This window comes from Mustela nivalis, assembly GCF_964662115.1.
Source record: "Mustela nivalis genome assembly, chromosome: 2".
NCBI classification, from domain to species: domain Eukaryota; kingdom Metazoa; phylum Chordata; class Mammalia; order Carnivora; family Mustelidae; genus Mustela; species Mustela nivalis.
The window spans coordinates 43,599,371-43,887,728 of NC_139021.1; the positions used below are offsets into that span (position 1 = coordinate 43,599,371).

At 37.9% G+C, this 288,358-nt stretch overlaps 4 protein-coding genes, 2 long non-coding RNA genes and 2 pseudogenes across 12 annotated transcripts in view; 4 read left to right on the forward strand and 4 right to left on the reverse strand.

Annotated features, from left to right (window-relative positions):
* Nucleotides 1-23,824: 23,824 nt before the first annotated feature.
* Nucleotides 23,825-136,394, reverse strand: LRRC69 (leucine rich repeat containing 69). Of its 2 annotated transcripts, XM_082719409.1 has the most exons (8): nt 136,155-136,394; nt 97,362-97,488; nt 93,787-93,859; nt 86,509-86,704; nt 83,501-83,572; nt 48,731-48,832; nt 39,848-40,027; nt 23,825-24,187 (listed from the first exon to the last, which is right to left on the reverse strand). In XM_082719409.1, exons 1-8 carry the CDS (start codon nt 136,335-136,337, stop codon nt 24,077-24,079), a joined length of 1,044 nt encoding a protein of 347 aa, XP_082575535.1. In that variant the 5' UTR covers nt 136,338-136,394; the 3' UTR covers nt 23,825-24,076. The 2 variants fall into 2 exon arrangements, with proteins under 2 accessions (XP_082575535.1, XP_082575536.1); XM_082719410.1 differs by lacking the exon at nt 39,848-40,027.
* Nucleotides 136,395-142,551: 6,157 nt separating this feature from the next.
* Nucleotides 142,552-144,008, forward strand: LOC309859004 (keratin, type I cytoskeletal 18 pseudogene; annotated as a pseudogene). The gene has a single exon. The product of its transcript is annotated as a keratin, type I cytoskeletal 18 pseudogene (transcript).
* A 3,798-nt stretch (nt 144,009-147,806) lies between these two features.
* OTUD6B (OTU deubiquitinase 6B) lies at nt 147,807-164,783 on the reverse strand. 2 transcript variants are annotated; one of them, XM_082719413.1, is made up of 7 exons: nt 164,487-164,783; nt 163,681-163,832; nt 161,206-161,286; nt 156,286-156,598; nt 154,354-154,415; nt 151,068-151,174; nt 147,807-150,276 (listed from the first exon to the last, which is right to left on the reverse strand). In XM_082719413.1, exons 1-7 carry the CDS (start codon nt 164,659-164,661, stop codon nt 150,192-150,194), a joined length of 975 nt encoding a protein of 324 aa, XP_082575539.1. In that variant the 5' UTR covers nt 164,662-164,783; the 3' UTR covers nt 147,807-150,191. The 2 variants fall into 2 exon arrangements, with proteins under 2 accessions (XP_082575539.1, XP_082575540.1); XM_082719414.1 differs by lacking the exons at nt 161,206-161,286; nt 163,681-163,832; nt 164,487-164,783 and adding an exon at nt 158,419-158,556.
* A 138-nt stretch (nt 164,784-164,921) lies between these two features.
* LOC309859011 lies at nt 164,922-166,967 on the forward strand. The gene is made up of 2 exons (XR_014308487.1): nt 164,922-165,037; nt 165,145-166,967. It is a non-coding gene; the product is annotated as an uncharacterized lncRNA (long non-coding RNA).
* A 26,579-nt stretch (nt 166,968-193,546) lies between these two features.
* On the reverse strand, nt 193,547-197,612 carry LOC309859013. Its single transcript, XR_014308490.1, has 2 exons — nt 197,360-197,612; nt 193,547-193,690 (listed from the first exon to the last, which is right to left on the reverse strand). It is a non-coding gene; the product is annotated as an uncharacterized lncRNA (long non-coding RNA).
* Nucleotides 197,613-201,295: 3,683 nt separating this feature from the next.
* PIP4P2 (phosphatidylinositol-4,5-bisphosphate 4-phosphatase 2) lies at nt 201,296-257,365 on the forward strand. The gene is made up of 7 exons (XM_082719415.1): nt 201,296-201,807; nt 224,706-224,854; nt 229,265-229,371; nt 230,737-230,860; nt 242,063-242,115; nt 254,910-255,000; nt 255,798-257,365. Exons 1-7 carry the CDS (start codon nt 201,702-201,704, stop codon nt 255,939-255,941), a joined length of 774 nt encoding a protein of 257 aa, XP_082575541.1. The 5' UTR covers nt 201,296-201,701; the 3' UTR covers nt 255,942-257,365.
* On the reverse strand, nt 235,632-236,605 carry LOC309854409 (nudC domain-containing protein 2 pseudogene; annotated as a pseudogene). The gene has a single exon. The product of its transcript is annotated as a nudC domain-containing protein 2 pseudogene (transcript).
* Nucleotides 257,366-266,720: 9,355 nt separating the features above from the next.
* The window catches only part of LOC309859010 (uncharacterized protein C8orf88), a 40,783-nt gene continuing 19,145 nt past the window's right edge, over nt 266,721-288,358 (forward strand). Inside the window, exons 1-4 of one of the 3 annotated variants that reach the window (XM_082719417.1) lie at nt 267,781-267,917; nt 275,135-275,233; nt 276,999-277,072; nt 287,687-287,762. In XM_082719417.1, the coding sequence (XP_082575543.1) occupies nt 275,161-275,233; nt 276,999-277,072; nt 287,687-287,762 (223 nt within the window). In that variant the 5' untranslated portion in view covers nt 267,781-267,917; nt 275,135-275,160. The other 2 variants (XM_082719416.1, XR_014308486.1) reach the window with 2 other exon arrangements.

A 288,358-nucleotide genomic window follows, 5' to 3' on the forward strand; every position in this document is an offset into this window, starting at 1 on the left:
AATCTATATGAGACAGCTCTTCCCAAATGTCCATGTAACACTTATACAATAAAAAGATGACCTTATCTTCTACCTCTACCGCTTAGGCAATGACAGAAAAATTCTTCTTCCTAAATAATATTTTGATCACATTAGTGACATTTTTGAACTTCCAGTGATGTCCAGTATCAAACTTAAACTCATCAGCACAAGCATATGACTCTATTCCATTCCCCTACCCACCTCTGACTAGCTTCTCATCAAATCCATTTAATTATTTATTGAACACCTACTATTTGCTAGATTCTGTGTGAAGGGCTACAGAAATGGAGTAGAGTGGTGGGGGCAGGCAGATTGTCTTCACTTTCTGAGAGTTAGCATTTAATGAACAAAATAGGAAATGTATAACTAACAGACTCAAAGCAGAATGGGATAAATTAATAAAAGGTCACACAAGAATGTGATGGTTGCCCAGAGAAGGGAGAGAATTGCATGGCCGCTGAGAAAAAAGGCTTCCCACCTTACTTAGACCCTCTGTTCCAGCAGATAAATATACTCATGGTTTACTCTTTAATAGATCTCTATGCTAATTTCTCTTGTTCCATGGTCTTTTTCCTCATCTAAACAGTTTACTCAGTTCTACCTCTTCCATGAAGCCTTCCCTGGCTTCCCCATAGTTCTGTTCATACTATACACCCAAGTAGCCCTGAAGTTATTAATGGGTCTACAGTTATAGTCATTTTCACTGTCTATTGGTTTTCTTCTTTGAAATCTATTTCATTTGATTTTATTCAATTTGGCTCACGAGATTGTAAATTCCTTGTGAGTAGGGATTATTCACATAGCATGTTTTGTCTCTTTTCCTTAGGAAAAGTCTGGGAAGTCTAAGAACAAGGCACCCAAAGAGTAGATGTTTGGTGAGGGCTCTCTTCCCTTTGTAGTTTGTAGACAGCCACCTTCTCATTGCATCTTATATGGCCAAGAGAAAGAATTTGTGTCTCTTTTCCTCCTTATAAAGGCCCTGATCCTATCACGGAGTCTCTACCCTCATGACATCATATAAATCTAATCATTTCCTAGAGTTCTCACCTCCTAGTACTATTCCATTTACTGTTAAGGTTTCAACATAAGAATATTTGAGGATACTCCAGAACTGTGAGAAATAAATGTGTGTCATTTAAGCCACGCAGTCCATGGTTTTTCTGTTACAGCGTTCTGAGCAGAAAAGGAAAGAATTGAAGGATGTGGAAGGAAGAAAAGAAGGGAGGAAGGAAGGAAAAAGGAAGAAACAGTAAAAATAGTAGTTCATTGAGAATTAGTAAAAGCCCTTTCTCATTTCTGACCACCAACTGATACACAATAAGTGAAATATACTATGGCTGGGGACATATCATGATTTAAGATTTGAAAATGCCAAAAGAGGGAATTACCCAGTACACTGCTAGAAATCCACCCTTCTAAGAGCTCCAGGATTGTGAATCTATAAATACTGCTTTAGCTTTCCTACTTCTAAGAGCATTAACATGAACATTACACATGTTAAAGGAAATATGTGTAAATTGGAAGGTTGTGATTGTGCTTCTCTTATGTATCCTCATTTTCCAGCTACATGTCATAAGTAACTTCAGTTATTGGCATAAATTGTAATTCTTTGAATTATTTAGACCATTTAAATTGATATGATTATTGATATGGTTGGGTTTAAATCTACCATTTTGCTATAATTTTATACTTATTCCATCAGCTCTTTATTTTTCCTCTCCTATTACCATCTTTTGGATTATTTTCTATGATTATACTTTATTTCATTTGTCGTTTTTTTGCTATAACTCTTAATTTGTTGATCACTTTAGGGCTTACATTGCACATGTTTGACTTATCAAAGTCTATCTTCAAGTGACAGCATACCACTTCCCATTTAGTATAAGGACCTTATGACTGTACACTTCCACTTTCCTTTGTGCTATTATTGTCATAGATTTATATCTACATTATTATTTTCCGTCTTAAAGTTGCTTACCTTTTAAAGACAGTTAAATAATTTTAAAATTCTATTATATTTACCCATTAAGTTACCATTCCGTTGGTCTTCATTTTTCCCTGGATAGTTCCAGATTTTCATCTGCTATTATTCTCCTGTCTGAAGTACTTCCTTTAATATACCTTCTTGCGAAGATTTACTAAATAAATTCTTTCAGGTTGTATATATCTGAAAAAGGTTTTATTTTGACTTTTTAAAAATATTTTGTTTATTTATTTGAAGGAGGCAGAGAGAGAGAGAGCACAGGCACACAAGGGGGCTGGGGCAGAGGGACAAACTGATTCCCCACTGAGCAGGAAGCCTGACTCAGGGCTCCATCTCAGGACTCTGAGATCATGACCTAAGCCTAATTCAGACTCTTAATCAACTGAAACCCCCAGGCACCCCTAATTTGCTTTGTTTTTGAAAGATATTTCCATTTGGGTATAGAATTCTAGGTTGACAGAGATTTTCTTTGTTTTTGTTGTCCCTGTTGTGTTCTTTTTGTTTGTTTTAGTACTTTAAAGCCATTGTTCCACTGTCTAGCTTTTTCCAACAAGAAATTTTTTGTCATCATCTTTGTTCTTCTGTACATGTTATGTCTTTCTTCTCTAGATCTTTTAAGACTCTGTCTTTATCATTGGTTTTTAAGTAATTTCATCGTACTGTATCTTAGTGTTTCTTCCTTGCAGCATATTTTGTTCCTTTTTTGATATATGTACTTGGTGTTTGTCAAGCTTCTTATATCTGTGGGTTTACAGTTTGAACCATATTTGGAAAATGTCTGACAACTACTTATTCAAATATTTTTTTCTGCCCTACATCCTTTGGAGACTCCAAATAAATATACATTGGGCTACCTGATACTGTCCCACAGTTTGCAGGTGCTTCTATGCATATTTATGTCAGCTTTTTTTATGTTTCATTTTAGGTAGCTTCTGTTGTTGTCTTCAAGTTCATTAATATTTTATTCTGTAATTTCTAATCTATTGTACATTCTATCTGGTGTGGTTTTCATCTCAGAGATTAAAAGCAAGACCTGGAAGCATTTTACTGATAGGTGGGACCAGAGGAACATTTATTCCCACTCTTAAGATACAACCAAAGTCACTACCTGATGCTCTGTGGATCATGAGATTTTCGCTCAGTCTGATTTTCGCTCAGTCTGATGGAAATGTGAACTATTCCTGACACTGTAGGAATCCCTAGGATTGTTCCTTCTAGCCATTTCCCTAATGTCTGTAGATTCCTCACACTCTTGCATTCATCTTTATTTAGGTGAACATTTTGCATGTGCTGATTTCTGACACTGTCTCTGTATCACTCTTTTCTCTTATATTCTGTGTGAAATCTCTCTGCTTTGGCCTCCCAGACTCCAAGTTAAATAGACTACCAGTCTTCTGAGTTCTCATCTACCCCTAGGCTCTGCTATACCTTGGCTTGGAAATTTTCCTAGCAGTAAGCTGGGACAATGAGTGCCTCATTTAGTTTGTTTCCAATCTTTTCAAGATTACTGTCCTTTGTTGCCTGATGTCCAAATTCTTGGCAGTATTGTTTCACATGCTTGTCAGGTTTCTTTTTTGTTTCAGACAGAAAGATAAGCTTAGTCTCTGTTACTCCATTCTGGATGGAAATTAAAGTTATTCATCATATAATATGGCTTTCAAACAGTCTACCATTGTGATCACTTCCTTAAAATTTGCTATACCTTGCCAATTTTCTTTTTAGAATATGGTACCAAAATTTAATAGTGATTAGCTGTGTTCTGACTTGAAAAGTATTAACAGTACCATACAATTAAATTCTAGCTTTTTTCCAAACCACTCTGTTAAATGATTTGTTCTCTATCCTTTTTATGTAGGAGGTTTTATAAAAAATCTAAATAAATTTTATATTAAACCTTATCTGACATCTTGAATCTGGTTAATTAATTCATTGGGCCAAAGTCTTACTGAATCTGAGATAGCCGTTACTAATACTGGTAATTATATACTTCATTTCAACATATTAGTTATTCCTTCAAACACTGTGTTACCTGTATTAGTTAAGTTCGGTTGCCATACAAAATACCATAGATTTGGTAGTTTAAACCTCAGGAATTTATTTCTCACAGTTCTGGAGACTGGGAAGTCCAAGATTAAGGTATGGTGATTGGTTTTTGGTGAAGACCTCTTTCTACCTTGCAGACATCCACCTTCTCACTCTGTTCTCACTGTGTCACACAGCAGGGTGAGAAAGAAGCAGCAAGCTCTGATAGCTCTTCTTATAACAGCACTAATTCCATCAGAAAGGCCCCATCCTCATGACCTAATCTAAGCTTAAAGATCTCCTGAAGACCTGTCTCCAAATATCATCATATTGGAGGTTAGGGTGTTATCATAAACTTAAGGATACAATTCAGTCCATAGAATTGGGAAAAAATGATGCAAGTTTTATGTCCTTATTCAAATCAATAGATAAGAAAAACCAGACACATCTACTAGAATGTCCCTCATATTAAAATGTATTCTTTAGTAGGAATTATTTGAGAACAGTCAAATATAGTTGTTCTCATTTTGTCTAAAAAGTTATCTTAAGAGTTTATATCAAACTTAATTCCTAAAATCAAATATACTATGTCTTCAACAGTCATGTAACTTTGTAACCTTTCAATCTCATACTTCTATTAAAAGACATAATGGAGTTTGTCTACTAGCTTCATTAGACTCTCCCTCTGGACACAGAGTCTTTATCTAGAAAGGATCATGGTATCAGAGAAAAATGGACTCTTTGGAACTGTTTGTATGTTGCTCCATGAGAATCAACCTAAAAAAAATTTCCCCAACATTATCAATATTATTCTCCAATATTATCAATGCTTAATTTATTAAATTACTTTTAGTGAAAATTCAATACTAGAATGGATCTTGTTAGACTTATTCATTTTTAGGTCTTTTTTTTTTTAAAGATATTACTTATTTATTTGTCAGAGAGAGAGAAAGAGCCAGTGAGCACAAGCAAGGGGAGCAGCAGAGGGATAAGCAGGCTCCCTGCTGAGCAGGGAGCCCAATGTGGGACTCGATCCCAGGACCCTGGGATCATGACCTGAGCCAAAGGCAGACGTTTAACTGGCTGAGCCACATAGTGTTACCTGTATTAGTTAACTTAGGTTGCCATACAAAATATTATCCCTCATTTTTAAGTCTTAAAGTACCTAGTACTAAGTAGTACCTAGAGATAATCTAGGTACTAAATAGTACCTAGAGATAATCCCTAATGAAGAAGATCCAAGCAATGTGGAAATAATTTTTATAGCATTTATGAGATGGTCACTCAGCTTTTATTGCATGAAACAGGAGGCTATTCTAAGATGGGACTGATAACTACTTCAGGTTCTTTAGGTTCTTACTTGCAAGAAGAAGTGTTTTTTCTTTTTCTTGTTTTATTTTTAGTAATCTCTACATGCAACATGGAGATTGAACTCATGACCCTGAGAGCAAAAGCCACATGCATTTTCTGACTGGACCAGCCAGGCACCCCCAAGATGTATTTTTATCAAGACAATTACTTTATACATGGAATATGAGTAAATTTACAAAACTGAAAATTAACCAAAGTACTCTCATAAACATATATGTATTAAAATATCAAAAATTAAAACTCAAGTTCCTACTCATTCAATTGCTTTTACTTTCCATGGTTAACCTCATGGCTTTGAGGTTAGAGATGAAGAGAGCAAAATGCAGAACATTTACACTTCAACAAGAATTCAGAAATTATTTATTTTCCTAAATATTTTTCTTCATTTCTCTGGTTATTAGATAATCAAATTACTATTATAAAAAATAGAAAATTTTGAAAAGTATAGAAACATTTAAAAAATAGAAAAAGAAAAATATAATCCAGAATCATACTGATGATTGAAACTTCGATACATTTGTCCTCGGTTTTTTTTTTTTCCCATGAAAAGTTTTCCCCTAAGTAGTTGAGACATTACTGCACATATAATTTTTCATTTCACTGAGTAGTATATCATCAGCCTTTACCATTTCATAGAAAACTCTAAGGGAACACCATTTTTTTAAATGACTGCACAATATTCCTTCATAAAGATGGTTTGGTTTACATATCCACTCCCCTAGGAGTAGATACTTTGGTTCTTCTAGTTTTGGGGGCTTTTTTTTTACATTACACATAACACTGGAATATACATCTTTGGACATAAATCTTAAACCAGATCTTGGACTATTTCCTTAGAAGTAGAATTATTAGGGTCTAACTGGCAAGGAATCATTACAAATGATGTCATTTTTTATTGGTGGATATTTTTCTCATGCTCCAAAGCACTTTTTGGGGTTAACATCTTACACTAGCCCTAGATTTATAATAGATTCATCTTTTGAGTGGTCTCACTGGGACATTCTTTGACCTGTCACATGTTGACTTCTACAACACTTAATGATGTCTAGTTTTCTGGATCAATTGACTTTCCAATAAAAATTTAAAGCCCCATCTTTAGAATTTCTTGGGACTTTGAAGCCACAGAACATATTTTTCTTTTGAGATAGTTTTTACTTGCTGGTTTACATTCCATATCTGACAACATAATTCTAATGTGGGCTGCCACTAATGTCTTGTTACCAGAAAGCACATAATAATATTCAGACAGCATAGGGAAGATAGTCAATAATATTATAATATACTTATTGTGGTGAAATTTCATAATGTATATAATTGTTAAGTTACTATATTGTACACTTGAAACTAATTTAGTATTATATATCAACTACACTTCAATTAAAAATTTAAAAAATTTAAAAATAACAGTATTCAGAAATTCTCAGTGCTCAAGTTTATTTGTCCTTAAGAATTCAAATGGGGTGACTATATATAACTCTAACAGTGAAGCCAAACAGAAAAAGAAATAGTTAATAATTATAAATGTATCATTTATTGGGAGATGTAAACAAATACCCAAGCCATTTTAGTTTATTGAAAATTAATTCAAAATTTTAAGGGTCTTTTTATACCTTCCATAAAGCACTTCTCTTGCTTCAAAAAGTAGCATATAGGGGATAGTACCAGACTTCTCATTCTCTCAATTAATTATTGGCATTACTGAAAATTACACTAGAAGTTGCACGGTTTACATTGCACATAGATTACAATGATATTTTGTACCATATCCACTGTAATATTGGCAGTAAAAACTATATACACTAGAGCAGATAAACCAAACCCTAGAGAACATTACTTTTTATTCATGTCAAAAGGAAAACAACAAAAAAGAAATATTTGAAGTGTTATACTGCGGAGCTAGACAACCAGGCAGCACATTGGCAAGCTAAGCTGACACTCTATGCTAACTTTTCAAGGTCGTTGAGGGGAGGACTTAGATAAGTAGAGTACCAAGGACAATGCCTGGCGCATGGGAAAGGCATAGATAAATGTTATTTGTTAACTCCTATAAATTTCTTTCATTGGTTGCTAAGATGATTTGAAAGATGTGTGTGAGTATTTCAACAGTTTTGAACCGAGCTTTTAGAATGCCTTAATGCATTAAAAGCATAGAAGAAGAACACCATATATGTCTTACTTCCCATCATTATTCAATTAGAATGGAATGTTTTCTTCTTCTGGAATGGATACTCCTATTCAGTTTATAATTTTTTGCAAACCAGTCTACTTAGCATCCACCCTGAGTTACAGCCCAAATCTATTGCCATCGACCTTGCTTGAATCTGAAATTCTGACTTAGACTACAGCATTATTTATTTATCCTCAAAACATGGTCGTCTACTCCTGTCTGTCTAGTCTGGACATCTGCATGTCAACTTCACTCTCTCTGCTCAGATCCTAATCATTGTCGTGTCCTCAAAGTGGTCCCAAAATTCCTAAACTCTTGACTTTATCTTCTGGTATTCATCTTCTCTATTCTGAGTATAATTAACAAAAGGGCCACCCATATTCTATGTCAACAGAGATGAATTTTTTTCTTCAGTTGAATTACTGAAATTAGAAATTGACAGAATTATAAAGCAGTGCATCATGCTCAGCAGGAAAGTTGGCATAGATATATTGGTGATGTCTTCCACAGGCATTGGCAGGAGTGACCACGCATACAGTGTAAATTTACCATATTTGCTCTAAGAATTTTTAATCTAAGGCAATCCTTTAAGAGAGCTAGCAGAAACATTTTCTCATATTTTTATCTATAAATTGCTTTTAACAAATTGACTGTCTCAACCGAATCTATAAAAAAACAAGGTTTTATTGTACTTAGAAATTTAAAATTAGTGCAGAATAAAAAGCAATGAATATGCTTAGTAGCACATAGTACTTGTGCCTATCAAGTCTTTTAGAGAAGAAGTTCTTTGGAGAAGAAATTATTTTTGATGGACAGTTGACTAACCTGTACTTAAAAGACAATCTCCACCTAATTAAATATATATTCCCAAAGTCTCCAATTACTTGAAACCACTGTTTTGATGGGTTGCTTAAAAAATTATGCAGGATGATCAGCATGTTTTCTGATGTATCTCCATTGATTGAGCATTCCCCAGGAAGTCTCAAGATGAGGAAGCATTATAGTTTAAGAAACCTAACATAATTAGGGTTGCAAAATCAAGGGCAAAACATTTAAGAGTTCAAGGTATAAACTGCCTTTCTGGAATGGTCCTTGGGACTAGAAATAAGGCAATGCGTATATATGATCTTTCCCATATTCTAGACCACATCTTGAGTAGATAATGCTTAAAACAGTGAATGTAATGAAAGTACCTGTATCATGTTTATCAATAAAGCAATTTCTGAACCTGTGAACCTGTTGACCCACTTCAGGTACAAGATAAGAAAAGTAGTTCATCCCCCACCTCCATCTTCATGGGTCAGGGGATCACTCCCCAAAAGCAAAGAGCTGATCAAATTAAAAATCAAGAGGAATGGATAAATGCGAGAATGTAGTAGAAACAGAAGCTGCATAATAAAGTAAAAAGGGGGGGGGGCACCAAAGAATGTCAAAGACAAATCTTTCTAGTATCTGGGTCTACAGTGATGCCATTATTACAATAGAACTAAAGATACTGAAAATCTCAGAGTACACAAGAAGGTGATGATGCAACCATGGGAAATAGCACTGAGAACTGAAATAGGGGATTAGAGATGGAAGACCATCAAACAGAAGGAAAAAAGAAAGATGAGGGCTTAGAAAAGGATGGAATTTAGCAATTAGAAAGTTGGTAAATGCCCTTCAGGACAGACATTTTATTATAGTAATAGATAAGTTACCAAATTGCAGCTATCTGAAGAATGAATGGTAAGAAAATATGGGTTATGTGTTCAAGAAGTTTAAGCAAATAGGATGCAGAGGAAGCCTGAGGTTCTTTGAGTAGAAATCTCTAATCACTTTTATAAGTGAGAAAAAAAAAAAAAAAAAAAGACAAAGTAGGGAGGTGAAAATGAGACCTGCATGACGGTACCAGATGGAGCAAATCTGGGAAAAGGCAGGAAGCAAAAGGATGAGGGACAGAGACCACAGGATCATCCTCTAAAAGAACAAATATGTACTCCTCAGACAGGAATGGAAGGAGACATACAGAGCAAAGGGAGAAAGTCCAAGATACAGGGAAAGAAAATTCAGTGAGTTTTTGTTATACTGCCTCAAATTAACTGGAGTAATAGGTAAGAAGATGTTGCCAGATCTAGCAAACTAAAATGGATACCTAGTTAAATTTGAATTTCAGATAAAGAATGATTTTTCTTTTTGTAAATATAGATATGCTCCATGCAATATTTGGAATAGATTTACACAAGGAATAAATGTATCTGTTGGTTGTCAGAAATTGAGATTTGTGCATGGGACATATACTAAAATGTCATTTATCTGAAATACAAATTTAAATGCAGATCCTATGTTTTATCCAGTAGTCCTAAACTCAGGTTATCTTCTGTGAATAAAAATATTAATAGGTATATCAAATAGACACAGGTATTGTTTTTCCCACAAATATGAGTTCCCAAAAATACCTTTTAAAAGTAATGTAAAGGAAATCATATTATGCTTATGTTAAACCTGCTTTACTACTTTTTTCCCTAGACCCTGTTTTGTTTTTGTTTTTTTTTTTTAAGATTTTATTTATTTATTTGTCAGGGAGAGAGTGTGATCACGACTGGGGGAAGAGGCAGGCTCTGAGCTGAGCAAAGAGCCTAATGTGGGACCCGGTCCCAAGACTCTGGGATCATGACCTGAGCTGAAGGCAGACACTTAACCGACTAAGCCACACAGGCACCCCTCAATCTTGTATTTTGATATAAAGAACTGGGTTGGAAATGCCATGACAGAGCTCAGGTAGTGTCCTGACCCCAGCCTACCAGGGGACTGGTCACCACATTATCCATGAAGGGGCTGGAGTACCAGCTAAATGGGATCTGAATTCTTACTCTGCCACTTCTCAGCTATATTATCGTTAACAGGCTTTACTGACAGGGATTCAGTAAAATAATTACCTAAAAGACTAAGCACAAAGGTCATCAGAGACCTAGCAGCTGATAAACACTAGCTATGTGTAGCAGCCGAAGTAGTAGTTCGCTTTATTCTCAGCACGTGTACATTGTATATAATAAATAGTATCGTCAGAGATATTTCTAATAATACTGACAACCAATATTAGGTCAACTTCAGGCCAGTAAACCAAATATGCTTATTTAAACATTAAAAATATGTTTATCACAAATATAAACAATAGCCCTGCTTCTATAACTTAAACGGTTAATGGAATGTCCCGCACTAACTCTATGAAGCAACAGCGTCACCTAGCGGTTGTCAAGTCAATAATGACCAACTAAGAACACCTAGAGATGAAGATTGTAAGGGCTTGTATCTGCACAGAACCCAACAAATTTATCTCAGTGATGACTGATCACTAGGCTGATGCTCGTTAATATTTTCTGTAATATGATACATCAGTTCTTCTCAGTTTGTTTGATTAAAATGATGTGTGCCCTCCCTCAAGAGGGTTTTGGCTATTTGCTACTTTAACCTGCTTTCATCTGACAGTCTAACATACTTTGCTAAAGAATTTAACTGCCCAGTATGCTTGAATTTTGCAATGATTCAAATGGATCTTGGACTTTTCACTGCTTCTTCTGACTCTTACTTCCTGAAACCTTGGCAGAAGAGGAAGGAAAAGTGGGGAGAGCTGGAAATTTGAAGCTTGAGGCTTACTCAATTACCAGCTTTAATTTTGTCCCCTTCTATTTAGGTTAGAGGTTTCTCTTTCCTTTCTCATGCAGTCAAGAGGATCTATGCTTTTCTTTGGGAAAAGAAATGATATGATTTTCCCAAAAGTCAAACAGATATAAATAGACTACTGCAAATCTTGTTTCTGTATTAATTGGGACTAATGTCTACTCCAGATATATTTTACCACTTCTGTCCTAAGGGCCTCTCAAAGAAATGACAGATTTATAGCTCACAGGGTTATGCATGTAAGTAAAATGTTCAAAAATTAATGAATAGTTCAGGGTTTTGTTTTGTTTTCACTTCCAGAAACGTCAAGAGAAATTAAGTTAAAAATTCTAAGTAGCTTTGGGGGGAGATTTTACTCTGACTCTATTTAACCTATTTCTTCTATGAGAATATTACAGAAGTTCCAAACCAAAATTCTAGTGGTCAGGATATGGTTAATTTAAGTAAACTTGGCACTTAAACTGGTAATATATCAATTCAAATATGACTTGGGAGTTATTAGTCAATGGCTGTTAGAAATTTTTCCTGTGTTTGTGAGAAATATATATACTTGAAACATCCAATAGGAACCAGTCCTTTTAAAGAACCAATCTTTTCTTAGCTGTATTTTTTAAATCCCCAGACAATGATTCTCAATCATCAAAATATTTGTGTGTCTCAGACTTTTCAGTACTTTCCTCCCTCAGACTCTGCTTCATCCAGAATCTCTCATAAATATTTCATGGCTGACATTGTTTCACAATGTTCCTAGACTGGTAGGAATTTTGATTTTCTCTTTTTTCTCCTGATAGGAATGGATAAGAATAGGCACATGGATAATTTATTAGAAAGTGCATGCCAGTGTCCCAAAAGTCAGCCCCATACATGAGAAAGAATATATCTCTTGCAGTATTTCCTTCTATCTCCTCTAGTTGCTCTTTCTTTTCTGGAGGCTTATTTTCAGAATGTAAGGACTAATCCCTCCATGTGCAGAGGTAGACAACTCAGACACAATTGCACGTTGCAGAAATCCAGGTACAGCAACAGAACCAGACCACTGAATCCTCCTAGGACCTCCAACTCCTGCACACCTCAGAAACCTGCTCAGTAATTCATGGCATGCCTATTTGTAAGGCATGAATGACTGTACTTCGAAGAAAAGGTAAACTTGAAGTAACAGTCCCTTTGAACTCACCCATGTGAGTCAGGTGGAGAAAGAAATGACATATTCTTCCTTGAGCGTACTGTTTGTCTGAATACGTCTAAGAAAACCAAGTAACAATACAATGATAGCTGGGTCATATGTCTATTCATTGAATGGGAAGATTGTTTTCAATCATGATCATTTGCAATCTAAAAAATACAGAGTTCTCATTCAGGTTTGGCTGTCTTATTTAAGAACATCGAACACTTCAAATTTGGTTTCTCAATTCCTTCATTAGAATTGAGAATAAGCCAGTATTTCATGCAAGTGAAAAATAGGCAAAGATACATGCCCTTTGCTGCCAAGTCTTTCTGCACCATTTTAATAAATAATAACAGAGGTGCCACCTAAATTTAATCCATGCAAGGGCAATTTACATATGTGTGTGTATATATGTATTATATATGAATATATATATATATGTTTAGCAGATGTACATATCTGCTTTTCCTTAGTAATAACTTAGTGGTAAGCAACTACTGTACTTCCTATTCTACTTCTTAAGAAATGTAGAAGAATTTCCTAATACACAAACCAACTATAAAGGCTTTGGGAAGCCACTCTGAAAAATAATGGGTTTAACACGTTAAGCAAGCACTGAAAAGAAAAGTTTGTCCTATAACCAATAGACTTGATTAAAACCAATTAAGTTATAAAGCTAGTAATCTCCAAAATATATTCCTGACCAACACTCCACCCCTAGAGGTGGTCATGCTTTGAAGAGCAAGTAAAAAACAGAAACTGAGACTTTCAGAGAATTGAGAATTATACTTGTTGAAAAGAAATTAAACTAAGTTAAATATGAAAATTAACTCCATATTCATGGCAACAAATTAAATCCATTCTTCTTATTGCCCTGGTCTTCTACATCTGCCATCTGATCCATCTGGAATAAGAAAATGTTTCTGAGAACTTGAAGTTGGAATATCATCTTTAAGAGTGTTGGAAAAGAGGAGAGATAAAAGACAGAGATAGGTGCCATGGAAAGTCTACGAGTACTAAGCTAATGGGAATACCATTAGCACTATTAAGGACCATAGTAGAGTGGAAAAGTACCTTTCTAACAATAAATTATTCCTTTCATGAAATGAGAAGTTCGGAATCAGCAGTAAAATACCTGGTGTCTATGACATGAAAGATTCTCTGAGTTTCTCTAAATAACTCTTTAAAAACATAATGTATCAGAATTCTTGTTCAAAATACAAAAACTTGCATGAACATAAATACAAATAACGTATTGTGAGTAGATTCACTTGGTTAGATAGATAACCCCTGGAAATGTTTAGATGGAAACAATTTTACTCCATGACTATTTCTATCAGGAAGGCAGGACTTTATTTATGGCTTTTATTTATGTATTTCTAAAATACATCCAGAGAAAAAAAATTTAACTAAGATCAGTTTCTTTTTTCTTAATGAGTAATTCTGTCCTAAAAGGACTTTTTAGTTCAGAAATCTTGGGTGATTTTTGTTATAATACACTCTATAAAAACTATATAGAGTAATAGATAAAAATTGCATATGCCTAATTCTCTAAAAAGTGACACAAAGCCCCAGCATTACAATAGGAAGTTTTTATTAGTTTTTATTTATTAAGGGATGGCCACAGTAGCAGTGCCAGATGCTGCTCTGATCTCCGGTTCCTGTCTAGCAGTGGAAAAGAATCAAAACAAGGAAGACAGACAACGCATGCACAAGTGTGTGTGCGCGCACACACTCACATTCTCTCTCTCTCTCTCCCCTGTGTCATGTATTACTGGCCTCTTGCCTTGAGATCAGGAATCTAAAGGCTACCTACAGACTCCATCTTTTTCTTCTCAGTTTTTGGATTTAAAATAATCCGCCCTAAGCTGCAAATTGGAACACCATGATTCAAAGTACCAAAGTCTTAATCCTTGAGAAGAAAGAAAAAAAGAAGAAAGAAGCAAAGAATCACAGCCAGAGCCAGACCTTATTAAGTAGTTCCCTTCAAACACTGCTTCTTCTGACTTTTAAACAGGCTCCTCAGGTGAGCCCTTGGCCCTCTTCTACTAAAAGAGCCTTCTCCTGTACTTATTCCTGTATCTTTGTTACCTGAATGTGGAAGGAACAGAGTTGTCCACTTATTAGAATCTTATCCGGGATGAGTCTAAAAAGGGAATGAGATCTATAGAACAGCAATAGAAGCATCACTGCTTTATTTCCTGGAAGACAAAGTCCTCAGATGATACAAGGATATAATTCATTCCTGATCAAAATCCATGTTTTTGATTTTATTTTCTTTTCCAGTGTTCTGTTGGACAGTTCCACCTATGTCCAGTGAGCATCCTTAATTTATCTAAATAATCTAAAGTCAAACTTATTTTTCACCAAATCCAGTCCCTCTACCTGAGTCCCTTATCTTATTACTTTGCACCAAACTTGTCACAGATAATCAATACAGAAGGCTCAGAGGTATCTATGTCTCTACCTTGGACTTCACTCTTTGACATTCATTCAGTCAGTTCTGACTCCAAAATAAAGGTCTTCTGAATCTTTCACATTTTCAGTTCCTACTGCCATTACCTCAATTCCCACTGAGTGTACTCACATGGACTATTACTCTCAGCTAGTCTTGCCCCTGTGTTGGCCTGCTGCTCCTAATTGCTCTTCCACTCTGCTGCCATCCCCTTCCATGATTCCCCATTCATTCGTATGCAGTAGACCTAAAGCATAAGCTTCTAAAAACTCAAGCTCTCCACAACATGGAGTACTAACATTGAACACTTACTATGTTGCCTAGCTAAGTGCTTTCCATATGTTAGTTCAGTTAATCCACATAACAACCCCTTGAGAAAGGAATGGTTATTATTCCAGGACTCTGACAAAGGGTTAGGGATAGAGGCCCACAGAGATGAGGAAACTTGCCTATAGTCACCCTACAGTAAGTGGAGGAGGCTGAACAAAATGTGCCAGGCAGCCAGCAGTAGGATTCCAATGGGAAGGGACTTCATATAAAAGGCCCAACGTGGAAGCAGCATAGAAACTTCGGGGCACTGAAAAGAAGATGACTGGAGAGGAGTGAACTTGAGAAAAGAACAGTGAGAGGTAAGACCAGGGAAGAGGTAAGAAAAGCTAATGTAGAAAGTGTCTGTGAGGCATAATAAGGAGTTTCTACTTCATCTAGAACTTGGTTGGCAGCCACTGGATGTTTCCAAGCACGGTCTGGTTCATAGCAGATTATTCATAATAGACAGAAACTGGAAAAAAAGCCCAAGGTGAAGAACAAGTGAACAAAAAGTATTAAACTTATATTATGGAATACTATTCAGTAATAAAAATGGGAAAATGCATGAAATATATAAGCAATATGGATGGATCTCAAAACCATCACACTGAGTGAAGAAAGTCTTATAGAAAAGAATACATATTGTATACCTCCTTCAGTATACACAAAATCTATAGGGGAAAAAAATCAGAACGATGGTTCCTCTGGGGCTGAGACAAGAATTTACTTAAAAACTAGCATTGCTAGATAAATACAGGATTTCCAGTTAAATTTGAGTTTCAAATAAACAACAAAGTCTTTTTTTATTATAAGTATGTTCTGTGCAATATTTGAGACATTATTATACTAAAAATGTGCTCATTGTAATTAAAAAAAACAATAAAACAGTTGTAGCAAAAATAATAAAATACCTGGAAATAAACTTAGCCAAGGGAGCAAAAGACCTGGACTATAAAAACTATAAAACACTGATGAAATAAACTGAAGATAACACAAACAAATGGAAATAGAGTCCATGCTCCTGGGTTAGGAGAACAAGTATTGTTAAAATGGCCGTACTATTTAAAGGAACCTACAGATTTAATGCGATCTCTATCACAATACCAAAAGTGTCTTTCACAGAACTAGAACAAATAATCCTAAAATTTGTATGGAATCACAAAAGACCCCAAGTAGCCAAAGCAATCTTAAAAAAGAAGAACAAAACTGGAGGAATCCCAATCCCAGATCTCAAGATAACGCTAAAAAGCTGTAGCAATTAAAACAGTATGGTTCCAGCACAAAAAACAGATACATATATCAATGGAACATAATAGAGAGCCCATAAATAAACCCCTGGTTATATGGTCAATTAAACTATGACAGGAAGCAAGAATGTATAATGGGAAAAAGATAATCTTTTTAATAAATGGTTTTGGGAAAACTGGACAGCTATTTGCTTAAATAAAATGAAACTGAACCACTTTCTTACATGATATATAAAAATAAACTCAAAAATGGATTGAAGACCCAAATGTGAGACCTGAAACTACAAAATTCCTAGAAGAAAACATAGGCAATAATCTCTTTGACATCAGTTACAGAAACACTCCCACTCCTTTGGTAAAGGAAACAAAAACAAAATTGAAATACTGGGATTATACCAAAATCAAAAGATTTTGCACAGTAAAGGAAACCATCAACAAAACAAAAAAAATAATACAGTGAATGAGAGAAGATATTTTTAAATGATATAGCCAATAAGGGGTTAATATCTAAAATATATGAAGAACTTATACAACTCAACACCAAAAAAAAAAACCCTCCACAAATAACCCAATTAAAAATGATCGAAAGACATGAACAGATATTTTTCCAAAAAAGACACAAAGATGTCCCAGAGACACATGAAAAGACGCTCAGCATCATAATCATCAGGAAAATGTAAATCAGAACCATAATGAGATATCACCTCACACCTACCAGAATGTCTAAAATTAAGAACACAACAAACATGTATTGGTGAGGATGTGGAAAAAAGGAACCCTCATGCACGATTGGTAGGAATGCAAACTGGTGCAGCCACTGTGGAAAACAGTATTACAATTTTTTTTTAATTTTTAATTACAAATTAAAAATAGAATTACCATATGATTTAAAAATTGAAATTAGAATTTCAATTAAAAAATTAAAAATAGAGGGGTGTCTGGGTGGCTCAGTGGGTTGAGCCTCTGCCTTCGGCTCAGGTCATGATCTCAGGCCCCGCATCAGGCTCTCCACTCAGTGGGGAGCCTTCTTCCCCCTCTCTCTGCCTGCCTCTCTGCCTACTTGTGATCTCCCTCTCTCTGTCAAATAAATAAATAAAATCTTAAAAAAAATAAAAATAGAATTACCATATGATCTAGTAATAACACTACCTGGGTATTTACTCAAAGAAAATAAAAACACTAATTCAAAAAGGTATATGCACACCTATGTTCATGGCGGCATTATTTACAATAGCCAAAATACAGGAGCAACCCAAGTGTCCATAAATAGGTGAATGGATAAAGAAGATGTAGTGTACACACACACCACACACACACACATACACACACACCTGGAATATTACTCAGCCATAAAAAAGAATGAAATCTTGCCATTTGCAACAACTTGGATGGAGCTATAGTGTATAATGCTAAGTGAAATAAGTCAGTCAGAAAAAGACAAGTACCTTGTGATTTCAACCACAGGTGAAATTTAAGAAACAAAACAAACAAAACAAAACAAAACAAAAGACTCTTAAATATAGAGAACAAACTGCTGGTTGCCCGAGGAGAGGTGGATGGAGGCATGGGGGAAATAGGTGATGGGGATTAAAAGTACAGTTACCATGATGAGCACTGCAAAGTATATAATTGCTGAATCACTATATTGTACACCTGAAACTAATATAACACTATATGTTAATTATACTGGAATTAAAGAGATCAATAAAAATTTATAATAAATCAAAATGTATTTATTGCTTTGCTGAGATTCAAATTAACTGGTTGTCCTGTATTTTTAGTTATGAAATCTGGCAACCCTACAGGGAAGGCACAGGGGAGAATTTTCTGATGGCAATACTGTGTATCTCAATGAAAGGTATATAAATGCACTTGTCAAAGTCATGTAACTTTGCGCATGTAAGCAGATGCATGTAAATTTTACCTCAAGGGGGAAAAAAAGAAACAAGTATAGAACTCTAATTAGTTACATGCACTCTGAAATATTAGAAGAAAAATATTCTGTCATCTCCAACTTCAAACTATACCAAAAATGAAATGGTAACATGGATTCATGCCTGAATAGAGGGATGAATAGATATGTAATAAAAGCAAACATAGTAAAATGTAAATTGTAGAATCTAGGTGATGGGCATGTGAATGGTCACTGCAAAATTCTCCCAACTTTTCTGGGTGTTTGAGAATTTTTATAATAAATGTTAAGGGGAAAAGCTCTGCCCTGCTCTCATGGAGTTTACATTAGAGTGGAATGAGACAGACAACAAATAAATTGGTAAGTCAATTATGAGTGAAAGAGAAAGTGACAGACACATAGGAGAAGCAGAAGGTGAAGGGTTTAGTTATTATGCTGCATGGAACTCCCAATCAAATATGTGGCCAGGAAGTACTTTTCTTTCAAGCCAATCCCACTACTTGAGGAGACATTTAAAGTGGTAAGCTTTAAAACCTTTTAAATGCCCTTTCTCTTCTATTTGAAAACATAACATAAAATGACATGCCACCCCTGCTTTACATGAGCAAGAAATCAAAGTTTGTGGTTATAATTCGATTCATGGGAAGCTGTTTCTAATTTTACCAGGAGAGAGGTAGCTATTTATGATCTATTTCCCCTGCATCCAGCTACCGCATTCTCCAAAACACTCTTTTTCCTCTCTCCAAATTGTTATCAACTATTTAAGGGAATAAAAGGCAGATTTCCCATAAAATGGCCTTGTGAACGTGCTGTGCCACACGGCCCCAGCTCCACACTGTCTGCCTGCTAGCTGCAGTCCAAGCTTGTCCTCATCTTGAGTCTGCAGTGATGCTAAGGAGCCCCGCCTCTCCTTGCAAGGCCCAGACACCAGCCCTTGGCTGCGTCTGATCTTTCAGCTGCCCTTTCAGCTGCCCTGACAACATCATAGATCTTTTATTTTCTCCGCCCACCTTCTAAAGCAGCTCTCCTAGCTCACTCACCCACCCGCAGCCCAGGTGCCTCCTGATGCTGTTGCCCTCGTAGCCCTCCTCACTCACACCAAACCTATGTAGAGACAGGGTGTGTATGCTACACTCCTCTCTACCTCAGGTGATGGCTCTGGCCCTCAGGGTACCCACTCTAGCAGGATGAGGGTTATTTAAAAGTCCCCTCATCAATCCTGCTGTGCCACAGCTGGACTAGGCATCTCAAAGTAACTTCTGAATTGCAGATCAGGAAATTCCACGTGATTTGGAGTCCTGGGGCCTGCAGAAAGCTCCCCAAGTTCCAGCACTGGGTTTGCAGATTAAACTGCCCTGCCTGGGAACTTTCTTTGCACCAAGAAACAAAACCATTCTTTTTAGCAAGTGCAACTGACTTGCAGTTATTTATTTTCTCACAGCTGCAGTCTGGGAAATAACCGAGACAATAAGGAACATGCAAAGAGGTATTTCATGGAGAAATACCAATCAGAGTTCCAACGGTTATTTTCGAGTCTTTAGAAACTTTATCAGCCAAAAAAAATTAAATCTCCTTTCATCTAAAAGGGGTGCCTCAGTGAGGTGCCTGGGTGGCTCAACAGGTTAAGCATCTGCCTTCTGTGCATGTCAAGTACCACATCAGGCTCTCTGCTCACTGGGTAATCTGCTTGTACCTCTCCCTCGCACCTTACCCCTGTTCAAGCATGCACACTCTCTCTCTTTCTCTCTCTCTCTGCTCTCTCTCAAATAAATAAAATCTTAAAAAAAAAAAAAAAAGAATATCCATCTTGAAAAAAAATTAAAAAATAAAAAATAAAACTTTCTCACTAATGGTCATTAATAAACATTAACATAAAGAAAACAATGTTTTTTTAACCAAGAAAGTGAAAAAAAGGCAGATATCACAAATATCATTAATGGCTTATTGCTTTGATTATACAAAAATAGTACCAGTACTTGGCTAGATTTATTGATTCTTTGCCCACAGAATTCAACAAGCACCATTCTGAACAGTTGTTGGAAATATTGGGTAATTAATACTGGGAAATATTGGGTAATTAATATTAATTAATAAATATTGGGTAATTAATACTTGGGTGGCTCAGTGGTTAAGCAGCTACCTTTGGCTCAGGTCATGATCCCAGCATCCTGGGATTGAGTCCCACATCGGGCTCCTTGCTAGGCAGGGAGCCTGCTTCTCCCTCTGCCTCTGCCTGCCACTCTGCTTATGTTCACTCTCTCTCTGACAAATAAATAAATAAAATCTTAAAAAAAAAAAAAAAGGTACTTCCTCCATATCTTAAAAGGATCTTTTAAAAAAAATTAATACTGGGAGAAAAATCCACATTGGATTGTGCACACAAAGCATATCCACAAATATATTTGTGAGATTATGCTTGGATTATTCATAGTAACTATAGACATATAGAAATTCATAATAGGAATAGGAATAGAATAATAGAAATAGAATAGAATAGAATAGGAATAGAGTGGGAAGAAACTAGTAACTAGGGACAAATAGAATTCATTAGTAACCCTAAAATAATAAATAATAAATAGTGTCTCGGATGGATACAGACAGATTGGCAAGGAGAGACCACAAACTCACATGCCCATACACACTCACATATATACAGAATAACATTAACTAAATTTCTGATTTAATTAACCAATGATTCAGAACATGGGGTGGCCCCAGAGGGTAGAAGCACGTGCACCCTTCCCTGGTCTGGTTGCCATTATGACAATTGATACATGACCATGCATCCAGCCACACTAAATTTTCTGACATCAGAGTCACGATTTTTCTTCAGCACACCACTGGTTACCTGGCACTTTTAGCATCATCTTGAACTTTCTGCCTTTCAAACACTCAAATGATCCCAATTCATTGAATTCTATCTGTAGAGTGCATTCCCTCACTTGCTTCAGATCTCTGATCAAATATTACCTTATCAGGCCCAGACCACCCTCAATAAAAAGTATTCCCATCATTCTCTATCTCCCAAATCTTATTTTACTTCTCTTCAAAGTATGTGTGTGTGTGTGTGTGTGTGTGTGTGTGTGTGCGCGCGCGCACGCATGCATCTCACCATATTATTTGTCTCTTTTTCCTCGTTTGCCTCCCCTGCCTCATTAGAATATAAGCTTCCTGAGAGCAGGCCCTGCCAGTTTGTTCTGCTATATTCCTAGAACAAAAACACAATGCCCAGCAGAGTAGTGCCTCAATAAGTATGTGTTTACTACAATGGAAGACAAAAATTTGTAAAGAAGAGAATCAGTCTTGGGGTGCCTGGGTGGCTCAGTCAGTTAAGCATCTGCCTTCAGCTCAGGTCATGAACCTGGGGTCCTGGGATCAAGCTCTGCCTTGGGCTCCCTGCTCAGTGAAGAGTCTGCTTCTTCCTCTGCCCCTCACCCTGCTTGTGTGCTCTCTCTCATATTCTCTCAAATAAATAAATTAATCTTTTTTTTTTAAAGATTTTATTTATTTACTTGAGAGAGAGACAGTGAGAGAGAGCATGAATGAGGAGAAGGTCAGAGAGAGAAGCAGACTCCCCATGGAGCTGGGAGTCCGATACGGGACTCGATCCTGAGACTCCAGGATCATGACCTGAGCCGAAGGCAGTCGTCCAACCAACTGAGCCACCCAGGCGTCCCAATAAATTAATCTTTTTAAAAAATCTTAAAAAGAAGAAGAAAAGAATCAGTCCTATTTTAGAGATGTTGAAGTGGAGGAGCTTGGAAACATGTGCTAAAATTAAAAAGACTAGGGAGCTACCCCCGGCCCCCCACCCCAGGTGTGATAAATGAAGCTAAATGAAACTGGTGTGAGTAGATGACTTCCTTCAGGTAAAGAAAACATGCTAAGAGAAGAAAATGGTACTGAGGAGAGAGTCTCATAGAACTCTTGTTTTTGAAAGAAGGTATGGAAGAGAATTAAGTTAAAGGTATGAGGAAGAGGCCACCAGAGAAATAAAGAATGAACTTAAGGCATTTAGTTCCAAGAGGCAAAAGATGGTCAACTGAGCTCAAACTTGAAGGGAAGACCAGCCAGACGACGAGCAGGTGGACTGGTAGGGAGTCACAGATGACCTCCAAAATATTAGTTTTGGGAAAGGGGGAGAAACTAGGTCTCAGGACCCAGAGACAGAAGAGAATGAGGGTGGAAAAGTAAAGAGTTAACATTCTCTTTTCATGTCACTTGAGGTTCAAGGGTACTTGAGATACTTTGTTGAACAAATGAGTGCATAGATGAATGAATGGATCCATTGTTCTCCCCAGAACCAGGATGGCACAGAAACTGTGGCTGAGGTCAAGAGATTAAAATGGTAAACAAAACACTCTTGAACAGCACATGTGGCATAAAAATATTTCCCTAATCAAAGTCAATTTTCCAAATGGTTTTCCCTCGATAAACATACACGGTTTATTCCTGTAACTCATTTTTAATGAGGTCCTATGACTTTCATTTGTACTTTGTTTTTTATTTTTGTTTAAAATGCACTCTTGATTAATGGAGCCTTCAGAAATTTACCTTGAGGCCCCATCTCTGTCTCAGTGGGGCCTGACTCTTGTATTCTTTGGGATTGAAGGCCTTTCAGCTGAGCTCCATTGAGTTACCTTCCCAGGCATGCTAGAGGCAACTCTGGTACATAGAGGAGTATATTCTGAAGTGAACTAAAAAAGGCCTCGCTGGGAAGGTAACATAAATAATAAAATAAATGAAAATGAGAATCCACTCAGCTTTCCACCAGAAGTACCACCAAATAGTTACGTGAAGAAACATAGTTCTAGTGGGATTTAAACATAAAATGATTAAATTTCTTGCTTTTCTGAACCTATAGCAAATTTCTCTTCGTCAGTACCTATGGCTCTCACATGACAGCGTGGCTCAAAATCACCTGCATGATCTGTTAAAACACAGACTGCTGTCCTACTCCGCCAGTTTCTGATTTAGTAGGTCTGTACTTGTACTTTCAACAGTTCGCAAGTGATGCGGCTGCTGCCAGACCAAACCACACATACAAAGACCACTGCGCTTTATGGGACTTATGTCATGTATTTTCATAACTTCTTTCTCTACTTTTCTGTTGTCCTTCAGAGAAAATGAGTCAAATTCTCATTTCAGCGCCACTGCCCTGGCTTTGTTTCTTTTGTGAAAAACAAAAACAAAAAATTACAAAACTTTAAAAGTAGAAACAAAGTGATGTTAGGATCAACCAAGCCTCAGTTTCCAGGTTTCTACTCAGTTTTAAATGGAATAAAGTTTTTACCTTAGTCAATAAGACGTTAGTGCCTCTTAAAAATAAGAGCTCAGCTGAAATCATACAAATGTGATACAACTCACACTAAAAAGTAATCCTCTTTCAACTGCAAAACATGCATAAAATAAATACTTGTCCCCATCAAAGTCTCTTAACACTTATCTAGAAAAGGAGGGCGGTGGCCATCAAATGACAGGAAAACATAACACACACTTGCCACACAGATCTTTATTTTTCCATTCTTTATTTTGTGTTTAAATCGAAGAAGAAACAGCACACCTAGATTCTAAACAAGCTAAAGGTAGAGTATAGCAGTTAAATTGGGATCTTTACAAGTAAATTATTTTTCTTCCTTTGTTTAATGTGCTGGCAAAAAGAAGAGACACAGTATGGTGTCCTAAGTAGGGTATAATCTGACTCCGTGTGCAGAGTCTTGGGGGGCAAGTCATGTGAGGCTCTAAATGAGCTGCTCACTGACTCTACACTTGAGCAATTCCAAAGAGGTTAGGGCCACGTTGATTAAAACATTTGTAAGAACAAATTAATATTCGAAGAGGTACCAGCTGTAGATTTCTGCTTATCTTCCAGTTCTAAAAGGTAAAGATTAAAAATAAAATTAAAGCAGTACTCAATAAATATTTTTGAATAAAATAAACATTAACTTTCTCTGAGATTTCATATCATTAACTTCTAAAGGGCACACTATTCTATTTATGCTTGATTTGCTCTTTTCCCACACACAAATAAATTAACGAGCTAAGAAAGGCATCTTCAAAACTAAACAAAGGGGTGCCTGGGTGCTTCAGTCAGTGGAGTGTCCGACTCTTGGTTTCAGTTCAGGTCATGATCTCCGGGTCCTGAGGTCTAGCTCCATGCCGGGCTCAGTGAAGAGTCTGCTTGAGATTCCCTCTCTTCCTTCCCTCTGTCCCTCCTCCCATTCTCTCCCTCTCCAAAATAATTAAATCTTTTAAAAATTTTTAACAAAATTCAAATGATAAAGGTTTATCTATGCTTTTACCCAAATATATTATTACTCAGTCTAACCATAATGAGTTTCAGATGAAAGTAAAAAATGATACAGAATCCACACAAACCTGACTTCTGCACTATAGGGATGTTAAATTGATCAATCAGCACACATTTATTTAACTCCCCAATGGATATCTTGGTTTGGTTGTCCACCATCCATTTGCCCATGGAAATTAATCGTAATATTCTTTGCTCACTATGCATAAAATGTTCATTAAGATTGGCTAGATTTCAGACCATTTGCCCAATGCGTGACTTAAATTTCTGTACTTCAAATCTGTTTTTCATTCTCAATGCACAAAATAGGCAATCAAAAACCTTGTTAGCCATCTCAGCATACATGTCTTCACCACTAATGCTGGAAATAATGGCAACTTCAAAAGCTTACCATCTGTATGCTTTATAAACAACCTCAGAAGTCAACATAGCTCTCAGTCAAAGAATCCAAAACAGTCACACAACTAATAGTGTAACTCGTTGACAGTGCCACTTGCTTTTATCGTGAACCCATTGGGCTGTCATCATCACAATCCACAGTGAGAGATTTCATTACTGTTCTGTTCACTCTTCCACAAAAGAACAGTGAGGGCCCATTTAAAGGCTCAAATACCTAAGCACAGTTATAAATCCACCCTTGAGAGAGTAATAGCCTTCCAACCTTGGTGGTAAATCAGTGGGGAAGTCAAAGTCATATGTGATATCACCTTTTCATCCCTCCAACCATGACTATGAAGTGCTCAGAGAATACATGGCACTTTCTAATGATAAAGTATCTGGGATTAAGGTGGAAAATGGTACAGACTCTCAACAAATCTGACTTTATTCCCAAAAGGAAGTTTAGCTGATCAATCAGCAAATATTTACTGAAATCTTGATTCAGTATCTTATTTTTGCTTATCCAGCATCTATTCCCCATTCTGCTGGCACAAAAGACCGTCTTTTCCTTTTGGGAACCGCCCCTTCACTGATTTCAGTGTTTATTTTATGAAAGAGAGAAGATAACTGATCCCACCCCCCGGCTCAAGACTTAGCCATGTAACTTAAGCCTGGCACTTAACCCAAGAGAGTCCAATAAAGTCAAAGAACATCAGCCCTAGGGCTTTCCCTGGATCTACTAAGAGAAAAAAGCTCTCCCTCTATTGCCAGAGGGCACAGTGTAGGGTACAATGAGTGCAAAACCAGGACAAAGGAAAGCAGAGACAATACACATAGAAGGACAGATTCCTGATGATAAATTTGGGTTACCTGACCCAGCATGACTAAATATTCAGACAGACCCATTCCTAGGCCTTGTTTATTACTCATTATTAGTTAGTTAGTTGGTTATTTAGTTAACTAGTGCATAAGTTGGGTTTCTTTAACTTGCAACCAAAAATTCTAACAAATTATAAGCAACCTAAAATCTGAACCACATTAAGCGAAGTTCCAAGAATACAAAGATATAAATAACAAATAATCTCTGCCTCAAAGAATCTTTCAGTATCTAGTTGGAAATCTAATATGTAAACACAAAAAATAACTAGAAACATATGGTTCAACACCATGAGAGGTTCTATATTAATTCAGAGAAGGGAGACACCACCATAGGCTGCACATTAAGCAAAATTTTGCACTGTAAGAAAATAGTGAGCTGGGTTTTGAAGGATGACCAGGTTGTGCCTGCCTGGAAAGGACATGAAAGGACACTGAAAAAGAGTGAGAAATGAGAGCATAAGTTCAAGAATGTGCATATTGTATTGGGGAAACAATACAGTATAAACAATAAATAGACCATAAAATATTGAAGCATGGACTATCAACAATAAATGAATACAGTAGTCTAGAAGTAAGAAGAATTCATAAAGTTTTCCAATGAGACACACATTATATACAGTATTTTAAATCTATATGAGATCATAGTGATCGACTGGATTGTAATGGCTGTGTTGAAATTGTACTCAAAAGCTAAATGTGTTTTTTCTGCTTTGCATATGGGTCCAACCAGCTACCCCTGCTTACTACTGTAGCACATTTCATCTAGAACTAAGGGCTGCCAAAATAAATCACACTAAAACACTTCACTTAGTGGCTGTTGAAGAAACTAGAACAAAAAGACTACAGACATGAACCAAGAGGAGTTTACAGAAAGAAAGACAAACATAAACCAAGGAAACAAGTGGAGCCATACAGTTAATCTGATTTGCTTTGTCCAGTTTCTCCATGAGGTAAGAAGTTTACAACAGAAACGATTAAAGACATTTTCCATTTCCACTGTGGTTTCAGCCATTTCCCCTTGTGTCATTAAGAAACTGTATGGGCAGAGTTTGGATTGGCTCTTGTTGCAAGCAGAAATGCAAAGGTTCTGTATCCCTCCTTCCCCTTCTTGGGGTATCAAAATTTAGTTAATTAGAATAAAATGTTTTGTTTCATTTTTTAGAAGTTTATGTTATCAAGGACCATTATCAGTTTTGTACTGAATATGAAACTTTGCTTGTAATTATTGTATAACTTAATAATTACTATTTGTGATATGTCTCAGTACTGTGAATTGTTTGAAATTTTACTAAGAAAAATGAACTCAACATAATTCCTTGGGAACATACTTTTCCATCTAGAATCACTGGACACAGTAATGTTTTCATTAAAAAAAAAAGAAAGTCTCCAATGCCTGACGTGCTCCATTTAAATATCCATTTAAATTTCTATGCCCATTTGTGGCTTCATCACAATGGTTTCGACCAGTATGACACTCCATTTGACATGAGCACGTTACAAAAGAATAATGACACAACCTCTTATAGAGGACCTCTCTTCACATCAATTAACATAACTTCAAGATTCTGTGGAAGATAATTACTGCTTTGGTTGTTGTTTACAGAGAGAAACTGAAATATCTGAAATCTCCTTTCTGTCAAGCTGAAGGTAGAAAAGGAAAAGGAATTGTCTATGATTAGACATGCTTTTATTCTGAAGTATCTTTATAGCAAAAAGTTTTAAGATGTGAAAATATACTAATTTTTCACCCTTTACTAAGTATAGCGAAATGCGTTATTTCCTAAAGCAAATGAATATATGATTACATCCTCTCCTTATTTTAGGAAAAAGCAGTTTTATATTTTAAGTTTAAAAACATACATTTACTAAGTTTTGTATTTTTTGAATGGCGGAATTGAGTTTTTTAAAAAACTCAACACATGCTTTATCAGTGACAATTACTGTCATGTTTTAAACTGAGAAATAAAAAATTGTCAAAATATATATTAATATCACAGTATAAAGCAAAGCTTTGAATAAGGTTTCAGTATTACATGAACCAGAAAGCATAAGAAAAAAAAGTAAGATGGTTTCCTGTTCTCTTCAGAAAAGCATCAGAGTAGGCAGAGTAATATCTGAACCCCCCTTGCAAAGAGGTTCATGTCCTAATGCCTGGAATCTGTGAATATGTATGTTAACCTTACATCGCAGAAGGAACTTTACCGATATGGTTAATGCAAGGACCTCGAGAGGTACATATTTATTCTGTATTATCTAGGTGGGCCCAATTTCATGACACAGATTGTTAAAAGTGGAAGAGGGAGACAGAAGAGAAGATCCAAGTGATGTGATGTGAGAAGGACAGTCCTGCCAATGTTGGCTTTGAGCCAAGGAATGTCAGTGACCTCCAAAAGCTGGAAAGAACAAGAAAATGGATCCTCCCCTAGAGTCTCCAGAAAGCAATGCAGCCCTACTGACACCTTGTTTTTAGCTCAGTGAGACTCGTGTTGGACTTCAGACCTTCTACTGAACTGTGACATCATAAATTTCTGTTAGGAAACCAAGTTTATGGCAATTTGTTACAGCAGCAATGGGAAACTAATACCGGTCTCATAATCCAAATAGCAGGACCATGAAAAGCAGAACTATGACAGCCCCTCAGACACTCTGAAGCTAGGAGAAGCTTTGGTCTAATCCCTTCATTACCCAGATAAGGAAATTAGTCCAGATATAATGAGAAGAAAGGTGGTTTAGCTTAAGCTTCAGAATTCAAGCCAGAGAGAGAACCAATGAAGTTCACAAAACTCTTACTCAGTGTTAGAGTATTCCTCCTAGCTTCTTTCACCAGGGTAGGATTTGGGTTATGGTTTAATAACAATAAGCAGAATTCTCGGAAAGAATAAACAGTTGTTGGAAATTACACACATTTTCAGATAACGCACAGAAGTACACTGCTTTGCTGTTCTGATCTATCTGCAACTGGCTAAATATACTCAAGTGAATTACCCGCACAACACTTGAAACTCAGTATATCTGTGATAAAACTTGGGGTCTTGCCTCCCAGATCAGCTCCCTCAGAAGTTTCCTGGTTTTTCTCCTTCACACCCTTCTGCAGTTTCCCGTATCCAATCAATCAAGTTCCATCATCCATTCTCCTCCCATGGAGGCTCTTTCCCTGCATTTTCTAATGATACACCTTACACCCACACTAGGCAACCACTAATTGGTCTCTTTTCTTCATCTTCCCTTCTCTTCAACCTCCAATTAATCCTGAACAGTACTTCCAAATGATTCCTTCTAAAATACATCTTTCTTTATATCATTGACTTGTCCACATTTAGTAGGACTCCATTTCTAAATGGGATCAAGTTCAAACTCCTTATTCTATGCTTTGACAGGTTTACAGAATTTGACCTCATTTTTTTAATAATGTCTCCTCCCATCCCATGAACTTATTTAACTGATTCACTGCCCTATGAACAAGATCCATTCTCCTTCATATCATTCTCTTTTAAAATATCGCCTCTGCCTCCTTCTCCATGTATCTGAATTTTACCTATGTCAAGGCCTTGTAAAGTCACAGCATCTTTCTGGGTACCTTCCAGGCCAGACAACGTACAATGATCTTGTCTTCCACTTTGAAGCACTAAAGCTCTTACCACACAGTTAACATTTAGTTTGTATTGCTAGTGTCATTTTCATCTTTAGAGTTTAAGCTCTTAGAATTTAAACCATTTGGGACCAACTAGTTCCCCTACTTATCTGCCCTGTACTTGGAACCGGAGTTTCCTGTTTAAAGCAGGACTTCAAATATTTACAGAGTGACTGAAAATAATTTTTAAAAATCTAAGAATGACAACTCTCCACACCAGCAGTGAGAAAAGCCAGCGATGAGCACTAAAGTTAACTGCTCCATTTAAGAAGGGGAGCCATACATTCAGATTTGCCCAGGACAGTCCTGATTTCTTGCTGGTTTTCCAGTTTATTAATAATGTTCACTTTTACTCGCAAAAACATCTTGGCTGAAGTAATACATGACATGGTCATTCTGCCTGTAGGGCACTTTGGACTGTGGAAAGAGCAGAAACCAGGAAGAAATCCCTGCTTATGTTCCAGCCACCCATCCAGCTAAGCAGCATTCTCTCCTCTACAGAGTGAGCCTGCTCTCCAACACCATGTCTGCGTAATCAGTGTCTTTTGAATTTCACGTGAGAGGTTCAAACATTTTGGGGACACACAAGTCCAGATAAAGGTGCGAAAGTTGAATGCAATTAGAGATTCTTTAGAAGAAAAAATAATCATAGATATTGAATACAACTGTGACTCTACCCAGCAGTTTAAGAACAAAAGGGAGAGTTTTCTAAAAAGAAAAGAAAATTCAATGAGTTCCCATAGGAGTAGAAGTAATCAAGATGCAGTGTGTGAGTTCATTTATACTATAACTGTTTTGGCTATTTTCTGAATAAAATAATAAAGAACATTCACACCATTTCAATTTTTCTGAACAATAAATACATATTACTTTCACGACTGTTTAGAATTAGAAATGTGATGCCTTCTGATCCTCTTAGTGCCTAATGTACATTAAATTGACTAACCACTGCATAAATGTTTTAAAACCTACATTCATTTTCACAGTTGGCTGGCTGAAATGATCAGTTTCATAAATGAATGTCAGTGGTATCTAAACAGTAATAACTTTTTACTGCAAAGTAAGATTTTGCTCTATAAGTAATGAGTAAAATTATTAAATGTAATCTTATGTTTCATTACTGGCAGCTTGTCATAAAAAAGGAATTAAGGTCGCAAATTTTCATTTATTTTCATAGAGTAGATCAGCATTTTCACTCATTTGTAGTGAAACCTACTCAATCTAATCTCTTTTGAGGGTAGTTTTAATTACATTACATCATTCAACACAGGGTTGAGAGTTCATGTTCCAAATGGTTCCCTCCCTAAACTCTTCAACTTTAAAGGTATCTGGGGAAATGTTAAGTTCAACCAATGTAACTATACAAAATGAAAACTATCAAATGCATATCTTGGGCCCAGGATCATTCTTAAGTGTTTGGAAAAGATTTTATGAGACTATTTAGGTTACCTCTAAGTTACTAGTTCAAATATGGCCCAAGCTGATACTAACTAAAAGGATTATCTTTTGTTGATATTTTAAAGATTTATATCATTAGCAGTTAATACTTAAATATCTACTACACTGAAATTATTGATAATTCTATCATTGCTAAGGACTTGTTTAACTCAGATGGCAAGAGCTGTAACATTTGGAAAAACACAATAGCATCTGGATGAATTATGGTAAAGGTTAATATTTGATATTGAGCAAAACTTTTTATCAGCTACTTTTCAGTCCTCATCTCACTACTTCATAAGTACCACATAATTTCACACTCATCTGAATACAAGCAATTACAATTCGATATTTGGTTGTTCCTAGTTGTTTTATGTCAAGAATAAAGACCCATTTGTCATCAAGTGTCTCCCCTCTTCAACTGTGCCTTCAGATGGCAAACTCCGGCAGAGACAGAACATTCTGTAAAGCACAACAAAGCAACCAGACGTTGGCATTATCAAATGGGCTCTCTCTTCATGATAAAGTATTTACTTTAAAGGTCAGCATTCTCTAAATTTCATTCCTGAAAAGATAATTAAGATATTAAATTTTTTAATAGAAAGGAAGGCTTCTAGGCAAACTAGTTTTTGTATAATCTCTTCCTACTTAAGTGGAAAAGCAACACAAAATCCTAAAGACATATAAAAGCAACTGTTTACCAACATGGTTAACCTGATTATCATCCCATGTATTTTGTGCACATTTTCATTCTAGAAACAGGGAACTAAACAACTCCATTAAAATAAGATGCTTTAACTGTCAAGTACCAGGTAATGTATATCTCAATCTAAATTTTCGTTATCCAATTTTTAAATATCCTTAAATTTATTTGGCATAATTTATAAATTCATAGTATACAATTATTCTAATTCCATTGTTACATACTTTTTCACTGTCACAAACTTACTAAATGTTACTTAATTTTTTCAATTATTTTAATAAAGTTAAGATCAGTGGCTATTTCAAAGCAAAATAATTTTCCTTTTCAAATTTTTTCTTCTCACAGTTTCTTTTCTTTCCAATGTCTTTTGCCTATCAACTTATCTAGGCATATAATTCTAGATTTTGAGTTATTTTCTCTTAGTGCTTGAGGATATTATGCCATTTTTTCCTGGCATCTGCTTTCAGTCCATTGTCATTTCTTTGTAGGTGATCTATTATATTAAAAATTTATCTTTAGCTCTTAATAGCTCCTCTTTGGCATAATGCAGTTTTACAAAATGGGTCCAGGGATGGATTTGTTCTTTTTATTCTCCTTAGCACCCAATGTGCTATTTCAATGTGAGGAATCATGTATTTCTTCAATAACTGAATATTTTCTGCCATTTGAAAGTGTTCACACACACTTTTTCATGTCTCTGACTTGTTTTTTTAACCATTATGTTTTTAACCCATGCTATATTTTTATGCCATTCTGTTATGTTTATAATGTACTCAGACATACTTAATTGATAAAAAGGTATTCTTATCCCTCTTTTAATTTTTTTAAGGATTTTATTTACTTATTTGTGAGAGAGAGAATATGGCTTGGAGGGAGCAGCAGAGAGAGAAGCAGGCTCCCCACTGAGCAGGGAGCCTGATGTGGGGCTTGATTCCAGGACCCTGAGATCCTGACCTTGAGCCAAAAGCAGAGGCAGATGCTTAACAAACTGAGCCACCCAGGTGCCCTTTGCTTTTAATTTTTAAAATGAAATTATGTAGATACCAAACCTTGTTATTCTCCTATCCTTTTTTCCATCCTTATTGTCTCTTCAGTAATGACCAGTGTTAACACGCATGAGTGCATATGTGTGTGCATCTGTATGAAATCCCATAGGAAAAGTCTTCCCTTCATCTGGCCTGAATGCCAGTCATGCTAGGTTCCACTCCATAAGTCAACAGAGGAAAAGCCTCATCTCTCTTCCACCTGACAGTCTTTCAAATATAGGAAGGCAGCTGTTGTGGATAATTATATAACCATCAATCAATGAATTTATTTGCACTTTCTTTTATGGTTCAAAATAAAAAAGTGTGTATGCTATAGAAGTACAACAAAGAGAGACCTGAAGGGGCTATCAGGAGGCATTAACTCAAGTCCTAACCTCAAGGATTTGAAACTTAGGATGAACAAACTGCTTATCTTATTTAGTTGCTTCACCTCTAAATGGAGGCAATGAAAACCAAGTAATCAAGTTAATACGAACATTGGGACCTCACGTTACTCAAATATCACCTCCTCAGGAAAGTTTCCCCTAAGCCTCCTGCCATAAGATGAATGTTGGTGTCCTTCCAAAATTCATGTCTTAGTTCTCATGACTAATGTCGTGATTTTAGAAGAGGGGCCTTTGAGGGGTGATTAGATCAGGAAGACAGCCATTATGATGGAGTCTTAGAAGAGACCTCCTAGCATCTTCCAACATGTGAGAATGCAACAAGAAATGTGTGACCCAAAAGAGGGCCCTCAACCAACCATGCTGGCACCTTGATCTCCAACTTTTAGCCTCCAGAACTGGAAGATATAAATTTCTGTCATTTATAAGCCACTCAGTCTTTCATTTCATTATAGCGACCTGAACAGACAGGGACACCTCCTAAGTAGCTGCTTGCTTTGTCTGTGATGCCACAGTAGGAGTATATAACACCTCATTATAATGCTTATCACACTGTTTTTTAATAAATAGTCCATGATTTCCTCAATGGCATGGACTGTCCTATTCATCTTTGGATGCTTAGAGGCTAGCACAGTACCTTGCACAGAGTAAGCACCCATGAAGGAAAAAAATACATATAAATCGTACTCTAAGTGGGAAAGTGCCACCACTATCCATTTTCTAGTTATTTAAGAACTTTCAAATCTGTTCTTTTTAGCTTACTCAATCCCTTAAGGTGATGGAAAAGATGCGGCTTATCATGTGGTAACTAATTCTAGTCCTATCAATTCCTTAAAGTAGGCAGCACATAATCAAAACAATAAACCCTTCCTGAATTAGCACAAAACACAGACTAATTTTAAGTTTCATCTTCTATTATCTGTCCACAGCCTACAAATCATGTATTTCCTCATCCTCAAAATCTTTCCTCAAGGGGCGCCTGGGTGGCTCAGTGGTTTGGGCTGCTGCCTTTGGCTCGGGTCATGATCTCAGGGTCCTGGGATCGAGCCCCGCATCAGGCTCCCTGCTCCGCAGGAAGCCTGCTTCCCTCTCTCTCTCTCTCTCTCTCTCTCTGCCTGCCTCTCTGCCTACTTGTGATCTCTGTCTTTCAAATAAATAAATAAAATCTTTAAAAAAAAAAAAATCTTTCCTCAAGCCTTCCTCACCCTCGAGGAAACATTCTATTACTCTCCTACCTTTATCCTATGCATTTCATGGAGATTAGTCAAGACTTGTAGACTTTATTTCTGTGTTCTCATTTGGTTTCTGACCAATGGAACCTGCTTCCCATTTAATGACATTTAATGACACAAAGAATACCATCTTCCTCTCCCAATTTTCTAGCCCAGTTTTTTCTCCTCAGCTCTGAATCTCTCAGCTTGGCACCTTTAACCAACTCATGCTTGAGCCTATAGCAGAATAAGGGAACAGCCAAATTATCTCACCCAGAGAATACTGTGGTAGGAAAGGACAAGCAGGACAAAGGTATTCTAAGATCAGAACTAAAAAGGACAGGGCACAGAAGAGATAAGCAAAGGTCAATGGGAAGTGGGTCACTGAGCAGACACCATCAGGAAGATAGGACCACGTGTGACCATAAACTTCAGAGGATGCCCATCTGGGACACTACTCAACAGCTCCAAAAATTGGATAATACAGGAAGAAAAGGAGGAGAAGGAAATCCTGAATGATCAAGATTATATTTTAAATAACCCAAAACATCATAAAATTACCACATAAACTTGGAATTAACTAAAATAAGTTTTCCAGTAGAATGAAGGCCCAAATAGAAGATAAGTTCCGCAGAAGAAAAAGTGAGAAAATCCTGTTTCTCACATATTTGTGTTTTATAGCTAGAAAATCTGTGCTTGCACTACCTGATTTTGGTCCTCACCGATTCCCTGACTATATTTTCTCATTTTCCTTTGCTGACTCCTGCTTTTGTTCATCCCTCTGATATAATCATCCTCAAGGGTTCTGTCCTTCTGACCTTCTCACCTCACCAGGTAAGTCTCCTTGAGCAATCTTCATTCCCCTGGCTTCGGGTATCTCCTATAAACAATTCTTAAATTCCCATCGCTAGCTCCAACCTCTCTTTGTCAAAAAATTTAAAAACTTCATCTTACTACTCTGTTGTTTCAACAACGGTATGTAGGCCTTATGGGCTGAAACATGCCCTCCACAAATTCAAATGTTGAAATCTTAACCCTCTGTACCTCCAAATGTGACTATATTAGGAAGTAAGGTCCTTAAAATGGTAATTATGTTAAAATGAAGTCATTATGGTGGGCCATAATTCAATGCGACCATGTGCTTATAAGAAGAGGAAATTTGAACATGGATGGGCACAAAGGGAAGATTGTGTGAACACACAGAAATGATGGCCATCTATGAGACAAGGAGAGAAGTCACAAAAGAAACCAAGCCTTCTGACACCTTGGTGTTATATTTCTAGCCTCCAGAAACATGAGAAAATTAATTTCTGTTGTTTAAACCTCTCAGTCTGTGGCCCTTTGTGACAGCAGCTGTAACAAACTGTAACAAACCAATATAGTATCTTTCAAAATTAAGTTCAAACACAAGCGCCATCCTCATCTCACACCTACTTCTCTCTCTAACGTCATCTCCCATCTCTGTGAGTTTCCTGCACTCACTGTGTAATTTAGTTGAACAATGTTACCTTTGCACAGGCAGTTCCCTTACCAAAAATGCCTGTCTACTGGTTCTTTATTCTAATACTTCCCTATCACTCAAAGCACATTTACAAGCAATGCTTATTAAAATAATGTTAACATGTATTATGTGTTCAAGTACCAAGGACAATCACTGTTTTAGGCCCCAGGGATAGATGGAGAATGTTCCCAGTTAAATGAGATTACTTCTTCTCGGAGCACCCTGTGCATTCTTCCATCACTGTACTTACTCAAGAATGTAATAATTCTTTCTTGTCTGAAGGCCTTAATTTTTTATATCTATCCTGCTGGTATCTAATATGCACTAGTGTGCATGTACTGTGCTAAGCACCATCTGTACAGAACCTCATGTATCATTCATCTCAACCCTGTGAGATGTGCACTATTCTTATTGTTGCAATTTTACAATGGAAATTTAGCCTCAAAGAGGAAATTAAGATGACCCAGGTGGTTAAGTGGCAGGGCTGATCATCAAGCCTAATTTGTCAGATTCCAATCACCTTCTTATACCGCTTTCCTTAGAACGTGTAAGTTCCTGAGAGACTGGAGCTCTATATTCCTAGCCCTTGGTAAAGTACCTGACACATAGTAGTAAAAAAAAATTCATGAGTTTGAGTCAATAAATAGATGATGATAGAATAAGCTCTTTAACATAAATGCCTTAAATTCATTTGAAGCAAATGAGATATAACTGGGTTGAAAAGCATAGGAAAAATGGTCTAACATGTCTGGTTAAGAGAAAGGAATAATGGGTTCCCTCCACAGAAACCCTACTCAGCAGCTTTGTGAACTGAGCCAAAGTACTTTGCTCCTCTGCAACTTGGATTTAACACTGGTGTCATGAGGTTACTCTGTACATTAATTGAGGTATACCATGCTTAGTATGATATGAGGTACAGTACCAAATAAATGTTGGAGGCAGTTACTATCATTAGGTGTGACTTCTCTACTTGAAATGAGACTAGCAGCTCATCAGATGATTTTAAGAAAAAAAAAAAAAAAAATCGGGGCGCCTGGATGGCTCAGTGGGTTAAGCTGCTGCCTTTGGCTCGGGTCATGATCTCAGGGTCCTGGGATTGAGTCCCGCATCGGGCTCTCTGCTCGGCGGGGAGCCTGCTTCCTCCTCCCTCTCTCTGCCTGCCTCTCTGCCTACTTGTGATCTCTCTCTGTCAAATAAATAAATAAAATCTTAAAAAAAAAAAATCTATTACAGAAAGAACATTTTCCCCAAGAAAGACTGAAAGATGTTCATTGGGGGAAAAAAGAAAAATGGCAACTTCTGCAAGGTGTTCATGTCATGACCAGTGAAAAGCAGAGTTTTTGGACAACTTTTACTAAGTAATATGGCATACATTATACTCATTAAATGTCTCTTGAATGTAACTATAAATTCCAGATGGTAATGTGAACAATTCACAGATAGGTTACATAAGCAATAAGGACTACAGATTTACTCCCATCTTGAGAACCAACTTACATTTTTATTTACAATTTTACAATTTTCCACTGATGAGTTCTTTCTTCTCTTGGATTTCATGTCCAACTGGTTTTCACTTTCAAATTTCTCTTCAGCCATTATTTTACCTTGACATTAGCCCTCACTGGCAGCAGTTCTGCCAGGTTTTTCTCTAAGTTACATTAGATATATTAATAACCTAATAGAATGGAAGAACTGGATTTTCAAATCCAGATCTTGTGATTCATCAGCCTTTCTCAGAAATAAAATATGTACCAAGCTCTGTGCTCAGCTCTCTATAGTCTCACTCCTATTCAACAGAGTCCTGAAAATCCTGGCCAGCACAGTCAGGCTAGAAAATGAAATAAAAGGTGCCCTAATAGAAAAGAAAGCAGGATAACTGTCCTTGTTTGCAGATGCTATGATATTATGTAGAGGAAATCCTAAAGACTCCTCCAAAAACCTGCTAACACTAATTAATAAATTCAGTAAGTCAACATACAAAAAAAAAAAGTCGTGTTTCTGTATACCAACAATAAAACATCCAAAAAAGAAATAAAGTAAGCAATTCCATTCACCAGCACATCAAAAACAATAAAGTTCCTGGGACTACATGTAGCCAATAAGGTGAAAGTACTCTACACTGAAAACTACAAGACTTTGATGAAAGAAACTGAAGGTACAAGCAAATGGGAAGATATCCTATGTTCATTGATCAGAAGAATTAATGTTGTCAAAATATCCATATTACCCCAAACCATCTATAAATTTAATTCAATCCCTATCAAAATTCCAATTACATTTTTCACAGAAATAGAAAAATAACAATCCTAAAATTTGGATGAAGCCACAAAAGATCCATAATGGCCAAAGGAATCCCCCTTCCCAAAAATAGAACAAAGCTGGATACATCACACTTTCTGATTTCAAAATGTATTATAAAGCCTATAGTAATCAAAACAGTACCTTACCAGAATAAAAACAGACACTTAGGCCAATGGAACAAAATCTAGATCCCAGAAACAAACCCTCACATATATGGTCAACTAATTTTGCAAAGCAAGCAAGAATACTCAAAGGAGAAGAGATAGTTCTACAATACTACTGGAAAAACTGGATAATTACATGTAGAAGAATGAAATTGGACCCCTATCTTACACTAATCATAAAAATAAACTCAAAATGGACAAAGATTTAAATTTAAGAATTGAAACTATAAATCTCCAAGAAAAAAACATAAGGGAAAATCTCCTTTTTACCTTGGTCTTGGAAGTGATCTGGATATGACACCAAAAACACAATAAAAGGAAAAATAAATAAGTGGGTCTACACCAAAGTAAAAAGATTCTGCAGAGCAAAAGAAACTCAGTGAAATGAAAAGGAAACCTACAAAATCAGAGGAAATATTTATAGGATATATGTTAAAAAGGGTTAGTGTCCAAAATATATAAAGAACTCATGTAACCCTACAGCAAAAAAACCAATTACCTAATTACAAAATGGGCAGAGAAAATGAATAGACATTTTTTCAAAGATGACATACAAATGGACAACAGGTACAGGAAAAGGTGCTCACCATCACTATTCATTCAGGGAAATGCAAATCGGAACCATAATGAGATACCGCTTCACAGTTACAATAGCTATCATTAAAATGGTAAGAGAAAAGTGTTGACAAGAATATAGGAAAAAAAGAACTCTAGTACACTGTTGTTGGGAGTGCAAATTAGTACAGCTGCTATGGAAAACAGTATGCATGTTCTTCAAAAAATTAAAAATAAAACTACCATATGATCTAGCAATCCCACTTCTGAATATATATATAAAGAAATTGAAATTAATTCTCTCATAAAGGTATCTGTACTCTCATATTCATTGCAGCACTACTCAGGACAGTGAGTAGTCAAGACATGGAAACAGTCTAAATATCTGTCAGTGGATGAATGGATAAAAAAAGATGTGAGATACACACACACACACAGGAATATTATTCAGCCACGAGAAAGGAAATCCTTCTATTTGCTACAAATTGGATGGATCTTGAGGGCATTATGCTAAATGAAGTAAGTCAGAGAGAAAAATACTTTATAATAACACTTAAAATATAACGTATAATATCTAAAAACGACAAACTCAGAGATACAGTAAAGTAGTAAAGTGGTGGTTGGTTGGAGTGGGAGAAAAGGGGAGATATTGGTCAAAGGGTACAAACTTCAAGTTACAAGACTAACAAGTCTAGGGATCTAGTGCACAGTCTGGTAAGTACAGTTAATAATACTGTTTCATATACTTGAATGTTGCCAGTTTAGTAGATTAGAGGTGTTCTTATCACAAAAAAGAAATAACTATGGTGGTAATCATTTTGCAAATTTATGAATGTACCAAAGCAACAGGACTTACATAAACCTTAAACTTACACAATGTTACGTGTCAATGTATCAATAAAGCTTAATAAAAAACATTATAATATCTAAGAAGTAAATTCTTAGATAAAAATCTAGTTAGTATTGGTTGACTTGGGTAAGGACAAAGAATAAGAGAAGGTCTTAGGCTCTATTCACACAAAAAGCACCATTTACCTTTGGTGGAGGAACAAATTCAACACATTCCAGCCATATTGTTAAAAAGTAATTTCCACATATTGCACATTTTCTTCTCTGAGAGATTATGTTCCTGACCTGTGGGTGCTGTTCTATGACGTGCATTATGAAAGGATTCTTTCCTGCTAGCTCATTCATTATAAATCTTGATGTTATTTCCTAGATTAAAAAAATACAGTTCCTCAGATTATTTTTAAGATAACTATTTTATATTACAACTATTCTCATTTCACTAGTTTACTTTTTTTGGCCTATTTCTCATAGTTTCTGTTAATTTTCCAGAATACATATATAATAAATTATATTGCTAGTGACTGATCTTATAAACTCATTTTCAATAATATAAGAAAAGCAGTTTGGGGCGCCTGGGTTGTTCAGTGGGTTAAAGACTCTGCCTTTGGCTCAGGTCATGATCTCAGGGTCTTGGGATCGAGTCCACATCAGGCTCTCTGCTCCGCAGGGAGCCTGCTTCCTCCTCACTCTCTGCCTGCCCCTCTCTGCCTATTTGTGATCTCTGTCTGTCAAATAAATAAATAAAATCTTAAAAAAAAAAAAAAAGAAAAGAAAAGCAAGTTACTTCCATTTCAATATTTGTACATCTCTTACATTCAGAAATCCAAATTATTAAAAATTTACATCATTAAAGTTTAGGTTCAATGTTATACCTCTCATTATAATAAGCAAAAAAAAAAGAAACAAAAAAATAATAAAACACAGATTGTACAAATATTCAGACTGGACTAAAAAATTGAGGCTGTGATATTAACTAACATCTAAATCCTTATTACTTAAACTGTGACTCATGGGCCAATAGAACCTGTATCACCTCAAAACCTATTAGAAATGCAGACTTCCTGGGGCACCTGGGTGGCTCGGTCGGTTAAGCTTCCAGTGCCTAATTTTGGCTTAGCTCAGGATCTCAGAGTCCTGAGATTGAGCTCTGCACCAGGTTCCGTGCTCAGCGGGGAGTCCGCTTTTCTCCTCCTTCTCCCTCCGCTCCTCCCCCTGCTGTCTCTCTCCCACAAATAAATAAACAAATCTTAAAAGAAGAAGGAAGAGGAGGAGGAGGAGAAAGAAATGCAGACTTTCTAGATTTTTTTTTTTTTTTTTTTTTTTTTGATAGAGAGATCACAAGTAGACAGAGAGGCAGGCAGAGAGAGAGAGAGAGGGAAGCAGGCCTACTGAACCAGAATCTGCCATTTAAAAAGGTTCTCTGGGTAATCAGTGTGCCTGTTGAGCTTTGAGATGCACTGGTCTAAGTTACCTACTGCAGTGAGTACCTGAATAGAGTCATATTGGTAAAGAGCACTGATTCCTATTGCCCAAATCTCTGAATTCAATCTGTATTAAATCTATCTACCCAGCCATGTCCAGAAACTTCACTTCAGGTAATGACTTAAAATATTAAATAACAAGAAGGGTGGTGAGAATATATAAGCTGGCTTTTGCCATGACCACCAACAATATCATCACCCTAAAGTAAAATAGTATATAATACATAAAATTAAATTTTCGCTGATGAAGCAAACAAAATAAACATTTAATTTACTCTGCTAAAGGAACCTCATTGTTTGTGCCAGTAGCATGAAGTCCTGTATGAATGTTACACAAACATTGCATCAGTTGTAACAGTTTATGGGAATGGGTGTTTTTGTTGTTGTTGCTTTTGTTTTTTGTTTTTTTGGTTTTTTGGTTTTTTGGGTTTTTTTGGCCAAAGTGAAAGATTTCCCTCTGGCATTAAGATAGCCTATATCAGGCTCTTTCGGAATAGGGTCCTAACAAGAATCTTTGGGAATACATGCATACCTACCTACCTACATACATACACACACACACACACACACACACACACACACACACATATGTACATACATAATCTTCACTCATTTGCCCCAATTAAAATCTTTAAAAAATAAGAACAAAGTTCTATAGATTGTTGTCTTCTTATTACTCTTCTTATTGCTCTTTATTACTCTAACCCTTCCATTTACCAACTTCTGAGAAAGCAGCCTTCGTACAGCAAACAGCCATAAGATTGGGCTCCTTAAATGTCTGATCCTCAACAGCACAACCTCCTCCCTACTTCAGCTCTTTTTCCTGGATTGTTACATGATAAGGTCATCCTTTCTGGAATAATTACTCTCATACGAAAATTACCAGGACTCCTAAATTAGATGCCCATTATCAAATCCTCTTCTTTACTTACACAGAGAAGAGTTTGTGATTCAGAATGATATACTAATTTTAGAGGTCAATGTTTAGCTATCAAATCTCAATGGCTAGGTCTCACAATAAAGCAGAAAACGAATAAACAAGGATTCACTTCCCAAGCAGCAGATGGTAGGAAAATTTGCTGAAATACATGGGACCTATAAATAGGTCACAATTCATACAGTTCACTTTTTCAATTTACAGTTTCTGGAACCAAACATGTTTGTTGCACTTGATATGTCTCTTGACAACTCTTATATTACCCATTAATTATGTTCTTCTCCTACTTGCTGCCAATATGTTACTTTGGAAGAATAACACATACCGCTGAAACATAAGGTTATGACTTGGAACTGCTAGCATATATAAAGTAATATATTATTGGCATGACCAATAGTAACTTTTAGGACACCTCTTAAAGGTACAGGCAATGCAGGGTGCCTGGGTGGCTCAGTGGGTTAAAGCCTCTCCCTTCAGCTCAGGTCATGATCTCGGGTTCCTGGGATCAAGTCGCACTATCAGGCTCTCTGCTCAGCAGGGAGCCTGCTTCCTCCTCTCTCTCTGCCTGCCTCTCTGCCTACTTGTGATCTCTGTCTGTCAAATAAATAAATAAAATCTTAAAAAAGATACAGGCAATGCAGTTTTTGAGAACATACAGCTTAATGATGGCCTAATTCTAGCGTTATTAAAAGTCAAGAAATCTTTTATGAACAAATAAATTGTTCCTTTTGAATAGCTTATGTGCTATTATGTTAGAATATTTTTTTATCTAACTATATGTACATCAGAGATGATTCCTATGCTTAAACCATCATATATTAAAATCAGTTTCAGCTAGATGTTTTTATTTTTCCTTACATATGATTATTTAATTTGAATTTTAAAATTATCCATACACAAATTATATTTTTATAAATATTAAAATTATACTCTTGGTTTCAGCTCAGGTCATGACCTCTTGGGTCACGAGATTGAAACCTGTTCAGGCTCCAATCTCTGTGGGGAATCAGCTTGAGGATTCTCTCCCTCTGCCCCTCCTGCCACTCACATCAGCCACATCTGCTCTCTAAACAAACAAACAAATAAATCTTTTTAAAAAATTGGTGTTCATCAACAGATGAATGGATCAAGAAGATGTGGTATATATACACAATGGAACACTATGCAGCCATCAAAAGAATTGAAATCTTGCTATTTGCAATGACGTGGATGGAACTAGAGGGTATCATGCTTAGCAAAATAAGTCAGAGAAAGACAACTATCATATGATCTCCCTGATATGAGGAAGTGGTGATGCAACATGGGGGCTTAAGGGGGTAGGAGAAGAATAAATGAAACAAGATGGCATTGGGAGGGAGACAAACCATAAGTGACCCTTAATCTCACAAAACAGACTGAGGGCTGCTGGGGGGAGGGGGGTTGAGAGAAGGGGGTAGGGTTATGGACATTGGGGAGGGTCTGTGCTATGGTGAGTGCTGTGAAGTGTGTAACCTGGCGATTCACAGACCTGTACCCCTGGGGATAAAAATATATGTTTATAAAAAATAAAAATATTTTTAAAAATATTAAAATTATAAAATGTAACAACAGTTATAAAGTCTTAGAAGGAATGATGAACTTTGAAACTGTTATATGACCAAATGTTACTGTGTGTATGACTGGCATTAAAACATCATCAAGAGGAAAGATTCTTAGAGACAGACAGATAAATAGTAGAGCCAGTAGAAATCCTGGCTCTACAACTTTTCAGCAGGGTGATACTATCTGGCAAAGTCCTTATTAACTTCTCTAATCTTGGATACCACACCTGTAAAATAGGGTTTGTTTTTTTTCTAATACTATCACACAGAATTCAGAGAATTAAATTAGATAACATAGATAAAACTTTTAGTCCAACATTTACTGGTGCAGTATGCTTTGGTTAATATTTTGTTATAATCTAGTCATAAACATTAAATTTTAGTTCATAAATCTTTGAGGTGAAGAAAAGTTTTTAAAAATCTTTTTTTTTTAAGATTTTATTTATTTCTTTATTTGTCAGAGAGAGAGAGCACAGACAGGCAGAGTGGCAGCAGAGGCAGAGGGAGAAGCAGGCTCCCTGCTGAGCAAGGAGCCTGATGCGGGACTCCATCCCAGGATGCTGGGATCATGACCTGAGCCGAAGGCAGCCACTTAACTAACTGAGCCACCCAGACATCCCAGAAGTTCTTAAAAATCTTAACCAAGGCATAGCCTAAATCAAAGCTCTACAATTCTTTGACAGATCAAGTAGTTTAAATCAGGGGTGCCTGGCTGGCCTAGTTGGTGGAACATGTGACTCCTGATCTCAAGGTTCGGAGTTTGAGCCCCATGATGGGTATAGAGATTACTTAAAAAAATCATTAAAAAATTTTTTTAATAGTTTATATCAGTAATGTCAGTTTTTCTCCACATCCTCGCCAGCACTTGTTGCTTCTTGCATTTCTCATTTTAGACATTCTGACAGAGTGAGGGAATATCTCACTGTGGTTTTGGTTTATAATTCCCTGTTGATGAGTGATGTTAAGCAACTTTGTCTCTTGGTCATCTGTGTGTCTTTTTCAGAAAAATGTCTGTTCATATCTTCTGCTCATTTTTTTTTTAAGACTTCATGTATTTATTTGACAGAGATCACAAGTAGATGGAGAGGCAGGCAGAGAGAGAGAGGGAAGCAGGCTCCCTGCTGAGCAGAGAGCCCAATGCGGGGCTCGATCCCAGGACCCTGAGATCATGACCTGAGCCGAAGGCAGCGGCTTAACTCACTGAGCCACCCAGGTGCCCCTCTTCTGCTCATTTTTAACTGGAGTATTTGTTCTTTTGGTGTTGAGTTGTATACGTTCTTTATATTTTTTGGATATTAAACCCTTATTTTTGTTTCATTGATTCTGTCTTTTGCTGTGCAGAAGCTTTTTATTTTGGTGTAGTCCCAATAGTTTATTTTTGCTTTTGTTTCCTTTGCCTTAGAGACATATCTAGAAAAAATGTCAAAGAAATTACTGCCTGTGCTCTCCTCTATGATTTTTATGACTACTGTCTCACATTTAGGTCTTTCATCTATTTTCAGTTTATTTTTGTATGGCGTAAGAAAGTGGTCCAGTTTCAATCTTGTGCATGTGACTATCCAGTTTTCCCAACACCATTTTTTAAAAAGATGGTCTTTTCCCCATTATATTCTTGCCTCTTTTGTTGTAGACTGACCATAGAAGCATGGGTTTATATTTATATCTGGGATCTCCATTCCATTCTACTGATCTATGTGTCTATTTTTGTGCCAGTACCATACTGTTTTGATTACTACTGCTTTGTAGTATATCTTGAGATCTGGAATTGTGATTCCTCCAGTTTTGTTCTTTTTTAAAATTGCTTTGGCAATGTGGGTGGCTCAGTTGGTTAAGCATCTGCCTTCAGCTCAAGTCATGATGCCAGGGTCCTGGATTCAAGTCCCATATCAGACTTTTTGCCCAGAGGAGAGACTTCTTCCCCCTCTGCCTGCCACTCCCCCTGCTTGGGCTCTCTCTCACTCTGTAAAATTTTTTTAAATCCTTTAAAAAATTGCTTTGGCTGTTTGGGGCCTTTTGTGGTTTCATACAAATTTTAGGATCATTTGTTCTAGTTCTATGAAAGACACTATTGATATTTTGATAGGGATTGCTTTAAATCTGTAGAATGTTTTTGGTGGTAAGGCCATTTAAACAATATTTATTCTCCCAATCCATGAGTATGGATTCTCCTTCCATTGGTTTGCGTCATCTTCAATTTATCTCATTGATATTCTAAAGTTTTCAGAGTTCAGGTCTTCACTTTTTTGGTTAAGTTCAATCCTAGATATTTTATTATTTTGGGTGCAATAAAATAAATACCATTACTTAATTTCCCTTCCTACTCTTTTGTTATTAGTGTATAGAAATGCAACAGATTTCTATATATTGATTTTGTATCCTGTGAGCTTATTAAATTCATTTATCAGTTATAGTAGTTTTTTATGGTCTCCTGCTCTTATAGGTAGTGGCCTTATGAAGGAGAGGTCCTGCGGTATCCTGTAGTAAAATGTCCCCTGGTCATCAGAATCTAGAGTTTCAGGAGTGTCTCCTATGTGAGTTGTGTGTGCCCTACTGCTATGGCTGAGCTGTATTTGCTTCAGGCCAGTTGTCAGCAATGGCTCACTTTCCCTGTTGTTGGCAAGTTTGGTCCCTCTGTTGTTAATGGGCAAATGTGGGGCTGCCCTGAGCTTGAGTGGGGTCAGACCAGGCATTTGTCAGAGCTGCAGTAGCACCAAACTGCAAGGCACTCTCCCGGTGTTATACCAAGGCAGGGGGGTCGGGGGAGGACTTTCACCGATGGGTAAAGTGTGTAGTTAGACCAGATGTTTGCCCTCAGCCTACTGCTGGGGCTGCAATTTAACTGGTATGTGTGGTTATCTTCAACTCTCGCCAGGACAGGAGTCATGTTGGAATGGTGCTGGCCCCTACTGGGACTGCTTACACAATGCCACGCTTGTGGCATAGATTTGGACTCTTGTGGGGGGCAGGTTAGAGGGTTCTGCTCAACAGGAGAATGCAAGGGCAGGGCACATAGTGTCAGCAAGCTTTGTACAGGTCTGCTGTGGGAGGAGACCTGTGCCGATCTGGAAAACTCCTGGGGAAGCCAGGGTTGGAGGGAATGAGTCTGCAGAAGAGGTGGGTGTGGGGTACACTGTTAGCAAGCTCTGTGGAGTATTCACATTCTGCTGGTTCCTGCATGTGTTTGTGTATCTAGGCCGGGGGTGTGGGCCTTCCAGCTCTTGTTTTCAGAGAAGTCTCCCAAAGATCCCTGCCCCTCCTGCACAAGCTCTGAGATAATAAATAAATATCTCTCCCATACCCCAAGTGTTGCTCAAACTGCTGCTTCTATGCTCTATCACTGGGGCTGTTTGTTAGGCTGTCTCTCTCTCTCGCTCTCTTTTTTTTTTTTTTTAATTTCTTTTCAGTGTACCAGAATTCATCGTTTATGCACCACACCCAGTGCTCCATGCAATCCGTGCCCTCCCTAATACACACCACCAGGCTCCCCCAACCTCCCACACCCCGCCCCTCCAAAACCCTCAGGTTGTTTTTCAGAGTCCACAGTCTCTCATGGCTTGTCTCCCACTCCAATTTCCCCCAACTCTCTTCTCCTCTGTCTCTTCAAGGGTGGGGACTCAGTTTTTTATCACCCTTTGGCTCTCCCAGAGCTAAGCCGCTGATTTTTAAAGTTCCAGGTGTTAAGCCCCACTGATTATAAAAACTCACAATGTGCCAAAACAAAACAAAACAAAAATGGTAAAAGCTCACAATGTTAAGCCCCTCTGGTTTTCAAAGTTAATGAATTTTTCAATACAGTGTAGTACAATATTTTCTCTTCTTTATGATTTTAACATTTTCTTTTCTCTAGCTTACTTTATTGTAGGACTACAGTATATAATACATATGTATATTAACTCTTATTTCTTATATGTTAATATGTTCATCAACTATTTATGTTACTGGCAAGGCTTCCAACACCAGTAGGCTATTAGTAGTTAAGTTTTGGTGGAGTCAAAAGTTACACATGGATTTTCAACTGCATGGGGCTGATGCTCCTAGTCCCTGTGTTGTTTAGAGGTCAACTGTGTGTGTGCGTGTGTGTGTGTGTGTGTGTGTCTGTAAATGCTTGTGCTCCTGGCATAAAAAAAAGAGAAAAGAAATACTGCTCTCTCACTCTGTGTCTTCATCCTAGCCACAGGGCAACATTCTTGACTACAAAGGCTCCCAATGAGACCACTGCCACGTTGGGTTAACTGCTCATTCAGTCCCCTCGACAAATCAGAACCTCTTCCAGGAAGGGACTAACTCTATCCCCTTTTCCCTCACCTTCCTGCAGCATCTTTCTGAGACAATGGACCTTTCTGAGAATGGAATCTGAAGCCCAGCTGCTTAGGTGGGCATCATCGTCCCAACACCGGCTAGCTCTGTGAACTTGGACAAGTTATTTAACCTATCTGGGTCTCATTTAATGTAGAAGGGGGATAATAATGGTGCTACTTTTTTAAGATTATTACAGAACTAAATAAGTTCATTCCTGTTAAGCACTTAGAACCTGAGAAGTTCAAAGTCAGGATGGAGACACATACTCAAATGTGGGAAGATTACAATCTTTAATTCATCTATCACCAAAGAACCACATAGAATCCTCTAATATGCTTTTCTATTCCATCTTTTAATATCATCAATTTGTCTGACTAACATTAACATGATTTCTGAATCAGATTCATTCATCTACTAGAAATAGGGACAAGTGAAAATAGGATGGAAGAGGCAAAGATCCTGGTAAGAACAAATTAAACATATTCTTAGACAATACTGAAAAAATACTTAGAAGGTTAAAGTGAAAACAAATTCCTCTTTTCTTTTCATCCAACAAAATGTTTCCATTTCTCTAAATCTGGTCATTCTGGAAATTAGGATTACATTGGATTCTGTAAGCCAGTCAAAGAAGTTATTTCTAGGATCCACAGTGCCAATGGACTAAGGTTGCAACAATCATTGGCTGGCTTGCAAAACTGCTTTAAAGAAAACTCTTTAAAATTTAAATCAGGGCTTTCGCTTGAAGACCTGTGTAAATGATAGAAGGCTTCACCTGTAGACTCCAGGCGTCTTCCTGTTGTACAGCATTAACTGGCTGCCTCAGGAACAGTGGATTTCCTTCACAGTAGAATTCCTTTAGCTTCAGGTTCTGAAACTTTTGAAACAAAATAAAAACTTCATTTCCTGATAAAATAACAAACTTTACTTTTCAGGCTACATCTTACTTTATTTAGAACTTCTATTCCATGTTAGTATTTTTTTTTTAAAGATTTTATTTATTTATTTGACAGAGAGAAATCACAAGTAGATGGAGAGGCAGGCAGAGAGAGAGAGAGGGAAGCAGGCTCCCTGCTGAGCAGAGAGCCCGATGGGGGACTCGATCCCAGGACCCTGAGATCATGACCTGAGCCGAAGGCAGCGGCTTAACCCACTGAGCCACCCAGGCACCCCTCCATGTTAGTATTTTAAGAGCAGGACATACTTTACTTTTTTTTTTTTTTAAGATTTTATTTATTTATTTGACAGAGAGAGACCACAAGTAGGCAGAGAGGCAGGCAGAGAGAGAGAGGAGGAAGCAGGCTCCCTGCTGAGCAGAGAGCCCGATGCGGGACTCGATCCCAGGACCCTGAGATCATGACCTGAGCCGAAGGCAGTGGCGTAACCCACTGAGCCACCCAGGCGCCCCCATACTTTACTTTTTAGAAGCTTAAGAGCCTTCATGCTAGCATGAATGGCAATGCAATGACCTTTCAGGTCCCTGGTGGCATCCTCTATACTAGACAATTGTGAAAACTTGTTCAGGATAATAGGATTGATTAGTAATAGAAGAGAGATCAGTTAATCAATCAATCAATCAATTATTATTATAATTAATAATATTATTAATAATTATTATTAATCAATTATTTGATTATTCCCAATCAAAATGCTGAGAATATATTGCAAATAATGTATTTATTAGAAAACCAAGTATAATGAAAAATAACATTCTAATATACACCAATACTCAGGTCTCAAAGGCTGTGAACCAAGATCATTTATATTCAGTGAGAAAGGTAAGAGAAAAAGAGGAAAATCAAAATGTTCTCATTATAACCTATTGTGCACAGTGAAAATAAAAAAGGAGAACAGATTTCACAAGGATATTTAATCTTCTATGAAGAAAACTTAAATTCAATTGTCTGCCATTTGAGTCTACCATTATTAGGAGAAAAATAAAGGATTCTCTCATATTAATAGTGTGCCTTGCCCCCCAGGAAATCATGTGTTTTCCAAGTTAAATTCATTTAGAGAATTACTTTTCCAAGCCTCAGTTTCAGCTGTGAAATGGAAAAAAGAAGACCTATCTTCAGTGGTATGCTGGTAAAACAGTTCTCTGGAGATAAAAAAATTTTTAAAAGCCCTGAATTGTAGCATGTTTTGATTCATTGGTGTAAATACTGCTACCATGGCTGATTCCATTCACCAAACACAGAGCTGGGAAGAGATGTGGAAAACTGGTTTCTATGCGCCACAATGAGCTGGCATCCTCACACTTACGGGAGAATTAAAGATATTTCCCTGATTTCAGCTTAGCGTTTGAAATTCAGCAAATTAAAATAATTGATTTAAAACATCTTTCGAGGGCACCATGTCACTAGGTCTCAAAAGTCTCAGGAAATTTCTACAACGTAGACAACATTTTGAAATAAAATACAGAACTCAAGGCCACATTGGAACCACCTTGTCTCCTAGTCCCAGAGCAGACATTCTGACTTTCCTAAGGCAGTTTCCTATGTTGTCTACCATCAGGAAGCAACCTAGAGAGTTGAATCCAGTGGTAGCCCCAAGTCAGCGCTGGGTGTGCTGAAAGGAAGAAAGCACTCCCCATGCTTAATAGAATCATCATTTTTCTCCTTTATGTCCTAAAGAACACTCCATAATTTATATCAAAACGCATAGCCCTTTTCCAAAACATACAAACTTGAATACCTTGCTATATGTAAATATCATTAACATATGAACCTCATTTCAAATTTGAGCATGGTTCAAAGGGCATACATTTCTCTTTAGGGGTCATGCTTCTCTTCCTTCAATTTCTGTCACTACACTTCCACCATACATGGCAATGAATCACTCTGTTTGCTACCTTGTTACACAAAATATTTCAGAAATAAGTTATCCTCCTGAAGGGACATTAATTAATGAAATTCATTAGCATGTGTTTTGCAGGAGGCATTTCAGTAACCTGAAGTCACACCAATCTCTCAACGTCCATTCTGAATATTCCCCAGAATAACATTTTTTCATACCCTCTCTCTGGGCACTACTGGGTTTCTGGCCAGCCTTCCTTCTTAATAGGACAATATTTTTGGCCATTGTTGCCACTCCAGTAGCATAATAAGTTACATTGTCTTCTATTTAATAAAATGTTGTTACAGCTTTTCAGAGTCTCTGCACCTGCCTACTCAACAACAGGAGCTATGAGTTTTATCTCAACTGGAACAATTTTGCCCCTCCCCCATAATAGAAATTTCTAGACATCTTTGAATGTCATAACTGGGAATGGGGGCATATTACTGGCCTCTAAGTAATAAAGAGCAATGATGCCGCTAAACATTCTACCTTGCACAGGAGAGCCCCCACAGAGAAATATGAGGCCCAAAACTAGGTTGACTTTGGAAAACTCTTGATATAGAGGCAAAAAATTATAAATGCTCATTGATCTGTTCCCTGTGGAGAGGAGATTCTCAGCTGTAGGGAAATGAAGGTTCAAATGAGGGGTTTTATTTTTTTTTAAGATGAAGATCACTTGAGCACATAGAAGGCAAGTGCCAACACAGAGATTAATGTGAAGGAGATACAAGAATAATTGAAATAGTAATGATCAGGTGAACACAGAATGACCTTTGACTTCTAACATCTTTGAATTATTTCCTCTTCTGTAACCAGAAGAAAGGAAGTGTAAATGCAGGCAGGAATATGTTTGAAGGTGTGGGCTTGGATCATTGAGGGAGTCAGACATGATCCCTTCAATTTTGTCTCTAAAATAGAGAGTAAGACCATCTGTCAACTGAGTTGTGAAGCAAGGTGTCACTGTGGAAGGAGGCAAGAAGAATGTGGTGAAAGTCTGGAATGTGCTACAGATTTTTGAAGAAAAACCTGGCCAGGGACAAGCAAAAATATTACAGAAGTGCTGAAGGACCTACTGGAATCCTCACATGTGGTGATTCCTGTCTACACATTGTGTGCTTCCATTTAGCACCCGGCAGCCCAGATCCAACCTGGAGAGTCTGCAGAATGGATATGTCAGAAAGCAAAGGAATAGGTGCACTGTATATACTAAAAGTAAATGCTTGGACTTTATGGTCTAGGACAGATAGAAAAAGAAATGATAGTACAAAATTTCAATGGACCAGAACTAAAAGGAGAAATAAAGGGATATGACATTGTCAGTGACCCAAAAGAAAAGATATAGCTGTAAACCAATAGGGAACTGGAGGAACCAGTGCTCAAACTGCCATACTAGACTTTCATTCTTCCAATTTAGAGCAGGTGAAAATAATGGTAAGATCCAGACATGAATGTGGAGGTGGTTTGCTGAAGTGAAAACTTGGAAAGCTCATTAAAATCAAGGACTAGGGGCACCTGGGTGGCTCAGTGGGTTAAGTCTCTGCCTTTCGTCATGATCTCAGGGTCCTGGGATCGAGCCCCACATCGGGCTCTCTGCTCAGTGGGGAGCTTCCCCCTCTCTACCTGCCTCTCTGCCTACTTGTGATCTCTCTCTGTCAAATAAATAAATAAAATATTAAAAAATAAAATAAAATAAAATCAAGGATTAGAAGATCTTTGTGTGGAAGTCCAACCACCTTTACAAACGAACTTCCTGGGTAATGCTCTCAAATATCTGGCTATCTATGGAACACCTCCAGCCAGATGTCACACAATCAATAAACTGCAACATTTGAAACTAAACTCATGTTTCTTCCACATTTTCCTACATCAAATCTCCCTCCATGTTCTGTCAATTCTACTTTCTTAAAATTTCTGTAATATATCATTTTTTTGAAGACTTACTTATTTATTTAAGAGACAGAAAGAGCATGAGTTGGGCAGAGGGAGAGGGAGAGAGAAACTTAAGCAGACTCCATGAGGCTAAATCTCACCACCCTGAGATCAAGACCTGAGTCAAAACCCAGAATTGGACACTCAACTGACTGCGCCACCCAGACACCCCTGGAATCTATCCTTTATTTCCACCCACTCTCCCACCCACCTCCTCACTACCATTGCAGACTCTCCTCCTCCTTTCAACCCTAGCCACTAACCCTCTGCCTCGATTAAGGCCCTCACCTTATATGAATTACTACAACAGTACTCAAATTAGTGTCCATGCAAACTTCTGCTGCCAAAGTAGTCTCTTAAAATGAGATTCTGATCATAATACAATCCTGCTTAATACTTTTCAATGTTCTCTTTTGCCCGCAGAATAAATTCAAAAGCCCTAGTATGTCAAAATTGGCCTTTCTTGGCCAGTTTCTCCAAGCCCATATCCTGGTAAGCCCAACCTTCACCCTTATACGCCAGTCATCCTAAGGTACTCAGGGGTCTCACAAGAGGCCTGTGTCTTATCTTTCAGTTACTACTCATGCTGTGCCTTCTACTCATCCCACTCCTGGATCACATCTTCTTCAAGATGAAAATATTGAAGATAAAATATTACCCACCTAAGCTTCTTTGGCTTCTGCCAAATGTTTCCATGTCTACCCCTTGGGCCTTAAATATAAATCATACCACCTTCAATACTAGAAACAAACATTTTCGAAAATCCTATCTTCATCTATCAAGCTTTAGTCTCTTTAAGAACCACATCTTAAGTGCCTATGTAATGCAACCCCTAAATTCAGTACTTAAAACACAGCTGATACCCAGTAAATAACTGGTAAGTTAACAAATGTCTTCTCCGAAACCCAGACACACACGGCTCTCCCTAAGAACTCAAATTTTTCAAAAACCTTCTTCTCCAGACGTGATCAATTGTTAACAGTTTCTCCAAAGCCCCAGGCCTCAGGAACAATGTATAAATTCAACAAGTCCTTCTGTTGCTTTAGACTAAAGTAATAAGGGAGACCAGAATGGTCTGGTTCAGCAAGAAGGAAAAAGGAGGCTGAGATTTCATATTGACTACAACAGAACTGATAAGTAAGCTAACAGCAAATTACCATGGGGTCTTCGGACCATCCCAAATCTCATGGGTTAGCAAGAATTAGAATTCCTAAATAAGCTAAAGAGGATAAGATTTTAAGTGTGGAGCTATGGCATTCAAAAAATATGTGAACAATTCTAAAACGACAAACGTAAGATTTGTGACCAATGAGAAATTTATAAAAATACATGATAAACTTCATATCTAATCAGAATTGTATAATGAGTAGGCTGATGATATCATCTGAACATGACAAAGCCAAAAACTATTCTGGGAACCCTTCTCTTACACACCCTGGATGAGTGGGAGTGAAAATAGGCATAAAGTAACCTAAAGTAAGGATCCTTCAGTATCTGCTGGATACTTGTCCCTTGAGAAGACCCTTAAAAGGAGTTGAAGAAGGGAGGGCAAGAGAAAACTAGAGGGAAGGAGATTACTGAACTCCTCAGCTCTAAATATGTACACACCTCTTCCTCAAATCTGGCCAGGAAGAAGTGGCCAAAGCCCCAAGCCCAGACCCATTCCTGCCTTCAATTCACTGGGCCTGAACCTGACGGGGCAGTGGCTCCAGCATCCTCTTCAGGATTCTTGATTTAAATATCACTGTAAAAAAAATAGCTGGTCTACAAAGGCTTATTTCTAACTTCTCACAATCCCCATCCCACCCCTGCTTTAGAGCCCACTTCTGTCCTCAAACCACCGAGAACCAGCAGGTGAAGAAGCCTTTGTTTCCACAGGCCCTGAGTGCTCCATCCTCAACGGTGCGATCTCCTCACAACATAAATTAGATCATATTACTCTTGATAAAAACCATGCAGTGGTTCTCATCTCACTCCAGATGAAATGTAAAATCCTCACACTGGCCTATAGGACTCTTATGATTGGATCCTGCACTATTTTCGACCCCATCTTTGACCCCTAGAACTCACTCTCTCACTTTCTCTATTCCTCTCTCCAGTCTGGAAATACTGGCTTTCTTTCTACACATTCTTCACCTCAGAAGTGCACTACCTGCTTCTTAGCACTCTGCTCTCAGATTTGCCCACACCATTAAAATTCAGAATAAAATGGAATCTTACATTTAACCATTTGAGAAGGGAAATGCTGATGACCCTTAGATTCGAAATCCAGACAAGTTTTCATTAATGTGCAAAAACAATGGAAAGGCATTCTCACATGTATGAGCCAATTACCTTAACCAAAGAAATTTCTCAAAAGATACAAAGCAGTGAAAGAGAGTAACAATAATGAAAAATTTGGGGAATACATTTATTTTGCCTGCCAAAATGCAAAAAAAAAAAAATTAAAATAAGGAGATGGGTGAGGACTTGGGTGAAATAGACAAAAGGGATTAAGAGTACACTTACGATGATGAGCACTGAATCATGTATAGAAATGCTGAATCATTACATGGTACACTGGGAACTACAATTACATTGTATGTTAATCATACCTCAATATAAATAAATAAATAAATAAATAGCTTCTTAGAAACATCTAAAGAAAAAAATGTTTAAATAAAAATAAACATTAGAACACACCCTGTCCAACATAAACAAGACTAGGGCAATCTGCTTATAAACAAATTTACAATGTCATCAAAACGCCTGAAAGTCATTCTTTCTCTTTGATAATTCTACTTGAAGGAATTCCCCCAAAATAAATATTTGAAGTAGAAACAAATATGTATGCACGAAATACTTTTCTCAGAATTACTTAAAATTTTAAAAGCTTCTCCTATATTTAAAAAAAAAAATGTCTGGTAAATTAGAGACATACCTGAATCCTCTAGTTCTCTCTCTCTCTTCACTCCCTGTGTTTAAGAAAACCTAACCCTGGGTCATCCCTGCCATCAGTTTTCCCTCTTTCTGCACTCAAGCAAATAAGTCCCATTTGCAGAGTCACACTGCAGAATAGACAGGAATCAAGTCATCAGCTTCCAAAATGCCCTCAGTGGTTGCCAGAATTTCTTCTCTACTCAGCATGCTAGCCAATATTAACTCTGCTCTTCCTTTGTTGGCCTATCATTCTTTGCCCAACCATGAAATAGTTGTCCACAGAGACTACCACATTTTCTTTTCACTTTTTCTTTTCCCTAGGCAATTTACCCACATACACAATTTCAATTAAGTCTCTATGCCAATGACTCTGGCCCACACCCAATAGCCAACTGCTTACTCAAAATCTTCACTTTTGTGTCTTAAATACAAGTCAAACTCACCATGTCCAAGAGTGAATTCATGATCTGCTCTCCTAAGGTTGGTCTTTTTCCAGCATTTTCTATGCTAGACCACAGAAAGCTTACTAGCCCATAACCATTTCCAAATTTATCTTTTTTTTTTTTAAAGATTTTTTATTTATTTGACAGAGAGAAATCACAAGTAGATGGAGAGGCAGGCAGAGAGAGAGAGGGAAGCAGGCTCCCTGCCAAGCAGAGAGCCCGATGCGGGACTCGATCCCAGAACTCTGAGATCATGACCTGAGCCGAAGGCAGCGGCTTAACCCACTGAGCCACCCAGGCGCCCCCCAAATTTATCTTTTAAACGACTCTTAAATATGTTCAAGTCTTTCCACTCCTACTGTTAACAACTGAGACCAATTTACCAAAATTTTTTACTTGGCTTCAGCAAGAGTCTACCTAAAGTGCACCCAACACTCCTTCTGGTCTCCTCCAACATGTCCTTTACCCTTCAGACAAAATGATCTTTTCAAAATGTAAATCTGATTATGTCACCTGATTATGTCTCCTGTCTAAAATCCTTTGAAATTCATATTGCCTTTCAAATAAAGATCAAAATCCTTACCACATCCCCTATGTTCTTCATCCATGGCCTCCTCCCATCCAGACTCTGAGCTCCAGCCACACTAAATTATTTCCAGTTCCCTAAACATCCATGTTCCTTCCCAAGCCCTTTCCACATGTTTTTCACTCTGTATGAAATGTGTCTTTTCCTTTCACCTAATTGATTCCTACTTATTCTTCAGCTCTCAGCTCATATTACTTCCTCCTTGCCTTCCCTAACCTACCTGTTGACTACTGGTCTCTCTCATCGACCAGTGGTTCTTTCTTTTATGTATGGATTTCAGTTTTTAATTAAATATTCATAATGTTAATCACTTGATTAATACATTTTCCCACTATACCACAGCTCTGAGAGAGCCGAGACCCCTGGTTCCTCACCATTATATCCCCAGTTCCTAGTGCCAGACTTAGTATATAATATGTATGGGTTTAGGAAGACAGACTAGGTAATCAAAATGCCTTGTTTAAATTTCAGCTCCATTAAACATATACCAGGACCACCAAACTTTTCCTACTCTGCTGATGCTGCTCCAACCCTCACCTTCCACCATTACCCAGGGACCCTGCCACCTAGATTTTACATGGTATGATTCTGGTACTTGGACATTTGAACAGGGGCTTGACTCCTGAGCCAAAGAAAGCTAATCATAGGCCTGATCAAATCATATGCACTCTACAGCCTTGCCTAATCATATACTCTTTTGGGAATTTAAACCAAGAAACATGGACATAATTTGCAACTGAGTTCTGGAAGCTGGAATAGAACAGCTATTATATCAAGTTGCTGGAAACTCCACAGTAGCTTATGTGTATGCTGATCTTATAGGAGACCAGAAACAAGGTATAAGCAGAGCAACATTCAGAATGTGGCTACATTATAACATACCAACATTACACCAAGTATGATAGCCTAACAGTTCATGTTCCTGCTGCTGAAGATCCCAGCAGCAACCTGAGCTGAGAACACACTCCAATACCTCTGAGCTCTGCCTAGTTTTAACAGTAGATCTTGCTCGAATCCCCATGGGACTCTCCTTATTTCTCCCTATGTAACTCTAGTTAAGTTTTATTTATGTTGCAACAAAGGGCCAAAAGAAAACACACACGCCAATTTCAATATGTAATAGAATTTTCTTGTCCCACCTTCAGCAGATAAACAATTCTCTCCACTGTCTCTGAATTACTCCAACTAACCTTCTTGGGGGGCCTTTCTGCGAATCCTTTGCAAAACATAAAAACCTACTTCTCTCTTTTGTCAATCTAGCTAAGATTTTCAAACACTCTTTCAAAATAGTTTCAGGCTTCTGAAAGCAAATTATGTAATTAGTACCTCTCCACTGGATAGGGAAGCCATATACCCAGCAATATTCTTTCATCCATATTTCTAAACCTCACAGACCTGGTTACAATAAAAAAGTAGTCATCAGCAGTAACCCAACTGTAAAAGGCACTTTCCTTGGGGAATAACAAAGAAATCAAAGTTCCCAACCTCTGCCCTGAGATAGTCTACAATTTAAACTGAAGAATTCCATCTTAAAATTTATTCAGACCAGGCAACAATTCAGATTAGTGAACCACAAGAAAAATATTCAAAGATTTTGTGAAAGCTGTTTATGGTTTGAAAACCAGTTGTGAGATCTTTGGTCTTCCATTTTTTTATTCTGACAGGAAATTAAAATTTTAGTGTTCAGACTCATGATGAGAACTGAAGAAAGAATGCCAGTTTGTAGATTCTGCCTTGGTTTCCAAGCAAACCCTAAAGTGGTCTTAAATAAAGCTTCTCAAAGGTACAAACACCTTTAATTCCACTCTACATATCTTTGTTCTTCTTTATTCAAATTAGATATCAATGTTTCAAGAATTCTTGAATGCTTTTCTTTACCTTCCCTTAGTCACTGTTATTTTAACTAAAACACCTTTTCTTTTAAGCTTTTCATATAACTAAATCTATACTTAGTTATAGAACAGAAAAAGAATTGGTCTTAAAGGCTGGGGACTGGGACCAAATCCACTTCTTCCACACAATCTCTTTGTACAAGTCATTTAGAGTACCTGAGCCTGTTCTTCATGAAAAAAAATAACAATATCTATTTCACTGCTTGTGAAAGTCAAATGAGGACGTATAATGTACGTGGTAAACTTAAACACATTCTAGAAAAACTAGGTACTACACCAACATGCAGTCCATTGTCTAAAATAGGCAAGTCACATTTACTGTTTTTCTGGCTTGTTAAGATCAGCCATTATGTTGTCTACCTTTTTCCCTCCCAAAGGCATTTTTGCATGCTGCAAATGTATTAGCAAGTTGATAGAAGTACTTCCAGTTGCAAGATGTAACACTGAGCCCAATCAGCAATATCGCTCTCATATGACAAATCCTAAAATGATATAAAGATACCTTTTCAAATAAAAAATAAATAGCCATTTAAAAACAGGAAGAGAAATTCTCACTGGATCAGAAACTATCTATAAAAGGTTATCATTTGAAGAAGGAAGTATTAACCCAGGATTCAATGGAAGCCCAGGGGGAAATTTCCACACACACAAAAAAAATGGAACTGAGGGAACTCAGTACACAGAGGTAGGAAAGGCCTCCAGAAAAGAATAGGTAGTGAAACAACAGACAGAAGGATTACCCTACTAAGAAGCTGGAAGATTCCTATGGATTCAACCACCCATTCTTATCTCACAGCTACACTCCACCTCTCACCTTCATACCTCCTTTCCCTGACTTCCACACACCTATAGCCCAAGAGGCTCAGTGCTTTGAATAGAGAGCTGTGAGAGGGACCCTGAGTGGCTAGCAACAGGGAAAAATGAGCAGCTATCAGAATCCATTTTACCTTAGGAATATCTTCTCAACCATTTCTCTACTGTCACTGACCAATACAAACTACTGTAAGAACTTTATCTTCTCCCATAAAGTGAACTGCAAAGATAGCTGCCAGCTTTCAGGAAGTCTCAAGTGTGCCAAATTCAAAAATAAGATGAAAGTTTAAAAATAAAATTACCTGAAAATCATTGGGTGTCAATATCATTAGAAATAATAGAGCCAAGAACTTACATCAGAAGAAATAGAGCTGATAGGGCAGGACTCTAAAGTAATTAGTATAATCAATATTTTTAAAGAGGTATGTGAAATATTACCTAGGTAAAGAAAGAATAAAAACCAATTTTAAAACTTGAAAATGTCGAGTTCTTTGAAGCAAAACTTGCAACATTTATTAAAGCAGTAAAAGCTTGCATAATTTGGATCTAGCAATTACATTTCAATGAATCTTTCCTAAGGGACTCACGAATGGTATGTACAAAGATTAGTTACAATGACATTCACTGAAGCACAGTAGCTGTGGCAAGAAGTTTGAAATCTCCTACCTGTCAAAACATAGGAGGCTGCTTAAATATAAACAACACCAATATGATGCACCTACCCATTAGATATAGAGAGAGAGAGTCAAATCACTATGTCATACACATGGAATTAGTTTAACATTGTACACCTAAAAATAATGTCAGCTATAACTTTTTTAAAGTTAGTACAAAATAGGCCAAGATAAAAAATATTGAATAATTAAGTCAAAGTTCCACAATAAATCTAGATACCCAATGTGAAAAAAAAAGAAGAAAGAGAGAAAGAAATAGAAAGGGAGGAAAATACTTCAATGAATGGGGAAATGTTTACAACAGAAGTTGAAAAGGCATATTATAAAATAATTATAAAACAGGTATGTATGAATAATACACTAATATGTATGAGCAATACTAATATTAACACATTAGCATGTCTGACTATTCCAATTTTTTATAAAAATCTATATGTGCACATACACACATGCATTCACAGACCTTAAAAAAAAACTCTGGAAGAATAGGAAAAAAATAAACTAACATGTTAAGGTATAAGCATTCCTCCCTCCCCCAGCCCCATCATGCTTAAATTGTGGGTAATCTCGCTTATCTTCTTTTTGTTTATCTCTATTTTCCAAATAATTCAGAGTGAAAAGAAATTCCCAAATTTTTTTCCCCAAACGATCAAACTTACAAAACCCCAATTCTGATTTCTGATCTGCAAACTTTCAGAAGACGTGTTTGGGAATGGCAGCAACAGAATACAAATTTTCTATACTGGGTTGAAAGACCAAAAACACAGCTTCCCAAAGTAGATAAAATTTTCCCAGGACTCAAAGTATTTCAAGGATTTCAAGAAAGCTATCTCAACATCTGTGCTGATTCTAAGATTCTCTCAGAAGTTTGAAAACTCTCCCACATATCTGGACTATGAGGTATAAAAGTAAGAATGCAAAAAATATTTTTTTCTAGTTCTGTGCTGGTTCGGCTCATGAATTTCAATAGTGAGGGCTGAAATGGTCCCTAAGGAGATGAAATGTGTTATGGGGGAGGCAAAACAATCTTAGATATTATTAAAATGGCTCGTGGCCCTCTAAAACTCAATCCTACGCGACAATATAAACATATATACAGTTTTTCTCCTGTACTAAAATGTAATGGGGTGGGGGACAAGTTATTAAGGAAAAAACATCTAAAAAGCTTCTGGAAGAAGGGGGAAAATAATAAAAAAAGGGGGGGGGGGGTTAGAAACACTGGTCAGCTATAGGAACATAAAACCCAAATTCTTTTTTTCAAATATCCTCTCTTGATTAGGTTGCTTAGAGCATTCACATACATGTTCACATGTTCCTGTGTTATAGAAAACTCAATCAATTGACTCTTCAACAATTTGCTTGTATACTGAAGTTTGTAGACAAAAAGAATAATACTTGATAAAATGCCAGATTTTTTTTCTAAGCATTGTGTTGCTTTCTGTTTTCAAATATAAGTGAAGCTTTGAAGAAGTGTTCTACTGACAACTATTAACATTAGTTAATAATAAAATAAAAGTTTTTCCAGAAACTCCACCTAAAAGATTGCAATTTATTCTTCTCTGGCCAGAACTGTGACACATGGCCACTAGCCATAAAAGTAGTTGAAGAGAAGAGGGTTTGAGATGGAGCCTTCAACCAGCTTCTCAACAGCACCTGCCACATGAGTTCTTCCGTATCACTCTAGTCTCTCTGACTGCATGTCAGCCATACTTAGAGTAGCAGACCCTCCTTTATGCTGATTTGTTCTTGCAATGGTGTAAACACTGAGAATAGAGCAGTGCGTGCGTGCGCACACACACACACACACACACACATCCACAAAATTTCCCCTTCTGGGCTTACAATGCCCTGTGTGCTTTCTTCACAAAATACCTAAAATTCTATTTTTTGTGTATTGGTTTATTATGTCTTCCCCTCTAGAATATAAGATTCAAGAGGCTACAGAGTTTATTTTACTAAGCTTTGTATCCAGAATGCCTAGAACAATAGTTCCTGGCAAACTAAAGATATGTAAATATATATTTAATAAATGAATTAATAGTAAGGATATAAGACTAGGGAATTGAAGGATCTCTACCCAAGAAAAAACAGCTTGTAAACAGCAAAGCTAATATATTAAGAATCTCTGACACAAAAAAAGGACATATAATCTCTTTAAATTCTTTACCAGTATGCTGAGGTTACTGCCATTGATTTGCTGACTGGTACCAGATCAGGAAAGTCAATTATAAGCACCAATGTTCAATTTGGCTTCCAGTGATATCATATTGGTAACCCGATCCAGGCTATGGTGGGAGTATTTACCCCACGGAACTTGGCAGAAGCCACAAAGAGAGCTAGTTGTCAAACATTTACCACCATGGATATCTCCTTCCCATCCGACTTCCTAGTCTATTCATGCTGAAAGCACTTACACGAGTGACCCAGACTTCGCTCCCTAGGAGTGGTCCTTATTTTGCTGCTTCTGTGGGACTCTGAGTTTTCAGCATGGTGCCCTCCTCTTGCATTCTCCACTTTGCAAATCTCTAAATCTTTGAACAAGGATCACACAGCAAGGGTGGGGCAAACCAGTAACTAAAAACTGTGACTATTCAGAAGCAAATCAGGCAAGATCACCAGGGTGTAGGTGGAGAAAGAGAACAGAATTTACAACCAGCTCTGTGTCTATGAAAATGGGCAGGAGCAGAGCTTTTATTGAAAGACAGCACTTGGTTGGCAATCTTGGTCTCACTCCAAAGACGCACAAATCCTCTAGTTCTTTTCATATGAGGACAGTTAGTGCTGGACTGACTCTACTTATTATTCCCCAGAGGACATTGAGTGGAACTTGTACTCCAGAACACTGAATACCTGAATAAAAATTACACGGGATTATTATAAAATAACTTCATAAAATGACCACTTCCATAGCAATATTAAACATAAACTAGATGTTCATTTGCTTTATTTTGTTCTTACTGTAAAGAGGGTATATTTGATCCATGAGCATAAATTATAACTGTTCTTCCTACAATAAAGTTGAAAATAATGCTAGCATTAATTAGATTTCCAACAATACCACCTCAGGTATGCAAAGGTATTTATTTTTTTCAATTTATTATCCCCTTATTCTCGCCCCATTCATTTTCTCATTGTCTGGGTCAGATCACCCAGGGAGCACCTAGATATGTAAGGGATAACCTAGGACAAAAGTGGAGGAGAAAGCAGTAATGACATCTAGCATCACATCTCTAAGGCCTTCACCTCATGGTGGTAACCCTACACCACTGTCATAGTGGGGGTGCACATGCTTGTGCTCTGCTGGTGATAAGCAAAGACAGGAGTCAGAACTAATGTAATAAAGCACTAATTGGGTTTCTGATGTCTTACACTTGCCAGCTCAGTCAATTATCACAGCAGCCAGCATTATTTGTATTATTAAAAGCAAAGTGTGTATACTCTGAAACAAAGAACTATAGGGGCACCTGGGTGGCTCAGTGGGTTAAGCCTCTGCCTTCAGCTCATATCAGAATCTCAGGGTCCTGGGATGGAGTCCTGCATCGGGCTGTCTGCTGAGCAGGGAGCCTGTTTCCCCCTTTCTCACTGCCTGCCTCTCTGCCTACTTGTGATCTCTCTCTCTCTGTCAAATAAGTAAATAAAATCTTAAACAAACAAACAAACAAACAAACAAACAAACTAAGAACTACAATACCAAAAGTCTTCCCAAAGTGACACACTCAGACTTCCTCAACGTCACCTACTACTATCTCCCCACCTGTGAGTCGGTTCCCTGATAACCACTGCACGACTTAGCTGTCTTAAGCCTTCTACAAATCCAGTGTCTTCAGTTTGGAATTAGTTCCTTGACTTATAGTTCTGTTTTCTCTTTAGTCTACCCTCCTAGAAAGTCACACCTGCAGTTTCTTTGAAGTCCCCCCTTTAACCAAGAAATGACAGCATCAGATTCTCCCACACGTTATCTAAAAATATACTCCAACCCCAGTATGTTTTCCTTCCCTCAATAGTAAGGTTAGTGGTCCCTTTCATAGAGGGACTTAGATGTTACCAATTGTTCCCCCTAATTACCTGGAACATAAAGCCCATTTCAGCAAGAGCTTGCAGAATCAACTGCTAATTTCCACTCCTCATATCTCAAGTGAAATTATGCTTTTAGTTCTCCTAAAGAATACATTTCCAGGGATCTTGACTTCAATTTCCTAAAGTTAGCCAGAGCCTACAGGAGCATAGGGGGCAACACAGCAGGGGTAGAGGGTTTAGAGATCAGTCCTTTCTCTGGCGAGTTCAACTCAGCCATGCCTTCCATAAAAATTAAAAGAAATATACAATCTTGACAAACATGAACAATCTATGATAATCAAGCATGGTATATTCATATAAATTACTACCAGTAATTAAGAATATTTGGATTTTGAAGTGGCCTAGGTTTGAATTTCAGCTCTGCTACAGGTACATTAATCACTTTACAAAGCCCCAGTTTTCTCATCTATAAAATGGGAATAGCATTAGAACCCAACTCACAGAGCTATAATGAGGATTAAATAAGATGATGCTTCTAAAGTGCTTAACATAAAACCAAATACATAGTTTTCAAAGAATATTAGTTATCACTGGTTTTTTTACATAATAACTTTTATATATCTTCCTTAGCATAATAGTATTTCCAGCAAGCATCTGTGACCCAGATAGATGAAACTCTTACTAACAATATAATAATACATCACAAACTGAGGAGCATCCCTCCCGCGATGGCCTTTGTCCAATCCTGACAGTTCTTCCTCCAATCCTCACATTCTATCTAGTCCAGGGGAGTTTCTTGCCAGGACTTCCCAAAGGGAAGCTGCCGTGGCACTAACAAAAGAACCACTTTCTGGGCCAAGTTCCCTGACACCTCTGGGTAGCTATCAACTTGATACACAGGTGATTTTTTTTTCCCTTCATTATGTCCTAGAACCTTGAGTTTTTACTGTCACTAATCACAAAATATCTACCTCCCCACTATATCTTGTCTGCACACTAGTGTGATTTTTTGCATATGGGCACGTAGAGGGGAAAAAAGAGAGAGAAAGCTAACATTTATATAGCAAACAGTTTTCTATAAATTTATTTGGTCTTTGCCTCATAAAAGTCATATGAATAATAAGAAAAGTGACCTCCTTGCCTCCTGCCCTCACTGCTGATTATAAATAAAATGTTAAATGCTGTAACTTAATATAGGGAGCTCTGCAAGTCTCTTGGGATACCTATTCAGCCAGGGTATAGGTTTTTATTTTTGTTTGGGTTTGTATTTTAATATATTCTCAATTATCTTCTAAGAAATTCAGGAGGCTTATGACAGAAGACTTATAAATTGTGGCAAATAAAATTAGAGTTCAAAAATATGAAAATGATGAGGATTCTCAAACTGTAATATTTCAGGAGTGCCTGGCTGGCTGAGTTAGTAGAGGATCCAACTCCTGATCTCAGGATCATGAGATGAAAGCTTACATTGAATGGTTACCATCTGCCAAGCACTCCTCTGGGCAGTAAGAACATAATAATGGAGTTATCTGCTGGCTCACCTTCCAGATGTGTGGCAATGGCCAGGCCTGCTACACCTCCACCTTCCCAGGATCCTTCAGCTTCTCAGACTCCTGGGCCAGGGGTATGTGTTTGCTCCATGATGAGGGACCCTTGGTTTTATAGGACACCCACATCAACAAGAATTACAAGATGGAAAAACTCACCTCAAAAAAGAGAACAAGAGACAGCACTGACTGCCAGGCACCTAATCAGTATGGGTATAAGTAAAATGTCAGAACTAGAGTTCAGGATAACAATTATAAAGACACTAGCTCGGCTTGATAAAAGCATAGAAGACTCTAGAGAATCCCTTTCTGGAAAAATAAAAGAATTAAAATCTAATCAAGTTGAAATTTAAAAGGCTATTAATGAGATGCAATAAAAAATGGAGGCTCTAACTGCTAGGATAAATGAGACAGAAGAGAGAATTAGTCATATAGAAGACCAAATGATGGAGAATAAAAAAGCTGAAAAAAAGATAAACAACTATGGGATCATGAGGGGAGAATTCAAGAGATAAGTGATATCATAAACTCAGACAATATTAGAATAACTGGAATCCCAGAAGAGGAAAGAGAGAGAGGAACAGAAGTTGTACTGGAACAAATTATAGCAGAGAACATCACTATTCTGGAGAAGGAAAGGAAACAGGCATTCAAGTGAAGCTTACAAATCTCAGTGACAAAGAGAAAATCCTGAAAGCAGCTCAAGACAAGAAATTCATGACCTAAAGGTCTAGAAACATTAGACCGGCAATAGACCTATCCACAGAGAGCTGGCAGACCACAAAGGACTGGCATGATATATTCAGGGTGCTAAATGAGAAAATAGTGATGAATAAACAGACAAGCATCCTGCTTTCATGGGAATTTATATTCCCTTGGACATAAAAGAATGGATTGTGGATAAAGACAGATAATAAGCAGGTATTTGAATAAATAAATAAACATGCATTTATAATAGTGGTAAGTGACAAAGAAAATTTTAAGAACTGAGGTAACAGAGTAATGAGATGGCTACTCTGATTAGATTTCCAGGGAAAGTTTTCCTGGGAAGCTGATACCTGATCTAAGACCCATAACAGTATAGGAGAACCAGGCATGCAGAGATGAGGGAAGACTATTTCCTCAGGAAGGTAGGAGACCATACATTCAACTTCACCAGAGAACCAGATCTAGTATCTATTTATCAGCAAGAGAATGGTTTGATTGAGTCAAAGTTAGATTACTTTGCTACTTCATAATCTGATACCTGCAGAAGAGTCCTAGAAAAAAGCAGAAATAATCATTAAAGATGGCTGTTGAAGAAAGTAAATGAGTTTTTCAGAATGAAGTCACTCGGGTTTTTTCACTGTCTTAATGAAATCTACCAAAAACTTCCAAATCCAGTAATAGAGAAAAAAAGTAATTCAGACAAAATATCTCAATAAAAATACATACATATCAGAAATCTTCAAGGCATGAAAGAACTAAAAGACCAATAGAAAAACCAAGACAGGATTAAGGAGCACGTGGATAGCCAAAGAAATGAGTCTCACATTTAAAACCACTTTTTCGGGGCTCCTGGGTGGCTCAGTGGGTTGGAGCCTCTGCCTTCGGCTCGGGTCATGATCCCAGGGTCCTGGGATCGAGCCCCGCGTCGGGCTCTCTGGTTAGCGGGGAGCCTGCTTCCTCCTCTCTCTCTGCCTGCCTCTCTGCCTGCTTGTGATCCCTGTCTGTCAGATAAATAAATAGAATCTTTAAAAATAAAAGTTAGAACAAGTACAAGATAGGTGGCATTTGGAGGCTTCTTTAAATAAATAAATAAATAAATAAATAAATAAAACCACTTTTTCCCCTGAGACCAGAAAGAAATTTTCACCTTGGAATAAGGTTAAATAAAAAAATATCCAACCCACACAGATAGCAGCCCAATTTTGACTATCCTGGGTGACTCTTAGGTACTGAAAAAGAGGCACCATAGTTTTATTTCCATTGCACTAAAGGGTGCCATTACAACACTGTCAAAGTGACAAAGGAAAATGAAAATCTCTCTAGGAAGCTACATCATCTGTAGCCTCAAGGGCCTTTCAAAAATAATTTTTCAGATACAAAGTCCTGGATATAATCAAATACAACCTAGCATCATAGCATTATACAGTTATAATATTGCTGTATTATACACCTATAACTAATATAATATTGTATGTCAACTACACTTTAATAAATACATGTATTCAATATATATACATATATGTGTGTGCATATATATAGAGAGAGAAAGAAAATATTCACATATATATGTGTATACACACACACACACACACACGTACACACATAAATATCACTTAGCACATGAGAAGAAAAGATGGTGCACTGGGTTGAATAGCATTTCTCTGGAGAACTCTAACTGATACAGGTAGATTAAACAGCACAAACAACAGACAACAGAAATCAGCCCAAAGGTACTTCCCAATATTGAATTTCTCAGACTCTGACATTAAAATTAAAATAGCTATACTTAACATGTCCCAGGAAATAAAAACCAAGTCTAAATTTTTCAGTAAATTACAGAAAAATACAAAAGTAACACAGTAGCACCACCGAGGTAGCTCAGTCAATTGAGCATCCAACTCTTTTTCTTTTTTAATTTTTTATTTTTTAAAAACATATTTTTATCCCCAGGGCTACAGGTCTGTGAATCGCCAGGTTTACACACTTCACAGCACTCACCAAAGCACATACCCTCACCAATGTCCATAACACCAGCCCCTTTCTCCCAACCTCCCCTCCCCCCAGCAACCCTCAGTTTGTTTTGTGAGATTAAGAGTCACTTATGGTTTGTCTCCCTCCCAATCCCATCTTGTTTCATTTATTCTTCTCCTACCCACTTGAGCCCCCATGTTGCATCGCGACTTCTTCATATCAGGGAGATCATATGATAGTTGTCTTTCTCTACTTGACTTATTTCATTAAGCATGATACGCTCTAGTTCCATCCATGTTGTTGCAAATGGCAAGATTTCATTTCTTTTGATGGCTGCATAGTATTCCATTGTGTATATATACCACATCTTCTTGATCCATTCATCTGTTGATGGACATCTAGGTTCTTTCCATAGTTTGGCTATTGTGGACATCGCTGCTATAAACATTCGGGTGCATGTGCCCCTTCGGATCACTACGTTTGTATCTTTAGGGTAAATACCCAGTAGTGCCATTGCTGGGTCATAGGGCAGTTCTATTTTCAACATTTTGAGGAACCTCCATGCTGTTTTCCAGAGTGGTTGCACCAGCTTGCATTCCCACCAACAGTGTAGGAGGGTTCCCCTTTCTCCGCATCCTCGCCAGCATCTGTCATTTCCTGACTTGTTAATTTTAGCTATTCTGACTGGTGTGAGCTGATATCTCATTGTGGTTTTGATTTGTATTTCCCTGATGCCGAATGATATGGAGCACTTTTTCATGTGTCTGTTGGCCATCTGGATGTCTTCTTTGCAGAAATGTCTGTTCATGTCCTCTGCCCATTTCTTGATTGGATTATTTGTTCTTTGGGTGTTGAGTTTGCTAAGTTCTTTATAAATTTTGGACACTAGTCCTTTATCTGATATGTCGTTTGCAAATAACTTCTCCCATTCTGTCAGTTGTCTTTTGATTTTGTTAATTGTTTCCTTTGCTGTGCAAAAGCTTTTGTCTTGATGAAATCCCAATAGTTCATTTTTTTGCCCTTGCTTCCCTTGCCTTTGGCAATGTTCCTAGGAAGATGTTGCTGGTGCTGAGGTCGAAGAGGTTGCTGCCTGTGTTCTCCTCAAGGATTTTGATAGATTCCTTTCTCACTTTGAGATCCTTCATCCATTTTGAGTCTATTTTTGTGTGTGGTATAAGGAAATGGTCCAATTTCATTTTTCTGCATGTGGCTGTCCAATTTTCCCAACACCACTTATTGAAGAAGCTGTCTTTTTTCCATTGAATATTCTTTCCTGTCTTGTCGAAGATTAGTTGACCATAGAGTTGAGGGTCTATTTCTGGGCTCTCTATTCTGTTCCATTGATCTATGGGTCTGTTTTTGTGCCAGTACCATGCTGTCTTGATGATGACAGCTTTGTAATAGAGTTTGAAGTCCGGAATTGTGATGCCACCAACTTTGGCTTTCTTTTTCAATATCCCTTTGCCTATTTGAGGTCTTTTCTGGTTCCATATAAATTTTAGAATTATTTGTTCCATTTCTTTTAAAAAGATGGATGGTACTTTGATAGGAATTGCATTAAATGTGTAGATTGCTTTAGGTAGCATAGACATTTTCACAATATTTATTCTTCCAATCCAGGAGCATGGAACATTTTTCCATTTCTTTGTGTCTTCCTCAATTTCTTTCATGAGTACTTTATAGTTTTCTGAGTATAGATTCTTAGCCTCTTTGGTTAGGTTTATTCCTAGGTATCTTATGGTTTTGGGTGCAATTGTAAATGGGATTGACTCCTTAATTTCGCTTTCTTCTGTCTTATTGTTGGTGTATAGAAATGCAACTGATTTCTCTGCATTGATTTTATATCCTGACACTTTACTGAATTCCTATACAAGTTCTAGCAGTTTTGGAGTGGAGTCTTTTGGGTTTTCCACATATAGTATCATATCATCTGCGAAGAGTGATAATTTGACTTCTTCTTTGCCGATTTGGATGCCTTTAATTTCCTTTTGTTGTCTGATTGCTGAGGCTAGGACTTCTAGTACTATGTTGAATAGTAGTGGTGATAATGGACATCCCTGCCGTGTTCCTGACCTTAGCGGAAAAGCTTTCAGTTTTTCTCCATTGAGATTGATATTTGCGGTGGGTTTTTCATAGATGGCTTTGATGATATTGAGGTATGTGCCCTCCATCCCTACACTTTGAAGAGTTTTGATCAGGAAGGGATGCTGTACTTTGTCAAATGCTTTTTCAGCATCTATTGAGAGTATCATATGGTTCTTGTTCTTTCTTTTATTGATGTGTTGTATCACATTGACTGATTTGTGGATGTTGAACCAACCTTGCAGTTGGAATAAATCCCACTTGGTCGTGGTGAATAATCCTTTTAATGTACTGTTGAATCCTATTGGCTAGTATTTTGGTGAGAATTTTCGCATCTGTGTTCATCAAGGATATTGGTCTCTCTTTTTTTGATGGGATCCTTGTCTGGTTTTGGGATCAAGGTGATGCTGGCCTCATAAAATGAGTTTGGAAGTTTTCCTTCCATTTCTATTTTTTGGGAACAGTTTTAGGAGAATAAGAATTAGCTCTTCTTTAAATGTTTGGTAGAATTCCCCCGGGAAGCTGTTGGCCCTGGGCTTTTGTTTGTTTGGAGATTTTTAATGACTGTTTCAATCTCCTTACTGGTTATGGGTCTGTTCAGGCTTTCTATTTCTTCCTGGTTCAGTTGTGGCAGTTTATATGTTTCTAGGAATGCATCCATTTCTTCCAGATTGTCAAATTTGTTGGTGTAGAGTTGCTCATAGTATGTTCTTATAATAGTTTGTATTTCTTTGGTGTTAGTTGTGATCTCTCCTCTTTCATTCATGATTTTATTTATTTGGGTCCTTTCTCTTTTCTTTTTGATAAGTCTGGCCAGGGGTTTATCAATTTTGTTAATTCTTTCAAAGAACCAGCTCCTAGTTTCGTTGATTTGTTCTATTGTTTTTTTGGTTTCTATTTCATTGATTTCTGCTCTGATCTTTATGATTTCTCTTCTCCTGCTGGGCTTAGGGTTTCTTCCTTGTTCTTTCTCCAGCTCCTTTAGGTGTAGGGTTAGGTTGTGTACCTGAGATGTTTCTTGTTCTTGAGAAAGGCTTGTACCGCTCTAGATTTTCCTCTCAGGACTGCCTTTGTTGTGTCCCACAGATTTATTTAGCCCATTAACATTCAGGGTAACTATTGAGAGATATGAATTTAGTGCCATTGATTGCCTGTAAGGTGACTGTTACTGTATATTGTCTCTGTTCCTTTCTGATCTACCACTTGTAGGCTCTCTCTTTGCTTAGAGGACCCCTTTCAATATTTCCTGTAGATCTGGTTTGGTGTTTGCAAATTCTTTCAGTTTTTGTTTGTCCTGGAAGCTTTTAATCTCTCCTTCTATTTTCAATGATAGCCTAGCTGGGTATAGTATTCTTGGCTGCATGTTTTTCTCGTTTAGTACTCTGAAAATATCATGCCAGCTCTTTCTGGCCTGCCAGGTCTCTGTGGATAAGTCTGCTGTCAATCTAATATTTTTACCATTGTATGTTACAGACTTCTTTTCCTGGGATGCTTTCAGGATTTTCTCTTTGTCACTAAGACTTGTAAATTTTACTATTAGGTGATGGGGTAAGGGCCTATTCTTATTGATTTTGAGGGACGTTCTCTGAACCTCCTGAATTTTGATGCTCGTTCCCTTGGCCATATTGGGGAAATTCTCCCCAATAATTCTCTCCAGTATACTTTCTGCTCCCCTCTCTCTTTCTTCTTCTTCTGGAATTCCAATTATTCTAATGTTGTTTCGTCTTATGGTGTCACTTATCTCTCGAATTCTCCCCTCGTGGTCCAGTAGCTGTTTGTCCCTCTTTTGCTCAGCTTCTTTATTCTCTGTCATTTGGTCTTCTATATCACTAATTCTTTCTTCTGCCTCATTTATGCTAGCAATGAGAGCCTCCATTTTTTATTGCACCTCATTAATAGCTTTTTTGATTTCAACTTGGTTAGACTTTAGTTCTTTTATTTCTCCAGAAAGGGCTTTTATATCTCCCAAGAGGTTTTCTCTAATATCTTCCATGCCTTTTTCGAGCCCGGCTAGAACCTTGAGAATTGTCATTCTGAACTCTAGATCTGACATATTACCAATGTCTGTAATGATTAGGACCCTAGCCTTCGGTACTGCCTCTTGTTCTTTTTTTTGTGGTGAATTTTTCCGTCTTGTCATTTAGTCCAGATAAGAGTATATGAAGGAGCAAGTAAAATACTAAAAGGGTGGCAACAACCCCAGGAAAATATGCTTTAACCAAATCAGAAGAGATCCCAAATCATGAGGGGGGAGAAAGGGGATAAAAAGAGGTTCAAAAAGAAAAAAAGAAAAAAAAAGAATTAAAAAAAGAAAACGAATAAAGAAAAGTATAAAAAAGAAAAAATATATATATTAGATAAACCAGTTTAAAAAAATTAGCAGAAAAAGAGAATAAAAAATGAAAAAGAAAAAATTAAACTGCAAGACTGAAAAATCACAGGGAGAAAGCCATGAGTTCCGTGCTCTCCTTGGTATTAAAACCGCACTCCTCGGTAGGTGAACTTGGTCTTGGCTGGATTTCTTGTTGATCTTCTGGGGGAGGGACCTGGTGTAGTGATTCTCAAGTGTCTTTGTCCCAGGCGGAATTGCACCGTCCTTACCAGGGGCTGGGCTGAGTAATCCGCTCGGTTTGCTTTCAGGAACTTTTGTTCCCTGAGCGCTTTCCTTTCCATAGAGTTCTGGAGGACGGGAATACAAATGGCGGCCTTCTGGTCTCCGGCCTGGAGAAGCCTAGAGCCCAGGGCCCCTGTCCTCAGTGCGCCCTCAGAGAACAGTGCCCAGTTACTCCTGTCTGCCTGACCTCCGGCTGCGCTCGGAGCTCACCGAGCCTGCGACCGGTTCAAGGTAGCCCCGAGCTGTGAGCTTACTGTCGGCTCTGTCTCTGTAGCCGGCTTTCCCGTTCCAGTACCCGCAAGCCTCTGGAGTGATGTCCCTCAGCGGAACAGACTTTTAAAAGTCCTGATTTTTTGCTCCATTGCTCCGCCGCTTGCCGGGAGCCGTCCCCTCCCCCTGGGGTCTATCTTCCCGTTGCTTTGGATTCACTTCTCCGCCAGTCCTACCTTTCAGAAAGTGCTTGTTCTTCTGTTTCTAGAATTGCTGTTCTTCTTCTCTTCTATCAAATGAAAGGTTATAGGCAGGAATAAGTCTTCCCAGGATTTGGTAGGTGTCCCATTCCACATTCTCCCACACAAATGGAATGAACTCAAGCATCCAACTCTTGATCTCAGCTCTGGTCTTGATCTCAGGGTCGTGAATTCAAGCCCCCCTTTAAAAAATATGTGGGGCGCCTGGGTGGCTCAGTGGGTTAAGCCTCTGCCTTCAGCTCAGGTCATGATCTCAGTGTGTGGGATCAAGCGCAGCATTGGGCTCTCTGCTCAGCAGGGAGCCTGCTTCTCCTCCCTCTCTCTGCCTGCCTCTCTGCCTACTTGTGATCTCTGTCTGTCAAATAAATAAATAAAATCTTTTTAAAAAAATAAAAATTAAAAAAAAATTTTTTAAGTAACATGATAGATTTGAAAAATAACCAACCAAAAATTGTACTGCTGAATAAAACTGAAAGAAATAACCTAATGGATGGGTTAAAAAATACATTAAACACAGTAAATTATTCCATTGTAAAATATCGGGAGGAAATATCTAGAATGAAGCACAGAGAGACAGAAAACAGTTTGGGGGAAAGGGTAAGATAAAAAAGAGATATAGTGAGAAGATGTAACATACAGGAAACTAGAGTTGCAAAAGAAGGGGGAGGCAGAAGTAACACTGAAAAAGACAATGATGAAGAATTTTTCAAAAAACAAGGAAAAACATTAATTGACATATCTAAGAAGTCCAAGAAATTCCAGGTATTATTCCAGAGATAAATAAAATGAAGTTTATATCTAGACACATCATATGTGAAATGCAGAACATGAAAGACAATGAGGAAATGTTTAAAGCTACCAGGAAAAGGAAAAGAGGTTACCTAACGAGAAGCAAGAGCTACACTTCTCCCAGACCTCTCAACAGCAAAAATGGAAGCTAGAAGAAAATGGAACAGTATAGAAAGTAGTGAAATATAGTACTGTCACTTTAAAACTTTATACTCAGTAAAATTTATTCTTCAAGAATAAAGTTAAAAGAAAGATAGTTTAACTCAAACAAAAACTGTGAAACTGAACCACAGGTAGACTCATTTTTAAAGAAAACTAAAAAATGTGATTTGAGCTAGAAACAAATATAGAATCCCAAAAGGAAGAATGGAGAGATGGGAAGAACTGAATAACAAGAAGAATATGAACCCTGCAGATAAATCTAAATGAATACTATCTGTATAAAATAATAGTAAAATCTTTTAAAATAGAAAATTATATTTAAAATATAATTGTATTTAAAATACAAAATTATACAAATAAAATATCCAAGAATAGAGGTCGATAAATAAAGTGTTGTAAAGTTTTTACATTGTCTAAGAGGAGGATATAAGTATTAATTAATAATACATTTTCATAAAGCAAGTAGGATTTTTTTAATTTTAAGGTAGTAAATTAAAAGAATAAAAACACTGTATAAAAATGCCTTACAAGGGTGCCTGGGTGGCTCAGTGGGTTAAAGCCTCTGCCTTTGGCTCAGGTCATGATCCCAGGGCCCTGGGATCGAGCCCCGCATCAGGCTCTCTGCTCAGTGGGGAGCCTGCTTCCTCCTCTCTCTCTCTTTGCCTGCCTCTCTGCCTGCTTGTGATCTCTGTCAAATGGATGAATGAAATCTTTAAAAAAAAAATGGGGGGTGCCTGGGTGGCTCAGTGGATTAAAGCCTCTGCCTTCAGCTCGGGTCATGATCCCAGGGTCCTGGGATTGAGCCCTGTATCGGGCTTTCTGCTCAGCGGGGAGCCTGCTTCCCTTCCTTTCTCTTCGCCTGCTTGTGGTCTCTGTCTGTCAAATAAATAAATAAAATCTTTTTTTAAAATGCCTTACAAAGATTTTTTTAAATGGAATCACAAAAATCTCTAATCATATCAAAGAAGAGAAAAGAGAAAGGGAACACAGAGTTAGCAGAACAAATTACAAATATACAAGAAGATACTGAGCTAGTCTGAAATAAATCAGTAACTACATTAAATTTAGATGAACTAAAAGCTGCAATATAAAGACAAAAGTTATCACACTGGACTTCTTAAAATGAAGAGTCATATGCTATTTATAAGAAATATATACCCAAAACCTAAGGCTATAGAAAGGCTGAAAGCAAGAATTAAAATAGATGTATCCTGCAAACATGAATCCAAATATATGTGGCTGATAAAGCCACATTAATATAAAACAATTCAACTTTAAAGCAAAAAGCATTATTTGCCATAATTCAGAATACATAAGCATGGAGTCAAGACATCAAAATCTTAACAAGCACCACTGCCGATTCTTAGGTACTCTCAAATCTATTTGATAAGGATCCCTATTTCATAGGGATTACAATCTGAAAAACATAGAGGAATAAATAGGAAATCCTTAAAACCAGGATTTCCAAACCAAAACACTGACATTTTAGACCAGATAATACTTTGTTACAGGGGACTGTCCCTCACAGGATAGAACATTTAGCAGGACCTCTAGCCTCCCCACTAGATGCTGACAGTACCACCGCATCTCCTCAGTTGTGACGACCAAAAATGTCTCCAGATACTCCCAAATGTCGCTGAAGGGCAAAATCTTCTCTGGTTGAAATTTACCGCCTTAGACCAACTTTTTTCTTACTCATTCTCACCAATCAGTTCTGATTTTTCCAGCAAGACAATGCCATTATGTTTGGTTGTTTGGTCAAGTCCATATCCAGCCAATGCGTCCATCCACCCACCGGTCCACCTATCAAGTATTTATTGGGTGTCTAGTTTGCAGGATGCACCATTCTAGGAGTTGGGAATACATCAGTGAAAAAAAGACAGAAATCCCTGCTTTCACAGAGTTCACATTTCAGGGTGGCTGTGTGGGGCAGAAAAAACTCACCATCTAAATCAAAATCAATGCATAAAGAGGCTGCCTAAGACCTGCATTACTGAATTTCAGCCCAAGTCCCTTTTTAAATTTTTTCTCATTTTTTATTAGGTTTACCCCTTGAAAAACACTGGCCCTCTTTCAGAAATCATTTAAACTCAGCTTCTAGCACATGGCAGAAAAAAGCCAGCAGCCCTGACTCTGAATCCAAGAGCAAATAACCCTATGCTTCCTTTCTCTCAACGAGTGAGGTGAGTGTTACTTAAATTTTGGGATCTACGTCTTGAAGATAAAAAGCATTCCCTTTGTCACCTCAATCACTCTGAGCCATTTGTCTCAAACAAGAAACTTCCAAGAGTAATGAGTAAGAGTTAAACACTGTTCACCACCCCCCATACCATGTAGAATGGGGTACTCCAGAGCACTTAGAGTTGGTCATCCAGGACCAGTTCATCTCTAAAGCTGATAAGAGCACACAGAGAAGTAAAAAGGCAGAACTTGGAGTATTTACTTTAGCTAAGCAGGGAATATCAGTTTTACCTGCAACTTAATGAAGCCCTCAATTTTTGAGCCAGAATTTTAACAAAACCCTCACTGCATCCAGGGTAATATTTTATGAATTTTCTCTACGCTTTTCATTTCAAAAAGTCTTTCTCATGAAATTTTAGAATTTGAAGGGTGAAAGACGCAATCACATATAATTCGACACTCTCCTCCTTGCCTCCCCCCCATATAAGAAACAGCAGAAAACATGATCTCATTCTCGTAAAACTAGTGACAGGCAAGGCATTTAGTCAAGCTTTGGAACTCACTAATTCTCTATTAGCTAAGCTTACATCACTTACATAAAACCACAGAGGCCACAAGGGGTTTTCATTAGGCAAGCATTGGCTTATATCCCATTTTTTTAAAGGTCACTGAATGTTGTTTTAAATGTATATCTCCTAATAAACTCAGCCACTGAAGGCAGCACCAACAACCAAAGAAAATATACTATTTTCAAATTAAGGTCAAATTTTAGAGAGGATTTAATGAGCTTCAGGGATAGGGTACAGTTTTCCTTAATATTCAACAGAGACGGAAAATAAACTATAGGCAGGAGAACAAGAACAAAGTCCATCTCTAATGTTGCTGTTCCAGAGGCAGAAAAGCAAAGGGGATGCGGCAGACAAATGGACTTTCTCATGGACTACTGAGCAAAGTGGATACCTCGAACTGAAACACTAGATGGTGGAGACCTTTGCAGATGTCCTTGAACACAGCTTCATGGACACTTCCCTGCACATCAGTTTTAAACTTTTAGGCTGCTTTCTAAACATCTTGCAACAGAGTTTCAAAAGTTTGGACAGAAATTTTGATACAAGACAAACATCACAATTTCATTTTTCCCAGGCAGTTCCTTTCCCACGATTGCACTGAGCTTTTGACCACTCAAGCACATTTTTGATTGTGGACATTTTGAAATTTTATATAACCATTCTCCATGTGTTTGGTCAGTTCCATAGAACTATTTCTCTCCACCCAAAGCTAACTGCCCTCCCTAGATGTAGTGCACATATTTGTATGCATCTGATCATACACAGAAATCATTCTGTTGAAAGCAGGTGACCTCATCTGTCAATAAGAGTTATTCAAAAATATAATGCCTTTCTTCACTTGACTTTGAATTAAGCACACAAAAGTAAAACAGAAGACCCTAGCATAATTTGAGGAATATTTAGGCTTTATGGATTAGACAAATAGGAGGCTGAAGTGACAATAAGCCAGGGTCTGTGCCAGGCTAGATGAAGGCAAGTGTCTAGAATCAAGGACACCATAACAAGATGAGCTTAGACTGGCATGGATCAAAATCAATCAGCATCAGCTACAAATAGAGAAACTTTTTTAAACTCTAAGTATTTGAGAGAAGAAAGGCCATTAGGACAAGTAGCTGGCAACAATTTGAGTAAAGGGTCTAAGAAAAAGGGAGTTCAGTAATGAGGAGTCCTATTTTCAGAGGAATCTGGTGTGACAATCAGAAAGCAAGTGAGAAAAGAGGATTAAAGGAGACAGAAATAAACAGAATCCCTGGTGACAATCCAAGGAAAGGAGAATCCCCTTCAGGGAAACTGGGTTCTGTCTTATTGTTCAACCAAGGTAGGCCAGGAGACTGTAAATGGGTCTGCAGAGAAAAATAACTTGGAACAGCTATTGAATCAAAAAACACATGGAGAACAGAAAGCAGAGTAAGGTGCTAATAAGACTGTACCCATCTGGTATACCCCTGCACATACAAATCGGTGGTTATTCTGCTATTGGCAAGTTAAAATCATTCAGGTGCTCTTATGGCTTTAAAAGCATGTGGAAGTGTCCCTGTATTTGGGATGGATTCAGTGGCAAGTAGCTCAGAACAAGCTTTGAAATAAAAAGAAAATAATATTTACCATCTACCATGGGCCAACCACAAGTAACAGCTTTTACATATTATCTCATTTAATCATCTATTTATTCTGTATTTGCTGAACACAAACTGTTGTGACTAAACCTTTCCCAACAATGTTATGATAGAAGTGTTATTAATGTCCCCAATTTCCATAGGGGAAAAAAGAAAACACAAAGTGCTTGAGTTATGTGCTCAAGGTCACACAACTGGTAAATTGCTAACTTAGGCATATTTAATTTTTGTTTGGGAATAGTGGATTCAAATAGTCTCTTTGCCACTCAAATGATTTGTGTTTCTGGGAAAGTTACTTACATTTTTTTCTCCTATGTTTCTCATACTGTGAAAGAGAAAAGTGTTTGCCCTGTTCTCAAATCTGATTTATGATGACTCTGAAGAATTCTTGAGGGAAAAAAGGGGGGCACTGATAAAATGGAATAGGTGCTATAGCTATTATCCCTCCCATAAATAGTCCAAGCATATTTTTCTCATGACAACACCACTGCATGAGGCTTTTTCTCCTTGTATGTTTTCTTCTTATAAAAACACTATATGCCTACAGACCTTAGGGATACACAAATACTCAAGATTCTTAACTCCAACACAGAACCTGTTTATGGAGGCCACGGCTTCACATGAATGTTAATACCATGAATTTGAAACTGAAAGCAAACAGCAACTTTGGAAAATGAAGCATTGGCTATGGTTTACATCTTTTAAAGCCTATTTCCTCAATGCCTAGAAAAGCAAAGCACTTTCCCATGAGTTATCATATTGTAAGTTATCATATTACATGTCCTTATAACTATTTTACCTAGACCTGAGCCTCACTTCCAAATACAACCACCTGATGTAAATGGAAAACTTTATAAAGACAAAAGTTAGAGACTACTATACATTGTATGATGATGGATTTGACCAAACTTTCTCCAAAATAAAACTTAGTGTTTAAAGCTACATGCTAAAAATCTCTTCAATGTTTAGACTGGCTGATAGATCAATGTTGAGGAAGATGTGTCAATGGTATACATGCACCAAGTGCATCCACAGAGTGGCTGAAAAAGAGTAACATATAAAACTCAGCTTCCAACTTAATAGGCATTTCTTGTGTTCACATACCAAAATCTTAGTTTCTGTGTAAAGTATCTTCCAGAGTAAGTAAGCACTGTATTGTTCAAGGAATGCCCCTTGAGTATCATTTTAGTTGAGGATACAGGGAAACTCTCGGAACCCAAACTCCCTGTGAGATGAAAGAACGGCCTCATTTATTTGTGTAGCACAACAGAGACTGCCCCGACCGTCGTTCGTGACACAAAAAATTTGTTCCTCAGTATTTCTTTTTTTCTCAGAGGAAAGTTCTAATATGTGAAGAGCCCTGGGCTTGCAGCCAAAAATCTTGAGCACAAGTCCAAACACTACCACTGCTCTATACTTCCGGACAGGGTTGCTCCAGGTGTGGTCCCCAGACTTGCAGCATCAGTATCACCTGAGAACTTCACAGGAACGCCAATTCTCGGGCAACCCAACCTACTGAATCAGAAACTGTACAGATGTGGGCCAGCCCTCTGCCTTCTCACAAGTCATCCAGGGACTCTGATGCCCTCTCAAGTCTAAGGGCCACTGCCATAGGTAAATTACTTCTCTGGAGCCTCAGTACTAAACAGGAATAATAATGCCAGATTTTGGTCTTTTCCCATAAGCTATTCAAAATCTAATTGCTGTGAATATTTAATAACATGCAACATTGTTTTGCAATTTAATTACTAAATAATTGCAAAATAATGCTCTAGAAATATAACTTTTAGTGCCATTTCTCAATCTGAAAAGTACAGTTATGACCGTTCAGGCAGTTAGACTAATGGAGGATTCTGATCACAAGTGTTACAGAAACATGAAGCTTTCTGTTAGGTCTGCAAATGTTTTGTAGATCTTCTGTTATACACTTCACATCAAAGGCAAATGTCATGATGCCCCTGGTAATCATCATTAAAACTTTTTCTCACTTTAGTCAGGTCAACTCTTTCTTCCCAATGACTACAATTTGAAAAATAGCTGGGCTCTTGAGGGAAAGAGGAGCTGGAGAAAGATCTTTGCTTAAAAGATTTTTTAAAGATTTAAAAATGATTCTTTTCAGGGAACTAAAAAACTCAATAGTTTACTTAACTTACAGTCTATCTGCAAGACAGACTTGAAAAGAATTATTCTACTACATGGAATAAATCAAACAGTACCACAGAAATGGTAGCACCAAAAGACTGTTTGGGAAAACCTGGAAGTCATCACAGGACAGAGAGAGGTGAACTAAGACTTGCACAATGGTAAGACTTGACAGCCTTCACAAATTCAATATTAACAACATGCAATCACTAAACATTCAAAACTATGAGTTTTTAGAAGATAGTTTGGTGATTTCTAAGGAGTCCATTTGTTGTGAGGCGCACTGGGTGTTGAACGGAGATGCTGAATCACTCTATTTGCACACCTGAGATTAATGTTATCTTATATGGTAATTAACTGGAATTTAAATAAAAATTTTTCAGAAGAAGTAACCATGCAATTACCACATGACTCAGCAATTCCACTTTTAGGTATATACCCCAAAGAAATGAAAACAGAAACTTAAACAGATACTTGTACAACTCATGTTCACAGCAGCATTATTCTTTTTTTTTAAAGAATTTATTTATTTATTTGACAGACAGAGACCCCAAGTACGCAGAGAGGCAGGAAGAGAGAGAGGAGAAAGCAGGCTCCCTGCTGAGCAGAGAGCCCAATGCAGGGCTCGATCCCAGGACCCTGGGATCATGACCTGAGCCGAAGGAAGAGGCTTTAACCCACTGAGCCACCCAGGCACCCCACACAGCAGCATTATTCTATATAGCCAAAAGGTGGAAGGAGCCCAAATGTCCACTGACAAATGAGTGGAAAAACAGAGTGTGACAGATATGTACAATGAAATATGATTCAGCCTTTAGGAAGGAAGGAAATTCTAACCCAGCCTACAACATAGATGAACTGTGAAGACATTATGTTAAGTGAAACACAGTCACAAATGGACAAAGAAGATGTGACACACACACACACACACACACACACACACACACAGGAATATTATGCAGCCATCAAAAATGAAATCTTCCCATTGCAACGATGTGGATAGAACTAGAGAGTATTATGCTAAGCAAAATAAGTCAATCAGAGAAAGACAATTGACATATGATCTCACTGATATGAGGCATTTGAGAAACAAGAGAGAGGATCATAGGAAAAGGGAGGGAAAAATGAAATAAGAAACCAGAGAGGGAGACAAACCATAAGAGACTCTTAATCTCAGGAAACAACCTGAGGGTTGCTGGAGGGGAACGGGATAGGCGGGATGGAGTGGCTAGGTGATGGATACTGGGGAGGGTATGTGCTGATGAGTGCTGTGAATTGCATAAGACTAATGAATCACAGACCTGTATGTTAATAAAATAAATAAAATAAAATAAAATGTAATATGTGGGGGAAAACAAACAAACAAACAAGAAATACAGTCACAAAAGGTCAAGTTATTGCATGTTTCTATGAGGTATATTGTACTTAAATAAGGTACCCAAATGTCAAATTTATAGAGACAGAAAGAACAGTGGTTGCGAGGGGCTGGGTGAGGGGAGGGGAATGGGGAGAGAGTGTTTAAGGGGAACAAAGTTTTGGTTGGAGAAGGTGAAACACTTCTGGAAACAGCTGATGATGGCTGTGCAACATTGTGAATCTATATCTGGTGCCACAGAACTGGACACAAAAGTGTGTAAATGGTACATTTTATGTTACACATATTTTAACAAATAAACCACATTTTTTTCTAAAACAGACTTTACACTCATTTTTCATATTTGAGTTGCTTTCAGTGTAAATTTCTTTAAGGGTAAAAAGGACTGAAATCTCAGCTTGGAGCTGATCAATCAGCTAAAGTATTTAATAGATCAAAAATTATTTACTGGGCGCCTGGGTGGCTCAGTGGGTTAAGCCTCTGCCCTCAGCTTAGGTCATGATCCCAGGGTCCCGGGATCGAGCCCCACATCGGGTTCTCTGCTCAGCAAGGAGCCTGCTTCTCCCTCTGTCTCTGCCTGCCTCTCTGCCTATTGGAGATCTCTTTCTTTCTGTCAAATAAAAAATATATATATTTATTGAAAACCTTCTGGATTGATGAGCTTCTAACTATTGCCCTGCATGTGGAACTAAGTTTGCTTGGGTATAAAAATGCAATAAGAAAAAAGGCCATTTCTTTTCCAAAAGTCAGACATCACCAAGACCAACTATTCCTCGGTTTTTTGAAATACAGTAAAGTCAAAATTCACTTCCAAATGGGAAAACATATATTTTTCATTGTTCATGGCTCAAAAACAACTAACAAAAGTGTCACCTTGGATTAATTACAAGGGATAAAAATGCATGCTCTGGAAAGTTATATTTTCAAAAAGTCTGAGGTAACCAAAGCAGTATAAAATAAAAAACATTTAAAATATTTATGATAGGAATCAGAGTTCACTTAGTTCAAACAATTTCAGCAGGCAGAGAACCCATAGGAAGAAATGGGAGAGAACAGGTTTTGAAATTTGAGAACAAAGCAAATCTTTGAGTCATCTGTATAACCCAAGGTTCCAATTACTAAAAGTTTTACAACTGCTCATATTTTTCTAACTTCAGTAGCATAAACAAAGTTATATTTCACTTATAATAGAGGTAGACTCTACTTACTCCTGAAGGAAATGTCTGAATAAAATTTCCAGCTATGTCTAGGATTCTTAGGTTTATAAGATCGCAAAGTTCCTGTGTCAGAAAACAAAAGAGAGATTTTTAAGAATCTAATATGTAGAATCATAAATTTCTTCCAGCTTCAAACTTGATGGGATTGACCTTCTTTCCTAATTACCTGATCAATTCTTCAGCACCCCCTCCTGGAGCAGATCCATAGGTCCAGGGGTGTCTGTATGGTCTCCATTCCTCCGACTACTCCAGGGCAACATGGTGGCCAAGAGTTAGACTGTTTGTGGGTTCAAATCTGACCTCTGATGCTATGTAACTATGGACAAATTTCATAATCTCTTCGTACTTCAGTTTCCCCATTTGTAAAATGAAAATGGTAATGGAAGCCCTTACTTTAATATGGCTATTGAATGATTAAATAAGTTACTAATCAGAAAGTGCTTACTGAAAGGCCTTATAGTGAGAACTTGGTAGATATTACCAAAATCAAAATACAAAGCAGTTTTTAAAAACAGAAAACAGGTGTAAAAGGTCTATCAACAATTCCAAAGGCATTTATTTTACATCTACCTTTTGCTTAGCACTGTGCTGACACAATCCTTTCCTTATAAAAAAATAAAATCTGTTACTGTCTCTATCTACATGCCCAATGTGACTGAATGGGCATATACATTCACACCCGTGTGCAAACATACATGTAATTCATAATGTACCAGGGATGCCTGGGTGGCTCAGTGAGTTAAGCATCCAACTCTTGATTTCAGTTCAGGTCATGATCTCAGGGTCCTGGGATCAAGGCCCACATGGAACCCAGCATCAGGTTCTGAGCTCAGCGAGGAGTCGGCCTGAGATTTTCCTCCCTCTCCCTCTCCCTCTGCCTCTCCCCAACTCATGCTTATGCTCTCTCTTCTAAATAAATAAACAAAATCTTTTTAAAAATTAAAAATATAGAAATAAACTTTAAGATTTTTAAAAATATAATGTACCAGAAAAAGATTCATAATTTGTTCATTAGCAAAAGAAATGAGTACTTCCTATAATGTCTTACTATTTATAATGTAGACCAAAAAGAACAATGATAGGCTGAATCATATTAAATGTACAAGGACATATAATCAAAGGCATTCTTTACATAATACTTCAGGACAAGACCTACTAGCATTTAAATTTTTTAAAGTCCAAACTCCTCAGGATTTAAAAAAAAAAAAATTGTAGTAAGAATATTGAGTTTAAGTACAGACTTTTAAGTAAGATGGACATGGATTTGAGTCCCTTCTCTGACCTTTGCAAACTGTGTTCAAGTCATATAACCTCTCTGTTCCTTATTTTAAATGGGTAGGGGTGCTTGGGTGGCTCAGTTGGTTGAGCATCTGTCGCAAGTCATGATTTCAGGGTCTGGGTCTGAGCCCCACATCAGGCTCCCTGCTCAGCAGGGAGTCTGCTTTTCTCCCTCTCTCTCTATCCCTCCCCCACCTTTGTGTTCTCACTCGCTTTCCCTCTCTTGCAAGTAAATAAAACATTTTTTAAAAATGAAATAAAATGGTTTAATAAAAAGAACAACATCCCAGAGTTGTTATGAATACTAAATAATATAATGCTTCATGACAATGATCGTGGTACTACTGTTACTGTTTTTCCCTCACATAAAGGTATTACACTTTTAATAGATTTAGTTTGTAATTTTGAGAACTGTTCTTACTCATCTGCAGAAATTGGGATTTTTTTAAGGAATTAAAGAATAAAATTTTTGAAATATACTTTTTCACATATCAGATTACAGTTTGCACAGAATTTTTATTTATTTATTTTTATTTTATTTTTTAAGATTTTCTTTATTTATTCATGAGAGACAGAAAGAGAGGAGGCGGCAGAGGAATAAGCAGACTTCCCAATGAGCTGGGAGCCTGTTGTGGGACTCAATCCCAGGACCCTGGGATCATGAACTGAGCTGAAGCCAGATGCTTAACCAACTGAGCCACTTAGGCACCCAGAATTTTTAAATAGAATATCCTCTTGAGAGAAAAATAAAACAGCAGGAATTGATCTACTTTTTGTATTCCTCAACTTACTGCATGACATGCATCCCCTCCTATCAAATTAACTTTAATTTGCACAGGGAAGGAAGGTAAACTCAGTGACAAATTCCTAGCAGGAAACTGTACTCTTAAACTGGGAAATTTGAGGAGAGTTTAATAAAGCCATAATTTATAAAAGTTTGGCAAGGTTCCCACAAAGTTCCCAAAAGCTGGCAACAGCAAGGAGTTCTTTCCAGCTATGGGCCTAAAAAGCCAAGGGAAAGTAGTAATTGTCCATATGAGGATCACCTAATATTTATTACGGTCTACTAGAGAAGTGTGCAAACAACTTACAACATTCTATCAGGAAGGGTACCATGGGTATACCATCTGGTACTCATTCTCCTCCTGCCCTTTCAACTCCTACTAGTGGCTCTCACTGGCCATATCCAAGAGGAAGCCAGAGGACAAAGGAGCTTACTGATGCCCATGCAGGTCAGTTTTCCAAGCACAAAACATGTTGGGAAAAGATGGAGAAGAGATTTGTAGGAAAAATGGAAGTATATAGCACATATTCCAAAACCAAAATGTACTTAAAATTTATGCCATACATAAGGCTTCCAGATAAATTACAGGAGGTTTGCTTAAATTTACATTTCAGACAACAATTTTTTTTTCAGTAGAAGTATGTCCCATGTTATATTTGGAACATATATGTACTAAAAAATTATTCGTTCCTTATCTGAGATTCAAGTTTAAATGAGCATCCTGTACCCTTATTTACTAAATCTGGCATCCCCAGCTATGTAGAATATCCAAGTGATAACCCTCTTTCGTCATAGGGCTTTGGGAATGGACTATGCCTAATCGGAGGGAAAGCAAATGATGGCTTGTACTCAGATGTCCAAATCTATTCCATAACCACTCTCCACTGTGTCACAATGAGCTCTTCCCCGAGAAAATTTGGTTCCATGTTTAGCTTACCTCTGGCAAAACTTCAATGTTGTTTCCCACCAGAAGAAGCTTCTGGAGCTTCTTCAAGAACTTAATCTCTTCAGGTATGTAAATGAGCTGATTGTAGTTAAGTTGAAGTTCAGAAAGATTCTTAAGAAAACAAAGTTCTTTAGGAATGCTGGCTAGCTGGTTATGATTCATACTCAAATATATAAGGCTTTTTAATCTAAAAAATAAAGTATGTGAAAGAAATTCATGAGAATAAGAAAGCCCTTTTACTTATCAGAAGCATGTGTCAATTCATTTTTTTTTGTAGCTCATCTGAGCCTCACTTTCATCATGGGTTCACAACTACTACAAATACTTTGAGCATAAAAAATCTTTACTATAGGGGCACCTGGGTGGCTCAGTGGGTTAAGGCCTCTGCCTTCATCTCAGGTCATGATCTCAGGGTCCTGGGATCGAGCCCCGCATCAGGCTCTCTGCTCAGCAGGGAGCCTGCTTCCTCCTCTCTCTGCCTGCCTCTTTGCCTACTTGTGATCTGTCTGTCAAATAAATAAATTAAATCTTAAAAAAAAAAATGCATCCTCTTTCTAAAAAAGTTTTTAAAAAATCTTTACTATAATTTAACTTTTAAAGATATTTTATAATCAGATAGCTTATGTTAAAAGAATGTTATGTAATCAAAACATTGATTTAAGAGAGAGAAAACTCTATTTTCATTTTTTGTTTGTATATATTGGCTATATTAAAGAAGAAGCCAGAGGACAAAGGAAGACACAGATATGCACAAATATACACATACATGTATACATGGATATAAATGGATAGAGGTATAGATATAAATATCCTGCACCAAATAGATGTGAGAACTACTTAGTTGCTGCAGAAGATACAAAGATGAATCAGCCACAAATTCTGCCATTATGGATATCATGGTCTAGAAGGAGATATTAGAGCCATAAAATGAAGTTAGGAAATGCCATCAGACAGGGAGAAAGGGATTCAAGAAATTCGAGTTTCCAGTTGCAGGTATACTAGGGAGGCATATCATAAGCATTTGGGGAGAATAAACATTTGAACTTGGCTTTGAATAACAGAACATGTAAAATCAGGCCAACAAAGGGGGCAATAGAAGGTGAGAAAATATTAATATTTTGAATAAAGAAACGAAAGAAATTAGCAATGTTCAGCATCAACTATGTACCTGTGCATTAAACTACATCATCACCATAACCCAAAGGCTGGAGTTATTACCCTTAATTTAGAAATGAGGAAAATAAAGCATCAGAGGCAGTAAACAACCTACCCAAATCACCCATCTAGTAGATAACAGTGCCAAGACTCATCTGTTTACAAAGCAAAGAATGAAAATATATGATAATCCCAAGGTCCAATGTGCTGAGATCAAAGTAATAACAGAATGAGGTGATACGTTTTAGACCATTAAAAAAGGGGGCCTGGGACGCCTGGGTGGCTCAGTTGGTTAAGCCGCTGCCTTAGGCTCGGGTCATGATCCCAGGGTCCTGGGATCGAGTCCCATATCGGGCTCCTTGCTCAGTGGGGAGCCTGCTTCTCTCTCTGCCTCTGCCTGCTGTTCTGCCTGCTTGTGTTCTGCACTCACTCACTCTCTCTCTCTCTCTCTCTCTCTCTGACAAATAAATAAATAAATAAAATCTTTAAAAAAAAAAAAAAAAAAAAAAAAAAAAGGGGGCCTGGCGGAAGGGAAGTGGTCAGGCCTGGTGAAGGGGTCTGGGGAAGACTACAAACCTGACAAGGAAAGCCATGTGAATAGATGAGATGAGAGGAAGAACAACAAAAAGGGCAGGAGAAGAGAGAGAAGCAGCAAGTGGTAAAGATTCTTGAAGAATGTGAACATCTGACAAACAACAGAAACAAAAACAAAACAAAAAGGCACCTAGAGAAGGCATGAGTAGAGAAACAGGAGATGAACCAGGTTGACAAAGAATCTTTAAAGGTACAGGGAAGAGTATTTCAAAATTAAAGAGATGGGTGACACTTTATATGTTTTTTTTTTTAAGATTTTATTTATTTATTTGACAGAGATCACAAGTAGGCAGAGAGGCAGGCAGAGAGAGAGAGAGAGGAGGAAGCAGAGCTTCTCTGCTGAGCAGAAAGCCCAATGCGGGGCTCTATTCAGGACCCTTGGATCATGACCTGAGCTGAAAGCAGAGGCTTTAACCCACTGAGCCACCCAGGCGCCCCCTGACACTTTAAATATTAAAGAGAGGTATTACAAGCTAACAAAACTACTAGAACCAGAAGCAGGATCATATACTATAAAGTCATTATTTTAAAAAATCTATTGTACTTCTATATTGTAGCCACAAAAATTGGAAATGAAAGTTCTAAAAACTCCATTTACAGCAACATTTTTTTAAAAAAAACCATAAAATAGAAAAACATTTAACAAAGGATGTGAGAGACATCTATACTGAAAACTATCAATTATGATTAATAAAATTTAAAAGATCTCGAAATAAAAGTAGGGATACATCTTGCCCACATATAAAAAGAAACAATATTACTAAGATGCCAGTTCTCCCCAAAGTGATCTACAGTTCCAACTTAGCCCAAATAAAAATTGTTTTTAAAGACTGATTTATTTATTTTAGAGAGTGTGCACAGAGGGGAGAGGGAAAGGGAGCCTGAAACAGAATCTGTGTTAAGCACAGAGCCTCACGCGGGGCTCAATAACACGACCCTGAGATTACGACCTGAGCTGAAACCAGGAGTTGGATGCTCAACTGACTGCATCACTTAGGCTCTCTCCCAAATAAAAATCTTAACAGTTTCTTTGTGTAAAAACTGACAAATCAATTTTAAAATTTACATGGATAGTCAAAGTACCCAGGCCAAAACTATTATAAAAAACACAAAGTCAAAGGACTCACATTAACTGATTTCAAAGCTACAATACAGCTACAATAATTAAAATAGTATTTAGAGAAATTATAGAAAAATAGATTGATGCAATAGAAGGGAGAGTCAAAGAGACACATGAATGGTATTTTGACTTTGGGGATGTCAAAGCAATTCAATTAAAAAAAAAAACAGTCTTTCAACAATTGGTGCTAGAATAACTGGATAAACATTCGAGGGAAAAAAACCTTTAACCATTACCCACATCACACACAGATATTAATTTGTGGTGACTCATAGACCTATACATAAAAACTAAAACTATAGTTTATAGAAGAAAATATAGGATAATGTGGGGGGGAAAACGAACTTTGACTATTACCCAACATTACGCACAAGCATTAATTTGAGATGAATTATAGACCTAAATTCAAAAACTAAAACTATAAACATTGTAGAAGAAAATATAGGATCATATCTTGATAAGTGAGATAAGCAAATATTTCCTTATGAAGTCCACAGAAAGCACTTATCTTAAAATAAAAGTATTTATAAATTGGCCTTCATCAAAGTTAAAAACTAACTTTCATCTAAAGGTACTGCAAAGAAAATAAAAGGCAAGCCACATACCAGAAGAGATATCTGCAATACATGCACTTGTCAAAGCACTTGTATCCAGAATGCATAAGGAACTCTTACAACTCAATGTTAAGAAAGAAATAAACTGCAAATTTATTCCAATGGGAAAAATACCTGATACAAACACTTCACAAAAGAAGATATAAAAATGGGGAAAGAGAACATGAAAAGGTGCTCAACTGTCATTAGACACTAGAGAAATGCAAATTAAAACTACCATGAGACATGACTCCATACCAACTATGATGGTAAACATTTTAAAATCTGCCAGAATGTAAAATGGCACAATCACTTTGCAAAACTACAGGCAGCTCTTAATAAATTGACATATACACTAATACTCCTACTCCATGACTCTACAACTCTACTCCTAGGAATTGAAATGAAAAATCAATTAAACATATGTCCACCAAAAGACTTCCACAAGAATAGTTATAATATCTTAATTCATAATAGCCCCAAATGGGAAATAATACAAATGTACTGAAACAGGCGAAAATAACTTGTGGCATAATTTACACAATGAAATGCTACTGGGTATAAACAACAAACAACAAATCCCCGACAAAGTCAACAATAAGGTGACTCTCAAAAAAAAAAAAATTATGCTTAGCAAAAGACAGACACAAAAGAATACAAACTGTATGATTCAATTTATTTAGTTCTAGAACAAGTAAAACTAATTTGTAGAGGTAGAAATCACAATAGTTGCTTATGAGAGGTAAGAATTCAGGAAGTGTGGATGAGGAAATTTGTGGGTTGAAGGAAACGTTCAAGACCTTATTGGTGTGTGTACATTGGTCAAAATTTATTGAATGGGAACACTTGTGATTTTTGTGGAGTTTGTATTCAGCAGCAAGAAAATACCACTAGATTTGATTGCCCAAAGGACACTAATGGTCTTTAAAAATAATATTAAGTAGAATGAAGAGAAAAAAGAGAATTTTAAGGGAGAAAACAAAAGCAATAGATTGAGAGAATTTTGACTATAAAGAAGAGAATGAGGGAGCAAGAGAAAAAAGGCAAGAGGTCGATTTTGTCTTAAGGTCTGCTTAAGGCCAGATAAAGAGGCTGGAAAGGCAAGATAAAGAGGGAGCCAAATTTCTTGGTAAAATACAGAGCAAAGTCATTTGCGAGAAGATATACAGTCAAAACTGGATGACCCAGTGTTAAAAGAAAGCAAAAATGTGTGGAGTAGGTCCTGTGGAGAAATTCCTGTGGGACAAGGAATTTTCTTCACTAATCACTGTTATAATCACAACTCTAATTGATTCTACTCAGAATTACTACCATGGCAGTTGGTTTTTCATTTTGTCGGTACTCCAAGGCATGAAGTTGAGCTCAGAGGCTACTGTAAAAAGCCATCATTCATTGGCTGAGCAAAGAGCAGAGGAAAAAAATAGTATGTGTCATTGTTTTCATCTCCAGGAGCAGGAAGAACTTCCATTCCTCCAAGAGAAAACTGTAAGAGGCACACTTGCAGCTTCTCCCTGCCCCCTTCCTCTCCAGTAGGCTGAAGAGAAACTGCAGTGAGTGGTGAATTTGAAGAAAAAACTGAGTCCACTGGCTTTGTCCATTCTTTTTTCCCTTTCTTTCAGAGAGATTCTGTTGCCAAGATGCCCACCTTCTCCTTTTCCTTCTGTGGCTGCGCTGCCCTGCCGCAGACAGGGTTGTTTAGGGGCAAAACTCTGACCTGTCCAGGTTTGACTCCAAGTCCATTAACCAACACTTTGTAGTTTAGCCAAAAAACAGATCTCTCCCCCTCCCAGGTTCTAAACAAATAGAGAAATAAGACATGGGATTTTATTTATTTTTTTTTAAGATTTTATTTATTTATTTGACAGAGAGAGATCACAAGCAGGCAGAGAGGCAGGCAGAGAGAGAGGAAGGAAAGCAGGCCCCCTGCTGAGCAGAGAGCCTGATGCGGGACTCTATCCCAGGACCCTGAGATCATGACCTGAGCTGAAGGTAGTGGCTTAATCCACTGAGCCACCCAGGCGCCCAAGACATGGGATTTTAAAAGAAGGGATTCACACATCAGCATAGAGCTGACACGAACAGTCTCCCCATCTCTCAGTCCTCCCCTGAATAAATATACCCACCCGGTCATAGCCTTTCCTGCTAAGGAAACTGCTTACTTGATGACAGACTAAAAGGAGGACACTGAGCCATGTACACTAAATGGTTTTCCCAAATTCACCAGTAAGTCCTTCTTTCCTCTCTAAAAAGGAATGAATGGGAGGAACAAAAAGAAGAATAAAAGTAAGAACCCATAATAAGAAAAGCTAACATCCACTGAGCACTTACTATGTCCCAGGCTCAATCTTAAATATTTTTGACAAATTTGCATATTTAACTGTCAAAACAACCCTATGAATAGGCACTATTATTGTCCTCATGCTGCAGCTGAAGACACTAAGGTATGGGAAGGTGAAGAAACTTTCCCAAAGTCAGAAAATGGAATCCTGCTTGAGGAGGTGACCAATTAGCCTACATATAGGACACAGTCTGAATACAGACAATCCAGAATTATCTATAAAATAGTGTAGACTTAACTATTTTGCAATCCTACATTTTTCAGCAAAAGCTTTCATTTCATCTTCTAAAATGTCACTATAGATTTATGCAGTTCTTTGACTATTATACTTAATACTCCAAACAGATCGAAGCTTAATAGATTATGAAATCATAGTGTTATAACTGTAAGGGTTTTAAAGTTCATCTACTCAAACTTCTTCCTTTGGACATAAGAAAGCTAAGGAGCAGTTAAATTACTTGCCCAAACTCATAAGGCCAGCGGCACAAAGATATGGCCCCGTTTGCCAGATCTTCCCTTTTCTTCATTATATCATTGATACGCAAATCCCATTGAGAAGCTGAATAAATGAAAGAGCAAGCAAACACCTACTGGCATCTTCATTGTTATAAATAGTCTTCTTCTTCAGAAATTAGATCACTTAAAATTTTTCCTAGTTATTCTGACTTAAAACATTACTTTCTCTGTGAAAATCTCCCTGGGAAGCAAAACATATTGGTTAGAAGTATAGACAAGTGAATTGGAATAGACTTTAGGTGCTGCACAAATCCCTTTGTTAAGGACTGTTCATAGTTTTGCATCCTTTAAAAATCTGGATGCTCTTATGTTGTAAAACATCTGTTTCCATTCAACAGGCAATAAAGAGAGTCTCCAAAGTCAAGTAAACCCAAGTAGGGTTTTCTCTCCATCTGTCAGGGGAAAAACCCAAGAGAGTGTTTTGCCTGCAGAAGGACGAGGCCCTCAGCTGGCTCCAGAAAGCCACTGTAACCGCAGCCCATCTGTGCAGATGTGCAGGATAAGGTGTGTAGCATTTTGTTGTTGTTGTTAATAAGAAAATGTGTGGGGGCTGGTTAATGAAAATGCTATCTCGATTTTCAAGACTTTGCTTTTACCTGACTTCTTCCATTAAGCTGAAAATGGTTTCCAGTACTTCACGAAATAAAATTTAATGTTCCCAATTCTATATCAGAGCAAACTGCAAGAACCCCAGAGTTAGGAAACCAATAATGCAATCAACTTTAGAACTTTTAGGTTTCAAACCCCCACTTTCACACTTAGACCGCCAAGTCATGCTATTTTTCATTTCCCTCAAGTGTTTAAAGAATCATTTGCTTAAAAATAGCGACTTGCCTCGGTCCTTCAGATGCCTCTTTGCCAGGTACAAACCCCACAGAGAGCTAGGCCAGACAATGAGGTTGAGGTTCAGAGGACCAGGGTGGGGCTGGAAGTCTAGCTATAAACAAAATTACCTGCTGACTTCTCGAGGAATCCATGTGAGCTGATTGTTGTTCAGATTAAGCAGAATCAAATTTTGTAAGCCATCTGTTGGGAAATAATTTTAGTCACGTTAGCTATCTCTTAGAGAATAACTTATAGCCACTTTTCTATATACCGTTGTTTTTCCTTCTGGTTTCTTGCCTTGGCCAAGGCTCGTGGGGTCGCTGGTGACAGATACCCTCTTCAACTAGCTTAAACAAAATAGAGGGAATTCGTCACCAAATTAAAAAGCTAAATCACAGCGCCCAAGAGCAGAGAGCACAGCCAGGCTCACCACACACTGGAGCCAGAAACTAAGCGGCACCTGAACTCAGGGTTATTTTGTTTTAGTTTAACTGAAAAGGGCTGTTCCATAAGTGTTGAGCGAATAAATGAAATCCAAAGGGTCCTCCTTACTGGCGGCATTCACCCATGCATCAGAAAAATCACGTAGCTAGAGCGGTCAAAGGCACCAGCCACCAGCACCTTAGCGGGCGCGCGGCTGGGCAGTGTGAGTGGGCCGACCTCCCGCGCGCGAGCCGGGCACGTGCACGCACTCTCACGCAGGCACGCGTACCACCGTCTCTCAGCACGTGCGCGTGCCTGTGTGACAGGCTCCGCGCCCCGTGCTCCTGCCGCCGCCCCACTGCTGCACAGCACCTCGGCACCTCGGGCAGGTGGCCCATGACTGCATTCTCTTTGTGGCCGCTCAGGTGGAACTCCCTTGGGAGGAGGATGAAGGGGACCCAAAGTGTGAACAAGTGTCCATGCAGCGCTGGACAAGGGCCAGCGTGACCTTGAAGAAGGACCAGTAGACGTCCTAGCACCTGGCACGGGAACTTGGGGATCTTCTTCACCTGAGGTGCAAAGGAGCTGAGGCACCCTGGCGCATTTCGTCGGGAATAGGTCCTCCTAGACCACCAGACTCTACGCAGAGCTCAAGGCAGAGCAGACGGACGGACTGGGGGCTTGTGTGCTTGTCCTTCCTCCCCGCTCGTCGGACTGGCACCAGTGTATGTCACACACGGGATGACCTGGAAAGCCTTTCCTGCACGGAATTCTGAGATGGTGCTCTACTGCAGGCCGGCCAAGGGGGAAAGGTCATGGTGTGGCTCGCCATCTGCTCTTAGAGGTCCATCTCCCAAGGCGTCACCAGCAACCTTTTGAACTCAAAGTCGGTGACTCAAGGCAGCTCCAGGTACACCTCCATGGCAGGTTTCTCCCTGTTAGGCTTGGCCATGACTATGCCAGCCTCCCAACACACTGGGCCCTTAGCTCATGGGGGTAAGGGGATCTTATTAACATAAATATGTGTATATATACGTGTAATCGATATGTAATGCTACATGATTGTAGGTTCATATATACATATTGGCTGTGTATGTATATACATAGGCCTTCGATTGCTCTTCATAGTTAAAGAAATGCTCATGCTGGGTCTCCTGGGCTTCTCATGTTTCTTGGACTGAACCACTAAAACAAGCTGTGATATGCAAGGACACCCACATTCTCAGGGCATCTCTGAAGAACACAGAGTTTTATTTCTCATTACAGCTTCTCTCAACTTCATATTTATATTCTGTCTCTCTTTCTCTTCCTCCTCCCTTCTTTCCCCCACTCCCCAGGCTTTCTCTTTTGAGTAGGTTTTCTCTAATTTTCCATACATTCATAGCCATCCTACTATTGCTGCATTTAAATGTTCACGGACCGGGTAGACGAACTGAAATGCCTACAGGAACTGAGAAGATAACTCAGAACATCCTAGTGGCCCTGGTGGGAGTGTACCAGGCAGGAGTGTGCGGAATTGGTGAGCACCTGCCTTATCTAACAGGACAGCTGCCATGCAGCCAGCCCCTGGCCATTGTTATCATGTAGGAATGTGATTCCAGTGTTGCCTAGTCTTTCTTTCTTAAAACAAAGAAGAGTGGGAGATCCATTTTGTTTGTTGTTGTTGTTGTTTTTAATGAACTCTTCTGATTTGCAAATTTAGGTACCCTAACTCAAATTTTTTAAAAGGCCGTCAAAAGAGAATCAACTTATTTGTGAACCAGTTTCAGCTCAGAAACCAGTTGAACCAGTTTCAACTCACAGGACACCAGTTGCAACCACTATCTTAGTTCATATGATGAGCTGAGACCAGTTACACTGTTTTAGATTTCTACCATAATTCCCAAGAAAAAGACTAATATCAGACTATCTTGGGACACATGTCTAGCCCCGGCCCACTCTGGTCTGGTCAGAGTGACTGGGTCATGTAGTACAGGCTAGATAGCGCTCAACTCCCTGACACTAAACTACTTCTGCTCTTGGATAATAAGGACACAACATAAAACATATTCTTTGTCATTCACATGGGCTTTTCAAAGTTCAACAGCCCAAAACCAAGAAATACAGCAACTACAGACATCCAGGGGCAGTGTACACAGGTTACATATATCTTATAAACCTCCTATTTAAGGGCACAGAAGAAAAAAATTTTCTTTATGAAAACCTAAATCAACGTTAACTAGGTTGCATAATATTACTTATGTAAGTTGGGTTTTAAGTTTGTCTCCACAGTATAGTTTATAAAATTGTGGTTGTTTCACACCCTTAATTTTTTCCTTATGTAAACTGTTTTCTTCCCACGTAAAGTGTAATTGAACCCTGAATCTATGGGTTTGCATATATAACATGTATAAGCATCGGTAAGTGTTTACTACAGTTCTTATTTTGAAAAACTATTTCCCCAAGATACATGATTCAGGGTTTTAAAGTAAAGAGATCAAACGAAGTCTATTTGTGCTATTTGCCAAATATTCCCCTAATTTAGCACCCCATGCAGTGATAGCCTCAATAAATGTTGCTTGATGATGACAGTGATTATATCTAGCACCCATGTCTTAAAAGTTCACAAAACATATCTTTAGTTTTATTAATAAGTACAAAGACATAGAATGATAAAGTACTGTACATGGGTCAATGAAGCTATAAATATCATCTAGATCTCTTTGTCTTGTGTTTTATCCTTAAGCCCCTCTCCCTATATTAAATAAGAAAAGTGTTCTTTGAATAGAAAAGTTTTAAGTTGAAAGGAAACACCAAAAAAAAAAAAAAAACATGCCAATTATTGGATCTCATATATTTTCTTTCAAATTCTCCTTTGATTTTAAACTTAGCATCTTGATCAAATATTGTAGCTTAACATTGAGACAATAAAAAGTATAAAGAACAAGAAGAGTTTTTCTTTATTTGATTTTCAGCCAGTTTCCTTGCAGGCACAGAGAAAGGGCCTCTAGATTCAAGGGTCAAAATGTACACTGATTCTAAAAAGGGAAGGTTTTCTTTTTTAGATTTTAGGTTTAGAAAAATTTAATACTAACTTATTTTCTTAGGTCCACATTAGAGAAATAGATAATATAATAGTTGAAAAAAATGTCCCCCAAGTTCCTTAATTTCAAGAATAGTGAGTAAATATCTGCAACAAAAAAAGATCAAAAGGTAAAATATCTTTTTTTACTTTTTTACTTGTCCAATGTAAGAAGATTAGGTTTGATTCTATAATGATGCTCTTCTTTGACTAACTTACCACATGCTCCAGATGCAAATTTACAAATCTTATTTCCAAATAAATGAAGCTTCTTCAGGGATGTAAGGTATTTCACCTCTTCCGGAATTTCCTCCAAAAGGTTATTTCCCAGATTTAGTACTGTCAACTGTAAACATATAGAAATTTAATGAACTCATGCATTATTCACCTTCAAATGAGATGGAGAAATAATTAAGAACTTCTGTTGATAACTTTACACCTAGAGGATTTAAAAAAAGAACAAGTGAATCCTCAAGCCCGCAGCTGAAGAGAAATAATAAAGATTAGAGTAGAAATCAATGATACAGAAAAAACAACAACAACAAAAACAGTAGAACAGATCATGAAACAAGAGCTGGTTCTTTGAAAAAAATTAATAAAATTTATAAACCCCTAGCCAGTACTTACCATGAAGAAAAGAGAAAGGACCCAAATAAATTAAATCATGAATGAGAGAGGGGAGATCACAACCAAGACCACAGAAAGTATATGCCAACAAATTGGGCAATCTGGCAGAAATGGAAAAGTCCTAGAAATATGTAAACCACCAAAACTGAAAGCAGAAGAAATAGAAAACTTGAACAAACTGATAACCAGCAGCAAAATTGAATCAGCAATTGAAAATCTCCTGACAAAAGTCCAGGGCAGGATGGCTTCCCAGGGCAATTCTCCCAAACATTTGAAGAAGAGTTACTACCTATTCTTCTGAAACTGCTCCAAAAAATTGAAATGGAAAGAAAACTTCCAAATATATTCTATGAGGCCAACATTACCTTGATCTTAAAACCAAAGACTCCACTAAAAAAGAGAACTACAGGCCAATATGCGTGATGAACATGGATGCAAAAATCCTCAACAAAATACTAACAATTGAATCCAACAGTAAATTAAAAGAATCAGTCATTCACCATGATCAAGTGGGATTTACTCCTGGGATTCAAGGGTGGTTTAATATTTGCAAATCAATCATTGTGATATATCACATTAATAAAAGAATGGATAAGAACCATATGATCTTAATAGATACAGAAAAAGCATTTGACAAAGTACAGGATCCACTCTTTTTTTTTAATTAAAGTTTTTTTTTTAAGATTTTATTTATTTATTTGACAGACAGAGATCACAAGTAGGCAGTGAGGCGGGCAGAGAGAGGGGGAAGCAGGCTCCCTGCCAAGCAGAGAGCCCATTGTGGGGCTCGATCCCAGGACCCTGAGATCATGACCCGAGCCAAAGGCAGAGGCTTAACCCACTGAGCTACCCAGGTGCCCCCAGGATCCACTCTTGATATAAACCTTCCACAAAGTAGGGAGAGTACATACATCAACATCGTAAGGGCCATATGTAAAAAAAACTATAGCTAATATCATCCTCAACAGGGAAAAACCAAGAGCTTTTCCCCTAAGGTCGGGAACATGATAGCGATGTCCATTCTTACCATTATTATTTAACATAGTACTAACCTCAGCAATCAAATAACAAAGAGAAATAAAAAGGCATCCAAATCAGCAAAGAATTCAAAGAAGAAGTCACTATTTGCACAAGACATGACACTCTGTATAGAAAACCGGAAAGGCTCCACCAAAAAATTGCTAGAACTGATACATGAATTCAGTAAAGTCACAGGGTACAAATCGACATACAGAAATCTGCTGCATTTCTCTACACCAATAATGAAGCAACAGAAAGAGAAATCAAGGAATCAGTCCCATTTACAATAGCATCAAAAACTCTAAATAAGATAGCTAGGAATAAGCTAAACCAAAGAGGTTAAAGATCTATACTCCAAAACCTGTAAAACACTTCTGAAAGAAATTGAACATGAGACAAAGAAATGGGAAAGCATTCCTTGCTCATGCATTCGAAGAACAAATATTGTAAAAATGTCTATACTACCCAAAGCAACCTACACATTTAAGGCCATCCCCATCAAAATATGACCAGCATTTTTCACAGAGCTAGAACAAATAATCCAAAAATTTGTATGGAACCACAAAAGACCCTGAATAGCCAAAGCAATCTTGAAAAAGAAAAGCAAGGCTGGAGGCATAGCAATTCCAGACTTCAAGGTATATTACAAAGCTGTGATGACGAAGATAGTATGGTACTGGCACAAAAACATGTTTGTGAATGGAACAGAACAGAAAATGCAGAAGTGAACCCACAACTCTATGATCTTCTAATCTTGGACAAAACAGGAAACAATATCCAGTGGGGGGAAAAAAACAGTGTCTTCAACGAATGGTGTTGGGAAAACTGGACAGCCACATGAAAAAGAACATGAACTTTCTTAGAGCATACCCAAGAGAACACAAAAGAACACTACTTTCTTACAGCATACACAAGAACAAATTCAGAATGGGTGAAAGACCTAAATGTGAGACAGGAAACCATCAAAATCTTAGAGGAGAACACAGAGATAACCTCTTTGACGTTGGCCATAGCAACTGCTTACTAGATACATATCCTCAGGCAAGGGAAACAAAAGCATAAATAAACTATTGGGGAATGCCTAGGTGGTGCAGTAGGCTGAGCATCCAATTTTTGGTTTCAGCTAAGGTCATGATCTCAGGGTTGTGCGTTTGAGCCCCCTGTTGGGCTCCAAACAGTGCAGAGTCTACTTGAGATTCTCCCTTTCTCTCCCTCAGCTACTCCTCATGCACTCTCTCATACTCCCTCACTCTCTCTCTCTCAAATAAATACGTAAATCTTTAAAATATAAATAAACAAACTATTGGTAAGGCGCCTGGGTGGCTCAGTTGGTTAGGTAACTGCCTTTGGCTCAGGTCATGATCCTGGACTCCAGGATCACAGCAGGGAATCTTCTTCTTCTGTCCTTCCCCCTTCTCATGCTCTCTCTCTTTCATTCTCTCTTTTAAATAAATAAATAAAATCTTTTTAAAAATACATAAATAAACTATTGGGTCTTCATCAAGATAAAAAGTTTCTGGGACACTGGGGTGGCTCAGTGGGTTAAAGCCTCTGCCTTCAGCTCAGGTCATGATCCCAGGGTCCTGGAATTGAACCCCAAATCCAGCTCTCTGCTCGGCGGGGAGCCTGCTTCCTCCTCTCTCTCTCTCTCTCTCTGCTTGCCTCTCTGCCTACTTCTGATCTCTGTCTGTCAAATAAATAAATAAAATCTTTTTTAAAAAAAAAAGTTTCTGCACAGTGAAGGAAATAACAAAAATAAAAGTCAGCCTATGGAATGGCAGAAGATATGTGCAAATGACATAGGTCATAAAGGGTTAGTATCCAAAATATATAAAGAACATCTGAAATTCAACCCCCCCCAAAAAGCCAGTTAAAAAATGAGCAGAATACATGAATAGACATTTTTCCAAAGAAGACATACAAATGGCTAACAGACACGTGAAAATATGCTCAATATAACTTACCATCAAGGAAATACAAATCAAAACCACTATGAGATATTACTTCACACCTGTCAGAATGGCTAAAATTAGAAATACAGGAAACAACAGATGTTGGCAAGGGTGTGGAGAAAGGGGAACGCTCTTAAACTCTTAGTGGGAATGCAACTGGTGGAGCCACTCTGGAAAACAGAATGGAGGTTCCTCAAAAAGTTAAAAATAGTACTACCCTATGACCCAGCAATTTCACTACGAGGTATTTATACAAAGGGTACACAAGTACTGATTCAAAGAGATTCATGTACCCCAATGTTTATAGCAGTATTACCAACAATAACCAAATTATAGAAAGAGCCCAAATGTACAGGGGAAAAGAGAGAAGCAAACCATACAGTGAACTATTAACTATAGAAAACAAAAGAGTTACTGGAGGGGAAATTGGGTGAGGGGATGGGTTAAATGGGTGATGGGTATTAAGGAGGGCACCTGTTGTGATGAACACTGGGTGTTGTATGTAACTGATGAATCACTAAATCCTACACATGAAACTAATATTACAAGGTATGTTAGCAAACTGGAATTTAAACAAAAACTTGGTAGAAAAAAACAAACTAGAATAAAATAGTCTTAGTAGGTATGCTGCATGAAAAATTGATAAAATACAAGAAAAGTGTATGTCAGAATAAAAATACTGAATGGAAAAGAGGAATGTTGGGTTGAATGTGCTAAAAATAATGCAATAATTCAAACCAGTGAAAGACCAACTAAAGTGACTGCTGTTAAAAATAGCATCATTATTTTTAGTTATTGTTCTATATAAAATTCTTTCTATTCAAAATTTATATCTTTGACAATTTCCCATACATATGTGATATTACCTAACAATTTCAACTTTAAAATGATTTTATAATATGAATTTAAAGAACTTTGTTGAGATCCATGTAACCTAAGAATATGTCAGCATTATCTTAAAAAATTATTTCACATGAAATAAATAATAATTTCACATGAAATAAATAATAATGAGCTTTAAAAATAAAATTTATTTGAGCTTTATGTTCAAACATCTTGTGTTAATTAAAGCATAATTTAATTTTTATTTAAAACACTGAACTTCATTAAAATTGTAATACAAACCATCGTAAAGGCATTTAAAAACACAATAAATGATTCACTGATAATTCACTTGAGCATCTCAAAGAGTATCCAAACATTGTGACCCACACAATCAAAACCTTTAAGAAGTCAGCAAAGGGTTCATCAAGATAAGTGTACTCTTAATCCCCTTTATCTATTTCACCCATCCCCCCACTTATCTTGTACATTTATATTGATGAACACTGAGAAATATATAGAGCAGTTGAATTATTATACTGTATGTGTGAAACTAATGTAACATTATATGTTAATTATACTTGAATTAAAGAAGAAAGGGGGCACCTGGGTGGTTCAGTCAGTTAAGTGTCTGCCTTGGACTCAGGTCATGATCTCAGGTCCTGGGATTGACCCCTGAGTTGGACTTTCTTCTCAGTTTCTCCCTCTCCTTCAGACCCAACCTCATGCATGTACACTCTCACTCTCTCTCTCCTCTCAAGTAAATAAAATCTTTTTTAAAAATTAAAGTTAAAAAAAAAATCTTGGCAAAGGGACTCATTTCTTGAAAATAGAAATATAGCCCAAGATCTGAGGTCCTCCTATCATACTAATGTCTGATTGGTCAGACTTGGAAGAACCACACATAAGAGAGAAAGACCCTCCTTGATCTTCTAATCTAATAAATGGATGATACAGAATTGGTCCCTAAATATTTGCATTTTTCTTTGATTTGAAATCTAATCATAACTTTCAAAATACAAAAAGAATCTTTTCTTTTACTCCCAGACAGAATTTACCATTCATATTTCATCACCAACTCGAAGTTTCATAGGTTTAATATTAAAGGGTATAAAAAAGGCATCATAGGAGTCTTTTTTATCCTTAAGGAAGCTCTATGCCCAAGGTGGGGCTTCAATTCATTGTTCCAATATTTAGAGTGTCATATTTTACCAACTGAGCCAAGCAGGTGCCCCAGAATCATAACAGTCTCAACAAATTAATGACTTTAACATAAGGCAAGAAAAATAAGAAATTTTAGGCAAGTTATGGCTTATATTTAAATATCATTTGGTATTAGGCATTTGGTGTGGATGTATGTTAATAAATTAATGTAAAGTAGATATAGTATATTTACTAAAAAATTCCATGCCCCTAGAATTCATGGAAAAGTTTTTGCTTTTATACATGTTTTCCACTGAAAATGACCATCATGTACCTTCTTAAAGGACTTATTCTTTTTTTTTTTTTTTTTGAGGATTTTATTTATTTGAGAGAGAGAACAAGCAAGAGCACATGTGTGAGAGGGAGAGAATGAAAGAGAGAGAGCATGAGCAGGGAGATGGAGGGGCAAAGGGAGAGGGAGAAGCAGACTCCATGCCCTCCTCCACCATGACACTGAGCAGGGAGCCCAATGCAGGGCTCAATCCCAAGATCCCAGGATCATGACCTGAGCTGAAGGTAGATGCTTAACTGACTGAGCCACCCAGATGCCCCGGCCATATTCTTTCATACAGGTGAAGCTAGAACATATTCATGTAGCCATTCTAATGGAAAGACTTAATCCAGACTCTGTGACTATATTAGTTTCCTATTGGACTATAACAAATTACCACAAATTCAGTAGCTTAAAACAAGGCAAATTTATTATCCCATATTTGTGGAGGTCAGCTGAAATTAAATGGGATTCACGGACCTAAAATCAAAGTGTTGACAGGGCTGTGTTTCTTTCTGGAGAGTCTAGGGGTGAATCTGTGACTTCTGGCCCGCACTTTCATCTTCAAAACCAGCAATGACTAGTGAAGTCTCAAATCATATCACTTTGATTCTGTCTTCCATATTTAAAGAACCTTATACTCTGTTTTCTCTTTAGATTGTATAAATCTTTCACCCTTTCCTAAAGAACTTCACAATTACATGGGGCCTACCCATAATCACCAGTATAATCTCTTCATCTCAAGGTTAGCTATCAACCTTGATTCTATCTGTAACCTTGATTCCTCAGTGACATATAACCTAACATATTCACGGATTGTGGGGATTAGGATGTGGGCATCTTTGAGGAACCATTATATGTCTACAGCAGTGACTACTTGAAATCTCTTTTCCAAAAATCAAGTCAATTTCCTTCTTTTGCCTAAATTTAGTGAGAAATTCATAACAGTAAACCAGTGCTCAACAAAATCTGAGAACAGTAAGAAATACAAGAGTCAGGAACTGAAAGGGCTGTGAATTTATTCAATTTGCAAGCTAGTATTTCACCTGCCACCATTTCATACATGCTGGCATAAAGCATGAGACCTCTGGGCAAGAGACAAATGTCATTTTATTACCTACAGCAACAATATCCAGAATATGGTTATTTTTGCACCAGCAATGCAAAAAGAACCAGATGATATCCGGATGTGCTGTGGACTGTGTTACAGAAGAGAAACCATGAATTTAGGGAACCTGGATCTTTTAGAATAAATTGTAACTGTGCTTGCCCTTTGCCCTAGAGGAAGACACAATTCCTAATTTCCAAGGCTACCTACTATATAAATGTTCCCCAAAACTTTGTTCAGAACAAAGATAGGCAGTGCCTCTGCCTGCAGAGAAGTACAAAAACATAACAGACTCATGGAAAATTGTCTCCAATGAATATATGGCAACATATACTTTTAAAGTGAATAACAAAGAACCGAACTTGTGATTTCTCATACTATCAATGCTTTCCAGGTAGTTCTGAGGGCATAACCTCTATAGTGCTTATTTTGCATACTATGTCATAATTTTTCATCTATGAGTTATATATATTGTCATTGTGTTTTACAAAATCTAAGGGCATGGCCCAGATACTTGAAAGTAAACTTGATTTCATGGTATAGCAAAGGGAACTCACAGGATGTAATCAAGCTTGACTATAAAGTGGGTTAAGTTTTTTGATGCTTAGAAATATATCCACAAACGAATTATGAAAAATGCAATCTAAACTGTCCATATAATCATCTATAAGGAAGCAAGTGGGTCAGTATTCATTCGAAAATATGCACTGTATGCCTACTTTGAGCCACCAGTTCCAGATGCTAGATACATAGAGGCGAATAAGACTTATAAGATCTTTACCCTCAAGACACTTACACAATTACAGCGAGGGAACAGCAGTCCAGTGAATGAAAAAATAAATGAATGATGATGTCTCATCCCTTGAATACAACTAGATAGTTATCAAATCATTCTGAACACCCAAGAAATCCATCAGAAGTCTCAGAAAACAAATACTGTAAGCCTACAAGTAGAAAAGCAACCACCTTTTGGGAGGCAGGAGGTGCAGAGATTTGATTCATGGTTTTATATGGCTGAGTATATGGCAGCAAGGAGGAGGCCTGCTTAAGGAGGCTCCTACAAAGCATTATAAGCAATGGAGTGAAAAATGGGAACTTTTACAAGTCTGCTGCACCGGGAGACATGCCTGGCTAAAAGGTGCTCAGGTGGTAAAGTGGCACAGAATCCCAGGTGTGATGCTGTGATCTGAAGACCCCCTGGGTCACAAGAACAAGCAGTGCCTTAGTGAGGCACTGTTCCCAAGTGCAGGAGTGTGGAAGCCAGCTAAGAACAGCAAGTCTAGGTGCCAGCTTTCTGCTCTGTGTTGCCATAAACTGAGAACTGCTCTGCGGTTGTGTGACAACTTTCCTGGGATGGGTCCAGCAAAAGGCAGAAGCATTGGGAGACTCTCCCTGGGAGGAACAGTGAAAGGTCCCTAAAAATTGGAACTTTGAAACTCAGTCACATGCCTGAGATTTTAAAAAATAAAAATAAAAAGCTTGGACATAGGCAGGGTGAACACAGAGTTCTGACAGAAACTGGGGAGGTGAGTGATTGCTCTTCTGTGAGAGCTCACCGAAGAGTGGGGGAGCACAAATTTTCAGCTTCCAAGCTAGAGAGCTGGGCACCCCCATATTCATCCTGTCCATCAGTGCTGAAAGCCTTCAGGGAGCATAACAGCACCACCTAGTGGAGTCTGGAGCTGCTTACATCAAGCCCTGCCTCCCTTGGCACTACAGGTACACTTCCACTAGGACAAATCCACCTCAGACTCAGGGCAACAGGACCCACCACTAGAAGACCAGCACAAAAAACTTGCTCAAACCACGTTTACTGGTCATAGAGGGCTGCAAAGCTTCAGCTCTAGGGGACAATAGTATCTAGTATCCTTTGTACGTTTATTCTTTAGGAGTTTTGTTTTTCCAGTTCTTTCTTTCTTTTTTTTTTTTAATTCTTTTTTGTTCTTTTTAAAGTTTAGTTTATATATATTCTACTTTTTGTATCCTTTCATTGTATTTTTTTATTATTTATTTATTTATTTTGGAACCTGGTTTATTTAACCAGACTAAAACACACCCAGGATCTGTGATTCACTGCTGCTGCTGCTATTTTTGTTGTTGTTGTTTCTTTTTCTTTCTTCTTTTCTTTTATGGAAAAAATGATGAGATGGAGAAATTCACCCAAAAACAAAGAACAGGAGGTAGTACTCATGGGATTTAATCAATATGAATAGAAATAGATGTGTGAACTAGAATTTAAAACAACAATTATAGGGATACTAGCTGGTCTTGAAAAAAAGCATTGAAGACTCTAGAGAATCCCTTACTATAGAGATAAAAGAACTAAAATCTAATCAGACCAAAATTAAAAATGCTATCACCAAGATGCAGTCCCAAGCAGAGGCCATAAGAACAAGGATGAACGAATTAGAAGAGTGAATCAGTGATACAGTAGATAAAATTATGGAAAATAAGAAAGTTGAAAAGAAGGAAAAAAGCTATTAGATCATAAAAGTAGATTTAGAGAACTCAGAGATTCCATAAAGCAAAATAATATCCATATTAAAGGAGTCCCAGATGAAGGAGAGCAAAAAAGGGGGGAAGGAGGTTTATGTAAACAAATTATAGCTAAGAAACCCCAGATTAGGGAAACAGGTATTTCAGTCCAGGTGGCACAGAGAACTCCCCTCAAAATCAACAAAAATAGGCCAACACCACAACATATTGTGAAATTTGCAAATTACAAAGATAAGGAAAAATTCCTAAAAGTTGCTTGGGACAAGAGGTTCTTAACCTACAAGGGTAGACACATAAGGCTGGCAGCAGACTGGTCAACAGAGATCTGCCAGGCCAGAAGGACTGGCATGATATATTCAACATGCTAAGTGGGGGGGGAAATGTGCTGTCAAGGATACTTTATCCAGCAGGGTTGCCTTTCAGAATAGAAGGAAAGATAAAGAGTTTCAAGACAAACGAAAACCAAAGGAACTTGTGAACACTAAGCTAGCATTGCAAAAAATATTAAAGGGGATGCTTTGGGCGGAAAGAGAGTCCAAAAGTAAAAGAGACTGGAAAGGAAAAGGGACAATTTATAGAGATAACAACTTTACAGGTAATACAATGGCACTAAAATTACTCTGAATGTAAATGGACTAAATGATCCTCCAATCAAAAAGCAAAGGGTAGCAGAATGGATAAAAAAACAAAACCCAATGATATGCTGCTTATAAGAGATTCCTTTTAGACCCAAAGACACCTCCAGATTGAAAGTGAGGGAGTAGAAAACCATTTATCATGCTAATGGACATCAAAAGATTGTGTAGCCATCCTTATATCAGACAACCTAGATTTGAAACCAAAGACTGTAATAAGAAATGAAGAATGATATTATGATTTACTATATCATAATAAAGAGGTCTATCCCAACAAGAAAGTCTAACAATTGTAAATATTTATCCTTTTAACTTGGGAGCAGCCAAATCTATAAATTAATTAATAACAAACTTAAACTCATTGATAATAATATAATAATAGTAAGGGACTTTAAAACCTCACTTACTGCAATAGAGAGATCACCTAAGCAGAAGATCAATAAGGAAACAAGAACTCTGAATGATATACTAGACCAGATGGATTTCACAGATCTACCAGAACATTTCATCCTAAAGCAGCAGAATACACATTCTTTTCAAGTGCGCATGGGACATTCTCCAGAATAGATCACATACTGAGTCACAAATCAGGTTTCAGCTGGTACAGAAAGATTGGGATCATGCCATGCATATTTTCAGACCACAAAGCTATGAAACTTGAAGTCAACCACAAGAAAAAAAATTGGAAGAACCACAAATACACGGAGGCTAAAAAAAATCCTACTAAGGAATGAATGGGTCCATCAGGAAATTAAAGAAGGAATAAAAAAAAAAATACATGGAAGCAAATGAAAATGAAAATGCAACAGTTCGGGGTGTCTGGATGGCTCAGTGGGTTTAGCCTCTGCCTTTGGTTCAGGTCATGATCCCAGGGTCGTGGGATCAGGCCCCTCCTTGGGCTCCCTGCTGAGCAGGGAGCCTGCTTCCCCTCCAACCCCCTCCTGCCTCTCTGCCTACTTGTGATCCCTGTCAAATAAATAAATGGACACCATGACATGATGTCCATTCTCACCACTGAGATTCAACATAGTACTGGAAGTCATGACCTCAGCAATCAGACAACAAATAGAAATAAAAGGCACTCAAATTGGCAAAGAAAAATAATCTTAAAAAAAAAGAAAGAAAGAAAGAAAGAAAATACAACAGTTAAAAACCTTTAGGATACAGCAAAGATGGTTCTAAGAGGGAAGAATATAGCAATACAGGCCTTCCCTGAGGAGCAAGCAAAGTTCTCAAATACACAACCTAACCTTATACCCAAAGGAGCTGGAAAAAGAACAGCATATAAAGCCTAAACCCAGCAGGAGAAGAGAAATATTAAAGAGTAGAGCAAAAATCAATGATGTAGAGGGGGAAAAAAAGAAACAGAATAGATCAACAAAACTAGGAGCTGTTCTTTGAAAAAAATTAATAAGATTGATAAACTCCTATCCAGGTTTACCAAAAAGAAAAGAGAAAGGACCCAAATATATAAAATCATGAATGAGAGAGGAGAGATCACAACCAACACCACAGAAATAAAACTTTAAGAAAATATTTTGAAAAAGTATATGCCAACAAACTGGGCAATCTGGAAGAAATGGATAAATTCCTAGAAACATATAAACTACCAAAACTGAAACAGGAAGAAAAAGAACATCTGAACAGGTGCATAACCAGAAAAGAAATTAAATTCGTGATCAAAAATCTCCCAACAAATAAGAGTCCAGGGCCAGATGGCTTCCCAGGGTAATTCTACCAAACAGTTAAAGATTTAATACCTATTCTTCTGAAACTGTTCCTAAAAATGGGCCAAAATCTTCCAAACTCATTCTATAAGGCCAGTATTACCTTGCTCTTAAACCAGACAAAGACCCCACTAAAAAGAATTACAGACCAATATCTCTGATGAACATGGATGCAAAAATTCTAAACAGGATACTAGGATACTAGCTAAACAGATCCAACAGTACATTAAAAGGATTATTCACCACAACCAATTAGGATTTATTCCTGGAATGTGGGGTGCTTCAACATCCAAAAATTAATCAACTTGATACACTACATTAATGAAATGGAGAAGAACCATATGATCCTCTAAGTAGATGCAGAAAAAGTATTTGACAAAATACAGCATTATTCCTTGATAAAAACTGTCCAAAATATAGGGATAGAGGGAATATGCCTCAACAGCAAAAAGGTCATATATGAAAGACCCAAAGCGAGTATTATCCTCAACAGGAAAAAACTGAGAGCCTTTTCCCTAAGGTCAGGAACATGACATGATGTCCATTCTCACCACTGTGATTCAGCATAGTACTGGAAGTCATGACCTCAGCAATCAGACAACAAATAGAAATAAAAGGCACACAAATTGGCAAAGAAGAAGTGAAACGTTCACTCTTTTCAGACAACATGATACTCTATGTAGAAAACCCGAGGAGTGGAGACAAGATGGTGGAGAATTAGGAGGCGCTGTTACAACCGGTCCCCTAAAGTAAGCTGATTATCTAAGAACTCTGATTACCCATGAAATCAGACTGATACTAGAATTATACGCTTCTGGATCTCTACAGGGGCAGAATACGAGAGTGCCCTGGGATTGGGGACCAGCATTAACTTGGATTCTGGCTGAAAGCTCTCAAACGAGAGTGCCCTGGGATTGGGGACCAGCATTAACTTGGATTCTGGCTGAAAGCTCTCAAAAAGAGCAAAATATCTTAAGGGGAAGCTTCTGGATCTCTACAGGGGCAGAATATGAGAGTGCCCTGGGATTGGGGACCAGCATTAACTTGGATTCTGGCTGAAAGCTCTCAAAAAGAGCAAAATATCTTAAGGGGAAGTTGGTGGAATCGGGCGATTAGGGACAGGGGCTTAAGCCCACAGACCCAAGATGGCCACTGCTGGTATTGAGCCAGAGAGTGTGCAGAGAAGAAGCCAGGCTTTGGTTCCTGAGCCGCTGGCACGCGTGAGAGTGTCTGGGTGGTGGCGTGCATGAGAGAGACTGGTGTGGATGCCAGCTGGTGCTCTCTAGAACCACAACCTTTGGCACTCTGCACACACACTGGGCAACTGGGGTATGAGACGCGCTTCACACCCTACCTGGAGAGAGGTAGGTGCAGGGGCTAGCCCGTGCTCTCTAGGATCAGCGAGAGTCTGAACACTCCTAGCCCCGGCCAGCATGAAAACCTCAGTGTGCTATCTCTGGTTGGGCCCTCTCTGGTGGTCTGGACCTACCCAGACAGCCATGGCAAAGGCAGCGGCTGGAAGCCATCCCTCTGGACTAGTACTTCTCCTGTTTTGGGGTAAAACCGGGAGTTACCATGACCCCTGAGACGGTGACTGGGGATGTGCTCTGCCGGTGGCAGACGGGTAATTTATGTGCTCTGGAGCACCCACAGGGGAGCAGACTGAAGCTTCTCTCTGAGACAGAGGTCTGGGTGCAGTTTGCTTTCCTCTAAACCTCCAAAGAACTGCCAAAAGCTGCCAAGGGGAAGGAAAAAAAAAAAAAGAAAACCTCCAAAACCTCCAGAGAACAAAAGCCTGAAAAACCGGTTTCCTCAAAGCCCAGTCCCTTGATAGTGGGCAGGAGAACTCAACTCTAGCAAGACTGCCTGAAAAACTATGTGGCAGGCCCCTCCCCCAGAAAGTTAGCCAAAAACAACAACAACAACAACAAGAAAACCAAGAGGACAACCACTACTACTTCATAGATACAACTTTTATTTTTGATTTGTTCCCACTATTCTCACTCTTTTCAATTTTTTTTGATAATTTTTTAACCTATTTTCCATCACAGTGAGATGTTTAGTACAGCAAATTCCATTATAACCTTTTAACTTGAACTATTTTGATACATATACTGTGTTTTTCTTTTGCTGTTCTATTTTTTTTATTTTTTTTAACATTGACGTAGAGATAAGCTTCAAGGTAATCCCCTTTCCCCAATCAATGCTACCCCTATATAAAACCAGTTTTAATCCCCCTTTATCTCAGGAAATTTGAGTCCTTTAACAAAGATATCAAGATACATCCAGGGAGAATCAAAATAACCTTCCTCGCTCACGCTGAGAATTTATAACCACTTTCCCATCTTTTTCTTCTGTCAGTGTTTCTGTGTATTTGTTTTTGCTCTGGTAGTATATAAATCTTATATTTGGGGTTCATTTTGGCTGGGATTCTTTTTTTTTTTTTCCTTGTTATTTACTTTTGTCAGTCTTTTTGTTTGTATACTTTATAAATCTTACCTTTAGGGCCCATTCGGGCTGGGTCTTCTCTTTTCTTTTTTCTTTTCTCTCTCTCTCTCTCTCTCTCTCTTTTTCTTTTTGGTAGGGACTCCTGATTGCTCAGAAGCATTCCAGAGTGCACCTTGCCTGCACCATGGTTGATATATTTAGCTACACATCCCTTCAGCCATCTCTCACCAAAATGACTAGGAGGAGGAATGCCCAACAGAGGAAGAATTCAGAGACTGTGCCCTCTCCATCACAGCTATTGGATATGGACATTAACATGTTGGAAAGGAAATTTAGGCTAACAATTATCCAAGCAATGGCTAGGTTGGAGAAAGCCTTTAATGACAAAATGGAATTGATTAGGGCAGAAGTGAAAGCTACCAGGGATGATGTTAACAATGCTCTCAATGAGTTCCAATTGAATCAAAATTCTCTAAAAGCTAGAGTATCTGAGGCAGAAGATAGAATTAGTGAACTAGAGGACAAAATGATAGAGAAAAAGGATCAGGAGGAAGTCTGGAACAAACAGCTTAGTATCCATGAAAACAGGATTAGGGAAATAAATGATGCCATGAAATGCTCCAACGTCAGAATTATTGGAATCCCTGAGGGGGAGGAGAAAGAAAGAAGACTAGAGGATATAGCTGAACAAATTCTCCAGGAAAATTTTCCCAATCTGGCAAATGGAACCAGTGCTCGTGTTCTAGAGGCAAAAAGGTTTCCCCCAAGATCATAGTATCTAGAAAGACCTCAAGACACCTGATGGGAAAATGATGAATCATAATTTTAGACAGGAGCTCTTGAAAGCAGCTAGGGGGGAGAGATTCCTTATGCACAGAGAAAAGCCCATGAGAATAACATCAGACCTGTCCACAGAAACCTGGCAAACCAGAAAGGGCTGGCAAGATATATTCAGGACACTAAATAAGAAGAACATGCAGCCAAGAATACTTATCCAGCGAGACTGACATTCAAAATGGATGGAGAGAGAAAGAGCTTCCAAGGGGCGCCTGGGTGGCTCAGTAGGTTAAAGCCTCTGTCTTCAGCTCAGGTCATGATCCCAGGGTCCTGGGATTGAGCCTCGCATCGGGCTCTCTGCTCAGCAGGGAGCCTGCTCCCTCCTCTCTCTGCCTGCCTTTCTGCCTACCTGTGATCTCTTTCTCTCAAATAAATAAATAAAATCTTTAAAAAAAGAAAGAAAGAAAGAAATGAAAAAAGAAAGAGCTTCCAAGATCAGCAAGGTTTAAAAGAATATGTCACCACCAAGCCGGCACTACAAGAAATACTAAGGGGGGTTCTATAAAAGAGGAAAATCCCAAGAATATCATTGAACAGAAATTTATGGAGACAATCTATAGAAGCAAGAATTTCACAGGTAACACGATGTCAATAAAAACGTATCTCTCAATAATCACTTTCAACGTGAATGGCCTAAATGTGCCCATAAAATGGGACAGGGTTGCAGATTAGATAAAATGACAGGACCCATACCTATTTTGTCTAAAAGAGACCCATTTTGAACAAAGGATACCTCCAGACTTAAAGTGAAGGGATGGAGAAGCATCTTTCATTTGCTTCAATGGGCCTCAAAAGAAGGCTGGGGTGGCAATTCTTGTATCAGATAAATTAGATTTTAAACTAAAGACTGTAGTCAGAGATACAGAAGGACACTACATCATTCTTAAAGGGTCTATCCACCAAGAAGATCGAACAATTGTAAATACTTATGCCCCCAATATGGGAGCAGCCAATTACATAAGAAAACTGTTAATCAAGATAAAGAGTCATATTGATATGAATACATTAATAGTAGGCGATCTTAATACACTCTCAGTAATAGACAAATCATCCAAGCAGAAAATCAATAAAGAAACAAGAGCATTGGATGACACATTGGACCAGGTGGACCTCATAGATACATACAGAACATTCCACCCTAAAACAACAGAATACTCATTCTTCTCAAATGCACATGGAACCTTCTCCAGAATAGACCACATACTGGGTTACAAATAAGGGTTCAACTGATAGTAAAAGATTGAGATTATTCCCTGCATATTCTCAGATTACAATACTTTGACACTGGAGCTCAACCACAAGAAAAAGTTCAAAAGGAATTAAAACACCTGGAAGCTAAAGACCACCTTGCTTAAGAATGCTTGGATCAAACAGGAAATCAAAGAAGAACTTAAACAATTCATGGAAACCAATGAGAATGAAGACACTTTGGTCCCAAACCTATGGGATACAGCAAAGTTGGTCCTAAGGGGAAAATACATAGCCATCCAAGCCTCCCTCAAAAAAATTGAAAAATCCAGAATACACCAGCTATCTTTACACCTTAAAGAACTAAAGAATCAACAACAAACTAAGCCAACCCCCCCACACACACAAGAAGGGAAATAAGATTAGAGCAGAAATCAATGAAATAGAAACTAGAGTTACAGTAGAATGCATCAATGAAATAGAAACTAGAGATATAGTAGAATGTGTCAATGAAACTAGAAGATGGTTTTTTGAAAGAATAAGATCGATAAACCATTAGCCAAACTAATCTAAAAGAGAGAAGACCCAAATTAATAAAATTATGAATGAAAAGGGAGAGATCTCACCTAACACCAAGGAAATAGAAACAATCATCAGAAATTATTATCAACAGTTATACACGGGTAAGTTAAGCAATCTAGATGAAATGGGTGCATTCCTGGAAAACTATAAACTCCCAAGACTGAACAGGAAGAAATTGACAACATGAATAGACCGATAGCTAGTCAGGAGATTGAAGCAGTGATCAACAAACCAAGAGCCCAGGACCTGACAGATTCCCTGGGGAATTCTACCAAACTTTCAAAGAAGAAATAATACCTATTCTCCTGAAGCTGTTTCAAAAAATTGAAGCAGAAAGAAAACTTCCAGACTCTTTAATGAAGCCAGCATTACCCTGATCCCCAAACCAGGCAAAGACCCACCAAAAAGGAGAATTTCAGGCCAATATCCATGATGAATATGGATGCTAAGATTCTCAACAAGATCCTAGCTAATAGGATCCAAAAGTACATTAAAAAGATTATCCACCATGACCAGGTGGGATTTATCCCTGGGTTGCAAGGGTGATTCAACATTCGCATATCAATCAATGTGATAGAACAAATCAATAAGGGAAGAGAGAAGAACCACATGGTCCTCTCAATTGATGCAGAAAAAGCATTTGACAAAATCCAGCATCCGTTCCTGCTTAAAACACTTCAAAGTATAGGAATAGAGGGAAAATTCCTCAAATGCATAAAATCTATCTATGAAAAACCCACAGTGACTATCATTCTCAATGGAGAAAAACTGGCAGCCTTCCCATTGAGATGAGGAATATGACTAGGATACCCACTCTCAACACTGTTGTTCAACATAGTACTAGAAGTCCTAACAAAAGCAATAAAACAACAAAAAGAAACAAAAGGTATTCAAATTGGCAAAGAAGAAGTCAAACTCTCTTTTTGCAGATGACGTGATACTTTATGTGGAAAACCCAAAAGAGTCTACCCCCAAACTACTAGAACTCATACAGCAGTTCAGTAATGTGGCAGGATACAAAATCAATGTACAGAAATCAGTTGCTTTCTTATACACTAACAGTAATAATACAGAAAGGGAAATTAGAGAATCAATTCCATTTACTATAGCACCAAGAACCATAAGATACTTGGGAATAAACCTAACCAAAGAGATAACGGAACTATACTCAAGAAACTATAGAACACTCATGAAAGAAATTGAAGAAGACACAAAAAGATGGAAGACCATTCCATGCTCATGGATCAGAAAAATAAACATTGTTAAAATGTCTATACTGCCCAGAGCAATCTATACTTTCAATGCCATTCTGATCAAAATTCCACCAGCATTTTTCAAAGAGCTGGAGCAAATAATCCTAAAATTTGTATGGAATCAGAAGAGACCCAGAATTGTTAAGGAAATGTAAAAAAAGAAAAACAAAACTGGGGGCATCATGTTGCCCAATTTCAAGCTTTACTACAAAGCTGTGATCACCAAGACAGCATGGTACTGGCATAAAAACGGACATATAGGTGTGCCTGGGTGGCTTAGTGGTTTAAAGCCTCTGCCTTCAACTCAGGTCATGATCCCCAGGTCCTGGGATTGAGCCCCACATCAGGCTCTCTGCTTTGCAGGGAGCCTGCTTCCTCCACCCTCTCTCTCTGCCTGTCTCTCTGCCTACTTATGATCTCTGTCTGTCAAATAAATAAATATAATCTTAAAAAAAAAAAAAACAGACACATAGACCAGTGGAACAGAGTAGAGAGCCCAGATATGGACCCTCAACTTTATGGCCAAATAATCTTTGACAAAGCAGGGGAAAATATACAGTGGAAAAAAGACAATCTCTTCAATAAATGGTGCTGGGAAAATTGGATAGCTATGTGTAGAAGAATGAAACTCGACCATTCTCTTATACCATACACAAAGATAAACTTGAAATGAATAAAAGACCTCAACGTGAGGCAGGAATCCATCAGAATCCTAGAGAAGAACATGGGCAGTAATCTCTTTGACATCAGCCACAGCAACTTCTTTCAAGATATGTCTCCAAAAGCAAAAACAAAACAAAACAAACAAAAGCGAAAATAAACTTTTGGGACTTCATCAAGATCAAAAGCTTCTGCACAGCAAAGGAAACAGTCAACAAAACAAAGAGGCAACCCACGGAATGGGAGAAGATATTTGCAAATGACAATACAGACAAAGGGCTGGTAAACAGGATCTATAAAGAACTTCTCAAACTCAACACACACTAAACAGATAATCATGTCAAAAAATGGGCAGAAGACATGAACAGACACTTCTCCAATGAAGACATACAAATGGCTAACAGACACATGAAAAAATGTTCATCATCACTAGCCATCAGGGAGATTCAAATCAAAAACACATTGAGATAACACCTTACACCAATCAGAATGGCCAAAATTAACAAGACAGTAAACAACGTGTGTTCAGAGGATGTGAAGAAAGGGGAACCCTCTTACACTGTTGGTGGGAATGCAATTGGAAAACAGTGTGGAGACTCCTTAAGAAATTAAAAATAGAGCTTCCCTATGCCCCTGCAATTATACTGCTGGGTATTTACCCCAAAGATACAGATGTAGTGAAAAGAAGGGCCATCTGTACCCCAATGTTCATAACAGCAATGGCCACAGCCACCAAACTATGGAAAGAAACAAGATGCCCTTCAACAGACGAATGGATAAGGAAGATGGGGTCCATATACACTATGGAGTATTATGCCTCCATCAGAAAGAATGAATACAAAAACTTTTATATCAACATGGACAGGACTCGAAGAGATAATTCTGAGTTAAGTCAAGCAGAGAGAGTCAATTATCATATAGTTTCGCTTATTTGTGGAGCATAAGAAATAACACAGAGGACATGGGGAGATGGAGAGGAGAAGGGAGTTGGGGAAATTGGAGGGGGAGATGAACCATGAGAGACTGTGGACTCTGAGGAACAAACTGAGGATTTGGGAGGGGCAGAGGGTAGGAAGTTGGATGAGCCTGGTGGTGGGTATTATGGAGGGCATGTATTGCATGGAGCACTGGGTGTGTTGCATAAACAATGAATTCTGGAGAACTGAAAAGAAATTTTTAAAAAATCAAAAAAAAAAAAAAAAGACAATGAAGAGAAAAAAAAGAAAAAGAAAACCCGAAAGACCCCAGCTAGAGCTGATACACAAATTCAGTGAAGTTCTAGGATATAAAAATCAATGTACAAAAATCTGTTGCATTTCTATACACTAACAATGAAGCAGCAGAAAGAGAAATCATGGACTCAATCCCATTTACAATTACACCAAGGACCCTAAGATACCTAGGAATAAACCTAACCAAAAAGGTAAAGTATCTATACTCTATAAACTACATAACACTTATGAAAGAAATTAAGGAAGACACAAAGAAATGGAAAAACATTCCACGCTCATGGATTGGAAGGACAGATATTGTTAAAATATCTGTGCTACCCAAAGTAATCTACACATTTCATGCATTAACTATCAAAATACCACCAGCATTTTACAGAGCTGTAACAAACAATTCTAAAATTTATATGGAACCAGAAAAGACCCCAAATAGCCAAAGTAATGTTGAAAAGGAAAACCAAAGCTGGAGGCATCACAATTCAAGACTTAAAGGGTTACTACAAAGCTGTGATCATCAAGACAGTATGGTACTGGCACAAAAGCAGACACATAGATCAGCGGAACAGAACAGAGAACCCAGAAATGGACCCTCAACTATATGGTCAACTAATCTTTGACAAAGCAGGAAAGAATATCCTGGAAATAAGAGTCTCTTCAACAAATGGTGTTGGGAAAATTGGACAGCCACATTCAGAAGAATGAAACTGAACCACTTTTTTACACCATACATAAAAAATAAGCTCAAAATGGATGAAAGAACTAAATGTGAGAGAGGAAACCATCAAAATACTAGAGAACACAGGCAGCAACCTCTTTGACTCAGCTGTAGCAACTTCTTGCTAGACACATCTCTACAGACAAGGGTAACAAAGGCAAAAATGAACTGTTGGGACTTCATCAGGATAAAATAGCACAGCAAAAGAAACAGCCAACAAAACTAAAAAGCAACTTACAGAATGGAGAAGAGTTTCATAAATGATGTATCAGATATAGGGCTAGTATCCAAAGTCTATAAAGAACTTATCAAAATCAACACCCAAAAAACCAAAAAGTCCAGTCAAGAAACAGGCAGATGACATGAATAGACATTTTTCCAAAGAAAACATATAAGTGGCTAACAGACACATGAAAAAATGCTCAACATTACTCATCATCGGGGAAATATAAATCAAAACTGCAATGAGATATCACCTCACACCAGTCAGAATGGCTAAAATCAACAAGTCAGGAAATGAGAGATGCTGGCGAGGATGCGGAGAAAGGGGAACCCTCCTACACTGTTGGTGGGAATGCAAGCTGGTACAACCACTCTGGAAAACAGCATGGAGGTTCCTCAAAATGTTGAAAATAGAACTGCCCTATGACCCAGCAATTGCACTACTGGGTATTTACCCTAAAGATACAAACGTAGTGATCCAAAGGGGCTCGTGCACCCGAATGTTTATAGCAGCAATGTCCACAATAGCCAAACTATGGAAAGAACCTAGATGTCCATCAAGAGATGAATGGATCAAGAAGATGTGGTATATATACACAATGGAATACTATGCAGCCATCAAAAGAAATGAAATCTTGCCATTTGCGACAACATGGATGGAACTAGAGCATATCATGCTTAGCGAAATAAGTCAAACAGAGAAAGACAACTATCATATGATCTGCCTGATATGAAGAAGTGGTGATGCAACATGGGGGCTCAAGTGGGTAGGAGAAGAATCAATGAAACAAGATGGGATTGGGAGGGAGACAAACCATAAGTGACTCTTAATCTCACAAAACAAACTGAGGGTTGCTGGGGGGAGGGGGGTTTGGAGAAGGGGGGTGAGGTTATGGACATTGGGGAGGGTATGTGCTTTGGTGAGTGCTGTGAAGTGTGTAAACCTGGCGATTCACAGACCTGTACCCCTGGGGATAAAAATATATGTTTATAAAAAATTAAAAATTAAAAAAAAACTGCAATGAGATACTACCTTGCACTGGTTAAAATGGCTAAAATTAACATCTTGGGAAACAACAGATGTTGGCAAGGATACAGAGAAAAGGGAACTGTCTTACACTGTTCGTAGGAATGCAAATGAGTGAAGCCACTCTGGAAAACAGAATGGAGGTTCCTTAAAAAGTTAAAAATAAAACTACCCTACAATGCAGTAATTGCACTAGTAGGCCTGAACCTGTGGATGAACCAAAGAACACAAAACAAGTGATTCAAAGTGACACATGCACAGCAATGTTTATCGCAGCAGTGTTAACACAACAACCAAAATACGTAAGGAGCCCGGCTGTCCACTGACAGATGAATGGACAAACAAAATGTGGTATATATAGAATGGAATATTACTCAGCCATCAAAAAAGAATGAAATCTTGCTGTTTGCAATGACATGGATAGAACTAGAGGGTATTATGCTAAGCAAAATATGTCAGTCAGAGAAAAATAAGTACCATATGATTTCACTCGTATGTGGAATTTTTTTAATATTTTATTTATTTGAGAGAGAGCGAAAGAGGGAGTGAGAGAGTTGAGTGGGGAGAGGGGCACAGAGAGAAGCAGATTCCCCACTGAGGGACTCTGGAATCATGTACTGAGCAGAAGGCAGATGCTTAACAGTCTGAGTCACCCAGATGCTCCCATATGTGGAATTTAAGAAACAAAACAGATGAACATAGAAGAAGGGAAGGAAAAATAAAGTAAAAACAGAGAGGGAGGCAAACCACAAGAAAATCTTAACTCCAGGGAACAAACTGAGGTTACTGGGGGCAGGGAGTGGTGGGAAGATGGGGTAATTGGGTTGTTGACATTAAGGAAGGGAGTTGATATAATGAATACTAGATGTAATATGCAACTGATGAATCAATAAAGTCTACCTCTGAAACAATTAATACATACTATACTAACTAAATTAAACTTAAATTTTAAAAAAAGAAAAAGAAATGAATGAAGGTCTAAAAAAATAAGAAAATAAGAAAAATATTACGTAGCATTAAGTGCTCTGTATATAATTAAAGGAATGAAGAGATAGTGATTGGCTGATCAGGAAGCTTGTCTTAGAAGCTGATATTTAAATTGAGATCTGAGCAATGATAATTTTAAAAATGGCCAAAATAAAAACCCCAAAACAGGAATATTCTTAGCATAGTTGAGGAACCAAGAGATTTGGCTGATGTGGCTGAGCATAATGGGCAAACCCAGCAAAACATGACATTGCAAAGGTATACTTGGGCCAAATTGTACAAGGTTTTGTAAACCAGGGTGAAGGATTGGGATTTTACTCGAAGAGTAGAGAGAAATGACTGTAGGGTTTTGAGCAAACGTAGTATTAGTTGGCATGTATCTTAATGGAAGCACTCTGACAGAATAGTCTTCAGGGCAGCAAAAGATAAAGAGCAGAGCTTACATACTCTTCAGGGGCATAACTGCAGTGGTCAGGAAATTAGGATGGTTTGGGCTAGAGCGGTGGTGATGGAGATGGAAAGAAGTGGATGAGTGTGAGATATGCTCTGGAAGTAGGGCCAGAAGCTTGTGAAATGTAAGAGAAAGAGAAGAGCCATGGATAGAATCAACTTTGGAGCTTGAATGCCTGAGATGAGGACAACTAGGACAAGGGCAGGATGGGGAAAGACAAGGAATCAAGAATTCTGCTTTATCACTATTAAAATTAAGATCCTTTTAGACCTTGAGGTGGAAATATCAAGTAGGCAGTTGTAAATCTAAGTCTGAACTCTCTAACATGGTCAGGATCAGAGGGTTAAATTTGAGCCTTCACCAAGTAAGAGGTCTCTTACGAAATTGTAAGAGATCACCGGGAGTGAGAGTGTGGGAGAGGATTGAGCCTAGCAGAGGGAAAGGAATGGTCAGTGAGGTAGACAGGGAAGGTGGGACACCTGCAGCATCTGGTGTAGCAGATCTCCTTTATTGAGACTGTGCTCAATTCTCAAGAACCAGAATTTTCCTGCTGAGGACTTTCTACTGCATCCTTCTCTGAAGTATTTCCCTTGGCTACTAGGAGAGGCTTTAACCTGGAGGTGCATGGAAGATTATGCCTCTACTCCACCCTCTCCACTCTCAGGGTGGAGTATATCCTATAATGAATGCAGGGATATAATAGCCAACCCCCTTGCCTCTGTGGTGCAGGGCATGTTCCAGAACTCTGATGGGATAAGGCTAATTTCTCCTGAAATCAGATCTTAACCTTGATTCTTTCCCTGCTCTCTTCTGCTTCCTCATATTTTTATAGGTATCTCCTGAGAGCACAGCCTCAATAAATTACAAAAATCTATGACTTGGGTTCTCCAAGATACACAGTATCACAGAAGCCAAGGGAAAAGAAAAGGAAAAGAAAGATATTTTTTAAAAAGAAGATGCAGGCCATATCCCAGGGGAAGGTTAAGTAAAATAAAAGCATGGATATAACCGCTGGATTTAGCAACATGAAAATCATTAGCAACCTTGGCAATGGGGGTGAAGTGTTGGGGAAGAAACTCTGATTGAGTAGGCTGTGGAGAAAATGTGAAAAAGTGAAGATAATGGGTAATAGACAATTCTTTTATAAACTTTTGCTATAAAGGAATCTTAGAAAATTAGCAGACAGCTGGAGGGGTTTTTTTCTTTAAAAATAAGACAGTACAACTTATTTACATGCTGTTGGAAATAATTCTGCAGAGAATGAGAAACAAATGATATAGGGAGAGGGATCATTTCAGAATCAAAATCCTTTAGAAAATGAGAAAGGATATGATCCAAAGTATAAGTGGGTGCTGGCTCTGCATAAGAGTAGGGACTCTTATGTACATGCAGATCAGAGCCATGGATGGATTTGGTGATAGAAAGATGAGGGATAATATCTGGCTTTTTCTTTCCCAATTGAATATGAAATAAAACCACCTGCTTGGAGGAAAAGCTGTACAAGGTTTGAAGAAATGTAATTTTGAAGAGCAATCTGGCCAAATGTGGTAGGGTGGCTGACAACCACAGCTGGTTTTCTGATTGAACAGCTCCAAGGAAAGTGCTATAAAATGGATAGATGACCCATAAAAAGGCACCCGCTTTGGATGACACATTAAATGGATGGCCCTTTGGCTAGAAATGGTAACCATCTGAAATTCTGAGCTCAACACCAAGGCTATGACACATAGAAGATGAAGAGGACTCAACTGAAAATCTCAAGATTTTAAAGGATTCTAAAGTTAACACTAAGATGAAGTGAATGGAAGCAGAATTATTCTTCATAGAGTAAGGTAATTAAAAGAAGATTGATTTATGACCTTTAAATTCATAAAGGTATCCTAAAGACTGTGTGGTTATACTCCATCACTATATCCATGACATAAATTATACAGAAGTTCCAGAGACATTACAAGGACTAAATTTCCTTTGAAACATACCTCAAAATCCAACCTAAATATTGTACTAATTCATTCACATTTATTATATGTATATAATGTTCATGGTATTCTGAATACTAGAGTGACAAGGACACCTACTATCCCTCTCTTATAATGCTTACATGTTGGGAGATGAGACAGATAACAAAGTAATTTCTGTTAGTGTTAATGCTTCATATAAAGGAGAGAAAACAGATTAATGAGTTGGAAAGTAACTTTATGTTGGGGCACTTGGGTGGCACAGTTGGTTAAGCATCTAACTCTTGGTTTCAGCTCAGATCTGATCTTGGGGTCCTGTGATTGAGCTCTATGTCAGTTTCTACACTTAGCATGGAATCTGATTGAATTTCTCTCTCCTTCTGCCCTACCCCCACACTCGGGCTTGCTCTCTCTCTTCAATAAATAAATCTAAAAAGGAAGGGAGGGTGGGATGGTGGAAGGAACTAACTCAAGGCCAGCTTGGGTCATTAGAGAAGATCTCTCTGAGAATATGATGTTTGAGGTGAACTAATTGGGATGCCTTGACAAGTTGTTTGAGGTGAACTATTTGAGATGCCTGGACAAGGTTGTTCCAAATGGTATTCAATTCACAAAGGGTTTCAGAAATACCAGGCATCCAGAAAGAACACATTCAGGGCTTCACTAGTAACACTCTAGGATTAAGGATAGTTCCTAAGGGGGGCCTTTAGTCATATAAGAGACAGCTACTGGATAAGTTTGAAACTTCTGTTACTTCAGTATTTATCTATAATGAAATTTCTGTTGGTATATTCAGAATATAACTCTTCCGGCTTTGGAAACTAGCATATTGCCATGGATCGAAAGATGCCATCTCTACAAAAAAGGTTTCTCAATTGGTCCCCTGACCAGGGAATTATAACATCTTAAAATCAGGAAGAACTTTTATATGTCACCTAGTGCAGCATATAAAATGCAAATGGATAACCCTCATGTACACAGTCAGTAAAGGGTAGTTCTTTTATTTCTTAGGAAGTGTTATTTACTTATTTATTTTTCCTTTTTCTTTGTTTGTCAGGCTCTCTGCAACTTCTATCTAATTTTTCCCATGGCAATCTTAAAAAAAAAAAGAAAACAGCTTTATTCCCCCTGCTCTCTGCCACATAATAATCTTTCAAATATTTGAAGATTGCTATCATATTCCCTCTGAATTTGCTTCATTCTTCCTTAACCATTTCCCTCAGGACATAATTTCCAGACCTCTCACTGTCCTGGTCACTCTCTCATTTTTATAAGCACCCCTCTCTGGAAACATGGCGCCTAGGGTAAGACAGGAAATGTGATCTCATAGCATAGATGCTGGTGAGACCACAGAATCTCCCTCAGGCAGATGACTGCACTTCTACTAATGTAACCCAACATGGCATGCACTCTTTCAGCAGCAGGCCACATTATTGTTGCATAATTGATTTTGTGTGTGGCCATCAAAAACCCACTTCCAAAGAGATAACTGTGAAGGAGATAACCCACATCCTGGACTTGCGCAATTGAATTCTTTTCTAAATGTAGGAATTTACAGTTATCCCTGCAAAAATTGCATCTCGTTGGTTTTGGCTCAAAAGACCTCTTTAGTGAATGTGATATTATCACTCTAAATTCAAAGTCTAAAACTGAACAATGTCAGTGGGCACACTAGATCTGTTTTTCCCAACCCTACTTTGGTTAATGCACCTACCATTCTTGTAAGCCTATTGCCTCTTGTGACTGAACTTTGGAATCACCTAGAACTTCCTCCTCTCTCTACACCCAAATTCAATTTGTCACCATTCCTAGTCTCAAAATTCCTTAGAGATGCATCTTTTCAGCTGTATCTCATTGCAATCACCCTAAAACTGGTAATCACTACTGCCTGCCTATAGCATTATATAGCCATAGGATGTAAAGAGTGGGTTGTGCATAAAGGGTATTTAAATTCCCTTTATCCAGTCCTACTGCATTATATATAAACAAATGCCTAAATAACCAGTCTACAAGGAATTGCTCTACCCAGTAATGTCCTAAACATTGTTGATATCCCTACAACCTTTTCTGCATCTTGGTATATGTATCCCAAACAGTGTCTATCTGTCCCAACTTTTCCTAAATTTGATTTGATTTATTTGATAGACCCATCCATACCTCTAAGTTACAGCCTGTCTGTGGCCCACCTTGAAATAGATGGATGTTTCCTCTTACATCTTGGATCTGAGGTAAGCATCTTAGTGTCACTGATGCCTATGGATTATGGAATCCAGGTTTAATGTGTAACAATCTTATATAAATAGGAGAGAAGAGGCCAAGAAATTTGAGAAGAAAAAGTACTGATTAACTTATTAATGATAATACTAATGACTAACACTTAAATAGAATTTTATTTGTGCCAAACACTGTGCCAGGAAGCCTTTTACATTCCTTGTATGTGCAGACCTCCCAATACCCCTGATTTTACAGAAAAGGGATCACATATCCAGACTATGAATTATGGTGAAATAAAACAGCTTCACTCTATGGCCTGTATTCTTAACTTCTACACTGCACTGTCTATAATAATGTGCTACCTATTTTTAAAACAAACTTACTGTTGTTCAGAATGATCATGTATATGCATGTGCATGCACATATATACATTGATTCACACACACAATGCAATTGTATGTAGTACATAGAATTCTCATTTTAAATATTCTGTTGGTGTTCACACTCTTTAGTCAGTATTGCACAGTAGGCAAAGCACAGGATTTGGAGACCATCTGCTTTGCAATGTACTAGCTCTGTGAATTCAGGCAAGACCAATTCCTAAGTGTCAGGTTTTCTTTCTTTACCTCTTTCTTTCTTTTCTCTTTCTTTCTTTCTTTCTTTCTTTCTTTCTTTCTTTCTTTCTTTCTTTCTTTCTTTCTTTCTTTTCTTTTTTAATGGGGATATTGTGCCTGGCTGGCTCTGTCAGTAGAGCATGCAACTCTTGATCTTAGGGTTGTGAGTTCAAGCCCCAAGTTGGGGGTAGATATTACTTTAAAAATATGGAAATACTAGTATCTACTTTTCAGGGCTGTCTTAAGGATTAGAGACAATACAATAAAGTACCTGGAAAATAGCAGATATTACAAAATGCTAACTATAATCTTTTAGATCCAGAAGAAGACATAGTATGAAATGTTGGACATGCATGGTGCTAAAAGTTCATTAGGTGCTTCCTATATATATATATATATGTTGACACTTCCATTTGGTTTTCAAATTTTCCACCTGTTTTCTTCTTTTTAAAATTTCTTCAAATTTTTATTTAAATTCTAGTTAGTTAACATATAGTGTAATATTGGTTTTAGGAATAGAATTTAGTGACTCATCACTTACATACAACACCCAGTGCTCATCATAACAAGTGCTCTCCTTAATGCCCATCACCCTAGCCCATCTCCCAGCCACCGCCCTCCATCAACCCTTAGCTTGTTCTCTATCGTTAAGAGTCTCGTGGTTAAAACTGTTTTCTTTCTTTTTTTTTTAAGATTTTATTTATTTATTTTACAGACAGAGAACACAAGCAGGCAGAGGGGCAAGCAGAGAGAGAGAGAGGGAGGCAGTCTCCTGCTAAGCAGAGAGCCCAATGCAGGACTCCATCCTAGGACCCTGAGACCATGACCTGAGCTGAAGGCAGTGGCCCAACCCACTGAGCCACCCAGGTGCCTTAAAACTGTTTTCTTAATGATGTCTAACTCATTTTTTCAAAGATTTCTGAGTTCAAAGCCACTTCTAAAAAATTGAAATATAATTGACATACATTAGTTTAAGTGTACAACATGTTGATTTGATACATACATAAACTGCAGTATGATTACCACCATAATTTATCTGGCACTCTATCATGTCACATAATTATCATCTCTTTTTGGGGGCTAGGAACAATTAAGATCTAGTCTCTTAGCAACTTTGTAGTTTTTAACACAGTTATTGACTATAATCACTATTCTGTGCAGGGCTTACTTATCTACTAGTTCCTAGTTTGTACCTGTAAATAATAGGTTTCTGTTAAATTGTTAATTTTGCCAAAAAAGTTTTTTCATTGTTACTGTTGGTAATGTGTTCCAGGATTTTGTTTCCATTAAACTATCACTGTACCTTCGTTCTCCACTTACTGTAATAGGTTTCTGTATTTACTGCTCACCCTTGGCATATACCCTTTCTCCAGGAAGCCACCTTCCATTTGTAGATGCATGGCCCTGTGTACTTTTTTTTTTCATTTCATTTAATTATTATTTTCATTAACACTTATGGTTTGTCTCCCTCCCAATCCCATCTTGTTTCATTTTTTCCCTCTCTAACCCCCATGACCTCCCGCTCTGCCTCTCAAATTCCTCATATCAGGGAGATCATATGATAATTGTCTTTCTCTGACTTATTTCACTCAGCAGAACGCCCTCTAGTTCCATCCACATCATTGCAAATGGCAAGATTTCATTTCTTTTATAGCTGCATAGTATTCCATTGCATATACATACCACAGCTTCTTTATCCATTCATCTGTTGATGGACATCTAGGTTCTTTCCATAGTTTGGCTATTGTGGACATTGCTGCTATAAACATTTGGGTGCACATGCCCCTTTGGATCACTACATTTGTATCTTTAGAGTAAATACCCAGTAGTGCAATTGCTGAATCATAGGGTAGCTCTATTTTCAACTTTTTGGGGAACCTCCATGCTGTTTTCCAGAGTGACTGCACCAGCTTGCATTCCTACCATCAGTGTAGGAGGGTTCCCCTTTCTCTGCATCCTCGCCAACATTTGTCATTTCCTGACCTGTTAATTTTAGCCATTCTGACTGGTGTGAGGTGATATCTCATTGTAGTTTTGATTTGTATTTCCCTGATACCAAATGATGTTGAGCACTTTTTCATGTGTCTGTTGGGCATCTGGATGTCTTCTTTGCCGAAATGTCTGTTCATGTCTTCTGCCCATTTCTTGCTTGAATTATCTGTTCTTTGGGTGTTGAGTTTGATAAGTTCTTTATAGATTTTGGATACTTTGACAAATTATTATCTTCTGCTTTGTATTGTAGTGATTGATTGTAGTATATATCTTACCTCTACTATTGAGTTGGGTCTATGTGATTCATCTAGCATTCAAATAAAGTATCTGGAACGTAATAGTTGCTCAGTAAACATTAGTTGAATGCTGCCTGCTTAGATCATTTCTGCAAGCTAATGGTTCACACTGTGAAATACTCATTATGACTCCACATCTTTTTTTTTTTTTAAATCAAGTATCCATTGAGCACAGTCAGCTCCAATCTTCTCAGCTTGATTTACTTCCTTCTAAGGGACCGCATGCTTTCCTTATTCTAAGCATCTGCTCATTCTCACTAACCTCTATACTCAATTCAGTGTAGAGCCTGCCTATCAGATGTATGCCTAGAACTTGCATCAGGCAACTTCTCCTAACATTTTGTTACACTGTGCTTATAGCTATTAATTGCCAGTGGAAAATTCTGTGTTATTTATTGTGTCCTTCAATTGCTTATTTGATTTTTAAAATGATATCTATGACTAGCTTGGATAAAAACATTTTTAAAAGTGTAAAAAAAATAATAAGTTTAGGGGTGTCTGGGTGGCACAGTCAGTTAAGCTTCCTACTCTTGGTTTCTGCTTGGTCATGATCTCAGGGTGGAGATCTCAGGGTCCTGAGACTAAGCCCTGGGTCGCTCATGCTCAGAACAGTCTGCTCAAGACTTTCTCTCCGTCTTCCGCTGCTCCTCCCCTCCTCTAAAAATGAATAAATACATCTATTTTAAAAAGGGTTCAAATGTCCACTTTATCTGGATATCTTTTTTAACTAAATCATGCTTGCTGACACCATTTTGTAATAAACTGTTAGACCATTTGCCTATTATATATGTGTGTGTGTGTGTGTTATTATATATATATATATATATATATGTATATATTTTAGCTAGTATGTGACTATTAAACCTAAAATTCTTTTTTTTAAGATTTTATTTATTTATTTGACAGACAGAGATCACAAGTAGGCAGAGAGGCAGGCAGAAAGAGAGAGAGGAGGAAGCAGGCTCTCCGCGGAGTGGACAGCCCGATGCGGGGCTCGTTCCCAGGACCCTGGGATCATGACCTGAGCCGAAGGCAGAGGCTTTAACCCACTGAGCCACCCAGGCGCCCCTAAACCTAAAATTCTTTAAGGACAGTGAATATTCCTATTCACTAAGCCTAAATAATACCTAATATAATGTCAGGTTCTGTAACCTATTTAATAAAAATAGTTGAATCAAATTAATGAGAGAAGACTAACAGGATTTCTACATTTTTTAATTAGCATGTGTATGACTAAGGTATATCGGGGAGGGCAGATTATGGCTCACTCTGCTAATTCTTATAAATGTCTTTTTAAGAAAATTTTAAGGACTCTGTGGCATCTTTAAAACCACAGTATAAGGGGCACCTGGGTGGCTCAGTGGGTTAAAGCCTCTGCCTTCAGCTCAGGTCATGATCCTAGGGTCCTGCGATAGAGCCCCATATAGGGCCCTCTGCTCAGCAGGGAGACTGCTTCCCACCCTTACCCCCCGCCTGCCTCTTTGCCTACTTGTGATCTATATCTATCAAATAAATAAATAAAGTCTTAAAAAAAAAAGTTTAATACCATTGCCAAATACTTACTTCTAAGTCCTGCTATTCCTGACTTGATCTGAATAATTTTGAAAATTTCAAAACTGTTACTTAATTTTGCATAACTTCTGAATATATAAAGTCAGATTTCTCAAAACAATTGTAATTTCATTGAAAAGAGAGGCAAAGTTTCTAAAGTCCAGCATGGCAGCTAATCTCTAAAGATCCCTGCGACCTTTAAGCACTATCCCCTTTAGATCCCAATGTGAAACCCAGTGTCATGGAATTGGCAAGTCCTACTCACTCAGTATAAGGACTCTCTGATAGAGAGTCACAGTAAAACCATGAACAAAGCGTTCCCTGTTAGCATCCTGTCATAAACTTATTAAGAATACAGAAGAAACAAGAGTTTCAAATTGTTAGAGAAGAGGAATTACAGCACAAAACTGACATTCAGTCAAAAGGTAAAACCCAAACTGTTTGGAAAAATGAAGCATTCGGATGTTTGGTGGTAGGGGCTACAATTTTCCAAGTAACCAGGTTGTTAAGGCATTCTATATAAAGTAATGCTGACAGCAACCTCAGGTTAAGAATAACAAAGCATGTTTTAGAGATGAGGCAACCAGGGCATAGAGAGATCATGTGAGCTGTCTCCCGTTACCCAGCAGGCAAGTGAGAGAACAGGATTGAGCCTCTTTCAGACACCTGACTGCAGCTAGTGGAGAAAGCTCAGTTCTAGAAAGGGTGCAAGAAGCTTAACACAGGCTTGAGCAGAGAGACAGAGGCAAAGGAAGACTAAAGGAGCTTGGAGAGAAGGAATTCCCTTGGTGCCTCTGTACCTGAAGAGGATACAGTAAAGCACGATAATAAATCTCTGTTTGATAGAAAAGCCAGGCTTAGGAAACAGAGGCATTAGGTGGTAGAGGAAGAAGAGATTTCCAGTGGTAAGGACAGAAGAAAGGATAGTACAGCTCACAAACAGTACAGATGACATCAGTTCCTGCTGTTCCTCGAGGCTTCTAGAGTGAGACCCAGAACACCCAAGGAGGGAGTGAGCGAAGGGTTTGCATGCGCTGTCCCTCTTGTGTGTCTCTGCATAACTCATCCTCCAGATCATCACTCCCTTGCACTTCTCGGGACCACCTTTCTTACCTGACTAGAGATGCTCTTTGCACAGTATAATTCTCCTTTGTGGCAATTTTCACAATTATAATTTTACATCTATCTGTACATTTGATTACCTTTCCCCACCAAACCTGAGAATAAGGACACATGGATACCTTTATTCTTTTTAACATTGCCAAAATCTAGCTGAGAGCTCATCCACTGCAGGCACACACAACTACTTGCTGACCACTGGCAGAAAGGACAGATGCAAGGAAAGGAAGGAAGCAAGCCAACAAGGGAGGGAGGGAGGGCAGACGAAAGGAAGTTGATTATGTTCAGGGTCATTGAGAAGGACAGTAAAATTTTAAAAAGGAGAGACTAGAAACACAATAACAATTTTAAAAACTACCCAACTCTGCTTAGGGCTGGCCTTATTTACTGTCAATTGTTTATGGTCAAATAAAAAGCTCTGGTAGACCGTATCTTATTTCTGGGCAACAACACGTGTGAGCCTCATAAGGAGAACATTGCTGTACTACCATTGGACCTTGTGATGTGTGTCCACAATGCCACACACAATAGGAGATGTTGGTTATTTTTTTCACTGGGGATTTTAAAACTATGGGCGATTTGCCTATGAAAGAACTTTGTTCCTAGGTGATGCCATAATTATGATAATACTGTGTTTGGTTAAGCTGAACTCTGAAAATGGCTTCTATCCCATTCCACTCGAGTCTACCTTACGTGGCTTACTAGGTGCCAGGCACTTAGGGACAAGACCAGGTCTCCACCCTCAAGAGTTACAAAGTGCTTCTTTGAAAACTGTTGACAGGGGCGCCTGGGTGGCTCAATGGGTTAAAGCCTCTGCCTTCAGCTCAGGTCATGATCCCAGGGTCCTGGGATTGAGCCCCGCATCGGGCTCTCTGCTTAGTGGGGAGCCTGCTTCCTCCCCTCTCTCTGCCTGCCTCTCTGCCTACTTGTGATCTCTCTGTTTCTGTCAAATAAATAATCAAAAATCTTTAAAAAAAAGAAAGAAAGAAAGAAAGAAAGAAAATTGTTGACATTCCAGCCCTTCATCAGTCGTAGAACAAATGCATTCACTATAAATTACAGGGCATTAACTCATTTTCTTCATGTCATTAGAAGTGATTAAAATTTCCCCAAATTTCACTAGCCAAATAAGCAAAGAAACAGGTAGGGTCTGTATCTGATCTCCTCCCATTTTCTGCTTGTTGCCAGTGACTCTACAGTGGAAACACTAATCACAATAGCAACTATAACTTTGAAAATTTCCTCTGTGCCAGGCATCGAGCTTTATTCATGTTAACATTTAACTTAGTCCTCAAACAAGAAGATAGGGTCCACGTGTTTTTCACATTTGTATGCTTGGGACCAGCACAGACACAGGAAGATGAATGGTAAATGTTTGTTAAAAGAATGCATATGTAGGGGCGCCTGGGTAGCTCAGTGGGTTAAAGCCAAGCCCTGCATTGGGCTCTCTGCTCCTTCGACAGGAAGCCTGCTTCCCTCTCTCTCTCTCTCTCTCTGCCTTCCTCTCTGCCTATTTGTGATCTCTTTCTGTCAAATAAATAATAAATAAAATCTTAAAAAAAAAAGAATGCATATGTAAACAAATGGTAAGTGAGGACAGCCCACATAGCATTTAAACCTGCTTTCTTTAACCCAGTTTTTGTTTTTAGGAACTACAAGATGAAATACCACTGCCTGATAAATTTCACACTAAGTATATAACTAATGAAACAGGGCTGAAAGCAACCTTGAAAGGGACCTCATTTTATAGATGTATTCACTGGGTGAGTGACCTTGACAAGTGACTTAACCTCTTATTGAACCATACATATATTTTATTAAGAATAGGAAGGTGGGGACGCCTGGGTGGCTCAGTTGGTTAAGCAGCTGCCTTCGGCTCAGGTCATGATCCCAGCGTCCTGGGATCGAGTCCCACATCGGGCTCCTTGCTCAGCAGGGAACCTGCTTCTCCCTCTGCCTCTGCCTGCCATTCTGTCTGCCTGTGCTTGCTCTCTCCCCCTCTCTCCCTCTGATAAATAAATAAAATCTTTATTAAAAAAAAAAAAAGAATAGGAAGGTGGTAACTTCCTTAAGAATGAACAGAATTCCTTGCATTGTGCCTGGCCCTCAAGAAATGATTGATTCTGCTATTCTATTTGATATGATTTTGTGAGTACTGAAATTTAAGAGTACTATTTTTGTTTTAGGAACTTAAAAAATATCAAGACCATTTTTATATTTTGTAGAAAATATGACCAAAATCAGAATATTGGGGCAAACTAGACTTTCAAGAATGATTTTTAAAAAAGGATAGTCCAAAAGGCAAGCACAGTATAGACTTCCCAAAAATGTGGTAGGGGGATACTTTAAATAATTTCTCTAAAAGGTAGGATTCGAACCAGTACAGGAAAGAGATCAAACTAACTTCTGAAAAATACACTCAAGGGTTTTATGGAAAGTGGTTAGAATAAGAATGATCTTGGAACTGTGATATACATATCACCGGGTTATAAAGATCACAAAGATACTTTGTGATTTAGATCATTCCTTGACATTTCAGCTCAAATGCCACAACATGTCCTGCCTGCTTTCTCTACTGTCGTCTTCTCCTTAGAACTGATCACCGCCTCACATCCTGTTCATTTTGCTTGTTGGTTCCTTACAGCTCTACTGACTGGAGGGGAAGCTCCAAGAAGGCAGGGATTTTCATCCATTGCTGAGTCACCAGTTCCTAGAGCCTGGACACAGATGATGCTCAGTTCTTATGTGTGGTTGGAGTAAATGGAGGCAGAAGTTGAGACCCAGGGTGACCAAGCCCCTTTTATTTAGCTGGTATGTGGCTGAACCAGTTAAGATACGCAGGTTACCCAAATGTTCCTCCAGGGCGAGCAGCCCCTCTTAACTCTCTCTGAAACTATCATCTGTCCTTTTTGTTAGAATCTTTGAGGTTGACTGTGCGGTATTTCTGAGCCATATCAACAATCTGTATCTTTTTGAAGGCTTCTAGCACGTTTTATTTGAGCTGCATCTACAACTCCCGTTATAAAGGAGGAGATGGACTTTTTTTCAAAATTCCACACCGGGGAGACTCTGTATAAGAAAAATTGCTAGTTCATGAACAGCTAAACAATAATGACATTAGCTTGACTCTGACTTGTAAGGCACTTTAAATTTAGACCACAAGAAACCAGTTTTCTAAAGCAGATGAATTCTTCTTTAAAAGTAAGGGCTGAGCTTTTCCAGCTCCCTGTTTAAGGAAATTGTGAGGATACAGAAGTCAAAACGTATAGGCTCTCATAAATAGAAAGATAAGGAGGAAAGTACAGGGGAAGCCACAAGAAGACGACAAAGTAATGATAGAGTCGGGCTTTTTTCCCTGAGGAAATATATTTTACAGTCTGTAATTTTTTTTTTTTACTAAACAGCTATTGACCAAACATGAAGGAAGAATACACATTTTTACACATGCAAGAGTTTTAAAAAAAATTGAACTACCACATACCCAGATGATGATAGTCTCTGGAGACTTACTCTTACAAAATAAGAAAGGAAACCAAGAATGAGGAAAACATGGGCCAGAGGAAACAATGGGTCCAATTCAGGAGAGCCTCCCTAGTCTGACAGTATCCAGCAAACCTATGTAGTAATCAGCTTAGACGGGGCAGTAGAATGGAGGGTCCTGGGGGGAAGTCACTCAAAGCAAAAGCACATTTGCTAGAATATGTAATATAATCAAGTTTGAAATAAAACAAGGCCATGACAAAGGCAAAAGACACGAGACTAAAAGGCAACTGGCAACTCCAAGGGAACAGAATGTGATATGAGGGAGAAAATATAATCATAACACATTAATTGACTCTGCATGAATGATGTTAATGATACACATCTTAGAGTTCCCCAAGAGACGAAATATTTAACCACATTTATAACTCAGTACAGTGTAAGTGGTATACATCTTATAAAAGTAAAATGTTTGAAATTTTTGGTGAGGAGGGAAGGAGAGCTCAAGGTGGATTAGAGATGCTGATATGGTCATCTTACAAAGTGGGGACTAAAAACAGACTGCAGTTGTGAAGAGAAGAAATGAAGGTGTAGTAATATTAAGTTTAAAAGATAACTGTGGGGGGCACCTGGGTGGCTCAGTTGGTTAAGCAACTGTCTTTGTCTCAAGTCATGATCCTGGAGTTCCGGGATCGAGTCCCACTTCAAGTCCCGCATCAGGCACCCTGCTTGGCAGGGAGTCTGCGTCTTCCTCTGACCCTCTCTCTTCTCATGCTCTCTCTCTCTTTCTTATTCTCTCTCTCTTTCTCTCCCTCTTTCAAATAAATAAATAAAAATCTTTAAAAAAATAAAAGATAACTATGGAGAAACTAAATCTCATAATAGTACTTGGAAGAATGAAGATAAATGATATCTAAAATGGAAAAATCAAGGAAAAAGAGACGAGTGAAAAATGTGTACATATGGAGATCAGGTTTGGGGGTGATGGAAAGTGAGACAGAAGATAGTAGCTTTTTATTATAAGCCTTTGGTAGTATTTTATTTTCTTAAAACAATGCACTGTGTTACTTTAATGGGAAAAAAAGTCAAATAAGGGAAGAAAATCAGCTCATGGCTCAGTCAAATCCTAAATCCTTTTGCATAGGAATTCCTCTGTCCTGTTAGAAAAGTCCAAATCTTTGTCCTGTGACCATATATGCACTTTTGGAAGCTACCATCAAAGGGAGGAGTTTGTGAATATTGTCCTATTTTTTTTTTTTAAAGACTTGACCACAGATTACAAGTTCAAATAATTTTGTGACTCTAAAAAGAAATGAAACAGGTGAAGGTAAGTTGTTTTTTTGTTTGTTTGTTTTTTGTAACTCTGAACTCAATGAACTGCAATGGGTTTACTGTTCATGGGTTCTCTCAGTGCTTGGTGACAGTTTAGAAGTGAATACAAAGAAAACAGCAAAATTAATATCCCTTTCCTTCTCCTAACCTCAAGATTTTTAGCAGCTGAGGTTTCACATTGTTGGGCAGAAATGTTTAACACAAGCATCTGGGATTCATTCATGTCAACTGTTGCTTTTTAAGAAGGGTATTCTTTTTTAAAAATACTAACCTTCTTTTAAAGACTGCTTCAGAAGAAATAAACTGTTTCCTCCTTGCTATTCACTGCCAATGCTCCCATTTAAAAGTTAAGTCAGCTCTAGGAAATTGAAAGGAAACCCCCTTACTACATCCAAAAAGACTCTTCATTCCATATGCAAAGCTTCAGGATAGTCTCCATGGTGAACAGCATCTCCTAGGTCCTCAATTCCACTTCCAGATGGAGCCCCCAAGGTAGACAAGTAGCTCCAGGCTCTCAAGCCTTTTCCAGATGACAGCCTCCAGAAAGATGAGTGTGGCAGGGACCTAATCCTCTGATTCCAGATGTGCACATGAATATGTTAGAACATCTTCTCCCCTACCATATGTAATCCCCAAAGGGAGAGAGCTTTTTTTTTTTTTTAAAGATTTTATTTATTTATTTGACAGAGAGAAATCACAAATAGATGGAGAGGCAGGCAGAGAGAGAGAGGGAAGCAGGCTCTCCGCTGAGCAGAGAGCCCGATGCGGGACTTGATCCCAGGACTCTGAGATCATGACCTGAGCTGAAGGCAGCGGCTTAACCCACTGAGCCACCCAGGCGCCCCGGGAGAGAGCTTTTTGATGCCTCTCCAACAACACTCCACAGTAAGTCTCCTGGGAGCTAAGTCTCCAGAGATCAAAGCCTTATTTTTCTCTCACCTCTCTTCTCTCTTTCTATTTTCCAACCTCAATCCAAAATGCTATGCTATTCCTTACCTGGGTCAAGGTGCTTATTTCCGGGCACACCTTGGGGATTTGGTTATTCTGAAGATCTAGAGTCTTCAGGCCAGGCAGTTTTCCTAATGCTGAGGGCATCTTTGTTATCTTCTTCCCATTCAAGGTAATGATCTTAGTGTTTTCACCACCCTTCAGTGCTCTTAATAACAACCTTTCACTCATGGGCTTAGAAGAGAAATATAAGAGAGAGAAGGTAATCACTAGGGATTACGTTCCTTATTGTGCCTCTTTAGAACCTCTAATTACAGAACTGGTGTGTCATGGAAACAAAAACATTCTGAGATCTACCATGTTGAAGATAGGAGGCATCAGAGTGTTACCTGTGAAAAAGATAGGAAGAAGAAATAACTGATTCCAGATTTGGGGCAGGAAATATACACGATGAGCCTAGGATATCTTATGCCAGATTCTAATGCCAGAGACATGGACGTTATCAGACTAGTGAGATCACACATCAAAAGGACACAAAAACCAACTTCTAGAGGTTGAGGTTCCCACTGATCTAAGATGGGAAATTTGAGGATCAGAAACAATAATCTAGAATGAAACATATGAAAACACATTAAAATCTAGGAGTTCAGGGACGCCTGGGTGGCTCAGTTGGTTGGGCAGCTGCCTTCGGCTCAGGTCATGATCCCGGCGTTGTCCTGGGATCGGGTCCCACATCGGGGCTCCTTGCTCCACGGGGAGCCTGCTTCTCCCTCTGACTCTGCCTGCCACTCTGTCTGCCTGTGCTCGCTCTCGCTCTCTCTCTCTGACTAAATAAATTAAAAAAATCTTAAAAAAAAAATCTAGGAGTTCATAATGGTATTTTAAAAATAAAAGAAACTCATTGATTACAAAGGGATTGCTGAGAAACTTACTCATAAGTCTGCAAATTGATTAAGGAAAAAAAATGAAGCATTTATTCTGCTTTTCCAGTATAAGTACCTTTTAGTATAACTTAAGGGTTAATAAGGTTCCTATTCAAAGAAAAAATAAAAGCTTATAAATGAGGAGGGAAAAAATAGATTTAGGAAAATCACCATTTTTGCAAATCCTAATGAAATAATGTATCTCACAAAAATAATAATTGAATGCTTCTAGGGGTGCCTGGGTAACTTAGTTAAGTACCCGATTTCTTGATTTTGGCTCAGGTCATGATCTCAGGGTCATGGGATTGAGCCGCAAGCTGGGCTCCATCATGGAGTCTGCTTGAGATTCTCTCTCCTTCTCTCTCTACTCTGCACCCTGCCATTCACACACACAGTTTCTCTCTCTCTCTCTCTCAAATAAAATCTTAATAAATAAATAATAAAATAAAAATAAAAATTCTAATTTAACCTGAGTCCTAGTCCCAAAACCCATTACATGGGTGTATTTTGTTATAGCAGCAAATTCAAATTCTTTATCAGAGAAGACCAACAAAAATCATATAGCCTTCGGCCTTAGATAATTGTGGGAGCTGATTAAGCTATCTATATAGGGCTATTGTTGATGTGTCTGGTGCTGTGCTTGCTCCAGGATTCAAGGACACTGAAGGAGAAGATCTGGCAGAAGTGGGAGAAGCTGCAGGTTCCGTTGTTAATTCACACCAATGAAGTGAGCCAGCAGATCAGCAACAGGACACGTTACTGACACTCAATGCCTTCATGCTAACTTTCCAAGCACCTGCTTGGCTTGTGCCTTCCAAATGTGCAACATGTCTCTTGTGGCTAGGACTGGGAAACTATACAGGAAAGGGGATTCTGAGATATAGTCTAAGTTTAAATTGATCCAGTACAAATCCACCACACCACACCCTTCACACTTATCTGCTTCTCTTTCTACTGCTATTATCACAACATGGTCTCATCATCTCTACTGTATTACTGCCTGCCGCCATTATATTCTCTGCCATTCTGCCATTACATACATTGTCACGGCCATCAATCATCTTATAATACATCTTACTCTATGATAAAGCTATAATAAAAATCTTTCATTGGCCCCTCATTGCTTATAAGTTAAAATCCCAACTGAGTTGGAATTAAAGTACCAATCTAGCTCCAGTGTCATTAGATGTCATTCCCTTTCACAAACCTTCTGTCTCTAGATGACCGCCATTCATCAGAAGCATCAAATATATTTAGTCCTTTGCTTATGCCATTCCTTTGGCCTATATTCCTGGCCACTTCCTAACTGTTCCTAATCTTTTCAAGAGTCTGCTCAAGTATTTACTCTATCATTTTCCTTGAATTGTGACCTTCTCTCTGAGCAGAATTGCTTCCATGTTTGTTTCAAGGGGACTTTATACAAACTCTAATTTAGGACTTAATACTTTTTAATATTGTTCAAGAGGTATTTCTTGCTATGTGTTTGAACTGCAATCTCTATCACCATATTTGGCATAGAATTCAGTAAATGTTCATTAAATTAAGTGAATTTTATGCTAGGGCGTTGTGTGAAAGAGTACCTTATATAAAGCACAAATTAATGTTCTTGAAAATATAGGAGAAAAGACATGTGAAGACACAGAAGTTTAAAACATTAACTATCTGTTATGCACTGTCCAATATGCTTAGTATATGAATATGAATAACAAGTCATTACCTTCAAGGGGCATAGAATCTAGGGGGAAATCAGAAATGTAAATTGGTGATTCATTCATCAAGTATTGTTTTCTAGTTTCACTGAGATATAACTGACATGTGACATATATGCTTAAGGTGTACAAAATAATGATTTGACATGCATAAATGTGGCAAAATAAATGCAACAATAATCAAATATTCATTAAGTGCCCATTACATGCTAGGTACCATGATAGCACTGAGGCACCTTGGTTCAAGGAAGATTTCTTGCTGTTGACTGCCGAGTCTAATCATAACAGGTTAAAAAGAATGAAGCAGTTGATGAAATAAATATAAGGAGGTGGGGGATGAATTTAAATAAAAGGAGTGTGAGAAAAATGTTCACAGGCATGAAATACATGGGACCATGGGGAATATAAGTAATTCTCGTGCATAAGTCTAAAGAAAGGAGTGAATGGAAATGATGGGGGACAGGTACACAGGACCAATCATAAAGGATCCCCCTTAAATGCTGTTAAGGACTGGACTTCAAATCCTAGGCCTGGTGAGCCACTGGAAAGTTTAGGTTAGGAGACAGTCTCAGATTTGTATTTCTGGAAAATTCACTTTGGCAGCATGAAGGAAGGGGGAGTATAAGGAGTGGCTCTGTGGACCAGGAAGCAATTATGAGATTTTTGTACTATTCTCATAATTTTGTACTAAAGGGACGGGGGAAGAAAATGATAGGGTGTAATGTGGGTAGGACTGCCTTTAGAACCTGATCTTGTAGGTACATTAGATTAGATGTGAGCCACAATTTAGGGTGTAAAGTGGGGAAATGAGAGGGGGATAATATTTGGTAGGATAAGGCTGTAACACAAACCCGATTTATGGAGACATTAAAAACTGGGAAGAAAAAGGGGATGGGGTTTACTATTTCAGACTTTGGAGTTTTCACCTACATCTTAAACATGCTCCCTATAAACACTCAGCTGAAATGGCCTCAGAGCTCTGCTGGCTTGGGCTCATGGAATGCGGCCATCCCCAGCTTTCCCAGCAACCAGAAATCAATCTATTTGCAGGAAAATTGAAAAAAAAAATCACCAGTTTTTTGAGAAGGCATCATCCTGTGAACTCATCACAAAACTAGGAACTTTAAATTGAATGTTAATCTAGAATGTGAAAGTGACTTCTGTAAACTGCAAGTAAAACTGGTTTTATCTCTCTTCTCATCAGTAGAATAACAAGAATACCAGTCTATTCCACTGAGATTGTGTAGGAAATATCTAACTGATGATTATAAACTACTTTAGAAGTATACAGTGCTGTAGGAATGCTAAAATATATAGCATCCTAGAATCTCAAGGATTTCAAAACAATCAGAAATTTTATTTAATTTATATTATTTAAATTTTATATATTTATATATACAATTAATATATATTAATTAACATACAATTAATATATATTTATTATATATATTATATATAAATTTATATATTTAACATCTACAACACATCTACTAACATTTATTAACATCTATACTACAAAAGAAACTGGCTAATTCCTATGACAGGAGCCCCTGTGACAAAGGATTTTGAGAGGTGTAAAATGCATTAAAAACAGTCGTTCATAAACACGGGTTATGGCAGGAACCAACACAGTTGAGTTGTTTTGGCAAGCTTACTTTGTGATTTAAATGTGGTGTGAGATGTGGGGTAAAAGTTTTCAAACATGAGCAGATGCTTCATGTACTAGGAAGCTACTGTAGAAATTTTCTGTCCTGCAATAAAAAAGGGCACTGGCTTTCTCTTGGTTTGTTTTCTTTTTAAATATGGAAATGGAAGCTTTGATTTAAAGGGTTTTAGATTCTCAGGATGCCTGACTGGCACAGTCTGTTAAGCATCCAACTCTTGGTTTCAGCTCAGGTTGTGATCTCAGGGTCGTGAATTTGAGCCCAGCGTCAGGCTTTACGCTCAGCTTGGAGTCTGCTAAAGACTCTCTCTCCCTCTCCCCCTAAGTAATAAAGAAATCTTTAAAAAAAAATAATAAAAAATATAAAGGATTTCAGATTCTCAAAGGCCTGCCTTCCGAGGTCAGCCTTGCCACTTACTGACATTGTGGCTTAGCAAGTTGTTCACTCTCAAAGTCTTCAAGTCTCACTCCCATTTTTTTTAAATATTTTATTTGTTTATTTGACAGCTAGAGAGAGAGCACAAGTAAGCAGAGTGGCAAGGAGAGGGAGAGAGAGAGAAGCAGGCTCTCTGCTGAGAGCCTGATGCAGGGCTCGATCCCAGGACCCTGGAATCATGACCCGAGCAGAAGGCAGCCGCTTAACCAACTGAGCCACCGGGGCGCCCCTCTCACTCCCATTTTTACAACAGGGATGAGAATACCAAGCTGGCCTGCAAGGACTAAAGCCCACTTATGTAAAGCATTTAGCACATAGATAGTAAACGCTCGATAAAATGTAGCTCTATTTTGTACATTTTAATATCTTCTTTTTAAATTTTTTATTTTTAATAAACATATATTTTTATCCCCAGGGGTACAGGTCTGTGAATCACCAGGTTTACACACTTCACAGCACTCACCAAAACACATACCCTCCCCAATGTCCATAATCCCAGCCCCTTCTCCCAAACCCCCTCCCCCCAGCAACCCTCAGTTTGTTTTGTGAGATTTAAGAGTCACTTATGGTTTGTCTCCCTCCCAATCCCATCTTGTTTCATTTAGTCTTCTCCTACCCACTTGAGCCCCCATGTTGCATCACCACTTCCTCATATCAGGGAGATCATGTGATAGTTGTCTTTCTCTGCTTGACTTATTTCGTTAAGCATGATACGCTCTAGTTCCATCCATGTTGTCGCAAATGGCAAGATTTCATTTCTTTTGATGGCTGCATAGTATTCCATTGTGTATATATACCACATCTTCTTGATCCATTCATCTGTTCATTTTAAATCAAGATCTCCACCTTTTGTTAAATCTCAGATGTGCATGTACCATTTTGGGACTGACTAAGGTGCTAATATATATCTAGTGTGTCAAGGACCTGTCTCTCCGCTGTGACCTGCACTACACTATCCTTTATCCATCACTACTTCAACTTATTACTTAGATATCTGAATGTACTCTCATTAAAGGAGTTCAAATAGAGAACTAGGTGAGGATTTGTCAGCAGTGCTATACAAAGAATTCTTACATTGGACATGAGGTTAGAAATATACCAGTGGTTCACAAAATTTAACAAAGGAAATAATTTGTAAGAAATTCAGTTATCAACTCTTAATTTTGCCAAGTATATTTTGTTACGTAAAGCCATTTTATTTTATATATATATCTTTTAAGTGGGGGTGGGAAGAGGAACAGAGGGAGAAGGAGAAGCAGATTCCCCACTGAGCAGGGAGCCTGATATGGGGCTTGATCCCCAGACCCTCGGATCATGACCTGAGCAGAAGGCTGATGCTTAACCAACTGAGCCACCTGGGCAGCCCTAAATAAAATCATTTCTAAAAATTCACTTTCCTCTATTACCACCATAATTTCATCAAAGGACATTTTAAAGCTCTCTGGTTAAAAATTATTTATGTATATTTCTTGAAATCAAATGAATTTGCTTTATGAAAAATTCATCATCTTACACAAAATTTTATTTTGCAAATGGTATCAGCTTACAGATCAACAAAAGACTCCCACTAGGTTAGATGAACCTCTCATATATTACTTAAACACCCACACACAAATACACTTATACATAATTTTTGGAAGTTTCTACCAAAAGTTAAATACATAAAAAACAGAAGGAAGTAACCAATTAAAATTAAAAGTAGAAATGAAAGTGAGATAAAACCAAGCACAACAGTTCCTGGCCCGAGCCCGAGTCCTGGCCTCTCATCTTACTCTCCGAACAGCATGAGCTTCACCACCCACTCCAGCTTCTCTTCCAACTATCGGTCCCTGGGCTCCATGCAGTCGCCCAGCCACCGGGTCCGGCCTGTCAGCAGCGCGGCCAGCGTCTATGCAGGTGCCGGAGGCTCAGGCTCCCGGATCTCCGTATCCCGCTCCACCAGCTTCCGGGGCGGTTGGGGGTCCGGGGGCCTGGCCACGGGGTTGGCCGCCGGGATGGCCAGGGGTCTGGCCGGCATAGGGGGCATGCAGGGCGAGAAGGAGACCATGCAAGACCTGAATGACCGCCTGGCCTCCTACCTGGAGAGGGTGAGAAGCCTGGAGGCAGATAATCAGAGACTGGAGGTGAGAATCCGGGAACACCTGGAGAAGAAGGGACCCCAGGTCAGAGACTGGGGGCATTACTTCAAGACCATCGAGGAGCTGAGGTCTCAGATTTTTGCAAGTTCTGTGGACAATGCCCGCATCGTTCTGCAGATTGACAATGCCCGTCTTGCTGCTGATGACTTCAGAGTCAAGTATGAGACGGAACTGGCCATGCGCCAGTCCGTGGAGAGTGACATCCACGGGCTCCGCAAGGTCATCGATGACACCAATGTCACTAGGCTGCAGCTGGAGACAGAGATTGAGGCTCTCAAGGAGGAGTTGCTCTTTATGAAGAAGAACCATGAGGAGGAAGTAAAGGGTCTACAGAACCAAATTGCCAACTCCGGGTTGACCGTGGAGTTGGATGCCCCCAAGTCTCAGGACCTCAGCAAGATCATGGCAGACATCCGGGCCCAGTATGATGAGCTGGCTCGGAAGAACCGAGAGGAGCTGGACAAATACTGGTCCCAGCAGATTGAGGAAAGCACCACAGTGATTACCACACAGACCTCAGAGATAGGAGAGGCTGAGATGACCCTCACGGAGCTGAGACGTACCGCCCAGTCCTTGGAGATCAACCTGGATTCGATGAGAAACCTGAAGGCCAGCTTAGAGAACAGCCTCAAAGAGGTCGAAACCCGCTACGCCATGCAGATGGAGCAGCTCAACGGGGTCCTGCTGCACCTGGAGTCTGAACTGTCCCAGACCCGGGCAGAGGGGCAGCACCAGGCCCAGGAGTACGAAGCCCTGTTGAATGTCAAGGTCAAGCTGGAGGCTGAGATCGCTACCTACCGTCGCCTGCTGGAAGATGGGGAGGACTTCAATCTCAGTGACGCCCTGGACAGCAGCAGCTCCATGCAAACCATCCAGAAAACCACTACCCGCAAGATTGTGGATGGCAAGGTCGTGTCTGAGACCAATGACACCAAAGTTCTGAGGCGTTGAGGGAGCAGAAGCAGGGTACACTTTGGGGAGCAGGAGGCCAATAAAAAGTTCGAAGGTCAAAAAAAAAAAAAAAAAAAAAAAACCAAGCACAACAAGGTAACATTTACATGTCTATGGATAGAATTAAAGAACAAAAAGGTGAACCTAAAGGGGGATGGTATGATGCCAAGCAAGATTCTGGCTTGAGCACGAGGCACCCTTGACTGAAACATGAACTGTACTTTCCCAGACCAGCTGGGGATGGTGGTGGGCAAACCAAGTCCATGTACTGGCTAAAGGCCACAGCCTCGACTCAGTCCTTACTGAATGCTGCCATGAGTGCTGGCCCAGTGTTGACAGTTCTGATTTCTATAAGTAGAAACATGGCCTTTAAGTGGAATCCTCCAGTTCTTAAATACTGCTAACTAATTCACTTTTGAATTTTCTGTGAACCACTTCAAACAAAAACCTATCCAGACCTCATTCAGCTTCCCAGGATAGCAGTTCGGGTGCAGCAAGGCAGAAAGAGTCAAGGGTACCATCCTGAAAGCCAGTCAAGGGAAGAGGTATGGCCAGAACAGAGCCTAAGGAGGAGGAATCAGCAGAACATTATTGTGAACGGCAAGACAGAATTTCAAGGAGCCAGTGTCTACAGCATTAAATGCCACAGAGATTTCCAGGAAGATGCAAGAACAGGTGAGTGATCACTAGTACCACTTTTAGAAGCAGTTTCAGTGGAGTGGTGGTATTAAACCCAGGCTGTTGTGGGTATTCTTTGTGAAGCTTGGTAAAAGTGTTTTCTTAATTGACATTAATTCACCAATAATATTTAAAAAGTTAAAAATCCATTAAAGAATATCATAGCCAAACCTGAAAATTCTATTCTGATCAAAATTCTTGACGGTTCAATTCCAAACAGAATATAAAAGTCAAACTTTGAGATAACAGATAAGAAGCGAAACAAATACTTTAGAATTTTTACCTTATCTCAGATTCTTCCTGGGACTCATAATGGCCTGCAAGCTACAGAAAATCCTCTATGCTGAATACCATGAGCAGCACTGAAATTTCCCCTCATTACAGCATCTCAGGCTCTGCTTTGTGAACCACCTTGATGATCCCACTTTTCCAAAACAAATCATTAGCCTTTCTATCACACCCACCTCCCTTCCAGGTGACACATAGGCAAAAACAAACAAACAAACCAAAAAAACCCACAAACAAAACCCCCACATATACAAAACACAGCAAAATAACCATTATTTTCATATTTGCTATAAATTTATAGAGCATTTACGAAAATCCTAGATTCATTATCTAAACTTCCATATTTACTTGTATCATTCTCCTACTAAAGCAAATGTTACTATTATTCCCGTTTCCTAAAAGCAAACTGGAGCTCTAAAAGGTTAAATATATGCACAAGTTTAAAAAATAAGTGACACTAGGTCTGATCCCAAATTCCAGTATTTCCAATACATGTGAAAATGTACATGTGGTACTTTCCAGGACACATGCATGGCAGGGCCGCCTCTCTGGGTACATCCCTATTTGGGTGAGGCCATACGACAAATTCAAGCCAATGAATGGAAAAGAGTGTTTCTTCTGAACCACACTGTTGGAGTCAAACTCCAGAACAGTCTCCTAGAAAAGTTTTAAACAGTGACAGCTTAGGTCCCAGGGTACAGACATGGAGCACAGCTCCCAGCAAACTGGCGAAATATAGCCCATACAAGAAATACTCCTTGTTGGAACAGCCACCAAGATTTTTGAGTTGTTACCACACTCCGACTTAAGTCTATCCTGACTCCTACCACCAGTGGTCTCAAAAGTCAAACACATCTCAGTGGGTTAGGATACAGTATGAACATAGGACAGAAAAAGTTAGGGTCCAGAGCTTTTCAAAGGATGTTTGTGTTAAAAAGTCTAGCATTAGGCAGTTGCCAAAATTATCAGACAAGTAACTCTGTCTCATGTGTCCAATTTTTATTTTAAATGGTTTTCCTTAGAATTTTCCAACCTCATTAGCAGGAAAATGTAAAGATTTACTAAGTTATTCTCAACTGGGCACAATTTTGTCCCCAAGAAGACATTTAAAATGTCTGGCGATATTTTTCTGCCTCACATCTCTGGAGTCAGTACTACTGGCATTCAGCTGGCAGAGCCCAGCAGAGCTAAGTACCTTATAACACACAGCATGGCCCTCACAAATCATCCAGCTCAGAATGTCTGTAGTCACTATTGAGAAACTCTGGTAGAGGTGTAGAATGCCTTTCTGATTTCAGGGGGGAAATGTCTGATTCAAAAACAGCAATTTACTTTTTAAAATTAGGTTATTTTTGTCAGTAAACTTACACATTGGGTTCTCATCAGTCCTCACGGTGATACTGTATTGGTTAAGATTATAAATAGTAATTGGAGTTTCCTTTTGTCAAAATAAAGGTAACACAGATAATAAAAATCAGGAGAAAGGTTTAAGTCATCCCTGTTCAGAGAACTGATAATTTCAGCAGAAAGGTAGTAATTTGTTTCAGTAAGGTATGCTTGTCATCCTGATTATACTGAAATAAGACAACTATAAACTTTCTGGTCAGTGTATTTTCAAAGTTTGTAGTATTTTCTTGGTTTATATACTTACCTTAAAGGACCTTTATATTTCATAGATTAAAATTGATTGTCCTAATTGAGACATGAAGCAAATTAACAGTCTCAGAAGAAAAAAGAAAGCTCTCTTGGGTTTTTCCTCCCTTAAATCAATTCAAAAGACTAGAAGAATTAATCCAAGGGGTTACGTAAATTAGAAAGCAACCCTTTTGTAAGCAAGCACAATGCTAAGTCAATACCTCTCCCTACTCCTGATGGTCCATTAGTCTAAAGACAACTCCTCAGAGTCACAGCCTATCCTTTCAATTAGTCATATGACTGTCAACAACATTTATGAAGCACTTACTATAGAGGTCAGGCAATGTACTAGATATTTTATTAATAGCCAAAAAGTTCTTGCTTCTAAGCACTTACAAACAGGGGAAAATAATAATAACAATAAACTAAATACAAATAATTACTAGTGTGTAGTTACTAGATATCAACATGTATGAAGTACGGCACCCAGCCCAGCCTGGATGGGAGTTTGGCTAGGTAATTAACTTAAGACCAGGATAGGAAGCTAGGCAAAGCTGGGTGGGTAAAGTGCTCAACTCCGAACGGCAGCTCAAAGGCCTTCAAGTTGGAGGGAACAATGGTGAACAAGAAATGATACTTCCTACAAGTTGCTTTAAAAAAATAAATAAATAAAAATAACTCCTTGAGTTATATTTTTCTGCAAGATGGAAAAAGATTTTAAACAAGATGTAAGACAGGAAAGAAAAATGAATGTGAAACAATATGGAATGAAGAAAAACCACACTCATTTGTTCAATAAAAGTAAAAACATTATGAAATTACCAATTTAATTCTCAGAAACACAAGTGTTCCACTCCTTCAGCTAGTTCGTGAGAACCCGTACCAAGATAATATATGAAGAATGATGTGCCAGCATTAATTTGCACAAATTTCCTTACAGGTTCACACTTATACACAGTGCTTGTTTTTCTTCTTTAACACCCAAGTCTTAGAATATTCTTCAAATTCATTTGTCCTAAATTATTCTATTGTCCTTCATTATTCTAAGAGGTTTTAAGCTTCAACCTGATTTCTAAGAGCCATGGCTTAAATGCCTATCACTTTATCTCCCTCTATTCTGTCTGAGACATAATGCTATGCTTGATATATTTATTCGAAATCCCTTAAAGCAAGAATCTGTGATTGTATTATTCTCAATTATATGTAAGGACAAAATAGAGCCTGGTAAAATTCTAAAACAATCTGAGAAGAACAATTAAAAATAACAATTGAACAAATGTTGATTTAATTCATACAGCTTTTATTCTTCTTTTGGCAAACATCAGATAATATGAGCAAAATTATACTGCTCACTATAGTTACATACATTCTTTTTTGCTTTATATAAGCTTGTAAACATATGTTAAGTGGATAAAATTCTTGGCTAAAGACATATTCAAAAACTCTGACATATACTTTTCTGAGTTAGGAGAAAAGAAAGCTTATGAAACTTCCATTAGACCATAATCACACAGCAAACTAAATTAGTATATGCTGTTTTTAAATTAACATCTGCCATTTTTTAAAGACTTCAATTTTTGGTTACAGCTAAAATGATTTTTATCTGAAGTTTTAGAAAAGAACAGAAGCTGACCACACAAATCTTACCCAAAACCATACTGGCCATTTAAAAATAAAAAATAAAAATAAAACTATAATCAAGAAAATTCCACTCATCTTATTAGAAAAAAATAGCTACCAATAAGTTATTTTAAATATAGATGGCATTTGTAACAACTAAGTTTCATGATACTTGTCTTATTACTTCTCAATGCTTATCTTTTGATTTTAAAGTAACAGATTACTTCATAATAAAGGCAAGTATAATTAAATAATTTTATAAATTTCAGGCCCCCCAAATTTCAGATCAAGAACTCCAAAACAGTCAGCCTTCAGAATACATTTTGTTTGGCAGACAGAATGGCTTTTCACCTTCAAGCAGTACTTATTTGCTCTAGCTGACTACAGTCCCTACCAGCTTCACACATGGTCACCAGCTGGACATGCGAAGCTCACACCCGGTTTTAATATTATAAAACCCAGTATCTACTTACAAAAATGAGTGGCACTCATGGAGGAAAAATTCAAATATTATGAACTTGATGCTAAATCTTACTACTCATTCCTAATTTGGGAAAACTAGATCAAACCCAAAAGGACTCATTTTCATAATATTTAATTATATAACAAATTATCAATGAGACATGTTTCTATTATATGGATACTGTCATCTTAGGCAGAACAGTGTTAAGGGTAACCTGAAATCAGATACAGATAAATCATTCATATCATGAAGTATTGTACACTGACTTCACTACACACAGTCATAGCTCCCAAACAGTGGCTTTCAACTTTATCCCTACATGTAACACAAACATTCTCAAGTATCTGAATTAAAGGACAGAGATCATTAAAAACGCTAACTAAAATAACAAGTAACAAAGGCTTTCTTCTAGTCCTAAAGAATGAAACAAAAAGAAAGGTTCTGTAAAACAAACTGGAAATGAGGAAGAATTTGAAGTCAGGTTGGCCTTGGACCCTTTTACATTGCTACTTCTTCCGTTTGTTCAAGCTAAAGAATAAGAGAGGCCACAAACTGTTTCTTATGGAAAAGGCTGCAAAGAAAACATATGCAGCTAAGTGAGGATGAGGAAAACATAACAAAGAATATAAAACTTTGTAGTTATAAAGCTAATCACGAACGATGGTATTGGAGCTCCTGGCTGGCTCAGGCAGTAGGGCATGCGACTCTTTATCGCAGGATCATGTGTTCAAGCCCCATGCTGGGCAAAGAGATTACTTCAAAAATAAAAAATAAAAATAAAATGTAAAAAAGAGACACTAAAAAAACTGTAAAAAAAAAAAAAACAAAACAAAACAGTGGTAGTAATTCCATTAGGAAGTTTAAGAAACAGCAAGGAGTAACAAATAAATTAGAGACAGTAATCTGATAGGTCTTTATTTGCACACAAATAAAGGCTAACGTGTAATCCTTTAGAAGTCTGATCTGTAGGGGACACCTATTTGCCTTTGAATTTCTCATTTTTTAAACCTGATTTCCATGTGAATAAATATTTTAAAATTTTTAGTTATTAAAGCAAACTTTTTAGCTTCACTTTGACAGCTATATAAAAAAAGTTTCATAGTATAAATCCCATCAGTACCAAGTTACTGAAATCAGATTCATTTGTAAGCACTAATTAAATCTGCTATCACCATTACCATATAGAGATGACAAAGAGACCAAGTCATTTAATTTCTTCAAGAAAAGTAATATTAAAATGGCTACTGAAAGCTTTTACTAATAAGAACAAAATGTTTAATTTACTTTCAGTGCAGAACAGAATGTTCAGGACCTAATATTAATAAAAATATCAGCAAATATCAGGTCTGTAAGTGACATTCTCCACACTGGACTCACAAGTGTTTTTAAAATACCACTAAGTGAACACTGGTTAAAGTTTATCTCTGACACATTTTTTTTAAAAAAAATCTCTTAGTAGCTTTGCCATAAAACTGATTTAAGGTAGTCATGTTTTTCAGTAATGTTAGAACAATCCAGCACTTGTAAGAATAGTCAGATCTGCACACTGTACTAAAACATAATTGTGCAACATTCTGTAAACTAGCTGCAATTTTCAGTAGCTGTGTTCACCAACTGTGTAACAGAATTGTAATGTTCTCCTAAGCCGTATGCATGTCTCATATATCTGAAATGAGAAAAGGAGAAATGAGTAGTTTAGATGAAAGTAATTCATTGTATATAAATGTTTATTATGTATATAAAACGAAACAGTCTGAATGAATCACTCCACAGGGGTATCACTCAAAAGACTTCATTGACATATTACTTAAAAGTTCAACACCATTTGAAAAGCATCAGCAGTCAATAAAACCTGGTTCAATAACTCTGTAACTGAGTTTAAGTCAGGGAATACACAATCACTGGGTGGGGAGGGTAAAGCGAAATACTGAAGTGCGGAATACTCAATAGCTTAAACTTTTACCTAAATTTAAGCCATCAGTGACTGCCTTTGTAGGTTTGGCTAATTAGTACTAAAGCCAATGGCAAACTCTCCATGCTTTCAGAGAAGAATTCTCATTCATGTAAAATACTTTTACAATATAAAGAAAAAATTCCTGAAGAGTAAACAACTAGGCAACATGAATATATTTCAGCTTTTACACTTGCTGAAACTTAGCATTATTCATGTGAAACTAGGACAATATGAAAACTAAGGCTAAAATCTGTAACCTTTAGAAATGATTTTATTGTTAACTCATACACAAGAATAAACCACTAGGGGTTTTTTAAACAATTACCTAAATCACATATTGAAAATGCTTTCTAATTCTATTATTGCCTTTAACATAAGATAAGCATAATTAATGCAGCTAAAGATACTTTTTTCTGATTAATCATCATACACAACCAAATATTTGAATAATTCTTTTTGTCTTAACTATGAAAAATGTAAAGTAAAAATTTCCAGGTACTTACACAAGTATTAATGGGTTTTTTGGATATTCTTCACCAACTACAATAGGAGGAGAATCTGCCTGTATTATCTCTATTGGTGTTTGCAAAATGTGAGACAAAGCTCTTAGCTATAGGAAAGAAAATGTGTTAGTAAGGAAAATAAAAAGGTCAATCTTACTCAAATCATAAAATACTGAGTATGCACAAATAGGGCAACCATCATCCAACAGGGATCTATTCTGTTCCTCACTGTACACCACAAGCCTGCCACATAGTGGACACTTAATACATATTTGTTGAAAAACAAATATAATATTTATTAAATCAAATGCAGAAGTTTCAAGCCCTGGCTGCACGACAGCTTTTTAGAAATGGCAGTACCATAGTTAATGAAGTGAGAACAGGGTAGATTGGATTCATTATACTAGTCTCTCTACTTTTGAATGTTGTTTGAAAATTGCCAGTTTTTAAAAATACTATTATTGCTCAGGTACCAGACCAAATCAATTACAGTTTGGGAGGGGTTGAGAAAAAGAGAGAAGAATAGAAAAGATCAGGAGGTTTACTACTTTTTTTTTAAAGCTTTTCAGATGATTCCAGTGTACCAGTGCTGATAACCACTGCTTCATAATTTTAAAGCATAACTAGACTGATTTATGTATATGAACTATACTGTCCTTACATGGGCTTTCCATCTGATTAATTCACAATGTTAATTTCGTATCATACATTATAAAATTAGAGCCTAGGGGTGACTGGGTGGCTCAGTGGGTTAAAGCCTCTGCCTTCAGCTCAGGTCATGATCCCAGGGTCCTGGGATCGAGCCGTTCATCGGGCTCTCTGCTCGGTGGGGACCCTGCTTCCCCCTCTCTCTGCCTGCCTCTCTGCCTACTTGTGATCTCTGTCTGTCAAATAAATAAATAAAATCCTTAAAAATAAAAAAATTAGAGCCTAAAATCAGATGAGTAATAGTTAATAATAAGTATTGGTAGTAATATTGGTTAGACTTACTGTCCAAGGACACTAAAGCTCTTTTATGTATATTAATTCATTCAATCATCACAATAACCCCATGGAATAGGTACTACTGTTACACATTTTAAGGAGCTAGAATCTGAAGCAGAGAATGGTTAAGATGCCTGCTGTAGTTCAGCACAAGGAAATAAAATGACCTGCCACTGAACTGATTAAGTGTGCCTGTGGAACCCCAGTTCATAATTTTTTTTTTAATATTTTTATTTATTTATTTGACAGAGATCACAAGTAGGCAGAGATGCAGGCAGAGAGAGCAAGGAGGAAGCAGGCCCCCTGCTGAGCAGAGAGCCCGATGCGGGACTCGATCCCAGGACCCTGAGATCATTACCTGAGCCAAAGGTAGAGGCTTTAACCCACTGAGCCACCCAGGCGCCCCCCCACCCAGTTCATAAATTAAACACTTTATAGTCCTCACTAATAGTGCCCTCATCTATATATTTACCTAATTATAAGCATTCTGTCTGGAACATGGTCCTTTTAGAAAGTTTTAACAAAAGTAAGAAAGTAGTTCAAGAATGTGGAGAAAATTCTATGCTGCACAACAGTAAACTTAATCCCATGCTCTATCTCATAAAATGTTTCTTTGGGACAGTTTTTTTTTTATACCTGAAATAACATTTTTTAAAAGCCAACCAGAATGGAGGGTGTGAAACAAGTTCTGGAAATAACCTTTCTAAATCTTTTGAAATCACCCCTTCTAAGTCTTTTGAAATCATGTAAAGAATTTCTTTTTAATAATTTAAATTTACTCCATTATGAAAACAGCATAATTATTTCAAATTAATTCATAAACCAAAAAACTTATGAATGCCCTTCAAAAGATGTTTTAAAGGTTATTTTTCCTCAAATTATTTATTTTTAATATTTTATTTATTTATCTGAGAGAGTGAGAGAGAGGACAAGCAGGTGAAGGGGCAGAGAGACAGGCAGACTCCCCACTGAGCAGGGAGCCTAATAAGGGGCTCCATCCTAGGATCCTAAGATCATGACCTGAGCCCCCTAAATGCCCCTAAAGTTTTGTTCTCAACTTAAAAAGAATTGCTTGGGTCTCTAGTTCTTCTATTAATTTGTGATTCTCAAAAAAAAGCGCAAGCATCTTTACTCCTAATGTAGTCACAAAGCTACTATGAAAATTTCCTGAGTTTCAGAGACCCAGGAGAGGCATACAAAATGAATGGACATAGTTCCCTCTGGTGGTTCAGAACAGGAACAAATAGAGCACTGAGAAAAAGATTTTGAAGAAGCATTCATGCCATTTCTTCCAAAAATAAAGTTCTTGAAGTGAAATACTTTGAGCCACAAACTATTCAAGATGAGTAACCATCACTACCCAATACTAATTACACTGTTAGATTCAACCAACTGGCACCTTAGCTTACAAAGTTCTATGCATACACTTATTTAAGGTCCACAAATGACCTACCAAGTCACACAAGGCTCTTATTACCCACATTTAATTAGGAAACTTGAGCTCAGGAGGGTTGGCTGACCCCCCAAAATCACAAAACTGAAGAAGGAGAGGAAAAGCCAGGACCCAAACCCAGGACTTTCTCTCTCATCCCCTGACATCTGAATACCCCAGACTGCCTCATTACCACTTGGACCAAAGAAGTGTTCTGTTTACTTTTTTTTTTTTAATGAAACATAATTAACAATAAAGTAATTAAAGCTTTAAAGACAATCCTGATTAACTCCCTATATGTGACTGAACATACTGTTTTCCTACACGTGAATTTTAAGGCATTAGATACTGCTTTGGAGTCAGTCAGTCAGTATTAACTGGAATTCCAATTGTAATGTATTGTGATAGGATCTGGCCTGTAATTTCACATAAAAATACTATTTTCTATTTCTAATGTAATAGATAAGTCACTATAATAGCGATTCATCACTTGAGTCACTTAGGGTAAATTTTACTGTACTTGAATAAAATCCTCACTTTCTGAAGTCCAGAAAATCAAATATATTGCCAGGAGCAGCATCACAAATGGAAGCCAACGGGTACAAGATTAGCCTCACCAACCCACAGATTACACACTGGGCTATTTAAAATAAAATAGTGCTTTACTTCCCAAAGATACCTAATTAAATCAAAGGTCTAAGAATGTTAACTCCCTATTTCAATCCTTCATCAGCAGAGAAATAGCAAATACATAAAGAAAAGGGATACTCAGTAACTGGGATCATCTGGAAAAGATGTCTGAATACGACATATGGGATTCAGAAATTAAATTTCACAATCCACAAATACCGTAAGTGTTTACAAACTTACCTCAAGCTGACCTCCCCATGCAGCTGTGTTGACAATATCCTCACAGTACTTGCTAAACTCTTCTGTAGAAATAAATGGGACGATAACACTTAATTTTCATAACTCATGTTACAAGATCCCTTTAATACCTCCCACAATTCCTGATCATTACTCAAGTTGTGAACTTGAGTTCCTTCCTCTACCTGCACTCTCCAGAATTTAATCCACTTCCCATATCCACACTTAACTCGCTTCAACTTTCTACCACCTCTCCATCTGAGAGCAAAGCTATTCATTTCTGCTTCTCTCTCTCAGACTGAAGCCCAGGGACCTTAACCACCCAACAAGACTATTCTCTGTTTACCCAAGCAACCCCCCAAACTGTCACCATATTCACCATCTTGACATGTATTTTAAAGCCCAGACCTACAACTGAAAAAATACACTGAACAACTAAAACAGTGCGGTCTTTATAAAATCAGGTCAACTATGAGACCCCATAAGAAACGTGAGAAGAGAATTAGGGTAAACGTAGAAATGACCAGAAATTCCTTTCCCAGCAATAGCACTGTACCAGAGTGCCTTCACTGTTTATTTTGAAGGCATTTACTTTATTTGCTTCAGTATCAGTTCTAGTCAAAGAAAGGGCTTCTTGGATCAGTCATAAGAGTTGGCAAACTCACAGTTTAATGGCACATCTTGAGCGTACAAACTTTTATACAGAAAGTTAAAATGGGAAAGAAATATCCTCCCTATTTAGAGGAAGGGAAAAATATTAAGGGCATCTATAGAAAAGATGGTCTGTGGGTTTGCCTCATTCACTGCTGTATCTCCAATGCTCAGAACAGTACCTAGAATAGTTCCTGGCACACAGTCGCCCTCAATAAATATCTGGTTGAATGAATAAGAAATTAAGTCTTTTATCTTTTTTTAAATTCAGCAGGCTGAGTTGCCACCTCTTTTCCACTGTCCTGCAACTTGCAGAGGTGGGGACTCCATTCAAGGAAAGCCAACCTTAACCTTCTCTTCTACAACCCATTCTGGCCATATAACTTGCTCCCAGAGGTTACTACCACACCTATAAGCTTAAGGACTAACTTCCCTCTGTTCCATCTCCGTGTCCCCCCCACACTCTGAGATTTTCACCTGCTCTCTCCTTTGCCAGTTGTGCCTTTTTTTACACCTCTCCATAAATCCTTTATCTTAATTATCAAAGGTATTATAAAGAATAATAAGGCAGGTTATCAACCCATTCATTTTTGGTTTGGCAAAGTCAAATTTTGCCTAAATATTACAGCTTATTAAGAACATTAAATCTTGGGACCCCTGGGTGGCTCAGTTGGTTAAGCAGCTGCCTTCGGCTCAGGTCATGATCCCAGCGTCCTGGGATCGAGTCCCACATCAGGCTCCTTGCTCAGCAGGGAGCCTGCTTCTGCCTCTGCCTGCCATTCTCTCTGCCTGTGCTCGCTCTCTCCCTCTCTCTGATAAATAAATAAAATCTTAAAAAAAAAAAAATAAATCTCCCAAAGTACAGGATAAAAGTAGGATTTAGCCTTCCCCATTTTTGTGCTTATGGTCTTTGGGCCCAATACTTCCACAGACTACTCAAAGCTTATTACCTCTATGCCCAAAATTTGTGACATGGGAACTCATAAACAATTTTTTTCGATAATGATAATGAATCCTATTCCCATTTCTATCTTAAATTAAACAATATATTAAACCCCCAAATAATTAAGTGCTTAAAAGATCTTAATAAAGCAAAATGTACTAGTATATATTAAAATTATAAAAAATAATTCAGCCTAAATTTTAAGATTTTTTTTCCCCCCTCTGTAAGGACTATCACGGGTTTTTCTTATTCTCAATCCCAGGAATCATTTCAATTTAACAGCAGCAAGAAGACATAATGGTGGGGGAGGGAGGGAGACATAGTGAAGAAAAATAAATTACCTGGAGTATACATATCTCCTGTATTAGGATTTGTTAAAAATGGCAGAAAGTCTTCCACGTGGCCTTGTATATATTCAGCAGTTTGTTTTCTCAAGGCAGCCACAGTCAAGGGGCATTTCTGTTCTTTCAGCTGATCTTCAATGGCTCTATACATACAGTGGCCATCAGATGGAATCTGTTTGATTTCCAACTGCCTAGCTGCCAATATTTGAGCAAGTTTTTCACTTTCCATGTGTCTAGCTCCAGATAAGTTCTCAATTTCAGCTTCAGCTATCCTTTCTTCCCGTTCCTTTTCCAACGCAGCTTTTTTGTCCTGGGAGGAGGAGAATACAGGAAAGTTAATTTACAATAATTAGGACTGTTTCACATTTATTAAGGGGATAGAAATGTAAGACTCTCAAAACTTTCTGCCGTTTTCCTCCCTTCTCCCACAAGCATTATCATACTGATGATCTCATCACTTAAGGAATTTTTTATACTACGACCTCCTTTAAGGGCAACTTCTCATCTGCATGTACCCAACACCAAGCTCTGTACTAGAACAAAAAAAGCCTTCAAATTTTTCTTTGAAGTCTATTTAAAAACTACAAGATAAGTTTCTAAAATCTCTACTGATTTCAAAGTACTGCCATAAGACTGAGTTATCCTAGCCCTTAAAGCAACATCATTATCATATTTATGCCAAGCTAATCCAAGCTTTTCAACTTATCACTCAACTACTGGAGCATTAACATGCTACATCACCAGTGAGGCATCAATTGCCAAGCCTTTAGAAGAGTACAGGAATTCTATTTATCTAGCCTAAAGAAAAAAACTGTGTGTACGTGTACACACATATACATTTAATTAAAATAACAGATAAAAAAAATTCTTCTTATGAAAAATTAAATGCTACAGATAGACTGAAGTTCCCCTAAGGACCACTGCCAATTTCAATGCTTGCTCTAGAGGTCTGGTGAGTATCTTTGTCAATTTTTTTCCTAAGCATTTTAACAAATATAGATGTACTCATTAAAAAAGTATAGAAAAAAAAATTTGATCAAAAAATGAGATCATATTACATTCTGCAACATGCTTTCCTTATTCAAATGTCAGAAGAGCTCTTCCCATGGCAACATATGCAAGGATGGTGTAGGAGTAGAGCAATGAGATCTGTAACATGAAGGTTGGTTAGGAAGTAGAATGAGAAGGCTAGGGGAAAAGAGAAAAAAAATCCGGACAGCTATACTAGCAAGGAACAAATCCAGAAAGTACGACATGTTTCATAGCTGAACACAGTTCATAGAAACATGTCAAAAAATGAGGTTGAGGGCAAAAACAGGTATGTATATAGTTAATGTATGTTAAATCTGTACATTCATAGTTTAAAAATTAGAGAGATATACACAAAATAGACTGCTTTTCTCTGGATCATAGGATTACAAAGTAAGTTGTTTTCCCCCTTCACCTATCCCCTCATCCACCATCCCTCTATCAACCACCAGTTTGTTCTCTGTATTTAAGGGTCTGGTTTTTGTTTACAAAGTAAGTTTGTTTTGTGCATGTGCACACGTGCACTTTTCTACATCTTTCTAATTCTCGATCATGAATATGTTTTACTTATATACAGGTCATGAATGCTTTTCAATTTTAGTATATGTGCTGCCGAAGCGAGCACTCATGAATCCTTTTCAATTTAAGAGAATAAAAATAGTTAAGTAAAATTCCACATCTTGATATTGGTAGCAAATTACAGTGAAAGATTTGGTAAACCAAGAAAAAGAAGGGAAAAGTAAAGATTTTCATGTCCCTAGCTCTCATTCCTCTTTAAGGCAGAAGAAATTAATGGAAAGGCAAATTTCAAACTTAATGTCACACACTTGAACTACTTGCCTGTTATGTGCCATGATGGAACCGAAAGTGATTTATAAATTACCTGAATCAAAACATTATTACCTCCCTGACAAAACATACACCTATTTAAGTTTGTTCCACCCAAATCCAACCATGCCAGAAGTAACACGAACAAATTTATTTCACTGCATACCTACAACTATGCATCACAGCAGCATAAAAATCTTAAAACACAAGATGGCACTGTTACTTTATGAAAGTCTAAAGAACATTTTCAGAGGGGAGAGGGAGGATAAGCACCTTGGATATCATCTAATCCAAAACCCCTCATTTTCCTCTGAGGAAACAGCACGCAGAAAGAATTCCAAAGGCCATACAGCTGGTTTAGAAGCAGAGTGGGACCAAGGACAACACAGAGCACTCCTTCTATCCAGGCACCTAAATCAGAATAAAAGTTGGAGCAGATGGGAGCTGGAGTTAATGATGTTATATACTAGTTACTAGAAGAGTGGAATTGTATACTTCTGCAAAAAACGTTTAAGCCTCTAAAATACTAATCCAAGCATTTCATTTTTGCCCTCAAGCTCTGCTTCAGTGTTACATAGCAATTGTGTTTTCTTTCTAGGCAAAAGGGGGGAAATACATTGGATTCTGTTCCCAGCCATGGACAGCTTCCCAATGGCACTAAGCACTGCAGTTTCTACAGCCTTAGTGCTGGAGACAGAATGGCAACAATTAAGTCTAATGAAAACATATATTTGAAATGAAAACAGCAATTAACTCATAAATATATTGTCAGTAAAACTAGAGTCATGTCAATATAGTAATGCAGCAAAATAATCTCTGAAGAGAAATCATAAGAGCTGGGTACTAGTCCTGGGTTTGTATCAAACTTTCAGTTTGCCACTAAGACAACTGGGCCTCAGCTCTCTCATTTGTGAAATAAAGAAATTGAACTAGATTTCATTCCAGCTCCCAAATTTCCTGTTTCTGAAACCCAATTCTTCTAAGTTCTACTCTGGGCTCTTTTCAGCATACCAAAGAGCTTCTTCCATTGAAGCCTGATGAATTAAATAAAATACTCCCTGTGTTTTTCTAGATTCAAAGTAAGAGATTTGCTCTACAATATTCCAATAATAAATCTTCATAAAGTTTTCTAAGACAGAACTATATCTCTCCCAAAGACAAACACAATTAATTTATTGGCTTTTTATACCTTGGTGTTTTAGGCAAAAAAAAAAAAAAAAAAAGTTCAGTTCAGGTTTCATTTTCTTATATACTATATAAACTTTTAAGTGTTTTCAGTTCCAGAATCCTATTAATACTATTAATATAATAAAGCAATAAAAAAGTTCAGGCATTACTTCAAGGGTGTTTTCTTGCCAAGTGTTTAAGCAGCTGACCATAAAAGATACTAAGTTTTTTGAGAGTATAGTTGAAAAGGTATGCATTTCAGCTACATAGAATTTTAGGAGAAAAGTAACAAATGTTTGAGAAAAGTAAGGGAGTTTAATTTTTTATTTGTTTTGTTGCCTAAGGGTCCAGCTGGGGATGAGGAAGATTTGAGAAAGACAGGAATCAGTTGGGACCTAGGTTTTCCAGAATGAAACAGGCTACTCTAAGATGTATCAATTACTAAGTAGAGGCAGTACCAACATGTATTTTGTTATGCCCTTGCCAAGCAAAAATTCTGACCTTTGTTTTTGAGCTATAGAAACTATATGATAATTAAGGCTCTTACAAAAAGAATACACATTATAAGGAGGGAGTTAAAATAGACAACCTCCAAGATACCATAAAATCTAAATTTCATGACTCAAGAAAATAAAATCTTAACAGAAGTATGAGAAATGTTTGACAATGCAACTTAATCAACTTTCAAACAACAAAAAAAAGATACAGTCTTGGGTTGAATTTCTAAGAGGCACACTATGCAGTACTGAACACACTAAACAATGCTATCATTTGCTGACCCATTAGTTCTCCAGGTCTTGTGTTTGGGCTTTGGAAATGGTATATTATTTAATATTTCCAGTAACTCTGTAAGGTAGGTATTATTTACCCCATTTTGTACATATGAAACTGAGGTTTAGAAAAGTTAAGAATCTTACCCAAAGCCACAACAGTAAATGGGATTAAAACCTTCATATGTCTGATACCAAATACCATGCCCTATTAAAATTATGTACTACTAAATTATAAAAATGCTAAGTTAGCTAAAAATAAACATTTAAATCCTGCAAAATATCAAATGTTAGTAAAACAATATTTGAGATTAAACTTACTAGATTTAAAGCCTTTTTTCTTTTTCCAAGTGAACAGCTGTAACCTATCTAATTTCATTCCCATAATTTTGATTTCATGAACTCACTACTTTCAACAAATCAGTTTTCTTATAGCTCTCTGATGATGTAAAATTTCATGCCCACATTTATTTTTATGCATGCTGTTTCTCCTACTCAAATATCCTATTTAATTAACTGTACTTTCTTAAAATTCCAACTCATTTTTTAGTAATTGGCACAAATGAACTTTTCCTTCTGACTTCTCACTGCAACTAAACATTACATAGATACCTGCATAATTCTAAGAATTTTGTACACCTGTTTATCTTAATTTCTAGATTCAAATCCTTGTTTCACCACTTAGCACCACAATTTTTAAACAGAACAGAATCACCTTAGCCCACAATGATACGATTCTGAATTATTAAATGTGGGATAATATATTTGTAAAAATATCTTTTGCACACTCCCTTTCTATCCCTACTATGAATTAAATAAAATACTCCCTGTGTTTTTCTAGACCTGAAAATTGTACATGTTATTTTATACTGTTTAGACCTATTTTCTTCTCTTCAAAATAAGGGTAAGACTCTACTAGATTATAACTAGGACTAAATGAGGTTTCATATAATCTATAAGCCTAGCATTGTATCTGGCACATACCAAGGACTTAACAAATGTTAGTTCAGGTATTTGGCAAGAAACTCCATCTTTTTTTTTCCTATTCCTTTTGTATACAATACCTAAGATACTAATAAGCATATAGCACTAACTTAATTACTTGGTGACATGACTTTCATACCCGTCTCTTTTGTGCTTTTGATATCCGAGGTGGCTGATTCTCAAGAACCAAGTTTGAAATGTTAACAGCAACAGAATCTATCTGAAGGAAACAAAAGCATTACCAAGTTAATGGAAAATAAAGTTCTTCTTTAAGTATTAGATTATTAAATTGAAAATCACAAAGAAAGAAAATCACCAATATGTATAATACAACAATTCAAATTTGAATAACAGTACTAGGTACAATATTACATGACATAGTTTTCTTCTTCTATTTTTAAGGGAGAATTTGTCAGAGTCCCACAAAGTTCCCTTAAAGCTCTCCAAATGCTCATCCCTGCAAGCTTTCCTTCCTTCTTGAAATTCCTATTTCATTAATCTAAATACTTCCTGTGAGTGCCAACTTACAGTCATTGAGCAGTTCACCTTTTCCTTCTCTAAAGGCTGACAGTACTTATATGTAAGGTCCTGTGCTAAGGTGCCTGAGTGGCTACTTTGGTTAAGTGTCAGCCTCTTGATCTCAGCTCAGGTCATAATGTCCAGCTCCGCACTCAGTGGGGAGTCTGCTTGTCCCTCCATCTGTGTGCATGATGTCCAGCTCGTATTCTCTCTCTTTCTTAAATAAATAAATAAACTCTTAAAAAAACAAAACAAAACAAAATAAGGTCCTGCACCGGATCAGTTCATTACCGCCTTCATAACCCTTTCTCCATCTCAATTAGCCAGAACCTAATGAACACTGTTGAGCTTTCTCTATCCTCTTCCGTCTACAAACTGATAACTACAGGTAGAAAAGTTAATGTATTGTTCAGATACCATAACCAATCTTAATCACCAAATGGCTATCATGTGTTTGCTGAAGTAAGAAAAAAGATGCTAGACTAATGATCAGTGTTAGTACTAGTATTTTATTACTGCAAATGTAACTTAAATTAAGTTTTTGGTATAACAAATGCATAAAGCATACAGAGGACTCTAATAAAAAAAGAGATAGCAGTCTCCAAGGCTATACCCAAATTATCAAAATATGAAAACCAGATTAAGACTTCAAAGAGTGGTTACATCAACTTTAATAAAATTAGCATTAGTGTATTTTTTCATAGGAAACTGCTGAAAACTACAAACTGCCATACTGACAATAGGCAAGATACAGAGAAGCATCTGGAAAGCAATGACATGAGAATTCAGATAGTGTTCAGAAAGAAAACAAGCATAAGTTAATGAAAAAGATAAGAGCCCAAAGTAAAATGGGAGTTTGTATTTTAACAGTTGAAGAATATATTCAAAGAAATCTTTGAGAAGAATTCATTGAGACAGAAATCTCAAAACTGAAAAGTGGAAAGCAAATAAAACTCTATCACTAACAGAAAAGATGGGGAGATAGTTAGGAATACCATGATTGCAACAACACAATTAAATATCTGGAGAATCATACCATGCTACTTGGAAATAAAATATGTTAAGGCACAGGTCAGGATCTTAATGACTAGCTAATAAGGCTAAAGAAAATGAGACCATGTTTAATACACTGACCACTGTAAATCAGTACAGACAAGTTGTTTTCACTATCAACAGTAGACCAAAAATAAACCAAGTAAAACTAACTTATGGTAGATAAAATTTCATCCAGCCATAAGAACTTTCTATCAAAAATGGAGTAAGATTATGGACTCTGTGATCGCTGATATCCAAACCCATGTGATAAACCACCATACCACACAAAGTTTTAACAGAATTCAGATTCACATCGTGGAGTAAGACAGTCCTGATTCTGAATTCTGGCTCTGGCATTTAATAGCTGTTATGAATTCAGAAGGAAATTCTTAATCCCTGAGTCTATTTCTGCCTTGAAAAATGAGATTATCTACATTTACTTGATGGGTAATACCTCATAGTGTGTTACTAAGAAAAATTACATGAGAATAATGCACATGCTGTCTTAAAGCATTTGGCACACTATTAGCTACAATGATAAAATAAGTATTTGTTAAAAAAAAAGACAGTATGCTCTACTTTACCCAAGAAACAAAGTAAATTTTCATATAACCTGAACATGATTTCATATTTGCTGTCCCACTTGATTCTTACAGAATCTTGTGCTAAACAGCTAAAGTATTTGTATCATATTATAAGTGGAGAATTTTATGCTTAGGAAGTAACTTAACCAAGTTAGCCATACTATTTAATGGCAATTCTGGGGCTAGAAGTCTGATCTTCCAACTTTCACTTGGTGAAGATTCCTCTGGTCCACTTTTCCATCGGTTCATTTGGGGGGTAAGTACATAGTTGAAGTGTATGTTTTTTCTGACCTCCCTTACAAAAACACATTACCAAGTAAACCTTGTCACAGAAATATTAATGAAAAGTAATGCATGAGCATGATTTTGTAACTTCCTTTCCCTCTAATTATATGATTTCATATAGTGAACAGTTTCTTAGAGGTGGACAGTAGCTTTCAGATGCTGTAGGCAAAGAGAAACATCACTTTACATACTTTACTTTCCTTAGAATTCAGCTTCAGTTGCTCCAATTCCTCCTTATGTTTCTGTTCCATTTCTGCTTCCAACTTAGCAACATCTTCAGTGAGTTGCTTCCTCCTCCTTTTGTCATTCTTGGGAACAGCATTTTTCATACCCTGAATTTTAGCTGAAAATCCACCAAAAATCATTAAGTCAACAACCCAGAGATTGAGAGGAAATGAGAAATAGGGACAATAGGGGATGGTAAGGGGAGAAGGGCGTACACAAGTAATGTAAGCTAAGAACAGTAATTACATAACAATCAGACATTTACAGAGAAGAGCCCAGATGAGGGAGAGAGCACCTCAAAAAAAAAAAAAAAATCCTCATTAACAAAACGTACCTCTGTTTAGTTTAGTGTGATAGGGAGTTTAAAAAAAAAAAGACTCTAGTTTTAAATCTAGATTTTGAGTCCTCAAAATCGAAGTGAGGTATTTCAAAACGCGTCCATTAGCGCCCAGTATCAGTAGCTGCTTAGGAACAGAAAAGGGAGACAGGGGAGGGGGTGAACAATCTGGGCCCAACACGAATTCTCAGACTCCAGCACCCGGCGGTGGCGTGGGGAAGAGAGGACGCGGTGGACCTGAGAAAAGGAAGCTTCTGAAGATTCGGCGGATTAAGGGACCATCGGGCCAGGGGATTAGAAGGGGTGAGGCCACTGGCTACTTTGGGAAAGCCTAAGAGGATCCAGATCAGAAGCCTCTCGAGATTCCACAGAACCGACCCACCGCGCGCCCTTTCCTGGGTCCGAGAGATTTCTAGGTTCCCATTCCCTCGTCACCTTGCAACTCCTTCTTCTCTTTGCGATGCCTTCTCATTAGCTGCTCCTCCTCATCAAGCTCCTCCGCTAAGACTGACTCCATGACGACCAGGTAGCCTTGCACATGCGCTGGTAGAAACCTGCACCACCGGTTACCCCGCACTTTCCACCCCTCAACCTTCACCTGGGGTGCCATTGGTCGTGCCTGGGACCCAGGCCCGCCTTCGAGGCGGTACCGGATCTAAGCCGAGTCATTGGACCGAAGGGACAGGAGATGGGATGAACGCATGCGCACTCTCAATGACCCCCAGCTCCGATGAGGCGGGAGAAGAGCGACGGCGCTTGGGGGGGTGTGGCCTGGTCCGATGGAGTTTGCTGCCTCGCGATTGGCTAGCGCCCTATAGTCCCCCCTGCAATAACGCTAAGCATCTGGCTATTGGCTCTGACGTGAGGCGCGCAGTGATGACGTGACCGAAGCCATTTTGGACATTCATTTTATTTTGTGAGGTGATTCGGAACGCTTATTTTAGCCTTTACTGTTGGTCCCGTTGCGGAGGAGAGTTGTTCAAAAGGTAAGCGAGAGGAAGAAAACTTTTGAATAAACTGTTGATAATTACCAATGGGAATTTGGGGGCTGACTCAAACAGTAGGAAATTAAGTTTTGTTTATTGTTTTAAAGGTCGAAATAACTGAGTTCGGGAGAAACCGTTTGTAATCGAGAAAATGCCGCCTCTTGAAACGGATATAGCAGTGGAAGCCGGAGAGAGAGTAAGATTTGAGTATCGTGTAACACAGGAGCTTAAAAATCTGTGTTCAGTAATAAAGCAGCTAATGTCAGAGCGCCTTAGACGTATCAGGGAGTTGAAAGAGATAACGGAAATGTGCGAGCCTGACCAGTCACAAAATCGAATTACCGAAGTAAATGCAGAACAAGAGAAACCGCAGGCAGGAGAAGAGGAAAAGTAAAAGAGATTAGAAGCGAAATCTACAGCATCGGTTCAGCAGATACACATAATAGGAATACCTGAAACAGAAGACAAAGCAAATGAAGCTGAAACAATAAGGGACTAATTGAAGAAAATTTTCCAAATTCGAAGAAAAAGCTAAATCTGCAAATAGAAAAGGTTAAGAGAGTACCAGTAAAACAACAAAAAGAAAGCAACACCTACTCATATCCCATTGACTTTATTAAATTGGAAGGATAAAGAAGAAAAATTCTACCAGTATTCAGAGAAAGCAGGTTAACTATAAGGGATAAAAGACTGACCCGATTTTTCTCTTTCAGCTCTAAATGCCGAAAGGCAGGGGAGCAATATCTCTAGTTTCAAGGGAAAATAATTTTGAGCCAAGAGTTACATATCCTGCCAAGTTACGGTTTATGTATGAAGGCAACTGGAGGACGTTCCCAGATACACAGGAGTTAAGAGGTTTTTTTTCTTTATTTGTTAAATGCTGTTACTACAGCCCGCAAAAACGAGTAGTGAGGCAGTTGTATGGGGAAAAAAAAAAAAAAAAAAGTCGGGCAAACATTAAAGCTAGTTAAATATCATTAAAATTACGTTATGTGTAGAGTTATGAAACTAAATGCAAAGATAAATTAAGTTGGGTCTATAATTTCAGTTTGTCTTGTTTTAGACTGAAGAGATGTGCTAAATGTTCAATTTAGAGACTAAGTACTGTTTTTAGTATGTAATGTGGATAAAAGTATGCATGCTCTACAGCTACAAAATTAAAGGGCTTTGTCATTGTGGTGGGGAAGGACACCTAGAGTAAAGGCATTCCAAGTGTTAATCTGATAAAATGGGAAGTTGGTACAGTTTTGTGTCCTTTATTTTTAATTACAGAGTGGGGAAAGTAACAAGTTTGTTTATAATGTTCATATTGACAGTGTAAAGAGAAAAATTCTAAATCCCTGACTGGGGAAGTGGTAGATTAAAGCATTGTTTTATGTATATCTTGCCTGGGGAAAACCAGTAGTAACCATTTCATGTAGTAGTTCATTCTAAGTAAATTTGACAAAGAGATAAGTGTTACAGATAAAATTAGAAGATACCAATTTTATGAATTGGAAAAGAAGTGGTGAAAAAACAAAGCAAGGAAACATTAAAATTATTATAAAATAGATTAACAGAGATACAGGTGAATTATCACACTCATAAATGGACTAAGTACCCCTGTTAAAAAGATTCAAATTGGGTCAAAAATCAATCTCTGAACCTGGATCTTCACATTTGGATCAAACAAAGGATAAAGGAGTTTAAAGATAATAAAAACTGTTAAGTCATAGAAATTGAACTAGGGAACAACATTTTTATCAGAATTTAAGCTGTAACAAACTATAAAACAGTGTGGGATATAACTTTGAAGAAGCTTTATGTGGTTAATATGGCATTCATCTGTAAAATGTTCACTGTCTTGATGTGAGTTGTTTTTCTGATGTATACATAGTTTTTAAAATAAGTGTATTTCAAGTACTTAATAAAATAATTCTTAATTCAGTTACATATGGCAGTACATATATTGGACACTGACTTCAACACTTCCAGTCTTTAGTAAAGTAAATGAAATGGAATACACTAATTAGGAGGAGTGTGTATGTGTGTATAATATGTATTATTTTGCTCCTTTTGCATTCTTTTCAAATTATCCTGAAACATTTCTAAATGATCTTGTACTAGAATACAGGGAAAACTTCAATCCAAGAGCACATTGCACAAATGACTACTTTGCAAGAAAGCTTAGAAACTAAGTTTAAAAGCTGAAAAGTCATTCTTGGAATTTTGGGATGTTCTTATTTAAATACCTTGGGTTAAAGAAAATTGTAACAAAGATTTATAATTTAGGAAATGGTACAATAAGGATATTATACATTATATGTTATGGAATGAATGTACAAAAGGCAAGAAATGGAGTGAAAACATTTAAGTGAAGGATGGAATATGCCCCTAAGATAGGCTTACTAATTGGAATTTGTTAATTTTGTTACCTTCTAAGTAGTGGGTTTTCTCCGATATAAGTGGCACTCTAATAATAGTGCCAAATAAGGCACTATTTCAAGTGCCACAGTTAACATCTTGGTGACAGACTTCTCCCAACTGAGTTTTCACATAAGTTCTAAACAGCTCATTTTCGAAGAGGGAGAAGCCAAAGTCTTTTCTCACCACTACAACCCCCATATACACACACACACACGTTTTGTCTCTTTCTTAGACCTCCATGTAGTATTTCTGGCAGTGTGGTTTTTATATGGAAATTCTGCTCCTCAGAAAAGCAATATCAGCATTATCTAGGAGCTTATTAGAAATTATCTCAGGTTAATAGCAGCATGGGATTAGATTATAAAATACATTAAACATCTATAAACTTTCTCACTGAACATAATGCATTGTACGTTATGAATGCTTAATAAAGGTTAAGTAGCATTAGAATCTAGAAATAGTTTTGCTAAAACAGTGTTACTATATAAAAGTTCTTGCATTTGAATTATAATAAGTCTTTGGTTTTTCCAAATATTTCAGGGTAAGACAGGTACTTCTGTTTTCCTCCTGTCTTGAAAATTTATAAAGTTGGGACATGGAAATTTCAAGTTGAACAATCCAAATTTAGAAATGTTGAAGTATAGCATGGCAAATGGTAAAGGAATGAGCCTCTCTAATAATAGTAATAGGTCTCTCTAGTGAATAAAATAACCTTGGGGTGGATTTAAATTCAAGTTGTACAGATAGTTCAAGATTTTTGGATGAAATCAAAGATTTATAAAAGCTGTAAAAGGCCTTTATTTAACTATAGAATTGGTGACAAGTGATAAATAGAAGGATTACAGCAATTGAAACAGCAGCTCTAGTAAATTACAGATAGGACTTTTTTTGGATTCTCTAATGTTGAACTCTCCTGAAGATGATAACATTCTTGTATTAGTGTGGGCTAAAATATGCTAACCAGTTGCCTGAAGATGTATTAAAATGCAGATAATACAACAACATATTTGGGATAAAGATGAGATTGTATTTTTTTTTTTTAAGATTTTATTATTTGACAGAGGTCACAAGTAGGCAGAGAGGCAGGCGGAGGGGTGGGGATGAGCAGAGAAGCTGAGCAGAGAGCTTAATGCAGCCTGATCCCAGGACCCTTAAGATCATGACCTGAGCTGAAAGCAGAGTCTTTAACCCACTGAGCCACCCAGGCGTCCCTGAGATTATATTTCTTAAAAGCTCCCATGTCTGGACACACTTTCAAGTAGAAAAATAAGACCTTCGCTGTGTCTACCAACCATGAAAGTGAGGCTCAAAAAGTAATTGGCTTAAGGCTGCATAGTAAGTATTAGCCAAATCTGATTTCAAGAGTATAATTTTGTCATCTATGACAAAATTTGTCCACACTACAGCACCTACTTAGAAGATCATTGTGAGGATAAACTTCTAGTTTATATGATAAGGAAGAATGCTTATTACTTCAGTTAAGGTACATACCCAGAAAACAATGGCTTATGGAGGGAAAAATGAGTTTTGTGTGTAACATACTGATCATGATTTGTGATGGGAATTGGTGGATTAGTCAGGTATTTGGAAATTCAGGTCTAGAGCCAGAAGAGATAACAAGATTGGAAATTTAGATTTCAGTTTTCTGATTTGAAGACAGTATTTGAGGCCATGAGGAATCACCCTGGAAAGGAGATTAAAGCTTAAGGGACACCTGTGTTTGATGGATAGGTATTACAGTGAAATAGAAGATTGAGATTTATAGTTCCAGTTGAATTTAACATAAAAAACAACACACACTGTAGTCAGTCCCATACTTAGTGATGGGTAATAAGGAGTATGGGACTTTTGTCTTTGTACAAAAGACTTTTTTTTTTTTAATTTGTAATTTTCAAACTTTTAAAAATACAATGGCACACCCATTGTTCTAAATATTCTAATACGTAGTTCACTGCAACACAGTCGATTTTTGTTTCCAGCAGTTATTCCTAGAAAGTCGCACTGAATTAGCGAATACTGTATCATAGCATCTGGAGGAAAGATAGGTTTAGGTTCCTGTGAACCTCTGGTCACATTATTTTCATCAACTTCTCTATACATAACCTTGTTTGAAGATACTTTATTTAATATCTGTTGTTGATTCACCAACATTAAACTCATAGCCAACAGTACTGTAATACATGGCCTGAGCAAATCTTACCTAACGTACTTTCTCTGTAAGGCACATCAGAGCCTTGAACTTAGGAACGTACACTAGCCAGCCCTATTCTTGGACCATTTAAATAGGCAAAATCACCAACAAAAAGCATAAATATATGAAAAGTATATCATGAAAAGGGCACTTGTTTGCAGCATGGGGGCCGAGACCAGAAGACTGTCACCTTGTCTCACTTCATCTGGGCCGATGCATGTAAGAAGTTCTCAAATGTGCTGCTACTCTGCACATGGACATACCCATGAAAGCACCATAAGTATTGATTTGGGGGTTTTCTAATAAATTTTAGGAAACAAATTCACATACATAACTTGCAGAAAATGAATATGGACTATAATTCAATGTGTTGTTTTTTTTTTAAGGATTTCCAACTGGAATTGGGAAGCTATATTTACACCAAAAGCCGAACACTGATCAGACTTCCACAGAATTAAGGATCACTGCAATGGTCCTGAAAGACTTGTACATGATCACCATGAACACAGTGGTTTTTACTTCTTTCCTTTCTGTTGGCCCTGAACCAGCAGGTCTGAATTCCTAACAGCTGTTATTTTGCTGTTTTGTCTGGGACAGCAAGAGGAGAATGTTCCCAATATGGAACAGTGCCAGGCTGAAATCTAGTCTCTCTGTCCCAAATATTAATTTCAAAGAACTCTTAACAAGACCTAAATGATGATATAAATATATATGCCAAAAAAGTGCAAAAAAAATTGAGGGTTTGTGTTTTTCATTTGTCCAGACTGCGTAACAGAGATACCATGCAACCAATTATGAAATAAGATTGCTGTTCAATGGTCACATCACCCAACTGCAAAGCTCATAAGGGTTAGATACATTGCTGAAGGAAATTGGGCCTTGGTTTGGTTTGGTTTGATTTTTAAGATTATTTTGGAGAACCTCAGGCTGATTCACCATTGAGCACAGAGCCCAACACAATCCTGAGATCATGAGCCAAAACCAAGAGTTAGATGTTCAGCAAACTGAGCCACCCAGGCTCTCTTGGGCCTTAGTTTTAATTAATTGGCAATTTTGAGCAGCTCATTCTAAAAGCTCATAAAAGTAATAATAAAGCAGTGGGGCGCCTGGGTGGCTCAGTGGGTCAAAGCCTCTGCCTTCAGCTCAGGTCATGATCTCAGGGTCCTGGGATCGAGCCCCACATCGGGCTCTCTGCTCAGCAGGAAGCCTGCTTCCGCCCCCCCCCCCCCCGCCTGCCTTTCTGCCTACTTGTGATCTCTGTCAAATAAATAAAATCTTTTTTTAAAAAAGTAATAATAATAATAAAGCAGTATATGTCTTAGTCTTAAGTGGCCATAAACAAAACTATGGGCTGGTGTCTTAACAAACATTTCTTACAGTTCTCAAAGCTGTGAAGTCCAAGATCCAGGTGCCAGCCAACTCCGTTTCTGATGAGAGCTCTTCCTGACTTGTAAACACCTGCCTTCTCATCATGCTTCTGCATGGTAGAAAGGGGGGTTGGGGACAGAGGAAAAGAAGGAGGCAGAGAGAACAGGCTTTCCTCGTAAAGATTTTATTTATTTATTTGACAGAGAAATCACAAGTAGGTGGAGAGTCAGGCAGATAGAGAGGGGGAAGCAGGCTCCCGCTGAGCAAAGAGCCCGATGCGGGGCTCGATCCCGATGCGGGGCTCGATCCCGATGCGGGGCTCGATCCCGATGCGGGGCTCGATCCCGATGCGGGGCTCGATCCCGATGCGGGGCTCGATCCCGATGCGGGGCTCGATCCCGATGCGGGGCTCGATCCCAGGACACCGAGATCATGACCTGAGCCGAAGGCAGCGGCTTAATCCACTGAGCCACCCAGACGCCCCGGCTTTCTTGTGTCTTAATAGGGATGCTAATTGTATTGGGTTAGTGTTCTAACCTTACAACCTCATTTAACCTTAATCACTTCTTTATTCCAAATATAGTACTCCCAACGAGGAGGGGGTTAGAATTCAACCTATGAATTTTTGTGTGTTGATGGGGCACAGTTCAGTCTCAATAATATAGGAAGGGAATACAATTTTTTTTTAAAGATTTTATTTATTTATTTGACAGAAAGAGATCATAAGTAGGCAGAGAGGCAGGCAGAGAGAGAGAGGAGGAAACAGGCTCTCCACGGAGCAGAGAGCCGGATCTGGGTCTCAATCCCAGGATCCTGGGATCATGACCCGAGCCAAAGGCAGAGGCTTTAACCCACTGAGCCACCCAGGTGCCCCAGAAGGCAATACAATTTAATGCAGCCTAAAATAACTGCTGTTTTACCAACAGTGAGCTTTTAGGCAGCAACCTTAGTTGATAATGTGCTAAATTTCTTAATTATAAAAATGTGGAGTGAAGTCAACTTGAAATTTTGAGTGTAAGAGCTTTTTGGTTTCTGAAAAAATTAACTCTACATTGTTTTCTCTCAAGAATTGCAAGTATGAAATTTATTTTCAAAATATGGCTGCTGTGATTGGTAAAATGGACACTGGGGTTTTTATAAAGTTCTTTTGTATATCACTATCTTGTTTAAGCCTCAAACAATTCAGTAAGACTTGGAAAAAGAACTATTACCAGTGTCAAGTGTCTTTTAGAGAGAAAGGTCTGAGAGGTTTGAAATGGAACAAACAGTATAATAGTAAAGAAATGATTGGAGCGTCTGGGTGGGTGGTTCGGTGGGTTAAAGCCTCTGCCTTTGGCTCAGGTCACGATCCCAGGGCTTTCTGCTCAGCAGGGAGCCTGCTCACCCCGCCCCTGATCCCCCGCCACCCGCCTGCCTCTCTGCCTACTTGTGATCTCTATCAAATTAAAAAAAAAAAAATGATCAATAAATGTATTTCAGGGTGATTAACTGATTAGTATTTTTCAAACGTGGCTTAATAATTGATAGCAAACCCACCAACTTCACTTGTAGAAGTTTATCCTGGAAATACAATAGAAAAGTATGCAAAATTTATAATATTGAAAAAATAGGGAATGATGTGTATGTTCAGATATAAGGATTTAGTTAAATACATTAACAGGTAACCATTAGGAAAGAGTAAGCTCTATATCAATTGATGTGGAAAGCACCTAATAACAGGTAGTAAGAATAAAAAGCCACTTAATAGCAAATATATTAATACTTACTGTACATGTTTGTGTGTGTGTGTGTGTGTTTGCATGACTTTTCCCATCTAGAAAATGTATAGAAAATTACTTGGATATTGCCAAAATTAACAGTACATACTATATATCTGTGTGGTAGCTTTTTAAAAAATTCCTTACTCTCTATCTTTCTTTAGCATGTCATGTTCACAGCAAAGGAAAGCCATATTGGGTGGCTGGGTGGGTGGCTCAGTGGGTTAAGCCACTGCCTTCGGCTCAGGTCATGATCCCAGGGTCCTGGGATTGAGTCCTGCATCAGGCTCACTGCTGAGTGGGGAGCCTGCTTCCTCCTCTCTCTCTCTGCCTGCCTCTCTGCCTACTTGTGATATCTCTCTGTCAAATAAATAAATAAATTAAAAAAAAAAAAAGAAAGCCATATTACCTTTTAAAAATTAAAAACATTTCTGCAGAAATCTTGAACAAGATAGAGATGATAAGTGTTACCCATTATCCCACCATGTAGAGGTGCCCTGAGAATGGGATATTTCCTTCTGGAAATTACTTTCAAATTTTCAAATTTAGACCAAAACTATATATAAATTTCTGCTTTTTGTTCATTTGCAATTGTAATACAGACATTTCTCCAAGTCGTTTTTTCCTCAAAAACAGTTTTACTGCTACATGTATTTCCCACCACATGAAACAGCTGTCAAAAACCACTTTTCACCTTGTACTTTGCTTCTCAGCAATATCAGACACTATTGACTATCTCTTCTGTCCACGTTTCTCCTGAAATGTCAGTGAAGTCTGTCCTTGTCCCATTATATAAAAAAGGAAAAAGAAATGTGTTCTTCCCACCCACCTTTCCTATTTCCCTGTTGAATTTGTTTGACTTCTCTCCATATGAGTTATCACCAACTGATGTATATATATATATATCCTTGTTAAACTGAGTATTGTCTATTTCCTCTCTTCGCTTCCATGACATACCTTCTCCTGCTTTTTTCCGTTGGTCCTGACTACTCCTGTCTCTCACTGAAATTTGCTGGTTCCCTTAGGGCACTGTCCCAGGCCCATTTTTCTCCTTACTTCCACTCCCATGGCTTCAATTACTACATCTATGTGCCAACTGGACCTTTCTCCCAAGGGCCAGAGTCATGCATATGAATAGAGCCTCCTGGGTGGCTTCACTTGGATTGTCCCGCAGGTGCTTTGATTTTCACTTGCTAAACATCGACTCTTACCTAATTTGTTTGGGTTTTTGTTCTTTTTAAAAATAACATTTCTGTATTTCTGGGATTTTTTAAAAGATTTTATTTATTTGACAGGCGGGGGAGCAGAATGGAGAGAGGGAAAAGCCGGCTCTCTGCTGAGCAGGGAGCCTGATATAGGACTTGATCCCAGAACTCTAGGATCATGACCTGAATCTAATGTTTAACCAACTGAGCCACTAAGACGTCCCAGGATTTTTTTCCCCTAATCTCAGAAATGGCACCACTCCACATTGTAGAAGTCGCCACGTGTTTCTGTTTCTGCATTGATCTCCATCCCATCTACTCCCAACCCCAGAACGTCAACTTTTTTGGTCATTTTTTTTTTCTGTTTTTAGAAAAATCCAGCTTCTTCCTACCTAAAAGTTTTTTAAGTTTTTCGCTATGGGCTTCCTTGGGAAAAACATTCCCCAAATTTTCTAAAACTGACTGTTATCATTCAGGTCAAAATTCGTATATTTCATTAATCAGAGATGCAGCACCTAAACAAGCTACTGTTGGAGGCGGGGGTGGGGGGGTGGCACTCATGATATACGTATATCACTTACCTCAAGGAGCTGTCAGTGACTTGACCTTCTTTAGCACCGTCAGGACCCTGATTACCCTCTAGTAGCGTCGTTTTCTTGCCTTTTTTCTTTTATAGTTTTATTTATTGAGGTGTAATTAACATACAATAAACTGCAACCAATTAACCAGTGCCACCGTTGTCTCAGTTGCTCATGTTAGAAACCTAGGTATCATTCCTGACTACCGTTTTCCCTTACTCTTTCCTTTGAGCAAATCCTTAAACCCCACCTTCTAAATGTATCTCAAATCAGTTAACCTATTTCTAGTTCCTGGCATCACTTTAGGTCCAAGCCTGAATCATTTCTCACTTGTATTATGAAAATATGCCCGCTGGGTGCCTGGGTGGCTCAGTCATGAAGCATCTGCCTTCGGCTCAGGTCATGATCCCCTGGGATGGAGCCCCTCATTGGGCTCCCTTCTCCAGGAAGCTGGTTCTCCCTCTCCCACTCCCCCTGCTTGTGTTCCCTTTCTCACTATGTCCTCTCTGTCAAAAAATAAAATCTTAAAAAAAAAAAAAAAAAACCTCTCTCAAGTTAATTCTTTATATACAATGTGAGTTATCTTTCTAAAATCGAAGCCAAATTTAAGAGTTTAACTCTTAAAGTAGATTTTCAATAAAGTGTGTGTTTCTTCACATACTTCTCAAGGCCGTCTCCAGTCTCATCGCATGCCACATTCTGTTATAATCTGGTAAAGCCATTCTGGCCTTTGGTATCTTGAACTCTCACACCATCTCTTCCTTCGGGAATGGAGTACCTTTGGAAATAGTGCTTTCTTACCACTAGAAATATTGATCTGCCTTCACTCCCTAACCACTCTTATCCACAATATTTACCACAATACTTACCACAATATTTGCCCATTCATTCCCAATCGTAAGTACCCTAATTAGTCCCCCTTATAATACTTTTACTTTTACTTTTCTTCTGTTGTTTTTTTTTTAATATGAATATACCTTTATGAAGCGCAGACTAACTAGATTCGCCTTCTTCACGTTTTTGTCCTCATTACCTAATGTAGTACTTTGCACACGAGTCATTTAGTAAACACTTCATTCAAACATGGACTGGATGATCATTTAGCAATAATAAAGACAAATAAAAGAACATTTAAGGTCCCTTTCATCTTCATACAGTTATGGAAACATTGTCCCATATTTTATTATCAATATTCTCAGACTCAAATCAGTCCTCAGTGGTAATTAGAAGACAAAAGATCAGATCTTGACCCTGCAATGAAATTTTACCCAATGGCAAATAACAGAATACCAGTAAGTGAAACGAAATACCTTATAGTACTTTCTCTTTTGGCCTTTTAGCTTTCTAGTTTGTGTCTTAATTGTATTGTATTTCACCATTTTCAAGTATTTTCAGTTGCAGTGTTCTCAAGTTTCTCACTTTTGTTTTCTTGCCAATTTCTAAGTCCTTCTCACTAAATTATTTTTCTTCCTTTATGATAATTTTTTTTCTGCTTTTCCTTTGCCAACACTAAACAATCACGTGGTACCAGTTAACAATCCTAATGTGATGGAACCTGATGTTGTGGGTATGGCAACTGGTACTCAGCATCCATTCCAGCTTCTTCCTAAAAGTGAAAGAAAATTTAAGGACTGGAAAGAGTACTCTATTTCTTCTATCTCATATAGGATTCTGGATTCAAATTAAATTCCATCAGTTAGAGGGACTTGCCCAAGATTCATTGAGTAGGGCTGTTTTTTCTTATTTCTTATTTCTGTTATGCCTGATTAGGACTTTCACAGAGACCTTGGGTGGCACTGCAGCAGCATTCCAGTGTCCAGTGCCTTACACCTCATCTCTGGGTATCTTTCTGTCTCTGGTCAAGGCCATGGAGATGTGTTCTTGAAGTCAATGTGTCTTGTGGCAGCCTCTGTTTTATAGCCTCTTTATGCCTCAGTTTCTAATTTTAAGCTGAGGGGGATGGTAAGATGGGAAAGCCATATCTTTATTTTTTACCATATAACTATTTTTTCAAATGAAATCTTTTGCAGAAGACTAGTATATGAAGCAGATAAAACAGAGCCAATGAGACTGAAAGGAATGAGTGACATGAAATCTTACCTACTATTCCCTAAACTTGAGGCACTCTAATGAGCCTCGAGGAGTTTAGGTTTAACATCACTGGATAATCTGAAGCAGAAATCCAATCTGCATGTATTTTTGGAATCATCTGAAGAGATGATTAGTTTTGTTTCTAACGCTATTGTCCTGGTCTCTTTCCCAAAAAGTCTGCTATTGGGACCAAGCAGGTGTATTTTTTTAAATCTTCCCACATCACTCTAATATGCAGCGAAAGTTGGAAATAACTTCTTCAGATAGCTTTTTTTCTGATTCTGATCACTCAGCTTTTCATTGCTTTTCTTTTCATTTTTTTAGTTGTATATGTGTGTGTGTGTGTATATATATATACACATATATATGTATATATATTTGCCAAAAAACTTCTCAAAAAAAGAAAATACCATATCCATAAATTTTATCTGGTGAATTCTATCAAACACTCAAGGAATAAATGACATCAGTGTTACACAATATATTTTCTAGAAAATTGCAGGAGAAATCATTCCCCATCTCATTTTATGAGGTCTGCCCAAAAAATACAACCCCAGCAAAGATTTTACAAAAAGGGTAATTTCAGAGCAATATCTCTCATGAATAATCCTTTATGGAGTATTAGAAAATCAAATCCAATTATACACAAACTGGATACCGCAATATGTTCAAGTAGCGTTCATTGCAGGAAAGTAGAGTTGAGTTAATTAAAAAAAAAAAATCATTTAAAGAAATTCAGCATACTAACAAAAAAAGGAGAAAATTATTAATTCAATAGAGACATAAAAAGCTTTTGGAAAAAATCAACACTGATTCATGAAAAAACCTGGCAAACTAGGATAGCATAGAATTTCCTCTAACTACTAAAGAATATCCATGAAAACCATTCCTCCAACATCATACTTTTTTTTTTAACTTTGGGACTTTATTTTTTATTTTTTAACATTTTTAAATTTAAATTCAATTAACTAACATTATTGGTTTCAGAGGTACAGACTTGTGATTCATCAGTCTTATATAATACCCAGTACTTATTACATCACGTGCCTTCCTTAATGCCCATCACCCAGTTACCCCATCCCTCCAACCCTTTCCTCTCCAGCTACCCTCAGTTTGTTTTCCATTGTTTTTCAATAAGGCAAATATCTCCTTTCATTTTGGGACCTTATGTTTTCTTTCTCAACCTACAACTTCAGAAGTCCTTGGATTTCACCAAATTTTTACCTTTCATTATATTTATTCTTTTATGTTAACCTAGCCAGTCTAAACCCGTGTCAGTTTCCAAGACAAAACACTATCTCTTTCTTAGGTCTTTATTGTGGTTTTGTTGTTCCTTAATACAAATTTACATAGAATAATAATATAATGATTAATAGATGGGACTTCGAGTCAGAATTAGGTTACTTTATATCTCTTCCCTTTATTACTTTGTAGCTTACTAACCCTTTGGACGAGTTAGGGGACAATGATAGTCTTACTACATAGAATCGTCATAATGATTTGGTAGGGTGATACTTACAAAGTGTCTACTACATAGAAAGTGCTCAAAATTGCTCACTTTTATGGTTACCAATACATAAATAAAACTTCATTTTTAAATTTTTGTCTCTACATAGAAACTAAATAACTGAGTTTAAAACCATATAATGAAGTGTGGATGATTTCATTTAGTCAATCTGCTCAATTAATAATTTTTAAGTACCTGTTATGTACTGTGAAAGGAACCAAATAGATGGCCATCTGCCTTTAAATATCCCAAGTGTTAATGGACAAAGATTCTATCAATTTAAAATGAGAAATATTCATTATGATGAAGGAAACAGACATCAAGAGGGCTGAATCTCGTCTAACATCATATTTGTTTGACCTGCCCAGTGTTGCCACATATTTCTTTTAAATGGCCCTCAAACATTTTTTTTAAAAGATTGATTTATGAGAGAGAGAGAACACACTTAACCTGTTCTGGGTTAAGTGTATTTGGGCCCATCGAAAATATTATTTGCTGGATCTCAAGATTTGCTTCTTTGCTTAACTCCTTTAGAAAATAGATTTGACTTCTTCTTTCTAAATGTGGGGTTTTCTCCTAAAGTCTCTTCCAATTTTTAAAATGTTTCCCACCAGGAATTGTGATCAGAGACACTTGACTGGTTTTTCCTGTCAAAGCACTTAGTATGTTAACAGAGAATAGACATGGAATAAAAGGTGAAAAGGAAGCTAAATTCTAGAGGAACATGAGAGTTTGGGAATCTAAGTAATGAGGCAGAATGCATCAGAAGATAAAACAAAATTTTCAGCACAAGAAGTAGCCAGAGTTCAAATATGAAACAGACAGGGGATTGCTGTTGAAATCAACTCCATTGTTTGTTGTGGTAATTATCCACTCCCCACAAACAATTCCAATGGTTAGGGTAGCACACTGGGTAATGTAATTTTCTTGGCAGGACTATTATTGTCTATGCAGGAATTCATGTAATGCCCTTAATTTTGTTTAAAAAAAATTAAATTTTAACTTAAATCAGCTTTATTTATCATGATAAGGAAGAGATTAGATTTTGTCATTGTGATGTTTATATCAAGGAAGGCTTAAGACATGTCATTAAGGTACTTTCTTCCTAGCATTTTGATTATATTCAAATTAGGTAATCAGTGGTGTCTGTTCTGAGAAGCATGGCAAGTAGAATTAAGCATAAAAACTCTAAAAAATATTTAAAAACAAAAATGAAAAGCTCTATGAAAGGAAAAACAAAACACATCAAAAATTTCCAACACTTTACTCACTTAGATTTCAAAGAAAATTTAAATTTATTTTGTAAACAGCTACAAATTACAATAATTTACTACTTTAACAAAAACTATAAATTATCAGAACAAATAAAAAATTATATTCTTTTTTAACCATATTAAAGTATCAGCTATAACTATTTGTCTGGTTAGTAGAGGTTACTATTTACGTATTTCCTCAGACAATTCCACTTTTTTATCCTTGCATAGTGGTTACTGTAATTTTTCAACATTTAAAAGATTTCTATTTATTTATTTATTTATTTATTTGACAGAGATCACAAGCAGGCAGAGAGAGAGAGAGGGAAGCAGGCTCCCTGCTGAGCAGAGAGCCCCATGCAGGGCTCAATCCTAGGACCCTGAGATCATGACCCAAGCTGAAGGCTGATGCTTAACCCACTGAGCCACCCAGGCCCCCTAATTTTTCAACATTTAAGTTGTCCTTAAAATATTACATTAAAGTATTTTACCTTGTAGTATTTATAGTATTTATTTTTAATATTTATTTATTTTTCTTTTTAAAAAAAGTTAGGATTTTTATAAGATTTATTGAGGTATAATTGACAGACAAAATTGTACATACTTATTTTGTTTAAGATTTACTTATTTTAGAGGGAGAGCATTCACATGCCTATGCAGGAGGGTAGGGGCTGAGGGAGAGAGAAGTTCAAGCAGACTCCCTGCTGAGCAGGGACCCGGACACAGGGCTCCATCTCATAACCCTGAGATCATGACCTGAGCAGAAATCAAGAGGCGGATATTCAACCAACTAAGCCACCCAGGAGCCCCTAAAATTGTACGCATTTAAAGCGCACGGCATAATGATTTGATATATGCATACATTGTGAAATGATTACCACAATCAGGTTAATTAACACATCCATCACCTCACATACTTAAATTTTGTGTGTGTGTATGTGTGAGTGTGTGTGTATTGAGATTGCTTAAAATAAACTCAGCATATTTCAAATCATACAACACAGTACTACTAACTATAGTTACCATACTGTGTATCTTACCTTTTTTTTTTTTCAATTCCAACTACTTTCTAGTTTCTCCTTTGAGCTCTTTGACTCATGAGTCTTAGAATGTGACTTTTAAAAAACTTTATATTTTGGGGCGCCTGGGTGGCTCAGTGGGTTAAGCCACTGCCTTCGGCTCATGTCATGATCTCGGGGTCCTGGGATCGAGTCCCGCGTCGGGCTCTCTGCTCAGCGGGGAGCCTGCTTCCTCATCTCTCTCTCTCTCTGCCTGCCTCTCTGCCTACTTGTAATCTCTCTCTCTGTTAAATAAATAAATAAATAAAATCTTTAAAAAAACTTTATATTTTGATTTAATTTTAGACCCAGAAGTGGCAGAAATAACAGAATTCTTATGTACCTTTTAGTCAGCTTTTAGTATTTTATCGAAAGCAGGAAAGTGCCATTGATAATATACCATTAACCATAGATCTTATTTGGGTTTCACTAGTCCTATGAGCACTCTGTTTGTGTGTTTGTGGTAGAAGTCTATGAAATGTGCTACATGTATAGAGTCATGTGACCACCACCACAATCAGGGCACAGAACTGTTCCATCACCTCAGAAAATTCCTTGTACTGCCCCTTTCTAGTCACACACTCACTTTTACCCTAACTCCTAACAAGCTTCTCACCATGGCATTTCTTTTTCTACACAATTGTTTTGGCCCTTTTAAATGAATCACTGAACACTGTATCAAGGACTAATTATGTACCATACAGTGGCTAACCGAACATAATAAAAAAATTAAATGCAAAATCAATATGATAAAAAAATAAATGCTCTTCATTACATTTTTCTGAAGATTTTTTTAAAAGATTTTCTTTATTTATTTGACAGACAGAGATCACAAGTAGACAGAGAGAGGAGGAAGCAGGCACCCTGCTGAGCAGAGAGCCTGATGTGGGGCTTGATCCCAGGATCCTGGGATCCTGACCTGAGCCGAAGGCAGAGGCTTTAACCCACTGAGCCACTCAGGCACCCCAAAGATTTTTTTTAAAGATTTTATTTTTTTCTCTTTTAGAGTAGGGGAGGGGCAGAGGGAGAGAGAATCTTAAACAGCTTTCAAGGGTATGGAGCCTTACTGGGGGTTTTATCTCACAACCCTGGGATCATGACCTGAGCCAAAATCAAGACGCAGATGCTTAACCATCTGAGCTACCCAGGTTCCCCTAAAGATTTTATTTTTAACTAATCTCTATACCCAGTGTGGGGCTTGAACCTACAACCCCAAGATCAAGAGTTGCAAGCTGGACCAACTGAGCCAGCCAGGCACCCTTCTTTAATACAGTTTTAATATTTTGTTATTAAGGATCTTAGGCTCTTAGGTACTGCTTTATGAGATTAATTTTTGTATACTTTTTGCTCTGCTGATATTGTAAAAGTTTTTTTGTTTTTTGTTTTAGTTGTTTCCTATCTTGTTACTGCTAGTTCATGCAAAATCACTGGTCTTTCTAGCTCCGTTCTCTCTTTTTGGCTTTTATCTCTTCAACTTTTTTTTTTTTTTTTTTTTTTTAACTCTTCCCATCTCCGGGTCAGAGGGAAAAACATGTCTTTGCTTTTATTCATGAAGAGCAGCTTTCTGATTTCTTCTGATGCTTTCCATCTAAACAGTATTCCTGTAAACCCTCACCTACCATTAGTAAGGTAATCAAAGTAAACTTCTAGACTGATTTTTTGCCTGACAGAAATTCTCTCCTTATTCCAAAAAAAGTTTAATAAAATAGTTTTGCCTAAAATACTGCCCCCCAAAATTTACAGTTATTAGAACAGAGACTTTAATTTTAAATTAAAGAAACAACATGGAAAATAATTAATACTACATAAAAGCTCCTGGAAGTTTGCGGTGGTTGAAAGAGAACTATTTTGGTAGTTCCTGAAGTTCTTAGAACTGAGGGATCATCTTACTTTTAAAACTTGAAATTCAGCAGTGAAATTCTGCATTGCTTAAAAACAATAAAGAGATTGTAATGTATACTTCTAAAATTAAAAAAAAAAACTGTAATTAACCCTAGAGGGGAAAAAGAAGGTAATTGTATTAAACATAATCCAATTTAATTCTAAGAGCTATTTTCAAAAGTTGTGTTTAGTGATGACAAGCATCTTTATTATGTTAATGCTCCATAAGGAGAGACTGAAATAAATGGATCAAATAATAGGTTAAAACATTTGGGAGAAGAAGACAAAGAAAAAGAAAGCAGCTAAGATGTGTGACCACATGCAGTTCATCTTAGGGTGAATGAAGACAGAGTGGGAATGTAAAATCGAAGTAGATGGTTGAATTTTCAGATTGAAGAGCAGATTAACCTCATAGAATTTAAAAAGGTGGACTTTGGCAGACTATGGCTGAAAATAACCAAGTTAAAGGATTGTAATAGATACTTGCATCTGGATATGCCTCCATATTTCTCAACATGTGCAATCTCTCTATAAGGGAAGCAGTTATGTTTAAAATCGAAGGGTTTGGGATTAGATGACTTGGCTTGAGATTCCAGTTCTAATGCTTAAGGCTAGTAATAAATAGGATGAGTGAGCGACATGATCTCTTAGACCTCCACTGTCTGCGTCAGTAAAATGTATGTAATGGTAGTACACCCTTCAAGGATGGCTTTGAGGATACACTGGGACAATTCACATAAAGCAGTAAGCCCTCATTAAACAATATTAGCTATAATCATAATCAGAGATAACACACCTTACTGTTAAGAAATGTCACTCGAGTCAGAAATAAAGTATGCCATCCCCTGGCTTCCCCAGTTGGCTCATTTTTGTATCTTGCTATTCCTGATCTGGACAGGAAATAGATCAAAATCCCTGTTATCCACAGAGCATGATAAAAATATCATCTGGGGGCACCTGGCTGGTTTAGTCAGTGGAGCATACGACTCTTGATCTCAGAGTTGTAAGTTTGAGCCCCACATTGGGTGTAGAGATTTCTTAAAAATAAAATCTTAAAAAAAAAAAAAAAAGATACCATCTGGTGTCTGCTTTCGGACTCCGAGCTTATAAACCTATGTCCTCTAAGGTGCAGCCTTTCCCTATATTTGTCCATTCCCATGAGTGGGTGATGGCCCCGCTTGCCCCTAGCTTCTGATTTCTGCGGTGACCTGGCAGCCTCTCTTTCAACATAAACCTATTTCATTGACACCCATCAACCTGTTGAGCCGATGCTAGCCAGCCCTTTATCCAGAGGTTAGACCTGTGCCTCCTAACTCTTCATCAGCTGGATCACTGCTCTCCTGATGTTGATTTTCAGTTCCTTCTAGCTTCCCTTGCTGCTGTGCTTCAACAGCTAGATCAGAAGTCTTTTGAGTACTGATTTGATCTGGAACATGCTTCAGTTTTCCCTGACCACTTGGATGGTGCTGACCTGCTCCTACAGCCTGCCCTATGCTCCTATCAATTCTTTATTCTTGCTTCTGACATCTCACCTTTCCTTTTCCAACTAATTGCTATTTCCTAGGATGCCTCAAAGCCAAACAAGTCACCTGATGGTGAATTTCTGTGCCCTCCCAAAAGTACTTGTTCATGATGGCATGGGATAAATCAAGGTTTGGAAATTCATGTAATGAAAATAAATGCTAATCTAAAAAGTGTGAAACAGAGGTGCCTGGGTGGCTCAGTGGGTTGCCTTTGCCTTCGGCTCAGGTCATGATCCCAGAGTCCTGGGATCGAGTCCCACGTCAGGCTCTCTGCTTAATGGGGAGCCTGCTTCCTCCTCTTTCTCTCTCTGCCTACTTGTGAACTCTGTCTGTCAAATGAATAAATAAAATCTTAAAAAAAAATAAAAAGTAAAAAGAGTGAAACTGATCTTTATAGGTTGATATGGAAAGATCTTCCAAAAAAATGATTAGGTAAAAACAAGATATAGAAAAATGCATATAGAATTATTGAAGTTATGTAAATAAAAAAGGTACACAAGTTCTTATGTATTACATTTGTTGTGAGGGAGACTAGAATAAACAAATTGACACCTTTTTAGAGCCCTATTTTTTTTTTAAGATTTTATTTATTTGACAGGGATCACAAGTAAGCAGAGAGGCAGGCAAAAAGAGAGAGAGGAGGAAGCAGGCTCCCCACCAAGCAGAGACCCCGATGTGGGACTTGATCCCAGGACCCTGAGATCATGACCTGAGCTGAAGGCAGAGGCTTAACCCACTGAGCCACCCAGGCACCAGCAATTCCACTTTTACTAATAGACATTTTATACTGAAGAACTAAATTTTATATAATCATTGCAATTTATTTATTACAACATTTTTAATAGCAAAAAATGGAAATAATACTATTGTCCAATACTAAGAAATTAGGTAAATAAATCATGGAATATCCACAAAAAGATATAAAGCACAGGGTGGCTCAGTGGGTTAAAGCCTCTGCCTTTGGCTCAGGTCATGATCCCAGGGTCCTGGGATCGAGCCCTGCATTGGCTCTCTGCTCAGTGGGGAGCCTGCTTCCTCCTCTCTCTCTGCCTGCCTCTCTGCCTACCTGTGATTTCTCTCTCTCTGTGTCAAATAAATAAATAAAATTTTTTAAAAAGTATATAGTTATTAATGTTATATTTTTGAAATCTACTTAAAGACGTGAGAAATATAACATTTTTAAAAAGAAAAATTTACAAAACAAAGTTTACAGAAGGACTTTAATTTTGTCTATGTATAATTTATGTTTGCATAGACAAGTAATGAAGAATATACAGATAAATATTCTGAGTGGACATAACTGGGTAATGAGGTTAAGGGAGTTTTCTTTTTTGTGTTTTTTTTTTTGTTGTTGTTGTTAAGATTTTTGTCTATTTATTTGACAGAGTTGAGAGAACACAACCAGGAGGAGCAGCAGAGGGAGCGGGAGAAGCAGGCTCCCTGCCAAATAGGGAGCCCAATGCTGGGCTCCATCCCAGGACCCTGAAATCATGACCTGAGCTGAAGGCAGAGCTTAACTGAGGCACCCAGGTGCCCCGAGATTAAGGGGGTTTCTACAGTCTGTCCTCTCTCCATTTTCCAAATATTAAAATTCTTCTATAATAATAGAAAAAGTAGAAAATGTTATTAAAATAATACAATAAAATAATTAAGTTTTTGAAAAATTAGTAGGCTCACTTGAGGTTGGATTTTTAGAACAGGAAATTTTACCTTTTTTTTTTTTTTTTAACTTCATGGCTGGTTTCTACATTTATATAACTTGTCTACCTACCTCACCACTTGCCTACCTACCTGTCATCTGCATATCTATCCTCTACATCTGCCTGCTTATCCATCCGTCATCTGTACTTACTTTCCTCAGCTGGCTTTCTAAACAAGTTTGTTCTGTGTTTTGTGTTTTCTCTCATTTAGTTAATAGTTCTTATGGTTATAAATGATTGCTGCCAGTCTTGTTTAGTAGACTTGGTATGTTCTTTGTAGAGAAGACACAGAGAATTTTCCAATAGTAAGAGTAACATTACTACAATTCCTTACCTCTCCAAGTGTAAACTTCTTCATGCAGTATTTTGTTTAAATGTAGGAGCACTCTTATAGGCTTTTGAGTAATGGTGCATTTTAAAGCACATTTAGCTTGGAATTTCCACAGCAAATTTGTAAAAGACAAGCATGCAACTACCTACACCAAGAAATTCATTTCCCAATAAGCAGTTCATATTTGTTCAAATTAAACATGGAAGTTAAATTCAGTCCTGGAAGATAAATTCTTTCACTTGTCCAGATTGGTATTAGTAAAAACCATTTGGAAAAGCAATCTGTTGCTCCAAGAAGCAATTTTATTTTCTCCAAAGAGATAAGATTAGTAATCAAAATATTGATATCAATAACAATGATTTTAGTGCAATCTGTGGCTCATATCATTTTCCAGTCCTCAATATTCCTTTATTCCATTACTTGCTAATACATCTAGATGCCATTCTATTCACTGTTCTTTTCCCTTATTAGTAATAGCATTTTTAGCTGAGACTAAGTACATTATTTTCTAAGGTGTGACTGCTTAAGAATTAGATATTCCCTGGGGCACCAGGCTGGCTCAAAAGTCAGCAACTGACTCTTGATTTCAGCTCAGATCGTGATCCTGGGTGGTGAGATGGAGTCCTGTTGGGCTCTGTCTCAGTGAGGAGTCTGCTTCTCTCCCTCTTCCTCTCCCTCTGCCTCTCCCCTCACTCACATGCTCTCTCTCTCTCAAATAAATAAATAGATTTTTTTAAAAAAAGAATTAGAGCATCCCTTAACTGTGTTTTCATGGTGTTTTCTTCATATATCCATTAGTGCAGAAGTAGTTTAATTTTCTAAGGGTATGTCACACTCAATTGTAAACCCCTCAAAATTAGAAGTCATGCTTTATTCATTTATAATTTATTTATTTATTTATTTATTTGAGAAAAAATCGGGGTGAGGAGGGAGAGAGAGAATCCTCAAGCAGACTCCCTGCTGAGCTTGCGGCCAAACAGGGGCTCCATCTCACAGCCCTGAGATCATGACCTGAGCTGAAATCAAGATTTGGATGCTTAACCAACTGAGCTATCCAGGGGCCCCCAGGGACATTTTTATGTCCCCACACATAGGATGGTGCTTGGTACAAAATAATCAATTAATGAGTGATTTTTATGATTGAAGTAAAGGGCAGATGATAAGAATAGCCATTCAGAGAAAACAAATCAAGCAGTGGTTGAATCTGAAACTCTCTCTAATATTATTGTAATGAAAGAATTTCAAATATTTAAAACTTTTGTGTTATTTTACTAATCCTGGGAAGCATTTTGTATAGATTTATGTTCTAATCCTCTGGCTCATTAGAAATAGGAGAAAACTTAAAGGTAGACTGTTTAGAGCTTTTATGTTCTATTTTTATCAATTTTTCCTAAATGGGAATACATATCAATATCTTTAAGAGATATTTTCTACAAAGAGTAAATCACATAAAAACGCAGGCCTTTCTTGTATCAGCCCAACTAAAGGTTACCTATTTATCTCTGATTGTTACTCTGAGTTGAAGTTAATGGTATTTCTACAAGGGATTATGTATTTTATATGCAATAAAGAGTACTACTTTTGTTTTCATGTATTTTACTTTCTTTTAGATTTTGTTTGTTTGGCATTGCTAATACAAAGTAGTCAGGAATTTAGTTAAGAATTGAGATTTAAAAAAAAAAAAAAAGAATTGAGATTTTTGTCTGCATTACTAGACTCAGTTTAAGATTCAGCTAAGGAACCACTAACAGGATTTGCCTTTGTGTTATGGTGTGGAGAAGTCCTTCTGAGGAAGGTAGAATAGGGGCACACGATATCCTAAATCCCTGGGTATATGTTACCTTACATGACAAATGGGACTTTGCAAATGTGATTAAGTTAAGAATATTGAGATGGAAAGAATTTCCATGTATATAATCACAAGAGTCCTTATATGTGGATAAAAGCAGGAGAGGCAGAGTCAGTTTTAAACATGCTGGTTTTGCAGCTGGAGGAAAAGGACACGAGTGAAGAGTGAAGGCATGTGGGTGTTGTCTAGGTGCTCTCTCCTAGAAAAGGTGAGAAAATAGATTCTCCCCTGGAGCCTCCATGGAAGAACCAAGCATTGCTGGCAGCTCAGTTTTAGCCTAGTAAGAACCATTTTGGACTTCTGACCTTCAGAACTGTAAGATAATAATAGTTTTGATTTTTTTAACTTGAAAAGAATGTATTGTGTGCTTCTATAAAAGCAGAGTGTACACACTCACAACTAGTGAACAAAAAGCTACACTATCCTATTTGCACCGTTTTAAGCCACTAAATTGTTGGTAATTTGTTACAGCAGCAAAGCAAACTGATACACTTCCCTTACGTTATTCTACAAATGTGATATTACTGGGAAATAAAAAGTTCCTCCTGTCATGCAGGCCAGAGACAGCTGCATGGGACCAGTTAGTGTACATTAGTGTGGTGAGGGTGATTGGGTATCAGCAAGAATATGTGACATGAAAGGTCAGTGACAAAATAACTCAGGCAGACAGAACAGGATGCCTTGGAAAGACTGAATGACCTGAGGCATAACCTTAAGAATCAGATGACTCAAAGAGTAGCTTTGAAAGTAAAGGCCCAGTAAGACATGAGAAGGACAAGGCAAGAAATGGTACTCTGCTAACTCATGTATCATGTATTCTAGGTTTAACACGAAATGAGAAAAAATGAGGATGGCATTCTATCAGCAAAAGAATACAGTTTGATATTTCATGGGCTATAAATTTCAGAGCATATAAAGGAAGATCATACACAGACACAACATATAATGAAAAATAAGGCAGTCATTAAAAATATTTCCAACACAGGGCACCTGGGTGGCTCAGTTGGTTGGGCATCTGCCCATGCTCAGGTCATAATTCCAGGACCCTGGGATTGGGCCCCATGCTGGGTGCTCTGCTCAGTGGGGAGCCTGTTTCTCCCTCTCCCTCTGCCTGTCACTCTGCTGCTCATGCTCTTTCTGTCAAATAAGTGAATAAAATCTTTAAAAAATTTTTCAACACAGACAAAAATCAAAAGACGATAAATTAAGAAAACCATTTGCCTTATTTATTATATGTGTTGAACTTTCAAAAGCTGACTGAGTATCAAGGGGATAGGTACTTCATTCAAGCTGTTGCAACAGAGAGAATATCCAAAGGGAGTGATTCCTGGAAAATGGGAGTTGAGGAATTGTATATAGCAAAGAAACAAAAGTGGCAACGTGCCAATTAAAAGTCTGGTGACTAATCAGGCAAGTCCTATAATCCTAAACTGCTGAGAAAAGGAGAGTCCCAGTCACCACAAGTGGGGTTAAAAAAAAATGGCTCTCAAGTCCTAGAGGGTAACTGACAATACACACCCCAAGATTTTTACAGGTGCATAGTCTTGGATCTAGACTTTCCATTCAAAAAATTTATCAGGAATAAATATTGAAAAAGTGTTCAAAGATTGACTGAAGTCATCCTCAACATCTGTCTTTCATATACTGCTTGAAATCCACCAGAAAATCCTGTTAGAAAACAGACATGCAGGGCGCCTGGGTGGCTCAGTGGGTTAAAGCTTCTGCCTTCAGCTCAGGTCATGATCCCAGGGTCCTGGGATCGAGGCCCGCATCGGGCTCTCTGCTCAGCTGGGAGCCTGCTTCCTCCTCTCTCTCTGCCTGCTTCTCTGCCTACTTGTGATCTCCGTCTGTCGAATAAATAAAAAAAATCTTAAAAAAAAAAAAAAGAAAAAGAAAAAAGAAGAAAACAGACATGCAGATCAATGGAACAGAATAGAGAGCCCAGAAATGGACCCTCAACGCTATGGTCAACTAATCTTTGACAAAGCAGGAAGGAATGCCCAATGGGAAAAAGACAGCCTCTTCAACAAATGGTGTTGGGAAAATTGGACAGCCACATGCAGAAAAATGAAATTGGACCATTTCCTTATACCACAATTGAAAATAGACTCAAAATGGATGAAGGACCTCAATGTGAGAAAGGAATCCATCCAAATCCTTGAGAACACAGACAGCAACCTCTTGGACAACAGCAGCAACATCTTCCTAGGAACATCACCAAAGGCAAGGGAAGCAAGGGCAAAAATGAACTATTGGGATTTTATCAGGATCAAAAGCTTTTGCACAGCAAAGGAAACAGTTAACAAAACCAAAAGACAACTGACAGAATGGGAGAAGATATTTGCAAACAATATATCAGATAAAGGGCTAGTGTCCAAAATTTATAAAGAACTTAGCAAACTCAACACCCAAAGAACAAATAATCCAATCAAGAAATGGGCAGAAGACATGAACAGACATTTCAGCAAAGAAGACATCCAGATGGCCAACAGACACATGAAAAAGTGCTCCACATCACTTGACATCAGGGAAATACAAATCAAAATCACAATGAGATATCACCTCACATCAGTCAGAATGGCTAAAATTAAGTCAGGAAAGGACACATGCTGGTGAGGATGAAGAGAAAGGAGAACCCTCCTACACTGTTGGTGGGAATGCAAACTGGTGCGGCCACTCTGGAAAATAGCATGGAGGTTCCTCAAAAAGTTGAAAATAGAGCTACCCTATAAGCCAGCAATGGCACTACTGGGTATTTACTCTGAAGATACAAATGTAGTGATCCAAAGGGGCACATGCCTCCAAATGTTAATAGCAGCAATGTCCACAATAGCCAAACTATGGAAAGAACCTAGATGTCCATCAACAGATGAATGGATAAAGAAGATGTGGTATACATATACAATGGAATACTATGCAGCCATCAAGAGAAAGAAACTCTTGCCATTTGCAATGACATGGATGGAACTAGAGGGCATTATGCTAAGCGAAATAAGTCAATCAGAGAAAGACAATTTTCATATGAGCTCTCTGATATTAGGAATTTGAGAGGCAGGGCAGGAGGTGGTTGGGGGTAGAAAGGGAAAAAATGAAACAAGAGGGGATCGGGAGGGATACAAACCATTAGAGACTCTTAATCTCAGGAAACAAACTGAGGGTTGCTGGGGGATGGTGGGGTACGGATAAGGTGGCTGGGTTATGGACTTTGGGGAGGGTATGTGCTATGGTGAGTGTTGTGAAATGTGTAACCCCCGGGGCAAATAATATACGTTAATTAAAAAATAAATAATTAAAAGAAAAATAAAATCCTGTTATATTGATCTTCACAATATATCCAGAATCTGACCCCTTCTTTCCAAAAAGGTAGGGATGAGTGCGGCAGTGGGTGTTTGAGAAAGTGAGAGATTGGGAGGCGTGGTGGGAAAGGGGAGTATGGAGAGAGAGAGACGGAGAGAGAGAGAGCACGAAGAGGGAGAAAGAGAGAGAGAGAGATTTGACCTGTTTTTAGTCCATTACGTCCTTTTTTAGAATTATAACTCCAGGAAGGAATTGAGCGGAATGGATTACTCTCTTAGTACCAGGAGCACCAGGGTCAGTGTACACTCAAAGAAGAAAATTTTACATTTTTCCATACAGGAAAAAATAAGTATATTTGCTATATAAAGATAAAGACATTCTTTATAACTCTTTCTATGTTTTTCTTTGTAAGGGAAAACACCTCCTACCATAATAAATAAACTCTGAAATTTCAGTGGCTTTTAACACAATAAAGTATATTTCTTTCTCACAAAATGCTTCAAAAACCATTGTTCTTGGTGGGCAACTCTCCTGTAAGGAAGTGATTTAGTGTCTCAAGGTCCTTCCTTCTTGTCCCATTTTCAACATGTGATTCCACGGTTTCCTTGGGGTCATTTCCTGCAATCTATCTTAGAAAGGAAAAGAGCTTTTGAGGATCTGAAAGGGAGGTTTTTATAAGCCAGGCTAAAAGTAGTCTGTATCATTTCTACAAACATTCCATTGCCAGAATTTGGACATACAACTATCGTTAAGTAAAAAGATGTCTGGGAAATATAATTTAGCTCAGTTTTTAGGAAGAAAAGGGAATCGGTTTGATCAATAACCTCATAAATGAAATTTTTAAGTGGTAATAGAAAAGATGAACTCCCCAGTGGAAAAATGGCCAATACCAATATTCAATATTCAATAATCATTAGGGATAAAGTTAAATAAGTTAAAAAACCTACTTTTAATATTAAACTATCAATATTAAAAATAATAGACCATGTTATTTTCCTAAGCTGCCGAGAAATAGTTCCAGTCACCACAAGTGGAGTTAAAAATGTTTTCTACTCCTAGAGGGCAACTGACAATACACACCCCAAGATTTTTTCATGTGCATAGTCTCTGATCTAGACTTCCCATTCAAAAAATTTATCTGGAACAAATTATCAGAAAAGTGTTCAAAGATTAATTGAAGTTATCCCCAACATCTGTCTTTCATACACTGCATGAAATCCATCAGGAAATTCTGTAAGGTTGACCTTCACATATACCCAGAATCTGACACCTTCTTTCCACCTTTACTCCTTCTTTCTTGCCTATAGTCTAATTTTAACACAAGTAGCCATTGTGATCCTTTTATTTTTTAATTATTTATTTATTTTTCATTGTGATCCTTTTAAAACCTATGTCATATCAAGTCCTTCCTCTACCCTAGGCCTCCCAAGAGCTCCAGAACTAAACTGGTTGCTTATCATCTGTCCCACCCGGGCCAACGTCAAACTTCTCTGATCTCATCTTTTGTTCCCCCACCCCACTGCCACTCCCCTGCTCACTTTGTTCAGGCTGCAAAGGCTTCCTTGCTGTTCCCGCATATGCCAAGTGTGGTCCCTCCTTAGGAACTTGCTGTTCACTGTCCACATCTCTGCTCAGATACAGTGAAGCCTACGTAATTCCTCTGTGCAAAAAAGCAATGTGCCCTCTCCATCTCTCTCCTCCTTCCCCTTACACTGCTTGATTTCCCCCCATAACTTTTTATCACCATCTAATGCATTATATATCCTTGTTCAATTGAGTGTTACTGGTATTTTGCTGTAATGGGGTAAGGGGTTTTGTAACGCCTAGAACAGTGCCTGGCACATGGTAGACATTCAACAGATATTTGCTGAATGACTGAATAAAATGCGGCAGAAATTCTGAAACATCAAAAAAATATATAGGACTGGTTATGTAAACTGGGATGATGCTGTGAAGAGTCAGACAGTCAGAGAAGACAGAATCAAAACCCTAGATGTGCAGGAAATAAAACTAAAAATGTGGTTTTGTATTTCATAGGAGGAAACTCTGGGAATACCAATTTCTAAAGAGGTAACGGTTATTTTTCTTACCCAACTGGTTTCTGAAACCATACGAATGGGAAGTTTCTCATCATAAAATGTATTTTAACATTTGTCAACTGCTTCTCTGGTCTCAAATAGGTTTTTCTGTGAACATGGGTGTCTCTGAGGGCTGAGAGGATTTTTAAAGATTTTTTTAAAAAATTTATTTACTTGACAGAGAGATAGAACACAGGTAGGCTGAGCAGCAGGCAGAGGGAGAAGCAGGCTCTCCACTGAGCTCTCCACATCCCCCGATGTGGGGCTCAACACAGGGCTCGTTCCCAGACCCTGGGATCATGACCTGAGCCGAAGGCAGACACTTAGCCACTGAGCCACCCAGGTGCCCCGCCGAGAGGATTTTTAAAAAGCAATCTTATTCTTTGCAGGTTATCTTAGTCCGTTGGAGTGGCCATAAGAAAATGCTACAGACTGCTTGGTTTAAACAGCAGACTTTTATTTTCTCACAGTTCTGAAAGATGGAAGTCCAAGATCAAGGTCCAATAGGGCTCAATTTCTGGTGAGGACTCTCTTTCCAGCTTGCAGATGGCTGCCTCCTCACTCTGTCCTCAGCTGGGCTCTCCTCAGTGCAGATTCATCGAAAGACAGAGACTGAGAGAGAGCAAGCATATATGAGTGAGCACAAGTTCTCTGGGGTCTCTTTTTATACAGTCATCAATCCTGTTGGATTAGGGCCCCATTGTTATGCCCTTATTTAACCTTAATTACCTCTTCAATGCCCTATCTCATCTTTGTAGTCCCAGCATTTAGTACCAGATACTTGCATTTCTTAGTCAAAATGTTTTAGTCAGGGAAAGCTTGAATTTGGAGCAACAGTCATGTATTTTTCCTTATCTATCTATCTATCCATCCATCCATCCATCCATCCAACTTATTAAACAAACTTAACTCAATGAGGTATAAATTAAGAAATGCTGTTCCTAACACGGCCATTTTAAATTCTCCCTTGCCTCCTATAACAGATTTCTTCTCACCTCTGGGGTTGATTCTATAACTTCCCGGTCAATGTCAGTGATTAAAGTCCATTCAGTCTATACCTCTAATTTCATATCCAAATAAGAGATTTCCTTCTGTCTGTCATCTGCTAGCATTGTGGTTTAAAAGACCTGAAATGGGGAGGGAATATACTTCTCTTCATTCTCATTTTTATACCTTGGGGAAAAGAATGTAGTTTACCTCTAGGCTTCAGGTGTTTTCTTCCTTTTTTAGTTCCAAGCTTCTCCAGGGAGTGGACACAGGGAGGAAGGAGTTAGAGGGATTCAAGCAGCCACTATAGTGTTCCTTGGGCTGTTTGGCACTAACTGTCGGACACACTACCTGGCCATTGACAATGGTCTCTCCATGGCAGGTACTGGATTTCCAAAGTAGGCACAGACATGAGTTCTTTTTTTTTTCTTTTTCTTTTTTTTTTAAAGAAGACTTCATTTTTAAAGTAATTTCTACACCTAACATGGAGTTTGAACTTACAACCCAAGATCAAGAGTTTCATGCTCCACTGACTAAGCCAGCCAGGTGCCCCTCATGGGAGTTCTTTAAGGCACTTCCCAGTCGACAGTGTCCTGTTTAAATTCTTCCGACTCTCCTCAGCTCTTGTGCTCAGTGGTATACCTTGTGGTTTCTTTCTTTTTCTTTTTTTTCTTCTTTTTTTAAGATTTTATTTATTTATTTGACAGACAGAGATCACAAGTAGGCAGAAAGGCCCGCAGAGAGAGAGAGGAGGAAGCAGGCTCCCCCCTGAGCAGAGAGCCCAATGCGGGGCTCCACCCCAGGACCCTGGGATCATGACCTGAGCCAAAGGCAGAGGCTTTAACCTACTGAGCCACCCAGGCACCCCTACCCTGTGGTTTCTTGTCGGTGGGGGAATTTTTGCCCTGTAGTGATTTTTTTGTATTGGTGCCATGCTCACTTGACCCACCAGAAATTCATGTTCTCATCAAAGCAGAGGTGATCACTGAGCTACACCATAAGCCCTTCTGTTTGTTCTGCCATCATTCACCAATTCATTTTTTTCCTGTTCATGAAAACTTTAGGAAGATGGACTAACCCGTTTCCTAATTTGATGTACAACTGGAAATGAGGTGCTGTTTTCCTTTTATACAGGTACCCCCAGACTTTGCAAGTAATTCTCTTAGAACCTTTCCCACTTGGCTTTTCGGAAAGGGGTAGGAAAAAGCCACAACAGAACTTCCTAGGCCAACAATTTATGACTCCAGTAATTCTCATTTTTCTCTTTCTTCTCTGGCTTATATGGGTTCAGGGTCTTTGTGGTTATTGAGGGACCAGTTGGGCTAAATTAGCATGTGCAAGTACTGATCGCTTCTTTGTCCTCAACTTGGACCCTGGCTATCAGTTCTGGGTCAACAGGGAAAGTTCTACACAAGTTCAGGTCACATATCCTCTACAGAACTTTGCATTTCAGTCTTCCCTTTTGGAGGGTGCTTATAGAGCTTGTGTCTTACTTTACACTTACTAGCATCCTCTGAGATGTAGGACAGCTATCCCTCATCTTGCTGATGAAACTGAGACAGAGACAGGCTATCTAGGACTAATTAATTGGAAACAAATTCCTCTGTAACTGCAGTCAAGTCTACAACCCTCCTTAACTGTTTTTTGCAAAATGTTGCACCTTTTACAACTCCAGAACATGGCCTTGTTCTTTCAGTTAGAACTTGGTCTGCTGGAGAAGTAAACAAAAATCCTTGGAGCTGAAGGTAAAACTTTTTAGCCTAAGCGTAGTAGAGTATCCATCCTTCAAGCTTCCCTCACCTCACCTAGCAACCAAGTTTCTTGCCTCCCCGAGGCACAAAATAACTAAGGGGCATTCATATTGCATTCTGCATTATTATACATACTACACTACGACAGCACATTTAGTAAAAATCTAAATCCCTGTTTCCCTGAACCTGACAGTGTCCCTCAAATTTTTTAGTAGGCATTTCCAAAAGACCTGGGAAACTTTGTGCTTTAATACAATGCCCTCAGGCCTGCTGAGATGCTCCAGAGTTCTTGTATTAAGCAAGCAGACTACACACGGAGATGCTACCCTATATATATAACTACAAGGTAAGTATAATGACTTAGTGAATTAAAAATATAAACATAGGAGCGCCTGGGTAGCTCAGTGGGTTAAAGCCTATGCCTTCGGCTCAGGTCATGATCTCAGGGTCCTGGGATCAAGTCCCCCATCGGGCTCTCTGCTCAGCAGCGAGCCTGCTTCCTCCTCTCTATCTGCCTGCCTCTCTGCCTACTTGTGATCTCTGCCTGTCAAATAAATAAATAAAATCTTTAAAAAAATATATAAACATGTTTATATGTCACTGGACATATAAACATGTCCAGGGGTGCCTGGCTGGTTCAGATGGTAGAGTGTGTGACTCTTGATGTTGGGGTCATGAGTTCAAGCCCCACATTGGGCCTAGAGCTTCCTTTAAATAAATAAATTAATTAATAAAATAAATTGATTAATTAACATAATATACAAATATATATAATATACAAATATATATAATATACAAATATATATAAATGTATACACACACTCCAGACCATTGTACTTTTAGCTTAATCCAGTGATGCTTATCCCCTGATTTCCCTTCTAATAGAGTTAAAAAGAGAGAGTGGCAAAAAAAGCTTATATTTATAGTTGCCAGGCAGTGATAATTATATTCCATACATTTTCTCTTTCAATTATCATAAATACCCCACAAGGTAGGTATTTTTTTTGTTTTGTTGTTGTTGTTCTACAGACTAATTACACAAATGAGGTATAGAGAAGTTAAGCTAACTTAACCAAGATCACCAGTTAGAGGTACTGAATTCAAATTATATAGAATTGTATTCAAATATAATTGATTTCCAAGAGTGGACTACCCCAGCACAGAGGAGGAAGACTGAGAGATCAAGATGACAGAGTGGAGGAAGCATTCTGATATGCACTGAGAAAAGCACTTATAACTCTTGTGATAAATATTTAATATGAACATACTTTACATCACATAGATATTCATAAAATACACTTCTTGGGACTTTAAAATTTCGATTTGAACTTCTACCCCAAAGCATGGTGTTTCTTGAAGAGCTCTCTTTTGTCCTTCTTGGTGCTTTTCTTACATCAAATATTGTTTTAGCTGTGATAGGCCACTGTATAACGACACCTCCCTGCATTATGCCCCCCTGTATTGATACGCCCCAATTCCCATCAAGAGACTCAATTTATCCCTCTGCTCACCTGAATGTGGGCTGGCCTTACGACTTGCTCCGACCAATAGAAAGTGATAGAAGTAACCTTGTACCTGTTCCAGAACTTGGGACTCCTGAGGCTTTGGCAGCATCTGCCTTTGCCCTCTGGGAAACGTTATTCTGAGACCGCCACACAAGAAAGAAGCCCGGATGAAAGCGGGTTTGGAGAGAGAGAGGTTCAGGCACCCAGCTTTCTCAGCTGAGCTCAGTCCGCAGCTGAACCACCAGCTGAATGCACCTTTCTGAAAAATAATATCTTTATTTTCATCCCTAAGTTTTAGGATGATGATTCTTCCAAAGCAATAGATAAACCAGACAAAGTGGGATCAGAAGTACAAAATAATAGACTAATCCGACAAATTGGTAAAGTATAAAGCAAGAGATGAATGTAACAGAAATTAGTATTGTTCTAACAAAATCCAAAGCACATGGCAGTCTTTAGGGCCAGGCAGCAGGTGAATGCTGAAAAGGGCAGAGAGGAGACTGTTGGTGCAAGCTAGGAAAGAAAGCAGGGAGGAAATTGCTGCTGGAGACCAGAGGACAGAGGCGGACCAATTAACTGTTGCCTGTGGTACCTTGGAAGGTAGTAAAGGTACTTAATGAACTTGTTGATCTCACTAACATCATTTCCTTGTAGAATACAGAAAGTAACAATTAGCTTCTTTCAGCTGTTTGGTGGGAGGTGGCATTTTTCTATTGCTGCCATAAAAAATTACAACAAACTCAGCAGCTTAAACAACATCAGTGTATTATTTTATAGTTCTGTCAAAATCCCGAGACAGTAAAAATTAAAACCAGATCAGTAGAATAGTATTTAGTTAGAGTTTAAAATAAAGCAATGGGGCGCCTGGGTGGATCAGTCTGTTAAATGCCCAATTCTTGGTTTAGGCTCAGGTCTCCATCTCAGGGTCCTGGGATCTAGCCCAGGCAGGCTTCGCACTCAGTAGGGAGTCTGCTTGAGGATTTCACTCCCTCTTCCTCTGCACCCTCCCTCCCTGCCCCTAATAAATGAATGAATCTCAAAAAAAAAAAAAAAAAGTTCATGACTGGGAGTCTTCAAATCCAACAGTGAGATGAAGCTCAGAGGCATGATGTTATTAGATGGCTTATAAAGTGGAAATGAGAAAAAAAAAAGTGGAAATGAGGAAGTTGCTTAATCTTTATAATGATTGATTATCACAATGGAAGTTGTCTAGGAAAAGAGGCCTCTGAGCCTCTAAATCTCTTTGGGCAGGAAGCAGGAAGCAAGCTGAAGGAGATAGAAGAATATGGGAGAAGTGTCATTGCTTGAAACCAGGAGCCTAGATCTGAAAAGGTACCACAGCTTCCACAATCCCCCTCTCACCCTCTTCAAATACGGCTTTGAGACTACGGGGCCTGTGGTATGGATCAGAAGACTAAATGCAGAGATGGGACAGAACAACCCTCCTGCCTTCCTCCCCTCCTCTCCTTTCCAAGCTGTTCCTGCTGAGAGAGCCCCTGGCCAATCTGCCAGCTAAATGAAGCTTCCTGAATAGAGGCCCAGGCAAGACCAATAGAATAACCACACAGCTACTCTATAGAATCGTGACAGATAATAAATTATGTTGTTTTAAGTCACTGGATTGTGATATAGCTCAGTAGAAGATAGCTGGAATTGTAGCTTAAGTAGCTGAAGTAAGTAGTAAGATACTGTTTTACTGGCCCACACATCATCTGTTTATACTGTACTATTATTCCAAAGGACACATTACCTCATTCCCTGAGTAGAGATGGAAACATCTCATAATCATAAAATGCCTTGGAGTGAGATGAGTATTATTTAATGTTTCTTTCTTTTTTTTTTTTTTTTTTTAAGATTTTATTATTTATTTGACAGACAGAGGTCACAAGTAGGCAGAGAGGCAGGCGGAGAGAGAGGAAGGGAAGCAGGCTCCCCGCTGAGAAGAGATTTCCAGGACCTGAGCTGAAGGCAGAGGCTTTAACCCACTGAGCCACCCAGGCGCCCCTATTTAATGCCCCTATTTAATGTTTCTTGAGTAACCATGAACTATTATATTATTGTAAAACTAGAATGAAGTGATATTCACCTAATAAAAGCTTTTCCTTTTTATGAAACTTTGCATTGCTGCAAATATAATCTCAATATACTCTCTAACTTTCATAGTGTGAGTGATTTCCATGAGCTGTGTCACCCTCTAATGAGCTCTGAAATGGACAGAGAAGCCATATAAAGAACTAAAGAAAGAACAAAAAATCCTTTATACCTGGGCAGTAAAGAAACCCCAGTTGCAGCGTTATAATGGAATAATGAAAACACTGGTCAGATGGCAAAACTGTCATCTTCATCGAAAAATCAAGAAATGCTCCATGTTTTTCCTGGTAACAATTTGCTTTAGTAAGACAATTTGGTTCTATGTAGGATTTCCTCATACACTCCTTTGCTTATTTTTTTGGCAAATGTGCATCCCCTACTTCTTAATGAGCCAGTCATTGTTAGATAAGGGAGACACAATAATGAATGAGTCATTTACAGTTTCTGACTCACAATGTCAGTTGGGAATAAAGGGTAGGTGGATAATGGAAATGTAAATACACTGTTCCCATAGTGTGATAGGTGACAAGACAGGACACCATAGTCATAGGATTTAGTGGATTCTTCGTAATTTCTTTAACTCAATAGCTTCCAGCCCACAATTGTAAAAAAAACAAAACAAAAAAACCTGCTATTCATTTTGTAAATGGTTCATTTTTTGCAGGGGGTGCCTCATCTTGACCTCTCACTTTTCAGGTTCCTAGAGATTTAGAAATGCCCTTGGATGACATCATCCAGGGATCCTTATATGGTGTCGTCTTGATACTACTGACCCGTAAGAGATGCTGCATAGTAGAAAACATTATTCTTTGACTTTCCCTTAGGATTTCCAGCAGATGCCAAATGGATTTTTTTTTTTTTTTTGAGAAGAAAGAGTCTTCAGAGAGCAAAATGAAGACCCTTCTTAATGTAATATGAGAAGTAGTTTCAAATGTCTAAAGTCAGCTTTCCTCATACTCTTTGAAATCTACAGGGGGGATTCCAGTCTCATTTTTTGTTTGCTTTTGACTGTGCTACCACATAGACATCTGGAGGATCAAGACCATTCATTGCTCTACTTATTCATCTTTGTATATCCGGTAAGCACATAATACATGTTTGTTGAATGACTCAAAGAATCATTGAAGAAAAATGATCTTTTGAGACCTTCCCTGTTTTTCTATTGCATTTTTGTCAGGCATATTCAAAACTTTGATTTCTAAACCATTTTAGCAAACCACCAAAATAAGAAAAGAAAAACATAAACATGAAAGCTTGCTCATAACTATGACTAGCTTTTTCTTTTGTTTTTTACTCACTTTTACATGTGAAAGATTATTTTAAAACACTAGCTCAAAAAAAACAACAACCCCAAAACATTTTTTAAATTGGCCTACATCATTCATAAACTCCCTTTTTGTATAAGGTGTCAGGGACAATATAGTCCAAAAACAAAACTAAAAGGGCAACGTATTTTGTCAACTTAACTTGTAATAGCCAACAAACTCTGCATCCTTTCGATAAGGTACTGTTACTAGAATGCCAAACACATATTTGAAAACAAGGACAAGGAAGGAATGGCACTACGCTTGCAGAAATTTATTTCCTCTCAGAAAACAGATGTGGAGAAGTGATTTTCTAACCAAAAAAGCAGCCCCCAAGAAGGAATTGATAACCCTAGGAATAAGCTTTCTTGGATAATTGCTGCAAAGTTGGCAAGCACAGAATCCCTCCTCCTGCCCCCTCCAGGAGCTAAACTTAAGATCTGTGTGTGCTGTAGTTTTTCTGTAATCAAGTCACAGGCCTTTTCCTCTTACCCCCTTTCAGTTTGCTCCTTACGGTTCTTCCCCTTTTCCTCGTTAGTTAAGGAAACGCAAAGTACAAAGAGAGGGGAGAGTTGCAACCCCTTACCTCTCGCTTCCTCCAACCCCCCTTTCGGTCACTCCGCACCTTCCCTTCCCCGCCTTTCCCGGGCAGCCCTACTGTGTTCCCCGTCTCCTCCTCCTCCCCTTCTCCCCTCCTCCCCTCTCCCGGGATCCTTCTTTCTTCCTCCCCTCCCCTCCCCCAGACAGGCTTCCCTAGCGCGCTTCCCTTCCCCCGCCTCCCGAACCCGCACCCTCCCCTCCCCCAGCCTCCTGCCTTGTGACACATCCCGGGTCCTCCCGGAGGCGGCAGCAGCGGCAGCAGCAGCAGCGGTAGCAGCAGTAGCCACCACCTCCGCGGGAGCCGCAACCCCCGGCTCAGCCTGCCCCCCGGCCCCGCAGCTGCCGCAGCAGTCATGGCTGCTGATGGGGTGGACGAACGCTCGCCTCTGCTGTCAGCATCCCATTCGGGAAATGTCACCCCCACGGCCCCGCCGTACTTACAGGAAAGCAGCCCCAGAGGTAAGGCCAGCATGGACCTTTCTACTTCGTAAGGAAAAGCCTAGAATGTTAAAGACCCGGGAGCTCTAGCTCCGAGGTGGAGGCGATCCTCTCACTTGGGCTGGGAGAGAGGGATGCTGACTGCGCCTTCCCGAGCCAGCGCCTGCTTGCCTGAGAGCTTCCCCGCAGGGCTTTTGGTGGGGTAGGGTGGGGTGTGAGCGTGGGGCGTGAGCGTTGAGTGTGTGCGTGTGTATTTCACCCCTTCTCACCCTCTGGGGTGTGTGTCTGTATGTGTGTTTCACCACTTCTTACCCAGGGGTACAGGATGTGACATGAATTTCCCAGGCTGGGCTTTACCGTTTCAGAGAGCCCCTAAGTGCCACTGGAGGAGGTGCAGATCTTTCACGATCATTCATAAATCCTTTCAGATGGCTGAGAAACCCCTAGTACTGCTCACCTTGGGATCTGCCCTTGAAAGGGCTTAGCTTGAAAAATATGCAGATGCTACTATCCGCTCTCCCCCGCCCCCCATGCTCTGTTCAATCAGGGAATTGTCTTACCAAAAGGAATAGAATTAATCAATATACCTAATATGTCTGAAATTTCTGCCCTTCCTTATTACTCCCTTTTCTTAGGAGTATGTGTTAGCTTTCGTGGGGAATGAAAAAGCATAGAGAGGAAGATGTAATATTTTTGAGCATATCTGGGTGAGACTGAAATGAACTTACTTCTAAAAGTAACCCAAGTTAATACTTCTATTTATTTCGCTTCTCAAGATGGAATCCAAAAAGATTTGACAGCTCATGGATCTGAAGAAGTGTGTGTGTGTGTGTGTGTGTGTGTGTGTGTGTGTGAGTGTGGTGGGGGTTGTTAGCAAACTATTCAAAGATTTATCTTTGTTCTAAGCCTTTTAGTGGCTTCTATAGTAGAAAGAAGGTGGAGTCAGGATTTATAGAAAAGGGAAGGCAAGGCTTGAAAAAACCACTTGAGTTGTGAGAAGTATGGTCAAATATGGCACTTGAAAATGTAGCTTAAGTGCATCTCTCTCTTTTTGGCTGAATATGAGAGGAGTTTAAAAACCCAAGGAGACAAATGGTAATGCTTTTGAAAATATAGGCAGATCGTGTTTCTTGTAACGCAACTTTTTCTAAGTTCAAGTCTGGAATTGGAGCCAGTTGTAGAGCAGGTTGAACTTGATTTGTATTTAAAATTTCCATTTCATGTATAACAACTTTAAAAGGAACAATCTAGGTCTTAATCAACACCTAACAAGAAACAGGACAAAGGAAAAAGATGTTTAGCTGTGAATAATTCAGTGTGATCAATGAGTTGAGAAGTAAGGTGCAAAGTGGAACAGAGACTCACCTACAGAAACCCACAAGTCGTGTTTGTATTAAACTTCTGTCAAAGGATATCAGTTGGGGGAATTTCCTTTAATGCAGAAATTTGATACTAATTTTTCACTGTTATCTAAATTGGATGGTCTAGAATAAGTTTAAATACTTATAAATGAGTGTTTCAACTTCATTAAATCACCCTTAAAGGCAAAAGTATTTGCCATTTATTAAAAGACAAAGTTTGGATTTAAGCAACTGTCCTATAATAGATTTTAATGCCTTCTATCTTATGTCTTTGTTTTTGCGTTTTTAGTCACAGTGGCTAAATTATTCCCCCAAAATATTCATGCTCATGGACCTGTTTATGGGTTTCTTTATCATTTGCCATATATTTGACTAATCTGATAAGACCCCCTCAAACTACACAATAAGGTACAAATTGCAGTTCAGCCCCTGTGAAAAAAAGTTTCATTCCAGATAGTTAAATAACTGAAGAAATTCAATGTATTAAAGAACAAAATTCAACTGAGTACATTTTAAAGATCTTATGGGCTTTATTTGATTCGTGACACTAAAGCATCCCATCCAGCCGATAGAAAGGAGCTCTAAAAAGGTGAGCTAAATGAAAGACTTCCTCAGGCAGAAGAGAGTGGGGAAAAGGAAGTTATACTGGCAAAAAAGTGGATTGGTCGTGGGAAGATCACTTTCCTTTAGGGCATGGCAGTGGTCTATCAGGCACATGACCTCACTAGTGCTAATAAGGTAGTTCCTGACTGACTTGAAGAGTTGCTTCCTGGGAGAAGCCAAAGTGTAACTAAGTCTCTCTGGTTGGTGAGATGGAGCTTAGCACAGTGCCTCCATTTTGAGCCTGTTCTCTTGTTTTTAACAAATGATTTAGCAAAAAGCCCTTTCTGCTTTATGGTAGACTATACATATATATTTTTTAAACTGGTGAATAAGACAGGTTAGATGATTTAGATAATTAAAAAACACTGAGTTCATCTGGCATAATACCTAGGAAGCAAGGAGCATAATTGAGATGTAAAGACATTTTATGAATTGACATTTTTGTCAGAATATCTTTTCTTGAATAACAAATAAGCATCTTCATAAATATTTTGAGTAATACATAAGATCTGATTCTAGGAGACCAATATTATTTACTCCTTCATTGATTCATTGGGCAGCACTATGTGCCCCAGACTGCTCTAGGTCAACAAAACGGACCAAACCCATCCTTTCTTGGAGCCCATGTTGAGATGGGAAAAAAGAATCAAGAAACACAGGGCTGAATTACTACTGTAGGAAACACTCTGTTGCTAGACCAAATGTTTTCAGTAGTTGACAAGAATTAGAGTTGAGGGTTGGGATTCAAAAGACCAGAATAGAATGTACTTTTTGATAATGAACTTTGGTTTATAATACCATTCATAATTACACAGACTTTTTTTTTTTTTTTAAATAGCTAAGAGCCATAACTAGTGAATATTTTCTTCAGTTGAACCCTTGGCTATTTGTGTCACCACCTAAGAACAGGAATGTTAGCTCTTACTCTGAGATGAAATGTTCTATTTTATTTATTTATTTATTTTTTATTTTTATGTTTTTAAGATTTTTTAATTTACTTGTTAGAGAGAGTGAGAGAGACTGAGAGAGAGCATGAGCAAGGGGGAGTGGAAGAGGGGGAAGCAGGCTCCCCACTGAGCAAGAAGCCCAACACAGGACTCAGTCCCAGGACTCCTGGATCATAACCTGAGCCAAAGGCAGATGCTTAACCAACTGAGCCAACCAGGTGTCCTGAAACATTCCATTTTAAGTTAAAAGATGGTGAAGTGTTTATTTATAAACAGGTTATTGATAATGTAGTGGAAAGCAGTATTTTGCATTTGGTTTTAGCACAGTGAAAAACGTGTGGTCTGTGTAACAGTCCACCTGTGTTTCCAAGTGGAATGCTTCTAGTGGTCTTTACTGTCAGTATTGGATTCCTGTATAGAGTAGGAGATCACCTTTCCTATGACTAAAACACTCCATTTGGTACATGTGTCACCCTTTGTAAAGGCATAGAAATTAAAATCAAAGACAGTTTTAGGCTCATTTGAAGAAGAAGATTGAGGAGCATCTGCCTTTGGCTCAGGTCATGATCTCAGGGTCCTGGGATCGAGCCCCACATTGGGCTCTCTGCTGGGCAGGAGGCCTGCTTCTCCTTCTCCCACTCCCCCTGTTTGTGTTCCCTCTTTCACTGTCTCTGTCAAATAAATAAATAAAATCTCTCTAAAAAAGAAAGATTGGAAAAAATAGCACAAAACTTGCATAATTTGCTATATTTAATGGATTTGTTTATTATTTAATTTTACAAGTAGGATATGGCAAAAGAATATGACCATTACATTGATAAGACTTCCTCTGTGAAAATAGTTTATATTTGGGGTTGTCTATTTATCTATGTATTTACTATGGTAATGTGATTATCTACTTCACTACAATTTTAAAGGAATTGTTATACAGAGACAGTTTCATTTACTTAGTTTATTTCTGTCATTCATTCAGCAAAGAAATATTTGAGTACTAGCCAAGCTCTGTGTGGTAGGATGGGAAAAACAGATATGACCTCTCTTCCAGTTTAATGGAGGATATTGAGACATAAATTACATAATCATTTGAACAAATGCAAAGTGCAGTGGGGTTGAGGATAGTGCCAGAAATGTATCCAGTGCCATGAAAGTATGTAATAAAAATATTTAACCTGGTTAGGGAAGGCCAGAAAAGCTTTCCTGAGACTTCATTGAGGTTTTTAAAGTTGAACTTGGCAAAGGCAGGGCCTGGGAGAACATTCTAGACTAAGAAAAAAGTATGTACAAAAGCCTTTGGGTGGATAGAGTATGGTAAGTACAAGGAACTGAAACAAGGCCAGTGTGGCTAAAGTGAAAGCACCAATAGGGAATATATTGCAACTCGGGATTGGAGAAGTGGGTGTGGTTGATATTCTCCAAGACCCGCCTCTCCCTCCAAATAATCCTGCTTTTTGGTATTCAAGTCCTTGGGTAGGTTCCCTCGTTGATTTTGGACTGACCTTGTGATTCAATTTTGACTTATAGAATAAAGCAAAAGAGAGCTGAATGACTTTGGAGACTAGGTCATAAGAGGTCTTGCAGCTTTCGCCTTGGTCTCTTATAAAGTGCACCCTGAAGAAAGTAACTTGTCTTGTAAGAATTTGAATGCACTGAGACTACCTTGCTTTGAGGAATCCCTAACTGCCACTTGGGGAGGCTACATGGAGAGAGGGATGCCTGACCAGCTCTCAGACGTGTAAGTGAAGAAACCATATTGTTGGATGCCCAGCCCAGCTAGGCCTTCAGATGATTCCAACCCCAGCCAAATTCTTATTGTACCTGCGTGATAGAGTCTAGATGATTGCCATTCAGCTCAGGCGGAACAATCCACAGACTCATGAAAGGTAGTATTAAACTGTTGTTTTAAGTCACCAAGTTTTGGGGTGGTGTGTTCTGCACCAACAGAGGACCAGAACAATACGTATTGCTCAGTCCAGGCAGGGTATTTTTGGTCATGTTGAGAAATTTTGCCTTCAGCAAAGGGATGCTCTGGTTACATCATTATTATTATTATTAAAATTGAAATATAGCTGACACACAACGTTACATTCATTTTCGGTGAAGAACACAGTGATTAGTGTTTATGATATGCTATCTCACCACACGTGTGGCTATCATCTGTCACCATACATTATGGAAGTACCATGGATTATATACCTTGTGTCATACCTCTTATCCATGTGACTTATTCATTCCATAATTAGAAGCCTGTATCTACCACTTCCCTTTCTCCATTTTGCCCACCCTCAGAGCTCCCATCCTCCTCCCGCCGGCCTCCATCAGTTTGTTCTCTGTATTTATAGATCCGTTTTTACTATTTGTTTGTTTTTTTTTGTTTTGTTTTGTTTTTTTCAGATTCCATATATAAGTGAGCTCATACAGTATTTGTCTTTGTCTTATTTCACTTAGCATAATACTGTCTTGGTCCATCCATATTGTCATAAGTGGCAATATCTTGTTCTTTTTTTATGGCTGAATAATATTTGATTGTGTGTGTGTATACATACCACATCTTCCTTATCCATTCCTATGTTGATGGACACTTAGGTTGCTTCCGTATCTTAGCTATTGTGAATAATGCTGCAGTGAACATGGGAGTGCATATATTTTTTGGATTACTGTTTTCATTTTCTTTTGGTAAATACCCAGTAGTGGATGGAATTACTAGATCATATGCTATTTCTATTTTTAATTTTTTGAGAAACAATACTGTTTTCCACAGTGGTTGCACCAACTTACATTCCCACCAACAATGCACGAGAGTTCCTTTTTCTCCACATCCTCACTAACACTTGTTGCTTCTGGTGTTTTAGATACTAACCTTACTGACAGGTGTAAGGTGATAGCTCATTGTGGTTTTGCTTTGCATTTCTCTGATGACTAGTAATGTTGATCATCTATTCATGTGCCTGTTGACCATCTGTATGTCTGTATGTCTTCTTTGGAAAAATGTCTGTTTTTTTTTTTTTTTAAAGATTTATTTATTTATTTATTTGACAGAGAGCGATCACAAGTAGACAGAGAGGCAGGCAGAGAGAGAGAGGAAGGGAAGCAGGCTCCCCGCTGAGCAGAGAGCCCGATGTGGGACTCGATCCCAGGACCCTGAGATCATGACCTGAGCAGAAGGCAGCGGCTTAACCCACTGAGCCACCCAGGCGCCCAAAATGTCTGTTTTTTAAAAGGATTTTATTTATTTGACAGAGAGCAAGCACAGACAGAGGGAGTGATGGAGGGAGAGAGAGAAGCAGGTTCCCTACTGAGCAGGGAGCTTGACGCCGTGTTTGATTCCAGGACTCTGGGAGCATAACCTGAACCGAAAGCAGACATTTAACCACTTGAGCCACTGAGGTGCTCTGGAAAAATGTCCTTTTTTAAAAAAAAAAAAAAAAAAAAAGATTATATATTTATTTGACAGAGATAGAGACACACACAGCGAGAGAGGGAACACAAGCAGGGGGAGTGAGAGAGGGAGAAGCAGATTTTCCACTGAGCAGAGAGCCCAATGTGGGGCTTGATCCCAGGCTCCCCGAATCATGGCCTGGGCCGAAGGCAGATGCTTGATGACTGAACCACCCAGGTGCCCCCAAATATCTATTTTTTATTTTTTATTTTTTTATTTTTTTTTTTATTTATTGTTTATTTTCAGCATAACAGTATTCATTATTTTTCACCACACCCAGTGCTCCATGCAATTCGTGCCCTTTATAATACCCACCACCTAGTACCCCAACCTCCCACCCCCCTATTTTTTATTTTTTAAATCAGTCTATTTCTGTATTAGTGAATGAGAGGGGAGCGATAGGTTGAGGATAGAATGAGGATAGATGGCTTGGGCGGCTACCATCTGATTCACGCAGATCTGATAAGTCTGATTCATGCAGATCTGATGAACTGCTATGCAGCGTGGCTCCAGGCAGTGGTGGAGGTGGAGAGACAAGATGAAGTTACAAAAGTCAAGATGGCTTGTTGTGGATTGGCTGTGAGAGTAAGAGGAAAGCGGCAAGGCTATCTCCCAGAGTTCCAGTGTCCACAACCTGACGGTGTCATTGCCTATGCGGAGATGGAGAACACCAGAAGAGCATCAGGTTTTGGGGAACGCAGATCATGAGCTTAGTTTTAGCTAGAATACATTTAAGATGTTTTCAGATATCCAGGAAGAGATGGCAGATAGGCAATTGCTTCCACAGGTGTAGACCAGAGAAACGAGGCCCGGGCCAAAAAATAGAAAATTATGATATTGACATATTGGTAACAGCTAAATATATGGATGTCAGTTCAGAACTTCCCAAGGCCCCACCCGATGTGCCATGCAATGTGCTGAGAGAACATACAAGGATTAAGATATGAGTTCTCCTCAGTTCTTAGAACAGCAGAGGCCTCCAGCTCTGCATGACTATAAATATATTGTCACTTTCTCTGGGTACTGATGTAAAAAAGTTTGGGGAGCTATGTATGAAACTACTTAAGGAGACAAAATAAAATAAAAAGAAGAGAGCCCGGGCGCCTGGGTGGCTCAGTGGGTTAAGCTGCTGCCTTCGGCTCAGGTCATGATCTCAGGGTCGTGGGATCGAGTCCCGCATCAGGCTCTCTGCTCAGCGGGGAGCCTGCTTCCTCCTCTCTCTCTCTGCCTGCCTCTCTGCCTACTTGTGATCTCTCTCTGTCAAAAAAATAAATAAAATCTTAAAAAAAAAAAGAAGAAGAGAGCTCTAGGATGGAGCTTTGAGAAACTTCCACATTCAACAACCAGTTAGAGGAAGATGAGTCTCCAAAGAGACTGAGAAGTAGCTTCCAGGCAGGTGGGAGGAAAACCGAAAGACTCTAATATCACAGAGTTGAGGAGAGAACACCTCCAAGAAAGAAGTGGTCAAACATGTCAAAAGTTGCAAAAAAGAGCAAATAGATAAGGACTCAAAAATGTCTTTTGAACTAGTGACCTCAGTGAGAGTTGTTTCTATGTGTTTATATTCAAATCCTTTGTAAAGAATTGAAGCAGTATTCATTTCCATCTAATGTAGTATTCTAATGTAGATTTACTTAGTTGTAAATGTAGATTCCCTTATTCTGAAACACTTGGGTTTCCTATGTAACATAATTAAAAGGGCCTTGTCCTTTTCTTTTCATCTTTGTTTCACTTTTTAAAAATGTGTAAATTTGAAATTGCTTGACAAAATGTTTTCAGTGACTAGAAAATAAATTGGCTTCTGGTTTAAGAGATAAGTTATTTACTATGTACTCCTGTACTCCTCACTTAGAAACTGCATAGTAAATAAGGTATATTTTTAGTGACCCTCTTCTGTCCTCTACCTGGAAAAAATCTAAAGTTAGAAGTGGTGCCGTAAAGTGGGGCAAAGTCTCATTTCACTTAGAACTAAGTTCTGTACTAGACTATAATTTTATTGATTGTCTTAGTTCAGGCTGCTGTCACTGAATACCATACACGGGATGGCTTAAACACCAAATACTTATTTCTCACAGTCTTGGAGGTTGGGAGGTCCAAGATCAAAGTGCCAACAGATTCCGTGTGTGGTGAAAGCTGGCGTCCAGGTTGCAGAGTGCTGACTTCCTGTATCCCCCTCACATGGTGGAGAGAGCATGAGAGCGCCCTCTCATTCCTTTCCTAACAGTACTAAAAAGTCATGCATGAGGGCTCCGCTCTCATGACCCAGTTACCTTCCAGAGGCCCCACCTCCTACAACTCTCATGTTGAGGTCAAGAGGTTTGACCTGAGTTTTGAGGGGACATCAGTCCATTGCACTGAGAGTTCTCGCATATATTTCAGAAGTCTATCACATTTCTGAACCTCCTTGCATCCTTGCAGAGTTCAGGGTTGGCTGTGGATTGGCAGGAAAAGAAAATGTAGACCCAGGGATCTACACCACATGCTTAACCCACTGTAAGATTAAGATTAACTTTTCATTTCATTTGCCAAGGGTTCTGAAACCTGCTGGAAGCCAGGTTGTCACAGTAAGTGGAGAAAGATGAGGCATATTTGAGAGCAGCTACCTGCCACTCTGTGAAGGCCTTGATAGGGTGTGCATCAGCTGTGATACTGAGCGAGGAGGGTCTTGCTGAAGCTTGATTTCGTGATATGCTGAAGCTCAGGCCACGCTTAGTAGACTTTTTTCAAATCGGTTCTTGAATCAAAATCTGCTTCACTGAGGCCACATCTTTAAGGGAAAATAGAGTCTAAACACTGGTGAAGGGTATCTGCCTCCAGCTGTCCAGTATTGTGGCAAGCCCTTTTCCTAGTTTCATCCTTTTCTATTATTTGGCAGGGATCAGACTCCATAATTTTTTTTTTTATTCTATTTTATAATGCCCACATTTCTTCCTGGCTCTGGCTCTACCCAGCATCTTTAATACATTAATCAAGATGTGTTTCATTCAGTCAGTCATCCTTTCAAATATTTGAGTGCCTATTATACTGTTTCAGATTTCTGGGAGCCTTCATTCCCATTAGAGTTATATCCAGTGAGCATTATAATTTCCGAGAGTGCAGAAAATAAAGCAGGGCATGAGGGTAGAGGGTGGCTGGCTGCATGGGGAGTGTTTCAGATTGCTTTGGGAAAGAGACCTCGGAGATGACAATTGCTGAGACCTGAAAAATTAGTTGGGATCAACCATTGGAAGACAGAGGAGGAATGTGCCAGGCCACTGGAACAGCAAGTATAAAACACGATGCTGTTTCAAAACATGGCGGGCAGTGGGCTAGAGCATGGTGACTTAGGGGCTAAATATGGCAGAAGGGGCTAGGGGACTAGACTAGGAAAGACAGGAGATTTTGTAGGTCACCATCAGAGATTTGACTGTGTTCTGAGGGTAATGGAAAGCCATGGAGGGTTTTGGAGCAAAGGAGAGACGTGAAATACTTTGTTTTTAAGAAAATCATCCTGGGGGTACCTGGGGGTACCTGGGTGGCTCAGTCTGTTAAGTATCCAACTCTTCATTTCAGCTCAGGTCATGATCTCATGGTTTTGAGACTAAGCCCTACATTGGCCTCCATGCTGGGTGTGGAACCTGCTCACGATTCTCTCTCTCCCACTCCCTCTGCCTGTTCCCCCCTTAAAGAAAAAAAAAAAAAAAAGGAAAGTCATCCTGGTTGGTTTGTGGAGAATGGATTATTGGGGGGAAAATAGGACACTAAGAACACCTGAGACTAATCAGGAGGCTGTTAATGTGGCATAGGCACGAGGTGATGGTGGTCTGAACCAGGGTGGAGGTGATGGAAACAGTGGGATGTGGTTGGATTCAGGACATATTAAACATAGATCAGCAGGATGTGCTCTTGGATTGAATCAGCTGAAAGAAAGGAGTCACAAATCTCCAGAAATAACCCAAGCAACTGGGAAAAAAAAACTGCTTTTTTTCTAAGATAGATAAACAGGAGAAGGAGTTAGGTATGGGGGGCCGGGGAAAGGACAGTGGAAATCAATATTCTGTTTTAGACACGTTGAGTTTTTGAAGCACCTTTAGTCCTCACTTAGTTGGAGGTGTTAAGTAGGCAGCTGAATGCACAGGTCTGGAGGGTAAGGAGACATCAGGGATGGAGAGTAAATGTTATTCAACAATTATTTATCACCCATGTGATAACACTCACTGTGGTAAGAGGAGATGCTCCCAATTTCCCATTTATTTTTAAGGACTCTGCATGATGTTTTCAGGAATGTCTAACTTTTAGGGTAGAGCATTCTGTTAAAGTCTTGCAAGATTTCCAGATGGGTACAGATGTTAGCCAGATGGATACAGATGTTCGAGAGGCGAGTTAGCCAGATGGATGTTCATAACTGTCTTTGAGGGCAATAAGCAACTCTCTGGGAAGTGATCCAAATGGGAAAAGCAGACAACACTGGATACAGCTTTGAACTCAGCTGCTTTGTGTTTTACTCTTGTGAGGATGAAGAGATGTTGCATACACTGGGAATGACATCCCTTTAACAGCTTTTTTATTTTTTAACTTTTTTTTTTAGATTTTTATTTTTTTATTGACAGACAGAGATCACAAGTAGGCAGAGAGGCAGGCAGAGAGAGGAGAAAGCAGGCTCCCTGCTGAGCAGAGAGCCCGATGCAGGGCTCCATCCCAGGACCCTGAGATCATGACCTGAGCTGAAGGCAGAGGCTTAACCCACTGAGCCACACAGGTGCTCCAATAGATTTGTTTACTGAAACGTTTGAGAAGACTCTTTTTTTTTTTTTTCCTTTAACAGCTCTTAAGACGGAATATATTTTGCCTGTTGTTTTCTGTTCTTTAGAGACAACTTCTCTACTTTTTTTGTGGGGTGGGGGAGGTGGGGAGATACACTGGAGTTCGTGTTGCTTTGGCACTCTTCTAGATTCTTTCCTTTCCCAGATTGCTGTTGTAAAGTGAATTTCTTTTTCTCTGTAAGAATTAAAAAAAAAAAAAAAAAGTGTAAAAGAAATGGAAGGCATGGCTCCTCTTCCTGGCCTTCAGGTAAGTTTGTCAAGCATCATGTAACTAAATCCCTTTATAGTGTCAGAGGTGTTCTTGCCACCAGGTAGGATTTAGCCTGTGGGACCTGACACTTGAGTTCTCTCTGCCAGTGATCAGCTGCTGACCTTAGAATAGTTACTTTGCATCTCTGTACCTCAGTTTCTTACCTGAGAAGGAGTGATTTAGTATGTTCCTTTTTGGTTTTATATTCTATGACACAGTTGTTCTTGGTAAGGAATCGAGATACACCTAGGAGAATATATCTATAGGTGGTTATTATCTTACCGCACTGTTTCACTTAAATTCCTATTCCATCATCTTTTGAAAATAGGGAAGATAGCATATTGAACATTAAAGAGTATCATTGGCTCCTTTGAGTGTTGGAAGACCAACTAGCGTGGAGTATTTTATTCTGTAGAACGTATTTGTATGTACCATCTGACTGGTTAGGGCATTCTATCAAAGCATGTATTTCTAAAGGGTATGGGAAAATCTTTCTTCCTTCCATACTTGGTCAATTTTTGATATTTAAGTATGGTAGACTCATAATAGGGATTTTAAAACCATGTACAAGAAAGCCTCTAATTGTTCAGCGTTTGACCACATGATTTCTACTGAGGGAGAATTTGGGGGAAGGTATGTGACAAGATGAAATTTTATAGTTTCAGAGATTAAATGCTAAGATTTCACAATGTGAAATGGGAGTAGATTTTTTTTTTAAAGATTTTATTTATTTCTCAGAGAGAGAGAGACATTGAGAGCACAAGCAGGGAGAGTGGCAGGCAAAGGGAGAAGCAGGCTCTCTATCAAGCAGGGAGCTCTATGTGGGACTTGATCCTAGGACCCTGGGATCGTGATCTGAGCCAAAGGCAGACGCTAAACTGCCTGAGCCACCCAGGAATTCCAGTAGTGAGTAGATTTAAAGTGAGAAGACTTTCACAAACTCCTGAGTCATTATTAATCTTAGGCCATAGGATGTTTCCCAGAAAACACTGACTTCTACTGAGCTGAATGGATTCTACCGATTAATACAAAATATTTCAAAAACTTATAGGAAAATGATTTTTCAAATTTACAGAATTCTGGGATCCCATTCTTATGATTCTCCATATAGAATACTTTGCCATGCTCAACCAAAGAGTATCTGTATTTGTTACCAGCCCTAAATGAAGACATAGGTTATTATTAAACTATTAGACACACCTGAATACAAGACGACCTAAGTGCTATGTGTTAGAGCATGCTCCACATCTCTGTACAGGTCCTTGCCCTTGCGCCTTGCATTTCAGTGTGCTTGATTTGATCCATTCCTCCAGCCTGTCAAAGTCTTTTTTTTTTTTTTAAAGATTTTATTTATTTATTTGACAGACAGAGATCACAAGAAGGCAGAGAGGCAGGCAGAAAGAGAGAGGAGGAAGCAGGCTTCCCACTGAGCAGAGAGCCTGATGTGGGGGTCAATCCCAGAACCCCGGGATCATGACCCGAGCTGAACTCAGAGGCTTTAACCCACTGAGCCACCCAGGTGCCCCTCCAGCCTGTCAAGGTCTTAATGAGGGGGATCTGTTCCAAAATGGAAAACACATCACTGTGTATACATGCTGTTCCTTAAGACCATACTCATTGCCTCATACTGGTATCATTTACTAGTCACTTTTAGTCTTTTCTAGGTAAGAATATACTGTTTACTTCCTATAAGTTGATGAGTAGGAAAGGGACTTTGGAATCTAAAACATTCAAATTCTGCTCATTCATCAAAGCCATTTTCTTTCATATAATCTTTTCTAATCTCTATTACTGGAAGATCTATGTTCCCAAAGCAGTATCTCTCAACATTAATATTTCCATTTCCATTTTATTTTACAGAATGAACTTGAAAACGGGGTGAGGGGCAGAAAGAGAGGGAAAGAGAGGGAGTCCCACGCAGACTCCATGCTCACCTTGGAGCCCCACATGGGCTTATTTATTCACTAAATATCTTTATGTACTTACTGTATGCTTAAAAATAAATATAAATAAAAATAGATACGCTTAAAAATAAATAAGTTCATGTCACTCCATTTTTGTGTCTGATTTTGCTTAGATTTATGGTGAATATGTGCCAAATTCCAAAATTATGAAACTATTGACTTCATCTAGAATCTTTTTAATCCATACATCATTTTTTAAATGGATGAAATATTTTAAGATAGAAAATACTGAGGGACGCCTGCGTGGCTGGGTTGGTTAAGCCACTACCTTCTGCTCAGGTCATGATCCCAGAGTCCTGGGATCAAGTCCTGAATCAGGCTCCTTGCCCAGCAGGAAGCCTGCTTCTCTTTCTGCCTTTGCCTGCCACTCTGCCTGCTTGTGCTCTCTCTCTCTCTCTGACAAATAAATAAATGAAATCTTTGGGGTGCCTGAGTGGCTCAGTGGGTTAAAGCCTCTGCCTTCAGCTCCGGTTCTGATCTCAGGGTCCTGGGATCGAGCCCTGCATCAGGCTCTCTGCTCATCAGGGAGCCTGCACCCCCCCCCCTCTTTCTCTGCCTTCCTCTCTGCCTACTTGTGATCTCCCTCTCTGTCAAATAAATAAATAAAATCTTAAAAAATATATACTAAGTATAATATCATTCATATATCTTACTAATTATGCTGGACCTTGGGTTTTTGTTTTTAAGATTTTATTTATTTGTTTGATACAGACAGAGAGAGTGAGCAGAAAGAGGGGAGTACAAGCAGGAAGAGAGGCAGTGGGAGAGGGAGAAACTGGCTCCCTGCTGAGGAGGAAAATGGACGGGCTTGATCCCAGGACCCTGAGATCATGACCTGAGCTGAAGGCAGACGCTTAACCAACTGAACCACCCAGGTGTCTTTTTTTTTTTTTTTTTTTTTTTTTTTAAAAAAACGTAATCTCTATGCCCAAAGTGGGGTTTGAACTCAAAAACCTGAGATCAAGAGTCACATGCTCTCTACTGACTGAGCCAGCCAGGTGCCCTGATTATGTTGGAACTTAACATTCTGCCATGCTATTTCATATATTGAAGGAAATAAAATTACTAATCTGGTTGAATTTTTTTTTTCTTCCCCATATACTGAGGTCATTTTCCCTTCTCAAATTCTCTCTTATCTAAAATGTCTTGTAACAGATTTGGGCTCCGTTATAGTTGAGTATATTTTATAACTGATTTATGAATATTTATAACCTTTAAGTTATCATTTAGTGTGTATACTTACTTATATGTAAAGGAGTGTCTTCCTTTCTTTTGAAAATGCACAGTCTTTAAAAAATGTAGATACAGGGGTGCCTGGGTTAAAGCCTCTGCTTTCGGCTCAGGTCATGATCCCAGGCTCCTGGGATCGAGCCCCACATCGGGTTCTCTGCTCCGCGGAGAGCCTGCTTCCTTCTCTCTTTCCCTGCCTGCCTCTCTTGCCTACTTGTGACCTCTGTCTGTCAAATAAATAAATAAAATCTTAAAAAAAATAGTAAGAATAAAAAATGTAGATACATAGTAAAAATGAGCTGTCTCTGAAGAATGACAGAATAGGAGTTCTTTTCCTCCTTAGGCTAGAGTTTCTTAATTTCTAGGCAAGTGCATTTTTTGTCCTGGGAACAACAATTTGTTTTTCTGTACTGAAAAACACATTTTTCTTGAAACACATGCTTTCTTGGAAGCAGTATTGCAAGTAACAAATTATAAATGTGGCCTTCCATGTAAACAGTATGATTATACATAAATCATGTCAGAAAAAAATTGCATCTTTTGAAATCAAAATAAATATAGTAGTTGATCAAGTGAAAGAAGAATACATAACTTGGGGCCCCTGGGTGGCTTAGTTGGTTAAGCATCTGCCTTCAGTTTAGGTCATGATCTCAGGATCCTGGGATTCAGTCCCCCCCACCCCCCATCAGGCTCCCTGATCTAGGGAGAGCCTACTTCTCCCTCTCTCTCTTGTGGCTCTGCTCCCCCTGCTTGTGCTGTCTCCCTCTTTCTATCAAATAAATAAAATCTTAAAAAAAAAAAAACCCAAAAAAGAATACATAACTTATTCACTGTCAATTCTTGAAGAAAGCTTAGTGCTCCAGATGAAATGCATTATTAGAATGAGGCAGAAATGTTGCCTTATGGGAAACAGCGAGGTCAGTCAGAAGCTTTTGTCATCCAGGAACTGGTCATTGGCAGGTCATTGGGCATTTCTTGGCAGCATCTCCAGTTATGTGGCAGTGTTTCGATAGGGCCCAAATGCCTGAGACCATGAAGGGAGGGACAGACAAAAGTTTAAAAGCTCAGAGTGGAATTCAATTCTCATCAGTACCTGCTGGAAAGAACGCCTGGTTTGCTATTGCTATGGGACGTGCGGTCAGCCAGTGCACATTAGCTCTTACAAGCAACATCAGAGGCATTCGGATGTAGATGGATGTTGGTTCCAAGCTGATATTACAGCCACACTCAGTAAGGTTTGGATGTTTTTCTAGAGCTGCTGTGTCGGAGAAAGGAGTTAAAGGTAACAATTTGGAGAAAGGCTGCGGTATTGGAGGAAAGCTAAACTGTACTGGAATGACTCTATCATCGGCGTCCCTTGCCCCCACCCTACACCCTTGATGCACACTCTGCCTAGTTAGGGTTAGATGCCCTCCTCTGTGCTTGCAAAGCCCCTGTGCCCATCCTTATTAGAGCACTTTCCACACCCAGTTGTACTTGCACTTTTGCTATCTTTCTCCATGTTAAGAACACGAGCCCTGCAAGCCCTGAGTCTCACTCCCCGAGGTGTTTCTGATGTACCTCCAGCACTGCGCCCTGCTCACAGTACATGTGTGTGACCCATGGACTGCTCACTCCCTCCCAGGAACCCACCGCAGAGTGCCTGGTGGGCTGCTGCTTTCCTCCCGAATAGAGCTGAAGGTCTCTTCACTTTCTCTGGCCTCAAAGCTCATGGTGGGGGTTTGTATCACACCCTCAGCTACAAAACTGGGATTGCCCGGGAGCAGCAGTCCAACGTAGAAAAAAAGTGAATTGATGTAGTATGGTATGGGTATGCATGTTTCATCTAATAAATTCACTCCAACATTCTAATACCCTAAACCTCTGATTCTTCTTCTGCGCCATGCTGGGGATGTTCTGACATCCCAGCTCCGTTGAACATAAGGCCGAGTCTCACCAAAAGACAAGGAAACGGATAGAGAGCTACTTCCAGCTTTAAAACTAACATCTAATCCAGAGTATCTGCTAAATGCACCCATATAATTAAATTTGGCTCAACTCAGTGTTAAGTTCCATCCTTTTTGGTTTAACGCTCTGGGGATCTACCCCCACACGTATTATCCAGGTTTTTGAACATATATATTTTCAAAACCTTGCAATTCTCTTGATGTATAAGCTAGTGCTTCCTGAGTCATGCTTTCGACTTGTCCTCCTGGAACATGTTGAGATGTGAGCTTAGTTCTGTGTTTTGAGGCAACCACAGGAGAGGATGAGTCTTAAGGAAGATGGCTGTCCACCCCTGAGACAGTTTTCCTGTAAGGGAAGGCGTGTCTCTTTAAACACAAGGAGAAAAGCAGCTTTATACTCATTAAGGGAGGCTCAGAGGGACTCCAGGTTTCTCATTTCTGTTTGGCCACAACCAGATGCACCTATTCCATGTTTCAGGGGTCCACTCCTTCACAATCAGCATTCCAACTTTCATAGGAGAGCTTGGTACTGCTGTGGATTTACCTGACATTATAATTTTGCAGTCTACGCTATTAAATTTGTGTTTGATTTACAGCAGTGTAAGCCCTGTAACAATTGGACATAGGGTTACTTCTAGGACTGCAGTAGAAGTTCTCTGGGTTCTCTGACTGTGACTTAAGCTGAGAGTTTAAAGACTTGAGCTTCCCATTTTCTTTCTGTAAATGCTCCAAGGTATTCATGGGACTCCACCCCATATCACAACCTGGATAGTAATTATTCCTGCCCTAATGGTCTAGTGAAGTAGCCATAACCATCACAGTCCTCTGCAGGGGATAATCTGACTCATCAGGATGCCACTGAGAGCCACCAATTTCTACCTTACTGTGTCTGTCCCACTGGTGAAGGAGCTCGGCACTGCATTTGAACCCAAGGCATGATCAAACCATTTCTCTAATCCCATTTTTAAAAAAAGATTTATTTATTTATTTGAGAGAGAGAGAGAGAGAGAGAGCAGGGGGAGGGACAGAGGGAGAGTGTGAGAGAGAATCGCAAGCAGACTCCCCACTGAGCATGGAGCCAATGTGGGGCTCGATCCCACAACCCCGAGGATCAGAACTGAGCCAAAATCCAGAATTGAATGCCCAACCAACTGAGCCACCAAGGTGCCCCCCAATCCCATTTTTGAGGGTCAGTTTCCTGAGATTACTCTTGGCATGAGTTTTTCTATCAGTTAAGACCTGGATATAGAAACCACACTGGAATATAATAGAATTGTTAATTAGGTATGAAGTTGTTAACTAGGTAACTAAAAGGTAAAAACGCTATCCTTTGGTATCAAGTTAGGTATCAGATGTGGGGAGAATCTGCCATGAGGTCTAGGGTTGAGAGAACAAAGGGAAGTGATTGGAGTCATTAAGATCTAATAATTTAGAGTTTGTGTCGGTCGGTCAGCTAGTACTAATGTTCCTGAGCTCTGGAGAAAGACTGTACGCTTGGGGCAAGGGCTGTAAGTCCCTTCTTCCTTCCTCAACCGTGCAGGCTTCTTGTTCACAGAATGTAGCCTGCCGCCAGCTGGCAGAGTTCCAATGTGGTCTGCAGAGCTTGGCTCCAGCATGACAAAGCAGAGAAGGCTAAATTCGGAGCGAAGGGTCAGTAACGTAATAAGTAGGACATTTACCCTTCCATGCTGGCTGTAGCCCAATGGAACCTTCTGAGGGTTTCATGGTACTAGAAGAACCCAAGAGTTTTCCAGAATAGTTTTGTTTCTTTGGTTTCATAGAGCAGGTCGTGATCTTCCCCTTCTCGTGCAGGGCTGAACTCGAGAGGTTTCAGCCTGGACGTAGTAACCCATACCAGCCAGCCTCACTCTTTCCCTTATCCATATTCTCCACAAAGTTCCTAAGGAGGAGAAAAAGCCAGCCAGGGCTTTCCTTGCAGGCTGGCCCTTTTATACTTGGCCTGCTCATCCTTAATCATAGTGTCCTAAAATAGCTCTCATTTTAATTGGATGTCATTTTTCAATTTTGAGACCACATCTTTGTCAAGGGCCTGAAGGAGGGAATATATAGAGTGCATTAGTGAAGTAAGTGAATTAAACTGGAAAATATTGCCATCAAAGAGGCTTATAAAGGAATAACTGAGCTAAGAAAGGTCAGTGCAGTCCAGCAAAAACAATTTCAACCTTTAAAATGCTGGAGGATATCTTTGGGAAAAAAAAAAAAGAAGTATGGATTAATATACGAGGATGAAGTAGCAGGACAAGGGGTTGTTTGATATAAATAGGTAAATTAGGTCTGTGTTCATGAAGGGAAAATGTAATTTGATCACATGTGGGTTTACAGAACAATAATGGTTCTTTCGGAGTGTTTCAGTAAGACCATTACGTATGCCTTGTGGTCTGTATTCTTTCATATTGGCTCTTTTACGAATCTCGGTTTTTCTGTCAAGTTTTTATTATCATGAATGGATTCTTCTTTTATACTCTGTCCTATTTTTTATTTTCCCTGTCTTCCACCTCCTTCTCCTCTTCCCTTTTAGTCCAGATCTGATTCTTGTTTCTACAGGAAACAAGTAGTATTTCTACAGGATTCTCACTAGTTCTTATGTTTTTGCCTGTATTAAATTATTCTCCAAGAGAGACAACGGTTATTGTGGAGAAGCCTCTGGGAATGCACTCAGCTCTTGACTTTGCTGAAGGCTGTATACAAATCTATTAAAAAGTTATAACCTCTGGGCCTCAGTTTTCTCTTCCATAAGGTGAAGAAAGTAGACTGTGTTATTCCTAATACTGCTTTAATTTTTAGCATGGTGTAACTCTGGAACTTTGAAGGTGTTTCTCAGGACTGGGGGCTACTGGTCTAACAAATACTGCGACTTGGAGGAAAAAAGGATTTTTCACTTAGGTAAGCCCCATAGAGAAAATGACCATTGTTTAAATAAAAAGCCTCTTCCAAAATGAAGACTTTTTGTGGCTGCCAATATCTAATGATCCTCAGTTCTGAGATAACAGTGGACCTTTTATCCAGGGCAGAAATTTGAAATAGGTATGGTACATACTACCATATGTGATCTGTTAACTTTTAAAGTGAAAAGAGACAGAATGAACAATCTAAATCACCAATTATTACAGGTTTACTAACTATGGAATGGATCTCGGAAATTAAAAGTCCCTCACAAAAGGAGAGGGAGTTACAGGTGATGGTTTTTTTGCGGGGGTGGTGGTGGTGGTTAAAGTATCAGACATATCTCTACATTGGTTTAGGGCTGAAGTAATGGACAGAAATTTGAGACAAAAGGCCTGGAAGCACTGTTGAGTGGAGCAGTTAGGCTGCAGCATCTGTCATTCTGTTGATCTCTTGGACTGATTCCGTTCATCTGGTGGGCCAGACCAGTGTCTCCTGACTACCTCACCTCTGTCAGTGCATGATCTGGAGGGTATTCCTCTATAGTAGAGACCCTTTTTTCAGTGAGGCTCGCTCACCTGCTAGGACCCAAGCTCCTCTTCAATGAGAGCAGCAGTAATATACTTAGTGTTATTTTCGCAAGAGAAATAGATGTGTCTGATAAATTTCAAGTGATTCACCCATCCATCCACCCACTCATCCATCCATCCATCCGTCCAATGGATAGTCACTGGACATCTACCGTAGACCAGGCACTAAGACAAGTACTGGGGAGTCCGTCCTAAACAAGCCAGACACAACTCTGGTCTCATGGAGCTTACAGTCTCTCCCATCGTAAATTTCTGATCCTCACTTGTTTTTCTTTTCCCCTCCCTCTTCTTCTCAAGCCTCCAAAAGATTCAAGCGTACTTTTGTCATAATCGAAAGCTTTTTTTTTTTTTTTTGATGGGTTACAAATTATGTAGTACAAATCTTAGAGAAAAAATTCACAGGTTTTGTCGGCTGTGATGCACTTGAAATGCTTTTGTAACCCCCCATTGGGATTTTTAGATTCTTTTGAGCAAAGCTTTTGCCTGTTGGAGTCGATGGGCTTTCCTGGACTTTTGTGTATGCTGCAGTGTGTGGCTTCTCCTTCATCCCCTCATCCTTAATGCACTTATTTTCTTGGTGAAATTCTCTTGTCTTTAAATTTCTTTTCTGTCATATTACGTAAGATGGAGACCTGGAATGATGGGAGAATCTACTTCATGTTACTTCATAACTCAGGAAAAGGCAAGAGATGAAACTACTTTTATTAATAATGCTAATAATTATTAAAGCAATATTTATTATTAAACACCAGGCAGTGTGTCTAGAATTTCTAGTGAGGTATGTATTTGTTTCCCCAGAACAATACCTTTTTTATTGAGCTCTGATAAAATAATCTGCAATTTGCAAGGGCTCCAATGTACTGTTGAGTCATTGTTCCTTTAACCTGTTTTTCCTTCTTGATTAATACATTACAAATCACTCTGGATCAACCGTAAATTCTTTCAAGGATTTAAGGCTATTTTTATAATTTAAGACATCTATAGCTTCTTTTCAAGTTCAGTATTTGGCAGTGTTCTGGTAGAAGCCTCCCAGAAATATATGCATATTGTCATTTCAAAGTGGCCTCTTTCAGGGCCTAACTGCTGTAGAAATTTAGCTTATCATGAATCATTAATTATTATTATTTTTTATTTATCTTAGAGAGAGTGCATGTGTGTGTAAGTGGGGGGAGTGGCAGAGGAAGAGAATCTCAAGCAGACTCCACCCCCTTGCTGGGCGTGGCACCTGACTGGGGTCTCACTCCCACAACCCCAAGGTCATGACCTGAGCTGAAACCTAGAGTCAGAGCCTCAACCAACTGAGCCACCCAGGCACCCCTTATTGCTAATCCTTTGCTAGTCTAAAACAAAATCTATACGATAAATCTCAAGGATACCAGGTGGTAATATGTGAATTTTAAACATACTATGTTTATGCTATGCTTTAAAAAAATAACACAGAGTTCAGAATCTAATTCTGTTCAGAGGAAAATCTCTGTTTCAAAAATAAGTCTTTTCATGATTAGCTATAATGATTGAGTTGTAGAGTATCACAGAAGCCCTTTGCGATACTTTTTCTCTTTAGTGGGGCTTCAGTCATGAATCACGTGTTGAGGTGTGGCCCTGTCTAGAAGTCCTAAGACTATACCTTTCCTCGAAAGGGCCTCCTATGCCTGTAATTGAGGTAGCTATACAATGCGGTCGGGGTGTCCCCTGTAGAAATTCCCATTCCACAGTAGTACATCTGGATTCTCTTTTTCAGACTTCTACAACGTCTGGTAGATGAGCATGATTCTGAAACTGGGCTTCCACTCTTCACCTAATCAGGCAAACTTAGGACTCAAAAAACTGTGTGTGTGTGTGTGTATTCTGGCAATTTTCTTTTCTTTTTTAAGGTTTATTTAATTATTTGAGTGAGAGAGAGAGAGCACAGAGTGGGGAGTGGCAGAGGGAAAGGGACAGGGAGAGAGAGAATCCCAAGCGGACTCCTTACTGAGCACAGACCTGACACACATGGGGCTCAGTCCCAGGACCATGAGATCACAACACAAGCCGAAACCGGAAGTCAGATTGCCCAACCAACTGAGCCACTCAGGTGCCTCTGTTCTGGCAATTTCCATACACACAAAAGTGGTAACGACAAGATGACTTTCTATGTCATTGTATTTATTCATTATCAACATTTTGCTAATCTTGTTTTATCTATTAAACCATTGTTGTCTTAGAGTATTTAAACCAAATCCCAGACATCATGTTTTTTACCCATAAATACTTAAGTGTATTTCCAGGATTTTCAATGTTAACGTTAAAAGTTTGAGATAAGAAAATGTTAAGTTTGTTTTTGTTGTATGTCTCAAATTAGCATTGTTCCATTCCAGTTAGCTCTGTTCCATGATGATACGTTTAGTTTTCCTTTTGTCTCTCCTTAACTGCCCCCAAAACTGTCCTGTTATTGACATGACCAACAGTTACATACTGGTCCCTTTGTAAACACAGCCTGGCAGCTGCACAATTTATGGGTATTTGTAAGTGATTTAGAAACTTTGCTCTCACTATTTCTCTTTCTTGGTAATCAGATCATTAGTGTCACATTCTTTAGGCATGAATCATCACTTTCCCATTGCAAGCTCTACAAGTTTATGCAGGAACAGAGGGGTATATTATGTATAGGTTAGTAAAAGGAGTCCAGATCATTTGGGTAGACTGAGGCAAACATGATTTAGTTTTATCAGAGGAAGAATTATTCTGTTTCACAATATAGTCCCATGTGTTGTTTGTGCTCTGAAACTAGGATAAGTTGGCTAGCTCTGAAAACATAAATACAAGAATGAGGTCATTTGTGATAGTTTCTGCTTTGCCTCTATTCTCTGTAAAACACTGGCTCTGATTCAGTGATAACCTTTTCAGCGGAACTCCCACCTCCGTATACAGCCATTGCCAGCCCTGATGCCAGTGGTATTCCAGTAATAAACTGCCGTGTGTGCCAGTCTCTCATCAACTTAGATGGCAAGCTTCACCAGCATGTGGTTAAGTGCACGGTTTGCAATGAAGCTACGGTAAGTGAGGATTTCCATTAATAAAGCATAAATTATTATCTGACGTCTTGTCTCTTAAGGAAATACTCCAATAATGTTACTTAAAGATAGATGTGGCCTGCATATAGACATGGCCATATTTTCTCATCCTTTCTTTCTTCTCTCTAGTTCTCTTTTACCATCAAAGATGTCTCTGGGTGTTTAAAGCTAATTCCATTATGAAAATCTCATGGTGAATTTAAATATAATGCCATTTGGCTCTTTATTTTCTAACACGAGACTGATCCTAGTCAGGTACTTACAATTATCCTCAGTGTCTATCCACATCACAACTAAATCCCTTTTGATTTTCACAAAAACAAAGATATGCCAAATTTTACTTCAAATGTGGACTTTGTACTTACCATGTTGAAAATTATTTAAACTTGTTTTACATCTGTAGGATGTCTGTATGGTTTTTCTAGACGTAAGATTATGTATTTACTACTGACACCTGTGCCAAAGTGTTTACAAATAGCTTGGTATTTTATGCTATTTGCTTGATAGTAATTTAGAAAAATGTTCAAAAAATTTGAAGAGCACATATTTTTTGAGCTGAACCTGGAGAAGAACAACTACATTTTAAGTAGAATATTTAGTTGCAAGTAATGAAGTGGTATTAGTTAGATTAGATATATTTCTACTTTTATGGTTAGGATTTATTTTAAAAATTTCAATGTCTCTCAAAATCTGCAATTAAATATCAATTGTTGGTATTTGTATATTTTTCCTTCTTAGAAAATTCTCAAAAAAAAAAAAATCAGCCCAGAGTTTATTATGTCTCTATGAAAAATGAAACATGTTTATTGGGCTTTATATCTTTTATAGAAAAGTCATAAAATAAAACCTTAGGTCATGAAGCAATATGTTTTATTGTAAGTATGTATTTTTTATAAGGGACATCATTTGGAGATGAGCTTTACTGTGTAAATAGAGGTGATACTGGCAAAACCAGCTATTTTCTTTTTAGGTTGAACACTCCCTAGCAAACCTGACATTAACCTCCTTAGTGTTCATTTTAGAGTTAACAACCAAATAAGAGTTGTGAGACATAGATGACAATTAAAAACAAAACAAAACAGAACAAAACCAAACCACCCAATACCTGAAAGGTGTTTTTTCGATTTGATGCTACTGTTGATTTTTTTCTTCTGTTCCACCATCCCTACAAGTTTTTTTTCTTTGATCAGTAAAAAAAAAAACAAAAAAAACTTGTAAAGCTTTATATTTATTCTTGGAAGTAAACAGAACAGGCTGTGGATTTAGCCAACAGCCTCAATCTGGATACTCAGAAGTGATGAGTTCATTATTCCAGAACAGTAGGATGTGGGTATAAATAAACTACTTCTGGACATAAAGAAAATTGCACTGACATTTTTATATCATTATAACTCCTGTTAAGTAAGGAAGTGTAAGTATTTCTCAATATTCTAGAGAAAATGAGTAGTATCTAATGATACTACTGTGTGGAATACTAATAAATACTAATACTAATACTAATGTGTGGAATCAGTTATATTACAGGGAAAGAGAAGAGAGGGAAAATGTGTGTGAGGAGTGTTTTAACAGATGACTTGCCAATGTTTGCAGTGTAATTGATCTTGAATTTATGAGTGAAGAGGTCTTAGGCAACTAGCAGCTTCTCTGGAGAAATTCTGGGTCGAAAAGAACAGGTAAATAAATGCCCCAACAGAGCAACTAACTCCCTTCTGTTCACTATCTCCGTCTCCTGCTCAGTTTCACTATGGTTCATTCTCCTCATGTCACCTAAAACAGGAGATCAGTGAGTCTGTTCCCCTGATAGGAACCTGATATTTCTGAGGAGATTTAAAAAAAAAAAAAAAAGAAAAGAAAAAGAAACATAACAAAGCAAGCAAACAAACAAACAAACAAAAATAAGGCTAATGAAAGTCCTTCTTATTTTAGTAGATAGAATTGGGAAAGAAATGAGAGAAGTTGGGGAAGAGAAAAGACAGAAAAATTTTAGCAAGGTTTAGAGAATACAGAATTTAAGGTTAAGGGAGAAGCAATTTTTAGAGCTAGTTAATGGAAAAGTCGAGAAGTCCTGGAGGAAGAGTGGAGCTAATTGGCTGCATGATTGATTATTATGAGTCTGAGATCTGGAGGCTGATGGACTGGGTCTTGAGTCCTACCTGACTCTGCTGCTTGGTAGTTGTCTATCCTTGGGACTCTGTGGTTTCCTCTTGTAGAGTGGTGTAATAATAACATCTACCTAATAGAGTTGCACTGAGATTACAGGGGTAAAGTGTCCAGCACAGTGCCAGGGACATACAAGGTCATTTTACTAAGCAAGAACATTAGAACTTATGCATAAGGACAATGCCATTTTCACCCCCATTTCCCTGTAGGCCAGACATGACCAGGCGTGGGCAGACAATAAAGACCAGTTCTTCTAGTTCATTCACCTTATTTTATAAATGAGGGAACTGAGGTCTAGAAATAAGTTGGGAATATAATATAAAAAAGTTTGTCATTTGCCAAGTACATATTTACTTAATGGGGAAATTTGGATATATAGGAATTAACCCAATTTCTGGTTTTCTTGATATTTTAGATTGGATAGTAACACATTCTGGATGTTTATAAATTTTAGATATTCAGATTTTATCTGTTACATAGTTTAATAAATTGTTGATGACTTACTAATAATTTTTATATATTTCTAATAAGATTGTTTACTTAAATTTCTCATTTTTTGAAATGTTACAGATTCACAGAAAAGGTACCAAAAATAGTACATATTATGTACAGAGAATTCCATAAACCCTGTACTCACATTCTGCAAATATGTTAATATCATGTCACACTGGCTTTCTCTCTCTAAATGAATAAATAATCTTTTTTTAAAAAGAAACTTTTAAGACAATTACAGACATGGGGTTCTTCTACCCCTAAACATTTTAGTGTGAATTTTCCTTACAAAGAAAAAAAAAAGGGACATCCACTTATATAATCATAGTACAATGATCAAATGCAGGAAATTAACATTAATACAATGGCTATTATCTGGTCTTTGGAACTAACTCATATTTGCTCAATGGTTCCATTAAAAACAAAACAAAACAAAACAAAACAATATGGTCCAGGAGTGAACCCAGAATTCCATGTTGTATTTGGATATCATGTCTCTTTAATATCCCTTTGTCTGAAATGTAGTCTTTCTTTGTCTTTGATTGCCTTGATATTTTCCAAGAGTACAGGCAAGGTGGTTTATAGAATGTTCCTCCAGTTTGGGTTTGTCTGATATTCCCGGATGATTGGATTCAAGCTATACAGTTAGGTAGGTATGCCCAGGAGTGATGAGCTAGTCGTCTCACTGCTTCATAGGTTATCTACTCTAACAAGCCTAAGTTCTTGTTTATTTATTTAAAGATTTTTAATTTATTTATTTGACTGAGAGAAGGAGAGAGAGAGAGTGCACAAGCAGGGGGAGCAGCCCAGGGAGAGGGAGATGCAGGCTCCCCGTAAGCCTGATATGGGTCTCAATCTCAGGATTTGGGGATCATGACCTGAGCCAAAGGCAGATGCTTAATCGACTGAGGCACCCAGGCACCCCACTAAATCCTCATTTAAAGGAGGGTTTTCTTTGGTATTTATTCTTCCCTTTTTTTAAAAAGAAAATTTTATTTATTTATTTGACAGACAGAGATCACAAGTAGGCAGAGAGGCAGGTGGAGAGAGAGGGGGAAGCAGGCTCCCTGCTGAGCAGAGAGCAGGGGCTGGATGCAGGGCTCAATCCCAGGACCCTGAGATCATGACCTGAGCTGAAGGCAGAGGCTTTAACCCACTTTGCCACCCAGGTGCCCCTATTCTTGCTTTTTAAATTTACTGTAAAGTTTTTAAAATGGTAACATTAAGAGTTATTGCAAGTTGTTCCTTTTTTAAGTTAAAAGATGTAATAAGATTAATCATTTCTTATATTCTAGCAGTGAAGGAAAGTTCAAATTTGTTATATACTCCTTTTTGCCCAATATTCCTAATGAGTTTGCACCTCCCAAATAGGTAGATGCAAGGAACTTCAGTGAATGTTTGCACCTGGTAGCACAGTTAGTTGACTTTGGTCTTAAAACTTTAAAGGGAAAACAATTCTTGTGAACTTAATTTTTCTTCTCATATTAAAAGGGCACTGCCAACTAATTTTGAAATATGCCCTTCACAATTACATCTGTGCAGCCCCAGATTTTCATAGAGTGCTTGCCAACATTTGAGCTATTTAAAACCACTTATGATGCATTTTCCTTAACCTGTACTTTGGTAGCACTACGGGGGGCCTAAGTTTTTAAGGAATCATTTCCTTTTTATATACAAACAAGCTTTGGCAATCTGTCCTTCGGTTAATTTGCTGTGTTTGCATTTTCTTCCCTTATCTAGCCAATCAAAAACCCCCCAACAGGGAAGAAATATGTTAGATGCCCTTGTAATTGTCTCCTCATTTGTAAGGACACATCTCGGCGAATAGGATGTCCGAGACCTAACTGGTAAGAGATAAAGATTCATTCATTCATTCATTTGTTCATCCAACAAGTACTTATTAAAGACTCATATGTGCCAGGCTTTGTTCTAAATAGTCTTTGTCCTCAAATTAATTGCAGGACTGAGATTATTATTTTTTCTTTGTTAAAAGAATGATGTATTTAGTTTGAAATTAATGATCACAAGTATTTATAAGATATAATATTCTTGAATGAGCAATGAAAGTTTTCTTGATGTTAAATAAGTACTTAATGCACTGTAATAGACTAGTGACTCCTTAAACTTATAAGTAACCCCTTATCCCCATTGTTATTTATACAGTGATGTTATTAAGAACACTTGTAATGAGGGTATTTTGAGATCGCTGGTTGCAGCCTGCAGACCAGTGTTATCTGAGTAGATAGAGTAAACCCAGTCTGGAACGCAGGCAGGCAGGTGTTTAAACGGTTGCAGTAAAGATGTTTCTATTTGCAAGCCACTTTAGATATCTGTTTTATCGGTAAAGGGAGGGGACACCCAACTGTCATGTGTGTGTATATATATATATATATGATGTGAATATATATGATGTGATTAAGATCGATTCAAATAAATATGTTTAAAAGAAAAAGAAATTAAAAAACCCCAAAAGTAACCACCTAGTTTACCTTTGCTTTAATTCATCTTAACCTGGAAGTGTGTTAATCATCATTGTGTACCTCACTGTGTGCTATACTTGTGTTTGCTGAGCATAACCTATGCAAGAAATTTGGGAGCTATTGGCCATTATCAAATGCCATTATAGATGTGCCCAGATAGGAGTATATCAAGACATTTACTGTTTTTTCTGTGATTTCTGGCTTTTTGACCATGATATGTGTCATTTGCAACTCCATCTGATGGAATAGATAGGAAAGAAACCACCCATTTTCCTTTTTGACCGTCTCTGGTTAAATAGACATCAAAGAACTCCAGCCTACCCAGAGAAGTTTGGCTGTGAGCACTTTGGCACCTTCATGGTACATGTGTATTTGTTGATGTAGAATGTTTTAACTTGTGTAGTCTTCTACTAAATTCAACTTGTCTTCCTAGATAGGGAATGATAAAAACGATTTTCTGATTGGAACTTGTAAGAATTTGGAAATGGCAGTTAAATGGTTCCCAAGGCCATTGATTAGAAACAACACCATAATATATGGTTTCCATCACAAATATGAAACAGCTTTCTTTTTTTGCTTTCGAAATTATTGCCACTTTCTGTGAATTTGGCTTCGAAGCCTGACAATTTATAAAACAAGTGTAATCTATTTTCAGTGCTGTACCGTATATTACAGGTTTTGCCCTCCATCCATTTGTGGGATAATGAAATTGTTTTCTTTCTCTCTCCACAGTAGACGCATAATTAACCTTAGCCCAGTAATGCTTATTTCTGAAGAACAGCCAGCTCAACCTGCATTGCCAGTCCAGCCAGAAGGTACAAGGGTCGTGTGTGGGCATTGTGGAAACACATTCCTGGTAGGTAACCAGACATTTGTCATAGTGGCATCAGTCTGTACATGTAGATGTGATCATATAGTTTTGACCACGGCTCAAGCTCTTCTAGTTTTGTCCAAGTCCAAATTAATCAGACGATTAAAAGAAAACCTTTTTAAGAAAGACAGTTAATCAGAGGTTTAGCTAGGGTGCCCTACATCTTTAGTGAATTAGACAAAAGGTGCATCCTCTGATTGGTTCATTTGCATAAAGGGGCCTCTCTGGGTAGGCTAATGGGAAACAGTGCCCTTTCTTTCTGGGCTTAACAACATGGGTGTCTTTGGTTGGTGAGTGGCTAAATCTTAGCTTTACTGTCACCTCCCCTCAGCAAAAACAAAGTGCACAATCTCATGTAGTGGCCCTGCTTAGTGGTTTCTAGAGTTGAGAAAAATTCTTATTATAATTTACTAATTTTTTCCTGATTTTTAAAAGTCAAACTTGGAGTCAAGGGAATTAACTCTGGTGTCCATAATTAGGTAAAATACTTGGAAAAAAAGTAAGAAGGTGAAAGGGGTTATATATATATATATATGCAAAAGTTCTTGTAAAGAACAAGAGTTCTTGTGTTACTACTTTTGACTTTAAACCCTAAGTTTGGTGATTTTTTTTTTTAAGATTTTTTTTTTTTTTTTTAATTAGAGAGAGAATGAAATAGAACATGAGCAGGGGAAGGGGCAGAGGGAGAAGCAAATCTCCTGCTGAGCAGGGAGCCTGATGCGGGACTTGATCTCATGATTCCAGAATCATGACCTGTGAGCTGAAGGCAGTTGCTCAACCAACTGGGCTACCCAGGCACCCCCTAAGTTTGGTTTTTAAAAGTTAATTTCATAGTGCTTTACTCTGTCGGGAAGATTTTCTTTTGTTATTCAGCCTTCATAGGAGACAGCATATTTTCCTTAGAACCTAAGTATTGAGGAAAACTTACAGAGTGTGAGCAGGGGCAGGTTTGACATCACAGCGGTCTCCCATCTCCCACCACAAGATCTACTGCCTTGGGATTAACTAGGAGACGAACCCATTTAAGAAAGTATAGATGATTTGCTTTTTTTCCTTTCTACTTTTTTTTTTTTTTAGTAGAGTAATTCATGTACATAATTCTAATGTCAAATGGGATTATAAAGTTGATAGGGAAAATAGCAGTCATCCCTAAATACCATCCCCCACATACTTTGAACTCTTTCAGCAGCTCTCCTGGTATTTACCTACATGTGTTTAAATTGTTTGCTTATTCTTTTTTCCTTTTGATTAGGCAATTTTAGATATTTCCTATTACCCTGTACAATGCAGGTTGAGGACTTAGCACTCATAACACCCTTTCCTCCAGTCTTCTCTTTACTCCGTGGTCTCAGTAAAATTTTAATATTTTATTTAATTAAATAATACTTAGTGTTTACCTTTTTTATGATTAGGTAAATTATGTTCACAGCTGAGCCAGGTAGTATATACTATATTTCAGTACTGTATGGTCTTTCAGAATTTGTTAATTTTTTTGTTAGTAATTGTCTGTCGTCCTTCTGGAGTGCTTGGCTGGTGGCCTGCCCAGTCAGTAGAGCATCCAAATCCCGATCTCCTGGTCATGAGTTGGAAACCCACATTAAAAGTAGATATTACTGGGGCACCTGGGTGGCTCAGTGGGTTAAAGCCTCTGCCTTCAGCTCGGGTCATGATCTCAGGGTTCTGGGATCGAGCCCCACGTTGGGCTCTCTGCTCAGCAGGGAGCCTTCCTCCTCCTCTCTCTCTCTGCCTACTTGTGATCTCTGTCTGTCAAATAAATAAGTAAATAAAATATTAAAAAAAAAAGTAGATATTACTTTAAAAAAAAAAGACTAATTGTCTCTCCTCCTTTTGAATTTGTTTAATTTTCTATGTACAAATTATTTCTTCCCATATTCTTTTAAAGGACTGTAAAATTACTATCAATATAGTCATACACATCAGGAATCTATTATTGAGGCTTCCAGCTAACAGCTGCCATCACCGGATTCCCCTTCATCATTATCCTAGGAATTCCTTTTTCCTTTTCCTGTCTTGGATCCTGGGTCCTCCTCACAGTTCTTGGTTTATTACTTCATTTTGGTGTAGCACATCCATTCTTAGCTTTCTGAGAAAATGCAATGCAAGGAAATAAATTTGACAACTTTTACTTCTTAAATGGTTTTTATTTTTAAAGATTTTATTTATTTATTTGAGAGAAAGAGCGAGAGGACACAAGCAGAGTGAGAGGGAGAAGCAGGCTCCCTGCCAAGCAGTGAGCCCCTATGCGGGACTTGATCCTAGGACCGTGAAGACACAACCCAAGCCAAAGGCAGACACTCAACTGACTGAGCCATGCAGGCCCCCCTCTTAAATAGTTCTCTCTCTCTCTCTTTTTTTTTTTTTTTTTAAGATTTTATTATTTGTCAGAAAGAGGGAGATACAGAACACAAGCAGGGGGAGCAGCAGGCAGGAGAAGCAGACTCCTGCTGAGCAGGGAGGCTGTTGTGGGACTTGATCCCAGGACCCTGGGATCATGCCATGAGCCAAAGGCAGACACTTAACTAAGCCACCCATACATCCCTCTTAAATAGTTTTTAATCTCGTCTCACATTTACTTTATGGTTTGTCCAGATGTAGAATTATAGGTTGCTAATTGTTTCCTCTCAAAAATTAAAAAAAAAAAAAAGATTTTTCCCCACTGTCGTCAAGAAGTTCAACTGCAGCTCTGATTCCATGTCCTTTCTGATTTTCTTTTCTCTTTATATTCCTTTCTTCTTTCATTTTCTCCGGTGCTCTGAAATGGCATTAGAATGTGTCTTAGAATGGTTGAAGGAGATGTCATAGACACACACACATGAATATTACACGGCCGTAAAAAGGATGAGACCTTGCCATTTGTGACAACATGGATGGATCTTGATGATGTTATGCTTTGTGACACAAGTCAGACAGAGGAAGACAAACATATGATTTCACTCATATGTGGTATCTAAGAAACAAAACAAATGAAAAAACAGACCAGACCCATAAATACAGAGAACAAACTTGTATTTTTTACCAGAGTGGGGTGTGTAGTGGGATGAGTGTGGAGGGGGAGTGGGAGACACAGGCTTGCAGTTATAGAATGAGTAAGTCATGGAATAAAAGGCATATCATAGGGAATGGAGTCAATAGTGTAACAGTGTTGTATAACAGATGGTAGCTAACTTGTGCTGAGTATAGCATAAGGTATAGTTGAATCACTATGTTGTTCACTTGAAACTAATGTGACCTTGTATGGCACCTATACCCAAATTTAAAAAAAAATGTGCCTTAGGGAGGGAGAATATGTTTGAATTCATTGTCTGGGTACTCAGTGGGTCCTCTTAAAGTCCACACTATTTTCTTTGGTCATTCTTTCTAGAATCCTTCTTTAGATCACCTGAATTATTGACTTTCTTTTCTTTTCTCTTTTTTTCCTTTTCTTCTTTCTTTCTTTCTTTCAACATTGTCTTTTTAGTTTGCCTTTTCCTTTACTTACTGGGAAACTTATCCAGCTATGTCCTCTAAACTTAATCCAAACTTTTAATTTCAGGTTATTTAACTTAATTTTTAATTTTGAAGAGTTTTCCTGTGTTCTTTGGTTGATTTTTTCCTTTATCTAAAGAGCATTCTCTTTTCTATGGTATCTTTCTGAAACTATTAATTCTGGTTTTTTTTCCTGAGGTATTGTTCTTCTTTATGCCTTGTCTCTGTTTTCTGCCCTTTCTTTCTTTCTTTCTTTCTTTCTTTCTTTCTTTCTTTCTTTCTTTCTTTTTTATTTTTTTTGTAATAGAGATTTTAACTGAAGAGTTCATTTATATTTGAGGGTCAGCACTGATTGGAAGCTCTATTTATGTAGCAGGAGTGAAACTTCCTTCCTTCCTTCATCTCTCCTCCTCCTTCTTCTTCTTCCACTCTTTTTTCTTCTCCCTTTTTTCATTTTTGAAGAATTGTCAACTCTTGGTATCAAGAAGTCTTCTTTGAGGACAAGTTTCTCAGGGCAACAATCCCCGAGTGTTATGCCTGGGAGACGGCATTTAGGAGTTAAGAAAGGTCGTGAGGAGAATGTCTTATCCACTATTCAAACCGTAGATTTTAACTTAGTTTTTTTCTTTTTAGGATGTTTTATTCTTGCCTTCTGCTATGCCTGGTGTTTCTAAGTTCACAAGCTCTCTAGTCCAGTTTCTTCTCAGGATAAATCCTTCTGTTTTTGCATGTACTTGGAGAGAGGGCTTTCTGGTTTTGTGTGTAGGGAAGACTTTACAGCCCATACTACTGTTTGTCTCACTACTCCCAGCCCCACCTTAGCAAACATGTAGTAGCCCCAAGAGCTGAATTGCTCTGCCTTTCTTCAGTGTGAACCAGCTTTGCGTTGACATAGCTCTCTGCTGACAGCCCTCAACTTTCAGTATCCCTTTCGCTAAGCCAGCTGCCAAGTCTCCATTAACTTTCCATTGTCCAAAAATTGAGGTCATTTCTCCTCTTTATCCATGTGGTAGTATACATTTTTAAATTCATTTCCTATCATTTTGGTCAAGTTTGGGAAAGGAAATGGAAATGCACGCATCTAATTTACTACATTTAATCAGAATTGCTAGGATTTTTCCAATCTAGCAGGAGAAGATGAATCTTCCTTGCATTTATGTTTTATTGATTAAGTCAGTGACTAAGTACATAAATTAGATATAGCTGGTGGGAATAGTTAACAAACTTCTTTTTGAAAACTACTATATACTGCTTTTTTTTTTTCCTGTTTAGAAAAGTGTATTAAACATTACTCTTGTACTATACTTACTGAAAGAAAAATTTAATTGTCCCCGAAGGTACCCAGTCATTTCACATGATCTATAGCCTAATTTTTTTGTGTTAAATATGAAATTAGTAAAATGCAGCATATGAAACTTCATGCTGAGCAAAAACATAAGTCCAAAAAAACAGTTACTCTCTATCAGTAGAATAGTTTCCACGGAATTTATGATGTTTCCTATGTACGTCATATTTGAATGAAATTTTTAGAACTACAGTTAAAGATATTTTGCTGTTTGTTAACTGCGGGTATCCACATTCTCCTTTTTTTGTTGTTGTTGTTGCCAACAGCATTATTTATAATAATCCCAAATTGAAAACAATCTGCATACCCATTACATTTGTTCCACATTTTCCTTCTACCACATAATCTGTGCCTTTGATTAAGTTGGCAACATCTACTGGGATCCATAGAATGCAATGAGAAGAAGTAGTGGTTATTTCTCAAGATTTGAGCAATCTGTTCCACCTTTAGTGTAGTTTCCCGAGATTTCTGCTCCACTGAAGTCAAAACCAGGATTTTCTTTCTGGAATCTCTCTAATGTAAGTTTTCTCAGTATTTGGTCTTATACCCAAGGTTGCATATTCAGATTCTAGAAGAGAAGTCCAACAATTTGTGGGATCTCTTTTTGTCTTTGTAAGAACAATATGGACCAGCCATGAAAAGGATGAGAACTTGCCATTTGTGACAAGGTCACGTTCCCTCATCAGCTGCTGTAGAATCAAAGAATTCACCCTTAATAATCTCACAACCCCCCAGGGCCAACGCCACATGTTGGCTCTGCAGGCCACACTGGATGTCTTGGGCGCAAGTGCCTGGAGGCACCTGAAGTTCAGTGACTACCTTCTCCAAGGTCTGGTAGCACTGGCCCCATGGCATCCTGCATGGACCACCCCACTGAGCTCCTCCAATGGGGCCAACATTCTCCAGTAGCTGCCCAGCTACAGCCGCACAGAGTGAGGTTATACTGCTTAACTGTAGTATAGGAGACTCCGTAGGTTTTGATAGATATCAAGTGATTTGACTAAGTTAAATATATATTAAATATATTTATTTTCTTTCTTATATGTGAGCAAATTATATTTAAAATACCATTTAAAAATCTTCCAAAACAGATTTCAACTTCCTTCAGAGAGTTTCCCTCTGTAATTATATTTGCATTTTGCGCAATTGTAGTTTATATTTTAAATCCTTGCCATGGATAATCTTATAGCCACAATCTAAGTGAGTTGATTTCATATTTTCAAAAGCATATACTGAGTGCATATCAGGCACTGGGCTACATGCTGGGGAAACAGGACGGCACATTTCCTGTCTTCATGGAGTTTTCTAATCTAATTGAAGAACAAAGACAATTAAAACAACAATTACATGGAATGTATTTAGACTACAGTGGGAAATAGCAGTGTTCTTAATGCACACACAAAATTACTATCCTAGAGGAAGTAACTTTACCCTAAGAGTAACAGAAAGCTTAGTAGAGCTTTATAGTTAATTCTGTATATATAAGTGCTATTTAGAAAGGATTGCGTCAGGGTAACCCTGAAGAGGTACAAGACTAGATGTTTGACCTTTTATTATCCAGAAAAGTGAAGATGATTGTTGGAAATAGCATCCAGCTTTTCAGAGAGAATTGACATACTGACAATAGGGTAGATAAGGGAATGAGGGAAAAAGGAAAATCAAGAAGACATTAAAAAGTTCATATTTAATTTTTAAAAATCATCTGGCAGTAAATTCTAGAGAATGATCCAAGTGGAGAGGTTAAAAGATAATGCATGTGTCATGGTTTTTATTACTTCAAAAAGCAGTTTATGTGTTTAGTTCTTTTCACCCTAGGAGAAAATTACTAAAGTAATGTGCAACCCAGAGACCAACTTCTAAAACTAGCTCTCATTTACTTAATATTTAGTGCAGGCAAGTGAATCATATTAGCATATTAGCACAGTAAATATATCTAAAATCTTTAATTCTTTAGCAGGAAAGGCTGTTTTGAATTAATACACGTTATTTAAAGATGATTTAAAAATTTCTAGAAAACGAAGTTTTTGGTGGTTAGGGGAACACATTACATGCCTCTGGGGTGGCTATTACTTTTGAGAGTTTCAGATTAATGAGACCTATTCAGTGTCATAAAGAATAAATAGACCACAAATCTCTTAATTCTGACTCAAGAATTTTGCCTTATCCTTATTATTATGCTGATCACAAAGTCTTATATCCTCTGTAGTATGTTCTTTGTCTTTCAAGCTTTTAACTAGTGGGATTCACTTACTTTTTCTCTACCTTGTTTCAGCCTTGCCTTAGGAGGCCTAGAAACAATTGAGACAAGTTATAAAGTTCAATGACATTGGAAAGGAAATATGAAAGAATCAGGAACAGTGGAAAACCAGGGCAGAAAAACAGGATAAATTGTATTTAAGAATATAAATATGCATAATATTTAATCCTGTGCAGTTGTTAAAATTAGTTTGAATTTTAGCTGTGCGTGTTCTAGAGTCAATGAAAGGAGGAAAACTTGATCCATTAAAAGGTATTCATGATTTTTCTTTTTTTTTAAAGATCGCATAGGAGAGGGTTTACTGGAATACTGTGACCGGAAAGAGAATTATTTCCATGGCTTAAGATAACAGAACAATATAATAGACTGTGTCCTCAACAACCTTCTGTTTATAATATCATCTAATATATCAATGTTATAATGCTGAAGTTAAATTTACTATGAATTCACACTGCTCACATTCTATTTCACAAGCTGGCTGGAACCATGGGGGATGTTTAGAAAAGTTAGATTCGCGTTTTCCAAAGTACAATCAATAGAACGCTCATTTTATAGGATAATAATAGGTGCTATGTGAATAAAGAGTTCCATGCTAGGATAAATAAAAAACTAAACACAGTTTTTTTTTTACAGTTTTTCTTTAGCACATTTAGAATGTGCCAGTTTTACTATCCAAGAAGAGTTTTAATGTAGTATTTACAACATTTTTTTTTAAAGGTTTATTTATTTATGTTGGGAGCTGGGAGGGGCAGAGGGAGAGAATTTCCAAGCAGACTTCCTACTGAGCACAGAAAAGAAACTAATGTGGTGGGACTCAATTTAAGACTTGGAGACTAGGACCTGAGCCAAAACCAAGAGTCACATGCTCAATTGACTGAGCCACTCAGGCTCCCCTACAAACATTTTTCACCTCTAAACTGTTTTGAGGACATCATCTAGTCAGAATAATATTGTTGTCGTTTTTTTAAAGATTTTATTTATTTATTTGACAGACCGAGATCACAAGTAGGCAGAGAGGCAGGCAGAGAGAGAAGGAAAGCAGGCTCCCCGCTGAGCAGAGAGCCCAAAGCAGGGCTCAATCCCAGGACCCTGAGATCATGACCTGAGCTGAAGGCAGAGGCTTTAACCCACTGAGCCATCCAGGCGCCCCCAGAATAATGTTTTGAGGAATATTGCTTAGAAAAGAAGAATAGAGGGAATACATAGTTTTTAGCTAGCCCTGCATAAAAAATGAAGAAGTTTCTTAAGACACTGAACAGTGGAGTTTAATTTGGGGGCAGGTGTTCTCTCTTGCTGATGAAAGGCAGATCCAGATGCTTTGTCAACAAGTATCTGACTGGGGGGTTGTCACACCCCAATAAAAACAGTCTACAGTATGTACCTGAATCACCGATGATGATTCAAACTTTGCTTTCAAGTGAGCCTGGGTAGTACCTTCAGTCAGGGTCAGATTTTCCTTACTTGGACACAGGACATATGATTTGGTGTGATTGCAGGGGGTAGCAATAGTTTTAAAGTGAATAATTCAAAGCTATGACACCAGTCACCTATTGTGTCCATTAAGAAATAAAATCCAGTAGGGTACTATCAAAGGATCCATTTTTAGCAGTATAACTTTCTTAAGGCCTTCTAAGATTGATTAAAAAAGTGTATCTTGGGGAAACTAAGTTTCTCTGTTACATAGAATGGTTAGAAATAAGTCAAATATTGGATGACCCCCGCTAAAAATGATGGTGTTTTAGAGAAGTTGCCTTTAATCTTCCTGATAGAAAATAGATAATTTTGGTCTTTTTCCCCTGTTGAAGTTGTGGCAATAAAATTCTAAGAGAGAAGAGGCTGCACTTTAGATAAAAGAACAGTAGTAAGTCAACTTCCTTTCATAAACACAGGTATTTGCAATCACTTGAATAGAGTATGACAAAATTATTTTTAAGAATAGGTGCTTTTCTTAGTTTGCTGCATTTAAGTGAGTACTTGGAGATAACAAAACCCAATGTGTTATGTTGCTGGCTATTTAATTTACTAATTACATAATAAAGTCTTAACTGTTTTTAGTTATAATTCAATTTACTGTGCATAATCTATGCTGAAATGAAGAGCACTATTAAATGGTAATACTGGACTAAGTCATCTCCTTAGGTTGACCATTAAAAATTCTGGAATTTTTATACCAACATAGTAGGCTTCAAACTTGGATTTTGAGTTCCTCTTTGCTCAAGGGTTTCATAACTGCCTCCTTAACTACTTTGGTTCTTTTAACTATGAGCAACCTAAATTTGTTATTTATAAATAAAATTTGAAATGACTTTATAAGTTTAGCAACTGTCCTAAAATGAATTACAATAACATAAAAAAGGGGTTCCTGGATGGGTCAGATTTCAGCTCAGGTCATGATCTCAGAGTTGTGCTGCTGGCATGGAGCCTGCTTAAGATTTTCTCTCTCCCTCTGTCCTTTCCCCATGTTCTCTCTCATTCTCAAAAAAAAAAAAAAAAAAAAAAAAAATGCCCAGTAAGATTTTTGGATTCTTCACTTAATATTCTGTAGAACTCTGGAAATCTTTGTTTAGCACCTTAATTCTGGCATGTTTACTATTAAGAATACGTTTAGCAATAAGTTAACTTGTTATAAAGTGAGTATGAAAGAAAGATTTACTGGTGCTTGAACAAAAAATGTAGCCTTGGTTTGGCATTCTCAGATGTTGAAAAATAATCATTTTGAAAAGAGAGTGAACATTCATGTAAAGTTTCATTTATCTTGAGACTCTATGTGCCTACTCTGAGAGAGCATTTGCAGCATAACTAACTTTCTTTGAGGTTTCAAATGAAAGTGAAGAAAGAGAAGTCTAGGAAAACCCAGATTTGTTTTTTTTAAGTTAATAATTGTTAAAATTTTTTAAAAAAGTATGCATTAAATACTTTCTAAAAGTTAATCTCTTTTGTGTGGAAAACATTTGGATATGTATAATTTATTGAGACCCTACTATGCCTAGAATTGGAAAGTTACGGAAAGAGACCAAAGTGATTCCAAATCAAAATAAGCAGAAGTTAATTTTAATAAAAGAAAAGTTGTTTTGATGATAAAACTGAAGTACTTAAAGGAATTCTCCTAAAACTATAAAGGAAATAGAACCTTTACAAGAAGGAATATAGAAAAGCAAGCGAAATGGAAGATGAAAAAGGTACTTTTGAATATACATTTTGTGGTTAAGATACACTTTAAATTTATATTGCATATTCTTTCAAAGACTTTAACCCACTAAACCATTTCAAGTATCTCAGTAACAAGGAAGATAGTTCATTCTATTACCTACATTCACAGGGAAGAAGATTTGCACCCTAGGAGTATCTTTTTGTTACATAGAATAAGCAAGGACAGAACAGAGAGACCTGCCTGACTTGAGTTCTCTCCATATCTCATTTGTTTAGTTTATTTACTTTGTGGGTTTCCCATGTAATTAGATTATAAATAGCTGTATTTTAGTAATGAATTTAAATATCCATATATTTCAAAGGCTAGTCCTCAAGGTTTTTTAAAAGAAGATTTTATTTATTTGCAATAGAGAGAGCGTGTGAGAGAGACAAGCAGGGGTGGAGGGTAGGGGCAGAGGGAGTGGGAAAAGCAGATGCCCTGCTGAGCAACGGGCCCAACTCTGGCCTTCATCCCAGGTCCCTGGGATCATGACCTAAGCCTAAGGTAGACGCTTAACTGACTGAACCACCCAGGCACCCTTAGTGCTCAAGATTTAAAGGCAAAATGTTTTCAAAGGTCCATGAAATATGTTTTCCTTCCTTGAGAATGAACTGAGACCTAAGACTAGAAGAAATGACAGTAATTACAGCAGTACGTTTGGATTTCATTAATAGAGCCAACCTAGATTGCGTCAGAAGCTTGGGCAAGTCATGGGAACTGTTGCAGAGGAGAATCCCAAACTTTATTTTAAGGGAGTGGAAGAAGTGTTGAGGGGAAAAGCTCCTATAACCGTGAGAAGGGGGTTACTTCTGCTGTGATCCCTGGTAACATTTGAACTAAAAAAAAAATTTTATCAGATTGGATAGTTTTCAGTTGTTTTTCTTTTCAATCTTTTCTTTTTATTTACAGTGGATGGAACTGAGGTTCAACACTCTGGCAAAATGCCCACACTGCAAAAAAATGTAAGTTTCTCTACCGCTGGAAATGCTACTGGGAGGTACTTGAGAACAGTTTAAAGAGCAGAATTCTCACGTTGGTAGATTTTGATTTGAAGACATACAAGTTTAATATATTTATGCTTCCAAAACTAAAAAAAAAAAGTATCTTTTAAGTGATTAATATATTCCATTTTGAAATGAAAATGATTGGGCTTGATGATTACTCTCCAAAGGGAAATCAATTTCTAAGAAGAAATTACTAAAATTATCAGTAACCTGGTGAGGATTTATAAATGTTCTAAGAGCTTATAATCTATGCAAATAATCTAAAATTTATATTTTAAAGATGGGCTGTAATCTAAGAAAAATAACAAATGTTTGCAGGTTTGTAATTAGATAGTTGTTAACTTTTTTCATGTCCTGTCCAGTGAGATTATTCTCTGATAGCAAAGTGTATATAATTATTTGCCTGTCTTAACTATTCAGTATGTTTTTCTCTATTCCCAAGTAGTGAACCTAAGGAAATTAACAAAAGGCAATATAAATGTGGGAAAAAATAGAAGATACTTTGATTAAAGATATTTTATGGCAGCTCTGTAGGGGGGGTTCCCAGATCACTCCAGGATTCTGTGATTTTCTAGGAGGATTAATCAGAATTCGTATTTATTTGTACTCATAGCTATGATTTATTATACAAAGCAAAATCAGAAAAGAAAAAAAAAGGGCACATGGGACCAAGTCTGGAAGACACCCGGTGCTAGTTTCCAAGAGTCGTCTCCTATAGAGTCACACAGGAGGGCTTAATTCCTCCACCAGGGAATTGTTACAACACAGGTGAAAATTATCTACTGCAGAAGCTCATTAGAGACTGTGACCAAGGTTTTTATTGGAGTTGGTCACAAGGCACCTCCTGCATAGCACGTATCAAATTTCTAAACTCTCAGAAGGAAAGCAGGTATTCAGCATAAATCATATTGTTTGCACGGACAATTTGGGCACAGTGATCCACTCCTATCAGGTAGGTTATTGTGGGAACGTTTTATTTAAGTTCACAGATGCCAGCCAAAGTCAATCCTGAAAGCAGGCCTTTCTAAGGGTAGCTATCTCAGGCCTGCTATCTATTAACTCTTTCTGCACAGTATTTATGTTGATAAAATTTTAATTTAGCAATTATTGTTCTCCACTTATTTGTGTGAATTGTAACTTGAGCTAAAGAAATTTAGCTGCAATGTTTTGACGGTTCAGCTTTTAAAAACTGAAAATATGAGTTCATAATTTAATTGGTGTCGTCCTTAATATGATATAAACACCTTACGTATTTTGAGGAAATCTTTTTTAAAGATTTTTTTTTTTTAAGATTTTATTTATTTATTTGACAGACAAAGATCACAAGTAGACAGAAGAATGATCTCTAGGAGAAAAGAACTGAAAAGTATCTGAGTAGAGTATATGTAACAAAATCTCTCCTTTTATCTCTGCTGGATCTAATTCCAACCGAATCTAGCCCTGTAAGAGTAACTTATTTACAGCATTTTTCTAGCTTCAGAGGAACAGACATTTCCTTTTAATTTATTTGTGAAATTAACCAACTGAATTCTTAACCTTGTTGAATTCAGTACAAGTCTGTATGGAGAAGCAAAGTGGATAACCCCAAACAATATACAGAAAAATAGATACTTGAGAGACACTCCCCCATATAAGTATGTGAATATGAATGTGAATGATAAATATTTCTGTGTGTTATCTATATTTTCACAAAAATGAAAAAATTAAATGGCAATTATCTTCACTAAGAACATTAAATTGGGATAAAAATTCTATGGAAGGGGGCACCTGCGTGGCTCAGTCCATTAAGCATCTGACTCTCAGTTTCAGCTCAGGTCATGATCTCAGGGGTTGTGAGGTCAAACCCAGTGGGAGGCCCTGCTCAGCATGGAGTGGGCTTGGGCTTCACTGCCTCTCCCTCTGCCCCTTCCTCTGCATGCATGCACATGCTAGTGCATGCTCTCTCTCCCTCTCTAAAATAAAAAAAAGGTAAAAAAAGGTAAAATAAGTAAATAAATAAAAATTTCGTGGGAAATAGCAAAAAGTTCCTGTGATTAGTAGATCGTATGCTAAGCACAGTGATGGTTCCTTTCTCTACAGAGATGTATTAGCTGTAATCCTTCCAGCAATCCTGGAATGCAGGAATTATAACCCTCATTTTACAGATGAGGAACTGTTAGAGAGGTTAAGGATTTTGCTTACGTGATTTGCTTGCGTCATTGTTTTAGAACAGTGGCAATGTTTTGCTAATAATAAAGAAGCGTTGAATGTCTAGATAGTCTATAATTGGTTAAAATATCACAAGACAGGGCGCCTGGGTGGCTCAATGAGTTAAAGCCTCTGTCTTCAGCTCAGGTCGGGATCCCAGGGTCCTGGGATCGAGCTCAGCAGGGAGTCTGCTTCCCTCCCTTCCTCTCTCTCTGCCTGCCTCTTTGCCTGCTAGTGATCTCTCTCTGTCAAATAAATAAAATCTTTTTTTAAAAAATCACAAGGCAGTGTATTAATGTTAAGAATTTTTTTTGTAAAGATTTTTAAAATTTATTTATTTGACAGAGATCACAAGTAGACGGAGTGGCAGGCAGAGAGAGAGAGAGGAGGAAGCAGGCTCCCCGCCAAGCAGAGAGCCCGATTCGGGACTTGATCCCAGGACCCTGAGATCATGACCTGAGCCGAAGGCAGAGGCTTTAACCCACTGAGCCACCCAGGCGCCCCTAATGTTAAGAATTTATATCAATTACTTAAGGAACAACTTGCATAGAAATGCACATGGAATAAGTCAGCTTAAAATCATTCTTAAAGGGATGTTTATGGAATTGGAATCACATGCTAAATATGGGAGAGTTTAGGGCATCCATTACTTATTTGACTAAAGATACTGTTACCACATGAAACTCATGGCTTGTATCTACATTTGTTTTCCCTTTGAAGGTTCTTCTTCATAACAAAATGACGAGTCATCTGTTGAGATAAGAGTCTAAGGAGTCTTACTTCTTTTATTTTTTAAAATTTTCTTAATAGATTAATTCGAGAGAGTGAGACAGAGAATGTGAATGCAGGGGGAGAGGCTGTAAGAGGGGAAGAGAGAATTCTAAGCAGACTTCCCATTGAGCATGGAGCCGGAAGTGGAGCTTGATCCCACGACCCTAAGATCATGAGCTGGAAAGTGAGAGATGCTTAACCCTGCACCACCCAGAAATTTTATTTCTTTAAACACAAGTATAAAATATCCTAAAGCTATGTTATATTAAAGGAGTTACTAAATCATTACTATGAAACCATCCCAAAACATGTGTAGGAAAGCTTCCCCCAGTGGATCCAGAGACCAAAAAGCATTTTTTTTTCCTATCACTCTTTTTCCATTGGAGCTAAAGGTGAGGTTGCTCTTTCAGTGAGCTGGGTGGCTTGTGGCCACTGTAGAAGGGGAGTTGTAGTCCTAGTGTTCTGAAGTAGTACTTGGACTGTATTATTATAAAGACCTAAGACTGGTAAAGATGGTGGTTTAATCCATGATAGTTATTATTGGCTATCATTTCTCTGTATCACTGACATCCTCCTTTGTGGGTCATCTCCTGACATTTTAAACAATAGTGGGCTCTTACTTTCTTTTATTTTGGTTTTTAGTGCTTTCTTTTATAATTATTTATGAATTGAGTAAGTAGTCCTGTGCTAGGTAATAGGTGCTTAAAATAAAAGGTGTAATCTTGTCTTCAGGGAACTGATTCTTGTGGGTATAAGGAAGAGAAGAGTCAACTAGAATAAAGTTTTAAATCCTTTGAAAGAGGTTCACCTATCATTTTCTGCTTTCAAGAGCCTCTAACCCAGATTGGAGGGAAAGTCAACTTGAGAGAAGGCTTCTGGTTGGGAGGTGGCATATGAAGTAAGTTATTAAAGATGAGTGGGAATGATGCAAAAAAGAATGCAGGATGGTTCCTTGTAGAAGGGGCTATCGGTACTGAGGTACAGTGGAGTCAAAGTGTAGATGTGATGTTAAGGAAACAGAATAGATAGGATTGAATGTGAAGGTATGAGAGAGATTGGGGGTAGAGGAGGACTTTACATCTGAGAGGCTACCAAGATAGCATTTAGAAGAACTATGGCTGGCAGACAGATGCTAAATTCAGTTTGAACATATTAGATATAAAGAGACTCTAGGTTTGCTAGATTGACTACGTCTTCATCCCTTGAAATTCATATCCCTCCACTCTTCAAACCACCAATCTTGGATAAGTATGGCCACTGCTTCTCCCTTCCTTTACCGAGTAACTGACATCTGAAAAAAATTCTGTATTGGTTATCTCTTTCCAAATGTGAGCTTTACACAGTGAAACCCTTGCTCGATACTCCATTTTGAAGGGTCTCTGATTAGCTCCCTCTCCCATTCTCCTAAGCAATTATCTCTAGAAATTTGCTGTTCCTCTTAAACTCCCAACCTTCTACATAACTCATTCAGCCTCAGCAGATGACTTGCCTTCCCTCTCCTGATAGGACTGAGGCTATCCACGAACTCCTTCGTCTTCACGCTGTCTGGCTGTCCACTGCCTGTGTCTACACGTACTTCATTTTCTCTTCTCAGAGGGAGGCAGTTCTCTCCCTTTCCGTGCTTATCCCTCTGTTTGATCATGGCACCCATTCTGTCTTCGGTGAAGTGCAGTTAGCCATCAGCTCCACTAGGGGGTGAGGAATTTGTTTTGACAAAATTCACATCCCAATTGCAGATTCTATAGATCTGATCATTCCTCTGATTCTGCTTTTCTCTCTAGTATTTGGTTCTGTTGATCATCCCGGTTTTTTCCTTAAAATTTGTTCTTTTCTTGATTTCTAGCTACCACTTTCTCCTTCTTTCTTTCCACGTCTGAGAACATTCCTTTGATATTTCCTTTGTTGACTTCACTTTCTCTTCGAAGTAGTTAAATATTGCAATTCTTCAGGGTTGCAGCTTGACCACACTAGGTCTTGGTTTTCTCATAGTTTCCTCTGTCATATATATGCCATTAAATCTTGACCAATATGCCACTAAATCACCCCAGATCTCTTCAGATATAAATATGCAATCTGTTTTCACTATTTTCCCTATTGTTATTTCAACCTGGGTGTCCATAGGCACTGTGAACCCACATATCCATCTTCCTTATGCTCTGCCAACTAATCTTCCGTGTGTGTGTGTGTGTGTGTGTGTGTATGTTAAGATTTTATTTATTTGACAGACAGAGATCACAAGTAGGCAGAGAGGCAGGCAGAGAGAGAGTGGGGAGGAAGCAGGCTCCCTGTGAAGCACAAAGCCCGACTCGGGGCTCAATCCCAGGACCCTGGGATCATGACCCAAGCCGAAGGCAGAGGCTTTAACCCACTGAGCCACCCAGGCGCCCCTCTGAAAGCAATTTAATGTGGTTTAGGGTTTGTATCATTCTAGGGAGCCTGGGAAAAGCAAATGGAAGTTCTCTGTGATGAAGCCACCCCAAACCATTCTTACAAATTTTTTATATTAAGAACTGCCAAAATAAATTCTCAACAAAAATTACCAATCACACGAGGAAACAAGGTACTATAAGCAGAATCAGCATCAGAAACAAACAGTATAATTAGATTCCCAAGGACTTCAGATATAATTATTAGATACAGAATGTGCTATAGCCATGTATAAAATATTTTTAAAAAAACAGAAGTGAGAAAACAGATAAAACTAGAGACTCTTTGATTCTGGGAAACAAATTGAGGGTTGAGGAAGGGAGAGGTTGATGGGCAGATGGGACAACTGGGGGATGGACATTAAAGAGGGATCATGAAGTGATAAGCACTGGGTGTTATACGCAACTGATGAATTATTGAATGCTACATCTGAAACTAATGATGTACGATATGTTGGCTAATTGAATTTAAATTTTAAAAAATGACCAAGCACACACAAGAAACTATATACAAATTTTCATAGCAACTTTATTCTTAATAGACCCAAATTGGAAATAACCCAAATGTTCTTCCATGAGTGAATGGTTAAACAAACTGTGGTACTTCCATACCTTGAAATACTACCTCTGCAATGAAAGGAATGAGCTATTGACATATGCAACAGCTTGGATGAATGTAGGCTGAATGAAAAAAAAAAAAAGTGCCGTGAGGTTGCCTACAGTAGGATCCCATTTATGTAACATTTTGAAATGGTGAAATTTTAGAAATAGAGAACAGATTAGTGATAATGTGGTGGGTGCAGAGGGTAGGCAGGTGGGAGGGATGTAAGTGTGGTTATAAAAGCATCCTTATAGTGTTGGAACTGTTCTGTATTTGACTGTGCTGATGGATACTTAAAACTATGCATATGATAAGATTGTGTAGAATTAAATACACACATACACAAATGAGTATAAGTAAAGCAGGAGATCTATCAGTGGATTGTATCAGTGCCAATATCCTGGTTATAATACTGTACTGTAGAGTTTGTCAGATGTTGTTACCATTGGAGAAATTGCATAAAAAAAAATATGAGATCTCTCTGTATTATTCATGAGTCTGCAGTTGTCTCAAAATAACACATTTACTTAGCAAAAACAATAACCAGATAGATTTTAAAAGCAACAATAAAACTTACAGAAATTACAATGCAATGGACAGGTAAAGTAGCAGATGAAGCTGAAAACTGAAGTTGTGGATTAGAAGAGAGAGGTAGGTAAATTACCCAGAATCCATCAGGGGCACACAGGTGAGAGTAGTGTTGCGACAAATATGTATGAGAGCAGCTGAAATATATCTGATCTGGAAGGCAAAAACAAAGAATGAGATGGGGCATTTGAAGAGTTAATCCCTAAGGATTTTCAGATCGATGAAAGATACAAACCCTTCGATTCAAAAAGAGCAGTGAAATCCGTGCAAAATAAGCAAATGCATTGTAGTGAAATTGCAGGAAACCTACGATGAAGAGAAGATACCAAAAGCAGAGAGAGAAAAGACGGATTTTTTCTAAAAGAAAAAAATTTTTAAGTAATTTCCACTTTCAGTGTGGGGTTCAAACTCAAGACCCAGACACCAAGAGTCGCAAGCTCCACCTACTGAACCAGCCAAGCTCCCCAAAACAGATTTTTTAACTATAAAAAAAGATAACAGTTCTGTCATCAAACATCTTAACAGCAACAATGGAACCCAAAAGATAAATTTGAAAATACTTAAATTATTAAGAGAAATTAACTGTCAAACTGGTATTATAGACCAATCTAAGCCATAGTAGAATAATGAAGGCAGAACAAAAGTGTTTTCAAATGCAGACCAATGAACCACAAACAACAGCAACAAGTAGAGAACATTTACCATTTTGATACCCTTACCAAAGAAACTACTAAAGGATGAATTAGGGAAAATAGATAAATATCCCAGAAGAAATTTCTACAAGGCAAGAATAAAAAGTAATCTTGTAATTTGTAAACAGTCATCAGGATCATTGTATAAAATAACAAAAATAACAGTAATGATAATATTAATGCCAATGAATTTGGAGAAATAAAAATATAACAGAATCGAAATATTACAGAACAAAGACATATAAGATGGGAGCAGAATATTTGAAGTTAAAGCTCTCTAAAATTCCTATTTTTATTGGGAGGGTAGATTTACAATTTTAGATTTTAAATGTTATGTATGTTCAATTTTACATGTCACTGCTAAATTAGTACAAATAAATTGTAAAACTTTCTAAATAGTAGGTGGAAAATGGAAATTAATAGAATTATAGTCAATCCACAAGAAGTCCAGAAAAGAGGGTGGAAAATCATAGGAAATACAGAAACTACAGAAAGTGAATATAAGAGAGCAGAAATAATCCATATATATATCAGCTTTCAGAATAATGTAATTAGACAGAAACTGTCCGCAAGGCTTGCTACAAATTATCAGACTAGACTGAGGTCCGTCTTTGTGCAGTTTGAAGAATAAACTCGTGAAATACGAGAGCATAGGATGAGAGTAAAAAATGGGAAAAAGATCAAATCACAAAACCTTCACCAAAGGAAAGATCCCATACAAACACTAACCAACATAAAAATAATAATATTAATATTAATTAAAAGAGCAGATTGCTCTCCTCTTCTTCCTTGTACCAGAAGAACTTTTCAGAGTCTGACTGGCCACTCAGCTAACCACATTTTCAAGCCTCTCTTGAGGAAGTTTGTAGTCATGTGTTTCAGTTAAGGCAAAACTTTTCTTTTACCCACTGAGCCACCCAGGCGCCCCAAGGCAAAACTTGTCTTAATTTTCTCTCCCCTCTTCCATTTGTCTGGAAAAGGCATGTGCGGCAGGAGATTCGTCACCTGTGTTGTCTGGCAATAGCAGTTAAATCACAGAACAGAGCAGTCTACCAAACCTAAGGTGTACATTTACCTTTGAATTCTCATATGTAAGAAATAAACTTTTTAAATTTTTTGATTTACTTGACAGAGAGAGAGAGAGAGAGGAGAGAGATCACAGGCAGGAGGAACAGCAGGCAGAGGGGGAGGGAAGAAGCAGGCTCCGTGTGGAGCAGGGATCCCGAAGAGGGGCTTGATCCCAGAACCCTGGAATTATGATCTGAGCAGAAGGCAGATGCTAAACCGACTGAGCCACCCAGGCTACCCATGAAATAAACTGTTTAAGCCACTGTATTCTGGATGTCTCTTATAGCATTTTAGTAGGTACCTTAAGTATCTCATATGCTTTAGAGTAAAAAGAGTTATTATTATGGTCACTTCATAAAAAACAAACTCTAGGGGTGCCTGGCTGGCTCAGTCAGTAGAGCATGTGACCTCAGGGTCATGAGTTCAAGATCTACTCTGAGCATGGAACTTACTTTAAAATGAATGAATGAATGAATGAATGAATGAATGAGTGAATTTAAAAAAAAAACACATAAATTCTGGGTTTGTGTGCACCACATAATCTGACTTCAAAAGAAGTAAAATAAAAATTGAAAATTATAAGGACTGTGCTTTTGTGGATCAAGACATAAATATGAAAAGATAAAATCTAATATTTTTAGAAGATTTAAAAAATATTTTTATAACAAGTAGGAAAGAATTTCCTACACAATGCAGAAGAAAGTACAAACCTGAAAGGGAAATGTTAATAATTTTTACTGTATTGGAATTACCTTACATTACATAGATTTTGTGAATAAAAACTCATTATCAGAAGATGTTATTTAAAATGAAATTTTAAAACCACAGGCTAGAATCCTCAGTGACAGTAGCATCTTTGTGCCATCAGATCTGAAACTGCTGTCACGGTTTTCACCCCACTGTTTGCAAGATTCCTAGTGGGTGTAGTTTAAAAATTTTTAAGAACCAAGAATTTCCTCTTATTGGCACACTCTGTGAACCATGATTTTGAGACAATCTATGAACTCACTAAAATGTGTATCATAAGAAGGAGCTTTATAAAGGGTCAGGAGCAGACTACCTCTATCAGGATGTTACTAGCTCCCCCTGCTGGAATGACATCCACCTGCATGTGGTACCCACCCCCACTCCTCCCCTAAGTGGCAGGATAAAGTTCTTATTCAGATGGATTCACCTCACAGTCCTACTTCTTTCTTCCTTCTTTCCTTCCTTCCTTCCTTCCTTTCTAAAAGATTTTATTTATTTATTTGACAAACAGAGATCACAAGTAGGCAGAGAGGCAGGCAGAGAGAAAGGAAGGGGAGCAGGCTCCCTGCTGAGCAGAGAGCCGGATGTGGGGCTGGATTTGGGGCTTGATCCCAGGGATCATGACCTGAGCAGAAGGCAGAGGCTTTAACCCACTGAGCCACCCAGGCGCCCCAAAATCCTCTTTCTTAAGTGGCCTCAGGCTTCTGCTTTCTTGAAAACTATTGACCCTTGCATGTGCTTGAAGGTTGGATGAGTCAGACATGATCAAGAAACGACAAAAGAGCCTTGGTTATACTTTACCTTTGTGACCAACTGTTGGATTTAAAACAACAACAACAACAAGGACAAAAAACCGTTGGTAACATTGTCAATATTAAGAACCTGTTTACATTGTTACATTCTATTGTAAAGTCAGCTAAAACTGCATACTTTCAGCAGGACTTTGTGTATAGTTAAAGAAGGGAGGGGCCAAGCCAGGGACAAATTACCTATTCGGAAAATGGTCCTAAGAGATTTTTTTGTGTTTGGCACTTTAAGGTCATTGTTTGGCAGGAGTTAAGAATTAGTAGTCTTTCTAAAGTGTGCTTTTTCAGGTTTAGAACCGATGCCGAGTCTTTTTTTCATGGGTTTTCATAATATTTTAAAACTATTTGTTTAGTAATGGCTCTTGTTTAGTTTTTAGGTAAAGGTTAATCTTGATTTTAAAAAACAAACCCACAGACTAAAAGAAGATATAAATAGAATAGATAGCTTCCTGGAATAGTATGCAGACTGTGTAAATATCACCTGTGAGTCAGTAAGCTAAAGAGCTCAAAACAAAGCAATAATAATATGAACAAACAATTAATAAAGAAAACCAATAGTCAACTAGCATTTGAAAAGATGTTCAGTCTTGCCTGAAGTCATGTTAAAACCACAGCAAAATACCATTCGCACCCATGAAATTGTCAAGCATGAAAACAATACCGAGTGTTGAAGTGTGGGTGGAACATTGGAAGCTCTCATATCAAGATAGTGAGGGTATAAATTTAGCATTTATTAAAGTTGAAGATATGTCTCCAGTACAACCCAGCTATTCTGTTCTAAGAATATGTTCGAGAAATTCCTGCATATGTTCATAGGAGACATAAAGGAGTGTTCAAAGCAGCTTTGTTATAGTAGCCAAAAATCAAGGCAATAAACCCCTTGACTGTCCTGTCCACTGACGGAGAATGAGTAAACTAGTGCTTTCGTATAACGGAAGATAGTTGTGAAAATGAATAAGTTTGATCTCCTCATAGAAGTATGGAAGAATCTCATGTAGAGTGTTAAGCAAACAAAAAAGGGCAGGTCACAGAAGCATCGTTTAGTATGTATTCATACACATACAGAGGTTTAGCACATGCAGAACAGTACTACATTCTGCATACAGACACCACGAGATTTCCTAATCGATGCAGTAGGTGCTTGTTGCTCATTTGTCCCTGTGATAATACAGCAGTTGAGTTGTAGAGTAACAATAGGTTATTTCTTTTCTGGGAAGACTTCCCAGAGGTAGCGATTGTGTAAGCTGGATGATGAAAAATGGGCATGGGTTTTCTAAGGAGAATTCATGCACTGAAATTAATGTACTAAAGTGGATTCTTTGGCTCACAGAAAAGCTGCTCCAATATTCATTTAGGACCTTTTGACTTATTTAATATATAATTCTAATAAACTCACTTGTCTTGTAATTCATAGCAGATTAATTATCTGTATTAGCAGATACACAGGTAAATAAATGAGAAACGACAGCCTGTGGTGAGGTATAAAGGCAGGGAACATCACCAAATGCCTGCACAAGAAATTAAAATTAAAAGTAGTCTAAGGCTAACTATAAAGGCAATGAATCTTATGTCTTGGTGACTCCACACAGCAAGCTGTACACTATATTGATGACCCCAGGTTACCCAGATGTTTATGTTTCAGGTTAACAATTTAGGAATATATATATTTATATATTTGAAATATTATATATTATATAAATAAATATATATATATTTTTGAAACATCATTCAGCAGTTTTTAAAAAAAGATTTGGAGCTTAAAGGAAACCATTTTTCTGTTATGCAAAATTAACCTCTTTGGAATAACACATTTCACACTATGCCTAGTAAGTAATGCATTTCTGTATTCCATTTATTCAGCATACATTCCTTGAGCAATTACTGTGTGCTAGCTGTGATGTTGACTGGACTGGCCATACAAAAGCAAATCAGATACTTCATTATCTCATTCACTAATACAGTGCCTCCTATATGATATATTTGTGTATTTATGCTTAGGAAAAGAAGAAAGTGCTAATTTGGGTGGGTGATCTCTGTTCTACTTACACCATTTTGAAATTACAAAAATTAAAAGTGTAAATGACTAAAAACTATTGTATTTAAAACTTCACTTGAGAAGCATGATAACAGTATATGATTTTATGAATTTCCCATAGATTCTTACAGTATGTATTAACAGATTTTGAAAAGTTAATCTCTTGAATATTATAATCCTAATTCTAAAAATTTTTCTTAAGAAAACTAAGCAGATGTTTTTAATTGATGTTTACCTGGTTTATAGTAGTGAAAATTCTGTGTCCAGTAGTAGGATATTGACTAAATTATGTTGTATTCATCCATTGGAATTCCAATTTGAAAACATTTAATGACATAGAAAATGCTTACACTATGTTGGTAAATTACCAAAAAATAATTTGCTGGAGGAAAATATGTCAAAATTATTTAAGGTAGCGGGATTATGGGTAATTTTCTTTGTCATTTTTATTTTTTATTCTATTTTCCAAATTTTCTACAGTAAACATACACTGTTAAAACTGCAAAACATCAAGCACTGTTTGTAAGCTAGTACATATTTTCCATCCTAGAATACATTTTAGAGCTGTATTTTTATATTAGAAGATCGTTATTGACCACAGTAGTTCTTTTGTGGATACTGTCAATAACCAAGGCTTGAACTTTGATTAAAGCCACTGTAATATAATTTACCATTTATGATTATATTAGCTCATTAAAAATGGCATTTTTATGCATGTTCTTGTCTCTCAAATTGAAGAAATAAACAGAAATACATGTGTCACTAGAGCCATAGAAAAGTATTCCCAGGGATGAAAGGGAAATAATGCTCTCTTTTGCTCATGAATTGCAGTTCCTCAGTGGGTAGCGCACTTCCCCGAAGACGCTGCTGTGCCTATATTACCATTGGAATGATTTGTATTTTCATTGGAGTCGGATTAACTGTGAGTATTACTCTACTCACTGTTAGAATTCTTTCTTCTCACCTTTATCAGTAGTAAGTGATGAGGCCTGAGACAAACTTCAGTGATCCCCCAAGAACCTGCCTCCCTGGCATCCCAGAAGCTTCTTGAGGACTGAAGCCCAGTCCATGCACCTGTATTTAATGGAGTTCAGTGGTGTTTTGGGACTCCTCTCAAGGTCCTTGACCTTGGGGACTTTACCATCCATTTAGCAAAAATCCATTGTTTTTATTTAGTGCCATAGCAAAGCAAAAGCAGTAGTCAGCTATGGAGATCTGAAAAACCTTTCTCTTTATTCAAGTTAAGCACAGATTTATTATCATTATGGGGATGGTTTATTTTTAGAGGCGACTGAAGCTAAGTGGTTGGCACTGGGGATTATTCTCTCCCAGGAGGAGGAGGAGTTACTGATCTTTTTTTTGGTACCGTTTACTTCCCATTCTCCTTTGTCCTACCTGGCCCCATATTATTAGGAACACTATCATGTTGTATAACACTAAGGAGTTTAGGTGACAATTTAGTTACTTATAGAAATAACATGTTCAAGTGGGCTTTTTTGTTTATTTCATAAAGTTTGTAGTTAATATAACTAGCAGTATTGTCCTGCTAAATTTTATTGTCAATGATAATCAACAAATTCATCAACTCATATTTCATAGGAATATTATGGCCTCAGGGATATATTTTATCAAAATCACATGTAAGCCCACACAGGCTCTTTAAGCCAATATTTGCTTGAAGTTTTTAATCTTTTGTTATTATATTGCTTTTTATTTTAGGTTGGCACCCAAGATTTTGCAAGGCGATTTCACGCAACCTATGTTTCTTGGGCAATTGCTTATCTTTTAGGTTTGATCTGCCTTATCCGAGCTTGTTACTGGGGAGCCATAAGAGTGAGTTACCCAGAACAGAGTTTTGCATAAGCTTGCTTATAATTCAGTGATGCAGGTGAGAGTATCTAGCAGTTCTTGATAAGCTACTCTGGACATATTTGAATCATTCACCCTAATGGATTCCATTTCTGGTTTCTGTATAAAGTTTCAAGACTTGGGAGTATTTTATGAACAAATGCTCATTGCACTACATTATATGCAAATAGTTTGTTTTGCTGCTAGGTTTTCAAGCTCTGAATAATAAAACTGTCTTCATGTTCTTTTACATGTCTTAATGATATTTTTGGATTTGTCACCAAACATTACATATAACATCACCCTTCCGTTATTTTTAAATCAGTTATTCCATTACTTGCTGATCTGTGAGTATTCCCAAGGAGTGTTTATAAATGTTTCTACAATAGCTTCACATTTATACTCACATTTTAATTAAACAGTATCAAAATTGCTTGCTTTAAAATCTAAGCAATATGCATTTTGCTTGAACTGCTTACTGTAACTTTAACCTAAGATCATAGTGACCTTATTCAGGAAAAAAAAAAATTGAGTGTACCTTCAAAGACTTGACATTCTTGTCAGATAAAAATCATTTCTAGATACTGTATGCTTGTTTTTTGTTGTTTGTAGAAAGATACAATATTTTGGTAGTAATTTAAAATACAAGAATGAAAATATTTATTTGTCCACAGTTGGAGATAATGTTGGATAAATGTTTTTTCTCAAAGATCACAGGACTTTTGTCTTTCATTTTTGTCTGCTTTTTTATTTACTAATTCTAAACGTTATGGTCTAGATTTATGAAGTTTAATGTTAATCAGCTGTATGTATTCCTTTATAGATCTTGGAGGAAGTATTTCACATAACATGTTTTATAATACTTAACCATTTAAACAAAGATATATTTACACTGGATTGCCCCCCTTTTCATTAGATCATGGTAGATTTTCTTATTGGGCTAATTATGGACTACTTATATGAGAAGAGAACCTATGACATTTTACACTAGCTAAGATGTTGAGGTTAGAGGTAGTTACTCTTATCTTCTCGAATATAGCTGGTCTGATGGTTACCCAGTTTATTCAAGAAAGTAGATCAAAGACAAAAAGTAGCATAGTTTTCTAAGAATTCACAAGGATTTGAGTAATCAGCTCTCACACTGCCCATCTTTGCAGTTTTGAAAAAGAAATTGCTTAATTGAGAAATAATGTTCTAAAGCCTTTAATGTAGTAGAATTAAGATAAAGAGATAATGAGTAAATTAATTGGCTCTTCCACAGATAAGAATAATAATTTAAATTATTTATGTTCCTGACTAGTATAAAAATGTACTCATCAGACAATTTGGAGCAAAATACATGTAAACTTCAAAGAGTAAATGATAAATGTCTAAATGCAGTAGCTCAGGATTATGTGTACCTTTGAAAATACACTAATAAAGATTATTGTTCAAAACTACCTTGTTATATTCCGTTTTTAAAAAATAAGATGGTGTTTCCAAAATGCCTTGAGTTATTACTCTAAAGGAGTTTTCATGTTTAAGAACATGTCTAATGTTACTTTATATAATATTCGTTTATGTTTTTTTCTAGTATTTTCATGGTTTCATTTTAAAAGTATAGATTTTAAATCTACTTACAATACTTTTGATGTAAGGTATGAAATAAGAATCTAATTTATTTCTTTTCTTAATGGTCAGCTAGTTGTAACCGCATTATATATAGAATAATCCCATTAATCCTCCCATTCCTTTCCCATAAATTTGAAATCTCACATTAAATTATATGCTGCATGACCATTTTCCTTTTGGACTGTAATTCCATGATAGCAGGAACTTTGATGGTCTTGCTCACTGCTTTATCTTCAGCATTTAGAACAGTGCATAGTGTATTTGTTTTCATAGATATTTGTTGCATGAGTGAATAAATGGTTAAATGAATTGGTATGTTAAATTTTTATACTTTGGGGGGCATGTGGGTGGCTCAGTGGGTTAGGCCTCTGCCTTTGGCTCAAGTCATGATCTCAGGGTCCTGGGATCGAGCCCCACATCAGGCTGTCTGCGGGGAGCCTGCTTCTCTCTCTCTCTCTGCCTGCCTCTCTGCCTACTTGTGATTTCTTTCTGTCAAATAAAAAAGAAAAAAAAATTTTATACTTTGGGTTTGGGCTTTATATTTTGTTACAGAATATATAGGTGAATGAATATAATATATAATATAATCTTGTGTTAAGGAAAACTTTCTAAGTAAAACCCCAAAGCAGAAATCAAACAAAAGGATTGATAGATTATATGATAAAAAGAAAAAAAAAAAACTTCTGTGTGGGAAAAAAACATAAACAAAGCCAAAAGATAAATTGTATTTCCAAAATAGTAGAAAGAGTTAACCTTTTTAATATGGGAAGGAACTAAAGGCTGAAGAAGCAATTCATTAAGAAGAAATATGATAAGTAAAATCATGAACTTCTTTCAATTTATTAATAATCAAGAAGGTAAGTTAAAACAGTAAAAATACTATTTTTTACCTAGCATATTAACAAAGAATGAAAAAGAGTGATTGAATCCTTGTAATTCTGAAGATATGAGAAAGCACACACACAAACACACAGTCTTTGACAGTAATTCCATCACTATGAATTCTAAAGGTGTTCTGGATACAAGAACAAATATATTTGTACAATGATGTTTATCACTTTTTTGCTTATAATAGGGATTGAAAGTAAGAAGTCCAAAAATTAAGCAATAGGAGATGGGTGAAATAAATTATGGTATACTCATAAGATGAAATAGTAAGTAGGCATTAACAAGATGTTGAAATCTCTCATCTAACTGAATTGGCAATGGTTCACAAAATACTGCGACAAAATTATATTACAAATCAAAATGTACAGTGTTATCCACTTTTTATCCACAGAGATTTTACGTGTATGTGTTAAAAAATTAAGGAAAATTAAACACTAAATATTAAGCGGAGTTCTCTCAGGGTGACAAAAGGCAATAGTAACTTTAAAAACTCCTGTGGTAGATTAGCAGTTGGAAGGTTAGGTTTTGCTGTTGATGAATAGATAAGAATGTTATGTGTATTAACTCCAAACCAATATATTTCATTGATAAAACCTTATTTTTTAGAGTCAATATATCATATATTTAAGCTTAGTCCTATATGAATTAACATAAATTTTTAATTAAATCCAAATTTATGAGAGTTTATACCTAGATTGATTGATTGATTCATTTGCAGAGAAAGAGAGAGACCGTGAGAGAGGGAATACAAGCAGGGGAATGGGAAAGGAGAAGCAGACTCCTTGCTGAGCAGGGAGCCCGATGTGGGGCTTGATCCTAGACCCTGGGATGGTGACCTGAGCTGAAGGCAGAGGCTTAACAACTGAGCCACCCAGGAACCCCTACCCAGGCTTTTTTTTTTTGAAAGTAGAGCATTCCTTCCAATGCCTGGTACAGATACAAAACACAGAAAGTGCTGGGAAAAATGTGATTTGAAAGAATACACCATAGTCACTAATTGGAAAAGGAAGGATTTTTTTTTTTGTCCCGGCTATACAAAGTAGTAAAACAAAAATGATCTAGTTTAGAAAAGTTTTAGAAAAGAGGGAAAAAATCGAACTACACTCAGTTATTCTTGACCAAGTCATTTGTGAGAGAACATGTGTCATTTAGAAGATCCAATAACCCATGTCAGGCACAGTGCTCGCCTCACAGCGCATGCAGTAGATAGCCACAGGAAGCCTAGAAAGCACATAATTCTTTTTAAAAATTTATTTACTTATTTATTTGAGACAGAGAGAGAAGGAGAACACAAGTGAGGGGCAGAGGTAGGGGCAGAAGCAGATTCCCCACCCAGTGGGGAGCCTGCTCAATCCCAGACCCTGGGATCATGACCTGAGCTGAAGTCAGATGCTTAACCTACTGAGCTACACAGGCGCCCTAGAAAAGCACATATTCTTGTTTCTGTTTTACTAGAAGAAATCGAAGTGTCACTCTCATCGTTCTGAAAAACTGGGTTTTAAGTAGCGCAGGTGTATGCATTCAAAACAAGTACTCCCAGATGATGTTGATGTAGGTTTTCCTGGATCATACTCGAGTAACACTGCATTATACCATGCACACACCAGTTTGCGTCCACTTTCAATGGCACTCACATTTTCTTATATATAAAAGCTTTGTATTGGAGTAAATAATGCCATTTCATTTGTGTAGCTTTGTTTTAGTTTTGATCTAGCAATACTTGTGCTTGTATGTTATGAAATTACAGCCATTTCCATGTGCACTGTCTCAAAATTGCTGTAAAATCTAAATTTGCACTTATTTGATGTGCTTTGGTGCACATGTACATATATATGTGTACACACACATAATAAACACTGAAAAAAACTGGTGTTTATTGATCTGCCTTACAGCTTTGTTAATATTTAATCTCTATGTCATAGTTATGACTCTATCATTGAAGCAGCTCAGTCAGGGAGGCTAAATAATTAAAGGTCGTTCAGGTTATATGTGATGGAGCCAGTTGGAATCAAACAATCTGCCTTCAAAATTTATTTGCTTTCCACAGCATGAGGTTTTATTGTGCTTTGCTTTGTACAGAAAAACTTTTGAGTTTTGTGCCCCCTGCTGTTCATTGTCTATAACTCATCTGTGGAAAGAAAACTGAAAAATGTTGGACTTCAGTATTGATTTCACAAAGAATAGAATGCTATTTAAATATTTTTATGAATTTGATATTATATCCAGTTTTATTTTAGAGCATTTTATGTAACAAAACATTACATGTATTTATTTTCTTTTTTATAGTTAATATAAAAATCACAAAACTGGCTAGGAATATTACATATTAAATATGAGGAAATTGACATACAACGAATTTTAATGTAAATTCCTTTTCTTGTGATAGCAATATTGAAATGATTTTAAATAGCACAAAGTGCTAAAAAGGATCTGTAAAGGTTTCTTGTTTTTAAAATCACTTTACATGCTCAGTTACAAATTAAATACCAAGATTCTTTATGTTTGGATAAGTATACATGTATTTGACTTGGGGTGGAATACCATGTGAAAAGCAGAAAAATAAAAAGCCTATATTCTTTTGGCACTGGCCCACAGACTAAGGTATCAGATAAGGCTACAGGTCTAAAAAGTGGGTATGGTTTGTAAATTGACATTTAAATCAACATCATCTAAGGTAACTTGCTAAATAGGAAGTGATCATACACATTATTCTTAACAAATTTGTAAATTTACCTAGAGTGGCTTATGCATATGTATAGGTACTAACACTTGGTTGTAGAACTACTCAAAGTTCCCAGTGTTCAAATCAATTTTTCTGAAAAATCTTGCTGCAGATATTTCTACATCAGATATACCTTTGACTGAAGATATTGGATATTGAAATAATTATGGAGAAAATGTGTTACATTTTCATTAGTTTTTAAGCTTTTAGCAAGAGTAAGTTTAGGCTATTTGTAGAGAATTCCTTAGCTTATGCAATGTATTATTTTTTTTCCTGGCTTCTTGAAAACCTACCTGCCTTACTCCTTCCTTTAAAAGTCCCTCTACCTGGGGTGTCTGGGTAGCTCAGTGGGTTAAGCCTCTGCCTTCGGCTCAGGTCATGGTCTCAGGGTCCGGGGCTCTGCTAGTGGGGAGCCTGCTTCCCCCTCTCTCTGCCTGCCTCTTTGCCTACTTGTGATCTCTGTCTGTCAAATAAATAACTAAAACCTTCAAAAAAAAGAAAAAAGTACCTCTACCTACCATCTGCCATCTACAAATCTCTTATCACTCTCCCATAATCAATGCCGACTTCAGTACCCGATTTCATTCTTACCATATGTCATTGATTTAACTGTCAATGGGAATGGACTAATACTCTGGTCTGGACTCAGTTTTGATCCCTCAAGTCGAATGACCTTCCATTCCACTTCTGTTATTCATCTCTAGCTGTACGGTGGGTGCTCATACTTAGAAGCACTCCATCTCTGAACTCTTATGCTCAGATACCCACTCTCTGGCCCTATTCCTCCTCTATCCTGACAAAACCCTCACTCTCTTCGTACCACTATTCATGAGTATTACCTTCAGCCCTTCCAGTTTCTCAGTTATCTTCCAGTCTATCTTCTGTATTTCCAGTGAATCCCACAAACACACAGATTAATATCACTACAGATTTTTAATTTCCTTTTTAAAAAAGACTTTATGTATTTACTTGAGAGATAGAGTGAGAAAGAGAACATGAGCAGCGGGGCAGATGCTTACCCGACTGAGATACCCAGGTGCCCCCGATTTTTAATTTTCACCTTCACCTGCTCCTCAGCACTGTTGACCTGTCTCCAGCAGCTCCTGCAAATTTCCCACAGATATTACTTGAAACCTTCAAAATCCTAAAGCCTGTTTTCATACTTTCCATAGTTGACCCCCTTCCTCTCATAGCAGATGATTTATCTCACCTATTCTTACCTTTTTCCCCTCCCTCCACCTACACTCTAGGTCCATCCCAGTCCCTCACTCCTCAGGAAACTCACAGTATCTTTTCCTTATTTCTACCCATCTGGCTGCTCACATCAATAACTGGCATCGCCATTTTCACTTCTCATTCTCACAGCCTTTCCAGCCCATCAGGTCTCCTTTATTCTCTCAAGTTCATGCACTTCTCTTTCTTCATGGGCAGACCTACCTACCTTGTTCTCATCCACACTGCCTGGGCTACCCGAAAGGTCTATGAACCAATCCCTCTGCTGCTGTTCTCGCTTTGCCTACTGCCTGTCCCTCTCCTCAGACCATTCTCAGCAGTTACTTAGGTGTACATATGATCTTTTTGTATCTAAAGTCCTTCAGTGTCTCTTTTTACCCTTAGGAGATAAAAGACTCATCCTCCTGGAGCGTGGTACTGAACCACTTATTCAAGCAGGGCCTCATATCTTACGTTTCTGCAGTGCTGAATTACTAGGATTTTTATATTCACTATTGCTTCATTTCTGTATGCCTTTGCACATATCCTTCTTCCTGCAAGGAATATCGCTAAGTTGGTAAACTCCTTTTTATCCTTGAAAATTCTACTCAGGCGGTACCTCCCCTCCTCTTGGAACCCTTCCATGATCATCCTTCTTTCTGTCACCCCCAATATAATTATTTCTTTCCTTGTACTACTTCTGTTCCAAGTATATACTTCTAACTACTTCATATACTACCGTTTATTTTATTAGTTTATAGGTACTCTTTTAAAAAAAATGATTTATTTTAGAGAGGAGAGCATGAAGGAGAGAGAGAATCTCAAGCAGGCCCCCACAGAGCACAGAGCCAAACCAGGGATTTGATCTTACCACCCTGAGACCATGACCTAAGCCAGACACTTAACTGACTGAGCCACCCAGAACCCCTACTTGATAGGTACTCTCAAGACTATCATTCTCCTCTTGCTGGTTTTTCCTTAGTCATACTGTCTTATTTCAGTTTGTCTTTGTATCCTCAGTGCCTGGCACCTAACAGGCATAGGTCTTCAAAACTTTTTTTTCCCCCTGAGCTAAGCTGAATAGAACCAAGTCTCTATTATGGTTTTTTAATGACTTGTTGTAATGATTATATGTCTGTGTGCATCTGTATGTATCCTCCATAAAATGGTTTGTAAATGTGGAATGAGTGAATGAGAGACAGACTACTGGCAGGAGGCTAGTAAGGAGATCATTTGGTAAACACTAGACAATGCCGCCTCCAGCTTTTCCCAACTCCTCAGGCTTTCAGTAGCACCAATCAGGCACACACACGCCCTGGGAGTGCCTTTATAGGAACAATTAGCTTCTAGAATTGTAATTTACTGTTTGTGAATCTGTACCGTCAAAGACACTACATTTCGTGAGAGCAGGTAACCTGTTTATGTGTGTTACTTGTGCTTTGGGTTTTATTAACTTAAAGGTAGGTACTGTGAAGGTCAAATAAGATATGAAAATATAATGGTAACAAAAACCTCTACTTAATAAAAGACCCATTTAACTGTGAATTATCCTTCTTCGGATTCCTATTTCCGTTCTTGCTTTTCCTCAATCCATTCTCCAAATCTTTCTTTAAACCAAAGTAAGTATTTACTTAGAATGAGAGAATGGCATCCTGTTACAAATTTTAAAAAGCTGACAAGTACCAGCTATTAAAAAAATCCATAAAAGTATTTTAATTAACTGCCTGAACCACCCTATTTTTCCCTGTATTTGTACTTTTATGTATTTTGATTGCCTCTTTATCTGACAATTTTATAATGCATTTCCTTTGTGAGAGTAAATAATTTGGTATTTTCTGCAGCATAGCTAATCAAAATTTATTTTTTATTATTGAGAATTTAGAAAAGTTAATTTTAATCATAGCTTATTTAGTCATGTCAGTTTTTAGTGTATTGCTAAGTTGGGGAAACCTGTTGACTTTCTTATATGAGCTTGATGATTTTAGAGCATTTTAAGCTTTTCTTGATCAGTGTGACTAACCTTAAGTATTCTTGAAAGTACTTGCTAACTAGTCAAGCTGTTGTTGAAGTGTATGATGAGCTCTAGATTATCCTTTGTAGATGCCAGTATCTCTTGTCAAGTCAACAAGAAATTTTCCAAACTCCCAATGTATTTATATGATTCATTCTTCTTCAATTGATTACTAAAAAGTTTTGGAGTCTACTACCTCTGTCTAAAATTTACCTCTTCCTCTAAATGGATTATTGATTTTAGTTTGGTCTAAAATTTTTTTCTTCAAACTTTTTTGTCACAATAGTTTCTGTTGATTTCATATAGTAATCTATACAAAATAATTGTATAATGTATATGTAATTGTATATGTTATATTGTTAAAATTTTTAAAAAGATTTTATTTATTTGACAGGGAGATACAGCAAGAAAGGGAACACAAGCAGGGGGAGTGGGAGAGGGAGAAGCAGGCTTCCTGCCAAGAAGGTTACCCGAGTTTTCTTGTTCGAGAGACCACCAAGGAGCCAAGCACTGATGCAATCACACGAGGGTTTATTTGACAAACTTAAGCTTGGACCCAAGTATACCCAACGCAGCGGAGTAGGGACTTGGACCTGAGCTTAGTTAAGGCAGGGGTATTTATGGGTTCTTGTTACTAAAGCAGAGTGGGGGTCTCTGGAACTAAAGTAGGGTGGGGCTCCTTAGAACTAAAGTAAAGTAGGGGAAAGTTCAGCCCTTGGGCACAGGGGTCTGAGATGGCTCTACTTATGCTAAGGCTAAAGACTGAGGTGGGATGGCCTTAATTTTTCTCGGCCTCCACAAAGGGAGTATGGGGGCACCTGGATGGCTCAGTGGGCTAAAGCCTCTGCCTTCGGCTTGGGTCATGATCCCAGGGTCCTGGATCGAGCCCCGAATCCAGCTCTCTGCCCAGCAGGGAGCCTGCCTCCCTGTCAAACCCCTCTCTTTGCTTGCCTCTGCCTACTTGTGGTCTCTGTCAAATGAATAAATTTAAAAAAAAAAAAGCCCTTAAAATAAAAGGAGTACGATGTGGGGCTCAATCCCAGGACCCTGGGATCATGACCTGAGCCGAAGGCAGATGCTTAACAACTGAGCCACCCAGGCGCCCCTAAATGTTTTCTTGAAGAAGAAAACTTCTATTTTGACTAGATTGATGAGAACTGAAACCTACACTTACAATTTTCTACATCTGGGGGTTGGAAGGATTTATTGACTCCATTGTTCACAGACTTCTGGTGCTCCGTGCCATAGGACATACCAGGTGTGGTGTTGTCTGGGGATAGGAATGTTCCTGCAAGTCATTTCTACATTAAATAACTATGCATGAAAGTAATTCTGAAACCACACCTTTTAAAATGGTAAATCCTATCATGTTACTGCCCCACTGTCCCATTGCTCTTACAGTAAAATTCAACCTGCCTACTGGAGGCTTGTATGATTTTCGCTTTTCCCATCTCTCCAAACTCATCTTTCATAGTCTCTTCTTGCTTTCTCTTGCCTAGCCATACTGATCTCATGTCAGTTTCTGAGTTTTGCAAACTCTGTTTTTCTTGTTCCAGGGCATTAAGATTTCTTCTGCTTAACTCGACATTTTTTTTTCCTATTATGCATGTGTTTTAAGGTGTACTTAGATGATCCCTTTTCAGAGAGGCATTCCTTCTTTAGTTATCACATTCTAGACAAACTTTCTATGCCTTTACATAGCATCCTTTGGAGGTTACTTGTCTTTTAAGTTCTCTAAATACTTCTTTCTAGAATGCACAAATTTTCTCAATCAGCATCCCTTGCCTAATGTTCCATTTTGTCTGTTATGGGCCCATGACATGTGTGTGTATGTGTATAGGTCTGTATATGTATGGGTATATATTTTCTGAATTTATAAAATAGCTGATGAGAGTCCCACTCTGAATTCATCATTTCCAACTCTTACACTACCAGCTATTCACTTGTTTGCCCAAGTCAGAAACTCAAGAGTTACCTAGATTCTCAGTCACCCCTTCCATCCAATCTGTCACCAAACTGTGGATTTCACTGCGGCAACGTCGCTCAGATCTTCATTCCCTGTATGACATAATTTCTGACTGGAGTTACTGCAAATGCCTCCAAGGAAGCCGCTTTGCAGCCTCTTTCATCTTGCTCTACCTCCCTGCCCTCAAAATATGCCCACCAGGGGCGCCTGGGTGGCTCAGTGGGTTAAAGCTTCTGCCTTCAGTCTGGGTCCCGGGATCGAGCCCCGCATCGGGCTCTCTGCTCAGCAGGGAGCCTGCTTCCTCCAATATCTCTCTCTGCCTGCCTCTCTGCCTACTTGTGGTCTCTGTCTGTCAAATAAATAAATAAAATATTTAAAAGAAAATCTGCCCACCATACTGCTGTCAGAATGATCTGTCAAATATTCAAAAAGACAAACTATGAAAAATTTAGGACCTAATTCGCGTCCACGGCTCCTGTGGTCGTTTCCCCGCTATCGGTTCCCTAACTCCAGCGACCCCACACCAGACAAGCCATCTTTTCCTTAGCGCTTCCTCCTTCCGGGCTTTCTTCCCCCTGCCAAATGCAACACACCAGCCGGGCTCTGCTCTGAAAACGACCCCCCAGGCCCAAGGGTCTGTTTAGGCATCCCTTGTCCTGGGCTGCCAACTTGCACCTGTGCCTCCACCACAGTCCTTAGCACAGCCTACCGGACTGCCCCTAGCTCAGGCTCCCAGCGGGTTTTGAGCCCTGTGATGGCAGGACTATCCTGTTCTCCCGTGTAGCGCCCCCATGTCCCCGCAGCCTACAGCTGGCACCCACACGGGACTCTCCCAGAACAGAGAAAACGTGAATGAAAGAAAAAGGGTGAAGACTGAAAATTAAGGATTCGGATGGAGTTGCTTCAACTAATCTTGATCTTTGGGGACGGCGGTCTGAGGTAAGTATTCCTGCCTGGTGACCGTTTCTGAGAGCCGGCCTCCCAGCACGGACCGGGCGCCTCAGCGTCGGGCACAGCCGCCCGCCCCGTCGGGGCCGGCCGGCCGCTCTGACGCGGGCGGCACTCAGTCGTCAGCACGCGGGCAGCCTCGCTCACAGAGGCGGCCTCGCTCACAGTCGCTGCCTGGAGCCCGCCGCTCGCCCTCCCCGTCCCGGGCAAGCACGGCCGCCGACTGGGGTCCCGAAGGCTGTTCATGCGGGCGTGCCCAGTACCGGGCGAGCCTGCCAGCACCTGGGAGAGGCCATCCCGGGTCTCCTCCGCACGCCGCGCGGCTGCCCGAAGCCCCGCGCCGCTCCCGCGCGCCCAGTACGCCCTGGGAAGCGCGCGCGCTACCGGCTTAACGGTTCTGGCCCCGCGGGGCTGCGGCCGCGCTCGAGGCCAGCCACCCGAGGCCCCGCCCCGCGCCCGCCTCGCGCCCCTCGGAGCCGCCGTCGGCCCCGCCCCCGCCATCCCCGCAGCCCTCGGCCTCCAGCAGACGCGCGGCGGGAGCCGTTCCCCGACGGGCAGCGGGGCGCTGGGTCGCCGCGTTTGGGCTGAGCGCGGCGACGCTGCTGCCCCGAAATCCTCCCCGATCTTGAGGCGGTAAGTGGTTCAGGAGGATAAGGCGAACTGGGAGGGCAGAAGTCGGGCCCGGGTGTGAGGAGGCGGTGGGCGCCGTCTCTGAGGTCGGGCGCCGGGAAAGTTGTGAGGGAGGGGGCACCTGGGGTCGGGCGGGGCAAATCAGGCTGGGCCCTCAGGTGGGTGGTAGAGTGTGAGGGAGCGAGCGCGTCGAGAAGAGAGGGTGGTGACTGACGGCTGTGGGAACGCCCGGCGAGGGGCAAGTGGCCCGAGGGAGAGGTACTCCGCTGAGGGCGAATTAAAACGAAAAACATAAACTCCAGAGAAAGCTAAGTACACAGCGCCCTCTGTCCCAGGACCCGGTCCTTGAAGACGTTTTGTCCCTCATCCCCTGGCACCGTCACTACTAATTTCGGGCAGATTTTTTCCCCTTGACATTATTGTCGTTGTTTTTGTTAATAAAATAAACAGCAAATTAATAATTAGTTAGATGAAATTATATTCAATAGGAAAGAAAACCCGGCAGGAAAAAAAGGGCCAAGAAACCACATATGGTTAATTCACAGAGGAAAATCGAATGGTTCCTGAAAGTATACGAAGACATACCGCATAATTTCTGTGTAAAGATGTGCCATTAAAAAAACCGAGATGTAGTTGACATGTAACAGCCTCGGGTTGACAACATGATGATTCAGTATTTGTGTCAAAAGGTTTAATTGCTGATAATTTAGGCAAAGTTGCAGAAAAGGACAGTTACATTAGTTACATATCTACAAGAGCCCATTATCTGGGCAGTTTTATCCTACTTAAATGGTCAGTTTTGTTTCTATTGAAAGATACCCTACGGAGAGGAATACAAATTTTTTGATCAGTTGTGAAGAGAGAAGGCATGAAATGGAAAATGTTATGGAACATTCTCTCCTCTTAAAACTTCTTGATAGTTTAGTTTTAACTTTTCCTGAATGTGGCGGCCTGATATGTGGAGTATAAAATACCTTTTTAATCACCTAAGTCACAATTGGTTTAACTCTTACTCCCCTGTATTTCCTTTATATTACTTTTCGTCTGTCAGTTTCATCAGTGTGTGCTGTTTACTTGCGAGCAGCTTGTGGTTTCAAGGAATCCTAATTCTGTTTGATATTTTGAAGTTGAAAATTGAGATTAAATCCTATCTGATTATCATATGGGAAACATACATGAAGTAGATGAAAACATGGTCTTTTCACTTCTCAGATTATTTAATTTTATATGATTTTATTTCTTTTAATTTTAATTCCAGTGTAATGTGCAGTGTTATATTAGTTTCAGGTGTATCCTATAGTGATTCAGCAGTTCCATATAGTACTCATTGTTCATCAAGATAAGTATGCTCTTAATCCCCTTCACCTATTTCTCTCATCCCCTTCAGTCATCTCCCCTCTAGTATCCACTTGTTTGTTCGCTACAGTTAGGAGTCCCCCCCCCCCCCCCCCCCGCCTTTAACTTTTGTTCCTTTGTTTCTTAAATTCCACACATTAGTGAAATTTGTGTGACTGGCTTATTTTGCTTAGTATTATACTCTAGATCCATCCATGTTGTTGCAAGTGGCAGAACTCCATTCTTTTTTATGGCTTAATATTCCAATATACCTATTTGTGTGTGTATATATAGATATATGTGCATATATACAGCTATAAACATGTATGTATATATCCTTCATCTATATGATTTTAAAAGATTTTATTTATTTGAGAGATAGACAGAATGAGAGAGTGAGAGCGCATGAGAGGGGAGAAGGTCAGAGGGAGAAGCAGACTCTTGGTGGAGTGGGAGCCTGATGTGGGACTAGATCCCAGGACTCCAGGATCATGACCTGAGCCAAAGGCAATTGCTCAACCTACTGTGCTACCCAGGTGCCTTCTTCTTCTTCTCCTTGTTCTTCTTTTTTTTTTAAATATTGACTTATTTGAGAGAGAAAGCGTGTGCGGGTGTGGGGGGGCAGAGAGCGAGGGAGAGAGAGTATCTCCAGCAGACACCCCGCTGAGTGTGGAGCCTAAGTCAAGGCTGATCCCAGGACACTGAGATCCTGACCTGAGCCAAAATCAAGAGTGGGACACTTAACCGATTGAGCCACCCAGGCGCCCCTGGTCTTATTTCTTAATTGCAGCAAAACCATCAGCATTGTCTAAAGAAATGTAGAATTTAAGTTGGAAATTTTAAGTATAGTATCCAGCTTCTAAATACAGTACTTGGTATGTATGTTTCTTATGTTGTGACCCATGATAAGTAGGGCACTGTACCATGTCTGCAGAATGAGGAAAACATAGTAATCTTATAATTTATTTAGTATTCTAAGAAAAATGATAAATTGAGGAAATAGAAATTATTAGTACATATCAATTTATTCAGCAAGTCTTTATATATAAATGTCCCTTCTCATAATTGATTTAAAAAAATCCATTAAGCAATGGAATACTAGAGAGTCAGATGTCTTTCATTTTACTAACTAGAGTTTCTTTTACTGATTAGAGAGTTGGAAGTCTTTCTTTCACTTAATAAACATGCAAGTTAGAGACAAGGACATGGCCTTTTTTTCTTCATTTTACCAAATACCAAATACCATGCGAACTTGAGAATCTCTCTCATTTTTCTGAGTATTAGGTTTCACATCTATAAGGTTACTAATAATGATTCTCTACATATGGCTCAAAATTAAGTGAAATATCTGTAAAGAATTTAGCATGTAATAGGACCTAAAAAATTGAGTTTGAATTAAAAAAGAATAGTATATATTGTGTAGTAAGATTATGTCCCAACTGGTCAGTATCTGTGCTTATTATCCCATTATACTGTATTTTAGAAAATTCTAGATAAATTTATAATTTCTGAATTGGTTGATCTTTAGGGTTCATACTTAGTTTGATTTTTTTTTTAAACAGAAAAAGAACCCAAGATATTGTTAAGTATTGCTAGATGTAGAATAGCAAAGCTTCCTCACTAAAGCTTCCTGACGTGTGGATCAATATTCTATTCATAGCAGTTGTCCTTTTAAGATGATTTGTTAAATATATGTAAACTTCGAAAAAAACTTTATTCAATAGCTCTCAGCATGAATTATTAGAATTAATTTTTTTTTAATTTTATTTTTTTTTTAAAGATTTTATTTATTTATTTGACAGACAGAGATCACAAGTAGGCAGAGAGGCAGGCAGAGAGAGAGAGAGAGAGGAGGAAGCAGGCTCTCTGCTCAGCAGAGAGCCCGATGTGGGGCTCGATCCCAGGACCCTGGGATCATGACCTGAGCCGAAGGCAGAGGCTTTAACCCACTGAGCCACCCAGGCGCCCCTAGAATTAAATTTTTGAGACATTGGATCGAAATGTTATTTAAAAAATATTTATACTACAGGGCTGTGTATTCATAGTTTAAAAGACAACTCCATGATTGGCCCATTACTTATTATCCATTGTCATAAGTAGGATTCTTTTTCTTTTGCAAGTGTTGTCCTTTGTAACAGTTGATGCCATAAATGCCTACCCTAGGTCATTCTAGTAGCTTCAAAGGAAACTTTTGGAGATCTACATTGCATGAGTGAGGCAGGTATTAGAGTTTAAAATTAAAAGTTATTTTGTATAGTGATTTTGTAGTTCAGTTAAATCTTTACTGTTTTTAACCTAAACTAAGAATTAGGCTTTGGTTTGTGGATCCTGTCCTTCATACGTTAAGAGTCTATGGATCAGTTTTACAGTGATACTTACTATAAATACTTGCATCTTCCGTTAATAACACTGTAACATGATGCTGTTGTATACTGTGTATCCCATACTTATTCCCTATAATATCAGTGTCTTTATACAGGCATAAGTTTACTTAAAAAATATTAAATAGAATACTATATGGCATTATCTTTTCTCATTTCTTTAACTTATATGAATTTATCTGGGGCTCTTGCTTAGTTTTCCTACTATATATTGAAAGAGTGGGTGATACTAAAAGATCTTTTATTTTTTGTTTATGTACTTGTGTTGCAAAACCACATAATAGTTCTTTAACTCCCCAACTCTTGAAAATCCCTAGTTTGAATACTGTGGATTTGCATTGCTCAGCAACTGGAAAGGACTTTACAACCTATCAACTAAATTTCAGCTGAGCAATGAAAAACAAGAAAGTGTGTGCCACAGTACTCTATTGTATTCTGATTCATTAGTTTCATATGGGAAACAGGGTGGAAAGTTACTACATACTAGTATTAGGGTTCTATTTATAACGTTTAGGTTAAACATTAACACAATATTAGATTGCTTTTTGGTCCTTATTTAAAATTTTTCCTTCCACATAGAAAATATTCAATATTTGTCTGAAATACTTTTTTTTGCTACATATGCTTATAATTTTTCTGTTTCTTATTATATCAAATTTGTATTGCCAACAAGTACAGACAGCATTAGTTTTGTTTAGAAGTTTGTTAATAGCCGTGTTGAAATACCAGATAAAAGACACATTACAAAACTTGATAGGTATTAATTTGGAATACTGGCTGGCTTATCTCCAAACTTTAGGAAAAAGTAACTATTTTGTGTTTAGTTATCAGTGCTAACTTTGAGAGGTTGTTGAAAAATTTATGATTTTACATTTGAATTATGTCCAGAGGCATTTTTTAAATAGAAGAAAGCATGTCTTTGGAGCTAAAAGAGAGTTATTAACTCTATTCTTTACTTAGGGAAACAGTTATTTAGGGTAATAATCTGCTTAAAAATCATATGGTTACAATTGCTTCTGAATGAGCGGATACAAAGTCAGATGGAATTTTACTTTAGGCTTTGTCTTAATAGGCATAATAATTTGGAAGGCTGTGTCCTATTCATGCACCAGAAGATTTAGTTATATTTAAGAGGTATTTAAATTTATAGATTGATTTAGTAAAACTAATTATGTTGCAGGTACTAGCACACAAAGATAAATAAGATCTAGTTCTTTTTTAGACTCAACTAACTCAGTCTAATCATATGGGCATGTAATAGATTTACTGTGATAAATAATAAATAAAATACAGTAGGGGTAGTGGAAGAAGAAAGATAAGAATATAAATTATTATTGTTATTATTATTTTACTGTCAGCTATCTGTTAGGAACTATAAAGTTTCCAACAAACTACTTTATTTTCCATTACTATTGAGACATGAGGATATTTTCCAAGGAAATAACAGGAACTTGACTGTGGTCTTGAAAGATGAATAACATTAGAGGAGAAGAGCAGCAGGGAGAGGGAAGGAACTCCAGAATGTATAAATACATGGTGAGACAAAATACCACGTATGAATTCAAAAATCTATTAAACACCCACAGTGTTCTAGGCACTGTGCTAGACACTGGAGATACACCTGTGTGAGAAAACTGTAATTTAGTGGTCAGATGATAGGTAATTGCAACTAGTGCAGTAAGAACTACATTGGAAGAGGATAGACACAGGGATGTTTTGTGAGCACATAAGGGTACTTAACCAGAACCTGTTCAGGTCTGCCTGGGTGTGAGGTAGAAAAAGGTTGGACAAGATTCTTAATTCTTAGTGGCCAGAAGCATGGAGATGAACATGCCGTCACTTCCTTGATTCAGGACCTTGGGCAAGTTACCTAATTTCTCCAAGCCTTAGATCTAAAATTAGGATTATAAAAAAAAATACAGCTAACATTTATTAAGCTCTTAATATGTACCAGGCACTGTGCTAATGCTTTATACATATATCTTGCTTAGTCTTCACATCAAACCTAGGAGATAGATGCTATTGTTTTCCATAGTTACATCACTAGGTGCTGAAACCATAACATGAACCCACGTAGGCCGACTTGAGACCTGAACTCTAACTCTTAATTGGGCCTAATTGATAGAGTTGTTCTGAATCTTAAATAATGTAACTTAGATAAATGATTTACTCTGCATGACAATGTAGATGTTGACTTCTGTTTCTGTTATGAATAATCCAGGATATAATAGGAACTGAAGTTTTTATTTATTTATTTATTTATTTATTTTAAAAAAGATTTTATTTATTCATTTGACAGATAGAGATCACAAGTAGGCAGAGAGGCAGGCAGAGAGAGAGGTAGAAGCAGGCTTCCCGCTGAGCAGAGAGGCCGATGCAGGGCTCGATCCCAGGACCCTGAGATCATGACCTGAGCCGAAGGCAGAGGCTTTAACCCACTGAGCCACCCAGGCGCCCCAGGAACTGAAGTTTTTAAAGCAGATGTTGTGTAAAGAGATCATAGTTTGGAGAGAAAGAGGTTATATTCACCCATTTGTTCAGCAAATGCTTGTGTTACACCTACTTTGGATCTAGTCCAGGTACTGTGTTAGTTGCCAGGGAAATAGGGTAAATGAAAATATTGTTCCTCACTTAAAGAATCCGCTCTTTGCTTTTGTAAGTATAAAAGACAAATCAGTCATTATAATATAGTACAATATTCTTTAATGCCATGATACAGGCATATTCACTGAGTCCCATGAAAATAGGGCGAGAAGGGAGAATTTGAATCAGGCTGAGTGATCGGTGAGTTGAATTAAGAACTACTGTGGAACCAAGAAAGTAGTGGTGAGAAAGAAGAAAATAGATTTGAGAAATATTTTGGAAATAGAATGGACAGGAATTAGAGACCAATTATAGTATGGAGGCTCTTAATTTAGATCTTATTTAACCAAAGGTGGTCTGAGAAAGTTGAAGGCTTTATAAGGAATACCAGAGGTGAGAACATCTTTGGAGTCAAAGTAATGAATTTAATTTTGGATATCTTGAATTTGATGTGTTTGTGATAAGATGTAAATGGAAATATTTAAAAAAATAGAATTGGAATTTGAGAGGTAGATGCTAAATGTATGGATTCGGGTGTATTTGTCATGTAGATCGGTAGCTGAAATCTTCAGAATAATTGAGGTCAGGGAAGTCAAAGCCAAATTTGGAAGGATTCCTAAATTTAACTGGAGAAAAGAAGAGGAATAAGCCAAGGAAGTTAGAAGAGGTGGTCAAAGAAATAGGAAACAAACCAAAAGAAGAGTCAGGAAAGTTATGAGAGGAAAATGTTTCAAAAGAGGGAATGTTCCATTGTGACAGATGGTGTAAAGAGGTCTAAGGTTTCCACCTTAACTTATAAAATAAATTATCTTCAAATGAATATTGTGGTTGTATGTGTGTGTGTGTGTGTGTGTATGTATGTATATAAAAACATCTTGATCATCTTGTTGAAAAGATAAGATACATTTTTTCTTCCTAAAGTATGGAACCTCAAGGTCTTTGTGATAATGGAAACCAAAAAATTGATTGGTAAACCGCTTCAACCAGCAAGACCTGTTCGTCATCTGACTTCTCCCCCTGGTGAGTAATCTAGGGTACATATCTTTAAATATTAATTGTTTAATGGCTAAGTAGTATTTGAAAGACTAAATAATATATGAAGTAATTGTTTATGGTGGGTAAGAAATAATGAAAACTAATGATCTTGTTTGTTTGAAAAATTTAAAAACCAAAGAGAAAGACTCTTAATAGTCTATGAGTCTCCCTAGTCTATCAGACTAACAAATGTAGGAAGAATAGCTCTTGCCTCCCAACAACTTTGTGTACTTTTTTTAATGTCTCATTTTTATGGTTAACTGCTTCTGCTTAGAATGATACTCTCAATACAAATTGTGCCCTGAAATTATGCTCACTGCAGAGCAATCCTGCTGGAGAATTAACCTTTAAAAATAATTCCTAACAGCATATAAATGAATGAATACAAACAAAACAATAGTTACAGATTAGGGCTTTGCTAGGACATAGGGTCTCACTTTTCAGGAAATTCAAACAAAAATTTCTAAAATTAAAGATTTTTCTTTTGCCTGTTAAACTAGTATTTTGGACATATTTTTGGAATACTTTTTCCTTTATTGGAATTTATTTTTTTCATTGTTGCCAGAATGGCTTCTGTATTTTAACTTAGGTATACTGTATTTTAACTTATTTTTTCATTGTTGCCAGAATGGCCTCTGTATTTTAACTTAGGTATGTATGTGTGTGTATGTGTGTGTATATATATATATATATATATCCTAAATGTTAATGTATATATCTCCTAAATATTACTATATATAATATTATATATAATATATATAATATTGTCACCATCCTATTAAAATACTCTTTATTCCATGTGTTCAACTGAGTAGCTGACTTCTTAGAAAAAGGAAAAAAAATTCATGTGTTCAACTGAGTAATTGACTTCTTCAAAAAAGGTGCAAAGATGAAGCAGAAAAGATAGAAATGATACCAGTTCCTCATTTGTTCTCCTCTTACAAGGGAGATTGTCTCTGCTTTGGTTGTGTTTCCTCTGAAAAATGTCTGTGACTTAGTACTGACAAATGATATTAAGGATCTTCTGGACCATAGCTTTAACTGGTGTGCTGAAGAAGCAGTAGTTTTGGGTCAGGTCACAGATTTTCTCCTAAAGGGTAGGGTATAAGGCCATTGGCCACAGCTCCTTTCTGTGACCAGCCTTTTTATAGCACCCGTCACTCCCTTATCTGTACAGATTCAGTTTTTCATTGATTCTAAGTCTTTTATAGAGGGTAAAGGTAGTGGACCTGCCTCTCATTTAATTATATCCTCCTACGATCCAGATAGAATTATTTACTTTTAGAGAGAGAAAGACCAAGCTCGACTCATGAGATCATGACCTGAGCTGAAACCAAAAGTTGGACACTGAAGCAAATGAGCCACCCAGGCACCCCAATATTATTTCCTTTTGGAAATTCCTTTTGTCTTCTATATCACAAAGCCCACTCTACTCTCCCCTAATATCTTCACTGTATCCCTCATATTTGTTTTTATTATAGTAATTTCTTATGAGCTTGTCTTTTAAAATAGACCATGAACTCTTCTAAAACTCTCTGAACTCTTTTTACACTTACAACCCATCCCCTAACACAGTGGCCGATATTCCTTAGTGTTTAATAAATATTTGTTAAGCAAATGAATTATCAGAAAACAGTTCAAAACAGTACCTGGAATATCCTGGATAGTTAAGGGTTTTGGATGGTTGTATATCATTTATTGAAATAATGGATATTTAAATTAGTTTTCTTTTTTTTTTCCCTTCTACCAGGAGCAGTATTCCCTTTCAACTTTCAGAATGAATATTCATGCAACACTCAATGCTTACAAAGTGGAGTTAGCAGAGTAAGTCCTAGAAATTATAATAAAATGAAACATTACAGACTGGAAAGTAACATTTGTTAGATGGTGCTGTGCTAAGTACTGTGCTAGGTATTTTATGTACTTCTTAAAGAGTTATGTTGTATTTCAAGAATATATTGAAGGAAATTATGACTGTTGCCCAACATTTTCAAATCTAAACATTTTGCTTTATTTATTTTAGAAAATGTTAAAGAGGGGTAACTGGTGGCTCAGTTGGTTTAGCATCCAACACTTGATTTCAGCTCAGGTCATGATCTCAGGGTTGTGAGAAAAGATTTTCTCTCTTCCTTTCCTTCTGCCCCTCCTCCCCCAAAATGTTAAAGAAGAAACCTAACATATATTTCAAAACTCCTGTTTATCCTTCCACTAACCCATTTTCTTCTCATCCTCCACTTCTTACCCCCTACATGGTATATGAAAATAGTGTTCATTGTGCAATGGAATCCTATTTCCTGCCATCACCACGTGTTGCATTAAATGTGTGCAGTAAGTCTCGTCCCAGAGAAGGGCCCAGAAAGGGGGTGGCTGGCCCGACGGGCACACAGCCACATGCCAAGTTTTTGATAGGAAGATGAGCTTTAGCCCCAGCCCTGCGATTGCCCAGCCCTGTGACCTTACATGAGTGATTTCTTTCATTTCTCAAAGCCTTAGTTTCCTCACCTGAAAATGGGGCTGATAGCTGTCTTTCTCACAGGAAGGTGTTAGGAGGAGATAGCAGTGAGTCAGTGATTCCAAAATCTTAGCACTGTGTCTGGCATGTAGTAAGTGCTTGCTCCATACATCATACAACAGTTTTCCTGGCTGTGCCTGTGGACAGTGCCCCTCCACCATCCTGTTTTCTTCTCACTTTCCTCCTTACCCTCCTCAAATTATTCTCAATTTGTTACTGTTTCCAAGAATGTGTTAGTACTTTTGCTACAACAAATAGAATTGTTTTAACTGCTTTATAATTTTATATATATAGTGTTATACCCACATGTGTTTTTGCCATTATTTCTGCATTTGGGTTTATATTTTAAATTTTCTAATATAATTTTTCAACTAAGTAAAATAATCAAAATTTAAAGTTGAAACCATATAAAATGGCATTTGGTGACAAATTTCGCTGCAATCTCTACCCCCTAGTCACCAGCTTCCTCTGATCAGAACTAACCATTGTACTAGTTTCTCACCTAGATCCTTCCAGAAATAGATTCTGCATGCAGAAGCATTACTATGTTCATAATAAATAGAATATTAGGCAACTTTTAAAATGAATAAAGCTGTTCTATATGTGCTGATAAAAAACTCTTTATATATTAATATACCATATTTTTTATTTCATTTTCTGTTGGTGGGGTTGGTACTTGTTTCTATTTTATAATAAATGCTACAGTGCACATCCATAAATATGTTATATCTTATACATGTTTGAGAGGTTCTCTGCATTATAAAACTGAAGTAGAAGTAGTAAGTTAACAGGTAATCTTATCTTCAATGTTAATATTTTTTGCTAACTTACTCTCCAAAGTGATTTGTATGAGCAATGCAGGAGAGGTCTGATTTTTCTACATCCTTGCCTTATTATTGTCAGATTTCAATATTTTGTCTTATTTATTTAATTAATTTATTTTTTAAAAAAGATTTTATTTATTTATTTATTTGACAGATGCAGCGAGACAGGGAACACAAGCAGGGGGAGCGGGAGAGGGAGAATTAGGCTTCCTGCTGAGCAGGGAGCCCCATGCAGGTCTTGATCCCAGGAGCCAGGGATCATGACCTGAGCTGAAGGCAGAGGCTTAATGACTGACCCACCCAGGCAGCTCACATTTTGTCTTGTTTAATGGATAAGAACTTATATCTTTAAAGATTTTTAATTATTTATTTGAGAGAGGGAGTGAGCATGAGTGAGCATGAGTGGGGGGAGGGGCATAGGGAGAAGCAGTCTCCCTGCTGAACAGGGAGCCTCACATGGGGCTGGATCCCAGGACCCTGATATCATGACCTGAGACGAAGGCAGACACTTACTGACTGAGCCACCTGGGAGCCCCTGAGAAATCATATCTTTTTGCGGGTTTTCACCCAGGGAATGTTGCCGCCGCACGAAAATCGCACGGAAAAGACGGGGCCACACGGGGCACTGGTGCAGTAGAGCGTTCCGGGAGCAGAGTCTTTAATTTGGCCATTTGGATCTTCTCTTTTTCTGAATTGTCAATTCATATCATTTGCCCATTTTTCTTGGGTTGTCTTTCTTTTTGGTTTATATGCCTTTAAACTATATTTTGGATTTTAATTATTTTTCTCGTATGCAGAGCAAATATTTTCTTTCCTGAGAATGTGGTCTATGATAGAATTGTCTCTTTTTGTGGTGTTTTTGTTCAGAAGTTTTAAATCTTAAGGTAGTCATATTGTCAGTGGTTTTTTATTTTATGATTTCACTTTTTGTGTCATTGTTTGCTAAGTCTTCTCATTGTTAATATCAAAAGATATTTTCCTACATATGTGTTTAGGTATAGTCTACTTGAAATTGATTTCTTTTGTATGATATGAGATAGAAATCTAATTTTTTTCATGTAGGTGGCCAATTCTCAAGTATAATTCATTGCATAATCTATTATTTCCATAAAGATGTATGACATCTTTATAATAACTTTTCATGTACATAGGGTCCTTTTTTAGGCTCTTTATTCTGTTCCATTGATCTGATTGCATGTGTTTGTGTCAGTACCATGGTATCTTAATTAGTCTTGCTTTATATTAATTTTTTATAAGTCATTGTAATGTTTTGTTTCATTCTATCAGCTAGTATGTCCCCTTAATAAGTAATGTTTATAACTCTCTTTGGAACCATTGACCTTCTTCAGAAATCTTTATGTGTAAAAAAACGTATATTTACATTGCAAATTTGATAGAGGAAAAACCAAACATATAATTAAACTTACTCCTAAACTTAAAATTTTGTCTGCTGCTTCAGTTATAATGCAAAAGCTACCAGAACCTATATCAGAGGTTGCTACAAATATGCTGGATACTTTTTACTAACTATGTATTTTTTAAGTCAACTTTATTAAAATATAGCTTGTAGTAAAATGAACCCATTTTTTCAATGAGTTTTGACAAATATATACCTTACATAACCAATCCCATAATGGAGATATAGAACATTTTTATCTTCCCCCAAAGTGCCCTTATAACCTTTGCATTCGTTCATCATCCATTCTTTCACTAACCCCTAATGCTCCCTCCTGCTTCAGACATTCACTGATCTGCTTTCTTTAACTGTAAATTAGTTTTGACTATTCTAGAATGTCATGTAAATGAAATATACATACTGGGTATTATGAATAATGCTGCTTTGGATGATTGTGTTCAAGTTTGTTTGTGAACATTCACCCAATACACAGGAATGGAACTGATGGGTTTTATGAGGAGTTTGTTTAGCTTCTAAGAAACTGCCAAACGTTTTTCAAGGGGGTTGTGCTGTCTTATATTCCCATCAGTGGTGTGTGCCAGTTCTGGTTGCTTCATAGCTTACCAATTTTTAGCCATTTTGGTATGTGAATGTTAGTATCTAATTAGATTTTAAATTTGCATTTTCTTAATGATTAATGAGATTGAGCATCTTATCATTGATTGAGCTTATATTCTTTTTTTTTTTTTAAAGATTTTATTTATTTATCTGACAGAGAGAAACCACAAGTACACTGAGAGGCAGGCAGAGAGAGAGAGAAGGAAGCAGGCTCCCTGCTGAGCAGGGAGCCCAATGCGGGACTCGATCCCAGGACCCTGAGATCATGACCTGAGCCGAAGGCAGCGGCTTAACCCACTGAGCCACCCAGGCGCCCCAATTGATTGAGCTTATATTCTATTTGTATTTTTCTTTTTTCCTTTTTTTGTGAAGTGTCTTAAAATATTTTGCATATTTTTGATATTTGGGTTGTTTACTTTGGGTTATTTGATTTTGGGTTTTTTGGGTTCATTGAATTGTGAGAGTACTGAAAATCAGTATACATGTGTGAGTTTATTTCTAAACTCAATTATGCTTTATTGATTTATGTCTTTTCCCCCCAACTTTATTGAGATACAGTTCACATGTAACTAAGATGTACAGTGTGATGACTTGATAAGTTTATATGTTGCAAAATGTTTACCACAATGGATTTAGTTAAAGTATTCTTCATTTCACATAATTACCTTTGTTGTTACGGCAAGAGCATTTAAGATTTTTTTCCTAGCAATTTTCAGTTAAACAATACAGTATTGTTAACTATATTCACCATACTACATAAGTCTCCTATATGTCCATCTTTTGTCAACATCACATTTTACAGACTGCTGTAGCTTTATGATGTCTTAATATAAGATAGTGAACATTCACTAACTTTAGTTTTTTTTCCTAATTTTTCTCAGCTGTCTAGGTCTTTTGTATTTCCATATAAATTTTAAATGAGCTTGTCAATTTCTACAAAAAGTCTACTGGAATTTTGAGTCTAAAGATTAATTTGAGAAGAATCAGTATCTTAAAGATACTGAGTCTTCTGATTCATGAACACAGCATATCTTTTCATTTTTTTGTATTTTCTAGCATAGGGGTCTTGAACATCTTTTGTCAAATTTATAAGCAGTTCATATTTTTTGATACTATTGTAAGTGGTATGTTTTGTAAATTTCAAATTCCACATGGTGGCTGGTAGGATACAGAAATAGTATTGGCTTTTGTATATTAATTTTGTTAAATTCACTTTTAGATCTGATGGTTTTTTTGGTAGAATCTCTCCTCCCATTCATGTTCTATTATAGGAATAATTTTTCTGTAGCTTGTACTATAAATACATAATGCATTGTTATTTTTGCTTTCACACATTATCTTTTAAAATAGCTTAAGAAATAGAATGAGTTTTATTTTACCTTTGTTTACTAGTGCTCTTAACTTCTTTGTATAAATCCATGTTTCTGTTTGATATTATCTTCCCTCTTCTGAATAACTTCTTTTAACCTCTGTTTTTTTATTACTACCTCATAAAAAATACTTGAAAACTTTGACTTAAAACAATAACTTCTTACTCTCTTTCATGGCTCTCTGTGTTGACTAAGCTCAGCTGGCCTTTTTCTAAGTTCAGTAATGTGGTTGCAGTCAGGTAGCATCTAGGATTGTAGTCATTTAAAGTCTTGACTTGATGGCCAGATGTCTTACTTATATGGCTGGCAGTTGATGCTGACTGTTGGCTTAGGATTTAGCTGCTTCAGCGGAATGGAAGGAACACCTAACACCTACAAATGATCTTTCCAAGTGGCCTGCGCTTTTAACAGCTTCATGTCTGGATTCCATGACTAATGTTCTAAAAGATAAAAGGTGGAAGCTGTGAGATTTTTAAGGCCTGGAGATCAGTTAAGTGTCATGTCTGCCATATTAGATCAGTCTGAGCAGTCACAGAACTTGCTCAGATTCAAGGGGAGGAGATAAAGAATTTACCTGTTGATGGGGGAGGAATGTCAAGATTTAGTAGCCATCTTTTCATTTAAGAGTAATTTGAGGGGTACCTGGGTGGCTCAGTTGGTTAAGCATCTGACTCTTGATTTTGGCTCAGATTGTGATTTCAGTATCCTGAGATATAGGCCCCTGTTGGATTTTGTGCTCAGCAGAGTTGGCTTGAGATTCTTTCCCTCTTCCTGTGCTCTCCTCAACCACTGCTCATGCTCTCTCTCTTTTTAAAATAAATAAGTAAAATCTTTTAAAAAACCTGAAAATAACCCCAGTAATTTGAATTTTCCTTCTGTATTACCATTTCCTGGCCATTCCTTATTACAAGCTTTTCCCCCCCATTGTTTTATAGGAACTCTTGTATACTACATAAATTAACTCTCAGTGAGTTAGTTTTTTTCCTGTTTAACTTTTATTCTAGGAGTGCAGTTTGAGATGCATTTACCTCTTCTTATTCTCCTTTGTTGTCTCAGTGGTGTACATTTGTTTAAGATGAGTTAGAGGAGCTAGAAACATTTTTGCTCTAAATATGAAAAAGCTAAACAGAATATTGGGTAATGTACCATAAATGGCAAAGAGCCTTGACTTGGAAAAAAAAAAAAAAAAAAAAAAAAGACCTGGTGTTTATTTTGCTTTACTCAAGCCTATTCAGTTTTCCATTTCCTAAACAAGCCATATTACCCCATGCTTCCCAACAGAAAGCTGTTCTTTCCTTCCATAAACATTCATTTTTCACTAGTCAAGCCAGTCTAATTACCACTCATCCTCCAAGCATCTTATAAAGCCCTTCCCGACATTTTTAAAAGAGATTTTACTATTTGACGGAGAAAGAGGCAGTGAAAGAGGGAATAAGCAAGGGGAGTGGGAGAGGGAGAAATAGCCTTCCTCCTGAGAGGGAGCCCTACTCATTGCAGGGCTCAGATCTTAGGGCCCTGAGATCCTGACCCAAGCCAAAGGCAGATGCTTAACAAATGAGCCACCCAAGTGCCCCTTTCCTGACATTTTAAAGCCAAGTTTGATATTCCTACTCATTTCTTCCATCACACTCTCTGCATATTTTTATTATAGAGTTCTCAAGTTTTGTTCATTATGTAAGATTGTAAAATTTGTAAGATTATTATTTTATTGTAAGATTATAATTGAAAAATTATAAAATTTTAGTAGATGTACTCTCTTACATGCTATGGAAGATTTGAAATAATCACTATTTTGAGTTGCTAATATATGCAGAAATGACAGTACAGTTTTTTCCAGATTTCTTGAGGTGTGATTGACAAAAACTGAATATATTTAGGTTATATAACATGATTTCTTGTAAAGGTATAAAACCTGATGATTTAATGCATGTATACATTTTGATGTGATTATAGCAATCAAGTTAATTAACACATTCATCACCTCACATAGTTACCAAGTTTTTATGTGTATATATAGGGGGGAACACTTAAGATCTATTCTAGTAGCAAATTTCAAGTATATAATATAGTATTATTAATTATAACCACCGTGCTGTATATTAGGTCTCTAGAACTTATTTATTTTTTAATAGAAAATTTGTATTCTTTGACCAGCATCTCCCCATTCCCCTATCCTTAGCCTCTGGCAAGCACCATTTTGTTTTCTAATTTTATGAGTTTGACTTTTTACCATTTCACATATAAGTGAGATCACACAGCATTTGTCTTTGTGTCTGGTTTATTTCACTTAATATAATATCTTCCAGGTTGTAACATATAGCAGAATTTTCTTCTCGTTTTATGGTTGAGTAATAATATTCTATTTACATATTTTTCATCCATCTATCTATCTAATGTATCTACCACATTTCCTTATCCGTTCATCTGTTGATATGTATATAGGTTATGTCCTTATTTTGGCTATTATGAATAATGCTGCAGTAGATGAATGGGAATGCACAGTCTTTTTTTTTTAATATATATATATATTTTTAAGATTCCATTTATTTATTTGACAGAGAGAGATCACAAGTAGGCAGAGAGGCAGGCAGAGAGAGAGGAGGAAGCAGGCACCCTGCTGAGCAGAGAGCCCGATGTGGGACTTGATCCCAGGACCCTGAGACCATGACCTGAGCCGAAGGCAGCGGCTTAACCCACTGAGCCACCCAGGCGCCCCGGGAATGCACAGTCTTGAAGATTGTGCTTTTGTTTCCTCTGGATATATACCGAGAAGTGGGATTGCTGGATCCTTCAGTAGTTCTATTTTTTATTTTTTGAGGAACTTCCATACTGTTTTCTAAAATGGCTCAACCAGTTTACATTTCCAGCAGTGTTGTACAAGAATTCCCTTTCCCCCCATTCTTACCAATACTTCTCTCTTTTTGATAACAGCCTTCCTAACAGATTGGTATCTCATTATAGTTTTGATTTGCATTACCTTGATGATTTACAAATGTCAAGCATCTTTTCATGTACCTCTTGGCGATTTGTATGTTTTCTTTGGAAAAATGTTTATTCGGGTCCTCTGCCTATTTTAAAATCAGATTATTATTATTATTTTGCTTTTGTGTTATATGAGATCTTTATATATTGTGGATATTCATCTCTTATTAGAAATATGGTTGACAAATATTTTCTCCGGTTCAGTAGGTTGCCATTTCATTTGGTTGGTTGCTTCTTTTGCTGTACAGAAACTTTTTAGTTTGATGTAGTCCAGCTTAATTATTTTTGCTTTTGTTGCTTGTGCTTTTGATGTCATATCCAAAAAATCATTGCCAAGACCAGTGTCAAGGAGCTTTTTCCATGTTTTCTTCTGTGGTTTTTATGGTCTTGTATTTGTTTTTGATCCATTTTCAGTTTGTTTTTGTGTGTAGTATAAGATAAGGATACAATTTCTTTTGCTCATGAATATCCACTTTTCTCACCACTAATTTTTTTATTTTTAAAGATTTTATTTACTTATTTGAGAGAGAGAGTGCAAGTGAGAGAGCACAAGCAGGTGGAGCAGCAGAGGGAGAGGGAGAAGCAGACTCCTCACTGAGCAAGGAGGCTGATGTGGGGCTCGATCCCAAGACCCCAGGATTATGATCTGAACTGAAGGCAGCTGCTTAACAGACTGCACCACCCAGATGCCACTCAACACTATTTTTTGAAGAGATTATCCTTTCTCCTTTTGTATTCTTTGTTCTCTTGTCAAAGATTAGTTGAGTATATGTGTGGGTTTATTTCTGGGTTGTCTGTTTTGTTCCACAGATTTATGTGTCTTTTTTTTTTTTTTTTAAAGATTTTATTTATTTATTTGACAGAGAGAAATCACAAGTAGATGGAGAGGCAGGCAGAGAGAGAGATAGAGAGAGGGAAGCAGGCTCCCTGCCAAGCAGAGAGCCCGATGCGGGACTCAATCCCAGGACCCTGAGATCATGACCTGAGCTGAAGGCAGCGGCTTAACCCACTGAGCCACCAAGGCGCCCCTCTTTTTTTTTTTTTTTTTAAAGCTTTTATTTTGGGGATGCCTGGGTGGCTCAGTGGGTTTAAGCCTCTGCCTTTGGCTCAGGTTGTGATCCCAGGGTCCTGGAATTGAGCCCCACATCAGGCTCTCTGCTCTGCTTGGCGGGGAGCCTGCTTGCTCCCCTCTCTCTGCCTGTCTCTCTGCCTACTTGTGATCTCTGTCAAATAAATAAATAAAACCTTTAAAACAAATAAAAGCTTTTATTTTTACATAATCTTTACACTGAACGTGTGGCTCAAACTTAAAACTGTGACATCAGGCCAGGTGTCCCATTATGTCTTTTTATGACAGTATTACAGTGTTTTGATTATTATAGCTTTGTAATATAGTTTTAAATCAGGAAGTGCAGTGCCTCCAGCTTTGTTCTTACTCAAGATTACTTTGGCTACCCATGGTCTTTTGTTTTTCCATATGAATTTTAGGACTGCTTTACCTGTAAAAAATGCTACTAGAATTTTGAAAGGGATTGCATTTAGATAGTAAAGACATTTTAACAATATTCTTTCAATTTATGAACATAGCATATCTTTCCATTTATTTATGTCATCTTGAATGTTTTTAGTGTCATAATTTTCCTTGTACAAATATTTCACCACCTTGGTTAAATTTATTCCTAAGTATTTTCTTCTTATATTTATTTATTTATGAATATGTTTATTTTTTAAAATTTTTTTCTTTTAGATACAGATTACAATTTACTTTTGAATTTGATTTTAGGTCTTGCATTTTCATGTTAGTGAAGTGTGCCTTTGCTAAAATTTTCAAATTTAAAATATTATTTTTTAAAAAGGACCATATGGTAGTTCATGTTGTTTATTAAGTCTAACAGGAAGATCTAACAGGATCTTCTAACAGGAAAATCTAACAGGAAGAAAATTAAAGATTTTGGAGAAAATCTTTGACACTTTCATATTTTCCTACCTCTAATTAAAAATAAAGATTTTGTTAAAATTTGATTTGTTTTCTGGTAACTTATTTTGATGACTCAATATTGTAGAGTCCTATTACTCTTCATGTGTCATAGGGCTAGATAACTAATCTTCCTGACTTCTTGCAGAGTTACCTTGGTAGAATTTGCAGATGTTTAAGGAATGGGCTACAGCTTGCTACTATGGTGATTGATAGAAGAGAGATGTTCATTTTTCAGGATAGATGTCTTCCAGTAAACCTACCTTAATGAATTACCATGGTTCAGAGTATGGCCTACTGTTTGCAAACTGATTTTTGTCAGTGTAAGAGAATTATCTTAAGAATAGATTGTATTGACCAAATTTGTGAAACTGATTTATAAAATCAGAAAAAAGATTATTTTATCATGAGAAATCTTACTGTCTTGTGCTGGATATTTTCTTATTGGTTCTACTAGTTTATTATATATGTTAGGGAGATTTATGAGAAGCTAAATTATAATCAGGGTATTTCTTAGTAAGCATGGAATGAAGGGTTAGTTAAAAAATCAGGACAAAATTGTTAAAGATATATGTGAATATATTTTGAAAGATTTTTTTTGCTTATTTTTAATAAGCTTTTTATAAGATTGCTTATCCTTTAGGCCAGAAATATGTCTTGACTAATACTTTGTTAAGGAAAATAGTTTTGGAATGGGAAAAAAAAGTTATATAAAATTTTTAAGCCATAGTTATAAAGTACATTTTCTTTTCTTTTAATAGTGTAAGACGAATGGAATGCAAGCCTTTTCTCAAGGTCATAATGAACAACAGCAACATCAGTCTCCAGTTAAAAAAGGTAAATTTTTACCATAATTCCTAAATTTCATAAGGAAATCTTAGCATTCCTGTTAATAGTTGCCTAACTATAAGAAATTTTATTATATTTTTGGGTTGATTGCAGTCTATATTAGAAATGCTATATAGGTTTGACTGCTTTATGGGAGAGACTATCGTAACAAGTCTTAAACAAGACAGAATCTTGTTTTTGTATTTTTTTTTCTATAATAGCTCATAATTGAGCTGGTGTATTCATTCTGCTCTGGTGAATTGTTACTGGACTCAATCTCATTGCTTTGCCATCTTTAATGTGTGGCTCTCTCTTCATTGCCCAAGATGAATGCCTTTCCTCCAGCCACCATATTCCCTGTCTAGCCATCAGGAAAGAGGTAAAAGGAGAGGTAGTTCTCCTTAAAAGTATGATCCATAAGCAGCATCTGTCACTTTAACGTAGTATCTCATTGGCCAGAGCTTAGTCATGCTGTACAAAGCAGACTGAAAAATGTAACCTTCAGCTGTGTAGCCCACTAATTCTGCTACTGAAGCAAAAGGGAAGAACTGCTCTTGGTTATAACCAGTAGTCTCTTCCCATTGACTACTTTCTAATAAAATAAA

What these genes read in the sequence shown, in the direction of transcription:
- LRRC69 (XM_082719409.1), bottom strand. Translation starts at nt 136,337, where the DNA reads ATGAGTGAAAGGTTGTTATTAAGAGCACTGAAGGGTGGTGAAAACACT. An exon ending in TTCAGACATTTCCTTCAGGA is followed by an intron (nt 48,833 to 83,500) that starts GTAAGTAGAGTC and finishes TTGTTTCAAAAG; the next exon opens with TTTCAGAACCTGAAGCTAAA. An exon ending in AAGACGCCTGGAGTCTACAG is followed by an intron (nt 40,028 to 48,730) that starts GTGAAGCCTTCT and finishes TTTTTAATCTAG; the next exon opens with GAAATAACATCAAGATTTAT.
- OTUD6B (XM_082719413.1), bottom strand. Translation starts at nt 164,661, where the DNA reads ATGGCACCCCAGGTGAAGGTTGAGGGGTGGAAAGTGCGGGGTAACCGG. An exon ending in TGAATTCTAAGGAAAGTAAA is followed by an intron (nt 161,287 to 163,680) that starts GTATGTAAAGTG and finishes TGTTTCCTTCAG; the next exon opens with ATAGATTCTGTTGCTGTTAA. An exon ending in CAAAAGCACAAAAGAGACGG is followed by an intron (nt 156,599 to 161,205) that starts GTATGAAAGTCA and finishes TCCTCCTCCCAG; the next exon opens with GACAAAAAAGCTGCGTTGGA.
- PIP4P2 (XM_082719415.1), top strand. Translation starts at nt 201,702, where the DNA reads ATGGCTGCTGATGGGGTGGACGAACGCTCGCCTCTGCTGTCAGCATCC. An exon ending in GGATGTCCGAGACCTAACTG is followed by an intron (nt 229,372 to 230,736) that starts GTAAGAGATAAA and finishes CTCTCTCCACAG; the next exon opens with TAGACGCATAATTAACCTTA. An exon ending in TGCCCACACTGCAAAAAAAT is followed by an intron (nt 242,116 to 254,909) that starts GTAAGTTTCTCT and finishes CATGAATTGCAG; the next exon opens with TTCCTCAGTGGGTAGCGCAC.